This window comes from Pongo pygmaeus, chromosome 11 (genome assembly GCF_028885625.2).
Source record: "Pongo pygmaeus isolate AG05252 chromosome 11, NHGRI_mPonPyg2-v2.0_pri, whole genome shotgun sequence".
NCBI classification, from domain to species: domain Eukaryota; kingdom Metazoa; phylum Chordata; class Mammalia; order Primates; family Hominidae; genus Pongo; species Pongo pygmaeus.
The window spans coordinates 107,361,371-107,649,728 of NC_072384.2; the positions used below are offsets into that span (position 1 = coordinate 107,361,371).

Genomic DNA, 288,358 nt, shown 5'->3' on the forward strand with positions numbered 1-288,358 from the left:
GAAGACATGTTGGAGAGATGCTTGAGTATGCTTGCTACATATCTAAAAATTTGTATGTTCTAACTTTGTCCACGAAGCCATAGGGATCAAGAGGAATATTGGCAAATGTGGATGACAGCCAAGCACATTTTACCAGCCAGGCAGATTTTTTGCAAGCCCCTTTATTTATTTATTTTTTAATGATTCGCAAGCCGGTAAATTGAATTACTCAGTGTTGATTATAAAATAGGTTAGTAGGGAAGCCCAGAAGGCCAACTTGTTCACCATTACAACTACTATCTTTTCTCTCTACCTGATACTGTTCTTCAGAGAAATCACTCCTATTTTTTTTTTTTTTTTTGATTTTTTTTTTTGAGACAGAGTCTCACTCTGTCACCCAGGCTGGAGTGCAGTGGCATGATCTTGGCTCACTGCAACCTCCGCCTCCTGGGCTCAAGTGATTCTCCTGCCTCAGCCTCCTGAGTAGCTGGGATTACAAGCATGTGCCACGACACCCGGCTAATTTTTGTATTTTTAGTAGAGACAGGGTTTCACCATGTTGGCCAGGCTGGTCTCAAACTCCTGACCTCAGGTAATCTGCCCACCTTGGCGTCCCAAAGTGCTGGGATTACAGGCGTGAGCCACCACGCCTGGCCATCACTCCTATTTTTAATCTAATCTACAAAAACTATGCATTTCTTCAAATTAGTCCCAATAATTCGAATAAGAGAACACTAATTTTAAGTCATGACTTGTTGACATTTGACTTTTAAACTTAGTCATGAGCTCATTAAGAGGCTTTTTGATTTAAAATACCCTTGCTTTGGCCAGGTGCAGTGGCTCACGCCTGTAATCCCAGCATTTTGGGAGGCCAAGGCTAGTGGATCACTTGAGATCAGGAGTTTGAGACCAGCCTGACCAATATGATGAAAGCTCGTCTCTACTAAAAATACAAAAATTAGCTGGGTGTCATGGCAGGCACCTGTAATCCCAACTACTCAGGAGGTTGAGGCAAAAGAATTCCTTGAACCTGGGAGGCAGAGGTTGCAGTGAGCTGACATAGCACCACTGCCCTCCAGCCTAGGCAACAGAATGAGACTGTCTCAAAAATAAATAAAAATAAAACAAGTAAAATAAAATACTTCCACTTTAAAATGCATTTGGGAATGATGTATAGTGGATAATTGTTCTTTTATTATTATTATACAGAATCCATCCTCCCTTCTTTCAGTAACAGAAACCCAATTCCCTTTAGGGGACATGTATCTTCTACAAGGTGTGTAGTCTGAGTAGGATTATAAATGAAGGCTCCTCCCCATCCCCTTGATAAGTGGTAGAAGTGTAACACCCAACAGGCTCTCCTTGAGCCCGGCCTAGGAAGAGCCAATTTATCAAGACAGGGGAATTTCAGTAGAGAAATGCAGCTCGTACAGAGCAGTTGTATGGGAGACCAGAGTTTTATTATTGCTCAAATGAATCTCCCCCAAAACTCGGGGATCAGGGTTTTAAGGATAATTTGGTGCACAAGGGGTTGGAAAATGGGGAGTACTGATTAATTGGGTCAGAGATGAAATTATAGGGAGTGGAAGCTGTCTTTTGCACTGAGTCATTTCCTGGGTAGGGGTCACAAGACTAGATGAGCTAGTTTATTGTTCTGCATGGTACCAGCTGAACCATGAGTACAGGATCTGCAAAATATCTCAAGCACTGATCTTAGATTTTACAATAGTGATGTTATCCCCAGGAGCAATCTGGGGAGGTTCAGAATTTTGCAGCCTCCAGCTGCATGACTCCTAAACCATATTTTCTAATCTTGTAGCTAACTTGTTAGTCCTGTAAAGGCAGTCTAGTCCCCAGGCAGGAAGGGGGTTTGTTTTGGGAAAGGGCTGTTATTGTCTTTGTTTCAAAGTTAAACTATAAACTAGTTTCCTCCCAAAGTTAGTTCAGCCTATGCCCAGGAATGAACAAGGACAACTTGGAGGTTAGAAGCAAGGTGGAGTCAGTTATGTCAGATGTCTTTCACTGTCATAATTTTCTCAGTTATAACTTTTGCAAAGACAGTTTTATAAACCTCACTATGTCAAAGGAGCCTCCGTCCTATATATCTTGAGAGTGGCACTTGCCCATCTTAGCATCAGAGCCTGGTGAGATAGTTAGGTAAATCTTGAAACTGGTAATTATTATTTTTTTTTTTTTGAGACAAAGTTTTGCTCTTGTTGCCCAGGCTGGAGTGCAATGGCGTGATTTCGGCTCACCACAAACTCCGCCTTCTGAGTTCAACCGATTCTCCTGCCTCAGCCTCCCAGATAGCTGGGATTACAGGCATGCGCCACCATGCCCAGCTAATTTTTTGTATTTTTAGTAGAGACGGGGTTTCTCCCTGTTGGTCATTCTGGTCTCGAACTCCCCATCTCAGGTGATTCACCAGCCTCGGCCTCCCAAAGTGCTGGGATTACAGGCTTAAGCCGTCGCACCTGGCCAAAACTGAGAATTCTAAAACAATTTGCTTCCTTTATTTTCCTCAGTCAGTCCTATTCCTCAGTTTTCCCTTTAATTCTGTGAGTCCTCCTAAATCATACTTCTCTCCATCCTTTATAAATTCTCATTTCATGTAAGTTAACCATAATCCATTCCTTTTGCTTGCAAACAAGTATGCTGCTACACTGTCTTTCTGAAAATAGTACAATTAGCTGGAAGCAATGATGTGAAAATCAAAGCCTAACTGGACCAGGGATGTGGATGACTTGTCTTAAACAGCTCAGGCTTTGATCTTATTTCTCCTTTGTATTGTTTTAAAAGCATCTGTGGGAGGAAAGAGAAATATTATAATGAAATCTCTCAATTAACTACCAAGTCTCTTGAAGAAGAAGTCAAAACTTAAGCTTCTCTAGTATTTGCCTTTTTGAATTCTGTACCCTGAATGGAAAGTCTTGGTATCCAAGCCAATTCTGATATAAAAAATAAACAATATAAATCAGTTAACTGAAAAATAAGATTAGGTCAGATTTCCATCTGACTTTTTTTTTTTTTTTTTTTGGAGACTGAGTCTCACTCGCTCTGTCACGCCCAGGCAGGAGTGCAGTGGTGCAATCTTGGCTCATGCAACCTCCGCCTCCTGGGTTCAAGCACTTCTCCTGTAGTCCCTGAGTAGCTGGGACTACAGGCACCCACCACCACGCCCAGCTAATTTTTGTATTTTTAGTAGAGACAGGGTTTCACCATGTTGGCCAGGCTAGTCTTGAACTCCTGACCTCAGGTGATCCACCCACCTCGGCCTCCCAAAATGCTGGGATCACAGGTGTGAGCCACTGAGCCCAGCCTCCATCTGACATTTTTTATCAGCATCCCTTCAAAAGGCAACATTGAGAAATCGTGAATTAAATAAATTTTGAATTCTGTTTCAGATCATGCCAATTCCTTAGCTTTGCAGATTCCAAAATCTGCTTTCAAATTAGGTATTTCATTAGCTTTAATGTATCTTCTAACCTGATGCAGACTCTGAGTTGCATTTTGTAATTTGGGTTCATTCATAATTTACTCTTCAGGAAATTATTACATGAGTATAACAGCTGGAGATGATCGTCCTGCCTCTTCTGTTCTGAGCATTGAATAAGAGCAAGTTAGCACAACTTTCTTTGGCTGCTCACATAATGAGCTACTTAAGTAACATCATGGCTGAAACCACATGAAGGGAAAGACAAGAAAGAGAACTAATATTTATTGAACACATACTCTTCGCCAAGCATTACGTAGGAATTTATTATTACCATTTTTAAGAGAAGAAAACTGAGGTTTGAAGATGCTAAATAATCTTTTTTGTTTAATATACACTTATTGGAGATTTACCATGTGTCAGGAACTGTGCTAGGCCTTGGAGATACAAAGGTGACTGTTGTAGTAGTAAATGGCAGATCCGTGAATCAAACCTAGGTCCATCTGTCCCTGAAGCCTAGGCCATAACTGACATATCTCCCATGGCACATCCCCTAGGTCACGATCTCCTCTCCTGATACAAAAGTGAGACCAAGAGCCAGAATAAAGCCTGTTTCTCCAATATTTTGACATCAAGACAATAGATTCTTGAAATTTTTATAATTAGAACCACTTCTAAGTACAGTGAAGAAATGTCATAATTCTCAATCTTTGATTTTAGTTTTCCCAAGGTTCCTTTAAACTTGAGAACAAGTATTATTACTCTCAATTTACACATGGGGAAGAAAAAAGCTTAATGAGATTGAATTACTTAATAAGGGTCCTGGAATTAAAATAAGAAATGGTGATCTGGGCTTGACAGTCTGGGCAAGATAGTGAGTTAACACAGATTATTGGCTGTCTCCACTCTACTACAACTTAACCTTGGAGATGCTACAGGAGACGTCACAAGGTGGAAGGAACACAGAGCCTTAATAATTTACCGTTAACTGCAAGTAGCCCTTGGGGAGACCAAAAGTAGTAAGAAGAACAGCCTTGGAAGGAAGAAGGTCAGAAACCAAAGAAAAGGGAATAACTCAAGGATGGCTTTCTTTCATCCACATTATCTTGGGGGCATATTTCTGTCCATCTACTGCTGCCTCAAGGCAGGCCGGTGCCAGTCTGAGGTGGCCTTACCTAAGGGCAATAATGGAGCTCAGTAGATTATTGGGACTGGGAAACAAAACATCCAAAGTTAGATACATGTTATAGTTCAAAATATCAGGAACCCAATGGGTAGATTAAATAGCAAGTGAATGAACATAGCTAAAGTAAAAATTAGTAAGCTAACATTATATACAAGGGGTCCCCTAACAGGAACTAGAAAGGGTAAGAGTTGGAAGAAAAAAGGTAAAAATTAAGTAATATAGAAGATAGAAATAGAAGTAACAGACTCCATCAATTATGAGTCACAAAAGGAGAGAAATCAGTTTCCAGATGAAGAGAAGAAAGTATTTTTAAATGTAATGGTGATGAATTTCCCATAATTGAATAAAAAATATATATCCTTTGTACCCTTTGTTCTGTGCTACTGCTATATGTGTTCCACGAAAAACAGTCAACTAAGAAAGAAAAAGACATGTGATTCAGGAAACAGGGATTCCATCATGGGAGAGAGGCCAAAGAAATTCTTTAGGTAATGGGGGGAAGAGATCCTAGAATGATTGTCATGTGGCAGACCTAGGGAGAAACCAGTCCATGTTAGAGGAAAAGGTCAAAGGCTGTGAGAGAAATGCTTTCAAGACAATAAATTCTTAGAATATTTGATATTTAAATGATTGTGAAGAGACATGCTGGTGACAGAAATTTCAGGGATGAATTGGTATTTGGTGTCTACAAAACTAAGCAAGTAGAAAAGCAAAAACAATTATGAATGTCAACAAAAACAAAAAATTATGCAAGAAAGAAAATATATGCTGATAATATATTAAATGCTTGCTTTTGAATAATTTCTATTATATATACATTGAGCTCAAAAACAGAAAAATGGAAAGCCGATTGCATGCATTTCTTAGGGCTGCTCTAACAAAGTACCACACACCAGGTGGCTTAAGAAGAGAAATTTATTGTCTCACAGTTCTGGAGGCTAGAAGTCCAAAAACAAGGTGTTGGCAGGATTGGTTCTTTCTGAAGACTGTGAGGAAGGATGTGTTCCAGGTCTCTCTCTCTGCTTGTAGATGACCATCTTTATGTTCACATGGTGTTCTCTCTGTCTTCAAGTCTAAATTTCCACTTTTTATAAGAACACCAGTCATACTGGATTAGGGTCCTCACTTTATCTCAATTATCTCTGTAAATATCCTACCTCCAAATAAGGTAACATTCTGAGGTACTGAGGGTTAAGAAGGTAACATGAATTTTGGAGAGACATAATTCAACCCATAACACTGCCCAATTCACTTCATGAGGCCAGTATATCCTTAATATCAAAATTGAATAATAATTTAATTGAGAAGAGATGTCATCAAGATGGCTGGCTAGAAGCACTCAGCACTCACCTCCTCCAGGAAGAACAATTAGAACAACAAACAGGCAATCACATGTTCAATAGAGTGTCTGGGGGAGAACACTGGAATTCAGCAAAAAAGTGATGAAGACCGTCTGAAGCACAGAGACTCAGGATGGCAGCATAGAGAGGAAAGCAAAGCACCAGCTCAGATTGACTCAGAGCCAAGAGAGGATCACACTGTGAGGGGAAATGTAAGTGGAAGATCCCTGCCATCCACATTTCCACCACAGTTACCTGTGTCAGGCCTCTGAGCCCAAGCTAAGCCATCATATCCCCTGTGACCTGCACGTACACATCCAGATGGCCGGTTCCTGCCTTAACTGATGACATTCCACCACAAAAGAAGTGAAAATGGCCTGTTCCTGCCTTAACTGATGACATTGTTTTGTGAAATTCCTTCTCCTGGCTCATCCTGGCTCAAAAGCTCCCCTACTGAGCACCCTGTGACCCCCACTCTGCCCGCCAGAGAACAACCCCCTTTGATTGTAATTTTCCTTTATCTACCCAAATCTTATAAAACAGCCCCACCCCTATCTCCCTTTGCTGACTCTCTTTTCGGACTCAGCCCGCCTGCACTCAGGTGAAATAAACAGCCATGTTGCTCACACAAAGCCTGTTTAGTGGTCTCTTCACACAGATGCACATGAAATTTGGTGCCGTGACTCAGATCGGGGGACCTCCCTTGGGAGATCAATACCCTGTCCTCCTGCTCTTTGCTCCATGAAAAAGATCCATCTACGACCTCAGGTCCCCAGACCCACCAGCCCAAGGAACATCTCACGAATTTCAAATCCGGTAAGCGGCCTCTTCTTTCTCTCTTCTCCAACCTCTCTCACTATCCCTCAACCACTTTCTCCTTTCCACTCTTCAATCTCTCCCTTCTCTTAATTTCAATTCCTTTCATTTTCTGGTAGAGACAAAGGAGACACATTTTATCCATGGACCCAAAACTCCGGCGCCAGTCACAGACTGGGAAGGCAGCCTTCCCTTGGTGTTTAATCATTGCAGGGATGCCTCTCTGATTATTCACCCACGTTTCAGAGGTGTCAGACCACGCAGGGACACCTGCCTTGGTCCTTCACCCTTAGTGGCAAGTCCCGCTTTACTGGGGGAGGGGCAAGTACCCCAACCCCTTCTCTCCATGTCTCTACCCCTTCTCTGCTTTTCTGGGGGAGAGGCAAGAACCCCTCAACCCCTTCTCCTTCACCCTTAGCGGCAAGTCCCACTTTTCTGGAGGAGGGGCAAGTACCCCAACCTCTTATCTCTGTGCCCCATCCCTTATTTCCGCGCTCTGACCTCTTATATCTCTGCTCCCCAATCCCTTATTTCCGTGCCCCAGCCTCTTATATCTCTGCGCCCTGATCCCTTATTTCCACGCCCCAACCTCGTATCTCTGTGCCCCAACCCCTTTCCCACTTTTCTGGAGGGTAAGAACCCCCGAAATGCTTCCCTCCGTGTCTCTACTCTCCCTTTTCTTTAAACTTGCCTCCTTCACTATAGGCAACCTTCCACCCTCCATTCCTCCTCCTTCTCCCTTAGCCTGTGTTCTTAAGAATGTAAAACTTCTTCAACTCTCGCCTGACCTAAAACCTAAATGCCTTATTTTCTTCTACAATGCTGCTTGACCCCAATACAAACTCGACAGTGGTTCTAAATGGCCAGAAAACGGCACTTTCAATTTCTCCATCCTACAAGACCTAAATAATTTTTGTCGAAAAATAGGCAAGTGGTCTGAGATGCCTGATGTCCAGGCATTCTTTTACACATCAGTCCCCGCCTAGTCTCTGTTCCCAATGCAACTAGTCCCAAATCTTCCTTCTTTCCCTCCCGCCTGTCCCCTCAGTCCCAACCCCAAGTGTCACTGAGTCTTTCTAATCTTCCTTTTCTACAGACCCATCTGACCTCTCCCCTCCTCACCGGGCTGAGCTAGGTCCCAGTTCTTTCTCAGCCTCCGCTCCTCCACCCTATAATCCTTTTATCACCTCCCGTCCTCACACCTGGTCCAGTTTATAGTTTCATTCCACGAGTAGCCCTCCCCCACCTGCTCAGCAATTTCCTCTTAAAAAGGTGGCTGAAGCTAAAGGCATAGTCAAGGTTAATGCTTCTTTTTCTTTATCAGACCTCTCCCAAATCAGTGAGCATTTAGGCTCTTTCATCAAATATGAAAAACCCAGCCCAGTTCGTGGCTCGTTCAGCAGCAACCCTGAGATGCTTTACAGCCCTAGACCCTAAAAGTTCAAAAGGCCATCTTATTCCCAATATACGTTTTATTACCCAATCTGCTCCCGACATTAAATAAAACTCCAAAAATTAAATTCCGGCCCTCAAACCCCACAACAGGACTTAATTAACCTCACCTTCAAGGTGTACAATAATAGAGTAGAGGCAGCCAAGTAGCAACATATTTCTGAGTTGCAATTCTTTGCCTCCACTGTGAGACAAACTCCAGCCACATCTCCAGCACACAATAACTCCAAATGCCTGAACCACAGCTGCCAGGGGTTCCTCCAGAACCTCCTCCACCAGGAGCTTGCTACAAGTGCTGGACATCTGGCCACTGGCTGAGGAATGCCCACAGCCCAGGATTCCTCCTAAGCCATGTCCCACTGGACACGTGTGGGACCCCACTGGAAATCAGACTGTTCAACTCACCTGGCAGCCACTCCCAGAGCCCCTGGAACTCTCGCCGAAGGCTCTCTGACTGACTCCTTCCCAGATCTTCTCCGCTTAGCAGCTGAAGACTGACACTGCCCAATCACCTCGGAAGCCTATAGGACCATCACAGACACTCTAAGTAACTCTCACAGTGGAGGGTAAGTCCGTCCCCTTCTTAATCAATACAGAGGCTACTCACTCCACATTACTTTATTTTCAAGGGCCTGTTTCCCTTGCTTCCATAACTGTTGTGCATATTGACGGCCAGGCTTCTAAACCTCTTAAAACTCCCCAACTCTGGTGTCAACTTAGACAATGCTCTTTTAAGCACTCCTTTTTAGTTATCCCCACCTGCCTAGTTCCCTTATTAGGCCGAGACACTTTAACTAAATTATCTGCTTCCCTGACTATTCCTGGGCTACAGCCACACCTCATGGCCACCTTTTCCCCCAGTTCAAAGCCTCCTTCACATCCTCCCCTTGCATCTCCCCATCTTAACCCACAAGTATAAGACACCTCTACTCCCTCCTTAGCGATCGATCATGCACCCCTTACCATCCCATTAAAACCTAATCACTCTTACCCCGCTCAATGCCAATATCCCATCCCACAGCACGCTTTGAAAGGATTAAAGCCTGTTATCACTCACCTGTTACAGCATGGCCTTTTAAAGCTTATAAACTCTCCTTACCATTCCCCCATTTTACCTGTCCTAAACCAGACAAGACTTACAGGTTAATTCAGGATCTGTGCCTTATCAACCAAATTATTTTGCCTATCCACCCTGTAGTGCCCAACCTGTACACTCTTTTGTCCTCAATACCTTCCTCCACAACTCACTATTCCGTTCTTGATCTTAAAGATGCTTTTTTCACTATTCCCCTGCACCCCTCGTCCCAGCCTCTCTTTGCTTTCACCTGGACTGACCCTGACACCCATCAGTCCCAGCAGCTTACCTGGGCTGTGCTGCCGCAAAGTTTCAGGGACAGCCCTCGTTACTTCAGCCAAGCTCTGTCTCATGATTTACTTTCTTTCCACCCCTCCGCTTCTCACCTTATTCAATATACTGATGACCTTCTTCTTTGTAGCCCCTCCTTTGAATCTTCTCAACAAGACACCCTTCTGCTCCTTCAGCATTTATTCTCCAAAGGATATCAGGTATCCCCCTCCAAAGCTCAAATTTCTTCTCCCTCCTTTACCTACCTTGGCATAATTCTTCATAAAAACACATGTGCTCTCCCTTCTGATCGTGTCCGACTAATCTCTCAAACCCCAACCCCTTCTACAAAACAACAACTCCTTTCCTTCCTAGGCATGGTTCCTAGCCTTTGGATACCTGGTTTTGCCATCCTAACAAGACCATTACATAAACTCACAAAAGGAAACCTAGCTGACCCCATAGATCCTAAATCTTTTCCCCACTCCTCTTTCTGTTCTTTGAAGACAGCTTTAGAGACTGCCCCCACTCTAGCTCTCCCTGACTCATCCCAACCCTTTTCATTACACACAGCTGAAGTGCAGGGCTGTGCAGTCAGAATTCTTACACAAGGACCAGGATTGCGTCCTGTAGCCTTTTTGTCCAAACAACTTGACCTTACTGTTTTAAGCTGGCCATTATGTCTCCGTGCAGTGGCTGCTGCCGCCCTAATACTTTTAGAGGCCCTTAAAATCACAAACTATGCTCAACTCACTCTCTACAGCTGTCAAAATTTCCAAAATCTATTTTCTTCCTCACACCTGACGCATATACTTTCTGCTTCCCGGCTCCTTCAGCTGTACTCACTCTTTGTTGAGTCTCCCACAATTACCACTGTTCCTGGCCCAGACTTCAATCCGGCCTCCCACATTATTCCAGATACCACACCTGACCCTCATGACTGTATCTCTCTGATCCACCTGACGTTCACCCCGTTTCCCCACATTTCCTTCTTCCCTGTTTCTCACCCTGCTCACACTTGGTTTATTGATGGCAGTTCCACCAGGCCTAATCGCCACACACCAGCAAAGACAGGCTATGCTATCGTACAAGCCACTAGCCTGCCTCTTAAAACCTCTCATTTCCTTTCCATCGTAGAAGTCTATCCTCAAGGAAATAACTTCTCAGTGTTCCATCTGCTATTCTACTACTTCTCAAGGATTATTCAGGCCCCCTCCCTTCCCTACACATCAAGCTTGAGGATTTGCCCCCATCCAGGACTGGCAAATTAGCTTTACTCAACATGCCCCAAGTCAGATAACTAAAATACCTCTTAGTCTAGGTAGACACTTTCACTAGATAAGTAGAGGCCTTTCCTACAGGGTCTGAGAAGGCCACTGCCATCACTTCTTCCCTTCTGTCAGCCATAAATCCTCAGTTTAGCCTTCTCACCTCTATACAGTCTGATAATGGACCAGCCTTTATTAGTCAAATCAGCCAAGCATTTTTTCAGGCTCTTAGTATTCAGTGACAGACAAATGGTCTATTAAAAACACACCTCACCAAGCTCAGCCACCAACTTAAAAAGGACTGGACAATACTTTTACCACTTTCGCTTCTCAGAATTCAGGCCTGTCCTCGGAATGCTACAAGGTACAGCCCATTTAAGCTCCTGTATAGACGCTCCTTTTTATTAGGCCCCACTCTTATTCCAGACACCAGACCAACTTAGACTGTGCCCCAAAAAACTTGTCATCCCTACTATCTTCTGTCAAGTCATACTCCTATTCACCATTCTCTACTACTCATACATGCCCTGCTCTTGTTTACACTGCCAGTTTACACTGTTTCTCCAAGTCATCACAGCTGATATCTCCTGGTGCTATCCCCAAACTGCCACTCTTAACTCTTAAAGTAAATAAATAATCTTTACTGGCAAGGCTATGCTGAACCTCCTTAGGCACGCTCTAATTAGATGTCCTAGGTCCTCCCAATTCTTAGTCCTTTAATACCTATTTTTCTCCTTCTCTTATTCCATTTAGTTTTTCAATTCATACAAAACTGTATCCAGGCCATCACCAATAATTCTAAATGACAAATATTTCTTCTACCAACCCCACAATATCACCCCTTACCACAAAATCTTCCTTCAGCTTAATCTCTCCCACTCTAGGTTCCCACGCCACCGCTAATCCCGCTCAAAGCAGCCCTGAGAAACATCACCCATTATCTCTCCATACCACCCCCAAAAATTTTCACTGTCCCAACACTTTACCACTATTTCGTTTTATTTTTCTTATTAATATAAGAAGACAGGAATGTCAGGCCTCTGAGCCCAAGCTGAACCATCATATCCCCTGTGACCTGCACATACACATCCAGATGGCCAGTTCCTGCCTTAACTGATGACATTCCACCACAAAAGAAGTGAAAATGGCCTGTTCCTGCCTTAACTGATGACATTGTTTTGTGAAATTCCTTCTCCTGGCTCATCCTGGCTCAAAAGCTCCCCTACTGAGCACCCTGTGACCTCCACTCTGCCCGCCAGAGAACAACCCCCTTTGACTGTAATTTTCCTTTATCTACCCAAATCCTATAAAACGGCCCCACCCCTATCTCCCTTCGCTGACTCTCTTTTCGGACTCAGCCCGCCTGCACCCAGGTGAAATAAACAGCCATGTTGCTCACACACCTGTTTGGTGGTCTCTTTACACAGACGCGCATGAAAACCTGCAATCCAAGCTAAAGGAGAGACCCACAGCCCTTGCAGTCCTTGAGACTTGTATGGAAAGCTGTCTTGGGTTCCCACAATTGCATTATTCCAAAGAGGGATTTTATAATAGGTTCTCCTCAAAATGGCAGCACATTATCATTTTAAGAGTGAAGCCAACATAAGAGTGCATCATGTCCTAGAGTCCAATAGGTCCTGTATCTCCACATCCTGGGACCCCACCAACATCCCACTACATTCATCCAAAGGGCTGCCATGTCACAATGCTAGCTCGATCCAGCAGTGCAGCCATGACTCTGGCACTTCCCACATTGCATACTACATACAATACTACAGTGAGGATGCTGCCTCTAGGACAGAGGAAGCCAATGCATGTGCTCCCCAGAGCTCAAGTGCTGCCTACCTGGGGCCTGACACCACCATTGCCTGTGACCCTGCACCCCAGTGGTGGAGCTAGTGCTCCCTCCAGGGACCCAAGGACTAGCAAGAAAAGGGCCTGTTGCCACTGCTGGCAGTCCTGCCTCCTCCAAAGCAGACCTGTCATGGGTCTTCATGTGCCCCTAGGGACTTGGGGACTGGCCTGTCTGGGACCTACTGCTGCTGCTAACAATCTTATCCCCTTCAGCAGCAGAACCACTGAGCATCCACATGTGTCCTCCAGAGGCCTGAGGAGTGGCCCTCTCCAGTAGCAGAGCTGCTGTGCACCTGAGTGTGGCCCCCTGGGGCCAAAGGACCAACCCATTTGGCATCCCCTTCTCCAGCAAAGCCATGCCACAGCCTCTACCACAGCCTAGGCCACTGAGGTACTCACAGACATGCTGACATTGATTAAAACCAAAGAAATCCTGTGGAGACTACACTACTGTGCCATCCACAACCAAAGGCAAAGTACACTATCCAACCAAAACTACAGGATACAATACACCCACAGGAAAAAGTCTTTTTCTATGAAAGCTACTCCATAAAATTGGAAGAAATGGCTGTTCCACAAGATGTGCAGATATTAATGTAGAGATGTAAGAAATACAAAAAAGCAAGGAAACATGACACCTTCAAAGTAAAACAATAATTCTCCAGTAACAGTCCCCAAAGACAAGAAAATCTCCAAAATGTCTGAAAAAAAAATTTACAATAAAAATATTTTAAAAACTCAGTGAAATGTGAGAGAACACAGAAAGGAAATTCAATGAAATCAGAAAAACAATTCATCATCTGAATTACAAATTCAACAAAAAGATAGGAGATAGATATCATAAAATAGAACCAAATAGAAATCTTGGAACTGAAGAATTTAATGAGTGAAATAAAAAATAAAATGAAAAGCTTTAATAATAGACTAGATCAAGCAGAAGAATGAATTTCTGAACTTGAAAACAGGTCTTTTGAAATACCTGGTCAGACCAAAAAAAAAAAGAAAAAAGGAATAAAAAAGAATAAAGAAAGTAAGAAAGTCTACAGGACACGTTGAACATCACTGAGTTTCAAAAGGAGAGAAAGATGGGAAATAGCATAGAAAACCTGTTTAATGAACTAATAGCTGAAAACTTTCCAAGTCTTGGGATATGGACATCCAGATACAAAAAGCTCAAAGATCCCCAAATAAATTCAACTCAAAAATGTCCTCTCAGAGGCACATTATAATCAAACTGTCAAAGGTCAAAGATAAAGAGACATTTCTACAAACAGCAAGAGAAAAAGCATCAAGTCACATAGAAGGGAAACTTCATCATACTAACAGCTGATTTCCATGATAGTCCAGAAGAGAATGAGTTTTATATATTCAAAGTGCTGTAAGAAAAATATGGCTAGTCAAGAATTCTATGCCCAGCAAACCTATCCTTCAGAGATGAAGGACAAATAAAGTCTTTCCAAGACAAGCAAAAAGTGAAGGAATTAATCACCACTAGACTGGCCCTACAAGTAATGCTTGAGGAAGTTCTACATCTGGACATGAAAGGATGATATCGACCATCATGAAAACATGTGAAAGTATAAATCCCACAGGTAGAAGAGATATACAAATGGGAAATAGAGAGGAATCAAATGTTATTACTAAAGAAAACTACCAAACTGAAAAGATAAACAAGAGAGGAAGAAAGGGACAAAGGCTAGAAAACAATAAATTGACAAGAATTAAGTTCCCCCTTATCAATAACAACTTGCATGTAAATGATTTAAATTCCCAAATCAAAAGATACAGACTGGCTGACTGGATTTTTTTTAAAAAAAGACCCAACTATTTGCTGCCTAAAAGAGATTTACCTCACCTGTAAAGAACACACACAAACTGAAAGCGAAGGGATGGAAAAGATAGTACACACAAATGGAAACTAAAAGTGAGCAAAAGTAGCCATACTTTTATCAGATAAAATAGACTTGAAATTATAAAACCCCCAAAGAGACCAAGAAAATCATTACATAATGATAAAGGAATTAACTCAGGAAGAGGATATAACAATTATAAATATATATGCACCCAACACCAGCACACACAGATATATAAAACAAATATTATTAGAGCTAAAGGCAGAGACAGACCTTAAAAAAAATAGGTTGGAATTTCAACTCTCAGCATTTCACTGTCAGCATTGGACAGATCGTCTACACAGAAAATCAACAAAGAAACTTTGGACTTAAACAGCACTATAGTCCAAGTGGACCTGACAGGCTTTTACAGAATATTTTATACAATAGTTTCAGAATTCACATTCTTCTCACTGGTACATGAAACACTAAGATAGACTATATGTTAGGCCATAAAATCAGTCTCAACAAATTTTTAGAAATTGAAATCATATCAAGCATCTTTTCAGGTCACAATGGAATGAAACCAGAAGTGAATAACAGAAGGAACTTTGGAAACTGTACCACCAAATGTAAATTAAACAACCTACTCCTGAACAGCCAATGAAGAAATTAAAGGTCAGTGAAGAAATTAAAGATACTACAAAATTTATTGAAACAAGTGAAAATAGAAATACAACATACCAAAACCTATTAAATACAGCAAAAGCAGTACTGAGAGGGAAGTTTATAAAAATAAATGTTTACATCAAAAAAGTAAGACAATTTCAAATTAACAACCTAATGATGCACCTCAAGGAATTAAAAAAGCAAGAGCAAATAGAACCCAAAATCAGTATGAGGAAAGAAATAGTAGAGATTAGAAAAGAACTAAATGAAATAGAGAATGAAAAAGTAATACAAAAGATCAACAAAATGACAATTTTTTAAGATAAAATCAACAAACCATTAGCTAGACTAAGACATAAAAAAGAAATCCCAGATAGATAAAATCAGAAGCAAAAAAGGAGACATTAAAACTGATACCACAGAAATACAAAGGATCATTAAAGACTTTTATAAACAACTATACACCAACAAATTAGGAAACCTAGAGGAAATTGATCAATTACTAGACATATAAAACCTATCAAGATTGAACTTGGAAGAAATAGAAAACCTGAACAGAGGAACAATGGATAACAAGATTGAATCAGTAATAAACAGCCTCTCAACACACATACAAAAAAGGCAGGACCAGCTGGCTTCACTGTTGAATTCTACCAAACTTACCAAAACAACAACAATGACAAAAACAAACAACAAAAACACTAACATAAATTCGTCTCAAATTATTCCAAAAAATCGAAGAGAAGCAAATTCTTTGAAACTCATCTTACACTACCCTGATACCAAACAAGACAAGGACACAACAACAATAAAAAAAGTACAGACCAATATCCCAGATGAACACAGATGCAAAAATTCTTAACATAGTACTACCAAACCAAATCCTACAGTACATCAAAAATATACAACATGATCAAGTGTTGTTTCTCCCAGGAACGCATGAATTGTTCAACATATGTACATCATCAATAAACATGATATATCAAATTAATATTAATAGAATGAAGGACAAAAGCCATATGATTACCTCAACAGATGCAGAAAAAGCATTTGATAAAATTCAATATCTCTTCCTGATAAAAACTCTCAATAAATTAGTTATAAAAGTAGTGTGCCTCAACACAATAAAAGCAATATATGACAAATCCACAGCTAACACCATACTGAATGGAGAAAAGCCGAAAGCTTTGACTTTAGGAATTGGAACAAGGGCTGGGTATGGTGGCTTATGCCTGTAATCCTAGCACTTTGGGAGGTCGTGGTGAGAGGATCACTTGAGCTCAGGAGTTTGAGACCAGCCTGAGCAACACAGTGAGACGTTGTCTCTACAAAAAAATTTTAAAAATTATCAGGGCATGGTGTCATATACCTGTAGTCCCAGCTGCTCAGGTGGATGAGGCAGGAGGATTGCTCAAGCCCAGGAGGTCAAGGCTGCAGTGAACCATGCTCATGACACCGCACTCCAGCCCAGGTGACAGAGCAAGACCCTGTCTCAAAAAAAAAAAAAAAAAATACAAAAAAAAGCAAAAAAAAAAAAACGTACAATAAGACAAGGGTGCCCACTTTCACCACTCTTATTCAACATGGTACCAGAAGCCCTTGCCTGAGCAATCAGGCAAGAGAAAATAATAACCAGTTTGGAAAAGAGGGAGTCAAATTATCCTTTTCTGCAGATAAAATGATATAGTGAAACCTAAAGGCTCTGCCAAAAACCCCTTAGAACTGATATATGAATTCAATAAAATTTCAGGATACAGAATCAACATACAAAAATCACTATCATTTCTAAGCACCAATAACAAGCTAGCTAAGAAAAAAAATCAAGAAAATGATTCCATTTACAATAGCTACAAAAAAACCCATATAGGAATACATTTAACCAAGCAGGTGAAAGATTTCTACAATGAAAACTACAAAACACTGATGAAAGAAATGGAAAGGGACACACAAAAAAATGGAAAGAAAAAAACCTAATGTTCATGATTGAAAGATTTAATATTGGGCCGGGCATGGTGGCTCATGCCTGTAATCCCAGCACTTTGGAAAGCCAAGGCAGGTGGTACACCTGAGGTTAGGAGTTCAAGACCAGACTGACCAACATGGAGAAACCCCATGTCTACTAAAAATGCAAAATTAGCCAGGCGCATGCCTGTAATCCCAGCTACTCGGGAGGCTGAGGAAGGAGAATCACTTGAACCCAGGAGGCAGAGGTTGCGGTGACCCGAGATCATGCCATTGCACTCCAGCCTGGGCAATAAGAGTGAAACTCCATCTCAAAAAAAAAAAAAAAAAAGAATTAATATTGTTAAAATGACCATATTACCAAAAGCAATCTACAGATTAAATGCAATCCTTATCAAAATACCAATGGCATTCTTTACCAAAATGGAAAAAACAATCCCAAAATGTGTGCAAAAGATCTCAAGTAGATAATTCTAAACAAAAAGAACAAACTTGGAGGTATCATACCACCTGACTTCAAAATATATTACAAACCTACTGTAATTAAAACAAGATGGTACTGGTATAAAAATAGACACATGGACCAATGGAACAGAATAGAACACAAAGAAATAAATTCATTTATTTATAGACAACTGATTTTCAACAAAGGTTCCAGGAATATATCTTGGGAAAATGTAAGCCTCTTCAATAAATGGTGCTGGAAAAACTGGATATCCATATGGAGAAGAATTAAACTAGGCTCATGTATCTCACCATATACAAAAATCAACTCAAACTAGACTTAAAAGATTTAAGTGTAAGATCCCAAACTAGAAAACTACTAGGAAAAAAAACAGGGGAAATGCTTGAGGACATTGGTCTGGGAAAATATTTTATACCCCAAAAGCACAGGCAGCAAAAGCAAAAATAGGGGAATCTCTCAAATATCTAAAATAGTATTATACCAAACTAAAAAACTTTGCACAATAAATGAAACAACCAACGTAGTAAAGGGACAATCTGTAGAATGGAAGAAAATATTTGCAAACTATACATACAGGTGATTAATATCTAGAATATATAAGGAACTCAAACAACTCAACAGGAAAAAAAAAAATGACAACAACAACAACAAAACAATGAATAATCTAACTTTAAAGTGGACAAAGGATCTGAATAGGCATTTCTTTAAAAAAGACATACAGGCCTGGAGTGGTGGCTCACGCCTGTAATACCAGCACTTTGAGAGGCCAAGGCGGGTGGATCATGAGGTCAAGAGATGGAGACCATCCTGGTCAACATGGTGAAATCCTGCCTCTACTAAAAATACAGAAATTAGCTGGGTGTGGTGGCATGCACCTGTAGTCCCAGCTACTTGGGAGGCTGAGGCAAGAGCATCACTTGAACCCGGGAGGTGGAGGTTGCAGTGAGCCGAGATCACACTGCTGCACTCCAGCCTGGCAACAGAGTGAGACTCTGTCTCAAAAAATAAAAAGACATACAAATGGCCAAGTATATGAAAAAATACTCAACATTACTAATCATTAGAGAAATGCAAATTAAAACCACAATGAGATATCACCTCGTCCCAGTTGGAATGGCTATTATCAAAAAGACAAAAATAAAATAAAATAAAAAACAAATGCTGGCAAGGACACAGAGAAAAATGATCTCTTATGTACTATTGGTGGGAATGTAAATTATTACAATCATTATGGAAAACAGTATGGAGATTCCTTAAAAAACTAAAAATAGAACTATCATATGATCCAGCAATCCCACTACTATTTGTTCAAAGGAAAGAAAATAAGTATGTTGAAAAGGTATCTACATTCTCATGTTTATTGCAGCACTAGTCACAATAGCCAAGATGTGGAATCAACCTAAATGTCCACTAACTGATGAATGGATAAAGAAAATGTGGTATATATACACAATGGAATACTACTGAACCATAAAAATGAAATCCCATCATTTATGACAACATGGATGAGCCTGAAGGACATAATTTTCAGTGAAGTAAGTCAGACAAAGAAAGAAAAATATTGTGTGTTCTCCCTTATGTGTTGAATCCAAAAAAGTTGGGCTCATAGAAGTGGAAAGTGAAATAGTGGTTATTAGGGGATAGGCAGTGTAAAGGGGAGAGGGAGATAGGAAGAGGTTGTTTAATGAATACAAAATTGCAGCTAGATAAGAGGAAAGTGTTCTAGTGTTCTAAAGCACTACAGGGTGACTAGTTAACAATAATTTATGGTATATTTTCAAATAGCTAGAAGAGAGGATTTTGAATGTTCCCAACACAGAAAATGGTAAATATTTAAAGTGATAAATATGCTATTGACCCTGATTGTATCATTACACATTGTATAAGTGTATTGAAATATCTCTCTCTACCCCATTAATATGTACAGTTATTATGTGTTTATTTAAAATAAAAATGGATTTAATAGAATCAGTACTGATTTATTACAATATAATGAAGACATTTATAGGTCAGTTTCATGAATGAACATAGATGTAATAATTACCTGATCATCCCAGATGCAAAACATTGTTTGATAAAGTTCAGTACTTACATTTATAATTTAGAAAATTTTAGAAACTTGAAAAAATATCTAAATGTGACTGGTGAAGCAATTAAGTTAAAATTACAAAATGTAAGGTAGTATTTTTGTGACAGGGCAGGAAATGACTTCTTAAACAAAACTTGAAAAGCATAAATCATCAGGCCAAAAAAAGAACTAATTTACACTGAAATTAAGAATTTTACTTCAATAAAGGGCATCACACATTAATAGATATCTACCAAGATGAAGAAGATATTTGTGGCATCTAAACCAACAAGGGATTTTTTTAAATATACAAAGATCTAAAAATGGATAAGGAAAATATAACTCCAATAGATAAAATGGGCAAGGCAATTTTACAAAAGAGGAAATGTAGAAAGTTAACAAGCATGTATCAGGATGTTTAAACTCATTGGTAATCAGTGAAATACAAATTAAAACAATTAGATTGACCAAAAAAATAGACAGTTGGATAATACCAAGTATCAAAGAGGATGTGGGGATACAGGGACACTGGGACTTTCAGGCACTGCTGAAGCAAAGGCAGGCTATAGGGCAGTTTTTCACTATTGAGTATTATTAACTAGGCATATGTCCTGTAAGGTAGCAATTCCACTCTGGATATGTATCCTGGAAATCATCCTTGGGGTCTGTAAAGTGACATGTATGACAATGTTCATTGCAACATGGGTTAAGGGAGCAGGGATTTATAGGTAACTTGGGTATTTATCACTGTGGGAGTGGATAGGAAAAATGTGATGGAGACACAATATGGAGTATTATTTAGCAGTTGGAAGCAAAGAATTACAAAACATTACATTGTACCCCATTAATATACATAAGTATTATGTCAATTAGAAATGAATCAATACACATATGCTTGGTGAAAAAAGTTGGAAACAAGATATATAATATTATTTACAAAAATTAAAAAGTTATGCACACACAAAGATACATATATTTCAAGACGATTTTGAGTTAAAAAGATACACATAAAGCACATTAACCTATGGTAGTGTTATGAGAATAAAATGAGATATGCAAGTAGAAGAAAAAAGGCAGAAGGAATGAAGGATGAAAGATGCATTAGTTAGCTATTGTTACAGCAATACTGCATAACAGTTAATAGAATTTCACTGGTTCACAAAATAAACATTTATTTCACACCATCTGAAGGTCAGTTTGGAGTTGACTTATCCAGGCTAGGAACTTGGTTACAGGCTAAAGGTTGGGTCCAGGTATGTTCCATATGTTTCTCACCATTCTTAGATTAGTCTCTAACAAGTTATGCTTTTCTTGTGATGAAGAGCAGGTGCTCAAGTGGGCAAGCCTAACCATGCTAATGCAATGGGACTAATATCCTGTTAACCAAAGCAAGTTATTCAGCCAAGCCCAAAGTCCATTGTCAGGAAAAATGTTCCACCCACCAGGAGGAATATTCCTCCTGGCTATGGCAAGGATATAGATATATAATAATAATACAGGTAGGCTAAATATTTGGAATCAGTAATTCCATCTACCATAATGGTGCCAAAGTAGATAGATAGGTATGTAGGTAGGTAGGTAGATAGATTTATGTTATTATATGTGTGCATATAAATATATTCATACATTCATAAAATAAGAAATAAAGAGGAGACTTGCATGGACAAATAACAATAAGGCATAAACTGAGGAATATGATAAATAAATTCCGTACACTGAAGGCCCAAAAAACCAAACCAAAACACTAAACCACACTAGGAACAGAAGGGAATGGTAAGTGAGTAGGAAGTTCAGGCTGAGTATCAGAGGTGGCATTGCAAATGATTTCAGTTAGTTATTGTCATACTCATTATAGGAAGGAAGAGCACAAAGAAAATGTATTACTCTCTTATTTGGAACTTGTAAGTGTGTTGGGTTTGTTGTTGTTGTTGTTTGATAAAGATAAGTGATCCCGTACTGTTAAATAGAGCTATAATATGCTTCCGTTGTAAGCAATGCTGCAATATGGTCAAGAATATATAAAGTTTTGGAGTTCTAATATAAAGTGAGATGAGGCCCACTTTGGCTCTATTCTGAGCTGCTTAATGTACCAAAGTCAGCTCTTTGCTGTTTGTTGTACATTTAGCATACCAGAAGGAAAATCACACATGGATTTTACATAGAGGCCATTAATGGAAATCAGCTAATAGAAAAAAAAATGGTGAAATGACCACACTTAAACTTAAAACTTCCATTTATCCATAGAAAAATCAGCAAATTATTGGAACGAGATCTTTGCAAAGCAACGTGGAATTGATATCTAGAACATACAAGAAACTTTGCAAACAAGCAAGAAAAGGACAGGAAACAAAATTTTTTTTTAAAAATGGGCAAAGCACATCAACAGGCAATTGACAGATAGGAAAATTGAAATAGCTATTGTGTATATGAATGATATACATCTTCATTAGTAATCAGACATACAAATTTTGGGGCTTTTTTTAACAAAATGAGATATGATTTTGCACTCATTAGATTGGCAAAAATTAGAAAGTGCTGGCAAGAATATCAGGAAGTTTTGTCCTTACTGGTGGTGAATTATAAATTGGTAGAAACATTCTGTATCACAACCTGAGAAGTACTTAGTGAAATAAAGTATGGGTATAATAGAACTCAAAAATTCCCTTCCTAGGTACACACTCTAGAGACTCTCTTGCTCAGATCCACAAGGAAACATGCTCATATAAGATTATTGCAGCATTATTTATGGTACCATAAAGTTGGGAGCAATCTGAGTATCCACTAGAGAATCTGGGTAACCCATAGATATCCCCTAAGGAAATGAATAAGTAAAGTGCATTACATGCAGGGGTCAGAAATGGTGTATGCATGTATTGGAAAAATCTGCAGGATTCGGAAGCAATGAACTAGATTTATATAGAGGAAGTATATAGAGATCTCAAAAATACTATGTTAGATAAAAATGAGAAAGAAAATGAGATTCATAGCACATTACCATCTACAGAACTTTAAAAAATACATAAATGACACTATACATATTTGTAGGTAAACACCAATATACCAAATAAACATGGAAGGTGGTTTAGAAGGATCTGTAAAACACACTTGAGAAGGTGCTGATGAAAGTGTTGCAGTGGATGATTGGAGATGGACACAAAAGGGGTAACAAACCAAAATAAAATAGGGCTTTGCAAGGATGATAGTGTTCAATGAATTGTCTCAACTCCATATACCAATGCTAATAGACAAACAGCAATTGAGTCTCTCAAACAATTCTCTCTATTTCTTTAAAAAGCGCTGTGATCAGAAACTATGTTTTCAAGTTTCTGATGAAGTCCAGCATCAGAAAACACATGAAAATTGAAGAAAACAAGGCAATTTGTAGATTCTTTTGGTCAATCATTCATTTACACATAGCGGTGGGACGGTGCTCATCTAGAGAGATTTTCTATTGGTTTTGATACAAGTTTGCTGCAGATGAGTGAGTGAATAATGGCATTTGTTTAAGTTAAATTGTTTTCTCTTTGTTCACATGCAGTGACCATCATTTAAGGACTAAACACTTATCAAATAACTACACATTTCTGACCAAATAGCTGATTGCCAGGAAATGAACAGTCTGAAAGCATTCCTACAGGAGTCAGCCAGCTCCGAATCTCTCTCTCTCTCTTTTTTTTTTTTTTTTAACAAATAGAGACATCAAGAAGGACTTGAAGCATAAGCAAGCAGAAAGTCAGACTGAGTGTCAAAGGTGCCACCTCAGATAATTTTAATGAGCCGTCTTCCTACTCATTACAGGAAACATTAATATAATGGGAATGCATTTCTCTCTTATTTGGAACCTGTAAATATGCAACTTATTAATAAAGATAAGTGGAAACCATGCTGCAAAATAGTGCTGTGATGTGATTCTCTTCCTAGCAGAGCTCCAACATCGGCAAGAGTGTCTAATGCTCTGGAGTTCTAATATAAAGTAAGACACGGCCAAGCACAGTGACTCCCACCTATAGTCCCAGCACTTTGGGAGGCTGAGGAGAGCAGATGGCTTGAAGCCAGGAATTCAAGACCAGCCTGGGCAACATAGCAAGCAAGGCCTTGTTTCTACAAAAAAAATAATTTTTAAAAAATTAGTTAGGCATGGTGGCCTGTACCTGGAGTTCCAGCTACTCAGGAGGCAGAGGTGGGAGGATCACCTGAGCCCAGGAATTTGAGGCTGCAGTGAGTCTCCAGCCTGGGTGACAGAGTCAGACTCTGCCTCAACAAAATAAAAATAAAATTTAAAAAATAAAGTGAGATGTGAGCCTTTTGCATCTAGCTCTACTCTATGCTGGGTTGCTTAATGTACTAGTGCCAGCTCTGTGCCACTAGACATATATTTAGCATATTGGAAGGAAAACCAAAAACAAGGATTTTTACATAGGAGCTAATCTGATAATTATATGGGTATCCAAAAGTCAGACAGTAAGGGATAGTAAAAACAATATAATTAAACAACTTGAATGAGGCAGGGAGACTAGGGGAATCTATCTCTGAGACTGGATGCTGCATACATTTTATCAAAGAGGAAATTCTAAAGAAAAATTTCATGCAAACGCACATTCACTCCCAGACGATTGATGGGAACTAATGATCCCAAACATCCCCCTTGACCTAGTGTTCCATTTTCAGGGAGAACTCCAATTGTGATTCTAACAGAAAACAGAACAGTTAGAAGAAGAAGATCATGGAGGATTTAACTTTTGGCAACATTCCAGGTCAATTCTTCCAATTCCTGAGGCTTGGGAATGGAGATCAGCCATAAGAAATTTGCGATCCCTAAGAATGATAATCTACAAATTCCAATTATTTTCGGTAAAATGTTTTGCTGTCAATGTAGCATTTCCTTTTGCCAGAGACTTCCAGGACATTTTTGAAGTCACTCAAATGTTGCCTCCAAAGACAGGGGCATCATTACCTCCAGGTCCCAGATGGTGAGGTTGAGGGGTTAAATAAATAGCTCCAGGCCACACACTTCATTTCCAGGAATCAGATGCCAATATGGGATGACCTCTCCAAGTTTCTGATTCTTTGTACAGCAAATAAACCTTTCTAGAGTAAGACATATCATATGACATCTGCAGTTTATACAATATGAGAAACTCTCCTGAGCAGTGTACAGCTCTTGGGATGTAACATCTACCCTTAGAAGTACCCGGCACATATTCATCTATGACGCCTCTTCATAACATGGGGTATTCATTATGTTTCTGCAGTAGCAAGTAGGAGAGGCTTGTTAAAAGCACTGGCATTGAATGAGCACTGGACCTTCCAAGTCATTAGCAAGACTGAGACGTGCAGTAAGCAAACACAGTGGCTCTTAAAAAGTACCTTGTGTCATTTAAAGAGCCAAAGAAACTACTTACTATCCTGAGAAGGCAGTATCATGTGGACAGGAAGAATACAGACCTTTGAATTAGACTTGGTTTGATTCTTGTACTCCACCACTTACTATCTGAGTGAACTTGAGCCTCCTTTTCCTTGTCTGTAAAAGTGAGGAGGGGGTACTAATTGAATAAGGCTTTTGTATATTATGGGTTGAATTTTGCCCCCTGGCACTAAAGTCCTAACCCCAGTACCTCAGAATGTGACCTTAGTTGTAAATAAGATCTTTGCAAATACAGTCACATGAAGATGAGGTCATTGGGATGGGCCCTGATCCAATATGACTGGAGTCCTTATAAAAAGAGGAAATTTGGACACAGACACACACAGGAGGAAGATGGTGTGAAGAGACAGAGAGAATACCAGGCGAAGACAGAAGATTGAAATAATGACTCTATAAGCCAAAGAAGTCCAGGACTGCTGGCAAACCACAAGAATGTAGGAAGGGGAATGGGAGGACCCTTCCTCTGGAGTTTCCAGAGATTGCACGGCCCTGCCATCATCTTCATTCCAGACTTCCAGTTTCCAGAATTGTACAATTGTACAACAATCAATTACCACACCGTTTGTGGTACTTTGTTACAGACAGTAGCCTTAGAAACGAATATATTGTAAATATTAAAAGCAATTCCTTGTGTAAAGCATGTTGTAGAACCTCAATCAATCCAAGTTCTCTTTTCAAAGAAAAAGATTTGTACATTGGTATGCAGACAAATACGCCTCACTTTCTGCCTTGAGCTCCACTATAATCTGACCACATGGCAGCTGAATCTTTGAGTCTGCTTAAATTCTACAGAGTAGTGCCAGAAATTCTCTGGTTTCCTGAGGGATCTCTGGGTTAGGACTGAGCCAAAATTCCTAGATCTGAATTAGAACAGAAGAAACTCCTGAATGGAACACAAACTGCCATTTATTGAGAAGAGCTGAGATGCTTTCCTCCAAGGGACACTGTGACACAGTGTCAGGCCTAGCCTAGATTTTCCCTGCATACCTCTTTCCCGGTAGCTGGGGCCTCTCAGCACTCACCTGCAGGCTTGGTCCCCGGCCAAGTTTCTGGGACTCTATAACCCTCTAAGGAGTATCTGCTTTGAGAGGCCATTGGACACAGCGGCTGAGAGTGGACGCTGGAGTTCAACTGCCTGTGTTTGATCCCAACTCTGCTATTTGCTGTGTGTCTTTGGGCAAGTTTCTCTCTAAGCCTCAGTTTCCTTCTCTGAAAAATGGGCATATTGATAATCATACCCAGCTCATAAGCTTGTGGTGAGGATTCGTTGACTTAACCTACTAAAGCTTAGGGATTGCTGTCAAGTTCCTAGGGTGCCTATTATTGTTTCTGCTGTTGCCATTAAGATCAGGTCCCTGCCTGCCCTCCAGTCCTGACAGCTGGCTTTCTAACCGAAAGCCTGAAGCCTTGTCTTAATGGCTTGCTAGAGAACCAGGGCCTGAATCAGACTCTCTCTGCACCCTTCCACCATAGTCAAGGGAGGGAGTGTGGTGTCTATGACCCTTCTGTCTCCCTAAGACATCCCTGATGCTATTCACCTGCCAGGATGTCTGAACGCTTTGAACTGTCTACCCCTGTGCTCACTCCCTCATGGTGTCATCTTATGACGCTCTGTATTAACTCCTCCAATGGCAGGAAGTGATTGGGCTGTCACCTGCTGCCTGCCAGCTGGAATGGACTTGCTTCACATCTCAGCAGCTGGACGGTGCCTAAAACACCTGCCCAGACAAGCAGGCTGCAATGCCTCCAATGTACTCTAGCTTCCTGCAGTTAAAGGAGCCATGTCTAACCATGAGACTGGATGTTTCCACACCCCACCAAAACGGAGTTTGCCTGTTTTGACCACAAAGCTGCCAAAACATTACAAATAGCGGGGACTAGATGGACACTTGACAATCTCTAGTTAATAATGGCAAACCCATCACTCAATGGTATTGTATTTAATTTACTAAACCATAAGATTAAAAAGAATGGGAAATTCAACATTTGGAAGACTTTATAGTATAAAATTTCATTTTGCAACATTCATTCTCTCTAACTGCCTTAATGAGTGGTATTAATATTTAGAAAAAACATCAATAGCAAAATATAAAGTCAAAAAAGTTTAGGTCCCTCCTTTCCCTATGATGACTTTAACTATAAGGTATTACTTAAGTTCTACAAAATAAACAGCTGGAAGGGCAACTCAGCTACAGGAACGCCTAGGGAGCAAGGCTTGTTATAAACGAAAGTTTGTCAAGTACTAATTATGTTCCTAACTATGCTAAATGCTTCATACACATAGTATAACTGAATCCTCATAATAAACTTGTAAATTAGTTACTAGTCTTTTTTTCTTACAGATAAAGAAACTGAGGCACAAAAGAGGTTAAATAACTTGACTGAGATTCAAAATCTACTGTAGGTGAGATTTTAACCTAGACCAAAGTCCAGACCCTTCACACTAAGACATAAAACTCTTCTACACTCTTTCTTCCTTTTTCAGTTGATTTTGTCTCCTACAGCATGACAGTGTCCAACTAAGCATGCTCCTTCTAAACACATTCAGTGACATTTGCTTGTGAGAGACACAGCCAGCAAACACCACCCTTATTGTCTCCAGCAAAATGCAAAGTCACCGTGGCCCGCAGCGAGTTGCTTTTCAATTTCATTAACTAACCTTGGTAGAGGCTGGGATGGGGCAAACACTAGAACTGGTTCTCCCAGCCAGCAGCCAGCTTGGACAGGGGCAGAATGTGATTGGGACTTGCCTTAGCGTTAGAGGTGATGGTTCACCTCTAGACGAGATAGGCTCTGAAAAGTGATCCTCGAGGATTTCAAATATGTTGATGAAAATGGGAGTGGTGGAGGAAATGGTGAAAATTTTTAAGAATGTGCAGGCAGGAAATTAGTGGCAAAAGCTACCCTCTACCCGCCCCCCCACCCACCCCCAAATCAGAGAAAATGACTTTAGGAAGTTGTGCCTTAACCCCATTCCTGTTTCCTCCCCGTAAATCTACCCTCTAAGTAATCCTTAAGGAATTGGAGTGGTTGCTTTCTCCCTGGCAATAACGGGAATTCCAACTACAGGACAATTAGAATACACCCAGAACTGCCAGTAAAACATTTCAATGACTTGCCTTTATTGGTTTTATAAAACAAGTGAAAGAAATCAGAGACAGTCCAAGATCCTCGCCAAGACGTGAAGTCTCCTTATGAAGTAGACTGCAGGGAACCGTGTGGGCTCCGGATCTCTAGTGCTTCCTCCAATGTGCTGCTTTTAACTAACGCCATCTGCGCGGGGCCCTGTGGTCTCAGGAACACCAGCTCGTGACACAGACTTGAGATTTAGTCGCCACTTCCTTGAATATTTGTTCTGTGTTTTTGAGAGGATCCACTTGGTTTTTCTGAGCCTCGGTTTCCCCATTTGACACTTTCAGGTGATACTGTGTTTCTACCTGTTTCAGGCATAGGTACAACTTGAGGTCTTAGAGGGCAGCCAAACACTTAGAAATGCGATGGATTTTTCCCCTCCCCACTTTATACTTCTAGGTTGCTGTTTGAAGCGTCAGCATAAATTATCTCTGCTCTTATTGACTCCCTATTGCAAATGGGGGTGTGTGTGAGCGTGTGCACGTGTATTTGTGAATGCGCGTGCCCAGCATGTCTGTCTCCTTTTCATTCTTTCTTTGTTCTTTCCCAAGGCTTCTGTGAAAGTAGCAAATAGAATGGAATGTCCTTGTCCAGCCTGCTCCCCCTCCTTAGGAGGAGGGATGGACCACTTCCTACCGCCCCCTTCCTTCATACCCCTTCCCCCATCCTCATCAGTGCAGTTGATGAAATGAAAGCCGAGGAAGAGTGATTCGATTATTGCCTGACCTTTGCCGGTGCTGGAAAGAGTGTGGATCCACGTGCTTTCCTCCAATCCCCCTTTGGGGCTTTTCTGGACGTGTCCCCATAGGAGCCCTCCTTCGGCTGGGTTAAATCAGCCTCAGTGGGCTGAATGTGGCTCAAAACCTAAACGGACCCTCCCCCCAGCCCCCACCCCCACCCTGCTTTATCCCGCGTGGCGTTCATTACAAACAACAATTACTGACAGTAATTAGCTGTCCCGAATAACAAGGACGTTGTATTTTGCTCAGCTTTAGTGCAAAGGCGCATGAGCAAATCTTATTGTGTTCCAGCACAATAAAGTACATCTGAAAATCCCCTTTTAGAATTCTGGAAAACATGACCCATGCTAGTACTTCTTGATAACATGTAGGAACAATTCCTCTCTTCATTTGGTTGGATTTTCCTTTTGAGTAGAGCACAAACAGGTGGAGAGAAAACTGATGTTTAAGAAAACTGTCACTTTGTCCATAATTTTTTGACAATCCTGGTGCTTGATTGGGAATATTTTACCAGACATCCTCTGTTAGATTTCTTGGATTATACACCTTCAGGTGGTGTTGAAATTGTCAATATTGAAACAAAAGCAACAATTAAATACCAAGCAAGAGAAGAGAAACGGTGAGAAGTTAATACTCTATTTAAACCACTGGAGGGGTTGGAAAGCCGACTTACCAAAATAGCAGTAACAAAAAAAATCTGAAAAACAAATTCACCACCAAACAGTTTCTACTGCTCCATTTATTTCAACTAGTGTGGTATTAATAGAACGCCTAACAGCAGGGAGTAGGAAAATAAATGTATTCTCACTCACAAGGGAATGACTAAATGACTCACAAATGCAAAAATAAATAAATGGCTCCCTATGAAAATCTGAAACTATATTACCCCAACTGAAGCAACTAAGCTTTTTAACTGTAACCTAACATGTTAAATTCAATCAGTTTTATTTGAGGCCATAGATAGATCGAGTGATCAATCTCCATTATCCTGGGCTTTTTTTCATCTTCATAGTGCTATTTTTCTTCCTATGAGACATTTCAGTTCATTTCCTTGAGCCTTCTTCAGTTTAATGGCTGATTTTCAGACAAAAAAAAATCCCCTTCCTCTAGAGGGAATGGAGAAAAATAGAGCAATGAAAAAAAAATTAAAGAAGGGCATGTCTTATTTCTATGTAGTAGAGAGAAGGAGGGCACAATGTGAGAAAAAGATAACAGGTAGATAAATAATGTGTATTATAGCTGGTTTCAAATGTTATGTTAAATGTTAACAGGTGCTGCCTCCTGACACTATAAAAAGATCAACTTTTTGTCTCCTTTATAATTTGTGAACAGGTAGGCCCTGAGGACCAGAATGAGGTCATGCCAATTAACTCAATCACTCTGATTCCTGCAATCAGAGTGATAATGACATCCTTAGCAACCATCCTATCACTATGGCACCAGCCCACTGCTGTAAAAACCCTCTTCATCTACATTGGTTGTAGGTTGGGTGCCAAAGCTGTGATCCTAAAATACACAGGCTGAGAATTTATGTTAAACCTTCCCCACCACCCCATCTCATCCAGGGGCATGACATCTTTCCTCTCTCAAAAGAGGTGCAGTGAGAAAATAAAATTTTCATTGGCTCCAAAAGTTAAGGTTTCGGGCTTTCCCCAAACCTATATAAATCATTAGTTGGCTCTTTGGAATCACCTTCTATTAAGAGAAGTTAATGAGCCTTATCTTTCAACTTTATCCAGCCTGATTACACTGTACATACCTAGTTTCACATAAAAACTGTCGTTACTGGACTGCTTTTATCAATAGACATTAATAGTTAACTTCACAGGATAGGAACTGATACTCCGAAGGCAGCAAAACAAAAACCATCAACGACATCTAGGACTTTCTTCCCCAGAGTACTTTAAATAATGTTAGTTCCCTAGAGATAGATCAAATATATATAACAAACAAAAGGAGAGCAATCAAGAACATATAGTCCAATCTAAAAAGTATCTTTGGTGGGCACATTTGCATCAATAAGCTTCTCCAGCTTATAGCATTTCAGACTGAGCCAACTTTCATTATGCTGAGCCTCTCCTATCTGCCCCTCATTATACTGGATACTTTGGGAAATCCATAAAAGTCTAAGAAACTTGAGTCTATCCTTATCTTCAAGGAAGCAAAAATCTATTTGGTGAGAGAGCCATCTGAATAATAACAGCAACACAGATCTAATAGGAAGATAAGTCTTTATGGTGTAGGGTCTTCATGGCCATCAACTTCCTTAAAAGACTCTGACAGTATATCTTAAGAAATAATAAAATAAAAGAGAGAAGAGAAGGAAGAAGGTGGGGAGGAAGAAAAGAAGGAAGGAGGGAGCAAACAGTCTAAGAAGCAACCAGAGACCAAAGATCAACAAAACACACCAGCAGTGTCAAGATAAGGCAGTTGATAGATACCTCAGGGCCTTTGCAGTTGATCCCCTGGAGGGAATCCTCTTTACCCAAATCTTCAAATGACTTATTCATTTCCACACAATATATCACTTACTATGTACTTTTTCATTGTTTACATCCTTCCCTCTCCACCCCTTCCAACCAGGAACTCTGTCCTAAAATAGTGCTAGCACAAGGTAGGTTCTCAACAAATTTGCTGAATCAATGAACGAATGAATGAATGACTAGGAATAGTTAGTTGTGTGGGATGGAAACTGCATATTGGAGGAGAGAGTCTGGTAAGCACAGTGAACAGCACAGCTGAAGTTAGGGCTATGTTCTCAGACAGATTCTCTAAGCACCAATGACAGTGTCGGCAAGCCTAGGACTTCAGAAATGATTTGCAGAGGCCATGTTATCTGTAATGTCAGCAGTTACCATATATTTCTCATTGACGGATATCAATTCTCCCTTTTCCTAATTGATTCCAGTAACATAGATACCCTGAGTGCTGTATACAGCTTACTGATTGCTGGGCAAACATTATTGAAGTGTCAATATTTGCTCTTTTTCCTAGAGCATCATTGTCGAAAAGACTGCAATTCATTTGGGGACGTGTCTCTTATATTTAATGCACAGAGAGTGCCGATACAAACTAAATCTTCATTGTATTATTCTTTACCCTTGCTTTGGTCACAGGGATGGCTTCACTCACCAGCCATCGTGGCTGTCCTTAGGCAGCTCCGGATATCTCCCCCACTGGATGCTGCTACTGGCGACCGCTACACAGTGTTATTGTCACCTCTTCTGATGAGCCCTGAAAAAGAGAATCTAGAGAGGCGTGGGCTCCTGCTATCAAGATTCTTAATCCTTCTCTCCTGGACTACCTTAGATATGGCCGCTGGCTTTCCTGTCTGACCACGGGTTCCTCAGCATCTCGGGTTAATCTGAACCAAGTTTTGACCAAAAGATCCATTGTCATGTGGCTACATTATTTCAACGATAAACACATATAACAGACTTTGGAACATTCTCTTCCTTTGTGGCAAAACAAGCTCACAGTTCCTTTTTAGGTTTGTTTGTTTTTGCCTTAGAGAGAAGGGACTTTGCCTTGGAGGAATCGGTGACCTGAGGCGAGGTCCCCATTACTCATATGGAGGTGATTTTTCCTACACTCATTTCCAGTTGCAAATAGAGCCATGTTCCAGTGCTTTCTGTCTTCTGGGAAAATTCCTGTAGCTAGCTTCCCTTGGAGCATGCGCCCTGCTGCCTCATTAAATTAGTGTGTGCTATTCTAGCCCCGAGCAGACCTGTTTTCAGAGTTACTTTCCTCCCACTCCCACTGGGCGAGAATTCCAGACTTAGAATCAGAATAGACCAAATCACTGTTATATACATAGGGGTTTCGAAGACATTTTGTGACCAGGGTCTTTGTTTCTGATGACCCCAGAAACAGAAGTGTTTTAATTTCTTGATATCTAAGTTGAAGATATTGATAAACTGCTTCACTCCTTCCAGCCATGTTAATGGCAATTGAGGAGCTTCTGAAAACGAGGAAAATCTGTGATGATCCTGAAAATATAATCTGATATGACGTGCTAGGCAGTGATATTTCTGATTAGTCATCACTAGGCCACCTAGACTTTCAGTTTATTTCTAATTGTGTTTCAGATAATGGTATTCCCAGTTAGGCAGATGATCATTGTAATTTCTGGTAATGAAATGGCTAGGGAGCCCATTCTGTACTGGGAAGAGAGCCAGAGCCCAGCACTTTATAAGAAACAAGTGTTATGGTCTAGGACAGAGAAATGAAGCCAAGGTGCTGTTGAACATTTACAGTATGTATCAGATTGATTCTATCTCTCTCATACTTAGGATTGACTTATTTTCAAAAGGACATTCCTCAGCTTGAAAGAAACTCTGCAGAAAGCAAAGACATCACATTTTTTCTCACCCCTTTGTACCATTTAACATGCCAAGAATCACTGTTGGCCTTCCATGATGGCTAAGCCATTTTCTCTCACCATGGATAATAGTGGTTTTGTCCATAACTTACACAACTGGCATCAATAAATAATAATGGAGCTTTTTGGTGAGTTATTAAAATGATTGTGGATAAGAACTCTCTAGATGAAAAACGAGAATAGAAGGGAAGAAGAAGGAGGAGGAGGAGGAGAAAGGAGCAGCAGCAGAAGAAGAAGAAGGAGGAGAAGAAGAAGAAGAGGTATAAGAAAAGAAGAAGAAGAAGAAGAAGAAGAAGAGGCAGCTTCCCAAAAGGTATAGGATTGTCAGCACTTCTTTTCATGCTTCTTATAATTTTACACTCAAGTACCTTTATAACAAAATAATCACCTGGCTTTGAACTTCTGGATCTCTACACCTTCCAGCTAAATGCTGAAACCCTGAATCTAAATGGTTCCTCTTGAATGTATCAAGTAGTTCTTTATTCAATCTCATAGGCATGAAGAGTTCATTCTTCTTCAAGGTTGAAATCCATCTCTGTTGAGTCTGTACACATTGATGGCTCTGCAATTTGTTCCCTAGGCTTCTTTGTCAACAGGCTTCTGGCTAGGTTCAGTCAATGGGAGGCACCAAAGGGCAGGAGGAAGGGAGAACCCAGCGTAAGTTCTCTCTTTCTTCTTCAGGTCACAGTTCACAGTAGTGATTTTATCTTCTCTATGGTTTAAGCTGCCCTCCTGCAGCCTCTTTCTCTGAGGTTCCAGCTCCTACCAACTAGTCCCTGGTGTCTGGCTTCTGTAACATCACATTTTCCCTGTGATTCTTCAGTCCTAAGGGTGGCAGCAGCTTCCTGCTATTGTTAATCTATGAGTTGCTTCACCATTTCCTGTTTGGTTTCTCATCTCTTCTGTCGCCTGCATAATTAGGTCGTGTATTTAATTCCCTCTGTTTAAAATACTTAGAGGAGTTACTGTTTTCCTCATTTGATTCTATCACAGCCCATTCTGTTTGTTTTTGGGAATCTTCTTTGGACACCGTTACAGATGCAGATTAAGCCATCGTTCAGATTTCAGGTCATCTCACTAATAATTAAAATTAATAATAAGGGCAAAACAATAACAGTAGCACTTCTCCCTACTCAGCCATAGCTTTTGATGTCCTTACATACAGCCCATGTTATGCTAAGCATGTTACTCACATTAGCTTACCTAATGCTCTCAAAACATTCGAAGTAAGTATTATTGTTATCATGCTCATTTTACAGATAAGGAGACTGAGGCTGAGAGAGTTTAAGTAACTTGACCATGGTAAGACAGATAAGAAGTGTCAAAACATTGTTTAGGAAATATGTTCATTTCATGCCCCTAGTTTTTAACCCACTGGTCATACTGGCTCTGAACATTTTGATAACAACCAACTTCATATTGTAAGGCACAGTAACTCCTGAGTGTGATCACCGAGGAGTCCAAGCAACGTGCCTTTCAATAGCGTTGTCCACTCTCTACCTTAACCTTCAGGGGTTACTTCCTCTGCTTAGAGGCATTAAAGTGGATATTTTCCATGTCTTAAGGATACAAGGGAAAAAAGAAATGTCCAGAGTTGAGGACAACTTTTTTTTTTTTTTTTTTTTTGAGACGGAGTCTGGCTCTGTCGCCCAGGCTGGAGTGCAGTGGCGCGATCTCGCCTCACTGCAAGCTCCGCCTCCCGGGTTCACGCCATTCTCCTGCCTCAGCCTCCCGAGTACCGAGTAGCTGGGACTACAGGCCCCCGCCACCGCGCCCGGCTAATTTTTTGTATTTTTAGTAGAGACGGGGTTTCACGGTGTTAGCCAGGATGGTCTCGATTCCCTGACCTCGTGATCTGCCCACCTCAGCCTCCCAAAGTGCTGGGATTACACCGCACCTGGCCGAGGACAACTATTAATGTGTGACAGGGTGCTCGTGAGGGATGAGAAAACCGCCTTGTACCCAGGGAGGACAGGCTGGGCGCCTGCAGATACCTGCAGGCCTCTCGTTCTCTGAGCTCCCTGCAGGCCTGGGATGCTGAGAATTGCAGCCTCTGGAGCAGGTGTGCTCAGGCTCTGATCTTTTCTTACCCAAGGGCTAAGAAATAAGCTGCAGAGAAAAATTAATAAGAGTGAAGGAAGGAACAGTCTTAAGAGGAGGAGGGGAGCCTTCTGCAAACAAAGGGAGATTGTCTAGATACATGCTCCATCCTTTCTGCTGGTTTTTCCCCTCCTTTCTCGCTCCATTTTTTCCCTAAGCTTTGTTTTCAGACTGATATGCCTACAGATTCTTTTCTTAGCCTTTCTCCTTCCATGTCTAAATATGGGGTTGGGGGGCGGGGGTCAGAACCAAATTAGCTAAACATTTTACCTTTGGGACTGAGTGATAAAAATAACAGCCCAGTTTCAGCTCTCTGAATCATTTCAATAGTATTGGAAGCATGCAGAGGAGCTCCACAGGAGGTGGAGCTGGGAAGAGAGGGGTTAAGACTCTCACCCTGTATTAGAACTTGATTTATGGCATGGATCAAGTTCATGTTCCTCTCAGGATCTGGTTTTGAGCAAAAGAAATGACAGTCTTCCAAGTACAAAGTCCAAAATGGTCACGCAGTGTATTAACATGCCACCGTGGCCTCCAGGAGATAGACATAAGCAAGAACCTGCAAGCCCACAGCTTGCTTTGAAGCGTGCAAAACATAGTTGGTCCTTCAGCCCAAGGGTGTCTTCAGAAATAAGAACGGTCAACTTTCTATGATCCAGGGGCAGCTTCCCCAGTTTGTGGTTGATGAAAATCTTTTGATTTTCCCGTTTTCTTTTTCTAGCTGTTTGCCTTCAATATGCCTCCCAAAGAGGTGGCAATGGGAAGGAATTAAGAATACTAGCAGATTAGTCAATTATTGCTTGCGTCTAAACAACACTGATACTGTTTGTTTAGCTCCCTTTTTATTTTATTTTGAGTGCACAAAAAGCTATTTTCGAATTTCAAAAAAGCAGGAGATTTAGTGAAACTTCCAATTAAATCCACGTTTAGATCTCTGTGTCTAATATGTTTTCAATTTGACTATGTGAAGGGAAAAAAAGAAAGATATTCTCGTTTACCTTCTTGCACAAACTGGTGAATAGTCCGTGTGTGTTAGCCCTTGAGAAGACACATGCACACAACATCTTTTTACACCCCAAACCAGCAAATGATGCAATGATTTAACACTGCAATCATAAGAGCTATTAAAAATGCAGTTTTTATGAAAAAGAGGTATTTTCATGTTACTACAATGGTGGTGTGACACACAAAAAGCAAAACAAATGCAAAGGTAAGTCCTGCAAAAGATAAGTACCTGCTAGTTTAATTATTATTAAAAAGAAAATGAGAAATAGCAGATTGAGAAAATGGAAGACATGTAAGGATGGTCTGAAAGACAAAGGAAAGGGGAATAAACGATGTCTTAACATTGAAATGTTCACCTCAGCAGCAATTATCACTGGCAAATTCTGCCCTGACAAGGGGAGACACGGGTTGATATAAAAGGGCTTTTTCATTTTTACTTCCTAGAGTTTGTGAATAACTGGCTTCCCAGGTGACAATTACTCTGCTTCCTCCAAACACAATTCCCTACCCCCTTTGACCTCTTGCAGCACAAACACTTCAGAAATAAAAACCCCACTGGGCCCTCTGGTGCTCTTCTTTCTCTGAATTGCAAGTCTGGCCTTGATGGTCTGGATTTTGGAGGATGGAAATAGGAAGAGAAAGGCTGCATTTAAGAGAAAATCTCCTTTTCACAATTGGGCGGCTCTCCAATATCACCTGGAATTAAAATATATTTTCCTGCCACCCTGCTCTGTGAGACTGTCAGTCAAAGACCCAGACAAAGGATCACACGTTTTCTAAATCCACTTCCACCTGCTGGAGTACGTGATTGTCAACATTTGAATGTTCCAGAGGAAAGAAGGAGCTACTGATCTTCAGGAAGGTGCTAGTGCGCTTGACTTTAGGATATCCATGGAGGCAATGTAGGGTATCATCATCTTCTTTCACTTAAAAGTCTCTCCCCAAGGGTGCCAGAAATCTCACTACGATTTGTCTGTAGCATTGGGGTGAAGCAATGGGCCATATTTGTACTTTGTAACATCCTAAGAAGATATGTTCTCAGAAAGATGGGGCTAAACATTTCTCTTTTCCTAAAGAACTCTTTTTCCCTTTTTCCTCTTTTGAGATTCCTATATCATGGGGGTAGTTGTCATAATCAGTGACAAACGCTCTAGCATGAATTAGTTTGTTCAAATTACATTTCTACAAGCACACTTTTATAAAATAACAAACAAAAGTCAGTTTTTGAAGATGCTAGAAATCTATTGGGGGAACGCTGGGCATAACTGCAAAGGTTACAAAAATTATAGGACAGTGCATTCATGACAAATGAATTATATAAATATAAAATTCTGCAGCAGTTTAGAGTAGGGGGAATCATGGAAAGCCTCTAGGAGGAGGCAGGACTTGAACTAGGAAAGATAAAATGTAAGTGGAAAAATGTAGTAATCATCCAACGTTTTGCTACAGTCACCACTGGGACACTTTTCTTTGAGGGGATGATATCATCTGAGCTAATAGTTTTGAAAAGTTGATCTGGAAGGCACCAGACCTGTTCTGACTCATGCTACCAGGCTGTCTTCCCTGCGTTCTCACAGGTTCCCCAGCCCTCAGCCCTGCCGTTTATTCTACAAAGAGCACTAGAGGGGTCTAAAACTCTAATTGGATCCTAATGTGACTCCTCATTGGTTTCAGGAGAAAATTTAAAACTACACACCTAGTTTACAAGCAAGGTCTAGCTTCAACTCTCCCTCTCCCCAACACTGAATTTCAGCCATGTTCTCTCTCCTCCTGGCTTTGAATGGTGATTCCTCCCTCCCTCCCACCACCAACCTAGTTAGCTTGCGTGCATCTTTCCATCTTCATGCTACAGATCATTTCTTCCAGAAACCTAATCTGAACCCCCAGACTAGATCCCTTTCCTTTTTTTTTTCTTTTGAGACAGAGTCTCTCTCTGTTCCCAGGCTGGAGTGCAGTAGCGCAATCTTGGCTCACTGCAACCTCCACCTCCCGGGTTCAAGTGATTTTCCCCTGTCAGCCTCCCAGGTAGCTGGGATTACAGGTACCTGCCACCATGCGTGGCTAATTTTTCTATTTTTAGTAGATACAGGGTTTCACCATGTTGGCCAGGCTGGTCTTGAACTCCTGACCTCAGGTGATCCACCCACCTCGGCCTCCCCAGATGCTGGGATTACAGACGTGAGCCACTGTGCCTGGCCCCTAGATCCCTTTCTACTATGTGTCAGCACTGTTCAACCCAGTGAATCTGCTGCTGACAAGTGAGTCACAGTCTCTGCTCTTGGTGGAGTTCCCATTCTGGTGGGACAAGACACAGAATCATCAAATAAACATAAATATATATGATAATTTCAGATGATGTTAAGGACTGTAATAAAAATAAAACAGAATGGCAGGCCAGGGAACAATGAACAGTGAAGGAGATGTGTCCTGCTTACATGAAAAAATAAGGAGTTTGGGGCCTTCCCACATGTTCCTCTTGTACCCTGCACTTCCCCATTAGCGGTAATAACAACTTCATGTGATAGCAGCCTTTTTTTTTTTTTTTTTTTTTTTTTTTTTTTTTTTTGAGACAGAGTCTCGCTCTGTCACCCAGGCTGGAGTGCAGTGGCGTCATCTCATAGGTTCAAGTGATTCTCCTGCCTCAGCCTCCCGAGTAGCTGAGACTATAGGTGAGTGCCTGTATGCCCAGCTAATTTTTTTGTAGCAGCCATTTTTTTTAACCAATTTTCTGTGCAAGATTAAAAATGCAGGGTCAAGGTCTATCCATTTCTTCATTTGCTTCTAGTTGTTAACATGGTGCCCATTGTTAACATTGGTGGAATGAATGAGAGATTAGACGGGAGAAAGAGTTGGAATTTAAAGGCCATTATAGTTGTCCAGTTAGAGCTCATGAGGGCCTGGGCTAAGATGGCATGACACATAGGATAGAAAACAGAGGCTGGATGTGATGAGTGGTATTGTAGAGGAAATAACAACAGGAGCTGGTGACAAACTGGAAAAGGGAAGGAGATCAGGAGGAGTACAGGACACCACCTTTAAGTCTTTGAACACAGGTTACAGGGAGAATGAGAGACAGCTAACTACTCACTAAAACCCGTCTTCTCCGGGACACACAGTCAGATATTACCCAGCCTCCTTGGTAATTACACCATGTGACCAAGTTCTAGCCAATGAAATGTGAACAAAATGATGTGTGCCACTCCCAGGCCTGGCCTGTGTAAATCTCCACACAGGATTCTCAGTGCCCGTTCTCCTCTTGCCATCTGGATGTCAATGCTTGGGACTTCCTCAGAAGCCATGCACTGAAGATGACAGAAGCTCCCCTCACCCTGATCCCTGAATCAGTGAGAGCAGAGCCCACCTTCCCCTCATCCCTGCCCCCTGGAACTACCTTGAGCTATTTCTAGACCAAGAGATGTCTATAGATCAAGAAATGAATGGAAATAGGAAATTTAGGAGAAAAAGATGGTTTGGGTTTTGGCAAACCCAAATCACCCTAAAACAAAATCGAGAACACTGATCAATTTAGTTTTAGGAAGTAGAATGTGAAGTTTCAAAAATATTCAGTTGAAGATGTCTCAAAGGAAGGTGGAAAAGCTAGTTCAGAGTTTAGAACCAGGCTGGGGACATGACGAATAGAGATGAGGTCATTTGTTTAAAATGGGAGTAAGTGAGGTTAACAAGATGGAGGGGATAGAGGGAACACATGGGCAGAATCTCTAAAAATCACTATATTCAAAGATCAGGAAGAGCAGATGCTGCAAGGGAAGAGGAGTGGTCTGAGGAAACCAAAATGGTGGACACTGAGGAACCAGAAACTGAGTGTCCCAAATCCTGGGGCAAGGCCCAGGAGGAAGGGGGCTTGGGTATGGTCAGGGAATGTGACACTGCTGGGACCAGAAGTGGCATCAGGGCCAGTGGTGGCATCAGAGCACAGTGGAAATAGAAACCAAATTGTACACTGGTGACTTGACCAGTATGTGGAAGCTGTCATATTGCAGTAGATCATTAAAAGCTACGTCTTGATTACCTAGGGGAAGTCGCAGAGTAAAGAAAAGGCTGTTCTCACCTTGAGTCTGGAGGGTCTTGAGGGTCTTCATTCTACTGAATGAAGCTGCAAGATGGAGAAGGAATAAGGAATGTGAAAGTCTCTGGTAGAGAATTTGGGAAGTAATAGTATGAAGGGCCTGAGTTAGGGATACATCGCTGTCAACAGAGGGACCCTTTCGTAGAGGGGTTCTCCTTCATTGAAGGAGAACATAACTGCTTTGACTCCAATAAGGGTAGAGAAAGTGGGAAGAGGTTAAGGTGCCTGGCCTAGGAGCAGATGGCAAAAACCTGGCCCATGAGGACCAGATTCTCCCTGCAGGCTGCATACTTGCAAGATCTCCCCTCACCCTTTTGTTCTCAGTTTATTTTGAAGCACCTGTTCACTTTTGTCTAGAGTCTTACCTCTCCAGTTCTATGTACTTCTGGTCACCAAATCTTAAGACTATGTTCGGTGTCATTGACTTGGGGCCTGAATGGTGCTTCAGTACCCTAGAAAGAGATGATATATAATTATGGGAAAGTCAATACACTGTCTGAAAGAGTAGAAAAGAAAAACCTGTTTTACACTTTTAACATAATTACTACAGAGCCTGTTCTGGAAAACACACTGCATCTCTTGAATTGTAAACTCTCAGGGACGTGGACCCCTGGGATAGAAAGAAAATCTATTTTCTTCCCCTAACATAGAGCCTTAAACACAGTAAGACCTCAGCAAATGTTAGCAGCTCTTATCAATATTATTATTAACAATTCTCCCCTGGGGATTATGTAGTCAGCCCAGAAACGTTATTGCAAACATTAGAGCAAAGGGGTCTTTGATCATTTACACTGAAGTCCAGAACTTCCATGGCAGGGATACCTGGGAGGGGGATGAGAAGAGGAGGCAGGATGACCATGGGGCCTCGGCTTTCCATTAATGAAGAGGGTCAAATTTATACTTTAATTATTTCACCAAATGAGATGGTATCTTCAGTCTCAGAGATACCCTGACAGGACTGAAAGAAGCCATTCATCACACAAACTTAAACTTGTGTTCCACTTTCGGATCACACTGCCTATGGTTTCCTAAGCATTAATATTGTTCATAAATCTTTTAATTATCTTGTGAGATTAAATTGTATTGCAATCTTATATTCAGTGTTATTAGGTTAAATGTAAACACAGGTTATGGGATTCAAAATGTGCTTACCTATTTAAATGATTTTTAAGCCCCATTTTGACTTTTCTTCATTTTTCAATTACATGAAAGTCCTAATACATCAGAAATGAGGTTGCCTACCCTCTCTTGACAGATGAGAGTTCTGGCTAGAGATTAGCTAGTTTAGTGATTCTTAACCAAAGGAACATGTCTGATTCATCGGTGGAATTTCTGGAAAAACAATGCCCTGCCCACCCCAAGATTCTGATTCAAGAGATCTGGAGTGTAGCTAGGACCTGCATCTATTCTGAAACATCCTTGGATTTTCTGGTCCACAGTTCTGATTAAGATCCACTGACATGGTCCAGTTGTCTGTCCAGCCTCCCCACCTGGGGCTCCACCCACAGGTTCACAGCCTGCATGTCGTTTACAAACATATGCCCTGACTTGAAGGGCCTGGGGCAGGTGCATTTGCACTCTCTTAATATCAGCAAGTGAATCATTTATTTCTTGCCATCCTTATTAAATCAGAGCCCTGAAGCAGGACCACGATGTGGTGCCTCCTAAAAACCATGTGCATCTGGCTTCGGAAAAAATTAAAAAAAAAAAAAAGCCAACGTTCTCTCACCCACCCCCTTTCTCCCCATGCTCCCTCTCCCCCTCTTGAAATTTGGTGTGGGAGGCACATGTCCCAAAACTTAAATTGCTGATTAACCGGGAAGATTGCTTTATGGATGGGACTTTAGTTCCTATGCCACTGGGCATAGAAATGGGATCGATGAATTAGCACTTTCTTAGCATACCAGCCCCTCAGTTGTGCACTCTCTGTATCCTAGGACTGTGGGTCTTGCCCTAGGGGCACTCTTCCCAAAGAGGATCTGGAGTCAAATGGTCCTGCTCCTCCCCTCCAGGACACAGAGGACACTGGTACAGCTGTGCCTCTGGTGCTCCAGGAAAAGACTGAGCATTTGTTGACGTGCCGCAGACTCCTGAGGGACGGTACAGGACACAGATGCTGCTTATAAAGGGATTGACCATGTGTCATCTTTGTGCTTCCCAGAGGGTCACGGCACATTAGCACTGGGCTTGGTGCCTCTCAGAGGGTAGGGCATTGTAACTCCAGATTTCATTCAAATTCTGGGCTTAATGTCTGCGCATTTGACACTAAATAATATCCTGTCTTATGAAATTGATGATCTTGTCTTCCATTGTTCTATAACTTTATATATGAGTGTATCTCATCTCCCCCATTGGACTGTAGGTTCCCAGGACAGAATTGTTAAGCTGCCCATCTTTGTGTTTCTACAACCTAGTACACAGTGTGGGTTCAGGGATTTCAGATAAAATAAACAAGATTTCAGGAAAGTAGCCTAAAACCTAACTTCTAGTTCCTGGTGCTATTAATATTAAGTCACATCCAAACATTCATGATCTTTGTTTAGGCTTTGTTGCTAACTGTCAGAAAGATAATAAGTAATAATGTAGATCATCACATACACCCCTGTTGTTAAAGGTAGCTCTGTACAAGTAAACAGATCTGGGCTTTGTCGATTATTAGGGAATCATCTACGGACATCATCATGTCAAATTCCTGAAGTCTCTTGAATATGAGAAATGCCAAGACAAAAGACAAGAATAATATTGAGTGACAAATGAAGTGTATAGCTTTGGACTTTTCTTATTTGAGGTCCAGTTTAGGCATAAGTTGATATTAATAGTATGACAATTGCTGAGAGCCTGAGGAACTATGCACTCTGATACAAAACTGGTCGGAATGCAAACCAGTATCATCTGGTGTAAACAAGATTTACACACTTATTTAATTCATCAACTCTTTTACATTTTTTAGCAAAGGAAAGTTATAATTCATTGTAATTTTTTTCAACTTTTATTTTAAGTTCAGAGTTACATGTGCCAGTTTGTCATATAGGTGAACTCATGTCATGGGGCTGTCCTTTGCAGGAACATGGATGGAGCTGGAGTCTGTTATCCTTAGCAAACTAACTAAGGAACAGAAAAGCAAATACCAGAGGCTCTCACTTATAAGTGGGAGCTAAATGATGAGAACACATGGACACATAGCGGGGAACAACACACACTGGGACCTATTAGAGGGTGGAGGGTGGGAAGAGGGAGAGGATCAGGAAAAATAACTCATGGGTACTAGGCTTAATTCCTGGGTGATGAAATAATCAGTACAATTCTTTTAATTAATTAATTAATTTTAAATTGACAAAATTTGTATATATCTATCTTGTACAACATGTTGTTTTGAAATGTGTATACATTGTAGAATGGCTACATTGAGCGAATTAACATGCAATCCATCAATTCTACTTCTAGGAATTCAGACTGAGGAAGTTAACCTAACAAGTGTGCAAAGATATACATTAAGGAAATTCATGAAAATATTGGAAACAACACTAATGTGCAATACTGGGGAATTGTTAAGTAATTTACGATATGGCCATACAATGCAATATTATGCAGCTGTCAAAAAGGTGAAGGTACGTTTTTAATACTGTCTTTCGTCGTTTATAAGATGCTTTTTTATTCTTTTAGCATCTCTGAAATAAGGATGTGTCTTATAGTCAAAGGAATCTGCCGCTTATAATCAGAAGCAATTTTTTTCCTTCTTAATGGGCACATAATCTTACAATCACATGTATTTTTGATTCAATGAAGTATGGCATATTGATGTGAAATATGGCCACTGCACATGAAGTTAAAAAAGAATCCTATACAACAGTCCATAGATAATATCACATTTATGTTAGTATATATGTTGATTTCTGGAAACAGATGCATCAAATTCTTGATTGTGATTGTCTCTGGGTAGGGTTATCAGAGCTCTAACTTTTTCTGTATTTTTTTTCTAAACAATTTACAACACTCATGTATTATCAGGAAAAATAAAGGTATTTTTAAATAAGTGAGTTGCTTTGTCTTTTTCTTTCCACCCACTGTGAGGCTGTTACTCGAAGTAAGAAAAATTCCAGGACTGACTGCCCATAAAAGAGTCAGGAAAGCAAAGGGTTGCCTTTCTCACCTCCGACCATCGTCAGCAATGTGGTCACAGCCGCAAGTCTATGGTTCTTGGCTTCCAATTCCCAAACTCAGACATCTTTTTGTGAAGTACACTTTCATAGCTGAGCTCCTGGATGACCTATTTCAAGTTTAGCTCAGCAGGATTTATGCCACGCTGTCTTAAGATGAGGGCAAGGAGACATGTTAGGGAACCCTGCTTGGTGAGGGAACAGAGAGGAAAGAGACAAAGTAATTGAGGACAGAAGCTACCTATTCTGATAATGGAAGAATAAGGGATGGAGAATAATGACAAGGCACTCTGAAGCTAAGTTTGATATTTATCTTCTTCTAACCCAACAACCTCATATGTTTGGAAAGGTGTGGCTGTCAGGATAATAGTACCTCCACCAGGACTGCAGTGTTGAACATTAAATGCTCAAAAGGAGAATTCAGAATGTGAGAGTGATCATTTAAAAGTACTAGGGCTTTTTTTAAAAAAAGAAAAAAAAAGCATTTAATTATATTACATTATTTAAACAACCATAATTAGATGATAACCATAGTCATTTAAATGTATTTAATGTGTGATTTTTAAATTCCTAAGCATTGTGCTAAGTATAATGTTATTATCAATTAAATTAGCATTCTTACCACTTTTGCTCTCAATAACTTTTCAGCCTTCCACTGCTATTATCTGAAATTTTATAGTAGCATCTTATCTGTAAAGGATCAGTGTGGTTATCCCGTCTGTTCCATTAATAATTTTTTAATTAAATGAGATGACAGCTGTCTCTCCTCCATGTCCTCACTACCTTGTCACTATCGTTCTTTCCAAAGCAATTTTTTTTCTGGTCTTCCTCATTTTTGCTCCTTTTTTCCCCCACAGATAAGCTTAGCTCCTGGTGTCTTTCACAAATGAATCTGGAATTTCTTCTCTTATCCTCATGCCGCCTACCCCAATCTGTTTTCTCTCTGTCTTCTTGATTTCAGTACCGTATTCATTTCTTCCTTTCAGAAGATTTTCTTACTTTTCTCCATCTCTCGTCTTTAGTCCTTTCAATTGTCTTGGGGCTCCTTTCTTCTGAGTTCCCACTTTTTCCCCAAACAATTCAATCACGTTTCTTTCCATTTCTGTCTATTTTAAAAAATTAGCTTGCACCTTAGGTTCTAAATACTCAGTTTAGGAACACAATTCTTACATAAAGAGACAAAATTAGTGCCAGCTTCATCATGGAAGCCCCAGTGACCTCACAACTGACAGCATCATATAAACAATCCCCATGGCAGCCATTCGTTTATTTATTCAATTCTAAATATTTTTTCTCTAGTGATCTTTCTTGATGAGAAATGAAGGATATTCATTTTGCAACAAGTAATCTACTTGATACCCAAATATAACTCCCAGGAGAATGTGTTTCTTAAATAGTTCATCTTCCAGGATTACCTTTTACTTAAGACTGTGTTGCCATTGTTTTGAAGTCTTCCCTCTTGTTGATAAATAAATAAGATATCAAATTTAAAAAAAAGTCTAGTGTTATATTAAACTTGAGAGTTTAAAAAAAAAAGCGACTCAGGATTCAACCCTTATTCTATCCAAATTGGCTTATCTATTTCTAAACTGTACATGTAGAAGCATAGATAGAACTAGAAAAGATTTTACTGGGTTCTTGTTTTATGGATAAGGACCCAAGAAACTAGAGCATTTGGACTTGTACTCTTCAATACAATAGCCATTAGCCATACCTGGGAATTTATGTTTAAATTAATTAAAATTTAAAAATAAAAAGTAATATTTATTAGTCACACTAGCCATATTTCAAGTTCTCAGTATCTACAATGGCTAGTTGCTGCCCTATTGGACAGTGCAGACATACAATGTTTCCATTTTAGCAGAATGGTCTTTTGGACAGTGCTGGTTTGGGCCATATAAGGCTGAGATTCAAGAATCTGGGGCTCCCTAGCTGGGCATGGTGGTGGGTGCCTGTAGTCCCAGCTACTCAGGAGGCTGAAGCAGGAGAATCTCTTGAGCCCAGGAGGTAGAGGTAGCAGTAAGCCGAGATTGCACCACTGCACTCCAGCTTGGGTGACACAGAGACCCCGTCTCAAAAAAAAAAAAAAAAAAAAGAATCTGGGACTCCTGTAAGCTAAAGACCCCAGTGCCCCATAAAGAAATGTATCTTATAATGTTTCCTTACAGTATAGGAATCTGAGAGGTCACATACACAGGGAAAGTGAATTACATATAATTTCATACAGTTGACCGCTCATGAAAAGTTGCTTTTCAGCTTACAAAGCATTTTAACATCTATCATCCTATTTGAAGCCCACAAGAGCCCTGCATAATAGGAAGAACAAGTGTTCAGCATTCTTCATTTCACAGACGAGGAAATAGTGGCTCAGGGAAATTAGGACTTGTCCAAAGCCATGTTTCTTTTAAATTAAGACATGAACCCAAATCTTCTGCTCTAAATCCCTTGATCTTTTTATCATGTCAAAATGCACTGAGAGAATGGGTGTTACCAAAAAAAAAAAAAAAAGACCACGTATATTAAGAACATTCTAGAAGCCAGGTGCTTTGCCAGGTATTTTATATGTGTTATCTTATGTAATCCAGCCTGAGCTTTAGTCTTAAATGTCCAACTGCCTACTTCACTTCCCGCTTTGAAAATCTAATAAGTTCTCAAACTTACAGAGTCTAAGGTAGCATCGCAGATAGCCTAGACAAGAGATGGTAGCTCAAATGGAAGTGATTTTAGTAGAGGTGGAGAAAAATTAAGATGCTTAGGGTATATTTTAGAGAGCAGTTTCGCCGAGTTTGCTGATGGTGGGGAGAGGGAACTGAGGAACCAAGAGGGACTCAAGTTTTTCACATAATCACTTTGATGGATGCTGATGCTCTTTACTGAGACAGAGTGTTTGCTTAAAAATGTAAATCAGATAAGGCCACTCCTCTGTTTAAATCCCTCAGTGGCACCTTATTGCTCTTAGAGCAATCCCTCATCTTGCCCTACAAGGCACTCCATGATTTGGCCACTCTCCAGCCTCTCTTCCACCAAGTACCCATTTGTTCTGTGTGCTCAGTCCCCAGCAGCCTCCTCTCTGTCCTCCAGCTCTGCACTCCTGTCTCCTCCCTGGGCTTTGCTTTTGCTTCCTCTGCCCAGAAAACTCTACCCTTGATGCTCATTCTCCTCTCCTCAGATCTCAGTTCAGATGTCACCTCCTTAGGGAAGCCTTTTCTGATCGTTCTGTCTCAAGTGCTCCCATGTTCACTGTCAAGTCTGCATTACCCCGTTTATTTCCTTTGCAGCACTGCATCACAATTTTAATTAACTTGTTCACAGATTTTTTTTCCTTATTTATTGTCTAGGAACCCTGTCACCTCTGCTTTCTGAAATATATGCCCTTTAACTTTGAACAGTGCATATTAGCTTAGTAGATGCCCAATAAATATTTACCTAATGAATATTTATTCAACAAATAAACAACACTGAGACTAAGTACCATTATTATTTCCATATTACAGCTAAGGAGACAGAGGCTTAGATAATAATTTGCCAATTGCTTCACATTTAGAAGGTGGTACAGTCAAAAATCGATCCCAAGCATATCTGACTCTTGCTTTTAATCAAAGATCTATATTGTGACCTTATTTTTTAAAAAAATTCCTTGTGCTTGTTCATCAAACATTTATTGAGCACTTACAATGTACCAGGAACAGCAGACCACACTGGAGAAATTCTAGCTCTTCAAAAATGTGATACATTCCCTGTCTTCATGTGGCTTACAAAGCAAGCAGGCAATCCTTTTGTAAGGTGAAAAAATTATCACCCATTCATTTTACACATTATGTGACTCACTTAAACCTGCACGTACTTGTTATAACAAAAGAATCATAGGAATAAGCTAGTTCTTGAAACGGCATTTTTGTCCCCCTTCCCTCCCATTCCAGATGACAAGAATCCCTTCTTTTAGATAATTTTCTCTAATGGATGTTTTAGAAGATTTTTTAAATAGCTGACCAAAGTAAAATATATACAACTTATTTTGGGACCATCCAAGTGGTTTTTCGTAACAGACTGAATTATTAGTGACACAGATGTGATCCCTTAAATTGGCATTAAAGGAAAACCTGGAGGAGGGAGTTGAAAGAAATGAGTTGTATATTAAAAACCTGGGTTCAGACAGGCACAGTGGCTCATGCCTGTAATCCCAAAACTTTGGCAGGCCGAGGCAGGCACATCACGAGGTGAGGAGTTCAAGACCAGCCTGGCCAATATGGTGAAACCCCATTTCTACTAAAAATACAAAAATTAGCTGGGCATGGTGGAGCATGCCTGTAGTCCCAGCTACTCGGGAGGTTGAGGCAGAAGAATTGCTTGAACTTAGGAGACAGAGGCTGCAGTGAGCCGAGATCGCGCCACTGCACTCCAGCCTGGGCAACAGAGCAAGAACTCCATCTCAAAAAAAAAAAACAAACAAACAAACCTGGGTTCTAGTTCCAGTTCTAACCCTAAACTAATGACAGCCAAGTCACAACCTTTTAAAAATTTCTTTTCTTATCAATAAAATGAAAAAAAAAAAAGAGTGCGTACTACCTACATCATAGGGAATCGGAAATTCCACATCATAAGACAAAATTGTGTGAAACTAATGAATTCATAAAAATGCTCTGAAAAGCCAATGGTTCCATGAAACATGTTTCTGTTATTTTAGGACCTCATTTGCTCCTTAAAGGATGGGGAAAGTGGATGGGTCACAAGTACAAAGGGATAGAGAGTTCTGTTTTCTTTCCCAGCCTTATTCTTTCACTTATTCATGCTGGGATTCCATGCCTTTGAGCTTCCAGACACACAGTTCCTTCTACCCGCTATGCCCTTTCCTCACTGATGATTTTCTTGTTCTATTTCAAGACTCAGGTTGAACCTCACTTTCCCTATACAGCCTCCCTGACTCCTCCCTCTAAGCAGAGTAATTGTTCCTTTTTCTGTGTTTTTTGAATAATGTGATATACTTCTCGAATCCAGCTTATGTTAACACTATAGTGTCATCTGTTTATAGATCACTAGATTGGGAGCTTCAGGAGGGTAGGGACTGTCCAGTGTTCATGGGATTGTCTTCCCCACATCCACCTTCCAGTAACAGCTCCTGTTCACCTACACCCATGTGGTTATCATAGGGTCCACCATCCTAGTCCAGTGTGACCCCACACCTTGCCCCTGCTGATGGGTTGGAGGTAGGCACCTGACAGAAGCAGAGAATGACACTCCACAGGGCAGAGTCATCTGGTGAGCTCCTGGTCCAGGGCTAATCGGTGGCTTTCCTTGGGAATTCTGGAATTGGAACTGAGAAAAGGAATTTAGTCTCTCTGGTTTTGAAGCAAGAAATTTCAGAGCAATTGGTAGCCCTGTTTTCTGACAATAAGGGCAAAATCAATGGAAGTCTTTAGAAATAGAAGAATGAAATAAATGGACTGAGGGGAACAGAGCTCAGATGGAGGGTCCTGAGCTCTTGAACCCCCTGTTCTAGAAGTCATGTTTCACTGCTAGGGTTTGCACAAAGACACCCTAGTATCCCTATAATAAATTATACCCTAGAGTCCTTATAATGAACTCCCCATTGTGCATAGACCACTTCGAGTTTTTGTCACCACCAAAAATAAGTAAACATAAATGTTCAGTTCTAACTAATAGAAATTGCCTTGTGCATCTTTGGAATCCCTAGTGTTTGGCACAATCTTTAGCTCATTGTCTACTCACTAGTTAAATTAGTAAATTAATTAATCCTAATCCCAATTTCTGTGTCATACAGTTTTTACAATACTAAACAGAAATGCCTGACCTTATAAATGACCAAATACAAAAATGTAGTTGTGTTTTTAGCTTTAAAAATGGTCTTAAAAAATATATTTCAAGTTACCCTCTGAAAAAACCTTCAGGATATTTATAACTCAATTATAAATATAAGCATCTATTAAGTGAACCAAATATTTGGACATCCCATGACAGTAGGGTAAAAATTGCTTAATGAAATGCTGGTAGCACACAGTGGGTGAGAAAGAGAATGGACAGGAGAGTGATGTTTTGACCTTAGCCTTATAGCTTAGGACTGCTGGGACTGAACCTCCCTGGGCTTCAGTTTCCTCACTCAAAAAACAAAGAACAGATAAGATAGGGAGTTGGGCTTAGAGAAAATCTACCCTCCTGACCTCACAGATTTATTATGACTCTTAAATGAGGTAAGATGTTAAAGATCTTGGAGACCTGTAACATAACAACCAAAATGGGTATAGCTTTCACTATTAATAGTTCACCATTATTGTACTAACTTTGCTAGTAATTACTTTGATAAATTGTTTTCTCTTTATTTTATGCCTGTTAGAGCTGTTATTAAAAATCTAAATAACCGAGTCGAATCAACCCAATCAGCTTTACTATTATAGTACTAGAAGTACTACCACCCGTGATTGGTTTGTGACAACGAATATAAAGGTCCCCTTAGAGAGAGATGGGGGACGGGTGGAAGAATGGCTCAGAATATTCTTCTGAAACACTCTTCGGTACCGATTTCCCTTTTCTCTCAGCTTCTCTCTAAACTTTTCTTCACCACGCACTGAGTGCTATTTCCCAAGACAGAAGTCTTTTATTATAATAATAGTATGTTAGACTTTCCTGACATTTTATTTTGAAGGAAATCCAAGTCATTGAAAAAGCAAGTGTTGTCTCCTTTAAACGGCTGAAGAAACTGGCCCAGGGAGGCGATGCCCCCGGAAAGTCACACGGCTGGTGAGTGACAGAACCGAGGGGAAAGAGCTGAATCTTCTGCTCAGACCATCTAGAATACATGAACAATGCCATTGTTCTCTCTATACCAAAATAACTGAGGCAGGGAGGCCTAAATGCTCTTTGTTGCCGTAGGGAAGGAAAGGGCACAGAAATGAGCGGGTGCTTAATCACTGCGCCGCTGGCCCAATTTCCTCACCCTTCTTCCTCCCAGTGCTCTCCAAGAATTGCAGGAAATCAGACCTCTAATATGGAAAAAATAACACTTAGCAAAGAAAATGGCAAACATTCCCACCGGGGTTCTGTTTTCTGAGAATGCATTGATTAGCTTTTCAAGGATGAAGTCTCCAGACAAAGAGCAGGATGGAACCTGGGAAACACGTGCCCCAGGCTCGCTGAGGATCCCCCGTTAAGGGGCATCTTGGCTCTGTGTGGAGTGGGGGACACGGCACTTGGGGGGCTGCAGAAGAGGAGGGGAAAGAGAGAGGCCAAGTGCCACAAATGGAGATCCCCACCACTGTCTTTCTTGTCCTGAACCCCGAAGCTGAGGCCACAGTCCAAGCTTCGGGCTGAGCGTGAGCAGTGTGCGCATTTCTCCAAGAACCATGATTACCTTCAGATCCAGAAACCCCCACCCCCAGAATGATGAGAATTTCTGTTAGTAAAGATAATGACAGCCAGCACTTATCAAGCATGTTACATGTGCCAGGCCTGACTCCCCTCATTCTCCATGCATTAAATCGTGTAATTCTTAAAATCATCTCCAGGAGCTAATACAGCTTGGACGGAAAACATGGCGGATAATTCATAGTTAGTGTCTGGTTGTGCTTCACCATGTTTTTACATTTATCTTGCAATATAGGGCTTCTGATGTTTTTGGAAGTTATTCTAAACCAGAAGAGGAAGTCCTGTTGGAAAGATCTGACACAGAAGGATATGGCAAAGAAGCCCAGCGTCTCTCTCCAGCCATGTCCATGTTTCTCTGCAGCAGTTAGGGTGTTAGGGTTTCCAAGGGCTTCCCCAGGAGACTGAAGTCTGCAGTCACTTAGGGCAAGAAAAAAAGAAGCCACATGTCATCAGTTTTGTAGGAGAAAACAGCATTAAATGTAAAAGGAAGGCTTACCCTGGAGATAGTACAATGTAGATGATGAAGATTTTCCTTCATGTGCTCAATTGTGCATTCTGTGGAAGATTGTATCTGTTGTCATTTGTGTACTCAGAGCCTAGCACAGAGATTGCCAGCATGTAAAACAGTCGTAATAAATATTTGTTGAATGAATGAAAAGAACAATGGAAAAGATAAACAGTTCTCTGGGACCATTCAAATTATTTTGCTGTTCCGTAATTTTTACGTCAAATATTTCTTGAGATTATATTATCTCAGAATTTATGAATAGAACTTTAAAATTCATTTAATCCATTCTTTTTATCTTTTAGGAAAGAAAGAATGGGGCCCAGAAAGGCTAAGCAATGTGCCTCAGGTCACAAAGCTCACCAGAGGCACAGCTAGAGCTAGGACAATGCTTCCTGACTCCTCATCCACCATCATTTCTGCCTGTACACCATGTTGCCTCACACCTGGCAATAAGAAAACTCATCTTTGTCCTCACTCTAATGGAATAATGTGGGTTTTTTTCTTCATTATGCTGCTTTCCTCTTGATTTTCCTCTTGGTTCTCCTCTTGATTCTCTCTTGATTCACTGTCTTGAAAAGTGCTCTGAATTTTTTACCCCTTAAGACTTTTGCAAGAAGATGCAGCAGAAGTATGGATGAGGAACAATTGGTAGTTCTGGAAAAGTGAGTGGGTCAATGCAAGAGTTGGCATACACTGTAAATTATGAACACACAAAATAGAACTATTTGCAAGGCTGTGTTGAATATTCTGAGAGAGTTGACCCCAAAATAAATAGGAAGGCTCTTGCATTGCACTGAGGAAGCACACCTGAGCTGCCCATCTTTTCCTTCTTGCCTATGGTTCAGCCTTGGTTCTGGAAGGATAAACCCATGTGCCTTGGCCTTGTCCCAGAGCAACAGCCAATTCAGCCACCTGGGAGCCTGGCCAATTAAATTCTTTCTCATGGGAAATTGGAATTGGGACCCAGAGACCGTGTCAGTGGGGAGCCAGGTAACAGGTTCTGTAGAGCCTGGGACTAAGGAAGTTTAGAGGCAGCTATGATAGAAGTGACATTAGGCCATATGCAATGGGTGAGGAGGCAAGGAAGTTCATTTGTGGAAGGAAGAGAATATATATAAAGAAAAGGAGAAATGAATTGAGAGAGAGGGAGAGGCCTGATAACTCTCAAATTCCCACAGTGATGATTTTTCCAACAGGGTTTCATATAATCCCTCTACATCTTTTCTATTAATCTTTTTACCTTGATACAATTGTAGTACATTTTTGTTCTTTGCAAGGAGATGTTGACGTCTGAGTTGGAGCAGCCAATAGAGCAGAGGATACATTTTGCTTTTAAAGTGAACTGCTGCTGGAAAAGGAATGCAATTTTGAGAATGAGGATAGAAGAGAATAGAGCTGGCAGAAACAGGAAAGGGGACCCAAGAAGACAGAGGCATGGAGAATGCCACAGCAGCGAGCCTGGGGAGGCTGAGGGGTGTGGGTGAATTGGCTGTCTTCCAGACACCCCGTTGACTTGGTGCCCAACCATTCACATTTTCTGTCCCCAAGAGCCAATCAGCTGCTCATCAGCACAGCACAGGGAAAGCATCAAAGGGATTTAATAATGGTTGGCAAATGTCAAATTACATTGAATCTAAACCAAATTCCAGACATTTAGGGCTGTGCAGTCATTAACAATCAATTACTGCACTTGCTTTTCCGTCAAAGCATTTTTAATACCCTCTCCTTTCCATGACAAGGAGACACATGCTTCGCCTCCTTCTCCTCTCAGCAGCAGAGCAATGGATCCCTCCTCTAGCTTAGTCAGGGAAGGAACAATTTAGTTGCTGTTCTCATTGTGGTTTCCTCTTCTTGTTTGCACTTTCAAGAGTGGAAGGAAATGTTAAGTGGCATTTATACAGCCCATCCTGCAAATGTGGGCTAAGGAAGGAGAAATTGGTCATTTTTCTTTTTCTTAGGGATCATGAAATAATAAATGTAAAGATGATGTAGAGAATCATCCAAAACCTTTTCTCTAGTCGGAATCATGAGACCATGGACTCTGGTACTCAGAGGAATGATGCATACCAACTATACAGGGAGGATGTTACGTGAACTCATTTCACCTCTAATAGCCCATGTTCTGATGCAGCAGGATTACATTCCAGCAACAGAGCCAGTAAACATTTACCACAAAACAAGACATCGTTCTATTGATTGCTTCGTATCTGCTCCATCCTTCCCTTTCCAAATTAGCTCAGATTTATGGCAATTCCCTTCCTGTTCCATGAGCCAATCACATTATCTCTGGGGTGCTGCAGGTCAGAGGAAGGAGATAAGCAGGGATCTGTCTCTGAGCATTCTCAGGAAGAGATTTCACAGGCGTTTTGAGAATTCCTCTTTTGCTCATATTTTTCCCTGCTAGGTCTTCCACAGGCCTATTCTTAGAATAACTTTCTCAGAATACACAAAAGCCCATTTTTGCAAACTGTGACATGTATTCCTTCCTCCAATTTTGTTGATTAAAAAAATCTGGACATACAACTGGGCTTAGCTCAAAATGCTTTGTTGACAGACAACAGACTCATATGGGGTCTTCAAGCTCTCTCTCTCTCTCTCTCTCGGGGTCCTCAAGCTCTTAGTCCCAGGGAGCTGCTGCTTAAAAGCTGAGCCTCAGTGGCAAAAAATGGCAGTGAGGAAGAAGGCAAAGTTTTAAAAAACGAAGAGGACTTGCAACGTAGAGGGTGCCAATGGCTTCTGAGAAGCCAAGGGTAAGACACAGACTGTAGTCTTACATCTTTAAAGCAGGCAAGTTCTTCAGTCTTGGTAACAGGTATTTCTCTTCTTTTTCTTTTCTTTCCCTTTTCTCTTTTTTTTTTTTTTTTTTTTTTTTTTTGAGACAGGGACTCGCTCTGTCTCCCAGGCTAGAGTACAGTGGTGCGATCTTGGCTCACTGCAACTTCTGCCTCCCAGGTTCAAGCGATTCTCCTGCCTCAGCCTCCTGAGTAGCTGGGATTACAGGCGTGCGCTACCACACCCAGTTAATTTGTGTATTTTTCATAGAGATGGGGTTTTGCCATGTTGGCCAGGCTGGTCTCAAACTCCTGGTCTCAAGTGATCCGCCCGCCTTGGCCTCCCAAATTACTGGGATTACAGATATGAGCCACTGCGCCTGGCCAGTAACAGATATTTCTATGCTCGGTTTGGGGCCTGGGCCAGAGATTATCTCAGCAAAGGGCATGAGATGCCAAGTCCATATAAGAGGACTGAATCAAATCCAACCAAATACAAACTACTATCCCCAAAGAGTTACCACCATAGATGTCTTTTCTGGGAAAAGACCCAGGGATAGTCGATTTCAGTACACTTTCAAGAGTGGGTTCCTGGAACTTTACCTGAACAGCTGCCTTCTTGGAAGTCACCCCATAGTGACTGGTGGTAGGGCAGTTTTCTTTGTGACAGATCCCAAACATATGCAGTCCAATGAACAGACACACCATACTTTAAGCAAATCGTAAGTACAGATGTTTAAAAATCCATATTTTTCAGAGAAGTAGAGAAGGCTTATTTTCTTTGTAATGTTGCTTTGCTTTGCTTCACAGAATGATCCCTCTCCCAAAGTGTTTCTGAGACTGAGGTGGTCTGGGATGACCCTGAGAGAGCCTGTTAAAATGCAGATGTCCAAGCCCCACCCTGCAGAGGGTATGATTCAGGTTTGGGGTGAAACTCAGAAAATTGAATTTTTTTAAAAACACCCTTGATGATTCTGATGCAGGTGGTCTTGGCCCACACCTTAAGAAACATTGCATATAGTGGGTTTCTGCATGCATTTAAATAGAAGTCCATTTCTGTTTGGAAAATAATTATGTTGTGTAAATCGAAGCCCACCTTTATTGTAATGGAAAGGACTGGAACTAAGGGAGAAGGTTTATATTTGGTATTTTACAATCCTAACTCTCTAAGATTCATAAGATAGCTATTTTATTATTATAATTTTTTATTGCTCATGTGTCTTATTGAGAAACATTCAAATTTGTAAGTATGTGATTGACACACCTTATACCACATGCATTCCTGTGCTGACCTACTGTCTGGCATATCACAGTGTTTAACAAATAGACATGTGTTGGAATCCTCCATGTTAGCCTGCAGTTTCCTGTTTCTAATTCTCCCTAGGGGGATCAGCAAAACAACCCAAATCATTCTCTTGGTAGCACCATTCTAAATTAGGCTGAAAAATGAACACCCTCAAACTGGGAGATAATGACTTTATAAAGGTACAGAGGAAGAGGGGAGGAGGAAGAAGGATGACCTAGGGGAGATGGGGCCATGTCATTGGGGTGACACTGGAGAAGGAAGCCCAATATGGGCTTGGGAGATGGTTTTTCACTGTGATTTTTTTTTTTTTTTTTTTTTTTTTGCAGATATCAGAAGGTAGAGAGGAGAGAGAAAGGCAAAACAGGAAAAGAGAATAAATGGGAAGAAAAATGAAAACAAAGAAACCAAGATTGGGAACAGAAAGGTGTCACCAGCTCTCAGCATCAAAGACAAGATTTACATTTTGGCCACTCATTAATATTGTCATCATGTACTATATGTGCATTGGAGTATAGTTAGATATTTCTAAGGAAAGAGAGAAAATAATTTTTTACAAGTTTGAGACAGCATCAGTTCACTTAAGGTTTCCAGTGGTAAATCTTTCGGTCTTTGTTTCCATGAGTTCACCAAAGCATGTAAATAAGATCAGAGTTTTAAAATTTCTAATAGTCTGGGTGCTTTGACTAGCAATCATATAATCCTAGTTCATGTACTTCTCAGACCAGTCTGCAAACTTAACCCCAAGAACAGAATGTTGTCGAGCTGCAAAAAGTGTGTCATCATTTCATCATTGCTTAGGTTCTGATGTCAGAGTTCACAAATGATGATCCTTTAAATATACCCCCCAGTGACTCAAACACATCCTCGTTTTTGTAAAGGACTGTTGACTTTCTGCTCACAGCAAAATAAGGATGCTGAAAGTTGTTGATTTAAAGAACAGAAGCAAGGCCAGCAAGTAGGGATGTGTAATTGCCATTATTATCTAACGAGAAGCTGCCCACTTGCTGGTAGCTCTTTGCTATGATAAGCCCTGCAGACCCAGGTTCCTGTAGACTCTCATTTTGGTCATGTAGGAGACTGTGCCTGTCAGAAAATATTGCTTCAGTTCCTTTATGAAATGGCATGACTATCCTGGAGTTCTGCAGTGATGGGCAAAAAACTGCCTGCCTGATTACTTACACTTCCCACCTCCTGAATCCCCAAATTGGGCACTTGCTTCTATTTTTTTTCTATCCATTATCTCCCTACCTCTCATCTTCCTTGCACTTAAAAACTTTTCATATGAATGGATGGAATAAACGCATTAACTTCAAGGTCCATATGATAGATAGGGCATAAAGAATGATGTGTTCCTGATTAGTTGTAATTTAAAAATAAGGAAACTCTTAGGCTAAAACAATAAATATTTAATAGTAGAATATCAAGTGTTTGGGAGCTGATTGGAAAAATATTTGGGGGGCTGAGTTGTGTGTTCATGTGCATGTATAGGCAGTGGCCTGGGCGTCTCAGAACTGTGCCACAAAGGTGAGCACATTTTGAAGCTGTGCCTCACAGCATGCATTAGTTTCTGGGCATTGACTGTTGATTGGGAAACCTGGGGAAAGGCTAAGACTTCCTTGGAACAGTCAAGATCTAATGCTCAGGGCTCCATCCCCAGAACAATGGCAGGACGTGGCCACGAGCGCACCCACCGAAAGTGCCTGTACCTGAGGCAATGGGTGTTCCAAGCAGGGGAAAACGAGGCAGAGTATATGCATTCACTCCACTCACAGGCCACACTATCTTTTTCCTCTTAGGGGATCTCTGCATCCTTAAGTAACTTCCCAGTCATCAAATCAGTCTTTATTAAATTTTCACATGCACTTAGTTTTCGATTCAATTTGAAATGTGCTCCGAGGAGCATCATATGGACTAAATAATTAGCTAAAGAGAAACCGTACAGCATAGATTTTAGAGAATGGCACAGAACAGTGCGTCTTAAATACCACCAGTAGTAACTGAGGGCTTTTATGTAACACAAAGATGTGTACTTTAATTTTGAGTTATTTATTTTCATTTTTATTTAAAGGAAAAATAGCTTATCAGACCAGTAGTTTTGGGTATATTTTTGCCGAGAACAAAGCTAAAACAGGTATTTGGGTTTTAAAAAGTGTGTCAATTTAAAAAACTATTAAAGAAGTAATGAATAGTGCAAGGATAATAAAAGAATCTTGAAGACTGTGCTCAAGTAACTGAAGTTTAAGAAACACTGCCAAGTCCAGGAGAGCATCACTGCATATCAATAGCCCTGGATTTACTCCTGTTCTGCAAAGGACGTACTATACGACCCTGGACAAGTTGGAACCTCTCTGAACCTCAGTTGATTCAAGTAGAATGGTGACATTGAAGGAGATTGCCAAGATTGCCTCCCATGGTAGCATGTGGTGATGCTATTGATATTACGGGTTACCTTCTGTGTCTAGTGAGGTGGAAATGGGGAAATGATGTCAATCGTGATACTATGTCTGGAGACATCATGTACATAAGCATCGAGCTGACTCCTCACCCTGAAGCAGTGAGGTATAGAGAAAAGTCTGCCACTTACCGTGTTCCCTGGGCCTTGATCAAGTCACTTACTCTCTTTGAACCCCAGTTTCTCTACTTGTTTTTTGAATTATGTTTTTAATTGACAAATGAAAATCATATATATTTATTGTAAACAACCTGTTTTAAAATGTGTATACATTGTGGAAGGGCTCAGTCAAGCCATAATTAACATATGCATTACCTCATATACTTACCATTTTTGTGGTGAGAACAATTTAAAATTTATTCTCTTCGTGATTTTTGCACAAATACATTTCTAGTAATTATAGTTACCATGTTGTACAATAGATCCCTGTATTCCTCCTGTAGAACTGAAATTTTATATCCTTTGACCAACATCTCCCCAACCCCTCCTCACTTCAAAGCCCCTGGTAACCATGATTCTACTCTCTGCTTCTATGAGTTCAACTTTTTTAGATTCTGCATATAAGTGAAATAATGCAATATTTGTCTTTCTGTGCCCCCAGTTTTACCATTTGTGAGAGCAAATGGTCACGGTGATGAATAATACCTATTCAGTGTACGCAGTCTTATTGGACAACTCAAATGCAGTGTATGTAAAATGAAAAATTTCATAAACATAAGTAAATGTTTATAAAACAAACATAAATTTTGTTCTTCCACCCTCCTGTAACTTTGTCATCACTTCCTCACTTTTAAATATAGTGTTGTTGTATGTATAGCTATATCATGATCAGGCAAAAAAGTTAATAGGTTAAGTTGAAGCCAGTCACTATTGATAGTTTTTAAAATCTCAGATAAAATATTTAATGTTGGAGAAGGAATTAGGAATTGGCTCATGGATAAAACAGAAAACCATCACCTGCCAGTGACCTCAAAATCTTATTTTAGTTAAAAGTTTTAACCATCTCCTCTTCTAAACCTGTAAGTGGAAAACGAGCTACAAATAATACATTATTTATCAATTCCACTGAACTCTGCTTTTTATGAGACTTCTTTCCATTACCCCAGCATTCCCAGCTCCATATACAACCGCAGATTATAGCTGGTACGCACCTTCTTCCCCCTATGACATGCAGGTTACACTTTCAGACTACTGCCTGTTGGATTCAAATTATAGCTGTTTCTGCACTTAAGAATTCTTGTTACCAAGCTTGCCTATTTGATCGTCTAGTTGACTAGGAGATAAATATTTCTAGAAGATGACACACAAAGGACTTGCAACTTCTAAATAGGGAGAACACAGAAAAGAAAGTAGAATCACCCAATATAAAGTATAGAGCCATTTCGTGCCAGGGCAAGCAACCCCGCAGTCTGGAGTCATCCCTGAATTTATATTATATTGTAAAAATGGATGCTCAAAAAGGTTGTAAAGTGGGCAATATATATATTTAGACCAGTCTTAAGCAAAAATTTCATTTCTAAATATGTAAGCTTAAGTCTTTTAGCATATTCACTTATGTAAACCATCTCATTTCCTTATGGCAGATAGATTAGACTTACCACCCTCTTGTCTGAACATTTCAGTACAGTGCAATTTGTGCTTCACCTAAAATGTTCAATTTGATATCTTTTTGTAAGTCAGGGAAGTGGAATAATAAGCCTTCTTGTAGGTAATATTGCCAAGCTATCTTATCCTTCCTCACTCAGAGAAATTTCCAGGTAAATGATTTTGGTTATCAGAATTAAATTACTCATCTAGTCCCAGAGCTGCTGAAGACACAGGGAGTACGAGGCAGGTCTTCAGACTCCAGGGGCTGTGTTTTCCCCACTACATCGTGTGGTTTCTTGTCAGTCAGCTTTGGGCTGCCGTGTTGCCCAGCTCACTTGCCTGTTCGGGAGATGCGGCAGCTGATGCTTAACACTTCAAAACCATTTTCCCGGCCCCTGCAGCACCTACTGTTCTCTTCACCTTGAGTTTTATGAGAGCAAGAACTTGATCACTCAGCTTCCCTTCCAAACCCGCTGTCACACTCCTGACACCTGTTTCCTGTTCAGGGACATGAGAAATGTCTGTATCCATGCAGCAAATTCAGTCACACTAGCCACGGTTTCTAAAGTAAACATTTATTGGAAAGTTTCTTGTCAGATTCATTTGATTAGGGATAGAGGTTATTCACCACCGTATCCACTTCTGTAAGTCCAAAGAATGCAAAGAAAGCTGGACTAGTGCTGTGTCCCATGTGACAAATGTGTTTTACTGTTGTTTCCTGTGAATGACACCACTTCTCTTGGGGAATCGCTGAGCTCGGGATGCTGAGGCGACACCACCAGCTGGGTTCTCTACCTTCCTCCTTACTGGTGATGCTCTTTCCTGGAAGTCGTGTGTGGCAGAGATTTTAGTACTTTTCTTTTCAGTTCTGAGAATTTTCCCTGGGGCTTTCATCTCCCTCTCTTCTCTGGGTCTGAAGCTGCTTGTATTTCCTTCTAGTATTTTGTACGCTCTACAGCCAGCTGGATTTCCTGGCTTCCAGTTACCCATTTCCTCCCCACTCCAACCATCTCCTGTCATTTTACTGCCCCCTACCCCTCACCTAAATTATTCCCTCTGATCTTTCCCCTTCCTCCTTCCTTCACAAACTGCTTCAAAGATCCTTTCCCAATAGGTTCCTATTAAACCCCATCCCAGAACAAACTGCCTCCTTCTCTCACCAAATAAACTGCTTTCAATAACCCTCTCCCAACCCCCTAAACAAATAACATCTTGTAATCTCTATCATTCTAAAATATTGCTTTTCATAATCTCCAACAATTGGCTCCCTTTTTCCCCTTGAAGAAATAAACTCAGTGACCCTTCTTATTTGGGCATTGAGCTGCCTCAATGAAACTATAAAATACACACATACGCACACATACACACAACTTCCCAAAGGAAGATAACCTAATACAACCTTTTGCTTTCCCTTTCTCCAAGAAAGAAAACTTTCACGAAGTATGTAAGTACCCACTTGTGTCTTTCGAAGATTTTTTTCCCCAGTGAAACAAGCTAAGGAGAAATACAGTAAAGCATTCCAAGGCCAAACACATTCTACTGTTTATTACACATATTACATTCTTAAATAAAAATGCGTCACATAACATTTTTTGCATAGATATCTTACAATATACCAATTTAAAAAAGAATTATGAAACAGACCAGTAACAAAAATAAATTTTTTCTTCATTAATAATTTTGTAACATTAACATACCACCATCATATAATACAAATAATAGTTTTAAATCTTAAGACTTTTGTACAGCAAAAAAACTTGACAAAGTAATATATTTATATATATATATAAAAAGCTTAAAAAAAATAAAATGTCAAAAAAAGGCATAACCGAGGGCTATAAGACTGGGTACTTCTGTGATATATTATAAATACCAGAGAAGGCCTGAGAGAATGTGACGGGGGGAGGCGGGGAAGGAGACGGGGCTGGGAGTAGGTCTCTCCAAACACACTTGTTAGACACATCTGGCAAAAAGAAAATGTATAGTGCAAAAATAAATTTATTCAAGCAACTGTTAAGAGGATAATAGAGATTTGAAAGAAAAGTTTCAGTGGCTGGGAAGTTGCGTGGGAGTAGGAAGTGGGAGAAGGAGCTTGACGCGGGGGCGGGTGGGGGCTTGTGGAAAGGAAGGGGAGGCTTCAAAAACATTAGACATTTATTTTTGCCTCTGTGTTAGCAAGGAGATCTTGGCCATTAACAGGTGTATTTTTCCTCCCTGGAATGAAGCAGAAGTGAAAGATAAGGAAATTAAACTAAGTCTGGGTTTAGACAGGAAATGCATGCTGGGAAGAAAAAACAAAAAGGTTGAGAACCAGCCAATAAGCCCCAAAGCCTTCAGGACCTAGGTTTGCAGAAATCATTCTGCTTCCAGTCCAAAGGCCTAGGTTTAAAATGTCCCCTCTGCCCACCCCCAACCCCTCCCCGCTGTGTGGAACTCCCAGTGTGGTTTCAATATACTGGCAATTATAAGCATCCATCCCCCCCAAAAGATATTAGGCACTGGTGGCTACTCCTCCGAAACGTCAGTAGCCTGTTTTCCTTCCGTGAAGGTACGACAGGTACATATGCGCGTGTCTAGGTGCGAGCATATATACCACCCTCATTATGCTGACGTGGGGTCCATCTTATGGCAGTAGACAGAAGCTGGACTCACAGCAAGTTACGATTCCAAAGCTCACAGTTGAAAAAAAATTGTATAAACAGTCCCCAACAAAGAACATTATCAACCTTCCCTCGTGACCACGGAGAGGGAGCCCTGTTTGAAAAGAATATCTTGTTTGGGATATTTGTGAAGTGATGGCCCAGGATTTCTCTCTCTGTTTTTGACACCTGTTTCCCGAGGACTTTTATGTTAAATGCAAAACACCTGAAGAATACAGTACTATATTGGAAGGATGCACATAAGAAAGTTAACTGCAGCTTTATTTTTCCCTTTTCTGGGATCTATTAGGAACCAACAGAGGAGATTTAAGAGTGTTAAAAGCAAGAAAAAACCCTGAAGCCTCAGGCAGTTCGTCATGGGAGGTCACGTTATTTACAAGAAGTTTCTGCTTCCTTTCACACATTTCTGTTGTTCCATCTCAAGTATTCCCAAAGATCCTCACTGAGGAAAGTAGGCCATCAAAGAGTCATTAATGTATACTCAGGATAGGCCCTCTAGTTTTCAAACTGAGATATCACCATGTTCACCGAAATTTAATCCAGACACCCAGAATTTGAGTCCTCCCCTCCTGCCCCCCAACTCTTGCGCTTGGCAGGCGGCCACTTCCCGAAAATGCAAAGGAAAGCTTCCAGGAGTAAATTTCAATCAGGTTCTATTTACTGAATCTTCATTTTGGCAATGTTCTGGGTGCAAAATTGTAGCCAGAAATGCTGGCCCTCTTAAGATTTCAAAAAAATTCTAATAAACTAAAAAATGAACCTGATTTTTGTAGTTAAATGTGTTGCATCTTTATCTTACTTTGCCTACCTTCTTCCTGCTCCTAAAAGCAACTCATGCAAAAGAGAAGACAAAAGCACTTCCCACTTTTTATTTAACCTTTTATGAAGTGACTTCCATAAAGGAAATCATTTTGAACCATCAAAACTGGTCACTGGGTTTTGTTCTTGCAACTTGAGTTTCTTTCTTTTGGCTTTGCCATAAAATGCAGGAATAAAGGCAAGAGGCAATGTTCCGAATGCACTGGAAGAGCCATCCAAAAGCCCCATTTCTTTCCCCTTTGATGCAAATAGACATGGATAATCTGGAAAGCTTATCCCAAACAAAAGTCCTTATAAAATCTTCTCTGAAGCCAGAGAAGATTTTTTAAAACTAGGATTCGGTTCTGCTAATCAGGCATGAGGTTGGCTGTCCTTTTACCCTGTTATCATCAGGCAATCAAAGATGTACAAAGGGCACAAGAGGTGCAGGTGGAGAGGAGATGGCGTCGAGAGAAGAGGATATTTGAAGGGCTTTGCAAGGGAAAGCACACAGAGAGGACGAAATGGTCAGCATGAAGTTCATTTTGGGGTCTCCAATATTTTTACAAAAATGCAGCTTTGTCATGGAATCTGAACATCTCTTTTTCTGGACATAATACTCATTACCACCAGGCATTGAGCTGAGCCATTAACCATGGGTGGGGCAGGAGGCCAGTAGCTAGGAGCAGCATTATAATTTCAGGTTTCCATGTCTATGACTTACAGTCATGTGGCAGGAGAAAGAAGTATAATTTGAAATTCCAAAAAAAAAAATATTGTCAGTGGCTTAGAAACTCTTTTTCTACATGTCCAACTCTGAACCCTGGATAAAAGCGTGCTTGTTAGGACACCACCAGAAACACCAGGCCGGGTTTTTCCTTTCAAATTTGGGATCCCCTGGAGTGTTAGGAGATAACAATTGAAATGAGAAAGGGGTTTGATGTGTTTCAAATGTCCATTAATGCACTGTTTTTAAATAACCAGTCCTTCTTGGGAGCAAAATGTCTTCAGGTTACTTCTTGGAAAACCTGCTCGCTCTAGAGGCTCTTAGTAACCATCTCTGCCACTGCAGAGGTGATGGACATTTTATTACACATCCATTTCCAAAATGATCAGGACTGGTCATCATTCATGGGTGTCAACTGGGCTAAAGAAGAACAGTTTCAAAGCCATCCACTTAGCACCCACCAAATTCTTAGGCCAATTCTCACAGTCAACAAATGACTCTGAAGCAAGCAAGCACCACCATTGAGTTTCAATGCACCCTGCTCCAAGAAAGGTCAGGAGCAGATTACAAAGGACCTCACTGATACAAAAGAGAGAGAAATTACTGAACATTTCAGACAGTGGTGAGGACCAAAGGGCCTTTGTTCTGCCACATTCAAATGAGACCACAGATGACAATAGGGAGCAAACAAGCAATGATAACTCTTTTGCATTTTTTAAACTTTCTTTTTAATAGAGCCTTGCATTGGTCAGTTCGAAAATTAAATTAAGTATTATAAACCCTTAATAATAGCATTTCGAGAGGCAAGAGCAGCTCCAGCTTGGGAGAGAACATTTGCAAATCGTGGTGGCCATGGCTTAATGCCATCACTGGCGTGTGCGTGCATTCATGCTGGAGGCTGCTACATAAAGGAAAAGAAAGGAACCAACAGAATTCAGGGTGTCTAAAAGTTTCATCTAGTGCACTGACTGGAGGCGCTACAGTTTAATACAGCTGAGGTTCAAGGTCCCTCACACATCCTTCATCCAGGAAGGATGCACCACACATTCAAATATAATCCCATGGTACGCCCTGATGGACTGGCCACAAAATGCACTCAAATGCAGAAGAGAACTACGAGATTGTCAGCAAGCAGTGCTCCAGAAATTGTTTTTAAGTCATGTCTAGTTTTAAATCTTTGGAATAAAACTGATTTTTTTTTTAATACCCTCCAACTAACATACATACAGTTGCCTCCGGCAAATGGACAGATTTTGTGTGTGTGTGCGTGTGTGTGTTAATGGGTGTTCTTTTATTTTTTTTTCGTTTTGTATTATTTTGTGTTTTTTTTGTTTTTTTTTTGTTTGTTTGTTTTTTGTTTTTTTTTTTTGGTCTAAATAGAAAAAAGGAAAAGGAGAAAGTAAATTCTTAGGGCCAGACCTCGAAATGCCCCAAGTGTCCAATTGGCAGCTACAGCATTTGTGAGGAGGTTCCTTTGCCCTCAGACGAGTAGTTTCAACATTTCAGTGAAAACAAAGGTTGCAGAAAGCTGAAAACCCAGATCTTGAAGGTTGCTGTCATATATGTGTTTGTGTTTCTTATATTATTGTTTCCTTTTGACTTCAGTTTTGCATCCCAAATATGTATGGGGTGGCATTTTAACAGTCAATGAGTCAAACAGTCAAAGGAGGACAGGAGGGGAGCCAGCTGGTAGGAGGGAGCAGCAACCGTGTGTGGACCAAGCGCCATTTTTGTTTTATAGACGTGTCTTGAAGGGATGGTCCCAGAATATACAAAATATACAATCTGTCCTAATAACCACCCCGCTTGCTTGCATAGGCCATTTGATGGTCCTAAAGGCAGTCTTTGGAGTTGAGGCCAGTGCCAGCTAGCTAGGAATGCGGGTAGACAGAGACCACTATTGGATGTGTGTGTGTAGTATGACAAGTAAGGACTGTAGACTCCTTTGGAGTCAGCTTGCAGAGTAAATGTGAGGCCTCTGTTAATCCTGGGGGTTCTAGGTCACAAGTCACGGTGGGCCTAGCCAAAAAAAAAGAAAGAAAGAAACGTGTCTCTCCTTTTAGACAGCCCATGAGAGAAACACCTCAACCTTTTCCTTAAATGTCAACCCTTCACTCCCACAATGGCGTTTTAAATTGTGTATTGTAACAAGTAGGGGAATAGGAGCTCAGTGGGCATGACAGAGAAGATAGGATGATCTTTTGTGAAGCCACTAGACTTGGGAGGCATCCTCAGTTTTCCCCACTCCTGGAAAGAGTGATATTTTTGGCTTTTTGTCAGGTCATAAACCAGAGTTAAATTAAATACGCAGCTGCCCTCTGAGACTAGCGACATCTATGCTGTAACTGGTTATGGGGTAGCAATGACACACAGCACAACGGTTGATCACTATGAGCTGAGGTCATCATGCCTCAAGGAGGATGAGAGAACTGTGATGTCCCATCTGATTGGCTGCTTCGAGAGCTGGACATCCAGGTGCCGAGAGAGTCCTGGAGAGGTTTAGTCCATGGAGAAAAGATAAAACATTTAAGCTTCCAAATAAGCTTTTCAAGTTTTCGTTAGCAAAAACGGAGAGATTAAAAAGAAAAAATCTAGCACTGGCAATAAGGTGAGGCTCAAGGGATATACTGTGATTTATCATCAAGGACTTTATTCTCTTGGCCACTTTGCAGTCATGCTAGAAGTTTCCAGAATCCCTAGTGCATATGGTGTGCAAAAGTCAAAAAGTAAGAAAAGAAAACTCCTCCCTTGAGAGTGAAGTCTACAGAAATGCAGGCCAGAAAGGTGTAAGGTGTTATTCCAGTCTGCCGCCGCTAAGGCCGTTGGGATCGACGCGAAATATCTCAATAGTACTAAGAACCAAAACCAGTCAACAGTTCTGTGAGGAAGTCTGACGCACGGAATAGTAGGACTTTTCACACACAAAGGACAGATAAACCAAGAGTTAATTTTGGCTACCAAACTGCAATTTGGTTTTCTAGGTCATTTTCCCCCAACTATTTAAAAAGAAACATTAGTGCTACACATATGCAACTTTAAGATGCTGGATTCTCCTATCAAGTTGCACTCAGAAGCAAGTTAAATAAGCCCCTCGGACTGCCGTCCACCTGCACAGACGTCACATCCATTTTCTTTGATTTCCATTGGCAACAGCGGGAAATAATTCCAATAGTGCTGAAGTAAGCAGCCAGTCTGCCTTGCTGAGTTCACCTGGTTTCCTTCTTCATCTTCTTCCATCTGGCTAGGGCAAGGCATAAAGAATAGACGTATATATTTTAAATATAGTTGAGTGCATGACAGTGTGTATGTGTGTGGGTCTGTGAGTGTGTGTATATGTGTGTGTGTGTACAGAGGTTTATAAGTGAGAACTTTCTTCTGCGAGGCAATGGGTCCCCGCCTGAAGTCCAGCCCCCTGCCTCATGGCGTTTCCTTTAGACACTAGCCGATGCCATGGCAACTCTGGCCTTTCGGTTTTTTAGATATGTCTCTTCATGTGGAGGGCAAGATGGTCAGACCTGGAAAAACACCTAGGAGATATAAACAACAAGGATATTAGAGAACTCCCAGCAAACAGCTTGACTTGTATCACTCCTTAGGAAATGATTTCCCTTACTTTAAACAGAGACAGTGCACATGCATTGAGAAACAGGGCCATGTGTTGGGAAGGTAAGTTTAAGGGGCAAAATGCTTGGGTTTAAATCCCATCTCTTCCAATAGCTGTGTGACTCTGAGCACATTAACCTCTCTGTACTTTAATTCCTCCTCAGTAGAGTGGGGATAATTATAGCATTTACCTCATAGGTGGGTTGTGAGGATTAAATGAGATGATCTATGCAAGGTACTTAGAATACCGACTGGCACATTGTAGGATCTCAGTGCATGTTAACTGTTATGATCATAATTGTGATTATTAAAGAAGAATGGGAAAGTGCTTTTGAAATCTGTGTCATGCCTGCATACTGTAAATATAATAAAGAATAATTAGTCTATATCATCAAAGGGTGGAACTTTGAAATTTCAACACCCAGATTTCAATCCTAAACTTTACAATGAAAGCCTAGAAATACTGCTTGTGATACTACTTACAGGCTTATCAGACACTCTATATTCAAGTCAAAAAAAAAAAAAAAGGATGAAGAAGGGTGCTCACAGTTATTGAGTATGTTACGATATGTAGGCACTACGCTAAGGGCTTTCCCAATATCACGCCATCCTCACCAACCCTCCATGGTAAGTATTCTCACCCTTTGTGTGTGTGTGTTGGGGGCAGAAAGGAGGAGGGTGAAGGAAACTGAGGCTAAGGTGTTTCTTGGAACCTAAGGCCCATAACTGAGTGCCTTCTTCATGTCAGAGTGGATCCAGTGGTCATCTTCTTTCCTCTTTCCTCTAACACCAGCTATTTGATATTCTCTTGGGTAGCAACCCTTCTGCATTCTCATTTGTGTGAGGCTGAAGTTGTGGCCATAGTACTCTGCTAAGCAACAGCCATGTGACCTGTAAAGGCCAATGAGAACCAGCCCTGGGACATCTGCTGAAATTATTGGAAGAGAGAAGCTCTCTTTCCACTGGGATCCTGGAGTGACTGGTGTCTATACTGCCATTGTGGGAAAGAGTTGGCTTGAGAATGAAGTCAACAGAAAAAGGGGTTCTGGAGGATAGAAAGAGTCCTGATGATAATATCAGAGAAGCTGGATCCAACAAAGCCTAAAGACAAATCTAATTCTGTTCTTCTTAGTTACCTGAGCACATAAATACCCTGGGAGGCTAACTGCAGTCTATAACATGCAGAAACCTGACCGTATGGGTGTTTCCAAATCCCTGCAGGCTTCAATCTCAGGTTCTGAATGAAATCCCAGTGAAGTCAGCCTACATGACAGCAGTCATTCTGAGCTCTGAGTGTATGCTTTCCCCCTGGATCACTTGCCTGAAACTAGCTGCTTTCTAACCTATGAGAAAGTTCCCAGGCTCCCTGAAGCCTGAGACACCCCTACAGTCCAAAACTCCTGTCAGAATGTTAGCAAGCTACACTGTTCAGGTTAGCAGGGTTTCCTGTTCAGGGCAGGATTTCCCTGTTTGTTCATTCTTAAAACAAACAAAAAATATCCACCCTTTCCCTTGACCGCAAACATTCTCCACACCCCCTGTTTGTGTCCATTCCTTAAATAGGTACATGTGTAGGATAGAACTCCAAGGGAATGAAGTGAAATGGGACAAGGGTAAAACGAAAACCACATAAAAATGTGAAAAGTACAACAGAAAACAATCTAATCCAATAACATGCTGCATAATAACAATTCCAATTATACCCACTTACTTCCAGCCCTGACTTTGTATGAGGAAGATATTTAGATAATCCCTTAGAGATGCCCCTAAAGGGTGTTTGCTTTGCTATAAAACAGTGTCACTAAGTTTTCTTTAAAAACTAGTACTCCATGTCACTCGTACAAAGAAAAATCAATATAGCCTGCAGGGAATTTAGCATCTAACTGGCATAACTCATGTCCTGAGGGTACAACTCAGTATTGTCCACTGCCTGTTCTCTTTCCCTCTCTCCCTCCCTTCCTCTCCCTGCCTTCTTTCTTCCTTCTCTTTCTCTCTTTCCCTCCTTCTTTTATCCCAACAACCTGGAGAAAGAAGATCCAAGTTGGGACATTCTGTTTGTAGGTGTTTCTTTTTTAAATGTAACATCCTTATAAGATCCCTATAAAGAAGGTACCATTCTTATTCCCACTACCAGATGAAATATTCATCAGAAAGAGGATTTGAACACAGGCAGTCTGACGCCAGAGCCCACACTCTTAGTCACATCTGCTTAACCACACTGAGAAGAAGAGAGAACTGGGCTGTCAATTTAAGGAGCTTCTGGTAGGCAGAATAATGCTCCCTCCAAAATGTCTACATTTCATGCCCAGACACTAGGACTATGTTTGGTTACATGATAAAGAATTAAAGTTGTGGATGGAATTAACTTATGAATCAGCTGACATTAAACAGGGAGATTATTCTGGATTGTCTGGTTGGGCTCAATGCCATCACAACGGTTCTTAAAAGTGGGAGAAGGAATTGATAGAGAGAACCAGAGAGATGTCAGCACGAGAAGGACTCAACAGCTTTAATGATGCAGGAATGGCATCATGAGCCAAGGAATGTGGGCAGCTTCTAGAAGTTGGAAAAGGAAAGGAAATGGATATTCCCCTAGAGCCTCCAGAACAAAAATGCAGCTCTGCAAAAACCTTGAGTTTAGCCCAGTGAGACCTATGTTGGACTTCTAACCTAGAAGTTTCTAACCTACAGAACTGTAAGACCATAAACTTGAAAAGTAAATGAACATGATACTAACTTTGTGGCAAGTGGTCAAGGCAGCAACTAGAAAATTAATCCTGAGGTTAAGCTGGTCAGGCCTGAGGAGGATGCACCTGTGAGAAGCAACAACACAGACACCCAGAAGCCTGCCTGTCCAAGAGGAATGCAGGGATTTGAGATGGTAAGGAGTGAAGAGAGGGCCTGGCAGTGGGAAACCCCTTTCCTTACTTTCTATATCCTGGGAACTCTCCGGAAATTAGTATTCTTGATACAGAACTTTATTTGAAAGAACCATTCAGTAATGTATGTGTTCGGCTTTATTTCTGCCTTTACCAATTACTGGGTATTTAGCAATATACGTATAAGCATCTCCCTTTATCCTTCAAATTCAGGGGAAAAAAAGTGGAAAAAAGTAAACCAAACCTTTAACATGGTAGGAAATGTAACTGCACCCCTACTGAATCAAATGAGCATCATTATTTGTTCAAATTCCAAAAAAATGTATGATGCTTAGGATTAGACCAGGTCCCTTACTATTGAGGCTTTTATTTAAATTCAATACTCCAGCAAGGTACTTAGTCATGATTAACTTATACTTACTAATTTATACCTACTGAATTCCACATAGGAATAGTAAAAGGTAATAGATAAACTTGGCATCTAGAAGTGCAGAATCAAATAATTTTAAGGGTAATATACCCCTAGAGGGTATTTATAACTTTACAGCAGCCAGGTGACCTTAAATAAGAAGGTCCTTAATTATTGAAATTTGTACATAATGGAGAACTAGTCAACCCCACAGTCATTTCTCTTGTTTATGAAAAAGGCACACTAGGCCAGGTGTGGTGGCTCGCGCCTGTAATCCCAGCACTTTGGGAGGCCGAGGTGGGTGGATCACTTGAGGTCAGGAGTTCAAGACCAGCCTGACCAACATGGCAAAACTCTGTCTTTACTAAAAATACAAAAGTAGCCAGGCGTGGTGGCAGGTACCTGTAATCCCAGCTTCTTGGGAGGCTGAGGCAGGAGAATCTTCTGAACCCCAGAGGCAGAGGTTGCAGTGAGCCGAGATCGCACCACTGCACTCCAGCCTGGGCAACAAAGCCAGACTGTCTCAAATGAAAAAAAAAAAGGTACACTAACGTCACATAGGGATTAAGTCAATAGCAATCTCCTAGGTGACCAAGAGGCTAAGATACGGGCTGGTATTTCTTACCACTTATAAGTGGGCTGACATAAAGATCAAAATGCACCCTCTAAACTGCCCAAGAACTGGAATGTACGACGCTAGTAGCTGTCTCCCTGGATTATAACTGCACTGAGTCAGTCGGTAGAATGAGGGCCTGCATGTTACCACTGATGGAAACTGAGCCCTATCTACCACCATCAGCAGCCTCCAACTCTGTGGGCTGAAAAACCACTTATCCCTCTAGTCACTGGTCACTCAGGGGGGCTGCACTGTCCAGTCAGATGGTGAAGAAATGGCACTACTACTGTGCTTTTTTCCTAACCCAAACATGAAGCCAGAAGTCACAAAACCCAGTGTCTGCAAGGCCAGGCAGATAAAGTATGTGCTGTGGGTCAAGTGTAAGAAACACAGCACTCTTGGGCTATCTGTTTCCACTTCCGATAAGGCATGGATACAAAGAAGTATAGCTCTTCTTGTAAGAAGAAACAACAGAAAGCGGGACAATACTTAGCAACCAATGGCTTGCCTTTGAGTTGTGGAGCCATAGGGAGTGGTGGGAACAGTGGAAACATAGTCATCACATGGCTATGGCAAATGGGTAATGATTGCTCTTCAGCTACATCCAATTACAGCCACATGGGAATGTGAGCCCACTGTGGCCAGATCTGATTTTTCCAGACAAAGCCAGAAATACAAACTTTTTTGTGTGACATTTAACGATTTTAAATGTTGGCCAAAAAAAAAAAAAAAAAAACAAACCAAAAACGTCATGAATTTTTTAAAACTACCCTATAGGCAAAATAAAAGCATACGTTAGACTTGGTACATGCTTAAGGAAAGGAAGTCTAAACCCTATTTAACTTCTAAATAGGGCAGTATAATTGTTCAAATTTTAAGAGACAAGAGGTGGTGCACTCATATACACTGCGGTACCAATAGGATGCCATGTCCTGCCAAGGCCTACAGATGCCCTCTGTTTCTGAAGGCAAACATCTTCTAAGGAATGCCAACTCCCGGTCACTCCAGGCTTTCCTTTCATCTGCTTTGGGACCACTCCAATTCCCCATGTCGCCTCCCAGACCTGGCTATTCTTAGCACAGTCACTGCAATTGAAACGCCAAGGTGCTGCCTGTCATGAGACACTAATGGGAATACAAACTCTCATTTCTGATGTTGTCAAAAATGCACTATTGGCCTGTGTCGCAGGACGCTGATCCACTCAATCTCCCACAAATACCATGTTGCAGAATCTGTACCATCTGCTCAGCAAATTTCTAGCTCCAGAAACTGTAGTGTATTTTAAAGAAGAAAACAAAGCAAAAGACTAACCAAATCACCCATCTCTGACATCTCTTTCAGTGAAATAACCAATCGGTTTGGAATATTTCTCCACGTAAATCATACAAAAGACCAGATTAAATCCAAATATATCAACTGCTGGAAGGTTGTAAATCAATAAGTCAGTTGATTTGAAGAGTGGAATACTAACTTTGGCAATTTCCCCATAAGAACTCTTTGTCCACATACAATAATTACGGCTACCCATAATGCTCACAATCTCCAAGTAACGGCCTCCACACCCTTCAGAGCTGGGCAACTTGTGTGTACACGCTACCATCACACTCTGACCACTCGCAAAGAATTCATCTTGGTCCCAGTTGATGTAACAGAACACTCTCCTTCAAAAGACTACGGACAGAGAGTCACCATCTGCAGGGCTTCTTTATTAGCAGAGTGAGAGAGGCACAAAGCAGAGAAACTTGAGATGGAAATAGAAGGAAGATGGGGAATAAGGAGAAACTCTCCTGGAGCATACTCTGTAGAAGACAGCTGCTGATTCATGTAAATACAGGAGGACTTCTAGGTAATGGATGGAAATTTAACAATAACTTGTCTTCTTGGGTAGCAGAACAGAGTTCCAAGGGAATGGGAGACAATGAAGTACACTTCCTCAGCCCTGGGGTGGGAGGTTATCTCTGGGCTCCAGGACGCATGGGGTCTTTATTTAGTACTTAGAGAATGAAGATAAGAGGAAAATAGCTTCCCAGGAAGATGGAAAAAAAAAGGAAGAAAAACATAACTGCTCCTTTATAAGCATCCTAAGGGAGCACTAAGCCAACGTGACCAGTCTGGACACCCCTTCCCTATTCACTAAACACTACTACAGAGGAAGCCCTGGTGAGGGGGAGGTGTGGGACACAGGGACTGGGGGAGGCAGGATGCAAAAGCAATCCCATTTCCTCCCAAGAAAAGCCAGGCCCCTGCTGCCATCCTGCAAGCTGGGGAACCCTGAGGCTTTCAGGGGCTTTTATCGTATTAGAAGCATTTTTCTCATCATAACCGAGACCTTTAGTATTGCATTAAAAAGATGGTTAATTTTCTTAAGCTTCCTTTTAAACACAGAAATAGGATTAGAAGGATAACACGCTCAGATGCAAGCCCATTATTTGATTATGTCTAAACCTAATCCTGCCTTCACCTTGGCCTGCAGAGTCTCCATTTTGGGGTTTATTGGTTGATAATGCCAGGGCTGTCAGATACTATTACTTCGGTAGTATCTGTTGCTACGTGCTCTTTCTTCTACTATCAAATGCAGAAGGCTTAAAATTGAATTACAGGAGGAGTTCTCAAAACCTCGTCATTTTTGGCACCCTTGTACCTATTTTCAAGGAAGAAAGAATGATCTGGGCCCCCAAAGAATGGGAACTCTGTTCAGTACAATTCATTTCCAATAATGGTTCAGAGAAAAGCCTTATAGTGATAGGAACCCTAACCTTCCTTCCATTAAGCAAGCTTTCTACTCTTTCTTATTACTATAGATGAGGGAAAGTGGTACTGACATTGATACAAAGATCAGAAGTCCCTACAGGTGACCATTCTCTGTCTCACTACTTTTCATATTATACTGAAGTTATCTGTCACATCTTGTTGATACCCAGTGACTAACACCATTTCTGGCTTAAAGCTAGTGTTCAGTAAATGCTTGTGTAACTGAACCAAGAATTCACACCACCTCTTGATTTCACGCAAGAGGGCACCCCCTCTTCTCACTGGTCCTCTCCATGGAGAAGTAAAAGGCATTCCCAGGTCCAAGTGTCTGTGAGTCAGACCTGTGATAAGTCCAAGCACACGGGTGCTGCTCACCCTCCAACCCACTTCCCCATCTCTCCTCCCTAGCCCATCAACTTCTACTTCTCTTTACCTGTCGCAGTGGTTGCATTTGAAGGGCTTTGCACCTGTGTGTTTCCTGTAGTGCCTCGTGAGCTCATCGCTTCGTGCAAAACGCCACTCACATCCCTCCCATGAGCACTTATAAGGCTTCTCACCTGCAAGAAGAGATGGAAGGACCGTGGTCAGCAGCAGGAACAAAAGGGATTACACCCAACCAGCCTGTGCTGCCTGCTGGTCAGGCTTGGGAAAGGGCTGTTTAACTCATTCCTGAAAGACTAGATTTCCTAACATAGTATACCAGTGTCTTTTGGGTTTTTTTTCCAAGTCTCCTGGTGTTTTGTTTTTTGTTTTCTTTTTTGTTAACCTTCAAAAGTGGTTTCACCAGATCCTCAAATCTGGAGCTGTCATTTTAGTTCCCAGAGTCAGAGCATTTCCTTTGACTGGTGAAGGATCAATTTTTATTTATTTTCTATTCCCCGGAGCACTTTCACCCCCACAGTCCAGGCAGCAAGGAAATGTGCTATTTTCATCTGAACCACAAATGCTTCTAATTCTATTTTTCTCCAGAACCTACAGTCATTTGCCATTTCAGGCTTTTTAGTCTTCTCCCTCCCCTTCCCTCCTACCACAAGCTACAGCCAGGTAGCTGACTGACAAAGCAAACAGCTTAGGTCTCCCAGAGCCACCGTTCCTTCCAGTAAATGTGATGGATGGACAATGAGGAGAAACGTCTACAATTGGAGAGTAAAACAAAAATCACTTGACAATCCCTGGCATTTATGGAAAATACTATCACAAAAGTCTGAGTTAGGAAGCTCATAGCTTAACAACTGCAGAGTGTTCTTATTAGAGAATAATATACATTATTGTAAAATATTTTTAAAATCAATTTGGAGAGCAAGGTTTTAGCCACAGGGAAGCTGCTTATAAGCATGAAATTCAAACACTTGTGCTCAAGTGACCTTTTCACACAGTAAATACAGATGGAAGAATATGTAAGAGAAAGTACATGACTTTGCCTTAGACCTTTTTTTTAACTCATCACGTCTGTCACCAAACATGACAAATATTTACCCTTCCAACTGTGTGGTGGACTGGTTCTAATTAAAAAGAAAAATAATCTTTGGAAACCTGTGAAATCATGAAGCTGAGTTACTGAGCCCTGTCACAGAGAGGCAGGTTAGTATGTGGTTAAGAGCTTTGAAGCCAAACTTCTTGGGCTCAGCTTCTAGTTCTGTCCTTAATTGTCTGACCTTGGGCAGGTTAACAAACCTCTGTGAGTCTCTGTTTTCTTAGAGATAATAATAATAGGTACCTCAAAGGGTTTAGAGAAGATAAATCAATACACATGCATATTATATATTAATTAGAACAATGCCTGGCATATGTAAGAGTCACATAACTAATAAACATTAAAAACCGCCAAACTCAAAATTTCAGTATACCTAGGTGCCAAAATACTATGGTGTCCCATTATTTCCCCAGTTTTAAAAGCTAAATCTTTACTAGGCAGCCCTGAAGGAGACATTACCAGGTACTATACTTGACCTACTTTCTTCTTTCCACCTTTCCCCTTCCCTTTAAACCTGACTACAAAGCATTCACAATTCTTTATTTGTATCACCTAGAATCAAACCAAACATGCTTGAAAATTTTATTTCATTAAATTGGTGCCCTAGTGAGCCACTGCTCTGTAAGACCCAAAGAGAAGGAGAACGAGAAACACGGGCATTTCTTTTAAAGGGAACCAAGAGGACATGAAGGAGGGCTGGAGGCACAGGAGGAAACCCATTCAGTTTTGGAAACCAGGAAAAAAAGAGGATGAATCACTGAGCAGTGTTAAAAGTTCACCTTCTGGCTCCTTTAAGCCAAAAGTTTAGAAAAGATGTGCTGGCTGAAGAAAAGGTAGCTGAGTGGAGGTGACACATAAACTTTGGAGTCAGCATACTTGGGACCTTGCTGCTTTCATTCCAGACTCTAGAACTCGGTGTATCTGTCTGTTAAACGAGGGTGAGCTTATTAATAAATCCATGTTTATAGTGAGGTTTCAATCAGTTGTGCGTAAGAAACGTTTGTTCAGCCTTGCATGCAGTCAGTATTCAGTTCCTGTCTCAACTCCCTTTCCTCTGCCTGTGTTCACAGAGGTTACTAGGAAGACAGGCCGTGAAATCGCTGTCAATAAAAGCCTTCAGAGCTCATGGCTCCTGAAAGCCAAGTCTACAGACATTCTGGGTACCTGAAATATTAGAAACAGAGAGTCTTTTACGTTTTAAGTATTTTCTCAACATATTGATGGAGAATGAATCCAAAACAGGGAGTGTTCTTTAGGACTGCTCTGAATGAGTAGGACACAGAAGGGGAAGTAAGAGACCCCAGCACCCTGCAGGAGAGACGTGTTAGCATCATGTATTTAATGCTGCTGATCACCCACTAGGCTCTGTTATCTCAAGGGGAAATCTGGCACAAACAAAAAAAGGAGAATGAGGCACCTAAGACTTTGGAAATTCAAAATGCCCTCCACCCATGAAGGCCTTCAAATGTAGTTAAAACTGGAGGTTCCTGGAACCTTGGGGACCAAACACACTTCAAATGCAATGAGGCACCTAGGAAATTCCATGAAATTCTACAGCAACAAGCAGAGACATCTAGTCTCCAGAATCAATCCCAAAATCGAACTGACTTGTCTATCACAGGCAACCACATTCTGAAGGACACAGGAAGGGCAGATAAAATGAAGAAGACTGAAGTGGACGTCTTTGGATATTTTTTCCCATTTCAAACTGTTTGCTTTTCCCCTTGCTGAATTCCTTTAACTAGTTTCATTTTGACAAATAATATCAAGGATATAGTTCTTTTCCAGAAAATGATAAGACTCTTAGTTACTTCCCAGTACAAACCAACTCTCCAACCCAGGAGCTATTTCAGTGTCCTCGTGGCTGTGTCCACTATTGAGAAACTGCAGATAGCTTGACTTAGCTCTGAATCTTATCACCTGACATTGTTTCCTGCTTGCGGCAAACACTACTCAGAATAATACTGAGGACAGGCTCCTTTGTGCCCTGATATTTTAGCCATGTTACTATTATAGTGATTTATCAAGCTATTTTTCCACCATCTGGCTAGTTTACTGACAAGTTGCCATTCCTGCAAATACTAATAAAAAAATTAAAATAATCAAGAACGCCCAATGAAGAAGCAGTGCCTGAAGGCAGAACTCAGAAATCAGAGAAGCAGAAAAAATATATATAAAGAATTGGGAATATGACTTTATATTTAGGGCACAGGAATTGTGGCGTTAGACTGGCCTTGTTTCCAGGTTCTATACCCACCTCTATAAACCAATTCCTACTGGAAAGGCAGGTCAGGGAAATTCTTCTGTCAGTATTTTCAGCATGGCCAAGACTGCATCTCCCTAAACACCAACAGTCACAGCTTGATCTTGGGGGGTGGACATACCTGTAGCCATGATACATTTGTTTTCATCCTTAAAAGCCTACGTGAAGATTTCTGCTCATTTCATCAAAGGCTGAATTTCTTCCTTTATAAAAGAAAAAAAGAAAGGCTTTCTTTATGAGAGAGGGGAGAACTGCACATCAGTGGTACCGGAGCAGGTTTCATGCAAAATCAGCTCTTCTCTTTCACTCTCCCTTCTTTCACTTTCCCTTCTCTCCTTCCTCCACTCCAGATACTTCTCCTGGGTATAAAACAGAAACTGTCATGCCCTTGCACAACACTATGCTGTATCGCACTTGGAATGATGCACACTGTTCAGCTCACTGCACCTCTAGAGTGAACAAAAATGCTCAAGAGTGGTCTATGTCAGACAGGTAGATGGAAGAGAGACTTAAAAACCCAGGACTCCAGTCCAGGAAGGGCATGTGAGTGAAGGCAAGGACACCACCCAGAGGGTGAGTGAGGCAGTGAGGCTGTGTCCCCACAGCTCACAATGCTGGAGTCAGAGGACACCCTCAGGACCTCCCAAATGTCAGCGTGAATATCAAGAACCATTTTCTCTGTCTGGCAACAACCCTAGGATACTTGTTTCCCTGGGGGAGTATATGCCACCTCAGAGGTGAGAGTAAGTCTCATCAGGTGAAAACAGATTTATAGCCAGATGAGGGCTCGTAAGGAGAGGTAAGGGTGCTTGAGAAACAGGACTGACATTTAGAGAGGTTAAATCATGTCAAGAACTTGCATTCTCCCACAAAATTCATCTGAAATGAAATGTGGTCTAAACTAGTGTGGCATTTTGTTAGTTTCTTACAGGGTCGCTCTCCCTATATCGTGATCATCAGAATTGACTGATCAAAAAACACTGCCATAAATACTTTTTGAGCATGCATCTATGATATATGTAGGCTTATTCATGAATCATACAGATGTACTAATGTCCTATTAGGATATTATAAAATATATATTCAATAGACCAATTAAAAATGAGAATAAATTAAATATGAATAGAAGTCATACATATTTCTTCTTGCCTTCAAAAAGACTGTGTTGCACAACCCTACTTCTGGCCACTGCCCTGTAGGATAAATAAAAATAGCTTTGGTCTCAGCCCCACCATCTCACTGGTCTTAGGGCTTCCATTCATGGCTCCTACAGTCTATTCTACTTATAACAGTCAAAGCAATCCTTTGAAAATGTAAATCAGAGCATGAGTGACTCTTACAGGGGGCCTTAGTCTATATATTTCCATATAAATGGTCTCTTTGACATCCACTGGATTTTATGCATTTAAAAACATTATTCTGCAAAGGGTTCCACAGGTTTTGCCAGACTGCCAAAGACATTCACCCAAAAAAGGTTAAGATGAAATTAAAGTGTAAATGTTCCAATGGCTTTCTATCATTCTCAGAAAAAAAGTCAAAAGCCAGGCAAGGCTCTACAGTACAGCCTACATGATCTGGCTCCTGGCTACCTCTCCAATATCATCTCCTACGCTCCCCTCCCCGATTCACCACATTGCTGCCCTGCCTGCAGGCTCCCACCTCGAGGCCTTTGCACTGGCTCCTTGCTCTGCCTGGAACACTCTTGCTCTCTCACTTCATTCTGGTCTCTGCCTGAATGTCTCCTCCTCTTAGAGAACTTCCTTCGCTATCCTCTGTAAAACAACAGATTCTGTCACTTTCTCCATAGCACTTAATTATTTGAAATGAAATTGCATATTGTTGCAGTGTATTATAGTGTGTTTCCCTCACCAGAGCATAAGCTTCATGCAGACATCCATTTTGCGCTGACACCAACAGCACAAAAGCAGTGCTTGGCTCAATCCTGTCCAATACATTAAGTGAATTTAACAAAGCATCCTGATTTGCAACAAAAACCTGAGTACACCTAAGCAGCAGAACAGCCTGTGTGATTTCCAATCCCTCACTTTCTAGGTATTAAACTGGTTTAATAGTGGAAATGTTTGCTTGATTGCTTAAATCTGACATCCTTCTTTTACAAGGACTAAAATGTGGTAAGTTTTCCTTTACCATCAAATATCACTTCTACTTCTTCCCTATCTTCCACAGCCTAAAAGATGAGGATCCTGAAAACTTCCTATAACCTAATCTCACACATAGGAACCTAGCCTCCTGAGCAATATCCCCTCTGGGAAGCAAAGTGCGTCATTTTATGAAACTGATTTGTAATGTTTATCTCTGAAGATGTATTTGAGACAGCATAAGTGATATGTCAAATGAACTGTGCTGTAAATTTGCCTTTAAGATAGAGAGTGTAGCATAAAATATGAACACGTGGCAGAATTTTGCACTCAAGGTTTAAAATCTGTTGAAAATAAACTCACTGATACAAATGTTCTGCGTTCATTTCCTGATCCGCAAAATTTCAAATTCTTAATCCAAGTTCTAAAGAGATTAGGATTTTGACCTGCCTAGATTTCTGTTAAGACTAATTTTACCTGTTTCCTTTTATTTATTTATTTATTTTTAATGTGGTTCTAGACATTTAGGTATGTCAAGGTCCTAGTCTCTTGAGGACTTGGATTAAGAATTTGGAAACTCTGCAGATCAGGAAATGGAAAAGAAAACCGGGAAAGAGGAATACTTTGCAATGAGTTAATATTGCTGCCTAGTACATCTAGAAGAAATCAGCAAAGACCCATCAATTGCTTTCACATCACACTCAGTGGCACTTGAGAATTTAAGCAAGCTGGAGAATAAAAGCATTGTAGAGAAAGGTCACTGAGCTTTCTCAGCACTGGAAACAGAGTAACCGGTAAACTTCACTCCATAGCTTGTCAATGTCTTCTCAATGTGTAGGTGATGCAACTGAAAAATACCTATGCTAAGTCACTGAATCTGCTTTGGAAAATTGTCTCAGAGCCCCTCTTAGATTCCAGCTGGGTCTCAAATATTTTTTTTCAAGGCTTTTTGCGTATCTGATTGATGGAAAATAAAAATTCTTTTATAGAATTCCCAAAACATTTATAATAGCTACTACATAAATTAAAAGGTACTCATTGATGATCCATGTGGCTTTTTCATTCATCCATTACTTGCTTACCCAAAGGCGAGGTCCAAGTACCTGAGTTTACATAGTGCACCAGTCACTTTACAGAGCATGCAAACATTTGCCCTATTTGTTTTTATTCTTTTTTTTTTTTTTTTTGAGACGGAGTCTCGCTCTGTTGCTCAGGCTGGAGTGCAGTGGTGCAATCTCGGCTCACTGCAAGCTCCGCCTCCTGGGTTAACGCCATTCTCCTGCCTCAGCCTCCCGAGTAGCTGGGACTACAGGCGCCCGCCACCATGCCCAGCTAATTTTTTTGTATTTTTAGTAGAGACGGGGTTTCACCATGTTAGCCAGGATGGTCTCGATTTCCTGACCTCGTTATCCACCCACCTCGGCCTCCCAAAGTGCTGGCATTACAGGCGTGAGCCACCGCGCCCGGCCTGTTTTTATTCTTAAAACAGCTAAAAAACAATAACTGGGCCTGGGTTAGGTTTACTCCTCACCACCTTAAAATGTTTGTTCAAAAATCTATAACCCAAAATTTAAACCATATCCTCAACGAGGTACAGCTCCTACTTCAGAATACGGAGAGAGGTGAGAAAAGATTTTGACTGACTACTGCAATTGCTGACAACAATTGTGTTTGTGTCCAATATAGTAACCACTAGCCACACATGGCAATGAGCTCTTGAAATGTTGCTGAGGTAACTAAAAAACTGAACTTTTAATTTAACCTTAATTAAAATTAAGATTAAAAAACAGAAGCAGTGTAAAAATATTTCACACTCTTATTTTGGCAGAACTGCATTTAACTTTCACCATTGAAAATTTATCATGAGATATCCTGGAAACATACGATACACACTGGATCTCAAAGAATTAGTATTAAAAAAGAATGTAAAATATTTCTCACTAATAACTTTAAATATTGATTTTATGTTGAAATGATTATATTTTAGATATATTAATTTAGGTAAAACATATTAAAATTAATTTTACCTTTTATTTAACTTTTTAAAAAATGAGATTACTAGAAAATTTAAAATTACATATGTGGCTTGCATATATTTCTATTTTGGACAGCACTGGTTTAAAATATATTTTCTATGTAGAAACCCCATCGACTCAAGCTTAAAGGCTCATCCTTCCCGTATTTTTCTCCATGTCCAGCCCATAGCCTAGAATCCCAGTGTTTCCATTTCTACATTCCAACCCATGGTAGAAGCACTCTCCCAGGCTCAAAATCTTAGAGTTATTTTTAACTGTGAGAAAGCTAGGGGAGGAAGGACTCAGTAAACAAGTCCAAGTACTCCACCTTTGTGGAATCTCTCCTCCCCACCCCTGGCTTTTATTCTCATTACTATCAACCTTGCTGTGTACAAGACCCTGAATGCCTCACCAAATGCAACAGCAGCCCTTCTCTGTTTCGAGGGATCTCCTCCCTGTTGCTGCATCAGGATCACCTGAGGCACTTATTAAAAATGCAGATTCCGAGTTCCCATCTCAGACCTTGTGTATCAGAATCTGTTTTTAGCATCTCTGTGCATGGGTTCAGGAATCTGAAGAAATGACATTTAAGCCGAGATACGAAGGAGGAGTTAATCAGGTGCAGCGGGAAGAAAGCTCTGCAGGTTTAAAAAGCAGCACATACCAAGGCCCTGGGAGCAGAAGCAGCTTGGTGCTTTTAAGAAACAGTCATTAAACAAAAAGGCTCAAAGAAGCCTTTTTCTCTGATCCCCACCCCACCCCCAAACTTAACAGAACGTTTGGAGCCTCTCTCACTGGCCAGGATGTAAACTTTGTGAGGGCAGGGGCCGCATTTGACTTGTTCTCCACTTTATCCACAGTGGCTAGCACAAACTTTATACTTAGTAGATGCTCAGATAACACTCTTATTTACATATAGGACCCATAAAAGTGCCATTAAGAAACACAAAATAATATTTCTCTTTAAATTGTTCTCATCCCCTATATCCATCTCTCTTTTCATAAGCAGTCCTCTAGCACAGTGGTTCTCAAACTTATTAGAATTCCCTAAAGGCTTGTTTAAAACACAGGTTAGTGAACCCCACCCTGAGAGGTTCTGATTCAGTAGGTCTGATTCACAAGGGGAGGGCCCAAGAATTTGCATTTCTAACAAATTCCCAGATGATGCTGATGCTGCTGGTCCAGAGACCACACCTCAAGAACCACTGCTGTAGTGGGGAAATAAAATGAACTCAGCATCAAAAAATAGATCATTCTAGTTCTGGCTCTGCCACATAATAGCAATGTGGCCTTGTAAAGGTATTTAATAACTTCTTTGGGGACTTATGGCTCTTAACTGTGTGAGGAAGGAATTAAAAAAAAAAAAACTGTCCCACTTCCCTGTAGTCATGAAGATTTCATGGAACCTAGTATCTGAAAGTGACTGGTCAGTTACACAGTCCCAAATGAATAAAAAGTGTTAACAGTGTTTGTTATTAAAGTTGCTATTCATAGTGGTGATATCAACAGGGAGTTTACAGACACACAGGAAGCCAGAGAGAGATGTGGAAAAAGAGACCTTTGTCACCTGTATGTCCAGGGCAAAGGCACAGGGCTTCTCTATAAGACTCAAACTGGAGCCCAGCCTGCCTCGTGGAGCACAGCCATGGAAATACACAGGACTAAAGAAATCCTTTGGGGTCATGTGCCGTTTTTAACAACTGTTAACTTTTCCTAAAATGTTTCTTTTGAGACAAAGTGTTAGATTCTTGGTGAATTTGTTTGAAATGTTGGAGGAAGACTGTGTTGGTCATGAAAATTAGTTACTAACCAAGATGCTGAAATAAATTTAGCTGTTGAAAATTAAAGAATTTTTGCAATGTGTAATTTGTTATTCCAATACATGTGTTTTCAAATACTGTACCATGTTTCTCATAACCCAAGGAATGCCATAAAATTATTTTTTATTTAATTAAAAATGTATGCAGTATTCTAGTAGTTTCTAGTGGGCTGAGTGAGGTTTAGCCAACAAACACCACTGCTCCCCACCACCCCGACACAAGGCAAAACAAAAACTCATAACTGTTTAGATATTACTATAATTTTCAAAAGACTGTAAACTCACTTAAGAATTTAGACCTCAACAACACTTATACCTGAAGCTGTATGTTCTCAAGTTTTGAAACAGGTAAGCATGATCATTTGGGAAACTACATTTATTATTTTTTTTAAGCAACAAGTTTAATTTGCTTGCCTTTTTTTTCCATTTTACTTTGTTTTTATTCTTTTTGTTTTTCAAGGTTAACTTCAAAAATTATTTTTGTTAGCTTTTTTGGAGTTAAATCCAAATAAAACTTAATGTCATCTTGGAAATTTAAATATATTTTGGTGATTACCAGTTACAATAAAGTTAAAAGCTAGGTATATACTAAATTTGAAGAAAAATGTTATTAAAACATTAATCTTTCCCTTTCAAGATGACAACTACACCAGGTGAATCTGTTTGAAACTCATTTGTAGAACATTTTTTTTTCCATTTAGCAGCAATGTTATCACTCCGTAGGTCAAGTTCTCACAATTCAATTTGATGTATTAAATAGAAATTTGATTATTAAAAAACGTTAATTTTAAACTCACCTTTGATCAACCTTTGCTTTTTGTTTTCAAATGTAAAGATCACCATACGGCAGAGGACATATACAGGAACAGACTCTTACTACAATAACCAAGCTATTATTATTATTATTATTTTCCTTAGAGACAGAGTCTCACTCTGTTGCCCAGACTGGAGTGCAGGGGTGCAATCACAACTCACTGCAACTTTGAACTCCTGAGTTCAGCCTCCCAAAGTAGCCTCCCAAAGTAGCTGGGACTACAGGCTCTGGTGCCACCACACCTGGCTAATTTTTTTTTTTTTTGTAGAGATGATGCCTCCCAATGCTGCACAGGCCGGTCTTGAACTCCTGGCCTGATGTGATCCTCCCACCTCAGCCTCCCAAAGCACTAGGGTTACAGTTATGAGCCACTGTGTCTATTCCCAAACTATTAATTTTTGAATCACCTTAAAAGATTTTCAGAATGAAGAGAAAAAAATTCACTTTTACTCCAAACAACATGTTCCAAGCATGGGTAATATCAAGGCATCACTCTGAAAGTGATACCACTAAATCAGAAGTACACCCTGTAGAAGTAAACCAACATAGAAAAGGAAACTTCCCCTAAAAATGCAGTCAATTCCAGAGGTTGGCAAAAGGTGTACAACTCCTAGCGAATATAGCCAAGGAATTCATTTTTCTTGCAAGGAGGGTGGGTAGGAAGAAAAAGATAATCGGAGAGCACACAGCTTTGAGGGAGGGTAGGTCTGCATGACACCCTACTGGGGAGGCTTTTGGAAAGCCTGAAGGCAGGTGAGAGGACTGTGTGTCTGTGAACTACAGAAAATGCAGGGACATGGAGGGCCAGGACAGGTGGGGAGGGGAGACTAAACTAGGCCTTATCAGATCAGGGACCCATGGCGGTCACCCATTGGTACGTATCACATTAGTTGACAATGTCTAATTTACTTCCCTGGATACACTAAATTTTGCTTTTTTGCTAACCAAAAATTTAGAAAATATACACCTAAATCATTTATTATTTGGATAAAAGTTAACTTTCTGCTACATATGTGAGACATATGTGTGTGTGTATATATATACACACACATATATACACATATATACACACACATATACACACACATATATACACACACACATACACACATATATACACATATATACACACATATATACACACATATATATACACATATACACACATATACACACATATACACATATAGATACACACGTATACACATATATATACACACACATATACACATATATACACACACATACACATATACACATATATACACACATACACATATATACACACATATATACACATATACACACATATATACACATATACACACATATACACACATACACACATATATACACATATATACATATACACATATATACACACATACACACATATACACACATATACACATATACATATATATATATATGAAAAGAGATAGATCAATGGTATTAAAAAAAAAACCATAAAAGAGGACAATCCAAAAACCACCTAAGATCTGCTTCTGGAAGCTATAAAGTAAGTGGCCTCAGCATCCTAAATTTGTTTTAATTAAGTTAATGATAACAAAAATTGATATTCCTTGATGATATAAATACAGATGGTAGAGAAGTAGCTTAAGCATATCACTAGTTCATATGGTGATTTTCTCTAAACTTAAAAAAATAAAGGCAATTTTATCAATCTTCAAGAAGTCCAAATGAGATCAGATGTGGTGGCTCACACCTGTAATCCCAGCACTTTGGGAGGCCACAGCAGGCAAATCACCTGAGCCCAGGAGTTTGAGACCAGCCCAGGCAATGTGGTAGGTCCCTGTCTCTACAAAAAATTAAAAAATTAGCTGGGCATGGTGGTGCACACCTGTAGTCCCAGCTACTTGAGAGACTGAGGTGAGAGGATCACTTGAGCAGGGGAGGCCGAGGCTGCAGTAAGCAATAAGCTGTGGTTGCACCACTGCACTCTAGCCTGGGTGACAGAGCGAGACCCATGTCTCAAAAAAAGAAGAGCCCAAATTAGATAATTTATATCCAGATCATGGAGAGAAGGGCCCTCCCTGGGCCAGCTACCATTCATGTTGAATAGATATTAATCCAGTTTTCTATAGCTTTTTAGAGGCAAATATCAGTGAAGATTTAAAACATCAATATGTGTACATAATTCTCTTCCAAGATGATTAAACATTTTTTTAGAGACTAACTTTCCCCATTAGCTAAAGCAACCCAAATATGTACCTTACTCAAATATAAAGTCTAAGAGTAACCCCAAAAGAAAATTTTCATTTGTTTGTTGTTTTGACACATAATAATCTAGGACAGATGCTCTTCACATACCACTGCCTATGTACTCAGGAAAAGATGTACACAAAACCATGTCACTTATTTTTCTACCTTATCACCCATCACTTCTTACATAACCCTCTAGTCTCCAACATCCCTAGACAGCCCCCGCTCCCCAACTCCCGCCCAAGCCTTTCTCACTTGCTGGGATGTCCCCTGCTCAGAATGTGCCTATTCTCCACATGTCACCCCATCCGCAAGGATTTCTCCTCCTCAGAAAACTATACCCTTATCTAAGTTTTCACTCTTTGGCCAGTTATTTACTATTTCCTGTAGATATTTATCTTTTTATGCCTTGATCCCTTGCCCTGCTTCTCCCCACACACATTAAATGAAAAGTGCTTTTAAAACAAGGACACCTTATACCCCCAGTGGAATAAACGCTGATTAAGTATCTAGTGTATGTCCAGGCACTGGGCTAGATGCTTTCTCACTGGCCTCTTTGTAATCACGCACAAAGTCTAGCACAGGCTCAGACACACTGTAACATGCACTCAATACAACGTTTGCTAACTGAGACATCAGACCATCAAAATCCAACAGCACGAAAAGCTTTGTTACCACCTTACCTTCCAGATTCATAAACCCTAACATGCATTATCTCCGAAACACTTCATCTCTGTCCACGGGTAAACAGGAAAAGTCAAATACTTAGACTTCTGGTCTAACTCACTGGCAATGAAAGAAATAGTCTCTTCAGTGTGACAAGTTAGATTCAACCAGCATTAATTGTTGGTTCAAATATATGCCAACCAATGACACTGCTAGAGATTAAAGCTAAATGGGAAGGCTCTTCACGTTAGAGCAGCTCCCAGTTAGGAAAGCACCATGCATACATACAAAGAACATGAGACTCAGTATGTTTGATACACATGTGTAATGTGGACATGTGAAACAGAAAATCCCTAAGACTTGGTAAGACTATTAGAGCAGGTGTCCCAGAGACGATCAGCCCCCCTGAAATTTGAAGGACACCAAGGACAAGGGCAATAAGTATTTCCTGGAGAAGGAACAGCATGCACAAAGGCCCAGAGACAAGAGACAGTGGTTTATCATCCTGAGGTCAAGGGTAAGTATGTGAGGAGGACCCTCAAGAATGGACTGAAGAGGTGGTAATGCCAAATCCTGAGGAACCTTGATGACAAACTATCCCCTCAAGAGACTGACTCCCTTGAGGCCAGACCCCACATCTGTGCATAGTTGTGTCCTCAGGGCCTGGCACAATGTGTGGTCCTAGTACTTCCAAAGCATATCCTGTGGGAAGTGGCTCTAGATGGACTCTGATAGAGTTGGGCACTCCTTTCTCTGACTCGCCTAACTTCCTGTAGAAGAGACTATCATATTGTTTGAGTAAATTGTTTACATTCTATGTAGCTCCACAAAACCAAACGGTCCCTTTAAGGGCAGAGGCCAGGCTTATTCACCTTATTATTCCCAAGACTTAGAATGCTGGACACATGTCAAAGACCCTCAATTAACCTGGCTGAATGAACATACCCATATACTACTGGTCCATCTCCAAACCTTCCTTTTAAGCAGTTACCTAGATCTTCCTACATCTTCTTTCTGCTGCTCCCTAACAGGAATCATTAGGAAGAAAACACAATGACTGAAACCACCCGTGAAATCTACATTCACATTCACACACACACACACACACACACACACACACACCCTGCCCTCCCCCCCAATCTGCAAACAACTCAGCACAAACATATTGACACCCACATATGTAGAAACACCCCCACACAATCTGTCATCCTATATACCTCTAACCTCAAACAGCCTTAATTTTTGTCTGTACTAAACTCACAGCTACAAAATACTTTCTCTTCATTCTTCTACTGAAGAATGAAGGCATTCTGGGAGGAAAATGTCAATGTAATGTGACTTTATATTTCGGAAGGGGGAAAAAGAGGTGCAAGAAATATTAAGATGCAGTTAATTTGACTCCATATGCTTTTGTGCTTAAGTTATTAATTTCCCAGTCACTTCATATTACTCCAGTAATGTAATATTCTCATGAAATGCAAAATGTAAATTATGTTTCCATTCAGAACTTAAGCCATTCCACAGAAACCTAGTTTTCATGCAATTATTTTGATCTTGCAATGTACCACAAACTACGATGTACTAGGATGTTACCCTTATCATTTCATACATTTAGAATTTCAGAACTCAAGAGTTTTCTGTTAAAATGTCTGCATTAAAGGCTTTTTGAAAAGGATTATTAAGACTAAAAGCATAGCAGCAACTGCCAGTTGTCCTCTATATTCATTCTCCCCTTATCCCTAGGTAAAAGTATCCCTAGGTTTTTGTTGAGCTTATGGCCACCCAGAATAAAGACTGTATTTCCAAACTCCTTTGCAATTGCTTGTTGACATATGACCAAGTTCTGGCTGATGAGACGTAAGTGGAAGTGACAAGTGCAATGTCAAGCTGTACTTTTATTTATTTATTTTTGAGACAGAGTCTCGCTCTGTCACCCAGGTTGGAGTGCAGTGGCGCAATCTCAGCTCACTGCAACCTCCCCTCCCTGGTTCAAGTGATTCTCTTGCCTCAGCCTCCTGAGTAGCTGGGATTACAGGTGCCTGCCACCACACCCAGCTAATTTTTATATTTTTAGTAGAGACAGGGTTTCATTATGTTGACCAGGCTGGTCTCAAACTCCTGACCTCAGGTGAGCCACCTGTCTCGGCCTCCCAAACTGCTGGGATTACAAGTGTGAGCCATCATGGCCAATCAAGCTGTACTTTTAAAAGTAGGGACATCCCCTCCCCTTTTCACTTTCGAAATATCTGCATGAAAACTAGATTCCTGGAAAGCAGGCCTGGTGGCAGCCATCTTGAATTGCAGGCACCTGAGCAATACCTCAGGAATGGAAACCCTAGGGATGGGTGACCAACAGAACAAAAGGAGTTTGGGCTTCTGACAGTTCTCAGTGCAGACTTTATATTAAAGAGAAAAAGAAATCTTACATCTTTAAGCTCCTGTTAGCTTGGGTCTTTGTCACAAAAGCTTCATTTAGGATCTAATTAATTCAAAGCACAACATACACGAACAAAGGAAATCTCACTTCTTTTCTCCAGAAAGGTTGTCAGAGTTCTGGAGATGTTGCCCCATGTGTACAAGTACAGTTTACTGGAAAACAGACACACACACACAACTCACCATCAGGAGACCTGTGCTCTAGTCCTAGCTGTTACCACTTACGATGTGCCCTCAGGAAAGTTACCTACTCTTTAAGTCTCACTTTCCTCCTCCGCAAAATAGAGCTAATCCCTTCTTTGGCACAGCCCTCACAGGATTATTGTGAAATGTGAAGAGAGATGATTTCTGTGCAGATGCTTCATATGCTGCAAAGCACCACACAGGCAGGGTAATTATTAAAATATTTTATCCCAAAATCCTTCTTTATGCAACGTGGGTCATATTAACACTCAGTGCCTGAATATACCTTTCTGGTGAATAAAGAGCCTGCAATCACCTGACTCTAGCTAAGATGGTTAGAGCTCAGTTTGAGATGTTAGGAGCAGACCACCTCCAGAGGCTGGTGTTTCCTTCAACCATCAAAGATAAGACCTCAAGCCCCAACTCCTCAACTTAAATGTGGCATTGAGTAGAAAGCCAAAGGGTTTTAACCAAACAGTACAAACCCAATACCACATGGAGAGAAACTGCCCAAAGCCCATATACTACTAAAATATGGTGCATATCTTACTACATCTCGTATCTCATCTGCTAAGATACATTTGGCTTTTTCTATTAGATATATGAATATATGAGTGGCAGAATCAATCTCTGATGAAATGTCTATATTTTCCTTCCTCGTGTAGATATACATATAGTAGAAAACTAAGTGTAGGGGAAAGGTACAAAATGTTATACGTGAACAAACTAGATAATACATGCATCTCTGTAGAGAAAACACCTCAAATAATCAACATCAGCCAAGACTTGTGGTCCAATTCCACTCACCTTCAATGGGTGATAGGGTTTTTTAAATCCAAGTAAAATTAGCTGTTGGCTAGTATTTACTGGGCCCTCACTATATGCTGGGCACTACAGAACCTAAGGGCTTTATGTATATTCTGTCCTCTAATTCTCTCAATAGCCCTAATGCTATTATCCCTCCCCATTTTCTAGACGAGGAAACAGAGGGTTGGAGAAATACAGCTGTTCCCCAAGTTCACCCAACTTATATGTGGTACAGTCAAGATTGAAACTCAGGCCATCTTACCTTCAGAATTCACATGCTTAACCACTACCTCACTCTGCCTTTTATATAAGCAGCAACAATTAAAGTGGAATCAATGCTCATATTCCCTTTGGAAATATTTTCTGATAAAACAAATGTTTCAACTGGAAAGAATGTCAGAACTATTTAGATGCACCTATATAACAGCTGTTCTAACTTTTTAAAAATGAATAAGCAAAGGAATCGAATCTACTGAGACAGGAAGCCAGGAGTGCGAACTACAACTCATCTGCCCTCCCCTAGAACCCATGGTCTCATTTTCAGCTCACAGAATGGTACTACTGACTACTAGACCTTAGTGTGGGTAGAAAAATTTTTTTTCAGAGAATACCTCATATTAACTTTACCAGCATTTTCATTTCATTCCGTCACCTTCTCAAAAAAATCTGTGTCACTTAAGTTCTACATAAACCAAAAATGGAAACCCCCAAGGCCAACAGCAAAGCAAGGATTTCATTCTTAACCCGCACCTCAGTGTGAGATGAGCTGAAGCTTCATTTCTACCTGCTGCCCCTTTCTGAGGGGTAGGTACTGACTGGGCTGGAGTGAAGGAGAAACACCAGGTAATAACATCACTGTTCCTGGCATGTTCTTTACGTATCAGGCAGCCCAATGGTACTTTACCTGTGCTATTTCACAGAAGGCTTGCAAGGTAGGTGGTGACGTTTCCATCTTAGGGAGGGGAACATGGAAGCCCAGGGATAGACACCCAGCTAATAAGTGGCTGAGCTGACTTTTAAGTCTGGGTCTGACTCCAAAGCCTGTTCTCCTGCAGCATCATGCTGGGGTTTTCTAGAAGCCAAGAAAGGGACACAGAAGCAAAAGACCCCACCCTTCTTCCATCACAGTCCATCCTATTTGCTGTGCCAGAAAGCCCTAAAGAAGGGTAGAACGTGGATGGCTCCATGTTGGGCTGTTTCCTCCAGTTCATTAGCAGGGGTGAGGTCCTCTCATCCCTCTGCTACATTCTCTCCCACACCTCACCAAGAAGCTGATCAAAGAAGAGTATCAGTTTGTGTGCTCTGCAGGTACTGAGAGAACAGGCAGTGGCCAGACTGTGAAAGGACTTAAACAGACCTGCATGATTCAGTCTCCTAGACCCTAGCACAGGTGGCTACTGAGTACCCAAAATGTGAGCACTCTGAACTGAATGTGCTGTAAGTGTAAAATATGCACCAGATTTTGAAGGCTTTCCAATAGAAGAAAGAGATAAAGAAATGTAAAATAGCTCATTAATAATTGTTTATCAATTATTTACATGTTGAAATGAGAATGTTTTGGATATATTGAGCTAAATAAAATACAGTATTAGAACTAATTAGTATGATTAATTACTTTTTAAATGTGCATGCTAGAAAATATAAAATTATATATGTGGCTCACATTACATTTCTATTGGAAAGTGGTCTTAAGAGATCATGTTCAAGAATTTGTACTTTAAGAACAATGGCAGCCATTGTGAGCTTTTAAACGGAGGCATAACATGATCAGAATTGAACTTTAAAACATTACTCTGGCTACAAAATGGAAAATGGGCTGCCAAAGGCAATGAGCCAATATGGGGAGAGTTCTATAACTTCTAGGAGGTTCTACAACCGCCCAGGAGAAAGAAGATAGTGCCTGAAACACAAATGACTCTGCTTATTGCAGTAGAGATGGAGAAAAGCAAACAAATGTAAAACATATTTAGAAAGCAGTGCCCATGAGATGAAAAAAAAATTGATTGAAAGGACATCTATCAGGAATGCCTCCCAGGGTTTTGCTATGAGCTGATTGGATGGGCCATTCACCATTCATCGTCTGGTATTTATGCATCTATGAAAAAAAATGGTCAATCAAGTATCCTAGGGTCACAACAACCTTTCTCCATGAAGTTCCCCTGCAAGAGGCATGAATCATACATGCTCTGGGGACTTTGGAACTCGTGCATGCTGTTCCAAAGTGCTTTCCTTCTGAAGAGCTCCCAGAAGAAGTGCCTCAAGATTTTGCCAAGTCAAGAAACACTTTGGAAAGCTGTCGGAAATGATGGTAATGGATGCTAAGACCGGGAAATAGGCTGAAAGCACAGAGAGTGGGATGGACTGGGGTGGAAGAAGGGTGGGGTCTGCTCCACTGTCCCTTTCTTGGCCTTTTCTCTAGGAAATGCCAGCATAATGCTGCAGGGGACAGGCTTTGGAGTCAGACCCAGACTCAAAAGCCAGCTTGGTCACTTATAAGCTGGGCGTGTCTACTCTTGGGATCTTCTAGGCTTCCACGTTCTCGTGCCTAAGATGGGAAAATCACCACCTACCTTGTAAGGATTTCATGAAATGGCTGTTATCATTCAGGCTTTCTCTTCCACTCCAGCCACGTCAATACCTGCCCCCTAGGAAAGGATATCAGGTGTAAACAAAACTTCAGGGCATCTCACCTCTCACAGGTGAAAGCATGACAAATCTCAAGAAAGGCTAGGCGGGTTGTTTTGGTGTTAACTGCACAGAGAACCAAACAGCACCCCACAGCTGCTGTGGCATCGGAGGCCTGCTCCTTCCAGGGCAAGCATTATCATGAATAATTAAAGCCAAGCTCTACTTATCAAAATAAATGAACAAAGGGCCTCTGACACAGCAGTTCCCCCACCCCAATCTTTTTTGTTTTAGGAGCCACTTTTTCTCAGCTACTGCTCCTACCAATCTGATCATCTTCAGCGGCATCCCTATCAATTTGGGTAAATTAGCAAGCTTCTCCTCCATATGGAGCTGCGGCTGTAAATCAGAAATATGAGTGTGTGTAAAATTATATAGCATAGGCCCAGTGTAATAATAAACACATTTATATTTTATAACTGCTGTTTTCTCCACCTTCAAGCCGCATCATTGCCTGGGCCCCAGAGGTTCCTAAGCACTCCCCACCGGCTCCTGTGTGCAGCCGTCTTGCTTTGTGTGCAATTTCCTTCCCCATCGTCACAGACCGCTATCTGCCAAATGCCAGCCGGCTCTTCTTTGTGCTGCAGTGGGCAAGGAACCATACCAGCTCACAGTTCTCTCTGCAGCAGAACACAGACACAAATGAGCAGGTGACCTCTCAAACTGTGTCAAAACGGGCCCTTGACCCAGAGACCTCAAAACTTCAGTGGGTTCGCTGTCTAAATCACCCACCTAAAAAGACCTATGTTTGCACAATGTGATTGTGTTTACACAAAGATTTAACGCCTCAATAGAGCAAAAGCTGTTCAGTTAATTTTAATTATTGCTTTACTCTTCTCGCAACAGATTTTTTAAAAAATGCTTAACGGTGAGCTTGTGGTAATTGATCCCACAAGCTTTGTACCTATGGTCCTTGTAGTTCATACGATGACAGGAGTGGGAAGGATGTATGAAAAGTTTTCCCTAGCTGCAAAGGATTCTTTCTGGCTTTGCTCATTAACTATTCTTTTTGGATAAGATGCACACCAGGAAAACCACAAAAACAAAAACAAAAACAAAAACTTTAACATCTAACCATGAGAGGGGGGAGAAAGATACACAGGTGGGTTTGAAAGCATTCTAAATGCTTACGAGCCAATTAACAGCAAGGAAAAGGCTATTATCAAATTGGGTTGGGGGCCCCGCCAATTCTAACGATTTATTAAGGTTATTTCCATGGCAGGTAGAATGAAATAAAAAGGGGAAGTTTGAAAATACAAAGATGTACAGGAACACAGGATCACACACAAAAATATCTACAGACAAACAATCCTCAAAAGAGTGGAGCCCTCAGGGGTAATGTGTGTTATTCCTTCAGCCTTCCAGGAATTTGTCTTTTGGTGTTAATACCTTTTCTTTCCTCAGATCTCTGGATATAAGTGCCCATCACTCTGAGGTTCCTGTAGATCCTTTTGGCAGAATGCTAGAAAGCAGCTATTCTTCTTCACTGTGTGCTTTTCTGAATTCAGAGGAGAGACTGCTGCACATATCAAGCAAAATCATAACCTGAGTTTGGGATCTTTGCCCATGAATAGATTTACAATTCCTGTATTTACCAAGGGTTTTTATTCTTAAGACTTCTAACCCATTATAAATATCCTCAACTGGGCAAAAACAAAGATAAAATAAAACTATCCTGAATTCCACACTTATCATACAAACAAAAATAAAGGCACAGAAATCATTTCTTCAACCTTACCTAGCAAAGCTCTGGTGTAACTGAGAGGAGCATACAACTCACATACTAAGATCTACCCATCCATAGATTCCTTTGAATTCTTTAAGGCATCTCCATTTGGGTTTTCCAGCTTAGTAATAAAGAGGATTGCTAAGATGCATTCTTTCAAGGGGTTCAGAGAAAAGTTTCTATTTGCTATTTCTCATCAAGAATTATCTAAAATATGCAAATGCAGTAGTACTGAGATATCACTTCAAGAATCAATACCTTGCATTTGTTTGCATCTTCAAAACCAGCTTTATTTCTTAAAATAGGGGAAAACCAACTAAGATCAAGGATTCTTAAGTTCAACCAAAATAGACAGAATGTAGGAATATACAAGATAATCACTAGTTCTCTTAGCTATTCTGAATTAGTAGTTATACCGAACAAGTAAAACAACAACAAATAGTAAGCCATTTATTTTTCTGAACCACAAACAAAACTGAATTCATTTATATTGTTTCAACTTAGGCCCCCAAAAGAAATAACTGATCTCTAAAGGAAAAACAGAGTAGGGCAGGCTCTGTGATGGTTCAGCAGTGAAATCTTTGAAAAATGATTCTTTGAGCCTCAGTTCCCTTATTTGTACAATGGGTATAATGAGAAGACTTACCCCATGGGTAAGTGAAGGTTAAATGGAAGGATGTATGTGAAACACTTGGCAACTGTAAAGATCAATACGAGTGATATTATTATCGCTTACCTGGGTAATGCACTAACATAGAAGCAGCCATTCCCAGGCTTGGTACCCAATTGCCTTCTTACTCCCAAAGCTGATCTGAGTAGGAATGCCTCAGCTTACCCTTTCTTTAGCACATCTGCTCTGGGAAGCTGACTAAGTAACCCACTGCATCTTCAGGTCATCAAGATAAGATTACTAATTCCCTACTGGGTCTAAAACTAAGGTCCGATAACAACTGTGATCCAAAACATGGCACTTAGCATGACCCCACAAGGCCAGCTCACTAATGGCAATCTCTTCAAGTGGCAAGGGATAAGCTAATACATGTAAAAGCCACAGGTGTCACGTACTCCCTACAGCCACATTCACATGTATGAGAGGAATAAAGTCAGCAGTATTATCTCCAAACAGCAAGGACAATGCCATACAATTATAATAGCATATTGTCCATTGTATCTGGGGATGACACGTCTGACAATGTTATTTTCTATGCATGTGAATGTAGCTGAAAGGGCCAATGCATAATTCACAGCTCCTGACAAAATGCAGACATAAAGTATGTGTCCATTAGATAAGGCAATTTAAATCCTTTTACCTGAAATAGCACCTTTCTCCCTAAGAACTCAAAAAGCTTCCAGTATGCTCTTCATGGTGCTGGTGCGAACCAGAACAGTGAATAGTAGGAAATGTACTGAGGTAGCAAATACCAGCACAATATACAGTTTTCCCAATAAAAGTTTTATTTTCCCACGGAAAACACGTCACTCTTATTTCTTCACTAACAGTTAATCTTCTTTTTGGTAACAAGGAAGCAACTGTTACATCTCAGCAAGGCCACTGTACCCAGGGGGAGAATGACAATACCATATTACGGTGTGGCTCTTCAGCGCGTGGTCAGCTAGGCCCATTTCCTGGCAAAGCACCTCCCTCCCACGTACCAGCCTGGCAGCTGATGTGATCAAACCTCTGCCTCAGCAAAATCTCAAATTATTACAGGTCAGGAGCCTTCTGCAAAAGGGGAGGGCATGAGGCTCAGGAAGAGTCACAATCACGAATCTTCAATCTAGAAGTTTAAGCATTTAGTGGAGGTAGGGAGATTTCTTTCTTACCATAAGGGGAAAAGCAGCACATCATCTAAATCCTAACAGAAATAATAAATAATGCAATATTTCCATTTAGTCAATATTGTTAAAGATCATAAAAGGGAAGAAGGCAACACCTGGTGGGTAGGTCATCTTAAAAGGATTAGGAAATGTTTTGCAAGTGGTTCAGAGCAACCTACAGAGAAGAAGACAGCTAAGGTTGCATTAGGCCAGGGTTTCTCAACTTTGGCACTGTTGACCCTTGGGCCCACATGATCCTTTACTGCGGAAGTTGTCCTGGGCATTGTAGGATACTTTGCAGTATCCCTCCCTCTACTTCCCAGATGCCAGTAGCATACCCCCAACCCCAGATATGACCATGAAAAATGTCTCCAGACATTGCTAAATGTTCCCTGAGGGACAAAATCTCCCTTGGTTGAGAACCACCACATTAGGCAACTAATGATCTCACATTTTGGGAGAGTGGCTGGACCAAAAGATTTGCTGTCACACATAATGGCCTTTTCAGACATTGATAGGATGTCCCAATACCCTCCTTGAACCACTGTGTGACTCTCCCATTCCTGCTATGCCCTTCTTAGCCTCAGAAGTTCTTAAAAGTTCAGGGAAGGCCCATCTGTGTGGAATGCTCTCCCAGTGTGCACAGGCCACATAAGGTTTTGAGCACAGGGTGTCCAGCTACAGGCTGAGAGGGGCTGAATCTGGCTCTGCTCCTCAAGCACAGGGAAGCTGCCCCATGCAAAGGGTACCTTTTTCTAATTCACACAAAAACATATTATGGCTTAGCAGCAGCCCTGCTGGGGGATTAGCAGCCATCAGATTCGTCCTTTCCAATTTTGTCAACCGGTTTGCTTGATGTCAAAGGTAGCAGTTTTGTATGGCCATGAGAATTAGCAAAGCAGGTTTTCAGGACTGAGGAGAACCAGGGGTTGAAGGAGCTCCATGGAATACCTCCTTTCTTCACTCCCCAAAGCATGCTTGCTTGTATGCCTGAACTCTATTGCTTTAAACATGGAGACATCAAAAGAAAAAAGATCTGCTCTCCCAGAAGAGTACAATGAGAGGAAGCTCGGAAGTATGCACTGATGTTCATTCATCACTAGGTTAGTAACCATGACCACCTTCAGCCTTCAAAGACCCCTGCCCTGGGTTTCCAGGGTCTTGCCAGAGCCACAGTGAGGCTGTATAACCACATCCAATCAACCGGTGAAGAGGGCTGGGTAAGACAAACTCCCCAGACTTTTCTGAACTTTTCAATCTGTATCCTGCTTAAGTCAAATAGGGACAATCCATAATATACTTGCAAAGTTGTTATTCTGACAGTCTGCGGTCAACAAAGATGAAATACTCAAACAAAACCACCCCCCTCTCAAAGTCAGAATATAAAACTTGTCAAGTGACAAAGGGATATTCTGACTTCTGATGGTTCTTCATAAGTAAATGGCTAATTCATTTAATGGGCAAATGCTTTTGAGTGATTAACAACTGGTCCTTTTAATCAAGATAGCAGAAATAATATTATACCCTCTCTGTAAGTTTTTCTTTGGTAACAAGATTTTCTTTTGCAATTTGAGCACGACTAACGGCTAGCTGGTTTCCTTTAGATAGGTGTTAACACTGAAATCTTCTCGCGATCACCTAGCCTGGCTGGAGGCCTTCTGCCTATGTTAAGGGTACTTTAAGTAGAAATGATTCCATAAAGCCTGAATTTATCTTATGGTGGAAGGGCTTGTACCTCAGCCTAGGCCTCCTCCTGCTTCAATTGTGATAGGGTATGGTGGATCTCATTAGTATGGGAAACCAGTAACAGCCATTAGTGTCAAATAAGAGTTGCCTTTGCTAACTATTTCTCTGCACAGTCACACAACATGCTCTGAGTTTTCTCAATAAAACAGCTCCTTCCCAGGGGAATAAAGCTGCCTCTTCAAGAGGCCCCAATTTACATACACTTTCTCAACAATTTAAAGTGAAATCTCCTTGGAGCATCACTTCACTTCTAAAGAATCTTCCTTGTCACACTTCCAGTGAGAATTTCAATAATGATGAAATGTAAACTTCTACTTCAACAAGAGAGGACAACAATATATAAAGTAATTACCTTTTTACTTGTTTTTTAAATCACAAAATTGATTTTAGATTTTGCATCACATTTGTTCATTTGCCATCAGGAAAGCAGCTATGGTGCAAAATGTGTTATTGCCACGTAAATGCAATGTCCCAATGAAAAGCACCAGGGCATGTGCTGTGCATATCAAAGGAATAAAACCCATAATAGGAGAGTCAAGGGTCTACAAGCCTCCCTTTACTCCTCCATAATAAAACAATCAGGAAAATCCCATAATGCGTTTAGTCCATTCTATTTCCTACTTTATACTCTGATATCAAGAAGAATGGCTACAGAATAATTTGGTCCATTTAAGAAATAAGGTGGCACTATCCTTAAGATGTTAAAGATGCTGTCTTGTTATAAAGTATTTTTAATATCTGCACAAATTCTATTACCACTCATATCAAAATATAGGTATGTAATATTTTGCCAATTTTTTTTTTCTGAAGAAGACCAAAGCTGTCATTTAAGTTATGTCTTCAAATGTCTTGTTTCCTTTAAACTATATTTATAAAGTATGCCGAGAAAGAAAGACTTCAAGACTTTAATGTGTTTCCATAGCTAAAGGATTTAGTTGAGAAGGCAGGATGAGGGGCCGCAGGTGCCAGACATTGTGTAGAATTTGCACTTATGCTCCATTAATTGCCAGCATATCTTCCTCTCCCTTTTCCTCCTCTCCCCTCTGACTAAATCCCTCTGGAAAACAGCAGAGCAGCAGGCCCAGACTGGTACCCAGCAGCAACACCAGGAGCAGAAGTAGCCAATTACCCTCCAGAATACAAAGTGGGGTGGGGGTGGGGGGGGGGGGGGGAAATGATGCAGTTACCTAGCAACCAGAAAGAGCAGAAACAGCTGTGTAGCAGGCCCAGGCTGGTACCCAGAAGAAACAGGATAGCCAATTAGCACACTGTATTTAATGCTGATGTGGTTTCCTAGTAACAAGATGTACAAGTCTGTCTGTTGCATTTTCCCCCTCCCCTTCTCACATTTTCCTCAATCATGCACAGTATTACTATTTGCCCTAATTACTGTTTCTCCACTGCTTCCAGCGACCATTATTTTATCCCCAGAGAAATTGGAAGAACTCAGGAAAAATCTTCTGTAATGACAGTATTTAGTTTCAAATTCAGTTTAGTTGTAAGCCTTGATACACTAAATAACAACAAAGAATGAAAAAAACAAAAAGCTAGCAAATTGCCCTCTGCCCAAATTTTTAAGTAGCCTATGATACCTTTTCTAAACGCTAATATTTACATGCAAGTGCAACAAAAAAATTTAATACATACCGTCATTTTGCCACACATTACATTTTCAAATACGGTGAATCCTCTGTGTACTTGAATTTATTCATATTGATTTTCTCACATTCTCTCCTGAACACTAGGAACATAAAATGTCTTATTACCTATATCAAGGAAGGGGGATGTATCTTTTGTTGCTCTTTTTAAAATACCAATACTAGTTTAAACAGGCTCATGACCAATTGAGAATTCAATATGAGGGATCATTATTTCCTTTCTGCAACAGAAGTTCAGTACAGGTGAAGGATGTTGCATATCCCATAGTAAGGGGATTCCAAACACCATGTTATAAGTTCATAACCAAGCAACAAATTCCATGAGATGACATTAAACTACATAAACACACGAAATGAAGACAGAAACCTTTTAAACAGGACTACTGCACAGTTATTCTAAAATATTTCCTACCATATCTTGGTGCTCTTCTACACTCGAATATGTACCAGAGTCAAGCTTTTTCTTGGTTCTATTCACTAGGACACAGATAGAATTCTGCATTTTTTAGGGCATCTGCTAGACTCCTAGAATCACTCTCATTTAACATTGGCTTCAATATTAGAACAAACTATAGTCCTTATTACAAAACATCCCTGCTAGGAAAATAGCAAGGTCTCCAGAGAAAGGTATTCGATACCCTAAGACACCTAACTAGGCAATACTCTACCATGGAGGTCAAGTTCTTTCTCAACTAAGGATGGCTTCTGGTTTCCTGCCTGCAACAAAATGATTGATAGCTTTTACCATTTTTAGCTCACCTAGTGAAACAGATAAAACTATGATGGCCCAACAAAGTTGGGATTAAAACATCTTTTTATATTATTTGCCTGAAAACAATATGTACCACTTTACTGAATTCCATACACGTTATAGTAATGGAAACGGGATACATTTTAAAAGCAGAAACAACAAAATAAGCCTAAGTATATGTTTTATAATACCAGATGAGTAGTTTGGAATATAAAAGGAGTTTTAATCTGTAAATGTATTTTATTTTGCAAACAAAATAAAAGGGGTCTTACATGAATGCAGATAACTTTTGAAGGGAAGAAAAAAAAGACGTCAGTTGCAAAAAAAAAAAAAAAAAAGGGGGTATGCTAAGTAAGCTTGGTTTAGGACAAAGCTGGACTGAGGCTCCATAAGGAACCAGCAATGGGGCATTCTGATCTTTCCTCCCCTACAAGATTATGGGGTCCAATCCCGTGTCAGTCCCCAGCTCACCTAGCTCCATAAACGTACATGTTGAAGGAGAAGGTAGGGTGAACAGAAATATGGAACAAAGCATGCTAAGCTTATTCTCATTGCAGACATCCTTAAATAATTGAAGTGCTTTCACCTCCATTATATCACCACCCATTGGTGACTGAACATGGGGACATAGCAGGAATGAGAAGTAACTCCATCAGTGGTTGGCTGAATAACCAACACATTAAAAAGTCACCAACTTTTAATTATTTTAAGTGATCTTGCCTCGACCAACATTTAGCTTAATAACGTCATGTCAATACATTAACACATTGTTGAAAGGAAGCCACTTTTAGAAAATGTAGAAAATCCAGTAGCAGAGGAGGGGTAGATGGGACGGTGCTGGAATGAAGTGGGGGAATGCCATCCCAGTTCCCAACACTCCCCCATCATGTCTCCCTACCTGTTTACAGACTACTGAAATTCTATTAAGTTTCCCCTAATTGAAGGTTAAAAAACTAATAATAGAAGATTAAAGTGTTATACACCGGTGGATGGATGTATAATCCACCGACCACAACAGTCTACAGTGTACCAACCACAACAATCTACAGTGTATTGCTACCAGATCCTTTCTGCTGTGAAGGATAGAGGAAAGCTGCAGGGCAGAAAGTAACAGAGTACAGGAAGGGATCAGATATTAGGTACTTAGGTGGGGAATGCAGAAGAAAAAAACCCCATATTTTAGAAAACAAGTTTGGCCAGGGCTATCCAGTTTGCCTCCATCAGGGTGAAGACAAACAGAAACTGCCTGCCTGGAAAGGGTTAGGCGTTCTCCATTCAGTACCAGAGTCGTGCAGCAGAGCTTAGTGTCACCTGACACATTCTGCCCCTGGTGGACCAGATTCCCAAACAGCTGCATTTACTCATCAGAACTAATTTCCTTATAATGAAAGTTTGTTTCCTGATGATCCGTTATCAAGGTTTCAACTGTAATTTCTACTATATTCACGCTGAATATTTTTCAAAGAAAGACAGGTCATCTTACAATTATTTTTCATCTGTCCTTATATTTTAACTTTTTTAAAAAGAGGATCATTCAAAACAAACTTGTTTAAAAAAATTAACACATGAGTTTCTTAAACTCCATTTTTTTCTAATTCAAACACAATTACTACATTATTATTTCAACTTCAGGAAACATAGAAAATTCCTGCCTACCATCAATTCTTATAACGTCATCTTAGCCTTCACTCTTTACAAAGCTCCACATAGCTTTCCTTGAACCTTCCTATATTATATGTACAGGATAACCATGATCATGATGGTAATTAACACTTATATTATAATAGAAACAGCCTCTGTACATTATCGATTTATTAAAAGGAACAGTTTTTCTGAAAGTTTACACTTGGCCTTCTCAATGTCATTTTTTCATTTACACAGACTTCTCATGACCCTCTTCTTTTCTTCTCTATCAAACAGAACTCGCCCACCCTTGAAACCTTAGAATTTATAAAATTCTATTACTTTCACTGCCTTTTCTGAAATGAGATTCCTCTTTTCTCTTCTCCTTCCTCCCAGTTCCCCCACATCCCCCATCCAAGCTATATTCTCTTCTGAGATCAAGTTCCAAATATAATGATTTTATGAAACCATATTTCAGGCTTTTGTGTCAAAAAGCGAGGTCCTCGGCAATAATAGAGGGACTAGTGTATATACAGTGGGTGTTCAAAAATATTGTTTATGATGAAATACTCATTAATTTCATGTTTTTCTTTCTCCTCCATTCTTATTTTAGCATACTTATTTGCTTTGTGACTATCAATTATCCATTAAAAGGACATCTGGAATAGGCATCCCACAAAGCCTATATTTATTATCATAGTATAATGATAAAATAAATGTGCTTGCTGTGTATATGCTGAGTTTAAGCCATGCTTCCCAATATATGTTTACATTAATTTATCTTCATAAATGTTAGGAGTTATCACATTGCTAAATTATCATGTGGTAAAGTTTTAAGATTTTACTGAATCAGAAAATTCTCCCAGCGATTGTTTTTCACCATCTCATTTCATACCCTTTCTTTTCAAACTTCTCTTAAGCTCTTGAATATGCTAAATCCAAATTATCAAACCCTCCTATTCAGCTCTCTCCACCTTGTGAACTGAACATTTAACCCTTATTCTTGTTTCCATCCCATAATCAGGGTTTAATGAGTTTCTGCCTCAACACATGGATAAACTTCATTAGCAGCCATGTGTCTTGGCATATTAAAGGCCCTTTAATGTCTTAAAATTGCCCCATTTCAGTTGCTATTGTATAAATTCAAAGAATTCTTATCTATGGCACTAGGAGGTTGAAAGTGGTCGATGAACCCCCTACAGTTCCACACTGAGGTATTTAATTTTATCCTGCTGATATGCCTGACCTTGAATTAGGGCTTCTATTTATATAAATTACTATATTATCACATTGACATCATTTAAAAAGATGAACAGCATCAATAAACACTCTGTCCAGAAGGAGAGAAGCGACTTGTTATCTCCAAATCTTCCATGCTGCCTCTGACTGCTGATGCAAGCCCCTGCTTTCATTTACTGCCCCATCACCACACTTCAGCACTCCTTCCCAAATGGACCACCCTGTTCTCCTTTGCTGGTTGCTCCATGGTACAGTGCCTGACATCTATGGGCACTTAATATGTGTTCGCAGAAAGACTGAAAAACACATACAGTAAATAAGAACCAAAACAATCTACTGAGTAGGATGTAAGCCCACAGGTCAGGAGACATGGGTCCAATTTAATTTCTAACAATAGGGAGTTGTATAGCCTGAACCAAGTTACTTTTCTTTTTTTTTTTGGTCCTCAGTTTCTCCCATGTTGTGATAATACTGACCTTTCTTGTTTGATAGGGACAGAATATTAACATTTGTCATTTTAATGCGTGAACTGAGACTGGCATGTCTCTCTTTAACACTAACATTAAAAAAAATGAAAATAGTAACAACCATAAAATAGTAGCTTAATCAGTAACAATAACAGTCCTGGAAATGGAAGACCATTTCTTTGTAATTTCCTTGTACTGCTTCTCAGTCACCTGATGAGGCAGTATGTTTAAGGACCCTCCTAATTCTCACCTATTTAGAGAGGATATTTAGTTTTCATTGTCCATTTGCATTTAAACTATACGTCTTTAATTTCCTCTTAATAACGGGTTACTTTTAAAAAATTCATTTGACTTGTTTCCCCTTCATTAGTAAGCTCGAAAGTTAAGAGAGCTCCAACTGGAGCAATACTGTTTGGTGCAAATCCTTGCCCAACCATCTATGATGAGCTGTGTGACGCTGGGCAAATTACTTCTCTGGGTCTCATTTTCCTCATCTATAAAATAAGATGGTACCTATGTCATTGGGTTAGTATAAGGATTAAAAGGGTTAATATCTGTAAAACATTTAGAACAATGTCTGGGACATAGCAAGTGCTTTATATGTATTTGTTGAATAAGTAAAATAAACTGTATTTCAAATTTTAAAGGCCTTTCATTACAGGTGTGACATAACACTTCTGTTTGCCTTTTGAATGCTACACTGGTCTTTTTGTTTGTAGTATTTTTAGCCATCTTTTCATTTGAAAATAAACTATTTCCCTAAATTCTGATTAAACTTAGAGATTGTGCCACTTTCTGATTCAATAAGATGGGCCCCAAAGCAAATGTAAAATGCTAAGCAAATTGCACACTTGTATTACTTTTCCACCTGAAAAGCATCCTGTTATACTGTTCGGTACAAAATCTAGAGAATGCTTATCACCACCCATGGTTTAGGTGACAGCAACTTCAGTTTATAGAGAGAGTCCTCCAAGCAGCACATTCAGAGAACATGGCTTCTTCACATCTCCCTTCACTGCGACCAAGAATCAAAGATCTAATGACTGGCCGTTGTCCTGACTTTACCAATATGACTCACTCATAATAACATAAATGTGGTCGTGCCTTTATATGGATTTTCAAATTTGAAAAGTCTGTTCACTTAGCACAAAGCAGCATTTCAATGAAAGGTTTTTATCTCTTCTCAGAAGTAATTAAGAAGAAATGTAGAAAATACTTCCTTCTTTTTTTACGTAGAAACTATTAAGATTTTTTAAAAATTGATTTTTGCTGAAAATGAGCATAGTTGTTTTTTTTTTAACATTGGAAGTGAAGGTTACCTTTCATCAAAATATAAGGATTATTTAGCTGACTCAAGAAGATGAATACAACTATGATCATAATGGTAGAATGTGTGAGAAAGAAAAATATATGAAGACCAGAAAACAGAGTAGGAGAGACAGGTCTGCAATGACTTGGCTGCTAAGAACATTTTTACGCTCATGCCAACACTAGGTGCTCTTCCCAGTGAATAAACCATATGTCCATTTTTCTAAGTTTTTATTGTTTTGAGATGGTGTCTCGCTCTGTCACCCAGGCTGGAGTGCAGTGATGCAATCTCGGCTCACTGCAACCTCCGCCTCCCGGGGTCAAGCGATTCTCCTGCCTCAGCCTCCTGAGTAGCTGGGACTACAGGCACGCGCCACACGCCAAGCTAATTTTTGTATTTTCAGTAGAGACGGGTGTTGGTCAGGCTGGTCTTGAACTCCTGACATCAGGTGATCCACCCGCCTCAGCCTCCCAAAGTGCTAGGATTACAGGCGTGAGCTACCGCGCTTGGCCCTTATATCCATTTTTATATGCTTCCTTTCACTAAATCCTGCTACTTCATAATATTCCCTTTGTCCCATTCCTCGCCTCATCATCCTGCACCTCCAGCTCAGTACCCCCATCTCTAACTTTACTTCCTTGGACAACCTGCGTTTGTGCCCTAGCTACCAATGTGAACATCTGCTACCTTAAAAAATAGTAAATAAAAAAATCACCTCATTGCCTAATATCCTCCAGGGCAAAAATTTTGAAGGATTCAGCATCCTCAAAAAACAGCCACAAAAGGAAAAAAAATGCGTATCTTTTTCAGCTCAGTAAATTCTGTCTATATAAAGATTAAATGAATAACACCTTAAAAATTCTTCAATGCAAGCAAATCCATGTTACCAACATGTATTGTCTTCCTTTATGCATATGAGAGGAAGACACACACATTTCATTTTACTTCATTTCTTCACTGTATCTCCTTTGCAATGTATTACCATATAGAAGAGATATACCATATATCTGCAACTCTAGAGAACAAAATGCAAATACTTCTTTCTCTGGGATGGTATTCTTATCTCCCTCTTTTTCCTGTCCCAAAACACCTCCCCAGTTGGAAGATAAGAAATATTTTGACTGAATTAAAGTGAGTCCTGGGTTAAAATAGCTTGCCTGAATCCAACCAGAGCCCATTTTAAAAAAATCTTCATTTCCACATTTGGTCAGCAGCTCTCCCAACTCCAGTCCTTGTATCAGCAGCCTCTTTCCCAACCTGAATTCCCATCTCCATACACCTTTGCCCTCGAGCTTTTACCAGTCCATTTCCTTTATATGTTTGCACTTAATTTGATTCCATCCTTCATGCTGTTTTCATTATTCTTAGTTCATCTACGCCACATAAATTATCACCTTTGTTTTCAGTTCCCCATGTGCTCCAATTCACACCAATTCCAAATAAATACTTCTGATTCTCATCCATTTAATCCAAATTAATTCACATTCTCCCCACCCTCCACCCGTCTCTACCTCCCCTTTTATCTGTTTCTCTTTCTTGTAGCACGTACTTTCCGTGCATGTCTCTGAGGAAGGTTTTACAGGCAAAATGCTTCTGTGGATGCAAGGTAACTGCTTTCTATGTTGTGAGAGGAAAGCCATGATCTTTCTGCCTTATTGCCAACTTCTATGGGCCAGTGCTTGCATGTCTGGTTTATCTTCCACAACTTGTGTCCACAGGTGTCATCACCCCACATCCATTGATCAACCACCGGGAGCGAGAGGGAAAAAGCTTCTCGCCGTTTTGCGGTATTTAACTTTGGCTAACTGGCTTGTTTCTGGTTTACAAAGCTGTTTTTTCACTCAGTCATCACTAATATCAACAATAACAGTAATAGCTACAATCAACCCCACTACTATCTGTAATGAGTTCTTACTATCTATCAGGTATTTTGTTTTTTTTTTTAAGAAGTATTTTACAAGTATCTGCTCATTTAATATTCAAAACAATCTAGGAGGTAGACACAATTGTCCCTACTTTAGAAATGAGGAAACTGAGGTCATAAATCTAGGAAGCGACAGTGCGAGGACATAAACCCAAGTCCACCTGATCACAAGGCTCAGCTCTTAACTGCTCTGCAATACCGCTTTTCTAACAATGCCTGGTGCCTCCCTGAGTGAATTCCCAATAGGAGTCTTTCCACTTTAGTCCAACATGAAGCAAGTAGTTGCAGGTGCCAGGTAACATAATGAGCTCCACCTTGGTAATCACTCTGAGTAGACAATGCTCAAAAAAACCAAGCACCAAATAATGTATCAACCCTAACAGTCACCCTTCTGACATCTGTTGGAAAGAGAGGATAAGAAAGAAGAAAAAAATGCTCTGGACTCCCTAAAAAGAATCTCTGCTTTCCCAGAGCTGTCCAGCCTCCATGCTAAGCAGGATGTGCCCTTAGTGCCAATAATTCAGAAAGTGTCCATAATCATGAACTCCACAGCCCAAAGACAACACAACATTCTTGCCCTTTTCTGCCTTCTCTGGTTTCCTGGAGGGGCCAGGAGATGAGTCATGCACTCCAGCCTGGGAGCACTGCAATGTCTTTCCAATGTCTCGCCATTACTTTACTCATTGACTTTAGAAAGAAAGAAATATCAATAAAAACTACCTTCAGAACAATACCAAGGAAGCAAGAACTGACAATAGCATGAAGCATTAGCCTTGGTGTGTGTATGTGGAGTGGTGAACTGGAACCCAAATTCTGATGGGAAACCATGAGTGGGTCTCTATGCCTGAGCCACGGGATATAAACATTATGTTAGGAGACTGTCCCATGAACTAAGCAAGAGCCACACAGGAAATTAAGTTCAGAATTAGAGCAGTACAGGCCCAAGTCCTGGTGTGCAAGGAAGTAATGTCAGTCTTCATCCTCCCATGGGAATAACTCTAAGGTTCATAACATTGATTTCCTCTGTCATATATTATATATTCGAACTTCAGGAAAGTTCTTCTCTACTACACAAAAACAGTTCATGGACCTCCAGAACACTAGAATTGAAAGGGGCCTTAAGAGCCAGATTGTTCAACAGATGTGGAAAATGAGGCCTGGTGAGGTAAAGGAACAGGCTCAAGGTCACAGAGCTGGATAGTGGCAGAGTTAGAACTAAAGCCCAGGTTGTTGTGATTTTCCAGCCAACAATCTCTCCCCTGCACACTTCTTTGGCGGCACAGCCCAGAAGGCCCCCCAGAGCACCAAACACTTTTCCTAGCTCATATGCTATCACTGATTTCTCTCTAAGAACGCTTTTATACTTCCACTTACACCTTTGGGGATTTTCCCTATTCAGCTCGCAGTGTACAAACAGTATGCAAAAACCATACAGGTCCACTGTTGGAGACTCACTTAAAAACCACCAATCACAGTAATTGCTACTAGCATCCTAGTAGCCCAGGAAGAGACACCACCCCTAAGCTCCAATCTCAAAGCAGAGAACAAAGACCAGTTCCAAGGAAAATAAGAGTTTCACGCTTTTCTGTGTAAACCCCACTTTTCCAAATTATCCCATTGCTCAAAAGATCAGTATGACTGGAACTTAGGGATGCTGTCTCTTCCTGGGCTACTAGGATGCCCTGAGTAAAATACACAATCCCCATCCCTCCCCCACCCGCTCTTGCCACACACATAGCAATGTAATCACTTTAGCAACTTCTCAGTAACAAGCTCATTAAAAAGCAATTCTGCCATCTCTCCATAAAGCACGCGCCAGAGAACAATGCAAAAGAGGAGATGCCAATTAATTATAGAATGATCACATCTAATGAACTCTGAAACCCTCCTGCTGTTGGTGACTTTGATGAAAAATCAAGATGCTGGGAAAAGAGTGAATAGGGACACCCCAGCTACCCTGTTTAACTGTGAATGCTTTCAAATGCATCCTCAGCTCCCAGTGTTGATCAAAACTGTGGAGCTACACTCACAAAACAATGCAAAGTGTCAGGAAAGTGACAAGTGTCTGTGTCACAAACAGCTATGAGTCACTGCCAGGGCCCCCTTCAGCCATCCTCAGTATTGTATGATTCTATGCTGTGGTTGGCACTGTAGGGACAAACCCATGTCCTGTGCTTGGGACATCTTGAGATCTTAAGGTAACAAGGGAGTCATTCTTTGTCCCTACCTGGGGCCTCCCGCCTGTCTATCACCTCCTCATCAGCAGGGGTGCCACTCCTCAGAACAAAGAGGAGCCCTCCCACATGACGAGGCTACAGGAGGGAAAAGGAGAAGAAACCACGTGCGGCCAACTTGTACCACTACCTGTGTGAGTCCTCTGGTGGGCCTTTAAGTGGGAGCTTTTTGTATAAACTTTCCGGCACCCGTTAAACTGACAGCGGTGAACCCTCTTCTTGTTTTCGGGACATGCTTCAGCCCCTAGCCCTCCTTGGTCACTGTCGCTCTGTCCACTCTTAACGGCCCCCGCAGCCGTCACGGCTGCTGCAGCTGTTGCGACCCCTCCCACCTTTACGGAGCTGAGAGCAGCCTTCTTGGCCACCAGTTTCAACGTCACCGTGCCGTCCACGGCAGAGAGAGTTTGTGAGGTTTTGACCAGATGGCGGCTGAGCTCAGGGGACGATGGGGGAGTTAATGAGGTCACTGCGTTGAGCTGGGCCTGGTTGACGGCTGTGTAGCTGTCTAGAGAAGAGCTGGCCGGCTGGAGGCTGAGGCAGGTCTCAGATAGCAACTTGTCCCGAGAGAGCAAGATGTCCACTGCTGAGCTCTTCTCACAGATGGCCGCTTCCACCGGGAGCAGCAGGGGGTCTAAGCGACGGAAGCTTTCCTCAATGCACGGGGGAGGGGAAGCGTGGAGGAAACAGTCCAAGTCCTCACCAAAGGTCTCTGAGATCCTCCTGGGCTCCGTCTGTAGGTAGCGTTCCAATTCAAGGCATGTCTGCAAGAGGAAGAAGGAGGGAGGGAAACAGCCATCAGAGGCACAGAACACCATGAGGCCACACGTTGACAGGCAGAGGGGGAAGGTGCGGAGACAATGGTTTCATGGCTTGTATCAGAAATGCTTTAGTAGAAGGTCTGACCTTGTTATTTATTCTCTGAATACCTCTGAAAGGTTCGTAAGGGTCACATCAGATGATTTCAATTACTCTAGCTGAAGGAGAACAAGAGCCCCAGAAGGACTATCTCATACCTTCGAGATTCCAGAGAACATCAAATGATGATCTCTTGCCCCTCAATCCAATTCAGCAGGTAAGATGCTCCAATTTCCCCTCTAGAAATTATCATGCAAGCAAGAAGCAAATAGAAACAGATAAGGTTTTCATACTAAGACAAGACTTCCCAGAGTCCAACTTCATTATTCACAACAGACTTGAGCACATCACACAAGTAAGTCAGTTTTCCCACTTGCTCTGAAGAACAAGCCATGTTCACTCAAACTAAGAGGTGACCTCAGTAACAATCAAACAACAGCAAGCCCTGCCTTGGGGATGGATTCCATAACCAGCAGGAAAGAATACTGTTCTAAAGAATGTCTACCATAAAACTTTTGAGGTACAAGACAAAACCCTTGTTGTTTATAGCAAGTCATTTAAAATACAATGCTATATACTTTGTGGCAAGGGGCATAAATCCCATTTCAATGGTTTAGCATCTCTGACTACATGATAAAAATAAATTCAAACATAGCTATTTAGACCACTTAAAGATAGGACCCAATATATTTCAACATAAAATTTTCACCTGATAAAGAAACAGGGGAGAAGAACAAAAAAGTTTAGTTTCAACAAATCTTCATCCATGGCACTCTTAAGTTTTTGTAAGATGGGGGAGTGCTTTCATGGCAAAAGTCGATATTTAAGAAGTTTGTTCTAAAGCCCCCCTCACTCAAAAATCCTACAATTCCAGAATCTTGTATAAAACTATGTTGCTAACTTGCACTATCAGCTCAATTTGCTCTATCTTCTGGATTCAACAAAGACCCACTGATGGCAAATTTAAAATGTGACTAGCTCCAAATTTACTGCCCCCGTAAAGCTCCTATGTTTTCAACTGATGTTCTGATTCTAGGCGTTTATTCTATTAAGAATATATTTTAATGATATACCTAGTAGTGTTGTTATCTGTCAAGGATTTTATTTTGGTGACATTTCAAAAGACTGGTTTTTAATCACACTTCTGGTAAACCTCTGCATTACTGAATAAGAAAATCAGATTTTTAACTATGAATCAGCTTTGGGTCTCACTGTTGATTTTCAATGGTAAGAACTAATGAATGGTTCCAGTCTTCATTCAATACTTATGTCACAAGTGTTCATTCAACTACTGTGCTCACAGCAAGGTACAAGGCTTTGTATGTGGTAGAGGGAGAAGATATAGCAGTAGGTCCACATGATGCAGGTATAGAATAAACAACCACAAGCTAAAAATTACATAAATTCACATAGAAATGTGATACCAAAAAATAGTATAAAATGTGTTGATTAGTTCTTAGGGGCTGAGTGGACACCTAATTCTATACTCTATTAATGTAGTATTAATCAAGGAAGGCTTAGTGAAAAAGTAAGTTTTGATTCTGTTTTACTTATTGATTAAACAATAGCTCTGACTCAGTAGCTTCCTACCACTCTACGTTAGAAACCAGTATGATGACCTTCTCAGGTCTAGAAATATGAATTATCCTCACTCGCTTCTTTTCTGAACTCCACTTCTCAAAAATTTCCCCTTCCTTATTCCATCTCATTGCTAGAAATTATCACTTACATCTCTCCAATATTGAAGCCCTCAGTCTTGGCTCCATTCAATTCACTTCTGAATTATAAGATTCTACTCCTGAAACCTCCCTTAAATTTCTTCTTCCCTTTCTGAATCATCACCTACCAAGCACAGTGCCTGGCACCTAACAGGTACATAATGTCTGTCAAAGACAAAGCCCACTTTATACTATTACTTTGATCATTCTACCTCTTCCACTCTTCAAAAGCCATCTTTGAAACCCTACCCTGTACCATGCTGAGGGGGCAATTTTAGAAATGACCACTAATACATATCTCTGGCAATACAATTGCAATGCTGCTTGAGCTTTACCCAAAGAGCAGTACCAGATCTTTGAGATACAGATATGTTTTAGGTAAAAATCAGTATGCCTGGGCAACACAAGACCTGTCTCCACAAAAACTAAAAGAAAATTAGCCGGGCGCAGTGGCTTGTGCCTATTATCCCAGCTACTCAGATGGCTGAGGCGGGAGAATCACTTAAGCCCAGGAGTTCAAGGTTGCAGTGAGCTATGGTCGTACCACTGCACTCCAGCCCTCTGGGCAAGACAGCGAGACCCTGTTTCTACCAAAAAAAAAAATCAGCTGACTTATGGGGTATCAGATGTCCTTGAGGTAGTTCCCTGCCTCCTCTACAATGACTTTCACATACTCAATCATCACTGCCTGTGAAAAGAGTTTTTGTATGCCATTTCTTTACATACTATCCAGCTCAAAGACTGAAAAGTCACTAAGATATTGTGATTATTAGAAGGCTCAGATCTCTTCATATTCAGAGTTCTGCAGGGCTGAGATATTCTAAATACATTTACACACTCTTCTGGGGGGATTAAGTAACTTATCCAGTATGCCCTGGTGTGAATTGCAGGAGCACATGAGTCATATTTATGATCTAAAGATGAGAGACATCTGATCACTAAAATGTGGAAAAATCTGGACCACTTCAGAGTGGCTATAACTTGCAATCCTAATACAGGGCATTCTTATTCCTCCTGAAAATTGAAGAAGCATAAGTACCCATCGGGATGTGCTGGACAGTCCTGTCAAATCATTAGGAAATGATTGCTGTCTTAGGAAATATACTTCTTATATCTGCTGGAGATGAAGTTAAGGTAGAAGAGAAGATTTTGTCAATTGGAAACCCCAGTGAGGGGGTTAAAGACTTTTCTCATCAGGAGTATGGAGATTAAAATGTTAAGGATGAGGAGGATTCTAATATTAGATTATTTCCAAGCCAACGAGAACATTTACTTCCAACATTGTTTGTAAATGATTATGAGAACTCTCATGAGAAATGTCCATGACAGGCCGGGTGCAGTGGCTCACGCCTGTAATCCTAACACTTTGGGAGGTCGAGGCAGATGGATCAATTGAGGTCAGGAGTTTGAAACCACTCTGGCCAATATGATGAAACCCCATCTCTACTAAAAATACAAAAAATTAGCCAGGTGTGGTGGTGGGCACCTGTAATCCCAGCTACTCGGGAGGCTGAGGCAGAAGAATCACTTGAACCCGGGAGGTGGAGGTTGCAGTGAGCCAAGATTGCACCACTGCACTCCAGCCTGGGTGACAGAGCAAGATTCCGTGTCAAAAAAAAAAAATGCCAATGATGTTTGATGGGAATTGAGGTATTAGTATTTCCTCATGGATTTTAATATACACACACATACATATATAGAGAAATAAATGTGTATATGCATGTGTGAGTACACATACATATATTTCCTAACTCCATCCACTGAAAGAAGCTACAGGCAAAGATAACCCCAGGAGCAATGAGCACACTTAGCCCAAGAATCTTGGTTTCTAAATATCATTATCCAATAAAGGAAACCAGGACTCCCTAGAGAAATAGTTGTTGGAAGGGCTGGAACAATGAAAATAAAAGTTGGGCCTAGAATATCATTGTGGTACCAAAAGATAAGGAAGTGCTCATAAAGTGATGAAGTCATGTCAGAAAGACTCAGAAGCCAACTTAAAGGAGCTCTCAATGGCCAAATGAATAATAATAGGTTATAATTCATAAAATAAATATCCCTGAATCCATACTGATATAAATAAATGACTGAATAAATTAAAAGATGGAAGGAAAGGGTCAGCTCCTCATTACAGTAAAATTATGATTCAAAAACACAGAAGGAACGATGGAAATAGAAAATCACCATTAGGCAAACAGTAAAGTAATAATGATTACAAGTAAGAATTACCAATGGATGCTAAAACTAGTAGAAAGATGTATGATGAGAAACAAGGTATCTGCCTAGTTTCAAAGTATCCACCGAACAAAATATTTGTTAATTACAAAGACAAAATATAATAACTCTACAGTGGAGAAACCTGGAAGAAACCACCTTAGCCATATGATCAAAGTTAGCAGCACAAGGAACAAGTAATATTGATCACATGTACCCCTGATACGATAAGCTGACAAGGATACAATATTATTCTATGATATTCCTGTCAAAATGGATAACCTCAATCTAATCATGAGAAAATAGACAAATTTAAATTGAGGACTATTCTAACAAAGGAAACAGCCAGTTATTTTTTAAGTGTTGGGTCACAAAGAACAAAGAAAGACTGAGAAGTTGTCACAGACTGGAGGAGAATGAGGAGATATGGCAACTAAATGCAATGGATCCTGGCCTGGATCCTGAACCAGTAAAAGGACTGGTGGAAAAAAATAATGTAATTCAAAGGAAGTGTTTAGATTAGTTAATGGTATTGTATCAATGATAATTTCCTGGTTCTTATAATTGAACTATGGTTGCCTAACATTAGGGGAAGCTGGACAAACAATATTTGGTAACTCTATGTACGGTTTTTGCAACATTTCTGTAAGTCTAAACTAACTTCAAAAAACAGAGAGAGAGAGACGAAGACTATCAGCAGGCTAAAAGTGTCCCTAAACTGTAAATCTGGATATAGAGTTCAAATGGTTTTCCACCAGAACCAGAGATTTACTCTGTTCAAATGATACTCTTGCCAGCAAACTCCAAATCTGAGTCAGCGGATGTCAGTTTAATGACATAAATTATGCCTGTCTGGCACTCACCTTGGAGGTACAAGGCTTCCCTCAGCCTGATCTAACCATACAACTTAAGGCTTGAGCCACTGGATCAACCCCCAACCCCTAAAAAATTCATTACAGTCAGCAATGGGAAGAAAATGTTCCCGAGTGCAAAGCGATTTTCCTCTATATTGATGAGTCACAGATGAGCTTTGTGAAGATTCTCTTGATATCTCAACTTTGAAATGCATGGCTTCTCCTAGCTTCCTAATAAATATCACCTGAAATTCGTATTGAAATGCTCATCTTGAAACCTTTTTTAATACTCTCTTCATGCTTTTCATAGCATTCTCACTTGTTGCAACACGCTTATTAAAAGTAATAATCCAAGACCTAGTTAAAAAATAATAGACTTTAAACCTATTACTGCCTACTATATCTATGATAATTTTCCTACAAGGAGGACCTGACTTTTCCTCTCCATTTGTTTATTTATCCAATCATTTGTTTGTATCAGTATGAATTCATTTTTATTTTATTCTATGGATTATAATCCACTATTATCATTATTCATTTTTGTTGCTCAGAGGCAGAAGTTTCCAGAGACAGAAGTTGAAAGAAAACAGGATAATTCAAGTTTTGTGGCACATATTAAGTTTATCAAAAGCTCTCTGCTGCTGGCAAGAGGTAGTTACTTTCACAGCCTCGAGAACAATATAAGACATTTGGTCATATATGGGCATGGTGCGAAGGTTACCAAATGGCTTCTGTTTAACCTGTCTTTATCTCATCATCAATTACGTGGAACTTGCCAGTTAGGACTGCACACATCTCCTGTCACACTGACTATTTCCCCTACAACCCTTACCTAAAGGGTTTCCTTCACCTATTTTTCTTGTCCTTACTTTCCCATGCCCATATGCTCGAAACAATCTTCCTTTCACCTTCCCTCCCACTCATCATTCTTTCATTGAAAGTTCAACATAAAGTCTATCCCCTTCAGGGAGCCCAATCTAGAAAAAAATGGAGTCAAGAAAATACGCTGACTGTCAAGTGTTGAAAGACACTCCTCTTCAACCCCGGACAATTAAACAGTATTTCCAAAATGAATCTTAGAGTCCACAGATTGGTGGGATGTCTGGTTTATTAAGATCATGATTTTAAAAGCAATGATATTTCTTATACCATATGTTCCTAAACAGTAAAGTTAAGTGATTAGAGCTAAACCTGTACCTCTGTTTTCTCATATGGCAGATATGTCTAAGTGTTTGAAGTGATGGAGAGTTGTAAGAGCTAGAACTTTCTGAAAAAATGAGCTAGAATCGTCTCACAACTCCCATCCATTGCAACCACTATAACTATAACCATGTTTAGTTGGGGCAGACTGTAGTCCAACCTCTTCAATACCATCACTTTTCAAACAAATTATCTGGAACATAAAAGGTTCTAGTTTTTATTTCTGTGTCTTTTAATTTGAACATAAGACAAAACCATTGGTGCAATATTTTTGTTAATACCCAATAACTATACCACTTTGGGTAATTATTGGGAGTCTCTGGATCCATGTATACTCAAGTTAGTAAGTAAAACAAATGTAAAGAAATAAAGAAATTGCAATTTTCTAATGACTTTTTCTGGTACAGAGTCAATGAAATAAAAGGCCACCAACTACACTCAATGTTTCTTATCAATTTTCAGTCATTTGTGGTCCTTTAGCCAGCTGCCCTTAATCTCAATCATTCCACCTATCTCGCCTAAAAGGGCCAAGAGTTAAAAGTACAAAGAGATTAAACAAATTGGGGACAGAATGTAGACATAAAAGCATGGGAAAGTGCAGCTTTCCACCGTGTGGAAACTTGCAAAGTCATGCTTCCTCTGAGATCAGATCTGGATCTGAAGGATGATGATGATGGTGGTGAGGAGGATGATGCTTCTGGTGAGGAAGGGACAGACTTTGGTTCCCAGAAAGAATGTTCACCTAAGTAATTGCACAAGCAGGTAAACTGCACTTGGCTGCCCATGGGAGCCCCTTTCTGACATTTATTGTGTGGTTTTTGTCACATGCTATTAACCATGGTGTCACAGTCCCCAAAGAGTTTGAAGTAAAGAAAGAGAGAAACAAACCCCTTGCCTTTCTCCTGGGAGGGTCTCAAAGTTCAATTAGCTTTTTTGTGCTTTGAAATCTTCAAACATCCCAGAATGGAAATTCAGAGTGACACAAAACAAGCTACTGTTAGGAGGGAAATGTGGGCTTCTTTCTTCAAGCCACCCTCTAAAATACTCATTCTTTTCTAACTTACTAGACATGTTTACATATCACTTTTTAGCAAAAAAGGCAGATTCTCTGACTCCAGAAACCAACTTGAAAATCTGGATTGCAAGGACTCATATTGATGGGAACTTTGTGACTCTCTCTTCAAAGAATGATATGATGTAATGATTCTGACACATTCCTAGGCTTTCAAAATTAAGTCAGAATTGAAAGACAGGAAAAGATGTTGGAAGCATGGCCAGGGAGATCTGGTACATTTTTGACAGGAGTTGGAGGTGGAGGAAAAAAATGTACTATGCTTAATAAACTCAGGAAGTCCATGAGAGAATCTCAGATGCCAAGCATCTGAACCTTGTTGCCTGCCTTCCTGGGTTTCAACATTGTAAACAGGCTTGAGGAAGAAGATGGTAACACTGAATCTACCTCGTGGCAGAAAGGATGCATGAACCAGTGCAAGAATCCACCTTGGGAGACCTAGACAGGGATTCCTAACAAGATATTAAGCATATGTTCACTTTTTCTTGACTTTCATGACCAGGAAATATTAGGAGAGAATGAATTTTGTCTAGAAAATGTGGATAATCAAGTAGACAGTATAAGTGAAAATCTTACTGCATTTTTTTTAGCTATTAGGTTAAAAGAAAACCCACATCAATAGCACACCCCAGAGGTACAATAGCATTACACATTACTGTCAGGATTGCTGAACTCCATGAAATAACCAGGGGACTACAACAAATGTTAAGACTGCATTGCTTTTGACTGTTTCTCACATCTACTGGTTGCTAGAGCTGAAACCAAGTTACATATTTCCCTCTGGTAATTTGTAAATTTTGAGAGACAATGCTGTGAAAACTAATTTAAATCTAAACACACATGAAAGTTGAAAAATTTCTATCAAAACCTCTTCCATGTTTCCCTTCTCCTATTTTCAACAAACAAAGAAAATATTTGTTTGTATATGTTTCCTTGGGGAGGTGGGTGGTGAGGACGTTGGAGGGGAAGAAAGGAGACAAGATTAAAGGCCTGGGGAGAGGGTGATGTCTTTGAAATTACTTTCCCCAGGCACGTGATGCAAAGCAGCCTCAAATACCCCTTTCATCTTCCAAGGATTCCTTAGTTGCAGTGCATAAAAGAAATTCCCAGAACAACTCAACTCTAAATTAACCATCAAAGTGAGCTTTAAAGTCACATAACCTGGGCAGAGCTGGTAGCTGTGGACCAGGCCTCACACCCCTTGAATGAAGGCACTGGGTTCCCCTACACTTCCAACAACTTGGAAATGCATTTTCCTCATTCATTATGTCTGTGATCCTCAAAATTCAATGCGACTATTAGCGATATGATGGCCCATGCACAGAGAGGCTTCTCTAACTTGGTTTAGAGTTTTTTTTCCAGATGTTACTCTGCAGGACATACTGACTGGGAGTCTATTGGCCTGGCCTCTACCCACAGTCGCAGAGAGCCCTTAAGAAGAATTGCTCACTATTACTTGGCCACTGGACTATAACTAAACTACAGCTTCTGAATAGTCAAAAGACAACACCGCTCATGCAGAGCTGGGGCCTAGAAGACGCTCCTGTATGCTATCCCCTCATCTCCTATGCCCTCATCTCCCAACCAGGCCCCTATTCAGGTTGGCACACACTGGTGGAAATCCCATTTGTTACATACAGATTGAAAGCAAGTTGCATTAGATGGCCCTGCTTTGGTCATTACACTTCCACGGACAAAATGAAATTCACACCTTAAAGAGTCAATAAAAAATAATCCTACCCATACTACTGGGAAGTGCAAAGGGCTAGATCTGCACTGAAAGTGAGATTTAAGAATGAGAAAATGCAGGAGAGACGCTCCAATGGGAAAAACCCATCACGTCCCATGACAATGGCAACCAGTCGGTCCCTGCTCTGAAAGGAGAGGACTCTAACCAGTTCGTCAAGAGCCCAAGGATGTGGGAGGAGGCCTCTTTTCAGAGGAGTGATGGCTTCCCAAGAACAACAATGGCCCTGTCGCTTTTTCAGCTTCCCATTAATTTTCCATAAAGAGCAGTTTTCTTGACGAGCGCTTGTGTCAGGCAGGGCCTGATGCTTCAGAAACCTGTAATTATTCTTGGCTCCCCACCCCCTACAGCCTCTGCACCTGTGTCAGTTCAAGGCACCAGCTGGCCATGTCTTGCCTCCTGCCTCTTAAGAGGGGGAGGGGGGAGCCATCATTGAAAACCCAAACTCACATTACTCGCCTCTTCTTCCAAAATGCAACAACAAAACAAAAATGTTAAACTCACCAATCTCATTCCTCCCCCCAATGGATCTTGCCAAAGGAAACAAATAAACATTAATTGGCTAGAGAGCCCTCATTCAAACCAAAATTACTGAAAAACACAGTAACAGGGAAAGGTCTGACAAGGGATTATTAATCCTGTTTTACAGCCCACTCTTATGCACCCCCACCCGCTCCTGTTAACTTTGCACACACACTCACACACCCTCCTCAAACTCCCTGGGCCCCTTTACACTCAGTGGCCAAGATGGGAACATGCCGAACCAGTTACATCATCTCCCCTTCCTCTCCCAAATCACTTGCACAGGCTGACTCAGGCTACTGGGATTTTTTTTTTTTTTTTTTTTTTAAAGCAAACTCATTTCATTGGCTCCTTCCTGGAACACAGTCATCTCCTTCTCAGTTGGGTTAATTAATATACCCTTCCCCTACCCCCATAAAAAACACACAGACACATATACGATTACTTCTTGTACTCCAAAGCACAGCTGCACACGTGTACAACGTTCTCTGTCTCCCTCGCAGCTTGAATTTCCCAAGAATAACAGGTTCAAAGCCCACTGGGCCCTCAGTGGCAGATGCAATTTAGTGGCTGGTAATCATAGAGGATGCTTTCAAAACGGAGGGCTTTGAGGAACTTCCACTGTGGAATGTTAAAGACAAGGTGGGGGCGCTAGCAGGAATGTTTCTTCTACTCAGAATGCATAAAATGGCAGCCAAAAACATAATGAAGTCAAGCCCTAAGCTGTTTTTCCTGATATGGATTGTTGTACTGTTACTTGAGATACTTGGACTTGATTTCCCACAATGTTTAAGGTGGCTGTGTGGGTGTGCCAAGTGCCACTCACTCCGGTTAAAGAAACAGACCGGCCATTCGCATACTGAGAGGCAGAAGAACAGGGACCCAAGCATTGGCCCTGGAGCCAGACTGCCTGGGTCCAATATCAGGTTACACTACTTACTAGCGTAATCCCCCTGGGAGAAGTTAACCCCTCTGTGCCTCAGTTTCCTCACCTGTAAAATGGGGTAATAGTAGTACCTACAACGCAGGAACATTGTGAGAGTTCAATTAATTGACACATGCCAAGTACTTGGAAGGGCCTGGCATGCACACACTGTATGTTGTAGCTATTCAATAACTAGTGTTATTTTTCATTACACTTCCAAACAGACATAAAGAAACCTATCGAGGGCATGAAGATGGAAAATAAAAAATACCAAATAAGTTTCCAGGGGAAGTAAACCTGTTGGATATAAAAGTTTAAGTAAGCAGGGGACTCTGAGTTGGGAAGATCAACCCTGACTAGCTGGGTGACTTTAACTTCAATGGGCTCAGTTTTCTCATCTACCAGCTGAACTTCCAGGGGCCCACTAATCCGGAATTCTATGATGAAGCGAAACAGTAATAGGAGAGCAAAGACTGAACAGTGAGAAAAGCTCATTCAGAACAAGTTCAGAGGAACTGATAGATAGCTCTGCCGTCATTGAGCGGTTAAAAAAAAAAAAAGTTTGGAGAACCTGGAAGAAAGTGGTCTTTGAACCCTCCTCTGACAGGGACCTCATGGCCTTTATTAAAAGCCCTAAGACACTCAATAATCCATGTTTACAGGATGCTATGAAGGTTTAATTTCCTGCTTCACCATGGATACAAGCCTCACAGCATCTAAAATGTAAACTTCACGAGAATGTGACTCCTCAAAGATACCAGACCTGTGCCTGACTTGCAGCCTGCCTCAAGCATTTGTCAAATAAATGAATGAATGAATGAGTAATTGAATCAACTCTCAAACAAAGTGAAAGTCAACAGTGATCACAATCCTGGGTAAGAAGAGATTCAAGAGTATCACGAAAGCCAGAAATTCTTCCTTCTTCACCAAAGGAACATCAGAAGCAGTGTGCATGTGTTTATTACCAACATTTCTGGTAGAACACATCAGTATTTTCAGATTTAACTATAGGTGCTATTTACTTGTCTCTAACGTTTTTCATTTGGGAAAAAAAAAATTTAAATGCTTACTGTCTGGGACAGATTCGGATTTCTAAACAGAGAGGCCAATTTAGCTTCACAGGGTAGCCCTGAGAGTATGCACCTGTGTTGGAAGTAAAAGCTGTCTCCTTGCCCTGGAGAAGGCCCTCTCCTTCTGCCACTTCCTCTTTTCTCCTCTGGCCTCCAGAAACCACCAGGAAGAGAAGCAATTAAGATGAGTGAACAAAACGCTATTTTCAACTGTCATTTTTTATTGGTGAAAAGAACTCCGGCCCGGGAATCAGGTTCAGTGCCTGCCTTTCCCACACCACCCCTGCCCTTCCCAGCAAACTACTGAATCTGAGTAGGGAATTCACTTCCTTCCCTGAAAAAATGGATGAACCACACTCTCAAAGACTCCTTCTGGCTCAAACTTCTTGCTGATAATCCTTCAGTGGCCTGTTGTCACTCTCAGTTCCTTACCACAGCAAACCAGACCCTACATGATCTCACCTTACTCTTCCCTACTCCTCTGCTTCTCCCCTTCCGACACGACACTTCTTGCACAAATGCCCCCAGTTCATCCCTCTCTCAGAGCCCTAGTAACTCTGTCTGCATCCCAGAACGCAGACTCCCCAGGTCACTGCACACCTGTTTCCTTTTCATCGATTATGTCTTAGCTTCATTGTCACCTACTCAGAGAATCCTTCTTTGACCTGCCTAGAGAAACTAGCCCAAACAGCCCATTCATTCTTCATCATACTACCTCATTTTATTTGCTTTTTAGTACTTACCAAGTCCTGGAAAGGTCTAAATTATTTGCTTGCATGTTTATCATTTATCTTTCCCTACTAGCATGGAAGTTTCAGGAGAACAGGGATTTAGTGTATGTACCAGTGAATCCCCAGCACCCAGCACAGTACCTGGAAAAGACATCCAAAACATACTAGTTGAATCAATCAGTGAACCAATGAAGCCACTAATCAATCCTGGAATTCCAGGGAACACGTGAGCTGGTGTCTCCAGCCAGAAAATCTATCCTAAAATGCTCACCTTATTAGGTCAAAAGGCTCCCTCATCATTTCTCCTCAGTTCGAGTTTTTACACTGAGAAGGCACTTGCTGATTCGTACTCATCAGACAGAAGCCAAACGGAGCCTCTTTTCAGGGTGGAGAGGTCAGTTGTGGGTGCTTGTGGCTGCCCATTTCAAATAGACACAAAGAGGGCTTTTCTCCTCGGCAGTCCATATTGCATCATGCATTCACTAACATGAACAAAACCCATCCCTCCCCTCTCCTCACCTGCATGATGACTGCTTATTAACTGGTATCCTCGGGGAACAGATCAAAGAGAGAGGCTCAGCCCACTTTATTCCCATTTCTGTCACCTAACAGGATCTCCCTGAGAAAGGCAACTCCAGCCACCGGTCTCCGAAGCACTTGAGGGTCACAGGAATTCGTTCCCTGACATTAGCAGCCCCACTTCTATCAGTCCTTACATGAAAGGTCCTTAAATGAAGAGGTCCATTCAAACCTAGCAGTTGGCGAGGACTCTTGTTTTCTGTAAGCCCCACATGCCACTTACACAGGTGAGGTCCTTCAAAATTCCTATGTGGGCCCATCCTGGTATCTTTGCCATAAATTCCTAAACACAGAAGCTTTTCCTTCCCTTCCGCTCCCTTTAAGAATGTTACATGAAAAGGTATCTCTACTGAGAAGTGCTATTTATTTCAGGATTATTATTTCACAGATACAGAACCCTCGGACACTGAACCTGGAAGTGAGCCAAAATCCAATTAAGAGGGTATGGAGTTTGAACTAGGCAAGACTGGAGGATGGAAATATGGAATATAAGCAGTACAGGGTTCCTATGAGTGTGAGTGTGTGTGTGCATGCACGTGTGCATAGTGTGCCACTGTCAATGAAGTGTAGATTCTCTTTAATGTATTTTGGATGCCTTTCTCTCTAAATCTTTCGTTGTCCCCAGAGTCACAAAGCTATTCTTTCTCTTATTCATTATGTCAGGCAATAGGAATCTTTCCCATCCTGGCTGGGGAAAGATGAGGGAGAGGGGAAGAGTTGATGTTCCATCATGTAAAGAAAAGTAAAATTGTGCTTAGCCCAATTCTGAACCCCATTGCAATGCTGCAGATTTCAAATTAACAATTCAACCCAACATGACAGGGAAAAAATCAAGGGCTGAGACCCTGAAGTTTGGATTCCAGTAGCTCTCGCACCTCACTTAACCTTAGGTGGCTTGACTGATACCAAATGACATGCACTTTCAGGCACACCAGACTCTCATTGAAGAAGAGACACTAATTTGAATCATCACTGCCATCCCCTCTCCCCTTTGTTCCTGTCTGAACCAATTTCCATATAGTTTCAAAGAAATCATCAGCCCATGCAAAGGGGAAATCCCAGTGGAGCAAGAACTACATTAGCAGCATAAGGGGGAAAATCTAATTTCCAATCCAGTTGCTTTGTTGTTTCAACCTCCAAGGAAGGTTGCTACATATGCACAACACAAATTAAGTTTTAAAACACCATCATGATTTAAAATTAATAAAAACTCTCACGGGAAAAAGGTGGTCCTTGGTACAAATCTTCTCATACAATGAAGGTCAGCTCCACCAGAGCTTGTGGGTGGTCTGGGTCTTTGAGGTCTCAATCATCTCAGCCAAAAAAATATTTAAGAACAGCATATATTCATTGAAACCATTGCATCTGCTACTTACAGTTAACGGTGAGTTCATTCTTAGTCTAAGGCAGTATCCACATTAAGAATTCTTGTTGACAGATCCCATGGAAATGTATTTTAATGGTCCAAATTAAGAATTCTTTTTTGGCATGACAAGATATGCCAATACAATTTCCTAGTGCCCTACTTACTAGAATAAAACTCATGGCAAGACACCAGTGTGACTACATCATTAATTAACCTGAACCACATACCGGAACATTGCTGCTAATAAAACTCCTCTATAAAGAAAACATGTTTTCTCTGCTGAGAATCCTGGAATGTAGGCCCCAGCAGAGCTGCTGCCTTAATTAAGGAGATATGTTGATGTTTGTGTCTGTGTCTGCGATTGCCACGAAATTTGGTCATTTATTTGGCTTCATCTTCAATAACTTGAGTTCTTCCTTGCGTGTGCTTTTTTGGAAAAGAAAATGAAAATGGCGCCTACACTATCAGGATTTGCTAACAACTATGTGAATGAAAGGATCATTTTTGCTAAGGTAGGGGATGCTTTATCCTCACTATTTTAAAAGCACACCCTGAGCTTTCAGACCACGATGTACTGAATCAGAGACCTGTAGAAACTGTCCATTTTCTCTAGAAAACAGGCTGATAGAAACAGGAACAAAATTGTAACAGCTCTAACTCCCAGGTGAAACTGGGATTTTTCCAATCCATTCCATATGAAATGACATACATTTCTTTTTTCTTTTACAGAGAATTCTTTTGTGAAAAGCATCTGAAAATGCTTATCAATATTTATCTGGTAATCCTGTAACCTTGGAGTACCCCTGTGAGACTGTAATAGGCAGCAAAGATTAAAATCCCCATCCTATTTATGGGGAACCTAACTTGATAAAGAAAACTGAGTTTTTCACTGTTCTGTAACCATACTACCAAAAAGACCAGAAACAGAACAAAAAGTTTCTTGGCCACTAACAATTAGGTTTTTTTTCTGGTCCAACCCTGAACTTTCCACCAAGGATCTTAAAACATTCTAAAAATCCAATAAACCATTATCTCTTGGTACCTTGTAAAAATAAGGATTCCTGATGAAGATTTTGGATCTTCTCAAGTTGGAAACCACCAGATCCCAAACTTCATTTCATAAGCTTTTCAACTACATTTCTCTAAGTAATCTCTCCTAGTGAGACTGGGGCAAGTAGTCTTGGTTTTGACAACACCCTTAATTATGCAATTTCCGAGTTCTCTCTGGTCATTGCATGTCTTGGTTGAATTGTTAAAAGCAAATGGGATTTCAGACATTTCAACCTGTCAACATCAAGTGTAGTCATTGAGAGGAAAACAGAATTAGAATCATTTTTTAAGATCTTTTTTTTCTTTTTTGAGACAAGAGTCTTGCTCAGTCACCAGGCTGGAGTGCAGTGGCACGATCTCAGCTCACTGCAACCTCTGCCTCCCAGGTTCAAGCGATTCTCCTGCCTCAGCCTTCCGAACAACTGGGACTACAGGTGCCCGCCATCACACCCAGTTAATTTTTGTATTTTTAGTAGAGATGGGGTTTCACCATGTTGGCCAGGATGGTCTCAATCTCTTGACCTCATGATCCGCCCACCTCGGCCTCCCAAAGTGCTGGGATTACAGGCGTTGAGACACTGTGCCCGGACTGTTTTTTTAAGATTTGAATTGAGAAAACTTATAAACACAATTTATTGAAGACCATATTTTGGTTATTTAATACCAAATACACAGAAACTCAAATTTATGTAATTTTTAAAGGGAGGATTTGAACCTGCTATCCAACATTTTAAAAACCATTTTCTAATTTCAATAAATATGAAAATACAAATTAGACTAAATAAGTCGACATTTTTCTCCCAGTCTTTAGAGACTAATGCATTTTCCAACACCAGTATTATCTATCACCCATCCCTTTTGTTCAAAACAGAAAATGCAGTGAGGAAAAAAAAGCATGTAAGAAATAGAAGCAACAAGAGGAGGAAAAATAGGAGCAACGGAAAACAGATGAACAGTAAGCATCTCATTCTTGTATAAAAATCTTGGATGCCAGTAGCTGCTCCCATCAGTAACACACCTCTAACCAAGAGGATCATCAAACTCTGGGAAGCAGATCACCTCAAGGGCACAATTTACGCTTGGCCCTGCTCCCTACATGGAGCCTAAACATTAAAGTAGTTGTGTCTATAATCACCTGTTAGTAACAGACTAAAAAGAAGGGTGGGCCAGTGGGTGAGGAAGACTACTGTGATTCAGAAATGTATGGTGGTGGAAGACCATCTCTGTTAAAAGCAGGCAATTAAGTATCTCATTGTAAGGGGTACCTGACCAGTCTTGGACACCAAATCCTTCAACTTTGAGACTTTTTATAAGTATGTAAAATAAAAGACAATGTGGAGTCATGGAGAGAACACAAACAAAAGTCAGGATGACTTCTACCAGCTCCTTCTACATAATTAGTTCTATGTGTTTCCTCAAGTCATCTCAACTTCAGTCTCTGGGTTCTTTATCAAGAAACCAAAAGTATTAGTATATATATAGAGATATATAAAATGGACTATATATATATATATATATATATATATATATCCTTCCCAATGGTATGAAAATCCTCTGTGAATATATTTCTCATGACCAAATCTTATTTGTTTAGGGAACCAGGGTACGAGGAAAATGGAATTCCCTAGTCTGATCCCTCTGCTTATAGCAGTGCCATGCTCCAGGTATCTCAATTTCAGACTCTGGACTGCAGTTTCTGCTCAGTCTCCTAGACAAGGTCCCATGATACAAGACCACATACTTGTCCTTAGGGTGCTGCAGTAGGTAGATGCTATTTCTGAGGATGCTTTCCTCTAAAAGGTAACACATCTTCCCACAAATCTAGGTTAGGAATCAAACTCAAACACATTCAGGGACCAGGAGCATAACATACATTAGTGAAACAGTCAAGGAATATGACAATAGTGAGGGGTGGGGACTGTGGTAAACTGGATAGCACATGCCATCTAAAAGGGGAAGATGGTACACAGCACCAGCTCATCGATATCATGTAGAAAACAGAGGTCCAGAGTTGGCAAGTGTTTTTAAAGGAAGCCCAAATCTTTTGGGTTTTATGTGGAATGTCCCCAATTGTTTCAACGTTGGCAACTAATATTAAAAAGTTAGAGTGCGTGAGACAAGCAAAGGGCCCACAGCTGCCAGTTTGAGCCTTCTGTTCCAAATGAAAGCAGAGGCAAAAGAAAAAAACAGAGGCATATTTGGGCAGTTCTTTCTTCCCTGTGGATCCAAATTATGGTATAACTGTCTCTTAGGGTAGTTACCAGCTGGAGAACCTTGAGCCTCATGTCCCACAGAATTTCCCTAAAAAATTCCTTATTTGAGGAGAGACCCAGCTGAAGGAAATAATGATGAGCTGCACTTTCATTCGGCCCTGCTCAGCTCCTCCTGCCCCGCAGTACTCGGCTGGAATCCCTGCTCTCAATAAGAATCTTGTCACAAGAATGAGAGATCTGTAGAGAAGGCACCACGAAATGTGAAGCAGGAAGAGGCAAGAGCTCTGACAAATTCAATGAGCCTTGAGGTCTGGCACCAAGCTTTAAACTTCTTTTGGGCATAATCAATAGCTGCTCAATAAATACTTCTTCAATTAATTTTTTTTAAGTCTTGATTAGGAGCTACTATTATTTTTCATTGCATGCTCTTCATTGAGGTGACTGGGAGATTGGTAGATTTTGCCCAATAAGATAATGCCTGGGGAGAAAAAGCTCTGCTAAGATAAACAGGTGACACCTGTTTGAACTCTGATGGCCTTTCAGACAGGGTCTATTATCTTGTACTTCTTTCAAATTAATTCAACAATTATTTACTGAGCTTCCACTTTATATAGGACATTGTGCTGGAGACTTCAAGGGATTCTAGAGCTCAATATCTGCCTACAAGGTGCTCATGGTATCATAGGAAGAGAGGGATAGAAATACATGCAATTCCAGATAACACAGCACATGCGACTAAGAACTAGGCTGAATAAAGTGGTATGGCAACACAGAGAAGGAACCCACTCACTCTCCCTGCAGAGGTCAGTGAAGGCCTTGTGAAGAAGTCACATTTGAAACAGACCTTGGCAAATGAGTGAACTTGTGCCAAGTGGAGAAAGGGAGCAATGACATTCTAAAAAGTGCACACAGTGTGAGCAAGGGTGTAGAGAGGTGAAAGCCCCACTGTGTGTCTGGAAAAGGATGAGCAGTCTAGGGTTCTGATGAATGTGGTACACATTACGGAGCAGCAAGAAATGCACCCCCTTGGGCCTAAAAAATGTCTTCTATTTTTGGCTGACAATTACATTGGTGGTTTGCTCTGGGTTAAGCTTTGCCAACGCACTTCTAAAAGGCAGTAACTGTTTCTCCAGATCTTCAGTGATAACTCAGGGAAAGATTAAAGAGCTCAAAAGATATTAGTGAAACCCAGTAGCCATATTAATGTTGCCCAGTGATATTCCTGAACCTAAATGTCAAAGAAATCATTCAATGCATTTTCTTTTTCAGATTGTTACTCCCAAGTTAAAAAACAACACAACAACAAAAACTTAACAAATCAAAATGAGGACAAAATCCAAAAAGATGGAAATAAATACTACCAAAAAAAAAATCTTAGCTAAAATACAATGCCACTGGATTAAGCACAGAATTAAACTCATCTCTGATTTGCCTGGTAGCTGAAGCAAAAAGATCAACAATGAGTTAGGAAATTCTCATCATCAAAGAAAAGAAACGTCAGTTCCTCAGAGATCAGTTGATCTTCACACGTAAAGTTTAAAGTAAAAGGAGAAGGAGGAGGACAAGAAAACGAGGAAGAGGAACAAAAGGAAGACATAAAAAAAAACCCTCCATTTACCAAAAAAAAAAAAAAAGTTAAAATGTTTTTAATTAAAACCCTCAAATATTTTGTCGGTTGAGGGAACTGAAGGTTCGGGGCCTGGGTATGTTTTCCTGCTTTTGTAGCCTCTCTCTGTTGATGTTTTTCTGGCTTTCTAAGCAAAGAGGAAACCTCACCCATTCCTGTAGACATGCATTTATGACCACATTCTCCTGGCCAGTAACCCTCAGTGGCTCGTGGAGGCTCTCTCAAGGGTGGCATGTCAGGCAAATGGATTTGGCTACGGAGCTACTGCTTCTGTGGCTACTACTCAGATTCAACGCAAGCGCCTTCAGCGAGGGCTCCAGGGCAAGGCTCACTCATTAAGGACAAAATGTGCAGGCACATTTGACCTTTGGAAATCCAGCCCTGGTCTGAAGCTTCCAGATTCAAAACAAAAGCTTCAGGGCCGGAAAGAGAGTTAGAGGAGGCACACTTCCAGCTTGGGGCCCATCCCCCACACATACCCCCTGTGACTGAGAGGCTCACAAAACCAATAGAGCAGCATTATTAACTCTGCAATATCATAAGAGAGGGAGGCCAGGGGAGGGGCAGGCTGGCTTCAGGGGAAAGGATGCTTCATTAGAGTCTTAACTCAAGGGAGGCAACTGCTGTGTAAGCGCAACAGATGAACGCAATGTAGAGAGGCTCCCGTAAAAACCCTGGCCCTGGGTCTAGGAGTTGTCACAGTGGGGGAAAAAAAAAAAAAAGCATAGCTAGACTGAGCAAAGGCTGGGTGGCAGAGAGCTGTCATTTGGCATAGACTTCCAAAATGCCAGCAAGTGAAAAGTCATGTCAAGGGACTAACCTAAGGCAGAAGTTTTAAATGTGTCATACAAATGGGATGCTCCTTCATCTGCAGTCACAGATTTTAAAGCATCCACTGTCAATCATTTTTCACTCTGTTTTCTTGGGTTACCGACAAGTACCCAAATGAACACTTGTAAATTTTTTCACCAGAACGAAATAATAGCTCTACTTCATGAAAATGACACCACCAACCCTATCCTTGTGTTCCTTCTGATTTGCCTAGGACTCCTACCCAGCTGGGTCACTGTTTCCCTCTCATAGGTCATATGACCCAAGCCAACAGCCTCTATCACCAACAGCCTCTATCACCAACTCCCATGACACCCAGTGAACACAGGTCGGCTCAGTCTTCCCCTTTCTTTGAAGATCTGCGCGGGTCTTTTGGTCATCCTGCCACCATCCCCAAGCAGCTTCCATATCTGTCATTTCAGGGCAGCAAATCTGCTGACATTAAAAGTAAACCAACTAAGTTTTCAAACACATCTTAATCCCCAAATCCTTCCTCCAGTCATGCAGATCAAGTAAATGTCTTATCTTTATGAAGTCGTGGTTAGCTTCAGCTTCTCCAATTCTGGCGTTTCATTCTAGATAGAAGGTTAAGTACCCCCTGTTGCACATCAGACTTGCATCAATTCAGTCCATTTGCTGTTAAAGAAGCATCACACTTCCCAGAAAGGTTTTTTTCCCCTTTAGCCACATACCAGGCCAGAATCAGACAAATGCAGCCTGAAGTATTTATTGTTATTATTCACATCTGTCAACAGGGACAGTGACAACTTACCAGTCAGTTCTGGAGCAGAACTTAAAGAATGGAACTCTCATAATATCTATATTGTAAAAACAAATTGCCACCACTGATGACCATAACTACTTGCCGCTTACATGTATACTGACTTTGTTAGGAAATACTGTGCAGTAACGTACCATTAAGGCCTTACTGGCAGACTCAGTCAAAATCTCTTATTTGACATGATTTAATATGTAACATGGAAAGACCCAATAACTTTTCCTATTTTTTACTTCAGTCATTTTTTTCCAATGGAAGAAATACTACAAATAAACTAAGAAAGAAGTTGAGAGTTTCTTTTAGTGAACCTTTAAACAATAATACATTTATTCAACACTAGCAATATACCTACTATATAAAGTATGACAACTTTTTGCTTAGCAAGATGAAAATTACAGGTAGATACATGGATGGGAAGTTATCAAACCCAAAAAGAGACTAATCATAAACGAAATACAGGTGTCTGAAAGTTGTAAGTGTTCTCAATGTCTGTTCCATTTTAGATTCCTTTTGAGTGGTAACTGTAAACTTTCAGGAAAAAGTTTTGAGAAGAACATTTTTGGGAAGATGAGTAGAAATATTCCTTGATTATGTCAGATGTGACTGTGAATGTCACTAAGGAGTATTCTTTCCTGGCACCCTAATCTTTCCCTTATTTCCCAATCACAATCTAAACTTCTGTGCCTATTTATCTTTCAGGTCCACCTCCAGACTTTAAGCTCCACAAGAGCATGGGCAATGTCAGGTTCACCACTGCATCCTCAGCACCTAGCACAGTGCGTGGCACACGGAAGGACCCCAGGAAAGGAAGAAAGAGATAAGGAATGAGGAAAGGAAGGAGAAGGGTGGAGAAATTAAGTGAATGAACTAAAGAAAGAGAACCAAAAAAATCACCAAAGAGAAATAAATTACAGCAATGAAATTAAGCATTCTCTACTTCCTTCTCAAGAGTTGCAATGGTTTATAACATTCTGATATAAAGTGACCAACAGGCAAGTGGACAGGTGAATACATAAAGGACAAAGCCCTCTATGCAGCCAGGGTGTTTTTGAAATTCTCCTGTTCTCATCTCTTCATATATATCACCTTTCCTTCCATTGAAGCTACCATCTATATTCCTCACATTCTCTCCATTTTCTCTTGCAGGTTACTTTGGGGGAATTCAAGACACACTAGAATTAAGCATATCTTAGATAACTCCCCTCCCGTGACGACTCCCAGTCACTTTCTGGCCTGTGCTCTTCAAGTACCAAGTCCTGGAACAATATGGCCTTGCGCCCTTCCCCTGAGTCAGACCAATGTAAAGCTTTCACTGCTGCTTCCTGTCTTGCTTTCTGCACCAGACCCCTTTCTCTTGCTTTATGGGACCCTCCCCTTTACCTCCTCTGGAATATTCCCTTCTCTCAGTCTCCTTTCTCCTTAGGGGACCCTTTCTGTTGTCCTGTGTTTCCCTTGGGGGTCTCCACTCCCACAAGTAAGTATCTTCCAGGATATCCTGGAAGTAAGGCTTCTGGACTTCCTTTCTTCCTTTTACTTATTCCTGCTCAAGAGAGAAAGTGGTAGCATTGGAAGAAAAAACAAAAAGAAGAAAAAAAAAAACAGAAAAACAGAAGAAAGAGAAAACAGTGCATGGCCCGTTTGTCTCTCATCCGGCCTCTTTCCTGGAGGGCTTTACTCTGCCCTCTTCCATGGGGGAAGCAGCTTGCGGCCAGAACATGAATGCCCCACTGATGCCCATATAGGACAGGTAGGGCACGGAGATTCCTGGCAACCTGCTATTCTATGCAACATAAACTTCCCCATGGTATAAGTCAGCCCATGGGCTAGAAGGGGTTGGGCACAGGGAAGTATAGGGAAGCTAAATTGAGACTGCACTTGCCAATTGGGTATAAATCCAGTTTCATTAATAATAAAGCTGATATTTGACCTCTGTCTGGTTCCTATACCTATCTTCTCAAATAGGTTAAGAGAGGGGTGAAGTGTGGCAAATTTGTTGCTCCCATTAAAAGAACAGCAATTGTACTATAATTATAGACAGTGGTTAGTGGTCCAAATTATTGGTCCTCTTAAGATGCCTGCTGTTTTTTCAGTTAACAAATAAAATTTCAAAAAACAGAAACACAGGATAATATAAGTGGTCCACCATTCCATCACCCAAATTGCTCTTAAAAAAATTAAAAGCAGTGATCATATATGAAGGTCAAAAACATTGAAACAGAACAGAAAAGGTATAAAAAGTAAAAATCTGCCTTTCTTTGCCCCCAGCACTCTCCCCTCCTTCTCCCTCAATTTGTCAAGTGCTTATATATCCTTTTATTTGAAGTGTTATGCATATCAGCATACATAATGGACACTTTTATTCCTTCTTTTTTTCCTCATTTACAGAAGATAATTGGCTTTTCATTTTAACAGCTGAAAGGCCCCAGGTGCAGAGTGGCTGGGGCGGAGGAGTCTGAAGGCTTCTATCCCCCACTCCACCCTCTGCCATGGATCCCCTGGCCCCATAAAGGTTTCACGCCTCTTTTCTAGGTGTTCTTACGACCACACCCACCCAATTCCCTCTGAGAAAGTGCCTCAAAATAAGATATGTCTTAGGACAGCTACATGAGATGGCGCCATTGGGAGAAGCTGGCGAAGCTCCTGTATAACACGATATGCTGGATACTAATGGTGGCTTCGATGGGTTCTGCTGGCCAAAGTCGTAACATCAGCCAGTTCTTGAAATGTTTTAGGATGTGTTTGATTTTCTTTAAAAGACAAAACCATGTTTTCCAATAAAGCTAACTGTAGTGAACCTGGAATGTTACCACTTGATCTGAAGCATTTTTTTAAATAGTTAAGCTTCTATCCGCTTTTTAAAAATCAAACCTAAACCTTAGAAGTACATAAATATTTAATTTCACAGAGAAAGGTATGGCTCTCCAGATGGGGAGTCTGTCCAATTCATGATCTCAAGCATTTTATGGCAACACTTCCCTGCAAATCATACTGGTGGCAAAAATCCAGCTGCATACTCAAGTGTTTTGTCACATTCCTGATCCCAGAATTTAATTTCTCATGTGAAAGTCTGAGCAAAAGGTATGTCCCAACAAATCCCTACAGAGGTTGGTTGACAGGCTGACATTCCTGTCCCTCTTCACCTTCACTTACTCATGGAAGTCTGGGGCCAGGGCAAATGGAAGCTGTGAGCTTCAGGGACCCACTCGACTTGACCTAGGGTCTACCCAGTCAGGCACAGCAAGAGAGGCTCCTCCCAAGCCACCGTGCAGTACTGCTTCCCATGGTCATTCTACATGCAAGCTTTTGCTTTGAATGGATGTATAAAGACAAAGCTACTCAACCCAAAAAGATAGTAACGAGCAAAAATCCTGGTAGCCTAGTGATCAGATCCAGCCCACAATGGTTTTTTGACATATATAATATTTTCATTTTGCCCATTTTTTTTTAAATCAGGGGACTCCAAATAAAAATTCAGATTTCTAGCTTCTCTTGAAAAACCGAAAGATCTGGCAACAGGTTCTGCAACTCTCTTAAGCAGTATTTGGCTGGAGCTGAATGGCAACTGCCCCTTCAGATAGGGTCTATACTTTCTATGTCACCACAGTTCCCACCACTCTCTAGTGCTAAGCTTATACTGTGCCTGCCTCACTCACTGACATTACCAGGCTGACTCCCAGGGGCCATCTTTATGACTCCTGCTCCCTGACTTTTCCTTTGCCAACGTCTGCTTTGGGGGCAGGGATCTCCTATCACCCCTCCACCCTCACCTGATTCCCCATTCCCTAAATTCTTGGTGCCCTTAATATATGATATACCCAGTCATTACCCGTGTCGTCTACTGTCCTTACTTTTGTTCAAGACAACGAAAACAAAGGAATGTCTCCTTACACCCAACTCTGTGTTCTACCTAAAGGATGCAGTTTCCATCAGCTCTTAGGGACTGATAAATCTGTCTTTTCCCCAGTCCCACCCAGTCATGTTGATTTCATAGTCAATAATAAGAAACTGGTGTGTTTTCTTTTTGGAGATAATCTTCAATAATTTTCTGAGGAGAAAAAATTAAAAATCTGTTAAAAGCAACACCCCCACTCAGAGCTGTCACTCTCTCTCCAGGAGGCTCTGACTTTGTCTTCTAGACTAGCCATACATTTTTCTAGCACTTATCGCTGCTGAGGTTCAGCAGGGGTGCCAGACTAACATAGAGAAAGGGGCCTCCTGGGCCCATATCCCAGGCTTGCCCGTATCTGCTCTACTGGCAGCACTGTTAGTAGTCCAAGAAATCTCTGATGATCCATCCCGGCTGACTCCTGTGCTCACACTCTGCTCAGCGGTGGCGCTGTCCACTGTTGATAAGGCACTCCTGCCACAGTTACTGGCAACAGGAAGACATCGGGAGAGCCTCTCACAGACAGAGCTGCAGATACGCCTTCATTTCAACCAGTACTCTAGGTAAGGCAGTATGATAGTGCAGCTTTGTACCTGACACCTGGGCTCCCCAATCCTTGTCAGTATGGCACCTGTCTTAAGCAGGATGTACATCTCAACATATTCATTTGAAGAGTTCACAGGGGCTTGGCCAACACAGTCAATGTGGTCCTCAGGTCTGAGTTCAACCTTCCTTCCAAGCTGCAGTAACCTTCTACCAACTTTATCCTGGGCTAGGACAAGAGTCTACATCTCCAAGAGCAACATACTGCTCTGTCATTCTGACCCCAGTGTGCCATAAACTAGGAGGTTTCCATGGAACTAGACATATAGGTAAGTCCAGGACTTCCTATCCAGGTAAGTCCCAATCTTCTTATTATCTAACAACATGTGACAGTGTATTGTTAATGAGTCACTGTAGCCACACAGACGTCTACTTTCAGAAGCAAATAGTCCCCAGAATTCTCAGTTTTACCCAAAACCCAGACTTCCTTCATCCCTGAATACTGCCACCACCCTCCCCCACAACCACACACACATACACACATATACAAATGCACATGATTGTTTCATGAGTGTGGTAAAATATAATTGTTAAGAATGTATTTTAAAAAATAAAGAGAAGCATATTATATCTATCCAATAGTTATACAATACTGTATTCCACAGACTATGTTTACTTTGCAAAATTTAGCTTAAAGCAAACACACATGAATACACACAAAATAAATTACAAAGTTTTACGTCCCCATTTAGACAACCAGAAGTAAATTTTTCAAAGTACCACATTTAAGGCACAAGTAACAGCCCCATTGGAACAAATAAAAAGTCACTAAGTTCCTGCTCAGAAAACTGAATAGAAATCATAAAGAGGAAGAAAGCCAACAAGAAGTAATAGTTTAAGGCTTGAAACAAAAGCCTCCCCCACTGCAGAATCGAAAACAATTATACCATACAGCATGTAACAGTTTACAAAGCACTCTCACAACCATATAGCATTTGATTAGAGCAATCCTACTATTATAAGCCCTGCACTTCATATGGGAAATATAATTTAATAATTTGCTTTGTTTTATACTGATAAAGTCAGGACTAAATTCCAGGTTTTCTGATGCCAAATCCCTTGAATTTTCCACGACACCAGTATTTTTCAAACTTCAATTTCATTTCACCTTCACAGATTTTTACCAAATCAGCATTCCATCTGTACAATCATTCCCCTATTATTTTCATTTTTAATTGCCTCACTAAGGCATTATATATTAAGGCTGCATGTGTTTTAAATTCTTTTCCTGCAAATGTTCATTAATAGAAGATAATCATAAAATTAAAAACAACAAAATCAAAACAGTATTACAAACTTTCAACTGTATGTTTGCCTGTCAAAAGCTCTGAGTGTAAGACCTGTTCTTTTTTTTTTTTTTTTTTTAAAAAAAAAAAAAAAAGGAAGAAAGGAAGAAAGGAAGGGACGGAGGGAGGGTGAAAAGGAAGGGTGAGGAGAGTTTACCAAGCCTTAGAGAGACGTTAAAGACACGGCACCTCAAAGCTGACTGTCTCCTTGAGTTAAAAGGACTGAAAGAAAACAGCAATGGGAATAAAACTGCCTCCCGAGGTAATTCTGTGTTATCAACACTGTGCTTATGAAGCCCTGTGGAACTCAGCCCCACCCTTCGAGAAGCAGTTCCCTCAGCCATGCTGCACCATGCCTTGTGTTAACATGTGAATATGTTTAAAATATTGCAAGGAGGCTCACAATTCTTGAGGGCCCAATACTGGCTTGGACTTAAATAATGATCTCTGAAGCTCAGGCCAGTTATCTGCAAATTGAGGAGGGCAGGGGGGAGGGACTGGAAAGAGATGTCTAATACTCCTCAAGTTCTGATATTTGTGAAGTCCTAGTCTCTATAAATATGGGGCATAAAAAAGAGCTCCTGGGTGCAAAAGCTGGAGGAAAAAGGCAGGCGCATCTTGGGTAGGAGGACAACTGGTTTGCATTCTGGTTCTCTTTTGCAGGGAAAACTGTGCAAGGACATTCTATGACCACATAATGTCTGCCTTTCCCTTTCTTTTTCTCTCTCTTCCTTTTTAGAAATATTTTTTCAGAAATATTTTAATAGTAGCTAATTCACACAGTTAAATAGTCATTGGTTTTGAAAAATTTTACACACAAAAAAAATAGTAATAACCTTGGGCCTTTATTTGGCACTCAAAATTTTTTAAAAAGAAAAAAAAAGTAATCGGAGATTGGAAAAATGGAGGAACACCCAGCAGCAAGTAATTTTTTTAAATGGCTTTTTTTAATCAGGAAAAGAATGACCCTAAAAATCACCATCTGGTCAACCTAAATGATATCCTTAGTAATATAAGGAAGCCAATATAAAAGAATACACTTTTTTAAAACACCGCTAATGTAGAATAGCATCCTAAAAGCATTAGAAAAGGAAAGCCAAGTGCCTTGCTGGCAGTATTTGAGTGCCAAGGGTAGGAAGAAAACACATTACTTGATTCTCAGGAAAGTACTTTATTATAATACCCTGGACTTTTTCACACAAAAAGCATCACTTCCTCAGTGAAACAAGTCATATAAAATCCACTTCCACAAAAAAATAAGCAGTTACAGTGGTTAATGGAATTCTCTACAACATGCTTCTATGTCAGCCTAAGAAAACTAAGAACTGGTTACATGTTTTTCTTACACACACACACACACACACATGCGTGCACACACACACACGGAGTTTCTACAACTGACCAGCTGGGTCTCTAGGAGTGGCAAAAGAAACTGTGACAATAGCAGGCTTTTTTGTTAATGAGGGCTGTCTGATGGGAAAAAAAAAAATTGTTTGGTATTGTCTCATTTTACTCCCACTTAGACCAAGAGGCTGCATGCTCAGGAAAATCAGAGTCAGTTTCCAAATTGGAAAATGTTACAAATACCAATAAGGAATGAACATGCTCTAGAGCAACTGCTAAGCCCAGGCAGGGGGAGTGGTGAACCAGATGGTCTTTTCCATCCCAGATTTCGATGATCTACAACAGAACCTGAATGACTAGAAAAAAGTGAGATGCGATTTGGAAATTGCTTTATAAAATAGAATTCCAAACAAAGACACTCAACAAGGCAGAGAAATCTAAAAGGAAATGAAAATGGTTCTGGGTGAGAGCAGAAAGCAAGCCAGTTTGAGACTATGATTGATAAATAAAGCTTGTCCCCAAATCAGAACATTTTGGAGCGGAAGGTGCCTTAAAGAGATGCTAGTCACAAGCCCAAATGCATGCTCACTGGGCCAGAGATCAGAAATTAAGCGAGGTGGACATGGTGGGGACAGGGTTAATTGAAGAGTGCACGATCTGTCTAAAAGCATTCAAATTAAAAGGAATTGAAATATGCATGCTGGCCAAATAAAACACATCTTCAAGCCAGTTCAGTCTAGGAGCTTACTGTTTGTATGTCTGATTATCGCACTGTTCCCTAAATCTACCTACACTGTTCACATGAGGAAACTGAGGACTAGAGAAGTCACATCATTTGATGATAACCACAGAGCAGCGAGTGTACACAGCAAAGCCAAAGCGCTAGGATTATGTTACACACTGAGATGATGTTAAACAACAGCAAAAATAAAAATGACATTAAGCCAAACTCCTCCGCACACCTTTGGTTCAGGTATACTCAGTTCACATGGTTTATTCTTTTAAGAACAAATTAAATTATCATCTAGTTAAACACAAAGCTAGTGAGAACTGGGGGAAGAAATAGAGGTCGTACTAAAAAAGAAAAAACAACAACAATGAACGGTTCAGAGTCAGACATTTTATTTCTCAAAAACAATAGTTAAATTTATAGTTAAATTTACTGCCCTGAGTAAGACATGGCAAATAGAGCCGATTTTATAGACAGGTAAAGTGAGGCACTTACAATGATTGTGTCATGATTTATTTTGTAATATATTTTTTAAAGTTAGGTGTTCAAGTTTCCTTCTAGATGCTTCTCAAAGAGCAAAGTGAGAAAAATAACTTCCATTCCTAGTACTGGCTATTAAGAATCTTTTTTTTTTTTTAAGTGTAATTCCGGGGAAAAAAAAAAACCTCAGTGAGATATATCAAGTAGTGGAAAATCTTTGCAGGAAAATCATGAAGTAGAGAGAAAGATGAGAACATCCTCCCTTGGGGCAGCTGGAAAGAGACTAGACAAAGAACTGAAAAGTTCCTTTGGGGAGCCCATCTCCTGCTAGCCAATGGGACTTTCCTTTCCTGGTTTCTCTGTAGCTAAGAAAACACAAATATATAATCTACAGAAGGAGAGAATGCAGCCTTCACACAGGGCTGGCATCTCTGAAATAAATCTCTCCATAGGTGCTAGGCTAAACCTTAAATATGAAGATATAATCTTTTGAGTTTTATAGCAGCATATGCATGATTCTTCCCCTCCCCCATAAAACTCCCAACAGGAACAACCACATCAAATTATTGCTTTTCAGAGGCCAATTCAAAATCACCCTACTTTATCACAGAAAGAATATTCCTTATGTATGTGAGGGCTTCCATTATGTCTTATTTGAAGGGGGAAAATGAAATAAAAATCTGATCTGAGATATTTATAGATCTCATAAAACCTGATTCACTCTCATAAGCTGCAGTAAGCTCAGTCATCAGGCAAGGCAGAAATGGCAGGTGTAGTAACCAGCACTGTATTATGTTATATATGCCTAATTCTGGCTCTTAAAAAAAATAACTGCATGCTAGAAAAACATAAGATACGTAAGTCATAAGTCAGACTGGACAGAAAGAAAGGGGAAGAGATTGGACATTTGCATGAACAAGCCAAGCAAATTCCAAGGATGTCAAACTAGGCCCAGTTTCCGGGGACAACGGGTATTGCTAGTCCTCCCCCAGTTCCAAGCACAAATTACTTAATGAAAGTTTCTCTTGTGGATGGATAAAGGTATACCATATCCAATGCCCAGCATTCTGCTTTCCCCTCCCTTCCATCATTTATTGTCTCTTGGGCATTCCAGGCTCAATGGGATCTTCAAGACACGAAAGACACCACTGAGAGAAAGAGCACTGTGCCTCTGTGTATTATTATTGAGAGGAAAATGGGGCAGGAAAGAGCGTTTGTTGAGTGGATGTTATGTGCCAGACACTAGGTCAGAGAGCTGATTCTTATCAGGAATTAAGAACTCCACAAATGACGAACGAGACTCAGAGATGTTAAGTGACTTTCTCAAGGTTCCACCTCTGCTTGATTTCAAAGCCTTCATGTAATTTGTCTACTATGAAACACCGTGACCTTAAAAAGTGCCTCGCACAGTCCAGTCCTTTTACAGATAAGAAAACCAAAGCCCAGAAGGAAGAGAGACCAATGAACTACCGGAATCCATACTGGGCCACTGATTGCCAGGTCACGACCTTTGGCTTCTGCCCTAATGTCTCCTACCTAAACGGCAGTCAGTATAGACGTAACAATTAAGAGTGCTGGGCCCTGCTGAGGCTTGGATCCCAGCTCAAATACTTCCAAGTTGTATGATTTTAAGCAAGCCATTCAATACCTCAAATCTCAGCTTTTCCATCTGTAAAATGGGGATAAATAGAATATGCATTTCATAGAGCTGTTGTGAGCATTCATTGAAATGATGGATACAGGTGCTCAAATGAGATCATCTTTAGGAAGTGTCTGATACATATGAGACAGTACTACGATGGTAATTTTTATGACAGGAAGATTAGCCACTTGCAAAGAGGGAAGAGAAAATTTATTCCACCAATGGTTTTTTGCAACTCATTTGCTTTGCAGCCACAGTAAGACAACTTGCTTAAGCTTCCTGTGCCCCAATTTTCTCACCCCTGAATGGGAAATTCTGTAATATCTGTCTGCTCCCTAGTTACAGAAAGAATGTGCCAATGACAAAAGACCAGGAGCAAAACACCCTGAGCCCTTCAGAACAAAAGCTCAACACAGATGTTTGTTAGATTCTCATATGCAAACATGAAAAGCCCCATCACAGAGGAAACCATCTCTTGATCCGTATTAAAGAAAAGCAAGAACCTTGAGAAGGGGAGGAGAATGTACAAATTAGGGCTGAACAATCTTGGAAGAAATGAAGTCGACTCAGGTCTGACCTTGAGCAGCATCTTATCACTCTCAGGGGAATCAGTTCTGCATAGGGCCTCACAGAAGACATCCTTCAACACCACAGTCAGAAGCTGCACTTCACTAACATGGTCTGTAAGTGCCCATATGAACAAAGGCTAAAAGCTCAAAAGGCAGGGGGTGTTGGGGTGGAAAGAATCTATTTCCACTCCTTTGTATGCTGAACAAATTTGCCGCCTCTCCAAAAATAAGCACCAATGTTATGACCACTCCATTGAATTCCTGCTAACTCGGCTCTGGAAGGTGAATGTGAGAACGGGGTCAAGAGCAGGTGGGCACTCCCTTGCAGAGCAATTGCTCCACGGCTAATTGCCGTTTTCACAGCTGGGCTGAGCTTTCCAAAAGGCATCCTTCAACCCTGAGCTCCTCTCCTGATGTTCTCTCTTGCCAACCATACCCCCATCAAAGACAGTTTACAGATGAAAGGATGTAGCTACAGGACATACAATTTTGCAAACATCACAGTTTGAAAAAGAGGCGTTTCTAAGGCTTCTTTGTGAAGATCACCACACGCCCACAGTCATTACCACAGGAGCTAAGCCTTCTATGGGTGTGAAGGCAGCCTCCTTGCCTGAATGTCCTCAGCAGCAATTCTTCCACAGTTTATTTTTGCTCCTCTTACTAGAAAGATGGATCCTTTGAAATTCTTTATAAACAGAGTCTACTTCCAAACACTGTGGTTGGTCAGTAAGAAAATGGAGAGCTGCTACCTAATGCCTCTCCAGCATCATCCAACAGATGTACATGCATGCATCCAGCCCTTTCAAACCATGGAGCAGGCTGAGGTGAGTGGAAAATCATGGCCAACGGCCTACTGAGAATGAACTATTTGAAATCCAGCAAGGCTGGAGTTTAAAGCCCAACACCACAAAGTTTCCAAATATGGAATTTGACCAGGTTAAGCAAACTCCTGATGGGTCACAGGAAATGTGAGCCAAACAGACTGCCTTAGACACTTTAGGGTGAGGGAAAGCAAAGCAAGAAGGATGAAACAACACTTGGGCAGCTGCTATTAACAAAAGTGCCAGATGAAGCACATCCACCAGCATGATCCTGTTTTACTATAAACCTCTGGTCGTGTGGATTCCAAATTACACAAGTCATTAAATATTTCAATATAAGAAGTAGGTAACCCCAACTCTGATATACCATTAAACCCTCTATACACCAATGGCTCAATGCCTTGGCTGCATACTGGAATTGCCTGAAAGCTTTACAAACACTGATGCCTGGGTCCTTCCTAAAGAGATACTGATTTTATTGGTCTGGGGTGCAGCCATGACTGAGAACCACTGAGAAAGGCATAGTCAAATCTTAAGTCATAGTCATAACATGCTCCTCAAATAACTATCAAATGCCCACAGTGTGTAAAGCTTTCTAAGAAGCAGGTGATACATTAAAAGTTGACTACCAAAACTATACCCAAGGCACCAACTCCTTAAAGCATAAACTTAAATTTAACTTAACTTAAAGCATAAATGACACAACAGAAAAGAAAAAAAAAAAAGAAAAGCTTTATTATAACTCAAAACTGCAAAGCATCACGAGGAAGTAAAAAGTTCTGCACAAGAGTATGGAAATCATAGCAGTTACAGTTGGCTGGTAGCAAGGGAGGGAGTTTGGCACCCATTTGAAAGTTAAGGGATGGGTGGAACTTGGACAAAGAAAATCAGGAAGGGGAGAGGGAGGAAGAGGAAAAAGGCTAAAGGAAACAACAAAAATAAAGACAGAAGCAGGAAAAGCATAGTCACTTAATTTGGATGGCATTTACTACACGTGAAAAGGAGGGAAACTTGCAAATATTATGTAGACCCAGTCTTGGAACACCCTGACTCTTGGAAGTTTGGCCTCATGCTATGTATAAGAGGGAGCCATGAAGAGTTTGAAAGCAGGCCACCTGGGGTGATGGTGGCAGAAAGGCAAGTCCAGGGAGGTGACAGGGATTGTGGCAAGGCAATGGCCAAGGGTGCCATCCATGACAGGCTGATGCTAAAGCACCTCAGAAGCCAATTCAATGGGATTTTTCAACTAATTTTAGACTTCCGCTAATTAGATCTTTTCATCTAATTTTTTATTAGATTCAAGAAAAAGAAAGGAGTTACAATGACTAGAATGTCAAACCTAGATCATGAGACGAATAATCACATTATTAAAAGAAATAGGGAAGCCAGGAAAAAGGAAGCAGTCCATGGAAGAAGTTGATGAGTTAGGGGTTTAGGACATATTCAGCTGAAGTGACGGTAGAATAACCCCAAAGCCCATCTTGCTTGTTGCTTATTTCTGGTTAGAAAAAAAATGAGGGCCTGAAACCCAGGGAGATATCTGGAGGTGGAGATGTAGAGTATAGCTGTGAGGAGATGAAGAAGCCCTGAACTGGGAAGGAGATTTTAACCTCTAAGATGTTAGAGGTGAAAGAGACCTGCGAGACACATTCCGGGAGAGAACTTTCACCATCGTAACTACCAATTCAAGGAGGTAGGGAAGGGCAAAAAGTAACTGGGTAAAAACTGGGGCAAAAAAGTCAAGTGAGCCTTCCATTTTCCTCTCCTCATTAGGGACAATGGTAAAAATTAGGCCTACTTCATCCATCAGACCTCAAAAGACTTTTTGAAAAACCTCTCAGAGGTTGAGTTTCTTCACTACTGCTTATTACAACCCTCTCAAGAATTTAAAAACATTTCAAAAGATTTTCATAAACTGGTACATGGGTTGCTGGTAAAGTTTCGGGCACTCTCTTTGTTGGTGAGGTGTCAGAAACAAAGCAATTTCACGTTTGTTGCTTTCTACTTCCATCTAGCTCTATATTCCATCCAACGCCCTACCATATATGCCCCACTGCATACCCTTCATACTCTCACTCCATTTGTTATTATTTAAATGACAATAATTTTTATAAGACTCGAGTTATAATTGGGGGCTATTTTTTCGGTACAGTGTATATTTTCCAATTTACCACACATTAAAAGTGGAAAAAGAATCAAATTACACAAGTAAGCATTCTCCAAAATATTCGATAACTTGGTCTAGAACCTAGCCAATCCCAAAATTCCATGTACCAGTATTCTTAAAAGTAAAAAGGCAATTTTCTTGCCTCCTTTGAAGGCAAAAAAGAAAGAGAAAAGAATCAGAAGTGAGTCAAGGTATATTCAGGTGACAGAAAGCAAGTAAACTGGTCTGGGCATCTGAGAGTCCTGGGCCCTGAAACCATCAGTGTTAATAAGCTGTGCGACCTTGGAGAGTGCAATGCCTCATCCGGCTGTAACAATCACTTAGTTCAACCCAGTATTTTAGAGTTGAGGAAACCAAGACCCTTTCAAGATTTGAAATTCTGAGATTCTATGTTCATCGCTTTGATATAAGGCTGAGAACCTGACTTTCAAAATGACCCTCAGCAAATGTCAATACACCCACATTCAAAAATAGATATCGCATATGGCTCTACGTTAATTATTTTAATTACCTCTAATCATTTCCGAATGGCACAGACATGGGCACTGTTTCCTGGCCATTATGGACATGTGTATTCACATTGTATACTCATCTGCCCTAAAAGTATCCAGCCCACAACATGCCATTAGCTGAAAGCTTTTTCACAACAGAACTTAGTAAATCTCAAGCATGTTTTATAAACAAGGTTGGAACAATGTGGGTAATACAGATAGGCACAGGTCAGTGTTCCAACACAGAACTGAATGTTTCTTTCTTCCCTTCTTTCTGGCACTCATGCTCTATTCTGTTTAACTTAATTTTGAACATGCTTTCTCTGCCTTACTAGAGTCAAGCTCCTAGAGGGCAGAATCTATATCCAATTCAATTTTGCATTGCCCAAATACAGTATTATGCACATAAAAAGGGCTTAAAGAATGAAGTATTTACTGTGGAATATTTTCTATACTTGAATATAAACAACAAAAATCCCACAAGCTGTGACTAGGTCCATCTACCAGCTCAATGAGGAATGGTATCCCCCTGAACAATCAGAAGTCACTCCCACCTCATTTGGGCTGATACTAGACTCAGATCTCAAGGCTATTGCAAATGCTCAGCTGTAACATTTATATATCAAGCATGTGGTACTGCTTGAATGGAGGGGGGATGGACATGATTCATTTAAACAGGACCAAGTTCTTAGGGTCACACCAAATACCCCGAGAAGGAAAACTAAAGGGATGTAGGGTGGTAGAAATAATTCTGCCAATTAGTAGGAACTAATCTGGGCAAGGTGGGGCAGAGCAAAATCACGAACAATCTTAGGTAAAAGCATGTCCCAGTAATGGCAACATTTTGTTTATTTGGGGAATTTTAGATAGAATAAGGATATGTATATTCTACAATGAGTATACAATATAACAGAGAGGAGTGTTTTTCAACTTGTCAATGTTACATGTAACATGAATAATTAGACACTATAATCTGTTTCACCAACTTTAACACCATTAGTAGTTGAGTTTTCTAATCACTGTACTTGGTAAGATTTGGCATTTTGGGGTTAAAACATTCCACCCCCTACCCAATCGTTTATGCTAAGCAAGCAGTCAGTTGATTTGGGAGAACAAAGGGACTTCTGGACGGAGGAAATCTCTGCCCCTCACCCTCTGGCACCATTCAAGTTAAGTTGGGGAGCTGTCCTAAACTTTCAGCAAATCGCAATTCTAACACATATGCTAACTGATATATCGAGTGAACTGGAATCACAGAGCCATTTTCTGCATTTGCTAGTCGTGGGGTCCAGCAAAGATAATTAACAGCCCATTGCACAATACTATAAAATGAAAAGATAAAGGGCATCCACCGACCCCGTCTGGAATCAGACCAGCTATCCTATCAACTTGAGCCAGATGGGACTGGCCAGAGGAAATTGTATTCTTCTTTCCTCAATAGGCACAGAGAGCAATTAAAGAAGACTGTAATGTCTTCTTGTACTCAAAAAGTTAAAACACAAGAATTCTCTGAAGAGAGTAGAATGTGAAGATTCATAAAAGAACGGCTATTAAAGGCCCCATTAGGACCCTCTCTGAACTATCTCCATTTAAGTAGAGAGGCAAATCAGCCCCCACTGGCATTTATGTTTAGAATGGGCTGGCAGAAAGAAGCAGCCCACATTTGGATGCTTAAGGTCTCTGACATACCCATACATAAATCATTTCAGGGCAAGGCTGTCATCTTGCATCTTCTGCTCTGCCTTTTAAATGGATAGGACTCCAACATTCTATTCTCCTCAGGGTAAGGAGTGGGGGTGGGAAGTTCATGGAGAACAAAGAATAGTGACTTTCTTTTCCCCCTACTAAGGACTGATGTAGTAAAAAATAACTGCATTATAATGTTTGCCCACTTTAAAATACCAAACTGCAAACAGGTAGACTGAATGATAATGTTTGAAGCCCCTAAATCTACACAAAGATGTGTCTATTAAAGGAACATGGAAATGAATCTATTAAAGAAAGGCTAAGTGTGTGATTGATTGCAGTCACATGTGCTTTCATTTGTAGAGTTACATCTATTTAGTGATTGCATCTTCATAAAGATAAATTCTGGGTAATGGGCAGTTATATTTTTATTTCATCTACCAAGCTGCTGTTTCAAATAAAGAAACAGATTTACAGTAACTAAAGAACACACAAATCACATAAAAAAAAACCAGTTATTTTATCCTTTCAGTGTGGCTAGCAAGGATCCTTTGTGTCTACAAATTTCCCTGGGTGGTGCTGTTGCCAAGAAATTCTAATTCATGACAAGGTTTTCTGCGAACTGGGGACCGAGGCAAACCTGCGGATGGACAGACCCTACAGTTTGCTTTGTTTTCCTGGCTGATATAGCACCTGGCGGCCCAGGCCTGCAGAAGGAAGTGCAAAGGCAAGATCTTCACATAAAAGGAGAAGCAATGTGGCTCACAGACCAAATCCCATCCCTGGTACCATGAGGCTGTTCTTGGAATGCAACCATTTCTGCAGGTTTTCCTCTAGAGATGCCTTATACCAAAGGCCCTCATAAAAAGTGTTTCAGGGTGCCTGAAACCAAGATGAAATTGCAGTGTTATGGGGACACTTTAGTCCTTACAGTAGCCAAGTATGCCATTAGTTTAAAACAATAGGGGAATGGGGGAGGAGAGAAGAATGTTCTATGATTTATTTATTTGTTTCCAGTAGCAGTGGAAAATTTTCTCCGAGCAAAGAGAGGCCTGAAACTGACCCCATCTGCTAATTATGAATCAGCATTAACAACAAACATAATTCCATAAGACTTTTCAAGCAAACATGCGATGCTCCTCAATGACACGATGCAAAGCTAAGTCCAAATAAGACTTAGATCATCACTGCTTGACCTGCACTCATGAAATAGCAGACTAGAGATAAAACATATAAAAGTTCTAAAAGTCTTTGTATATTCTAGAAGAAAATAAAAGTATTGTATCAAATTCTTTTTATTTTCCAAGTCAGCAGTGTGTCTAAAAAAAAAAAAAAAAAAAAAAAAGATCATGATTTCTATTGGCAAAAAAAGTCATGAATGAGTTTCCCTTTACCCATAATCAAGTGGTACCCCATAAGAAACTCTGGTTTCTGTCCTACCCTTGACCTTTTCCTACTTTTGCTCAGACAGCTCTTGGAAATTTTCCTACAAGTTTCAAAGCGCTTAAGGCTGGCAGTCTTAAGAATTGCGCGTCAGCTGAATTCTATAAAATAATAGACCACATAAGCACAGTGTAATTTACAGTTATATGACAGGCAGAAAGATGATGTTACTTGGGCCGAGTGCTTAAGTATGCAGTCAGAGCCCAGGAATGGAGAGCTGTTAATGCGTGATGTCCATTTGGATTTTAGAATTATACCAGCAACGATTATTTTCAGACTTGGAGCTATGTGGCTAAGGCATCATTGCCAGAAAATCCAATGTCAAAACGAGGATCTCCGTGACAGGAGGTAGCCCTGTCACAGTCAGTGACTTTGTCACAGGCTCACTGACTATTAGGCAGGACAATTATCCCATATCCTAAGTTTAAAATAAAATCCCCAAATCGTTTATCTTCAATTTTCAAATGTAAAAATGTTCTTGAGTTTATCATCGAAGCCACTCTTTCTCTAGAAACCAAGTCAGATTATCAGAATCACCACATTTTGCTCATCTCCACGAGCCCAGGTACATTGTTCACTTTAAGAAGAACATCTAATAATTACTCCTCATTTGACCTCTAAAATCTGATTACCCCAGAGCATAAAGAAACTTCTTCCTGTCTGGGGTTCTTTGCAGAAACCTTGTTGAGCTGTTTTGAGCAAAAGAGTCTCAAAATTTCATTATCTGATAGTTGATTTGGAACTAACGGTTGCATATCACCATCACCACCCCTTATACTCAGAAGCAGCAAGACGGTTTTGGGAGGGGGAAGAAGGAAGGGATAGAGGTTAAAGGTTTTGTCATCAGTGTAAACCTATGGTCCTAGTCGCCTTTATATAGAGCAGTTGTGATTACGGAGTCCAGAGCATAAAGCTCACCGGAGTGATATATTGTTTATCAGTGCTTCCCCACAAGCTATGCATCAGCGTTGGCTATAAGCACGCCGCTGAATAAGTTGGCTAAGGGTTTTAAGGTGAGAGTGGCTGGCAGTTGGAGAGGGTTAAGGCAAGAAATGAGGGGGTTCCGAGGGGTGAAAAATCCTTTGCCTGTAGAAACTAAACTAGAGCTTCCCTGAATGGGGAGGAGGCAGAGGAGCAGGGGGAGGAGGGGAGAAGGAAAAGCAGAGATGGCTTCTTAGGAAACAATAGATATAATACATCCTCTAATTGTCAAACCAATGATGTTTCTTTGCAGATCTAGAGTTTGTCCTGGATGGTCTAGCCAGATCTAGAAAAGCAGGTTTCCTGTGAAGAGACCTTCCTCCAAATCTGGCTTTACTACTCTGAAAACTTGAACCAAAACAAAGTTGCATGATTCATCAGTAGGGAACGTTCTAACAAATAAAGCCAACTTTCTTCCTTCTAACACTGCTTAACAGTCACAAACAAGGGCTGCCTTGGGCAGGCTGACTAAATCAACAGATTCCCTTCTCTAACCTGTCTAGACAGTTGTTAATATGCAACCGATTCCATACCAGTGGGCTGACAGTGTGAAATGAAGGCTATTTCAGAAAATGAAATTCAGGCAACATTTTGGTTTAATTAGCATTGGAAATAAAAGGAAAAAAAAGATCCAGTGAGACCCTTCATGAGATACACTCTCGTTAAGGATAAGGAAAAGCATGCATTGAAGAAAGACTTTATACTAAAAATATGTGAACTGTGTATGTGTTTACAGAGAGACAGAGTCAAGCATCTGCTAGCGTCCTTGGACAAGAATGCATGTGTGGACACACAGACACCAGAGGCCAATACCTGGAGGAAAACTCACAGCCTCTGACCAGAAGTGAACTAGCAACAATGGTACAGTTAAAGGATCCGCTTTGCCACTCAGCTTCTTATACCAAAAGCCAAACCTCTTTTGCTAAAGCAGAGACTGTTACATACACCTCAGCCTCAAGCTGGCAAATCCTGCTTTGGATCCCGGCAGAGGAAATTCAGCCGTTCATTAGCCTTAACAAGCTGCTGTCACTAAGCGAAGAAGTTACACGAGCAGCCACACACCAAGCCTCTCACAGCTCTCCCCCCAAGGGCAAGCGGGTTTCTCCAGGACGGACTGTACAAGTTCACACTTCCTATGTGCAAATCCGGACTGTCTTCTTGGACTTTCCACGGTGCACACTGTAGAATTTTTAAATACCCGTGTCTCCCCGCCCCCACCCACCATCTTTCCTGCAGAATGTCCCCTCAGCAGCTCCTAATCGCTGCTGGAAAAAAACACTGTTTCCGCAGCAGAGCCAGCACTTTCCACTGACCAGCACTTTCTTTATTCCACTTCACAAAGCCCAGCGAACTTGTCACCAGCCCCGCTTCATCCTCCCTGGGACGGCTAGCCAACTTGGCATCGGTGCCCTTCAGCATCCTAGGAGTTTCTTAACTAGTCCTCTAAGACAAAGTCAGAGGCATGGAAGCACACATCAGCTTTTGTCCGAGGTTGTGCTGCCTAACTAGAGAAGGACCCTAAACAAAAAAGAGAAACAAGGACACGCATAGAGGGTGTTCTCTTTCTGGAGGCATCACACTGGGAAAACCTACAATTCATTGTCAGCCTCAGCTACATCTTCCCGTCCTCCTTGAGTATCTTTTGTCACTGGGCTCTTCTCTCTTTTGCCTACCTTCTAATCTCAAAATGAAGCTCCTATTCTTTATTGACACTCGCTAATTACTGAAAAACACTCCGCTTTGCTCCTGCCCACCCTCCCCCGCCCCCCATCCGATGGTCATAAGCACCAGTTGAAATAGATGAACCTGATTTCAGGTATCAAGTGGGTAGAGCTCATGCATGCGAGAACGTGGTCCCTGTCAGCAATCGCTCCTAACACCCCAAACCACCTTCCTACCCGGCTCCTCCGAACCCCAGAAGTTCGGCAGGTCTCTGACAGGGGACAGCAAACCCGACAACGTGTACGCAGGGATGTGTGTTGGCGACTGAAACGCAGGCAGCTCGGACCGGCTGCTCAGCTCGGCACACTACGAGGTTAGGGGTGGGTGGAGAGGTAAGCGCAGATGACTGTTTCAGAAAACATTTTCAACAACAGACAGCCAAAAAGGAAGAAAAAAAAAATCAAACAAACAAACAAAAATTTCAACCCAGAGCCCACACCAACGCAGCCCCTGCGTCTCCGCCGCCACCACACGATTTACACAAGTAATTTAAATCATTCACCTGCTGCCAGGTCTCCTCCAGGGATGGTAAAGCTGAGAAGTAGCCGGTGTCGTGGACAAGTTGTAGCTCCTGGAATATACTATAACTAGCCAACACGTCCATGCTGCTGCTGCCGGGCAAAACGGGAGGCGAAACCCTCCCCCGAACACAGTTGGGGCTGTTTGTTTGTCAGTCTGTCTGGCTCACCCCCCAAGAAGGCAGACATCCAGTGGCCCTTTTGTTTTGTTTTGTTTCAGTCAACTAAAAAGGAAAAAAAAAAATCAATGCAGGAGAGGGAGAGAGGAGGTGAGAGAGGAGCGAGTGAGTGGGGTGGATGGAGAGAGGCATCCAGCGTGTACAGTGCAGACGACTGCCAGGAAAAGGGGACTTCTCCACGGGAGTAACAATTCCCTTCCAGGGCTCTAATCACTCCAGCTCGTGGATCAGGAAGGGGGATGCAAACTCACTGACACGAAGCTGCCATCTATTTCTGCAGCGCTGTTCGCTCCTAATGCAATCTTTGCTCTTTATTTTGGGAGGTTGCATTTTTTTCTCTCGCGATCGCTTCTCTTCCCCCCACCTTCCCTTCCCTCCCCACCCCCCACCCCATCCTTGCTAGTTTGTAGTCTTCCCCCTCCCTTTTCTCCTCCTCCTGCTCTTCCCCCTCCCGAAACTCCCTCCCTCCGCTCGGTTCTCCGCGCAGCCGTGGGATCTCGGAGGAGGGCGTCCATTAGGCCGCGTGTGACCATGTAAGGTAAACAGGGGGCTCATGAAGTCACTGAGGACCAATGGGGAGCCCGGAGCAGGGCCTGGGGCGGGGCTTGGCCCTGGCGGCGGGCGCGGATTGGCGCGCTGCGGATCTCCCTGCTGCCTTACAAGGCGGTGCGAGGCGAGCTATTTTTAGAGGGCTATATAAGGGGGCTGAGGCGACCGCCCGGCGGCCGGGGAGCGGGAGCGCAAGGGACGGGCAGGGTCGTGGCGACACTCGCGCCAGCTCCCGGGACGCCGGGTCGGCTGGGCGCGGGCTGGTCGCCGGCCTCCGACCCTCCACGAGGGTCGACCCTCCACTGCCGGAGCCCGCGCCCCTCAGAGGGAAGGGGTCGCGCGTCGCCGCGGCGGCCCTGAGGCTGGCGGTCGGGAGGTGAAAGTCCGGAGTGAGGGGTCAGGACGCCTCCTGGAGGGGGCGCGGCGCAGGGGGCCGCGGGGAAGCCGCCGAGGGCGCGGAGCGGGAAGGAAGGACGCTGGCCACCCCGCCTCCGCCTGGGCACGGGGCAGGGACCCGCGCGAGGCGGTGCCGGGGAGGTCCTCACGTACTCAAAAACAAGCAGAAAAGGCATCCAGGGCCCCTTCCCGAACTCCCCACAGGCTGCCAGGGTGCAGAGAAGAAGCGCCTGAGGAGGAAGTGCCACACAATGGGAGAGAACAAAGGCGAGCGGAGCGAGACCGCGGCCTGCGCCCGCCCCCCGCTTGCGCACAGTCCCCGCCCCGCCCCGCGGGCCCGGCGGCCGCCGCCGCCCTCCCGCTCCTGCTTCTGACCCCGAGCGAGAGACCTGGTCGGGAGTCCGGCGGCTAGAGTTGATTGTAAGGGGCCTGTTGCTCGACTGTGCGTTAAAGAGGCTAGAGGGAGCCTAGGTAGACGTGGGGCGCAAGCTGGAACCGGCAGCTTGCGAGGGGGCCTTTACGTGATGAGGCTCACCATGGGGTCTCCAGCGAGGTGTCTTCAGAGCTGCGATGGTTAGAGGAGGAACTCGATTTCTCGTTTTCTGGAGTTGGGATGTAGACATAGAGAGATCTGTTACATCTGAGATGAAAACCCTGCACAATACACGTTAGGGTTGGCCAATTGTTTGCTTGACCTTAAATGGTTAGTGTGGTTTAAGCTTCCCCAAAATGCGCTGTGAGCTGAGCTTCCACTTTTGGAATGATTGCAGAATTCGGTGCTTAAGAGATGAGAAACTTCGTTCTACCAGTAATGGAAGAAACGCTTCACCTTAATCACCCTCCTTGTGTTTCCCCTCCCTTTGACTATGTAGGACTCGATAACACAACATTTGAAAGATTCTACTCTATGAAACAAGCACAGATTGAAATTCAGTATTTGCCAAGGAATATTAAACATGAATTACTGGGATTGAGGAAAGCCTGATTTATTTACTTGTTAGTGTCTGGAATTCTGTTGGCCAGATTCATAGCATTCATTGTATGAGTATAATTGGAACATTTACTCTAATGTAGATCCAGATGCATCTGCAATTAGATGTGCAGGGACGCTGCCAGCTAACTAGCTGCATGACTTTGAGCGAATTACTGGGTCAGAACTTGTATCTACCCATCTCAGAAACAGAAATAGTGGGATCCGCGTTGTCTAGTTGTTACGAAGAGTCAAAATATCTTTGGTAACTCACCTAGCATAGTATCTGACACTATTAGGTGAATACTAAAGATTAGCTTATCATTGTCTCCCCCATTGAGCTATGTAAACTAATAGGACCCTTAGGAGAATATACTATTAATAGAATCTTGGAGATAGAGGAAAGGTAGAAACCCCTTGCTAGTTTGTTACAAGGTCTCCCCTTCTCCATGCTCACCCCTGACCCCCATGCTATTTCAACTGGGGGGATGGGCAGGAACCATTGAGAAACACTAGGGCAAAAAACATGTTCATGAATAATAGGGGAAGGAAAGGAACTTGTGTATAGAAAACTAGAGGCAAAAGGTGAGGCAAGACCAACCATATAATTTGGTACTTGAGACTCAAGTGAACTTATTTTGTGTGTGTTACATTATAATCATTTTTGAATAAAATAGGACATATCGGTTAACGTGAGTTTGAAGATTTTACAAATCATAGTTCCCATTTATTAAGCACTTCAAATGTGCCGTATGTGCATAAACATTTTATATGCAATGTCTCGTTTAATCTTAAGGACAGCCCCAAGGTATGTACTTTTATAATCCCCAACTTTATGGATGAAGATACCCAGGCTTGGAAATACTAAGTTGGTCAAGGTCTCACAACCTGGAAGTGGTCAAGCAGGGGTTCAAATCTAAGAGCATCTGACTCCCCACACTGTTCTGTACTGAGCTTTGTATGATGAAAAATGGGGTTCCTCAGCTTTAAGTCAGTGTGTGTTTACAAAAATTGCTTGGGTGGGGCCGGAGGAGGGGGCTTCCATTGAGACTTTTCCTACGTAACTATCAGCCGTCTGACGTGCAAAAGGACTCAACCAAAATTTTACAAAGCAAATACTGCAAACCTGATTATGATCTTTGCTCCAAGCTTTGTAGAATATTTTAGATTCATTTTAAGAGATTTATGCAGCAAGGCATTCTGAAAGGCACATTTTCAATATTAGTTATATTTAGCTACTTTTTATAGCCTAGAGACCCAAGATTCACATTGCAAAACACATGCAAGGTATCCAAATGTACAAAGTAATCAACAAATTAAGATCACAAGAGAACTTTGGCAGTTCAGCAAACCAAAATAAACTGCACTGTTGTAACTACCACTTACTGATTACCTTCTTTGTACCTAGCATTTTACACATACCTCTGATCTCCACAATCCTGTGAGGGAACTATTAGTGCTCCATTTTTATAGATGAAGATACTAAAGTTTAGAGAGTGCATGTAATTTGCTCATTACCATGTGTCTAGTAAGTGGGTAAAAGCAGATTAGAATACAGGTCTGCCTCTAAATTGACTCCAAAATCTGTCTTCTCCGCAAGTATTGCCTTGGGAGGTATTCATTTTACTTCTAATAATGTCACTCTTTGGAAGTGATCCTATAGGAAACACCCTAGAGTAAATAATAAATTATCCCCCCACCCGGGAGAGCTTAGAAATAAATGAGGATATTTTAAGAATAAAATAGTAAAAATTTAATATGTGAATACACACATTAAAGGCATCAGGCTGTTTCCACCAGTAAAGTTTTGCTTCATTAGTATAGGAAGTCTTTATTATCCCAGTGTGATTAGTACTCCTCAAAGTAAATCTACTTAAAACTGGGACCAAATTTCAGACCAATCAGTGAAGAAAGGTTTGCTTAAGACTTTATTTGAAAATAAAACTCAATGTTATTAAAATACATTTATTCTGTCCTATATGGGCATACCTCATTTTATTGTGCATAGCTTTATTATGCCTTGCAGATACTGCTTTTTTATATAAATTGAAGGTTTGTGGCAACCCTGCTTGGAACAAGTCTTAACAGCACAATTTTCCCAACAACATGTACCCACTTTGTGTCTCTATGTAACATTTTGGTAATCCTCACAATAGTTCAAACTTTTTTTGTTATTATATCTGATATGGTGATCTGTGGTCAGTTATTTCGGTTTTACCATTGTAATTGTTTTAAGGCACCATGAACTGTGCCCAAATAAGACATAGAACTTAGTAACTAGTGTGTGTGTGCATGCTAATTACTCCACCAACTGGCTCTTCCCCTCCTCTCCTCAGGCCTCCCTATTCCTTAAGACACAACAATAATGAAATTAGGCCAATTAATATCCCCACTATGGCCTCTAAGTGTGCAAGTGAAAGGAAGAGTGACATATCTCTTTAAATCAAAATCTAGACATAAGCTTAGTGAAGAAGGTATATCAAAAACTGAGATAGACCAAAAGCTAGGCCTTTACACCAAACAGTTGGTCACTCTGTGAATGGAAAGAAAAAGTTATTGAAGGAAATTAAAAATGCTACTCCAATAAACACACAGATGATAAGACAGCAAAACAGCTTTATTGCTGATATGGAGAAGGTTTTAGTGGTGTGGATGGAAGATCAAACCAGCAACAACATTCTTTTAAGCTAAAACCTAATCCAGAGCAAAACCCTGACTCTTCAATGTTATGAAGGATGAGAGAGATGAGGAAGTTGCAGAAGAAAAGTTGGAAGATAGCAGAAGTCGATTTATGAGGTTTAAGGGAAAAAGTCATCTCCATAACATTAAAGTACAAGGGAAGGAGCAAGTACTAATGTAGAAGATGCAGCAAATTATCCAAAAGACTGAGCTAAAATCATTGATAAGGGTAGATGATGCAGCCTTCCATTGAAAGAAGATGTTCTCTAGGACTTTCATAGCTAGAGGAAGAAAGCAATGTCTGGCTTCAAAATTTCAAAGGACAGGTTGATTCTCTTGTTAGGATCTAATGCACCTGGTTCCTTTAAGTTGAAGACAATGCTCATTTACCATTTTGAAAGTTGTAGGGCCTTTAAGAATTATACTAAATCTGCTCTACCTATAAATAGAAGAACAAAGCCTGGATGACAGCATATCTATTTATATGATGGTTTACTGAATATTTTAAGCTCACTGTTGAGACCTACTCTTTAGGAAAAAAGATTCCTTTCAAAATGTTACTGCTCATTGACAATGCACCTGGCCATCCGAGAGTTCTAATGGAGATATATAAGGAGTTGTACATGTTGTCATGCCTGCTAACACAACATCCATTATGCAGCCTGTGGATCAAGGAATAATTTCAGCTTTTAAATCTTATTATTAAGGAAATACATTTCATAAGACTATAATTGCCATAGATAGTGATTTTCTGATGGATCTGGGCAAAGTAAATTAACAACGTTATGAAAAGAATTCACCATACTAGATGCTATTAAGAACATTTGTGATTCATTTGTGGAAGAGGTCAGAATATCAACATTAACAGGAGTTTAGAAGAAGTTGATCCCAACCCTTCTGGGTGACTTTGAGGGGTTCAAGACTTCAGTGGAGAAAGTAACTGCAGATATAGTAAGAACAGCAGAAGAACTAGAAGTAGAGCCCAAAGAGGTGACAAAAATGCTGCAATCTCATGATAAAACTTACATGAATGAGGAGTTGCTTCTTATGGATTAGCAACGAGAGTTCTTTTCTGAGATGGAATCTGCTTCTGGTGAAGATGCTATGAACATTGTTGAAATGACAAACTATTTAGAATATTATTATACATAAAATGAGTTGATAAGGCAATCACAGGGTTTGAGAGGATTGACTCTTAATTTTGAAAGAAGGTGTACTTTTGGTAACATGCTATCAAACAGCATTGCATGCTACAGAGAAACCTGTCATGAAAGGAAGCATCAATGTGACAAAATTTATTGTTGTCTTTTTCTAAGAAATTGCCACAGCCCCTCCAGCCTTCAGCAACCCACTCTGATCAGTCAGCAGCCATTGACATTGAGGAAAGACCTTCTACCAGGAAAAAGATTATGACTTGCTGAAGGCTCAGATGATAGTTACCAATTTTTAGTAGCAAAATATTTTAAAATTAAGGTATGTACATTGTTTTTTCTTAGACACAATGCTATTGCACACTTACTAGAGTATAGGGTAAATATAACTCATATGCACTGGGAAACAAAAAACTTGCATGACCCACTTTATTTGCTTTATTGCAGTGGGCTGTAACCAAACTCAGCAATATTTTCAAAGTATGCCTGTATTTAACAATATGTACCTTGTTAGTATAACTATGTGCTAATTGTAAAATGAATAAATCAAGAAAGTTATTGTTGGTTTAATTTTTCTACAAAATGTAAAGCACCGGTTGGGGCCCAGAACACAATACCCCAATATGTATGGCACCTTGACATGCTGAGTATTTTGAGCCAAAGGAGATTGGGAGAGCCACTAAAGCAGGAATTTCTCTCTGACCTTCCCCTACTCCTATTTTCTTTCCTGAAACAGATCATAGAAACTGAAATTTCTCTCCCTCAAAGCAAGCCATAAAACCTAAGAAGGTCACTCTCTGACCTCCTCCCTTTTGCCCTGAAGACCTTCATGTGACAGGTGTTCTGCCCCTCCCTAGAGGCCAAAGAGAATCTGAACAAACAGGCCTTGTTAAGTTTCCAGTTTATTAACTTTAGGCCATACCTCCTTTTTATTCAATCCTACTTCAACGCAACTGTTCATCCTTCATCACACCTAAGCATTAAAATACAGTTTTCCCTGGGTCTTTGTGTCTTTATTTTTGAAGCCTCCCGTGTCATGTAAAACTTTGATTAAATAGATTTGTGATATTTTTCTCTTGTTAAACTGTCTTTTGTTATAGGAGTGTCAGCCATAAACCTTGTGATAAGGGAGGAAAAGTTATTACTTTTTCTCCCCATCACAGCTTACAATATGCCTTATTTCATATTTGACTTTTACAAGATAATCAAAAAGAGGGTCATTTTGTAAAAATGTTAGAGAGCTTCATCAGTTTCCCCAAGGGTCTCTATTGGTTTTTTGTATTCAAAGTATTCTCTTCTGAAGCAGCAATATAGTCACCCTCCCTGTTGATTTTTACCTTCACTTGTTAAACTCTACAAATCTCTATTTGCCAGTGGCCTTATCAACCTTACTTTCATTGACATCATAAAATCTAACACTTTTGGCACGATTTGCAATTTTACTTTGCAGTATAATCGAATATATTGCATTGTATTGTAAATGTTTGCTACTATGAGAGCAGGAGAGAAGATTGTTAAGAAGGGATGTTTGAGTGGGGGACTAATTTATAAGTGGCCCTATCATTAATAAATATTTTTGTGTACTGACTTTTTCTTCCCTTCACAATCTTACTACCGTGGAGGAAAGTGTGAACTTGGGTTGTGTCGTAGAAAACATGAGTGTCAGAGAGGCGGAGGTTGGTAAACAAGACTGCCTGAGAAACATGGTTTGAATTTGGAAGAACATGAGAACATGTATGTGGCCACTTGTGAGAGCTGTTTCATAACTGAGAAAAATGAAATGGTAGTCTCATCAGGCCTCTAGTGTCCTGGATAAAAATATTTCTTGAAAATACGTCTCTCTGTCTTCATTCTGTGCTCACTTTCTGCCCATAATTTGACTTCCCACTTGTTCTGCCTACAGGAGAAAAGGTACTGGTTACAACCACAGGAGCCTGGTCACTGTGGCAGTACTATTGCTATTGTCAATGTCAAACATCCAAAGACATTTTAGTTAATATGTGTGTTTTTTGTGAGTTTAATTAGCATGGGTCTGACTTCCTAGGTTTGTTTAATTTTAAGACACTAACATATTGAGATTTCTAGACATGATAGGCTTTAAAAAATGGTCTCAGTGAATTAACCAAGAACTCTTATTATCTTCTTCAGAAGACATCCCAATCTTGCCACTAGCTTTTAGAATTCTGTGGGTATATTATAGTTTAACAAAACATTTATTTTTAAATAAAATGCCAAAGCCAACCCTGAATGTTACATCTTACATTGCAGTGGGTCATACAAAATGGATAAAAGAGGGGCCTGGTAGATTGTGAGTTATGGGCGTGTGACCCAGGAGACAATTTGCTGCTTCCTTCTAACTCAAGTGATCTATTGCTTAACAAAAATTCACCTACCATCATGATAAAGGTAAGGAATTCACAAGTCCAGCAAAAGTTCACTGTCAAGAATGCTCTGTCCAACCTTAGAATGTTGGACTTTGAATGTCATTATGACCCGTGTTACATGATTCCTGTGGAGATAAATATCAGTAGTCACTTTTCTAGCTTGAGCTATCAGCACCTAAAGTATCAGTATCCTCTGTGAAGAACAAAATCATCATTTGAATTCAATCAGTCATTCAACATATATTATGTAAACCATTCAGTCATTTAATATATATTATGCAAAGGACTTAGGTTGAAAATAAAATGGTAAACACAGACATATTACCAGTATCAATTTCTGAGAGAGTAGTACTGTGTCTCAGAAGTTAGACAAGGCATTTGAAGTGTCTAGTCCAACCTTCATCAGATCTACTGCTTCCTTTTGCAACATTGCTTTCAGGAGATGCCCAGTTCCTCCAATGGTAGGGAGATCCCAGCAAGCACTAGGATAAGCTGCTATGATTGAACCTGATTGGATGATTTTCCCCATCTAAGAATAGCATCACAAGCTATTCAGGGGTCTCTAGACAAAGATTTTGGAAAAGAAGCCAGTAGGAAATGAGAAAAAATTTTAAAAATAGTAAAAAGAATTAATTTTGCTGTGCAATGACACAAATGCCCAGATAGCTGTGAAGCCAGTGAGAAATCAAGTTGCTAATGTTTTAGAGATTCTTAGCTTTTGTGGCATGTGAGGCACAATTTGTAAGATAGTGTTGTGTTTCATCCTGAGCATTTTTTGTTGTGACATGTTGAATACAACACAGTGTAATTATTAATATGTTAAATATCACTGTCAATGTTTTATCAGAATATTATCATTTTTCTTTTAAAAGTGCCATTTCCAAAGGGCTTGGCATGCAGTTAATGGGATTTAACAGCAGAATGCATCTTGGATTTTGTAATCGAAATCAATGGGAGAATAAGATTGATTTGATGGAAAGTCTCTGTACTGCAAACTTTGCTGACAATGACCATTCCTTTAAGTGAGAGATACCTATTCCACAAGTGCTCAATGATGAGTTTTTATGTATATGATAGATCTAGATAGTTTGAAAAATTAATAATGTCAGAAGCAGGTTTTGTTTTTTTTTTTTCTGACTAGTTTCTCATTTGAATCTGACTAAATTTTCTTTACCAGAAGGATGCTTACTTGAGTGCTTTGAAAACTCAGCTGAGCCATAGTTTTTAATGCTGTCCCTGGTCTCCTCAGGAGTAAGTTATCACATGCTTTAAAATCCTCCATTTCGGCCGGCCGCGGTGGCTCACGCCTGTAGTCCCAGCACTTTGGGAGGCCGAGGCAGGCAGATCACGAGATCAGGAGATCGAGACCATCCTGGCTGACGTGGTGAAACCCCGTCTCTACTAAAAATGCAAAAAAATTAGCCGGGCGTGGTGGCGGGCGCCTGTAGTCCCAGCTGCTCCGGAGGCTGAGGCAGGAGAATGGCATGAACCCGGGAGGCGGAGCTTGCAGTGAGCCGAGATCGCACCAGTGTATTCCAGCCTGGGCGACAGAGTGAGACTCCATCTCAAAAAAAAAAAAAATTCCTCCATTTGTGCCATCTAAATGAGAGAAATAATGCTTCAATGCCCCCCTCAGAATGCTTCACAATTCTCCTCTCTTCTCCTTCCGCTTTGCAATGCTTAAAGATTGTTTGAAGCAAATGTGGTCATGCTTTATACTGTGTCATTTCATTTTGGCTTCTCCCAAACTGGGCATCGTGGAAGGTATGCCCTTAGCTGCTCTGCCTCCCTTTGGTCATTATTTGGGAAGCCAGTGCAATCTCATTTGATGAAGACCAAAAGGTAGCATAACTCAGAGAGGCTTACTCCTCTTACCCAATTTGTCCAAATGGGAAATTCCACCCAGCTCTCCTTGTGCCACATATAAGCCCCAATCCTTTCCTTTTCTGTGATATCAATTTTCAACCTTTGAGGAATATTCATGTTAAAGCAATCCTCTTTTGTTTTGTCCTTTCTACATGTTCAAAACTATTATTTTAAAAAACAATTTATTAAAGAACATACAAAATATCTTTAATAAAATTTTAAAATAATATTGCTTTCTATAGTATTCTTTGGACACCATATTGTTTGTGCTAGATTCTGTCAGCTTGGCCTAAACAGGAGCAGATGATATTAGCTCAAATGATATCAAAAGTGCTTGAAAGAATATAGAAGTTCTAAGGCACGTAGAAAAATTTTCATAATTACTATTACCAAAATCTGCCCAAAGTATATGAGATGTTCTCAAAGAACCCACTTTACAGAGGGATTTAGAGTAATATATTTTTCAGAATTTAAGGCACTTCTCAATCTATTAAGAAACAGTTACTGTTGCATTTATCACATTTTAAGGGAAACTATAATCTTGAATATTGTAACATTTCAAAAGGTGATACAATAACAGGCCTTTTTGTGAACTAGTAACAGCATTAGCCAAAGGAAAGCTAAAGAGTAAGGACTGGTTAAATATAACTTTCTTCCACACTGCCCTGGGGTAACTGTTGTCCTAAGTGACCTTTAAAAATAATTTAGAATGGAAACAGATCTACTTTAGTAGTTTTACTAAGTATTTGACAACGTAGAATTTCCCCTTTTTGATTTGTCTTTACCATAGCAACCTTCTGATCTGTGATTTCCTCTTTTGAATGAACTGACTTATATGAGATTTCCCTTTGTAAACACATAGTATCTATTTTTATTTATTTACATACTTGTTTCTTATTTCTTCTATTCCAGAGAGGAAGTGTGAACAAATACAATAAAATACAGGAACTACAATACAAAAAAAATAGTATTAAATAAAAGACAGAAGTCAAATACCAGAGGATAAGGGAGAAAGAAATATAATAGATACACATTGTTATTCTAGCTCCTTGTAACTTTGCTTAGTGTGAATCAATGCCTCTAGAGCACAGAATCTCACCTATTTATGGTTATTTACTGGAAAAAATTTTCAATGTTGCTATATGTTTAAAAAGTTTATGATAAATTGTTAAAAAAATTAACTTTGAAGTCATAGAGAAAAGAGAAGGAGGAGGCAGCAGATAAAGGGCAGAAGGAGGAAAGGGAAGAGAAGTGTGAAAGTAAGACCAGTTTTGAGTGAAGGTGTGTGTGTGTGTGTGTGTGTGTGTCCACACAAATGAACCTTCTTTTCTCATTTTGATGTTCCTTCTGCAGGTATTTGAATGAAGCTAGTTTAGAATAATTTATTGAATGCTCACTAAGCGCTGAGTGCTGTACTAAATGCTCTTACATGATTCTCTCATTTAATCCTCCAAACAACATCAGGAAATAGATATTATTGGCATCATCCTTATTTTATTAAGCGGTTAAGTAAATTGCTCAAAATTACAGAGCACAGAAGGAGTACGGCCTGGATTTGAACCCAATGAGCCTGGATTTCAAATTTTAGAGTCCTAACTTTTAAGCTGAAACTAACGATAAGGGCAAAAATAATAAGGTCCTCAGAACATGTCTGTGTTTTTTACTCCTTTTTTGCATCCCCTAAAACCTGGCACAATGCTTGACACAGAATACTTAATACACACTTATTACATGATCATATATCATAGAAAGAAACAGTAGTACTCATTTGGTTACATTTTTCTCTATGTTCTCCATCCTTCCTGCATGATTTCTATCCATTTGTCCATCCATCCATCAATAAATACAATGCAAGGATCCATGATGACTTATGAAGAATGGAACGGGTTCAAAGATTAGGGAGATATCAGCAAGAACCATATATATTTAGAACATGTAGATTGCAACCAAAATTCAAATAAAATTTTTTAATGTTTTTTGCTTCTTAATGTACACTTAGCTTTAAACATTTGCTATGTCAGTGTTTTCTAAAACTTGCAGTTATTCTGTAACACATCTCCAGTCTCTACATGTATCTGAATTTTACCCACCCTTCCACAGATTTAACTAATTTCTCCTAATGTTTGCAGGACAAAACTAAGGAAATGTCTAGACCCTCTGGGTAAAGGAAGCCCCTAGAGACTGGCATGTGAATCACAAACTCAAATTCTTATGAACCAGACAGGTAACCTCAATGAGTAAGGTGGGCCAGGTAAGGACGTTGGATAATTGGAGAAGGCACATTCCATTTAAAGGAGATGGCTACTGCTCAACTCCAGCCATCTGTGACAATACAGATCCACCATGTGCTGCTAGATCATCTTATCTTTCAAAGAAAGCAAAAAAAAAAAAAAAAAAAAAAAAGAATTTTTTTTTTTTGTGAAATCGCCTGATTTTTAAATTTTGATAAGGAATCCAGATATACAAGAAAAAAAATATTTCACAAAGAACAAAAACTACACAACAGCAGACCAAATTTGGCCAATGGGCCACCAACATGTGACTTCTGTGTGAGTACCTACCCCTTCCTCAAAGCAGTAGGGGTGACTACTTGTTGGTCTGCTTGGCAACATGCTTCACCAGGAATTATCCTGCCAGCTATGGCTTAAGCATTCAGGTGAGCAGGGGCCCCCACGCAACCCACCTGAAGGAGGCCATTCCATTTCCAGGTGTCTCATAGTCATCTCTTTCTAAGACTGAGCTGTAGTCCAGCAGACCTCTAATTTATTCATATTGGGGATGTTCTGTTTTCTGTAGCATCCCCAAAATACATCTTTTCTTTTTCATATACCAGCCCTTAAAGAACGTGAAGGCAATTATCACTTTTCAGTGGCTGCTGTGAGGAATACTAGAAGGAAATCTATCATTTCAAGTGTGGTCCAACCAGTGCAGAGGCAGAGTTGGGTTCTATTTTCCTTTGTTTCCAATACTGTATTTCTATCAAGGCAACCTAAATCTAATTTTGTTTTGTAAGTGCATCTCATGGTTAACTTATATGAAATTTATAATAAACTAAAAACCTATCAGTCATTTTTTAACATGCGCTACTATAAAAATAGGCCTCCCTCATTCTTGCTGTTTTACCCCAAGACAGGACCTTTATGTGTACTTATTAAACTTCATCTGTTTATATTTGGCTCATTTCCTTTCTGTCAAAATCTTTTTTACATTCTTGATTTTATGGTCTAAAACATTTGCTCTTTTTCTCGATTCCATATCACCTATAAATTGGATAGGCCTGATAAGAACAGCTAACATGTATAAAGTTTGCTATGTGCCAGGCACTGTCTGAATGCTTTACATATATTATTTCATGCTCACAACTGTCTCAATTAGCTACTAATCATATACCTATTATACACATATAAGAAAACTGTGGCACAGAGACGTTAAGTAACTGGTCCTGGACCACACAACATCTAAGTGATAGGAACAGGTGAGGTGACTCCAAAGCCCGCAAGCTTAGTTGGTATCCTTTGCTTTACCCCATCAGATCTCAGAGGGCAATGTAGAAAGACAACACTAGAATGATAAACCCTTTTAAAAACTGCCCTCCTGTAATCCCGGCACTTTGGGAAGCCAAGGCAGGAGGATCACCAGGTCAGGAGTTCGAGACCAGCCTGGCCAATATAGTGAAACCCCGTCTCTACTAAAAATACAAAAATTAGCTGGGCGTGGTGGCAGGCACCTATAGTCCCAGCTACTCGTGAGGCTGAGGCAGGAGAATCACTTGAACCTGGGAGGCGGAGGTTGCAGTGAGCTGAGACTATGCCACTGCACTCCAGCCTAGGCAACAAAGTGAGACTCTATCTCAAAAAAAAATAAATAATAAAAATTGGCTGGGCACGGTGGCTCACACCTATAATCCCAGCACTTTGAGAGGCCAAGGCAGGCAGATCACAAGGTCAAGAGACCGAGACTGTCGTGGCTAACATGATGAAATCCCATCTCTACTAAAAATTCAAAAATTAGCTGGGTATGGTGATGCGTGCCTGTAATCTCAGCTACTCGGGAGGCGGAGGCAGGAGGATCGCTTGAACCCAGGAGGTGGAGGTTGCCGTGAGCCGAGATCGCGCCACTGCACTCCAGCCTGGTGACAGAGTGAGACTCCGTCTGAAAAAAAAAAAAAAAAAAAAAAAAGCTCTATTCAAATGCTAAGAGCATAGATTATTATTCCCATTTATCAGATAAAAAAGCTGAGGCTTGGAGGTTAAAGCAACTTGTGTGAAACCACGTAGGAAGTTGTGGCAAAGTGAGTGCTAGCCCCACACCCCTTGCACTCTTTCCACTGCCTAACTTTATCTCCAACGTGCTGTTACTTCAAATCTGATTAGTGTTGGAGGGAGAGCTACCCATCCTATGGCCACTCATTAAGTGCAAGCATTTTCTCTCTGGTGGAAAATGCTCTTGATTATTTATGCCCTTCTCCCCCTGTTTTTCTTTGCTACCAGAATCCTAATGCTCTGATTGAAATATGTTCAGTTAAATATATACTTGCCCGGCCTCCCTTGTAGTTAGGGATGCCAGGGGTACAGTTCTGGCTAATAACATATGAAAACAAGTCTTCCAGTATGCATTAGTTTTCTAGGGCTGCCATTGCAAAGTACCAAAACCTGGGTGGCTTCCGGAAAGGCAATGTATTGTCCCATAGTTCTGGAGGCTAGAAGTCTGAAATCAAGTTGTTTGTAAGACTGGTGCTTTCTGAGGGCTCTGAGGGAAGGATCTATTCCAGGCCTCTCTCCCTGGCTTGTAGATGCATGCTTCCCGTTCACATGGCTCTCTCCTAGTATGCATGTCTCTGTGTCCACATTTCCCTTTTTTATATCGGGTTAGGGTCCACCCTAATGACCCCCTTTTAATTTGATTACCTCTGTAAAGACCTATCTCCAAGTAAGTTCAGATTCGCAAAGAACAAAAACTATGCTGATTCGGAGGTACTGGAGGTTGGGAAAAACATATCTGGTTTTGGAGAGGACAAAACTCAACCCATAATGAGGGGGGCTGGTATGGGTTGCTGGGGAAGCTTTTGCTTTCTTTGTAAAAGGGGACAACCATGGTGTGCCTTCCTTCCACTGCCCCTCCTTCTCTCTGCCTTATATACTGCCTCAGTAGTTGGAGCTACCCAGCCATGTCATTATTATGAGAGAATGACCCAGAGAACTAAGGAACTGAACCTATACCAGAAACTGCCCGAGTCTGGATATCTTGTTACATAAGAAAAATAAACCCCTATGCTAAAAGTCATGTAGTTGGGTTTTCTGTTACTCATAGCCAAACACATTCCTAACATATTACCATTCTCAAAAATCTAGCTTTGTATGATTTTATCAAATAATACCAATTAATCCAAAGTAATTATCAGGCTATGTTTACAAATGATTTAGATGGAGAATTGAGTTGAGCAAATCAAGCAATGAAATGTTTTGAAAACAATGTCTAAGAAAAATATGTTCACTGTGAAATACTATACAGCCATAAAAAGAATGCAATTATGTCTTTTGCAACAACATAGATGCTGCTGGAGGCCATTATCCTAAGCAAGTTAATGCAGGAACAGAAAACCAAATACCACATGTTGTCACTTATAAGGGGGAGCCAAACATTGGCTACTCATAGACTAAAGATGGCAACAATAGTCACTAGGGACTACTAGAATGGAGAGGAGGGAAGCAGAACAAGGGTTAAAAAAAACCACCAATTGGCAACTATGCTCAGTACCTGGGTGATGGGATCAATCATACCCCAAATCTCAGCATCATGCAATATACCCATGTAACAAACCCACACATGTACCTCCTAAATCTAAAATTTTTAAGTTGAAATTATTTTTTAAAAAGTATGTATGTTGAAAGCTGTGCACCAACAGCTTCAAGCTTCCTATTGTTGCTTGTTTTTGAAGGTGACTCGTGTCTTCCAGGCCCCAATGTTGTTCTTGAAAAGCCAATAAAAAAGATCCTGTTTGCTAATCTTAGCATTTATATATACTAAGGCTAGTGTGAGAGAGAATGAGGTCATGACTTGTTACCCTCAACGGTGGACATTTTAGCAAGTCCCTCTGTGTACTTTGATGATTGAACATGAAATCATCTCTGCAGTTAAATTTTATTGCTTTAAATGCACCTCTGTTTCCCTTCCTATGCTGGGTCCTGCCTGTAATGATCTTTCTGGAGTTTGTTTGGAAAGTCAAAGAAGTCTGACAACGGTGGCTGTTTTGTCTCCAGATATTGTGAGTGTGAAAGAAACCACTGGGGACAGGGCAAGATATCCTGCCAATGAGCCAGGTAGGATGTCCTTTGAACAGGACAGGGCCTAGGGTAGGGCAGGGAGTCGCACTCTCAGTGTTGTGCAAGCTCAGGCTTAGTGCCTGCAGGCCCTGAAGCTGGGTGCCTCTTAAGTGTTCACCCTGGACACTTCTCTTGCCTCTCCCTAGTCCTAGCCCTGCCTCTGAGTAAGAATAATCTCTAATGGACACCATTATCCTCTTGCACTCATTTTAGTTGTTGTATGTCTGCTTCTAGGTTCTAACCTGGAAGTTTTCATTAGTTTTAGTTGAACAGCTATTTTTTAAAGCCATAATCCTGATAACACATTGAGAGAGGAAGAGATTTTCATTCTTTCATACCCAGGCATTTAATATTTTACAATGGTAACTCTAAACAACTGAGTACCTAGGTTTGAGGCACTGTACTCATATTGCATAGGTGTGTTGCATATATAATGTGCAAAACTCACTAAGAAATTCTGCAACCTAGGCATTCATAACCCAACCAAGAGAGATGAAATGCCAGGCGCAGGCCCCACAGAGGAGAGGGCCACTCTGTAACATAAGACTGTCTTGCTCCAGGTCGACTTGCTGCCTGTTTGACTCCCCTCCCTTCAGGCCTCAAAATCTCTGCTTTCTAAACTTTTCTGGTATTAACTCCCTTGATCACCACAAATACTATCTCTGTATCTCCTGGTCAAATTTTTCTTACTTGACTAAAATATTTTGTTATTGCTTTGCTTCTGTGGTTTCTTTCTCTTTTCCACTCAAAAAAAAAAAAAATCATTGAGTTGAGAGTAGATCAGTATGTCAAGTTTTCTCAAAACATTCTTTAAAGCCATTTTCTGACTTAAATGTCTAGAAGGCAGAGCTAAATGGGGCCACCAGGTAAGAAAGCAGGACAGCTCCACACACTTAGGGGGTATGAGGAGGGAGAAAATGGAAAGAAAAAAAATCTTATTAGGTTTTGTAGGTCAGGGAAATCCTTTCTAGCCTGGATTTTAAAACTTCTGAATTTTAATTGAAAGTATTTCTCCAGGGTATTTACTTTAACATGACTGTGCACTCTCAAAAAAATATTCCCTATCCATATAAGAAAAATATTACAAATTCCAGGAAGGCAAAATTGCATTAGAAGGAAGAATTTGATGATGTGCCCTTTCTACTTCGGACGGTAACCATGAAATTGCTGGCAGCCACAAAAGCTTCCAGACTTCTATTGAGCATCTCTGCTGGGAAAAACATAATGCTTCAGGGTATGATACATGACTCCATACTCCCACCTAGGAATCACCATTAATTCTTAAAAGAAGTGAGCAATATTCCCCTCAAGATTTATGACCATCCACTAAAGAAAATGTCCCCAAATTTGACAGTAGAAGATTGGTTTAATCTGGGGGCTATTGTTAGAAAGGTATGAAAGTTAATGAACAAAACTTGATGTCTCCCTGATTTCTCCAGTTTTGACCTCAAATGCAAAATAATGCTTGCTCCCTGTATAACACACACACACACACACACACACACTCCAAAAGATAGAAATTCTCAGTTGCTCACTTATAACAAGCGCAGAATCAAATGCTAAGTGTTAACCACTCACCTTTTAAAAATTCATGTCTACAGTGTACATCTTGGCCCAAGATAGAAATTACTTTATTCTCTTCTTTCTGCATGTTGACTTTTTATCATAACTATAACATCATTCTTAGTAATAATGAGGATTATAAGAATACACTGGTTTAAATAGTGTTATCTGTCTCTCTGACTCAGTATATATTTTTATATTGTATCTCCTTATCTTCATTGCATTCCTATAAAGCAGGTTGCTTATCATTTCTGATTTATAGATGTAAAAACCAGGGCATTGCAAAGCAAGATGATATGAGGTCAAATAGTCATGAAAAAATTGGTCCTTTTACCCACTCTCTATATTAGAATTAATTCACTCCCCCTGAAATTCAGGAAATGGGCCGGGGTGCGGTGGCTCATGCCTGTAATCCCAGCACTTTGGGAGGCCAAGGGAGGCAGATCACCTGAGGTCAGGAGTTCAAGAGCAGCCTGGCCAACATGACGAAACCCCATGTCTACTAAAAATACAAAAATTCGCTGGGCATGGTGGTGGGCGCCTGTAATCCCAGCTACTCAGGAGGCTGAGGCAAGAGAATTGCTTGAACCTGGGAGACAAAGGCTGCAGTGAGCCTAGATCGCGCCACTACACTCTAGCCTGGGGACAGAGCAAGACTCTGTCTCAAAAAAAAAAAAAAAAAGAAAAAGAAAAAGAAAAAAGAAACAAACAACAACAACAACAAAAACAAGACAGAAAATGGAGTGTAATAATACATAAAAAAGAATTTTCAGTTGAAAAAGTGATTTAGCCTTAGCACATGTTTCCAAATTAGGGGTCTTTCTTTCAAATTGCCTTTAAACATAGGACAGAAAACAGGATAATCTGGGTGCTTTCAAAGCTGACCCACCTGAGCCAGGGCATTTTAGGACAACCTTGTAGGAAATCTGAGTCGAATTCTTGTGATGCTATGACTAAGTATCATGCTTTGGCTGCTTTCCCCCACCTCTTACTCAGATTCCCCCCGCCCCCTTCTTAAGGAGAATCCCTTTAACCCCTCCTAGGAAATATCCCTTCCCATAGCACTTCAGAGTCTTTGCAGCAACTGTGCTGCAATGTCCCCACTTGACACTGTGCTCCTTGCTGTGGTGTTAGGGCTAAGTTTCCCTTTCATGGGACTCCAAGCTAAAAGTTGGTCTCAGCACTAATGAAAGATGCACAGTATGTCCATTGCTCAGTCAGCCGTTCTGATCCACTGCTGAGGTTGGAGGTGTTCCTTGTCTCCAGGTTGCTGCTTGATTCGTGGGAACCACCCCTAATCCCCCTCCCACTTTCCACTCAGGTTCTGTTCTACAAGTCTCAGGGATCTCTGCACCACAGGAGACTCAGAGACAACGGGATATGGGTATGGTCATAACTTTCCACTGTCAGCATGTAGAACATAGGATGATTCAGCTCCGCCATGAAATGAGAAGATAGAGGGAGGGAAACCATCCACTGTCTGCAACCTGAGAGACGGTTCACCTCCCGCCTCAGCGGCGGTAGGGTAGAAGTGGCACTAACCGATCTAATACTCACGTAGTCAGGGTTCTAATTCTAGCTCGGGCACTTTCTTTGCCTCAATTTTTACATTTAGACCTAACAACTTTTTTTTCCTGGTAATGACTGTCCATCAGCCACATGTTCCTAGATTTTAGTATAATATTTTTACTGGGCAGTTATTGGATTTTGGTCATCTAGCATCTGTAACTGCTTGCTTTGGTAACTGTACTCTGACTTTCCTCTGAGAACTCCATCTGCTCTAGTCACAGCCCATGAGCTTCAGGATGGAGTTGATGTCTTCTCAGCTCCAGGTATGAAGCATGTGAACCGACCCTGACTCATCAGCAGTTCCTATTTCCTTGGGTTATGTGGTTGATTCAGAGATGGGTAGCCAATCAGAGTGAATTTCAGAACTTTCCTAGACGCTGCCTGAAGAGACTTGCTCTAGCTCCATCAGAATGTTGGGTGTTGTCATGCTTGGAGCCTAAAGCCACTGAACCATATCACATACAGCCTGAGAATGAGCCAGCCTACGAGAAGCAATGAAGCAGAGCCAAGAAATGGATCCTGGTGACTTTGTTAAGGGCTGAATCACAGCTGAAACTGTACCTGTTCTTGTACCTTTAGAAACAAAACAATTTTGCTGGGTGTGGTGGCTCACACCTGTAATCCCAGCACTTTGGGAGGCTGAGGCAGGTGGATCACCTGAGGTCAGGAGTTTGAGACCAGCCTGGCCAACACGGTGAAACTCCATCTCTACTAAAAATACAAAAAATTAGCCGGACGCGGTGGCAGGCGCCTGTAATCCCAGCTACTCGGGACGCTGAGGCAGTGGCTTAGCCAATACACAGTTTTATTGTGAACAGCAAATAAGATAATGCATACGAAGGAAATTTCAAGAAATTTGAAAGCATGAAAGATTAGTGTCATTCCACCATAAAGGTAACCTCCTCTTACTGTTTTTTTCTCTTCAGTTATGATATTTAAAATCTGATTCCTGTGAAGAAGTTGTGCAAACCGACTTATGAAAGAAGACTTAGTCCATTAAAGGTTATTTGGCTGGATTTTTCTTTCCTTCCTTTTGGAATCGACCTCAGTAAAACATAAGCCCAACTGAATGCGCCTCTCATCCTAAATTCCTGCTAGTCCCTAACTGCCCCACCTCCTATCACCAAGTTCTATCAAATACTTTTTAAATGTCCAGTTAATCCATTCATTTATTGCCACTACCTTAAATAAGGTTCTCATTTTTTCCTGAACTTGGATTGTAGTGTAGGCCACTGAGGGAGGAAATGCAGGAGGCACTTCAGCTTTAGTTGGAATATTGGTTATATAATTGCTGCATAACAAATTACCCCTAAACTTAGTGGCCCAAAATAACAATAAACATATATTATTTCACAGTTTATGTGGGGTAGAGTTTGAGAGTGGCTTAGTTAGATGGTTCTGGTTCAGGGTCTTTTATGAGGTTATAGTCAGTATATTGGCTGAGGTTGCTGTCATCTGAAGGCTTGATTGGGGCTGAAGATCTGCTTTCAGTTTAGCTTGTTCACGTGCTTGGCAAGTTGGGGCTGGTTGTTGGCAGAAGGCATCTTTCATGCCACATAGACCTCTGCATAGGGCTGTTGAGGGTCGTCATGACATAGCTGCAGGCTTCCCCTAGAGCAAATGCTGCAAGAAAGAGCAAGAAAGAAGCCACAATGTCTTTATGAACAAGCCTCAGAAGACATGCTTCATCATTTCCACAATGTTCTTTTGGTTACACTGATCAGCCCCATCTAATATGGGAAGGGGTACACAAGGGCATAAATACCAAGAGACAGGGATGTCATCTTGGCTACCACAGTTAGGAAGTGGCTACCAAGACAAGTGTTATCTTGGCTAGCACAGTTACGAAGAATGAAAATGTCAGTCTGGGATGTTCAGTTTTGGATATAAACTAGTTCAACAGTGTCAAGGTAGAGATGGACAGTAAAGAGCTGGACTGATGGGTTGTAGTTCAGAAGAAAGATAGGCATTGGTGAAACCATGCCCCAGAGAGTTAAAGAAACCAACTAACTAACAGAAATTTTTGAGTTTGAGGGATGGCAGATAAGAAAAGAAACAACTTGTTGAAACGCTGAAACTTCTTCCATTTATGAAATTTTAAAAACTGACTGAAATTCGGTTGAAACCAATATGGCCAAATGTACTGTGCACAGAACAAGCTTGCTGATGTTGCAGCCCAAATTTCCATTGCATGTTTCATACTAACTCCCCCCAAATTTGCACATGCAACGCATGAGGTAGCGTAAAGAGATAACTGCACATGCCCCAGGACTTTCCAAACCTCCCCCTTCCTTCCAAAAATCACTCATGAATCCTAGAATACACCCCGAGACCTTTTCTACTAAACATACTGCCTTAAACCAGCACAAGACAGATTTGAGGCTGGACTCCTATCTCCTTATTGGTTGACCTGTGGTAGAAACTTTTCTTTTCTCACAAATCTGGTACCATAATTTTGGCTTCTAGTTTATCATGCAGCGAGCTCCTTGTGCTTGGTAACATGAGGATTCATCAGCACAAGGATAGCAGCTGAAGCCATGGGAGTGACTAAGATCACCTGGGAAGAGTGAGAACATGAAGGACTGAATTATCAATATCTAAGGATGGACAGGGAAAGAAGAGCCTGCCCAGAAGACTGAGAACTATGTAGGGGTGGAGGGAAAGCCAATATACAGCAATATCATGGAAGGAAGGAAAATCTCCAAGTTCCCACTGAACTCCAGAATTCTATGATCCCAGTTGACATCTATAATGATAGTGGGTTTTGCTAAGGGACTGATACAATTAAAATAAAATGGGGGAAAAAAACAAAGGTCCTTAAAAGTTGATATCTACTGGATTAAATGTCTCATTGTCTTTGAAACACAAATGGAGAATTATTTCATTTTTGGTGGAAGTGATAGATTTTGTTTTTTGTTTTTTTTCTTTTGCAAGTTGAATGTTTTGTTTCTCCACACATTCTGTCCATATATTTCCTCCAAATCTTTTCTGGTCATTAAAAGAATACTGATTATTATCTGAAATATCAGACTTGGTTATCAACCTGTCATACTCTCCTCCTGTCTGTTGAGGCAGTAATCATTCAATTATGTCCTCTGAGATTTTGAAGGTTCCAGAGTCTCTAGACCACCATGGGGTTTAGGGCACCAGGGAATAGCATAGTTTATAAGAATTCTTCCAGGCTTAGAGTTTTGGGTTGGTTGATTGGTGCTTTGGTGAGCTCTAGTTGTGAAAATAAAGCTTTAGGAAACACACATTTAATAGAAATATGAATGAGTCACAAATACATTAGATTTTTTGTTTTGTTTGTTTTTTGCCTTTGAAAGCCTTCGCGTTGGGTCTGTGTGGCTTAGAGATTTGTTTTGTTTTGTTTAGGACTATTTTAGTCAGTCTATGAGCTATTTATCCTGCACCTGACCAAATATATTTGCTCTGACCCATTTCATAGACAGCTGTTTTCTATTTACTTTCCAGGAAGAAAAGTGCTTGGTCAGCCAAGAAAAATACTGCAAATGTTAGCAAGGGAATCTGTGTGACAGCTTAGCAAACCAATTGTATTTTGACCCTCTTCTGTATATGCTGAAGGGTTCAAGTTCAAGTCCCTTCAGGTGGGATTGAATCAGGAGGAAAATAAACTAAATTTATGTTAATGTATAAATCAAATTTTTTCCATGTAAATGAGACCTACAAATGGGATTAAAACTTGCACTCCTGAATATCTTATAATGGTAATTGACAGTACTAATATCACCAATTTTCTTCCCTCTCCTTCCTTCATTACTGAAAAGGCACAGGAAACACTTCATTCATTTCTGGAATATAGCCACCTCTGTCATGGAAAGCAACAAATGTTATTTAACAGCTACACAATAAAGCATTTCACAATAGTGTATAAAGATAGTCGAGGCCAAAGGAAGCTACTGTCCAATGTGAATTTATCTGACACTTAGCTGAAATGCTGTTAGGATGGCTATGCATTCATCACCTTGGGGAACGCCCTATTTATGGCTTGAATTGTACTCATGTCCCCCCACAACAAAATTTGTATGTCGAAGTCCTAACCCCCTAATGCCTCAGAATGTGACTATATTTGGGGATAGAGTTTTAAAAGAGGTAACTAAGTTAAAATGAGGTTATTAGGGTGGGCCCTAATTCAATGTGACTGGTGTCCTAATAAGAGATTAGGACACACACACAGACGGAAGATCAGGCGAAGAAACAGGGAGAAGGTGACCATCTACAAGAAGGAGAGAAGGCTCAGAAAAAACCAACCCCACCAACACCTGGAACGCAGACTAATACAATTCTGTTGTTTAAGCCACCCAGTCTGTGGTACTTTCTTATGCCAGCCCCAGCAGAGTAATGCAGCTGCAATGTAAGGCAGAAAGAGCTCTGCTGCCTGGATTTATGACATGATTGGATCTCTAAATCTCAGGAACCCAAGGTACATCGGGCAACGCGACTCCCTCCACTTCTGCCCTTGTCAGCCGATCAGCCCTCTACCCCTGAGTCTCATCTAAATCCGTTCTTGGATTTAGCTATTTTTTAATCCAGGTGCAACATGTTGCAATCTAAATTAGCCCCAACAATAAGTAGCTAGAGAGCTTCATTCCTGTCAGTGCATGCACACACATGCAAACACACTTTCTGTGTTAATAACTAATATTCTAATAAGTGTTCTAATGGCCACAAGAGGCAAATTCTCAGCAAGCCAAGGTACTCTTGTAAATGAGCTACATGGGAGAAATTCAGAGCCCATTTATGTTATGTCCCTTCAGCCATATATTAAGACACGAGGATTTAAAATGAATCTGTCAGGTGTGTAGTGAAAAGCCCCCTCCTAGACTTTTTTTTTTTTGGCTTCTTAATTTAATTTAGAATATATATTTGGGAGTATGCCCACAAACATGAATTAAACAAAGGAGATGGAGACCATTAACATAGGAAGTAAAATAAGTGCTAAAAAATCATTTTTAAAGTCTGAATTACATTATCCTAATTAATGCATAATGTTTATGGAATTTTTGCTCTTTAGGGCAACACTGTTTTCTCTGGATCTCCTAACTTCCCTGGAAGGGAGGCAACAGAAAGAGAGGGGACAGGAGCTTCAGTTTACAAACGGAAAGACAAAGGCACAGAGAAAAATCCCGTCAGGCTCTGCATCACCATTTAATGCAGGGGTTCTCAGTCTTGCCTGGGCACTCTTCCCTCTAAGAACATTTTAAGCACACACCCTCAAAGTGCATCTTTACTCATTTCTTTGTAAATGGTATACTTGTACTACTGCATAATGCAGCATGGACATTATAAAGCATACACCAAAAATAGTGACTTTGTAAGGATGAGTTTAAAATTCATTTTCCTCTCGTGGATTATCTTGTGTTACCATTCTGCTTTGGAAATCGCTGAATTATTAAATAGGGTGTGGGAATGGAGGCAGATCCTTGGGCTTCCTCAAACACATGTATTTGATCATCCTGCCTCTCCAGTTTTAAAAAGCAAGTAATCTTGTGTGTGCAAAGGAGCATGTGCCATGCACTGCTTATACTCAGGGCCACAATATCATCTCTTTAGAAACTCCCTGTGGATCATACATGAAGCAGAAACATATGGTCTTTTTTTCTTTTCTGTTGACTAGGCAGTCCCTATGGCCATGGTATCATTGTTTCAAATACTCAAGTTTACCTGGAATTATACTCTAAGGTATGGTCATATGTTGCAATTAAACATCACAATAGAAGAAAATAATAGGGTGATGAGAATTAGTTGAGCACATTAAAGATTTTAGTCTCTTTGTCATTGTAAGTGAAGACAGATATGTAGGATAAATTAAGGCAAGCGTCTTCTCCCGGCAACAGATACGTGGAAGCAAGCACTTATTTTAAGCCAGGCAATTTCTTTTGTTTTATTTCAACTTATTTTTCTTTGTATTAAGTTTGAGTTAAATTAAAATCCACTCTTATTGTTTAAAGCAGTGTGACATTACCTAGTATAATAAAAACATTTCTAGTTATCTAATCTCTCTTAAAGCAGCTTTTTCTGGGCAGTCAATGATTACGACTGGGTTGTGGGGATACAGTGTGGTTTTTGTTTGCTTGCTTTGTTTTTACTTCCTGCCTTTACTCTTCTGTATTCAAAGTATCTTAGCCATGTAAATATATATATACAGAGAGAGAGAGAGTCGAGAGTACAAAAACTATAAAGTAATTTTCCTTTTAAAAAAAAGTCAGATATTTACATCTAAGGGAATGAATAAATAAATCTGAAAAGTTGTTTGCCTCCAATGTTGAAAGACTTTGTAGATCAGAGCAAAACAAAAGATATAGTTCTCTGGGGGTTAACTGCATATGTTGTCCCTATGGAAATGAAAATGTGGCCAGCTTTGATGTCCCTCCCACACTCCCGCCAAGTAGAGACAGGTTACACATCCCCACCTCTCCTGCACTGTCTATTTCATGATCAAAGGTACCCCCATCTGCAAGATAACTGGTTAGACTTTCAAGACGCTACCTCAGCCCTAAAACCAATGTTTATATTTAGCTGAATAAATTATAAAAGTCCCAAGTCACAGGAACTTGAGATTTTAAAGCTGGATGATATTTCAGAAATCTAGTGATTCAGTCCCTGAACTTTCCAGCTGAAGATATCACAGCCCAGAGAAATGAAGTGTCTTACTCAAATTCACCAACATGTTAGGGACAGAGACTGGACTTGACCTTGTGCTTTTTTTTTTTAACTTTTATTTTAAGTTCAGGGGTACATGTGCAGGATTTGCAGGTTTGTTACATAGGTAAGCATGTGTCATGGGGGTTGTTGTACAGATTATTTCATCACCCAGGTATTAAGCCTAGTATTCATTAGTTATTTTTCCTGATTGTCTTCCTCCTCCCACCCTCCACCCTCCAACAAGCCTCAGTGTTTGTTGTTCCCCTCTGTGTGTCTATGTCTTCTCTTCATTTAGCTCCCACTTATAAGTGAGAAGATGTGGTATTTGGGTTTCTGTTCCTGCATTAATTTCTAAGGATAATGGGCTCCAGCTCCATTTATGTTCCTACAAAGGACATGATTTCATTTTTTATGGCTGCATAGTATTCTATGGTATATATATTTCACATTTTCTTTATCCAGTCTATCATTGATGGGTATTTGGATTGACTCCATGTCTTTGCTATTGTGAACAGTGCTGCAGTGAACATACGCATGCATGCGTCTAAGTGGCAAAGGACATGAACAGACACTTCTCAAAAGAAGACATATATGCAGCCAACACACATATGCAAAAAAGCTCATCACTGATCATTAGAGAAATGAAAATCAAAACCACAACGAGATATCATCTCACACCAGTCAGAATGGCTATTATTAAAAAGTTAAAAAATAACAGATGCTGGTGAGGTTGTAGAGAAAAAGGAACGCTTATACATTGTTGGTGGGAGTGTAAATTAGTTCAAATATTGTAGAAGACAGTGTTGTGATTCCTCAAAGACCTAAAGACAGAAATATCATTGTACCCAGCAATCCCATTACTGGGTATATACCCAAAGGAATATAAGCCTTGTCATTCTTACTTGAAGCTCAACAACAGCCACTATGTTGATCCTGGGCTTGGCACATTTCTGGTTCTCATTTCATTTGTCCTGGCTTATGACTTTTTTTTATGGCTTTATTATTGTTTTAGTATTCTTAAGTGGTCTCACACTATTTGGATAAGAGATGGAGGACTATATATTTATATTGTAAAGGTCAGGAGAGCTCTCCTAACTCCCAATCTAGTGCTCTTTCCAAAGAGGGAAAGGAGGACTGTGGACTTATTATTGTTCCTTCACTGTCACTGACAATATCTGCTGTGTCTGTGGAGCCACGAAGGCTCAAAGTAGCAAGCAGCATATCATGCACACTCACAGACTTCCTTCCTAAGTGGAAATTCCTAAAAAGTGATTTAAAAATATGTTTGCAGGTAATAGAGAAAATTTATGTATCTATTCAATAACTTTTCTCATAATCATGAATATTCCATCTTTTCCAAAGGTGAAAATAGAAATCCTTGTTAGAAATCATTACAACGGAGAGCATTAAAATGTAAAATAAGTGTTTATTTGGGAGAATTTAAATTTGTGCAAAGTAGTTTTGTACTGACTTAAAGAACCAAGAGATAAAAGCTAAGAAAAGAAACATTTGTAAAGAATAGTTTGAGACAGCAACAGCAATAGATGTAGCAGTAGATAACGCTTAGAAGGTGAGAGATATTCTTTTCTGGGAAATACAGTTGATCTTCTATTACACTTCCTTTTCCAAAGAAATACACTATGATGTCAGAAAGACAATGATGTGGAAAATCATAAGGTCTTTGACTGACTACAGAATCAACAATTAAAATCTATTGTTTTAAAAAAGTATCTACATAACATTTGAGTGATAGAGGAAATAGGGAAAAAATGCATTGAATTTTTCTGACTTTGAAAACACAGCTAATTAGCAGTAATGCTGAAAGGAACAGTAAGTTGAGCTTCCAGGTCCAGTAGGAAATTAAATTAACAATGACTTTTAAAATTCAGTTATAATTCAATAACTTACCTCATGCTAGAAAATTGCTCATGATTCTTGTCAATAACCTTTTAACAAAATCAAATCGTAAGGAGAAAATCACCTATTACATTACTATTTCATTCATTTATATTTGTATAATCTATCCATTTCAACTCTTTGTTTGACAAATTCATAACTAAGGTTGTGGATTTTATATCTTCTATAGAACATTATCATCCTCATAGAGAATGGTGGCCATTCTTTGAACAATCTGCCTTTAGCTTACTGGTGTTCAATCAAGGCTGTCAATCATTGTTGGAACAAGACTGGGTGAGTCTGATGCAGTGAACACACATACATCAAATTCAACTTAAGGAATATATACTCTATGAGGGTTTATATTCTGTTCTTAAACATCATACAAACCCCTCCACAGTCAAACACGGAAGCAGAGCTCTTAATTATTCACTCTCCTGGGGATGGGTTGAGGGGGTTACATACTATGGAAATTAGATGTGAAGAAATGCCAAATTCCAAAGCAAAACTTTTTAGACATAAGATTACATCAGGGAGTATCCTAGTACCAGCTTTATTTTCTAGATTAATACAGAGAGGTATCCATCATCTTGTTTGAGGAATAAAAGCCAAATATGTAAATGTGTACTGATTTTATCTCAATAACAAGATTGATAGTAAAAATAATAATTAGGTAGCTGTGACATAAAAAATTAAAGGTTTTATATCCTGTTTATGTTAATAATAATAGAACCTCAAGGTATAGCAATAAATAATTAACTTATTTTAAAGCAATTATGTAGGAGGCAGCTAATAAAATTACACTGATGTTATATACACTTGTTCTTCCACGAGAACCACAGCAATCACATAAAATTAAATTTAAAAGAATGCACTAAAATACTCACTACCCAAAGGTGATCAACAGATCTTCCTTAAGCATCTAACTGTGATAATTAGGAAGGTAATGTTTGATTTGCCCATAAAACTCATTATTTCTTTTTCTATTCCTGGGATTCATTTATCTCACTTACCTGTGACCTGTTTAGTATGGATCTGGGTCACTTTTAAATTAAAGATTATGCATTTTGGGGTAATAAGAAGGCCACAAAAGGATAGTGGATATAAATAAAATGCAGGCATTCCCTAAATTGCAAACAACCAACTTAAAATACATATACATGAGAGCCCAGCCCTGGAGAATGAAAAGTATAACCAGTCTTGCCAATCCTGATACCTCCAGGACCATGCAAGTAACATAAATGAATAGAGTGACCATGTGAATGTGAGGCAAACAACCACTACCAGGTCACTGAATTACTGCCACATAGGAATAAGGAGCAGCACATGATAACATTTCTGAATGTTTAAATGTTTGGACACACCAACTCAAAATTTTAAAAAATACTTCAGAGGCCTTATAAAAGACATGGCAAGCCATCATGGGCCTGCTTCAGTGTAAACCCCCTGAATATTAAAGAGGGATAATTTGTAAATCCAGTCTCCTGGGATTTTTTTTTTTTTTTTTTTTTTGAGACAGAGTCTCGCGCTTATTGCCCATGCTGGAGTGCAGTAGTGCAATTTTGGCTCACTGCAACCTCCGCCTCCGACTCCCTCTCCCAGGGTCAAGCCATTGTCCTGCCTCAGCCTCCTGAGTAACTGGGATTATAGGTGCACGCCACCACACCCAGCTAATTTTTGTATTTTTAGTAGAGACAGGGTTTCGCCATGTTGGCCAGGCTAATCTCGAACTCCTGACCTTAGGTGATCCACCCGCCTAGGCCTCCCAAAGTGCTGGGATTACAGGCGTGAGCCACCGTGCCCAGCCTTCTAAACATGTTTCTAGAATGTGAAATAGCTCATCTATGATTGGTAAACAAGAGAAAGATGTTAATAGAACATAAATGACACACTGGTTTGCACAGTTTTTTTTGCCAGCACATTAGTGTTTTGTGTCTTGTAGTAATGGCTGCTGGATGCAAAGTACATTAGCCCAGCTCGATGCAGCAAACCACAGGGGAATACAGTATTGTCCTATTCATTCTGTTCCGTCTTAGAAGTGATTATTTACAGTTTCCCCCCAATCTTTGTGCATTTTGGCCTTGTCTCAATAATCTGCAGACATAATCTGTTATTTTTTAAACATCCCTTTAATCAAGCTACCTTCATTTTAAGTTTTATATGTACTACAGTATATATTTAGTAAGAAATTAATATGACTTTGATTTCTAAACTACTAGAATTTAATTAAAATATTGTTTTTATTGATGCTGTATTTGCAGTGTTGCCTCAGTGTTAATTAGTCTGTCTCAATCTTATTTTTCCCAAAAGCACTGTTATTTTTGGCATAGGCTTTTGCAGAACACAATGTTTTGGGTTTTTTTTTTTCCCCAGGAATACATTTATCACACTATAGCTAAAATGTTGCCACTTATTGAGATATGTATGTAGGGTTTCAAATTAGATCTGTTTACTAATTTGTTAGTATCCTTAAGCCAGCCTTTCAATATGTGGGATTCAATTTTGGCTAAGCCCTTTCCTTATATTATTTCATTTAAATTTCTCAACAACCTTATTCAGTTAGCAGCTATGTATTGATTAGAAGCTGGGTGCAAGGCAGCCTGCTAGATTCTGGGAATATAGTGGTGGACCAGACAGATCTGGCCCTTACGCTCATAGAGCTAAGCTCCTTTATCAGGTAGATACTCTAATAATCCCTATTATAAATTATCACTTGCTCTGGACTTCAGGGTTGCCTATGTCAATGGAGCATTCTAGTTCTTTGAGGCTGAGAAAGTGAAAGCAAGCCTCTTGTCACTGGATTCCCTGCCACTGCTTTCAGGAGGTAGCAGGCAGGTTCTCCCACACCACATACCTGCCAATCCACCCCTACCCCACCACCACCAAAGGAAGCCGGAAGCTCCCAGGGGCTCTTCATTGCTGACCTATTCTTGCCCCACTCTCAGCTCTAAGCCATGTGACCCTGGCCCTCTGACTTCAGAACTTGTGGAGATTTAGTCTTTCCGGGGCTTGAACCTCAGCTTTCCCTGCAACTTTCTAGCTGAAATTGTTTCTCTGCTCAGGTTCTCAGCTTTCAGTCTTGCCTGAGATAGCTATCTTCTATTCCTTCTCAGCTCTGCAGAACCAATATCCAATCATTTGGCCAACCTGGCTTCCCACAATGGGGGTTTGGATATTGGGCTCCATTCTTGCCATGTCTGGGATTGTTTTGCACAAACATTCTTCAATTATCTATAATCTCTCCTTGCCACTCTGTGGAAACCACTGTCCCATGGAAACAACTGGTCTACATGTCCAGCTAGTTCTTTCAATCATATTCAATTTATGATCTAAAAAACTACAACTGTACTTAACAGTCTCAATGGTGGCCCAGCATGGTGGCTCACACCTGTAATCCCAGCACTTTGGGAGGCTGAGGCAGGTGAATCACAAGGTCAAGAGATCGAGACCATCCTGGCCAACATGGTGAAACCCCATCTCTAATAAAAATACAAAAAGTAGCCCGGTGTGGTGGTGCATGCCTGTAGTGACAAAGCAAGACTCCATCTCAAAAAAAAAAAAAAAGTCTCAATGGCTTCCCATCACCTTTAAATTAAATCTGGACTCCTCTCAGAGGCCAAAGTCCTGTGTGACCTGGTATTTGCCTCTTCTCAAATCTTAGTTCTTGCCACCATCTCTCTTTACTTTCATGTTTATGCCACACTAGCCTTCTAGGCTCTTGAGCATGGCAAGTTATTTTCTATCTTAGGACTTTTTCACACTTGGTTACTTCTGTCTGGTGCTCTTCCATTCCGCCCGAATGATTCTTTCCCATATTTTAAAGTCAGTATAAATGTCACCTCCTCACGGAAGCCTTCTGTGATCATTGCGTTACTTCCTATCCCTGCTTGCTGTAATTTACCTCTACAGCACGTATTTCCTAAAGAGGGTCCATATTTCACCACCATACACCCTGTGTTGGCTCAGGAAAAGTCCACAATACATAAAATCTGAATGAATAAGCTACTTACAGCATTATTAGGAATAATACAACAATAATATTAACTTAATGGGACTAATGCTATAGTATAAGCAAATAGACATTTGAAGTCTTGACAAGGAGCTTAAGCACCATTTTAAATTTTGTTCCTAAGGAAACAGTTCCAAATCTAAAACGTCAACTTAAAATATTTTAGAAAATATTCGTGATTAATTGGTGGTTGCCTGTAACTACTTTCAGGTTCAATAACAATACTGTATTCTGGTTGCTGTCAGGGGTGGAGTGGGCACAGGAACAGGTAAAAGAAATAGAAAAATGGCCCCTGTTACTAAGACCTTGCAATATAATTGAAGAACAAAACCCAGATGTAAAACACTTTATGTATGATTAGATGAACGAGTTCTATACTGACAAAAGAATAAACTGTAAGGGTGACATTAAAAATGTGAAGAAAGAAAGAATGATGCATTAAGGAACATATCCTAGAAAAGATCAATTTGAAGCTATGCTTTGCAGGATGTGGCTTGGATGAGTCCCTGGAGCTCTTCGTTGAGTGGGCCTTTTGAGCATTGGGGTATCTCGTGGAAAACCACAGAAGCAGAATGAATGGCTTTTTCTTAGGAGATAGCAGAGAGTACAAAGGAAGGAGAAATGCTGGTGATAAAAGAGATTGAAAGAGGGGTTCGGTTGCAGTGAGAGGGACTTTGTGAGGCACCTGGTCTTAGAGTGAAAAATGTTTACCTGAATGACCTATTTGAAACAATAGGTAATTCTTGATCAGAGGAGTAACATGACAGTCTCTGTGCTTGCACACAGTCGAATTATCTGCTGGTTTTAGAATGGATTGGACCAAAGAGAGATGAAAATTAGAACAATCATCTGAGAGGCTGCTGCTATCTCTAGCTAGCTAGCTATCCATCCATCCATCTATCATCTATTAATCAATTTATCTGACAAAGAGAACTCAAACAAGCAGGGAACTATGGGAACTAAAAGGAGCTATAAATTCAAGGGACATCTTAAGGGATTTTAGGAAGGAATTAGACAGAAATTTGTCTGTCTAGATTGTTACACCATCTTCAGAATGGAGACCTCAGTCTAGTAAACGTCCCAGCATTATCTGCCATTTTGAAGACATTCAGAGAGGACTCACAGGGACAACAGAATTGCCACAATGAACAAGACCCTTGGGCTCTTCCACTCATGTGCCATTGGCCACAGTAACCCTGGATGCCCTGAGAGTACCTGCTTCTCCTCCAGGAGTTCAGACACAGTATCAGAGGACCACCAAGCATCTATCTGTACACAGAAAGTCTCAGGCTATAGAGCTGTAGAATGCAGGCTATGTCAGAATGCAGTTCAGAAAGGCATGTAAAATAAAGGACTCACATACCAGTGACAAAACTCCATCTGCAAATCACATAAATGTCTTTGCATCAGCTCTGTCTATGTTGAGCAGCACCCTTTCAGGAAGAAAATGGAGACCTGATTCTATGAGCTTGTGGGAAGATTGGTCCTCACTGAAATCACTACCAATTCCTTTCACTTTCAGCATCTCATCCAAAATTCAATTAATCTAGAAAACTTTCTATGGTTACCACTCAACTTGTTATTTTTCCAGTAGCCCAAAGTATATAACCCACTTAAAGGGAAAGAATGTTCACAAAATTTAGAATCTTTAATATCAACAAATTAGACTATACAAGGAATCACTATTTACTCTATAAATAGCTAATTTTTTCAGTGCTTCACAAGATTCAGCCCTCACTCATCTTTTCAAGAACACAGCTATTGCACTAAGTGGCACACCTGTGTATTAATTTGGTACTTCCTGTTATTTTATAATTATATTCTTTAATCATTTTATGAGTGTTTTCTGTCTAACTATATTATAAACTTGGAGGTACAAACCTAATGTATTAAGTTTTTGGTATCGTCCTGTAGGTCCCACTGCTGTTTCTTTATACACAGTGGACATTCAATAAATGCCCTTCCCATCAGACTGAGTTGTTAAGTTAGAAGAGAAGTCAATGTTTTATAGTTAGGTCTAAATCTTTTGTGACTGGAGAAGAAAGGAAATGGGCAGGTATTTTAGCCTTAAAATGGCATGGCAAATTTTTTTTTTCTCTGTAACAATTCGAGTAGATGATATTGGATTTACCATGTAGCACGGATCATGGAAGTGCAATACAAAACTCAGATGACAGTATGAAATGTATTTTGTGTGTATTCACAAAATTCCACAGAATCAATCACCATCCCTTTGACCGAGTTAATATGAACTCCTGTGGCAGTAACCCATGGACCTCTAATAGAATTCACCAATGGGAAATAGTAACAGTTCCCGTGGAGGCATTACCTTCCCTGCCAACTGTGATCTATGGATGACAGCCTCCCAGAAAACACATTGACACAATAGGCTGTAATGGCTCAGATGGGGCCTTTATGTGATATCGGGCCAGTGATCTGCAGACAATGTCTCGCCAGGAGGTTTCTCAATTGCCTTCACCAAGGCTTTCCCTCCTGCTTTCTGGCCTGTCCAGGTACTTTCCTGAGCTCAGGGATGTTTGCCTGTGCTCTCAGGCTATAGAAGCTTGCCTCACAGCATCTCCATTATACAAATGAGCCACTAAAAAGCCAATGAGAAAATGAAGAATACCTACAGATAAAATATTTTATTCAATCTGCAATGATGTTGGTGCAGATGCATTTGTTTATGAAGTGTAATCCAGCTCCCACAGCCAGATTTGGACTTTATTCCTTATCAAGCCCTGTTGACCAGTTTGAAAGCTCCTTTGTCCACAATAAAGAGGCTCTGCCACCCATGAACCAGTCAATCAGTCAATAAGTATTTGGTAAATATACTCATAATTGTACAATGGATTGTTGTATTTGTCAGAGAATAATTGGCTTCTGCCCTTAAGGAGTTTCTAATAGAGTTAAAAAAAGGTGAAACTGACCCACATGAACTCCCATGTAATTATGGGCTAAATTGCTAGGTTGGTGTACCCTGTGTTCTGTGTTACTTGATGATTGTGCATTTAAAGATGTCTAATAACACCTATTCTTCACATATCATTGTTTTAATTCAGTGACACAATGGGTATATGACTTGGCAATGGGCAATAACTCAGTACAAGGAGAGGAAAGAGTGCATTCATCAGCAGATGCTGAAAAGGCTTGAATCTTACATTCTAGAATAAGTCAAGGGCATCTAGAAAGAAAAATTGGGAAGTAGGAGAGAGATAGGTGATTATTAACATTTGCAAATACTTATGCCCCAGACACTTGACAAGTGACCTCATTTTATCTTAACAACAGCCACAAGAGATAGAGATTAGCATCATTTTATACTTGAAGAAATAGAAGCTCAGAGAGATTTACTTGTCTTGCCTAGGTAATACAACCAGGAAATGACCCAGCCAGGCCTCAAACCCAGATCTGTCTGCTCCAAAGCCCATTCTCTTTCTACTGCACCATCCTAACTCCCTATCACACCTTCCATCTTCCTGAACAAAGCACATAGATAATGACTATCTCTTCTGTCCTGCCATGTGAATTGTCTTCATAATGGCCCCTTTAGGGTTGGGTAGGAAAAGACAGATAGGAAAAGAGAGAAATCAAGCAAAACACAACAAAAGTGAAGAACAGATTTAAGAGCCTGCCTTCTGCCAATTCACAAAGCCAAAGCCAGAGTTGATATTCTGCCAGGGTGCCCCAGTCCAGCATACCAGCCAGCATCCATCCAGACTGGTCAGTGCAAAAGCCATGTAAGATGTGACATATTTTTAAAATATCATCTCCCATAACATCCTTACTGGATCTCTGAAATTTGGGGATACTGACTATTGGTTTTGAGAAGAATAATGTCAAATGCAGCTCTAAGGTCAAAGGAAGGCCTATGAATTACATTTATTGCTGAGAGAAAATTTACACTGGGAAAAAAGCAGTTCTTTCAGTTATACATTTTACTTTTTTTTTTTTTCAAATCTTAAGAGTGTGGGAAAGCAAGCACAAGGTATTGTTTAAAGTTTTAAATACATATTATAATTGTTTGCTTTGGTCTAAAATTATGATATAGAAGAGATAGATTTTATTTATTGTATAGATACTCAAAAGACATAATAATGATTATTCTAATTACCTAATCCATCTTCAATATGTAACTCCTCAGAGATAAGCACTTTCAACAATTTAGCATGTATCTAGCTGTTTTCCATCCATAGAGGAACATAAAATATATTTGAAATACATGTTTATTTTACAAAATTAAGTCACATAACCTACTCTGCAGCTTACTTCTTATACATAATGCATCAAGGGCATCTTTCCTCGTCAATACATATAGATCCATTTTGTTCTCTTCAATAACTACATGGTATTTTGTGTATGGATATACCATAACTTCAAGTCTTATTGATATATACTTGGAGTGTTTTCAATATTTTGATATCTTAAATATGCTACCATAACATCTTTGTGCATTTTTGCACACTTGCATAAATACATTGGTAAGAAAAAGGTATCTTTTTAAATACATTGGTCTCCTTTTAGCAAATTGATGTCAGGTATTCATCTGTGTCTGTTTTTTAGAAATTAATGCATATATTTATAATTACTCTATATAATTTACTCATGTATCATCGTACCAATATAATATGTTGGTATTAGAATTATATATTTCATGCATTCTTGATTAGATGCACTCCCCACATATAACATTGCATTGATAGTTTCATAGCAATTCACTTTCAGTCACAGTTGATAAGCCCCAGTTGCAGTGCAAATCAGGCACCATCCCAACAGGTTTTAAAGCACACTCAGAACCTCAGAATAGTAACTCAGTAAGGACCGGGATAATCAGAGAAGATTTCTTGAAAGAGCTCAAACTTCAGCTGTGCCTTGAAAGGCATTAAGGCATAAGGAAGATTTGGATAGGCTAAAAGACAGGGACCCGATAATATGAACCCAAGAAGTCAGGACCACGGACAGAGCAGAGGTAGACTGGATGGAAAAGCGCACTTTGAGAGGAGTCCTGAGGGAAAGAGTAGGAGACACAAAGTGAAGCTTTAAAACAGGTGAGAAGGTCTAGATCTGATATAGAACCAGATAAGGGCTAGTGAGCAATTTGAGAGAGTATTTAACAAAGCTGGAAACTATGCAAAGTAGGGCAACCTCACAAATAAAAATAGAAAATTAAGTGAGACATTCCATAGAAAAGATTAACATGATCCACAATAACAGCTACTACCTACTTAGAGTTTACTCTGTGACAGGTCCCGTGATAAGTGCTTGGATAACACCATCTCAGTTAATCCTCCTCATGACCACTCTTTGAGTCTGTATGATTATTAATCTCATGAGTGAGATATGCTTAGGCTCAGAGAGGTTAAATGGCTTGCCCAACTTCACACAGCTTACCAGTGACAGAGTTTGGATCCCAACCCATGTCCAAAGCCAGGAACCAGAGCTGAAATGCAGTTTTATATCACAAACATTATGGAGATTTCATTTCACATGAACTCACAGCTTCAAAAAGGAAATGTTCCTTCCTTTTCCACTGTTTCCCTCCTTCCATGGAAAAGTATAAAAAGACAGTTTTATAAAAAAAATTATTGAGTTCAAATCACCCCTGTGATAGTTCCACCCAAGCTTATAAAGTCTTTGAGAAGTAAATGAGTTAAACCCTAATATTGTTTGTCAACTCACTGAGTTACTTCACACGATGTCACCTAACCTCTAGGAATCTCACTCTCTTCACTCACAGTGAGGTAGAGGAGAGGATATTACAGATGCCTCCTAGCTCCTAAATTACATGATGCTCTTAGTCTTTGCATTTTGACGCCAAATGATGCTGATTAAAGGAGGACTTAGCTAACAAAATCTAAATCTTACTTGGTCCCAAGAACTAGATAATAATCTCTTGCAATTTTCATATGCATTCATTAATTTAATCATTTATAAATACTTCTTGAGTACCTACTATATACCTACTCTTTTGGAAGATGTCCTACATTCCTTTGTGTGATTTAAGTTTTAAGCCATTTAATCTCTACACCAACCATATTAAATATTTTCTCATAAGAATGATACACAGATTAAGTCATCTGCCCTAGATTACACAGCTCTATAGCAGAATCAGGATTTAAACCCAGAGAGGCCCCAGAGCCCCAACTCAATCTTAATGCTTTGCTCAATAATCATTGCACCCTGTCTCCCAGGAAGTATCCCACTGCCTGATAGTAGAGTTAGTACTTGGCTGAGGCTGAAAAAATGAAGGCCTTTAAGAGAGGCTGTAGAACTCTGTAGCTTGTGCTTTGAAATTATAAGACGAAGTTTGAATTCCAGTTTTAGTGCATGCTGAGTGCTCTTACTTTTTCTGAACATTTTCTCATCTATAACATGGGGATAAAAATAGTGCCAAAAATTAGGTGGGCATGGTGGCAGTCGCCTGTAATCCCTGGAATACTTGGAAGGCTGAGGCAGGTGAATTGCTTGAACCCGGGAGGCGGAGGTTGCAGTGAGCCAAGATGATGCCATTGCACTCCAGCCTGGGCAACAGACCGAGACTCTGCCTCAAGAAAAAAAAAAAAATAGTGCCTATTCCCTAGGGTTGCCATGAAGCATAAAGACAATGTCTAGTGCCACAAAAGGAGTCAGAAAAAGCACCTGAATTCCTTTAAGAAAATGTTCTAGAACTTTGGATATTGGGAGGCATTTATAAATAAAGAATCCATCTTTACTGCAGCTACCTGATTAACTACTCTGAAGAAGCCACTAGAGTCTAAGATTTGCTAATTCAGAACTGCAGACATTTAAACATTAGAGTGCATTTTCATGGAAAACTAAATTCTTAGGGTTACCCATGTTTCCTATAAATAATCACTAGGAACAAGAGTGGACAATCACTGTGCAAAACCATGGAGCATTCTAGGAATACTCATACTGAAAGGAGGGTACATTTCCTCTCTGATGGGGGTATGCTTAATATTAAAGATGCCTTGTGTTTTGTTTGCCATTGGTTGTATAATGATATTCAACACCTCAGGATCACTGTGTTAGCACCAGAATAGCTCCACAAGGGAGATTAGCAGGACTGTTTGTATTCAATTGATTCCTTGATACATTTCCTAAATGAGGCCATTATTTGCATTTTCCATTTTCCAGACAGCTAATCCAAATGTAGAGCTTCTAGTAATTGCCATAAGATACATAATGAGTTTGTGGTTTTGAAAAGTAAAAAAAAAAAAAAAAGAGTAATCACAATACCCATTCCCACTTCTCTAAGTATTAAACTCCTTTCTCTTCTGAATAACTGTGCCTACATAAATAATAAATATCTGAGTTCATGGACCTGTAGTTTTAGAGTATGACAAAAATGCAACTAACCATACATGAAAAAGGTTATAGATGAGATGTACTGAAAACTCATCATACTAGAATTATACAGTGCAAGGCAGAACCTAAATCACAGACATGTCTAACACCTATAACTTAGTTTTTTAATAATACAGGATTCAGAGTCAGCAGATTAGGGTTCAAGTCTATATTTCTTCACTTACTAACTGGAGAAATAACTTTAGCAAATTTCTTCTCCAACACTCAGTGTTTTAATCTGTAAAATAGGGAATAAAAATACTACTTACCTCACTGGGCAATTATAAGAATCAAATTATATAATGCATGTAAGCTGCTTAACATGTAGTCTGGAAGATAATAAGAACTCAATAAATGTGTTCTTACTGCAATTTCAAGGCACCTTGTACACATTGTTTCTGATCTTTTAAATAACCCTTCAAAATAAATGGCATTAACTCCATTGTACTGATAGGGCAGTGCAGGCTCAGACAAGCTATGTGACTTGTACCAAATTAAATAACTGCTAAGTGGCAGAGCCTGGTCTTTCTGACCCAGAGCTCAGGCATTTTGATCTGCTCCATTCTGCCCTTCAAAGTCACCTTTGTCCCCATACAAACCACCATCCTGACTGAAATGTTAAAGCTACTCCATCCTAAGTCAGTTTCCCTGGCTGGCCCAGTACTCAAATCCAAGCACAATATTCCAGCAAGGCTCACCAACTAGACAAAGAAATGCCAACAAGAACATGTTTACAATATGCCTTTCACCACAGAAACTGCACACTTTGACAGGCATATGTTAGCATGAAACAAGGTAGCTTGCTTTCCAAAGTGCTAGCTCTTGCATCTCATAACCAAAGGAGAAGAGCAGCATCTTTTTTTTATTGGCCCATAAACTTTCAGTTGTGTGAGTTTGGCACAAAATAACAGTTGTTAACACAGCAGGCCACCTCTTGGCATTCCAGTGATGGCTATATTAGTGCCACCACAGGGCCCAGGCCTGCCATAAGCCTTTCATGAATCCAAGTGCCACTAATTTTCCCCTTATAGAAACCACAAGATGGTATTCAGTCTGTGCCTTACAATTGATATCGTTGCCATACAGCGAAAAGATCATTAATTTTAAATGCCTACTGTGATTTGGTTTTGTAACTGCACCATGGGCCCAATGCCGTGACTGGGATAGTGGTGCAAAGTAAGCATAATAGTATTGTTACAGTGAAATCTGATTGCAATGAATCCCAAGGACTGAGGAGAAATACAATTAAGGATTGTCATTAAATACTAATTCCCCCTTTTCAGCCCTGCACTCACCTCAGCCTCTTGTACATTATATAAATTTTATCTTACAAGACTTAGAATAGGGCATCTTACAGCCTTTCGTAGATGCTGGTAATGAAGGGGAGAGATAGTGGGGATAAGATAGAGGAGAAAGAAAGGATAAAGAGCTGAAGGCCAGTGTTGATTGTAGCTTCATTAATAATTCATAATCTCCTCTCCAAAACAGAGTTTTCTTCTAAATTTCTTTCTCAACTGATGTTGCCATAATTCTCCTTTGACATCCAGCCTCGAAGTTAAAAAACCAGATCTTTGACTTGTCCTTGCTTTTTTGCTCACACTCAGTCACTAGGTCTGTGACAATATCTCTCACATCCAACCTCCATTTCCATTTCCACTGCTTTCATCCTAACAGAGTTCTTTAAATCTAAAAATGGAATTACTGCAATCATCAATTTATCAGAAAGTATATAAGGAGAATTATTTTTATAGAGATAGGGTCTTGCCATGTTGGCCAGGCTCATCTCAAACTCCTGGCCTCAAGAAATCCTCCTGCCTTGGCCTCCCAAAGTGCTGAAATTACAGGCATAAGTCACCATGCCCAGCCCAGAAAGTAGACAAAAATTCAACTCTAGCTGCAAACAAATCTAGGTTTAAGTTCTGGACCGGATATGTGCTAGCTATGTGACCTTGGACAAATTACTTAATACTTCCAAGCCTCATCTGAAAAATAGAGATAACAATAAGTAACTACCTCTAGGATGTTATAATAATCAAGATAATGCACGTCAAGTGCCATAATTTTTAAACTGTTTTTCATAATAAATTTCTTTCCTCTTTACTTCACTCTATACCTCTTTCAAGTTTCTCTTACTAAAGTAAAGCAACTATAAGAGTATCTTCTGTCCCCAAACATACACTAGGTCTCCAGTGTATAAGACAAATACCAAAATCCCTGGCCTCTTATTCAAGGCCTTTTACTATCAGACCCTAAGTTACCATCCCAACCTACCTCCCCCAACACTGCTCCTTGATAGGAATCCTCCCCGCACTACCAACGAAAGGCTTATGGCAGGATATAAGGATTTGTCCTCTCCTTATATACTTTCCAATAAACTGATGATTGCAATAATTCAGTTTTTAGATTTAAAGAACTGTGTTAGAGTGATAGCAGTGAAATTTACCATTTCATCACTGTCACAGTTCATATTATTTTCCACTTCATCTCCATCATCTAGACATACACACATTGTAAGGCCTATGTCAAACCTAGCACCCTTTAGAAATGTCTTCTTGACACTTCAACCTGAACTACACCCCGTTCTCCACCAAACCCTGTAGTTTATACCTATTTCCTATGTCATTTATGTTACAAATCACATACTGCCAAACTTAAACTCATTTCATGTATATGTTTTAATGTTTTATTTTTGTAATTGAGGATGTTCTTTGGTTCCAAGCCAAGGAACCACCTTATGAGTGAAATTGCCTCAGAAGAAAGCCTTTTCATTCTTCAGTAACTACTTTCTTTTGGATGCAGTCCAAAATGTACACATCTTAAATGACACCTAGACTGATAACTTTTAGAAGATGGTGACTTTTAAATAATGAGAGCTTGGACCCAGAAAGGAATGAGAAAACAGCGCCCCTGATGCTGGCTTGGTAGTAGCTGAAGTGAAGCCAATGGTATCTTAGATAGAGGCTTTTATTTAGTGCAGAGGAGGGTTCTTCCCCCAGATGCCTGAGGCAGGTACCTGGAAAGAGGGAAAGGGTTCTTTGGGCTACAGTTATATGTCAATGGATGGAGATAGAATCCTCATCTCATGGGGCAGAGACCAAGGGGCCATAGACCACCCACCTGTGGAGGGATTCAGAGGAGGGAACCCATCCCAGATAACATCCATAGGTCTCCCACAGCATTCCTGTTTCTGACCATGGAATTCATACCACAAAGCCTGCTGTTTGAATAGAGCTGTTTTATATACAAACAATCATAAGAAATAAATAAGGTGCCAGTGTGTGAATGGATTCTACTTCACAAGGAGATAAATTGTCCTCACCCTCAGTGTCCTTCCATCCTTACCAAGCCAGCCAACTGTTTCTCCCAGCCAAATTGAACCACAAAGTGTTGGTCCTGATTCATTTGACAAGTATAAAGTCAAGTTTCTCATTCCCAGAAGCCATTAATGGTTGAGCCCAGAGTACCAGAGGGTGAACAAAATCAAAACCATGGGTGTATAGGCAGGTCAGTACCGGAAACTGGGAGAAAATGTCAGGTGGCTCTCAGAAACTGTGTCACGATACGGGGTGGTCACGGGGAGAAACAGATGCCAAATATCAAGAACTAAGTACCATAACCAGAAGAAAGGAGCAAGCTAATGACAGGCAAAGGTTTTGGGATTATCACCATCTTCATTACCATCTTCACGATCATCATCATTATCAATGGTTTAAAGCCCCTTCTCTGGACCCCTCTGCCCTAGATATGTTTTAGAATTCAGAATTTTGGGACTTTAAGTACACTAATTAAATTTGTCTTAATGCATTAATATCTCTGCAGCAAATTATGCTAAGTGGAGTTAGACCCATTAAATAGCTTCTCATTGGTTCAAGTCAGGCTTTGCCACTGAATAAGTTTTGACACCAACTTACAAACAAATGAAACAATTTTGTTATTTCAAATTTGGGGCATTTTAGAATTACAAATGAGGGACTATGGACTAAGAAAAGACTTATGAAGTGCCAGGCACTGTGTGAGGGCCTCCACATACCTGTTTGATTAAACCTTGGACAACAGGCATCATCTCTACTATGAAATGAGGAAACTAAGACCCCTGGAGGTTAACAGCTTTCTCACAGTCATCTGATAACTTGATTATAACCTGCAAACCACAACTATAGGAAGGTGTAGGATTTGGCCATACAAAGAATCAATGAAACCAAAAGTTTGTACTTTGAAAGGATAAACAAGATTGATAGACCACTAGCTAGATTACAAAAAAAAAAAAAGACAGACAATCCAAATAAGCACAATCACAAATGACAAAGGTGACATTACAACCAATCCCACAGAAATACAAAAGATCCACAAAGACAATTATGAACACCTCTGTGCACACAAGCTAGAACAGCTAGAGAAAATGGATAAATTCCTAGAAACATAGTCTCCTAAGATTGAATCAGGAAGAAATCAAAACCCTGAGCAGACCAATATCGAGTTCCAAAATTGAACCAATAATTAAAAAACTGATCAACCAAATAAAAAAAAAAACCCCCAGACCAGATGGCTCCACAGCCAAATTCTACCAGTGATACAAAGAAAAGCTGGTACCAATTCTACTGTAACTATTCCAAAAAATCAAGGAGGAAGGACTCTTCCCTAACTCATTCTATGAAGCCAGCATCACCCTGATACCAAAACTTGGCAAAGACACAATGAAAAAAGAAAACTACAAGCCAATATCTCAGATGAACATATGCAAAAATCCTCAACAAAATACTAGCAAACTGAATCCAGCAGTGCATCAAAAAGTCAATTCACCTTGATCAGGTAGGCTTCATTCCTAGGATACAAGCTTGGTTCAACATACACAAATCAACAAATGTGATTCACCACATAAACATAATTCAAAACAAAAATCACATGATCATCTCAATAAATGTGGAAAAAGCTTTTTATAAAATCCAATATCCTTTCATGATAAAAACCTTCAAGAAAGTAGGCATTGAAGTAACATACCTCAAAATAATAACAGCCACTAAGAAAATTCCAGAGCCAACATCATACTGAACAGGCCAAAACTGGAAGGATTTCCCTTGAGAAATGGAACAAGACAAGGATGCCCACTCTCACCACTCCTATTCTACACAGTACTGGAAGTTCTTGCCAGAATAATCAGGCAAGAGAAAGAAATAAAAGCCATCAAAATAGGTAAAGAAGAACTACCTCTCTTTATTGACAATATGATTCTATACCTAGAAGACCCTAAAGACTCCACCAAAAAGCTCCTGGAACTAATCAATGACTTCAGTAAAGTTTCAATACCTAGGAACATATATAACTAAAGAGGTGAAAGATCTCTACTAGTAGAACTGCAAAATACTGCTGGAAGAAATTATAGGTGACATCATACAACAAATGGAATAACATTCCATGCTCATGGATTAGAAGAATCAATATCATTAAAATGGCCATACTTCCCAAAGCAATCTACAGATTCAATGCTATTCCTATCAAGCTACCAGCAACGTTTTTCACAGAATTATAAAAAAACTATTCTAAAATTCATATGGAAACAAAAAAAGAGTCCAAATAGCCAAAACAATCCTAAGCAAAAAGAACAAAGCCAGAGACACCACATTACCTGACTTCAAACTACACTATAAGGCTACAGTAACCAAAACAGTATCGTATTGGTACAAAAACAGACACATAGACCAATGGCAGAGAATAGAGAACCCAGAAATAAAGCTGCACACCTATAGCCATCTGATCTTTGACAAAGTCGACAAAAATAAACAATGAGTAAAAGATCACCTATTCAATAAATGGTGCTGGGATATCTGGCTAGCCATATGCAGAAGAATGAAGTTTTTGTACCCCTACCTTTCACCATATACAAAAATGAACTGAAAATGAGCTAAAGATTTAAATCTAAGACCTTAAACTACATGAATCCTAGAAGAAAACCTAGGAGACACCACTCTGGACATTGGCCTTGGGAAATAATATATGACAAAGTCCTTAAAAGTAATTGCAATGAAAATAAAAATTGACAAGTGGGACCTAATTAAACTAAAGAGCTTCTGCACAGCAAAAGAAACTATTAACAGAGTAAACAGACAACTTACAGAATGGGAGGAAATATATGCAAACTATGCATTGACAAAGTCAAGAACCCCATTTAAAAAATGGGCAAAAGACTTGAGCAGATATTTCTCAAAAGAAGACATACAAGTGGCCAAGAAACATGAAAAAATGCTCAACATTGCTGATCATCAGAGAAATGTAAATCAAAACCACAATGAGATATCATTTCACACCAGTCAGAATGGCTATCCTAAACATGTCAAAAAACACCAGGCCAGGTGCAGGCTGTAATCCCACCACTTTGGGAGGCTGAGGTGGGAGGATGGCTTGAAACCAGGAGTTTGAGATCAGCCTGGGCAACATAGTAAGATCCTGTCTCTACAAAAATAAAAAAAAATAAAATAAAATAAAAACAGATGCTGGGAGGCTGCAGAAAAAAGGGAATGCTTATAAGTGTTGGTGGGAATGTAAATTAGTTCAGCCACTGTAGAAAGCAGTTTGGAGATTTCTCAAAGAACTTAAAACAGAACTACCATTTGGCCCAGCAATCCCATTGCTGAGTATATATCCAAAAGAAAATAAATTGTTCTATCAAAAAGACACATATACTCTTATATTTATTGCAGCACTATTTACAGTAGCAAAGATGGGGGATCAACCTAGGTGCCCATCAATGGTGGACTTGTTAAAGAAAATGTTGTACATACATAATTCATGGAATACTATGCAGCCATAAAGAAGAATGAAATTATGTCCTTTGCAGCAACTTGGGTGTAGCTGGAGGCCATAATCCTCAGCAAGTTAACACAGGAACAGAAAATCAAATACCACATGTTCTCACTTATAAATGGGAGCTAAAGAGTGAGTACTGTTTAAATGGTTCTGAATGGTTCCTGGTTACAGTTGTGAGGATTACAGAAGCAAGGGTGTCAAGGAGACAGTCCAAGGAGCTCAGTGAGTACATAAAGAAGGCAACTGTAACCAGGAACCATTCAGAACCATTTAAACGGCAGTGATTCCTTGAGGATTTATCATCCAGAAACTTCTCCAAGTTCCAGGTGCCCAAACTCCCTCTCTCAAGTAGACAGACCCTTTTGGGAAATAAATAATATTCTTTGGCATTTGTTTTCCTCAAGCGTTGGTTTTCCAGAACATAGTTACATCACTTGCCACATTTATTTCCCTCTGGACTTTGGTGCCCTGGGAAATAAGGTGGTTTTTCATACTGAACCTGCTAAAATGCAGTTTGGGGCAAGTGAAGTGTAGTTAGGCTGGGAGAAGAAGGAGCAGTTCTCTAGCTAATGCATGTGAGGATTTTTACTTGACTCCTATTAATACTAATGCACAGGGATCTGCCAAAATCCCTGTACACAGAGATGAAAATATATGCTTTGGTGTAGAGATTTCCTGTTACACTGTTGATAATTCATTGTATGATGTGATCAACTTATACTATAATAATGGCACTTATACATCACACTTTGAAGATGCTTTTTATTGACTTAATGTGAATATTATTGCCATCGTTTATTATAGAGAAGTATCTTGTAGTAATTGAAATACAATATGGTGTAATTAATCATTCTGAATACAAAATGTTAACTTTAAACTGGTCACACTGTATTAAATGCTCCTCTAACCATAAAGCAATTTGATTTGCAAGCCTGTAAAAAGCTGGATATTTGGGATGTCGTGTAACTAGCACTTACAACACATATCTGTATTAGATTTTTCAGCAGTTTGCTTTAACTGAAATTATATTGTTTTGTTTGGGTAGATCTTCTCTTTCAATATGTATTTACTAAATAAAATGATTGTCTGAAGTCATTTTCACACAACCAGAGAGTAGGACTGTTTTCCTCATCTCTGTGTTGACTTTGAAAACTATTTTTAATTATCTTACCCATATTTCCAATATTTGTCTTAATTAAAGATAAACTGGTATCTTAAATAAAGAAAGTGGTACTGTCAGACCAAAAAAAAAAAAAAACCCCACTGAAAATGAGATGAAGGGCTGATGACAGCTTTCTGCCCACACGTCATTCTGTTCTGTGCAGTTCCAGAAGTCCCAGTTGTTATCAAGTAGAGACTGAGATTTTATAGGTCAAATTATTTTGGGGTCTTGTGTTTCTTCTCATGCAGCTGAATATGACTAATTCCAAAAATGGCTTCTAACTTGCAAACCACAGGTACAGATAGAAAATTTTCTTTTCTCTATTTGGGCTGAGAGATATACAAAAGAAGAGTTATTCAGTTTGGGATATAATACTAACCATGTAGTGAAGAAAAATTTAAGTCTATCTTTAATCCATCTTTTATATCAGAAAATAATTCTTGGGCATATGACAGTTTATCTACATTCTTACATAGTTCAACTTTAAGAAGCTGCTTTCTTTATCCCAGTCATTTATAAAAATAACTCACTGGTGGTATTTTCATATTTAAAACATTTATGCAATAATTTCACTTTTGTTAAAAGTCTCTTTTTTGACTATAGAAGTAATACATGCTCATAACAGATCATCCTTAAAATACAAAGAAGAAATTAAGTCAACCATAATGCCTCAAGGCAATATTTTCAAAGGCTCATGTAACCATTTTAAATGATGCAGAGAAGTTTAAAACACTCATTGGAGACATTTTCTTTTCTTTTCATTTGGGATAAACTGATTAGCAATTTAGAACCCTTGATGTGATAGGTAACACAGTGACTCTATGTCATTTCAAATTCAACTTTTGTCAGTAGCATTTCCCTTCATAAGCACATTTATTTTTGCCCATTTTGCAAAGAAATTAAAATGAAAATGTATGAAGAGTCCCAGAAGGTAGTCTCTTTTGAAAAGCTGTTTACTTGCCTTGGGCACGGTTTGGGAGGGTAAAGGTCAAGGATGGGTCACAAGAGAGCCCCACGGGCTGTCCATTCAGACACGCTCAATACTCTTTCATCTCTCTCTGTTTTTGTTGACACCAGCTGTGCCTACCTTAATCCTCCCTGTGAGTTTACATCTTTTTTCTTAATAATCTATAAGCAAACCATAGAAAAGGGGCATGTGCTGACTAGAAAGTAATGGTTGGGGAGCAGGTGATGGAAAGAAAAGGCAAAGGAAAAAGAAGTGTAATGAGGAACAAATTCCTTTTATAAAATGTCAGAAAACCAACAGTGGATTTGACAAGATTTGATTTGACTCAGAGTATCAGCGGAAGCTATAATTCTTAAACATTATCCAACACCTGAAACAAAGGAATAATAATATGCTACATTTCTTACAAGAATCTCAAAATGCTTTCCACAAATAATCTTTTTTGAAAAGTATAATAGGCGACAAGTACATTTCATGATTTTGAAGATTTTGAGAATCAGAAATGTTCAATAAAACTAGCATTATAGATGATATGTAATGCTTGTATTTTGCATGTATGTTTCTAATAAATAACACTACCTAAGTGAGATGCTATCCCTTAGTCACCCCCTTTCCTAAAACATAAGGATGGGGGTGAAGTGAGGTCTTAATGGATTTCTGAACTTCTCAGTGTGTGAAGAAAGGGAAGCAGGTGGTAGAAGGAAAATCAGTGCACCTTAGTCAAATTTATTGGCCAAAAAGAATATGAAAATGCATTGGTTAGATAAGAGGGAAAGATTTTAGAAAGAAAAACAAGAACAAAAACAATGAAAGTCCTGAAAATACACTGTGATGGCTACTATCTGAAAAATCCAATTAAGAACATGTTAATTGCTTGATGTTTATATTGCTACACTCATTGTTTGACAATGCCCAATTGTGACCCCACCTGTGGAAGGCCACAGGTTGGAATGTGTGTTGACACTTATAGAAAAAGTGGTGCTGATGCTGTGATCTATGAGGAAAAATAGGAGGCAACAAAGGAATCAAAGGCAGATAATACCTTATGCAACATCTAGGGAATTTTTAGCATATTTATTACTTTGTTTCTCTTGAAAAGGAAAAAAAAATCTAATATGAACCACAAATGTGGGGGTGGAGTGTGAAAAGGAATCAAGGAAGGAAGGGTCATCTCTTCAGAGAGATGGGAGCCCAGGCTGGATGTGATGGGTAAGGCTGAGATGCTGAGTGCCCTGCAGTAACCCGTGGCAACAGCCATTCCCAGAACAGCTGTCAAGCAGTGACTTAAATGGATGACCCAAGTGCTGGGTTTGTTTTTATTTGGTTGCTTGTTTTTTAACCCTGATGTATGGCTTTGAACACCTAGGGACTCTCTTTTGGAAGAAACAAGCTGGCAAATATTTTAAGTTCAGAATGCATCTTTTCTTAAATACCCAAGAGAAACAACTTCACTGCCATGAACACCAAAGAACTGGTAAATATATTACCCTTAAAAGCCCAATTCCAACATTTAGTGCATGCCTTGTACAAATACTGTCATTCGAATTAATGCTTTCTGCTGGTTTTAAGAAAATAGTGCCACAGATGGAATTTCTTTCCTCCTATCCTATCAGAGTCAGAATACCCAGATCCAAACCCTAACTCTTCCACCATTCATTAGTGTGTAATGTAAGGCAACACTCCACACTTAGTTTATACTTCTACAAAATGAGGGTAACAATAGGACTTACCTCCTCACAATGCTTTGAGAACTAAATCAGTCAGCTCAGGTAAAGCATTTAGCACAGTGCATGGCTCATCATTAATGTCCAGAAAAAAGTTAGCTAGCCATTATTACTGTATTTTAGTAAATATAAAATGCTATCGATTGTATGATACATCATTATTTTATGTATCACTAAGAAAAATTTATGCCAATCAACTATAACACAATGCTTTCTTACTGGCAGTTTCTTATTTTATGCTTTGGTGAAAGTTCTTTTAAACTTACTACATATATATTTTTTAATCATATATTATTCTTGTGTATACATTAAAAAAGAAATATCAGTTAAATAATTTATTCCTAAAACTTGTTAGAATTAGAGCCTGATTCTACTGATTTTTTTTTTTTTTTTGAGGTATCAAAGCTCTGTACCAAAACCACCAGGGAAAACTGCTGATCACAGAAAAACTGGGTTTATTAAACTTGCTGAGCAAAAGAAAGCACCACCTTAAGAGTTTCAGTATTCTCAAAAGGCGAGTCAGGGAAAGGTACTACTCATGTTCCATGAGGTGTTGGGGTCGTCACAAGGTGATCTGGGGCAGAAATTATTAAGTCGGTGCAAAAGTAATCGGGGTTTTTGCAATTATTGCAAAAACCCCGATTACTTTTGCACCAACTTAGTAGTAAGTGAGAGCTGGGCAGAGATAGGTTGAAATTTGTAATGAGAAGTCAGTGGTCTTATCTTGGAACATATTAGTCTGAACCAGCTGGTATCAAAACCCCTTATATTTAGTTTGCTATGCATGTCATGGTTTGTACAGTTTATCTGACTCATTGCCATCAACATCCACATTTTTCCACCCAACATCATGCTCTGTGCCATTAAGAGCATTGGTGACGCCCTGCTTCCATTGCCTACAGTTTTCCTTTGCAGTAGCTGGCTCCCATTCTGAAAGTTTCAACGTCCATGTGTGGTACAACATGACTGCTGCTTGGCTGATGGTGATTTTGATATGCCTCATGATTTCAGAATTGACAGAATGTGGAAAAAATTGTGCAATTTAGAATCAATAAAATAGAGTAATAATTTGATAACAATAAAGTCTAATTCTCATCTCGGAGAGTAGAACCAATCAAATGTTTAAACTCCCATTAGAGAAGTAGTTAATTCTGGGAGATAGGTAAAAAAATGTATCATAAAACTACAGTGCAAGAATATTTACCCCCTTGTAGACAGATCCTGACGACCCCTCTTCAAACCTAAAGGGGAGTTTTTATTGTTTGTTTTGTTCTGATCCTTGTAATTGTAGCATTAATTTTATTTCCTCAACTTAACAATTAACTGCTTTTTCAATTCTTTTTCTACTGGGAAAGTATCTTATTCCCAAAGAAATAATCTAAACCATGTAAAGAGACAAAGCCTGAAGTGTTTTGCCTGTAGAATTGCTGTATCACGGGATGAAATTAGAAAGGATAAAGATACTCAAAGGTACATTTTTAATTGGATTTTTTAAATGGATGGATTTGAACTTGGCTCCATTGCAACTTGCCCAATAAGCATAATGGTAGCTCCTAAGAAGTCAAGTCCACAAGCAATCAGGACTGCGACTTTTGGACTCACTGATTTCCAAGAAATGGTGTGTGTGCCTATTCACATACTGTGTGGGGATGCGGAGGGAGAGAACCGAAAATCTATTTATATTGTTAATATTATGCTTTCCTCTGAAAGATTACCCAAAATGTCAGGCTTACAGATAATGGCCACATTGCCTTATGACTAGAATGGGTCAAGGAAGAAATTTCATGTATTACCAGGCAAATGAAGAGTTTCAGAAGCCCCATACAGTGAACAGATGTTAGGGCTCCATTCCCTCTTGTGCCTGATAGTAATTCAAATTAAAATAATACTAAGCCAGAAAATGAGCTTTTATTTCTCCAACAACATTCTGATTTCTCCATGACTATTTTGACACTTTTTTTTGAGATATGAAAAATCTTGTTTCTTCTTTTTGAACAAAAGAAATGTCAGCCACCCGGCATCGCTAATGTCCTGAACATATGCTTTGTCTGCCTGCTGGGTAATCCACACTGGGTGGCATCTTGGTTTGCTTCTGGATCAGGAAATGCTCTCAGCTTTAGGCTGTGCAGAATGGAGACATTCGAATAAAATCATGAACGTTTTTTGTGTTCGTTTGTGAGCAAAATCCCTCCCGTACCCCTTCCCTAACCCAGCGTCAAATGGGTTGTTTCTCAAAGTACAATTCAGATTTTCTTTACTGCAGATTATTCACTCTGTTGGGTTTCTTTATCTGAAATTATCCTGGGGAACCTTTGTGTTTGAAGCTCAAAATGATATGAAAAGTCAAGTTAAAAAAAAAAAAAGGCAAACCTGAAAGCCGAAGGCGTGTGTTGGAAGCAGGAAAATCATTCCTTGAACTCCCCAGGAGTTGATCAAAGAGACAGCCACAAATTGCAACAAAGGCAGAGATCTACTCTGCTCTGAAAGCCAGCCAGAAACACTGGAAATGTTTCATTATTTATTTCATTAATTCTGTGATAGCAATCTCTACTGACAAGATTTGCAAATCTAATCATTTATTAATGAAATGTGTCTAGTAGATTGTGCCAAAGATCTTCCTGAGGTCCCAGCCTCTGAATGGCGGCAGCCCTTTGCAAACTACCAGCTTGCTCTCTTGCCACAATGTCACACGGAGGTTTCCAGGATCCTCACTAGAGGTATGTCTCTCCCTCTGAGCTCACAGGATATTCAAAGATGGCTCCCAGGCACAGCCTGCTCTAAGGACCAGCATGATGGCCACTTTCCAGGATGAGTATAGCAAACATGGTTTCTATTCATAGAGAACATTTTCTGAGAATCACAACATGGTATGTATGGTTTTAAGTCATGGTACAGACAGGAATGGATCTTTTAAGCTATATTTGCATTGTTCTTACTCACCTTGATGCAGATAAGGTTAACCTCAGTCTTGACTAAGACATTGATTTTTTTCTGGAAATTTCTCCGTGGTTTCAGATATTTCCAAAATCTCAGCCTGTTTCCTTGGCGACTGTCTAAGGCTTTATTCCCTATAAACCAATGTGGCATGATTCATCAGTAAACAGTGAAGCAGCAGCCACCCAACTTACAGGCTTCCTAAAGATTTCCTGGAAAGCGATCCCTGCCCTGAGCTATTTCGCAGGCTCTGTTGTTGATATTTCACAGAGCACAGCTAAAAAAATAATAAAAGTCCCATAACCATGTGCATGGGGAACAACAGCGTTTATGGAGATAATGAAATGCAGAAATGAAAACCCCTCAGCAAAGCCCCTTTAGATGTGCCTAAGCTCTGTTCATTAATCTGTGATAATTAGACTTATTTGCAAAGGTTAACAGCAGTGGCACATGGTAATTAAGCACTCCTTCTCTACCAGAGGGATCGAAAATGCTTCTCATGTGACACGTTTCCAGTCTTCAGGACATTTTATGTCTACTTTATAGCTCAGGTTTCCTATAGGAGAAAGAAGTTTCTATACAGCCATGGCCACATACCACTTTCTATAGTGAGAGGTAAAATCATATTTTACTTGTAGATTCTGAACTGAGAGTAACCTAGGGTGAGAATCATCACCTCCCTCACTGACTGCTATGTGACCTTGGGCAAGTTATTGAATTCTTTTTGCCTCAGTTTCCTCATCTGTAAAATGGGGATGATAATGCCTTCTTCAGAGTGTTGTGATAATTTAACAATGACAATGATAATAGCTAACATTCACTGAGCAATTAATATGCCATGTACTGTTCTAAATCCCTCATATATACCCATTAAGTCTCATTTTAAAGTTGAGGAAATTCACACACAAGAGATTGAATAGCTTGCCCAAGACCAAGCTTTGGAAGCAAATAATTTAATTCACTTTAAGACATTCAAGTCCCTTGAGAGCAAACTTCCAGAAAGTGAGCACAGATTTACTGCTTTGAAGACGACATCTCCCACTTGCCCCTAGAATACAAATAATATTTACACATTGAAACAACCTTATCCTTGACAGTAGTCATCATCTGGGCTTGGGCTAGGTATAGTGGCATATCTATGAAGGAATCTATTAATGAAGAATTACTGCAATACAGAAAGGAGATGTTCCACTTTTCTTCAGTTTTAATAATTGAATTAAATGCGGTAATACATGCAGAGCTCATAGCACAATGCTCGGTGCACACTGAATGCTCAATAAATAGTAGCTATTATTATTATGATAGACATGAAAGTGCAGAAAAGCTACACAAAGGGTGCAGCTTGTCTCTAGACATACTCTAGATGCACATGTCTCTAGACATACTCAAGATTGCACTCATCCGGATTTTGATCCATTTCAGTCAAAAACAGCTAGGTAGTTTATTGTATTAAGAAGAAGGGAGGAAAAAGGGAAAGAAGGGAGGGAGGCAAGAGGAAGTGAGGAAAGAATAGGAAACATATTCTAAAAAGTAACCATACTTGCCAGTTCTTAAATCTTGGAAAGCAAGATTTAAAAGGTCGTAGGTCCTAATAAGAAGTAGGTAGTTTTGCTTGTATTTTAAGATGTTACCATACCAAGTCAGGAAATAATAATGGGATACAATTGGCTTGCTCCAAGACAGTGCTCATTTTTAACTCATATTCCAGGAGAACCTCACCTTTGTTAGTCTTGCTCTCTGTTCACATTGTGGTTGAAGCCACGCTCATGTTTCTCACAGGCGGTCTAGAGTCAGGATCTCAGCAGAGAAATGAAAGCCCAAAGCCTGAGCTTGGCTGATTTTCCATACACAGTTGGTACGTTCATTAGCAGTTCCTGACTCCTCTCTGCTTGGGTGTGCAAATGGGCAGCATGGCACTTGGTTTTGCAAATCCTCTTTTTACTTTTTCTTGGGGGGTGGCAGGTGTGGGGGTGGTGCTTTTGAAAGACAAGCATTGACACTTTCCACAAAAAAAGAAAAATCCCTTGCAGCACCAAGGAAAGAATTAAAGGAGCTCTAAGCAATGATCTGGGAAGTTCCACCAGTGCTCACTCACATGGGGAATCATTCCCACGCCTTCCTGCAGCTGGGAGGAACACAAGGAGATCTCTAGTTTATTCTTGCATTTCCCGTATCTCACCTTTGTCAGTTCTGACCTGAATTTCCTCTGCAGGATCAACCTTTCCTTCAGCTTGTGGCATGCAGACACTGTTTTACGAGAGAGCATCCCTGAAACCAACACAGCCCTGTTTGCTTCAGCTTTCTTTTTGGAAGGGTGGGGAGGTTTCTAATTGGGCTAACTGGCAACAAATGGCATATTTTGGTGGAGTTTTCCATTCATATATTAAAAGAAGACACAAGATTTAATGAAGTAATTGTTCAGGAGGAGGCACTCTGATGCCACCATTCTGTGGTATTGAATGAACTCAATGTAGTGGAGCTTTAAAAAAAGAATGTGTAAATATCTTTAGGTTGTCCAGTTTGCAGTACATGCAGTATTCTTTCCATTTTCCCTTCATTAATTGAACCAGACAGAATATGAGTCTGGTCTTTACCTGCCCTGTCTAATCCTTCTTCTCATTTAATAACCCTTTTACTTAAGACTTCCTTTTCCCTTAGCTTAAGACAGTTGATCTGATGACGCAAAATAAGAGATCTTTGCACACTGAGCCTCTTTGCACACTGAGATAAAGTTCAAAGTGTAATTATTGAAGTAGCTGTGTATCTTGGATTTGAATTCAGAGAAACTGAGCTTGAATGACGAAGATGGAAAGAGATAGAAAAAGATTCCTCTTGTTAAAGTAAATTAATTAGTTGGATTTATATGAGGAGACAGAAGGGAAGAAGTCAGGCTGTGTCCCATATTAATAACTCACTTGGGAGAAGCCAGATTGGATTGAAAGCAAAAGACAAAGAGGGAGGGGGCTATTGTGCTACCTTATAAAAGAAGTAGCCTCGGTTTTCCTGTCTTTGCACTCTATAACCCATACATACACAAACACACATCCTCATTCCTGACATGAAAATGATGTCATCTTTCTTTTTGACTCACCAACCAGACTACATTAATCCCCTGCCGCGTGAGGGCCAGCAGGAGGCTGCTTAAGGGACTTCAGGCCTGTGAATAAATGATGACCCAGTGGTTAGGGGCGGCAGCCTAGATACATTCAGGATGCATTAAAGCAATTAGCTGGAAGAGGAGTGAGAGCACAATTTCCAATCCCCAAGAAGGACCAGACCATGCTTGGAACAGGGTGAGGAACTCTACAGCCTATAGCTGGTAAGAGCCACTTAGCAAAATGGCTGCACATGAAAGGAGCTTACAGTCTCAGCCCCTTGGCCTTGTTTGATACTAGTGCCATTAAGGGGGCATTTCAGGATCATGGGAGCCATGAAACTGATTACTTTTGCAAATCACTGCATTAGAACCAGCCTTGTGAGAGAGGTTTCCAAATCATGGTTTGTAGACTGGTGTCCCACTGGTCGAATCTGGCTCATGGCTGCTTTTTGCCTGGCCAGACCATCTACGTTGGGCCAATATTTTAAAAAATTAAAAGATTTCACAAAAATATGCATTTCTAGATTATCTCAAAAACCCAGCCCTGCGTGACACCAATCTGCTGAAGCTAAATTCTAGTTTTTCTCTTGAACTGGCTGTATGCTCTCCACTTAGCCGCCATCCCTACCGCTTCCCATTACCTTACTCCCATCCCACTTCACTCATTTACTTCAGTCATTGACATCTACCTATCTACCTGGGCCTCTGTAGGTATTTGAATTTGTGACCTCTCCTTTTTTTTTTTTGAGACAGAGTCTTGCTCTGTCCCCAGGCTGGAGTGCAGTGGCGCTATCTAGGCTCACTGCAAGCTCCGCCTCCCAGGTTCAAGCGATTCTCCTGCCTCAGCCTCCCAAGTAGCTGGGACTACAGGCACACACCACCATGCCTGGCTAATTTTTGTATTTTTAGTAGAGACAGGGTTTCACCATGTTGGCCAGGATGGTCTCGATCTCCTGACCTCGTGATCCACCCATCTTGGCCTCCCAAAGTGCTGAGATTAAATGCATGAGCCACCGCACCCGGCTGTGACCTGTACTTTAAATGGCTTCTGAGTTTGATTCAACCAGAAACATAAGGTTACATTCTAGAACTGCCAAGCACATTTTATGCATGGATACATCTCAGTTCCTGCATCTGAAAGGTTTACCACTAGCCTTGCATGGCAACCTGCTGTAAACATGGCCATAACTCTTTGTGAGGCTTCCACCCTCACAGATGCAGAGATGCAGCACTGGAATATACACACTCCACTATTTCAACCTGGTCAGGGATGACGGCCATGGAATAGTTATTAGAACAAAGGAGTAGTCTGAACATGAATTTCAATCCAACAGATTTGGGCAGTGTTGATGCCCACCAGAATAAGAACAGCCAAGAATGTCACAAGCTAAATAAAATGCCAGCCAAAGCAGCCTGAGATCCAGAAACTGCTTGGCATATTTTGTGATACTCACTTCACAGTGGGAAGAGAGGCGAGAAATAGCCTCTAATATACAAGAACAACCCAGCCAAGGTCCACAGTTCTGATTTCTCTTAATATATACTAGAATCTTTCTATGATGTTTCCTGCCTCTTTAAATCAATAGAGCTTTGTCTCTTTTTCTCTTGTTCAGATGATTTCCAATTGGAAATGTCATTTAAAGACAAAGAAAGAGCTCTGATGACTTAAGGAAACCAAATCACGCCTCTTCTATGAAACTCCCCCCTCCTTCCTGCCCTCCTCCAAACCCTTAGATGCTTTTCTCACTTCTTGCTTTTCATCTTTCCTCTCCTCCTGCCCAATCACTTAGCCTAAATGGGATGGAAGTGCTAAGTGGCTCTCCCTCCCTCCTCTCAGCTGTGCCACATTTTGGGTGCTCCTAAAAGGCATCTCCCAGGCTGCTGTTGGCACCAGAGTCCTATGTTCGCAACCCTTTGCTTAAAACTAAAAGACAAAGCATGTGTTTAAAAGATGGCTGAGACACATGTGTGACTACTCTGCCCCCAAAGAGACTATAGCAGACCGCAGTAAAAAGTACCTGGTACAGGGTCAGAAAATGAATAATTCAAACTTTCCTCACATGCTGAATTAACCTTGACTTATTTCATGCCTCCCCGCCCCCATCACACTGATTTTGCTTCTCTCTGGGCTGGAGTGGGCTGGAGTCATTCAGGTGTGCATTTTAATCCCTCCTGGAAACTTCTGCTCTATTTGAATCACAGAAAGCGAGAGTGATTGAGTAAGTGTGAGCTCACTGCCCTGCAGGAAGGGGTGTCATGTGGAAGCCCACAGTGCCCAGTGCTTGGGGCTTTAGCCACACCCGTGTAAAATAACCAGAGATGTCCTTTCACTAATATTGCTGGCCAGAGGATAAGGGGACTCGGGATTTAGGAAATGTCCCTCTTTTCCTTTTCACAACACTCATTTTTCTTTAAAAAGTCTTTTTCCCAATTTCCTTATATTACCCCCAATAATAAAAACTGCCTCCTTCATTGCACCAAGAAAATAAAAACTCTTTTCTGACCCAGCTCTTGGAAGGCAGGCAGAGTAGGCACTCTTATCTGTTTTAAAGTCATCTCATATTCCACAATACAATTACAGAATGTGGTGGTATCTTTCTCCCTTTATGTTAGGCACAAAGCCATCCAGGGGAGCAAGGTCTATGAAACAGGAAAGCCCAATTTGCACCCACATTGTTTTTGCAGGGTCTTCCCCCGACCCGCTTGGCAGGGGGAGTAGAAGCCGGTCAGAAGACACATGTACAAGACCAGCTGAAAGGGGGATATGAACATGCCTGGGTACATAGTGTGGTTTTCTTGGTTAGGCTATGAAATAAATACTGTGTGTCTTAAAGGCAACGTCTTTAAAAGAAGACGATGCACTCTGAGGTGAAAGGAAATCTGGGTTTTGCTTTAAGAAGCTTGTGCTCATTGGTACGGCAAGGCTCATTTCTGTAAGAATGCTCTCAGCACTGTCCCATAGAACTTTCTGGAATGATGGAAATGGTCTGTCTCTGTGTTGTCCAGTATGAGAGCCACTACTCACATGTGGCCATTGAATGATTAACTTTTAGCTACATAACTGAGAATCTGCATTTTTATTGAATTTTAATTAATTTTTATTTAAATAGCCACATGTGTAAGACAAGGTGACCAGACAGATCCTATTCTCTGCTCCCTTTGTTTGTTTGCTTGTTTATTTAGAGCCAGCCCTGAGTATATCTATTCCCAAATACTCCCACCAGAAATTCTTTCAGCATTATCAACAAGGAGGAAGGAAGGGAGCAGCTTCCTGGATTGGATTCAGCTTCCTGTAGGTGCCAGGCCTGGGAAAAGTGCTTCCACATATCAGACTCATTTATCTGTGGTTGAATCCTTACAAGTCTGCTCTATATGACACTCTGTCCTCATTTTATAGCTGAGGAATCTGGAGGTGACAAATTTTGGTAAGTGAACTAAGCAGAAATGGAGTTTGAGTCTTTGCATCCAATTAGATAACCTTTCCATTACAAAGAGGTGGTGTTATTCCCAATGCTATCCCCATTTCACAAAGAGGGAAAACAAGTCACTAATTACAGAATAAAGACCAGGGGGAAGTGGTAGGCACAGAAGTTTGTGGTCTTTGTGGCTATGCATATCTTTCAGATTCAAGTGTATGTTGAAAGTACTCAATGAAGGAGTGTCTAATAAACTTTCATTTCTTGGTATCCAAGGTGTGGCAGGCAGGCCTGAAATGACCAATTCAAAGTCTCTCTTGTTGCTACTGAAGCATGTTTGAGACCTGCGAGGAGGAGGAGGAGGCTTCTATCAGAGCAAAGAATTTGGAGCTGCTTCCAATCTGAAACTTCCTTAGCGTTGTAAAAAGCACCCTTCATTCGAAATCGCTCAGTGCCTGGACTCAGAAAGTGGGAGAGTTACCAAGGCTCGGGTACGTCTGGCACCCCTAGCCACGGTACTAACCAGGAGGGTGATGAGGAGAAAGCTTTTCTCTGCTAGTAGCCATTCACGCAAGAAGTTTCCTAGAAGGTGATGTTGATTGTAATTAGAGCCTCCTCTCTGGGCGGGCGAGGGGGCGGGGCGGGGGGGCGGGGGTGGTTGTCTCAAATCCCAGTCCCGCAAATGCAGCTGGTGGCTGGGAAGCTGCCGGCTGGCATTCTCTCCAGAGAGAGTCTCAGCTGCTCTTGCTGTCTAGAATGATCACTTGGTGTAGTTTCCCAGGGTATGGGGTGGGGGGAGGGTGAAGATGGCAGCTCGGCCATGACGCGGAAGGGGGCAGTGACCGTCATGCAGGCGGCTTTTCACAGCGTGTGTCTGCCCCTGCCCGGGCAGCAGACTTCAGTTCCTCCCTGGTCCCTTGCTGGCTGTTCACTTCCTACACCAATGGGCTCTGAGGTGACAAGTTCAATTCCCAGCTCTGTCAAACCTGCATTTTCTTCCTGACCTACTTTCCCCACTCTGCAGTGTTGGAACAATGCCTCGCTCTGTTCCCTGTTTAGACCCATCTTTTGCCTGCGCTGGTGCAGAAGCCCAGGCCTTTGCCAGGCTTTTTGCCTTGAATCCCTGACAAGTGTTGATGGGAAAAGAAAAAAAGAGAAGGGGGAAAAAAAATCTTTGCTATAAAACAGTCCAGCTCTCCCACAGATGCCCAGACTCCGGAGGGAGTGAAAGCTTCTCCGCAGCAAGGAAAGAAATCAAAAGGTTGTGCTTCTCCTCTCATCACCTCTCCCCTCTCCCCAGTCCCCCAGGCACAGTGAGAAGAAACTGAGGCAATGCCAAGAACACCCTGACCTCATGAGCTTCAAAGAAGCTGCTGCTGCCATTCCCGGTTCTGAGGCACCTCCAAGACCACTCTCATCCAAACTCTCAAAACACTCCCCTTGGGTGAGCTGTCCCTTAAAAGGAACAGGGCTGGGCCTTCACAAAGGCTCCTGTGAGACTTCTACCCCCTATGGGTCTGGTAGCACCAAGGGATTTCTCATGCTATGACCACAGACATCATCAAGAGGGTAGAGAGACCAAATGGCCAGTGAATTGGCACACATGAAGATTCTTCGTGATCTGTAAAGAAAGTGTAAAATCTGTAACAAACTGTGGAATAATCTGACATAGGAAGAGGTGGATGGTACAGAAGAACAATAAAATAATAGCCAGCCTTTATTGACTGGTTGCTTTATGCCACTACTGCTGTGTGTGCTCTTACATGTATAAAATGTGTATTTGTCATAAGACCCTTTGAAACAGGCCCTACTGTCACTCCTATTTTATAGATGATGAAGCCCAGGACAGCACAAGGCTAATGAGTTGCCCTGCACCCATGGAGTCTCTCCAGAGCCTGCACCTGTTACCCTCAGCTCGCCCTCCCCTCTGCTCCATCTTACACTCCAAGAACAGCTTGGTGGGCTGTGTCCTCCACAGCATGCCAGCAGCCCCCTCCTCCCACTCCAGCAAACCCCAGCCAAGACCACTCTGGCCCTGTTCCTCCAAGTGAACCCGAAACAACAGCCTCCTCCAGAACATCCTCCCTACTTGAGTTACTTCATTAGTTTCCTAAGATAATGTGGGCAAACATTTCTCAAATAACCCCTGTGGACAGCTGCCCATGCTGGGCACAGATAGGGCCTTCCCTGAGCTCACCCCCTCCTAGACGCTCCCAGTCTGGGGTGCGCACACAGTCAGTCTGTGCAGAGAGGTGTTAAGAGGAAATCTGCTGGGGGACAGCAGGGGATGATTTTCCTCTTGGATAAAAGGAAAGAGCACTACAAGGAACACGTTTTTTGCATCCTCTTTTCTGTTTGCCCCACTGCCACATGAGGACACAGAGTTTAGAGTTGAAGCATCTTTCTCAAAATTATGAGGGAAATCACCTCTGAGATATTAAGGATAAAAATGTGAAAAGTCCCAGGAACTTGATGTCATTGAGCTGCTCCACCAACCCTGGAACTGCTGACTTCCAGACTTATTGTTAGATTTTTAAAAATTAATTTATGTGATTAGTCTACCACCAGTTAGGATTCTGTTACTTGCAGCTCAAAGCACCTAACTGATAGAGTTACCTAAAAGCAGACCCCCAGAAAGGGTGTGAAATGACTTCCTCTTCTCAGTGTTGGCCCTGCCTACCCCACTGCTACTCACCTGACTTACTTATCTCCTGCTCCTTTCCCCAGATGCTCCAGGAAAGGCCAACCTGGACGTCATCCTGCCTCATTTCCTGGCCCCTGCAATCACTACTCCTTCTACTGGAAAATTCCTCCCCAGTCTTCCCAAGGCTGCTTTCTTCTCTCCACTGACTTCATCTTGTCAGAGAGAAGTCCCCTGAGCACCCAACTTTGAGTAGCCACCCAGCAACTCTGTCCCAGTCACAATTTCCTTCATAGAAGTTATCACTCTATATAAATATCTTAATTGTTTGTTTAATGTCTCTGCACTTGACAGTTTGTTTGTCTCACCCAGAACATTACTTGGCTCGTAGCAAAATTCTAGACATTGGTGGGCACCAGAATCCCCTGCAGTGTTTTTTTTTTAAGGAGTTTCAGAGAGTCCTTCTCCTCCTCTTTTTCCACCCGCTACTTCTTTTCTTCCTTCTCTCCTCCTCTTCCTTTCTCTTCTGTCTTTCCTCCTTCATCTGCTCCTCCTTCAAATCTGACTGATGCCCTTTGTGCCTCCATTGATGGTATAGATGACCTATGTCCCACATTAATCTTTCCAAATCGTTAGAATCACGGTAAAAGTCCAAAAGCTGAAATCTCAGTTTGATCATCTCCAGTAAGGCTTGATTTTTAGGTTTCATTCTAAATGGGGATTCTGTGATGGAATGACAATGTGAGGCTGTTTCTAAGCTTCTTGTGTTCGTTTCACTGTATCGCTATGGTGGTTTTTAGTCTTTCAGACATTTTAATCTATGCTTAATTGTGCTCATTCCCAGAGGCTCCTTAAAAGCAAATGACACAATTTCTAAAAAATCAAATAAATAATACACATGAGGCCTGCTAGGACTTGATAGGAGCCTATCTGAGCAGTTGAAGGAATGGCGGCCATCAGAGGGCCTGAGAACAAGGGTTTTAGAGAATCATCGCCTTCCCTTTCAGCATTCACAGCCACTCAAGACAAATCTCTGAAGCCTGGGGAGATAGAGTCTTTGCCAACCCTGTGCCCTAGCCTCTCCTCTCAAATTGGCATTGAATCTGCTAAACTGGATTGGTTTTTGTGATCACTTTACCAAGAAGGATAACTGTAATTCATCTTTCTTCCAAAGGGGGCAACATGGAGTCCATTCCGGAGCACTGGGGAAAGGGACCCAGAGGCTGTCCTGCCACTTTGCACTAACAACAAGGAACAGTGTAAGGTTGGGGCACCAATGTCCCTTTCTAGGGCATCTGGAGCTCTTTTGGCTTGCGAATGGACATCTGCTGATTTTGCCTGTCTGGAACCTGGTCACTCTCTGCCACACTTTGGATCTTCCCTTGTGGCGAGCAGTCAAAGGGACCATCAGTTAAGGCTCCACACTCTTATCTAGCCAAGAGGTTGGAATGAAGCCCAAGCTGGGTCAGTCAGATTCACATAGGAATTTTAACCTTGAACAGGAAAAGGAAAGAAATTGAAGATGACGTGAAACACTGGTACTTCCCTAAAGAGAGTGTCTATTACTTCCTGCTACTTAAATTCTCTAGTTCCAGTACTTTCTGATACTTGATTTTCAGCATTGGCTTTTGCTAAATGACTACTACATATCCTTCAATTAACTCCTCTTTTCCCTTGTGAGTTGCCAGAGTAAAATCTGTAACTTACAGCAAAATGACTAAATTATAGACTTTTTAAGCAATGCAGTCCAGAGTTTGACACCTGCTCCCACCACTGAGGCCTCAGGATATGTTTATGTTATATGTCCTTGACTAACTCAGGTATTAACAGAAATAATGCCCAAATAATTATCTCTCATCCCCACCCCCCAAAAAAATCTGGGTCACTTCTCCCTCTGATCTGCCATGTAATTCTCAAGGAGACAACACAAACAGCGGTTCAGAGGCTAAGGGGAAAAAGTGTTAAAAAAAAAAAAACTTATCTGTCTTAAAAGTCATGAATGAAATAAAGGAAATTGTGCTCATAGCACCTGACTCACATGATTACTGTGGGTGAGCCATCAATATGTAGATAGAAAGAAAATAATTGGCATAAGCTCCTTGAAATTTCTGCCTACAGCCTCCCCAAGGAGGCCTTGGGGAGAATTCAGATAGCATTTGAACAGCCAGGGTTCAGTAATGAGAACTGACATTCTAGTGTGTAGTACAAAAGGCACTTCCCTCCCAGAACCATGAAAAGTACTCTAATCAGCCAAAATGTTACTACTGTAAAAAAAAAAAAAAAGAAAAAAAAAGAAGGGGGAGGGGATAAAACAGCCCCCTCATTTATTGTTTCTCCACCACTGCTATGCCCAACTCCTACTGAATGGACGAGCCCCTTTGGCATCATCTTATGCCTACCTCATTAATGTCATTTGCTCACTGCTATGCCAGAAAACCCAGCTGATTCACAGGAAACCCTGAGCTGAAGGTTGCCTGGGTTTCAAGTTGCTTATGCACACGATTCACACTCCATGTGTTAGAAGCCCCCTCCATTCTGCAAATCACTCAGTGAGCCTGAAAAGTGGGAAACTGGCTTTGTACTGTCTCTGGCTCCTCCCTGAACAGTCAAACCCCAGGATGCCCACAAAATATTTGATTCCTTGTAAACTCAAAACAACCATCACAAAGAAGGAGAAAAGGTCAAATCCTCAAGTGAGGCACCCAGAGTGAACAGCCTGAGATATTGGAAAAGGTAAGCTGAGAAAATACTCAGACTCCTCTAGCAGAAGCTAAAGATAAAACAAGGCTTGCTTCATGCCCAAGGCAGACATTGAGCAGATTCCATTCTGAGAAGTTAATTGGAGGGTGAGGTCTCCTTCTCCATACGCACCCCCTCTGTCATCCTCTCTGGTATCCAGTCTTGCCTCCTGGCATGCTATGTTTTTCTTTGTCCCCTTCCTTCTAGCTGAAGCAAATACTCTGTTACTAATAATTGTGGTTACCCACATCACTCACAGACAATATTTTCAAGGCAATAATCATAGAATACCTTAGTGAGGCATTAGATTCTGAGGACTTTGGATATATATGCAGATTGCTTTATACAAACAGCCAAACACATCCTTTAACATGTGCAGAATCTAAGAACTGAAATATGATTGAAGTCACACCCCCCTTTCCTGAGGGAATCCTGCATTGACTTACTGGTCTGTGTGGGTTATAAAGACCTAGTCCCCTTGCCCTGATTGAGGACATCTCTGAAAATCCATTCCAGCTCCAGAGTGCCCCTTTAAGACATGGGAAAAAAACAAAACAAAACAAACAAACAAAAAATGCCATGCTGCATCACAGTCCAACATCTCCCTATGCTCAGTCCTGCTTTACTTACTCCCTCAACAATGTTGACCCTGAGAACACTTCCCAATGAACTTATTGCATTAAATTAAAAAAAAAAAAAAAAAGAAAGAAAAGCTAGAAAAGACTGAAGAGGTCTTAAAACCCAACCCCCTACCCAGTCCGCCCAGTAGGACTCGCTTCTGTGCTGTCCTAGAGATAATCACATGGCTTTCCCTTTAACCTTCCAAGTGTTTGGGGTTCCCAGATTCTTACACAGAAGTGAAGAGGAGAAAATGCTCTTTGGGGTAGGCAAATCTCTGACATCAGAGACGTTTGACACCATGGAATTCTGTAAGGTGATGAAGTAGGGTCCAGAAAGAGAGAACAGCTGCTTGGCCAAAGGGTGCTACATGAAATTATTAAAATGTGATGCTTGGTCAGGTGAGGTGGCTCACGCCTGTAATCCCAGCACTTTGAGAGGCTGAGGTGGGCAGATCACTTGAGGCCAGGAGTTCAAGACCAGTCTGGCTAACATGGTGAAACCTCATCTCTACTAAATATACAACAAATTAACTGGGCACACTGTGGTGGTGCATGCCTGTAATCCCAGCTACTCAGGAGGCTGAGGCAGGAGAATCACTTGAACCTGGGAGGCAGAGGTTGCAGTGAGCCAAGATTGTGCCACTGCACTCCAGCCTGGGTGACAGAGAGAGACTCTGTCTCAAAAAAAAAAAAAAAAGTGTTGCTCCAGTATATGTGAGTATCAAAATGCTGACAGAGAGAAAACATCAAATAGTACTCTGGTATTGCAGGCTGAATGTTTGTGTCCCTCCAAAATTCACAAGTTAAAAACTAATCTTCCGTGAAGTAGGGTTAAGAGGTGGGGACTTTTAGGAGATAATTAGGTCACAAGGGCTCCACCTTTATGAGCGGTATTAAGTAACTTTGTAAAAGAAGCCTGAGGGAGCTTGTTTGCCCCTTTTGCCATGTGAAGACGCAGCAAGAAGGTGCCATCTATGAAGCAGAGAATGAGACCTTACCAGACACCAAATCTGTTGGTGCTTTGATCTTGGGCCTCCCAGCCTCCAGAAGCAAGAAAATTCTGTGATCAAGAAATTTCTGTTTATAAATGACACAGTCTAAGGTATTTTTATAGCAGCCCAAACAGACTAAGACACCTAGTGTCCTTTCCCTTATAAAACCAAGCTAATGAAGGAATACAGTGGGCCATCCTGCCAAGAGTGGTATATAAATAACACAGGGAATTTATGATAAAAGGCCAAGGAAATGGGCAAGAAAGAAGGAGCTCAGAAAACAAGGACACTGCAGAGAGAACCATTAAACAAGCATCATGCTCGTGGCTTATCTCCTTTGCACACTGAGCTCCCAGAGGCTTCCAACAGAGCTCAGCACAGTGAAGACCAACACAGAGAGAGTTTAGCTTGTCACGTGTCTAGCACGGCAGAGAAAAGTTGAACAAGAGGCTCTAAAACATGGAGTCAGCCGATTTCTAATAGTGAATCTGGATATTAATTTTTGCAATTTTTGCAGTTACTGTCTACAGAGATGGTTATCAATGTTTTTGATATGGCCTAAACTAAAGATGGAAAAAAAGTGAGCTGATGATGAGTTGGTGTGGATCTTCTTTTGGTAGGAGAAGAAGTTTTATCTGAGATCAGACTCCAGATTGTAAAAGAAAACTCCCCACAAAGGGACAAGCAATTTGTATGAGTGTGTGTCAGGTCCAGAACAAGACATTAGGGGTGGTAATACCTGTGGACCTTTGTAAAATATATTCCAAACACTTTGCTGGCTAAACAATTACGTTTGTGGCTAAATTTCACTGCTGGTCTGCCAGTTTGCAACTCCTGCTCTAAAAGGTGACTGTCTTCCCAGATAATCTGAAGCTATCATCTGCTGCTCACACTCAGAGGGTGAACTGATGGCCTTACAGTTAGGCTTCTGTTTTATTCCTCGTCAAAGAATAGCCTCCCCCCACCACCCCTACCCCCTCCGCCAACTCCTCTCTGGTGTTTGCAGCCACCATCCCTATCACCATTTCTAGATTAGAAAAGAAGGCCAGTGGAACTGCCAAAATGGAGAGGAAGAAGGAGACCAAATTGGGAAAGAATGTTGGATAACATTAGCAGAAAACTAAAGGCAGGGTGAACACTGTTCCTCCAAGGTTGCTCAGATGTAATATCCCAGCTATTTATATAGACTCCGACTTCAGCATCTGAAGACAACTTCCTCATTCTTAAGAAAAGGAAAGCATGGACATCTATTCAATACCTGGACCATGTCAACCAAATACCAGCTACCTTACCCCGAGGGTCCCAGAAGAAAGCAGGGTGGGGATGTGACCAAACTCTACATTTTTCCTTTTAGCTCTGAAGATTCTGATTCTTAGGCTACAGTTCAGTTAATTTTCATTATTTAACAAGTCAATATGCCTATGAAAGCAGGAATACAGGAACCAAAGGAATAATCCATACATTAAATGTTTGAAACCAATACTAATACAGACTAAAACTTAAAGAACTTAGGCTTAAACTGTGAACGTGCAGACAAGAAAATTACTTCTGTTTTCAAAGCTCCTAAGCAAAGGCCCAAACTCCCAATGCCACACACTGTTCTATTTTCTGAGGCTGTGATCAAAAGCATGTACCAGCACTAAGTACCTGAGATGAAAAGTGGGAAGAAAGACAATAAATTCAAAACGAAAATCAAATGTAGTCATTTACAATGGGATCACCCAAACTTCACATTGGAAAGGAAATAAAAGAACTTTTTTTAAAGCAGAAACATCTTCTAGAATGATTTCTCTAACTCACTTACTTTACAGATAGAAAGACTAAGGTTAAAAGTGGTGACGTGATGAGACCATATCTCAGTCAGCTCGGTCTGCTAGAACAAATTACTGTAGACTGGGTGGCTTACACAATGTTTGTTTCTCATGATTCTGCAGGTTGGGAGGTTCAAGAGCAAGGATCCATTGGCAGATATGAAGTGCAATGAGGACCCTCTTTCTGGTTTGCAGACAGCTGTCTTCTCTCTGTATCCTCACAAAGTAGAGAACAGAAAAAGGAAAAGCAAGCTCTCTCCTGATCCTTCATATGAGGGCACTAATCCCATTCATGAGGCCCCAGTCTTGTGACCTAATGACCTCCCAAAGGCTCCACCTCCCAATGCCATCACATTGGGGGTTAGGATTTCAACATACCAATTTTGCGGGGAGCACAACACAAAGTCCATAACAGACCAACTTTATGTGCTAATTATTATTTCAGGGCTTGAGGATGTTGAGTCATGTCATAATTTCCATTTCGAATTTCATCTCCAATTGGTTAAATAATTTCACCCCATTCCTGAGATTATTTGTGTCTCGGCTTCTCCCCATTTGAAAACACTCTTTAAACTCCTAAAATTTGACATTCAATTTGACAAACACGTATTAAGCACCTCATCACGTATACCCAGCTCTATTCTAGGTGCTAGAGATCCAATGGAGAGGGGTCTGTGGAGAATAAGATGAGCAAGGAGCTTATGCTCTGAAGGGAAGATGTTTAGAAGCATTAGTTGGCCAAGAATATCAAATGTATTAATCTCATTTTGTTGCAGTTAATTTCTTCATGTAACTTAGATCATCTCATTCCTTTACATGGGTGTTCTTTCATAAAAAGAACTTGGGCTTTCTCAGAAACTAGATCCAAAGACATGACTTGTAATATGTGTCAGTACTATTGTTATCACAAGATTAAAAATAACAATGCTAAGGCAGGTTGCAGACATTGTTTACATCCACCCCATGACCTCTAGCACCAGTCTACATAAGAATACAGCAACATCTGGAATGGATCATGGAGGGGCACTGGAAGAGTACTAGAAGTAGACTAGTAAAAAGGAAAAGAAAAAAAAAAAAACAGAAGAGAAAGAATGGAGAAAAACAACCAGGCGGGAGAAAAAATAACACTAATAAAAAGAAGATGGAGCTAGAGAATGAAATAGAGAGAGGCAGAGAAAGCATACTGGGACTAGGTAGAGGCCAGGGAGGGACAACCTAGGCACATCATTTAGGGAGGTGCTCATTCTTGAAGGGCCTAGATGTCTTGCTTTCCCCACCCTTGTCCCAGCCCTGGTACCAAGGGTCCCTTAGTGACCACATCAGTGCCATTGGTACCCAACACTGGCCAGTAACACATGTAATACCATCTGGGCATAGAGGAAGAAAAACTGCTGGATTAAGTTCTCTCTTTTATGCCACTCCTTCCTAAAGCTGCTCTTTCACTCCAGGCCACACGAAGGTCTCTTCCTCTCCATTCAGGCTTGGTGAGCTGTTGAGCATTTAGGGATTGTTGCTTACTGCATGTAACTTTTGTGTCTCCAACTGGTGTGTGAGCAATTTGAAGACAGGCACCACGTCTAATTGTCCAGAAGGCCAAGGAAAGGGATGGGTACACAGTAGCTTCTCATTAAATGACTGAATGAATAATTAATCGATTGGTTAGTTGTGATGATATTGCTCATCTGCAGAGCTGGAAACAGAGATAATGAACTTCAGTTCATTATTTGACCTTGGGCCATCCACTCATGCCTGCATCCCCTGAAATACAAGAGATCCCCTATCGTGTTCCCCTAAGCACCCACATCATCACACACAACAGGTATTATGAGAAGAGCTGAGGGTGATACTACATTTGTATTAGAAGCCCTAGTGAACAACAGCAGAAAAAGCAGAATATAAAGCAATCCTCCCACTAAAAAATATTTAGTTTACTACTATCTTTACTTGAATAAGAGAATACCCAGATTGCCATACACTTTCATTTATAGGGGGAAAAAATCTACTGTATATGCAGCTGGAATTCAAAAGAACCAAATTTCTATAGGAAATTCCCCATTTCCAATCCAGTTAGACTACTGTTAGTTGAGATTTTAATCCCAACATTATGAAGGAATTAAAGTCTTTGGGTCTTTTTACATTTTGTAAATAATCCTTTAAACACAAGGAGGAACTTTAACCACTGTATAACACCTGTCTGGGGTATGTAATCTGCCCTGGTCCTTCAAGCCAGCCTGGTCCATCTGCCTGGCAGACACAATCTGACCTGTACAGGTGAGTAGTGAACAATTGCAGGTGGTTAGGACAGCCACCCTCAAACACCATTTAGTTGATCTAAATACACTCGGAATCTGACCTTATCTTGGCACCACTTCTAAACTACTAGATCTGCAACCCTCTTTTGGTCAACTTCTTTAGACTCCTGTTTGGGCAAGGCCTACCTGGTGTTGGTCCTCAGTGTGCTCCTTCTTTGGGCTCCCATGGGCAGCACAGCTCTTGCCCCATGGGACATGCCACGTGGCTGGTATTCTGACTCAGCCAACCCCGGTGGCCCTGTGAACACAGTGACAGACACTGGGAAGCCATTCACAAACCAGAATGAAGCACTCGCTAAAGTCTCAGTTGGACAGAAACAAGGTCTGCACATGGCTGGCAGGTGAAGCGAGGCAGAACCCCCATCCCTGCTGTTATTTACTTCAATGTTTGTACCTGGGGTCTGAGGGGCCCTCAAGGAAATACATGTTTTCTGTCTACTGATGGGGTTCAAATATGCACCCAGACAAGATGCCTCTGACAGACCAGGAAGGAAGGGAGAAGGGGAGGCAACTCAAGGCAGTTTGCAGGGAGGAAAGGTGGGCACCTGAAAAAGACCAGACCGTGAGGAAAAGACCCTGGAGTGTGGACCAGACTCAGTAACAGACCCTGAAAAGCTGAGGGAAGTTGGGGTTCTGACTCAAGCTGGTGGCAGATATTCGAGCACTCCCCACTCAGACACCTGACGTGGGTGCACCAGTGAGAGAAAGGATAGAGCGTGTGAGATGAAAGGGCTGGTCTTATTAAGCCCTACAATACTCTGGGGTCCAAGCAACCCTGCTGTGGGACCCCTGCTAAGTGAACACAATGCCGAGGAAGAACAGCTCTCCTCTTTTTGCCAAAGCCTGCCAAGGTATCAAGGCTTGAGAAAGAGTGGTGGGTGCCACGACAGGGATCAGGTTCAGCCATCAAGGCCAGCAACAGTGCAGCAGCTCAGCCCAGAAGAGTGGGCTGACATGCAGGCCTATGTTAGATGCCTCTTGGGAACTCTTAGGCATATCTTTTCGTGAAAGGGTGTGGGGGATGGAGGGGAAAGTTGGCAAACTTTTACAGAATTGGGGGGGTGTGAGTACCAAATACAATGGGATCTTGCTCACCTGCTGGTAAAGCTTGAGGATGATTTAGTTACACCAGAGTTCTGAATATTCTAGTCCCTTTTAAAGGATGTCATGAGATGTCTGATCTACCAGGACCAGCCCTGCTATTCTGCTCTGTCCTAGTAATCAGAGGTCCCTAACCTCTGAACCATCAAGAACTTGAGCTTCCATGATTACAGAGAAGGGCTCTTTCTCCCATGTAGAGAACTAGGAAGTAGTTGGTGACCACTATGTCCACATGGGCTCCCTCACCCCATCATCAAGGTCCCCTGTGCTATCCATAGACTCCCCTCACCCTGGCAAAGGTGATGCAAAGCCTTTACTCTACACACCCATCCAACCTGAGCCTTATCATCTAACATACTCACATGGGGTCTTATTGTACTCTATGCACCCCCAGTCCAAGAGGATGACAAGCGAACCTTACTGTAAATATCTTTTCATGTTTCTAACCCTCCCACACATGCCTCTGGTTTCCTCCCTGGCCCTCCAAGCTTACAGTCTGTTTCCTTCTGTGGTGAAGTTGGGCAAGTTCCGATGCTTGGGGTGGAGAGCCATGAATCATGAGTGAGAGGCTCTGGGAACACCAAGTCCACACTACTCTACTTACAAGTCCTAAACTGCCTAGTGGGATCCAACGCTGACCCCAGTGGAGTTCTTTACCCATGACTGGTGTCCTCAGGAATGTGTCTGTGGGAAGAAAAGTCTCAAATGCTGGGGAATGGAGCCATCGATAATTTCTTTCCTATGTTAGACTGCAAGAGAGCCCCTAAGGCTGGAGCACTCCCCAAGTTAGCAGGCAGAGACAGAGACCTGAGTCCTACTGCTGAGTCATTTAAATCTGCTTTAGATCCGGTTTTCTCAGGGCATGGAAAGGACAGGGCTCCCAGTGGAGATATCATGTAGCTAGGGCCTAGAAGTATTTTTTCAGTACAAGAAATTTAGAAAGAATTTGCATATTTGATGCTGGGGAGGTAGGTTGTGGAGTGAAATGGTCGGGGAAAGGAAACACTGAGTTCAAGTGCTTCTAAAGGACACTTAACTGATCTAAATATTTGTCAAGCTGAATCACTACATCCACTCTCACCTGCCTGAAATCAATATGCTCAAGTCAAACGCATTTGCCTGCATCTGAATGTGGAGAATGAACTTCTTAAAGCTGAAATGGCAGCTGGAAGGGGAGAGAGAAGAGCTGGACAGGGAGCCAGGACACCGGAGTTCTTTTCCACTGTGGTGGGACCTGGAAGAAGCTGTTGAATGTCTGTAGGGTTAGCTTTTAAATGCTGTGAGTCTTTGGAAAGCTGTGCGAATAACTGCTAAACACCCAGGACAGCTTATGCATTTTTTGAAAAAGGTAAGTACTTATCTGTTGGAACAAAAGCTCCTCTTTTTGTTTTAGCCTTGAATTCTCAGGCAGTGAATGCACTACCGTGCGCAGAAGGCAAGGACATGGCTGAGCATGTTGTTTTCTTCACTTTATATGGAGCTTCCTTAACAGGTCTGTGCCAAGGTCTTTTCATTCGAATCACTTGAGCTCTATTCAAAGAGGAGACAGATAAAAAATTAACTGAGTATAGTGGTGCACACCTGTAGTCCCAGCTACTCGGGAGGCTGAGGTGGAAGGATCACTTGAGCCCGGGAGAGACTGAGTTTGCAGTGAGCTGTGATAGTGCCACTGCACTCCAGCCTGGACAATAGAGTGAGACCCCATTTCTAAGAGAGAGAGGGAGGTTGGGAGGAGGGAGAGAGGAAGGGAGAGAACTTTGGAACTTTGATTTATCCTTGTTTTCTACCAGATACTTGCAAAATGGGAGCCATCTGGTGCTAAAAGAAGGCCTGGTGTTTGCTGCCTTCTCTGGGGGATGTTCAACAGGGGTATTAGCACCTGTGTTAGGCCCCACCGTGCACACACACATACATATGTTCAGTCATGTGCTGGCTCTTTGTGAGTGAGTATCAGGAAGGACTGGGGATTCTGTGGCTTTCATTGGCCACAGATGAGTCCACACAGTTCTCCAGCAGTGGTGCATGCAGGGACCAGGTCCCCCGATTCCCCAGTCACCACAGCTGTGCAACCAAGAACACACTGTATCTCGTGGCCAGCCCTTTTCCTGTGGAGGAAAAGGTACTTCTGGGCCTGTACATGCCCTTTATGCCTTGGTCTGGGAAGGAGAATGTGGCAATGAAAAGTCACCACTTTTATTGCCATCCTTAATATGGTTGATTAATTGCAAAAATACCCTCAGCCCTTTGCCCCTTCCTGAGGCCACACCTTTGCAATGTGACTTTGCATTTGTACCCATAAATAAGTAGAGTCTATTTCCCCATCCCTTACATCTAAGCCTGCCTTGGAACTCACTTTGACCAACAGAATACGGTATAAGGGATGATGTGCCAGTTCTGAGCCTCAGCCTCAACAGGTTTTGGGCACTTCTGCCCTCTCTCTCTCAGACCCCATGATTACCCTGCAAACAAGCTCACACTACTGGATGACAGAGACATATGGCCCAGTCATCCTGTCACCATCACTGTTTGTCAAACATCTGCCTGACATATGAGTGAAGTCTTCCTAGACCAAGCAGCCCTCAGCCATCCTGCCAGCTGACCACAGATGCACGAGCAAGCCAAGCCAAAATCACCCAAACCTGGCCCAAGTCAATAGGCTAGTGAGCAATAATAAATGCCTGTTGTTTTCAGTTACTGAGTTTTGGGGTGACTTGCTACACAGCAATACCTGACTGATACACTTACTCATGACAGGTTGGTGTAATACTAGCCGTTGGGCATTCAGATACTTTATTTCACAGATTGACTAGACTCCTGCCATATACATAACCAGGATTGTTCCAGGCTCTGTGGATACAATATCTCTGCCCCTCCTAGAGTTTACATTCTAAAGGATGAAGACAAACCACAAATAAATAAATAAGCATGCAAATAATAACAATGTCAGCATTAGTAAGCAACATATAGACCATTTAAAAGATTGTATGATAAAGAATAACCGTGCATTACTGGTCTGGTGGCCAGGGAAGCCACACTGAAGAAACATTTAGACAGATCTGAATGTCAGTGTAGACTGGGCCATGTAAAAATCGGAGAAGAGCACTCCAAGCAGAGGGAATTGCAAATGCCAAGGCCTCAAGGTTGGACTATGGTGTCTGAAAAAACAGAAAGAAGACTGTGCCTAAAGCAGAGTGAGAAAGGGGATGCGGGGAGGGAATGGAGAGAACAGGCAGGGCGTTTAAGCCAACGTAAAGAATTTGGACTTTATGCTAAATGCACTGAGCAAGCTATTATCACTTTTAAAATAGGAGAGTAACATATCTGATTAATGTTTAAATGGATTTCTCTGGCTGATGGGCACAGAGTGGTTATTAAGGGGAAGACGTGGAGGAACTGAATCAGTTAGGAAGCTCCTCTGATAATGCAGACTCAGCCAGGTTTATAGCAATGGAGATTAAGAGATCAAATATGTTTTGGAAGAAGAAGTGACAGGACTTGGGATGAATTGGATGTGGGAGTCAAAGGAGAGAGAGGAATCAGGGTAACCCCTAGATCTTGGTCCAGTAACTGAATGAATTGAAATGCAAGAAACTCATAGAGGAGCAGGTTTAGGGACTGGACATTCAAGTCTGTGGTGCCTGTTAGGACAAGGAGCAGGCCTGGTGTTTTGGGAAGGGGTCAGCACTGGAGGAACAGGTTGGATGTCACTGGCATAAATCTTAGACTGGATGAGGTCACTGGAGGACAGCAATTAGGAGTGACAAGAGCCCAGGACAAAGACCTGGACATTCCAACATTTATGGGTTGGGCAGTTGAGAATGAACCAGCAAAGGAGATGAAGAAGAAACTGCCAGTAAAGTGAGAGACAGATGTGGAGGTCTCCAAGACCAAGAGAGGAGAATGGGCAAGAAGGAGGCCGTGGTCCATTGTGTTAAATGCTCCTGGCAGATATGGGGGACAAGGATTTTGCTGCAATCATTGAATCTGGCAAACATTCAAACGCATTTTGCCTTCCTTAGGGCAATAATGAATCACAGAACCTAAAGTGGATTGTAAAGTTATTATCTGGACTCTGTCTTACAGGCCTCTACTCTAGATAGCTGGGATTAGTTAATACCAACCCCTGCCCCTACTTAATCCTTGTTCCCATTGGTTCAGTTATTCCCCAAACTCCATGACTCTCTCTGCAGGCCCAGAAATATAATGACCCATCAGGTTCATCAATATCTAAATTCTCTGGAAACCATAAGCTCCGTGAGGGCAAAGATGGTGTCTGTCTGGTTCATGCTGTATCCCATCACCTAGGATATTACCTAGCCACAAATACATTCTTAACAAACATTGGGTACATGGAGCAATGTTGAATCCCATTTGCCTTCCTACCATCAGTGCTGGTGCCCGTGTCCAGGCTGCCACTACCTTATCCCCTGTGGACAGATGTGAGGCATTTTTTTTTAACATTCCCCAAACTCCAGTTTCTCTGGGTTGGGGTCCTATCTTGCTCTTCGGGGTCTTTATAGGACAGTATGCTACGGCTAGGGCCAGATCCCTGGACTGCAGCTGACTTCTCAGCTGTAGATATCTCACTTGTGGGCTGGCGAGCTGCTCTTTGGTACCTGTGCCATCCCTACAGTTGGGACAAGCTTAACCTTCACTACATCCAATGGTCTCATCTCCCTCGATCTCACCTTTAAGATTTTTGTAAGTGTTTATTGTTGTGGAATCTCCTAATTGCTTTGTATTCAATTCACACATCTGCAGGGTCTGTATGGCTGGGTGACAGGAGGGGTTTGTGTCAACTTGACCCAAAATATCGTCTCTGTAAAAGTCAAGTTTATAATACCTGGCAGTGGCATCAGGGAAGATGCATGTGACTTTTTGACCCCTAAAAAGGCATTTCAGTTAGTCTACAATGCTCACCAGGATGTTTGTGCATGAATCAGTATCAAAAGTTTCACTTTCAGGATTTCATCTGAACCCTCTCTCAAAAGAGGGCATTTGGTAACCATTCCACAGGAATCTAAAACCACTCACTTGCTCATCTGAGTACAATTCTGTTTTCTGGGACATGGTTAGGTGTTACAAGGCAGAGCCCTGAAAATTTAACCTCATTTAACCTGAGCAAATACCATCCTTTAATCATAATAATGGTTTTTTTTTTTCAATTAAAGGCTTTGGTAATTATACTGAGCTTAACTTGGTAACAATTCTGCTTGGCCTGTGGAAGGAAATTATCACAGAAGCAAAATCAGATTTTGGTTGAAGTCAAGACACATATTAAATCTGATGCTTCACAGCTGAACACAAGCCTCTCCACCTCCAATGGACTCCTCCTGACTGTTTGCGGACAGACACTTAATAAACGCTTTTGATGAAGGTCTCTCTGTCTTAAAAGGAAATTAGATTGTTCTGACAGTATCTCCTCATCACTAAACTGCTGGTTGTTATCCAGCAGCCTGTGATCCTCTAGGTGTTTGCAAATTGACTGCTTAATGTTTTGCATTTCTCTATGTCCACCTTTTTGAGGGTGAGCGGCCACCTGTATAATTTCTGATATAGGTGATGTGTTTGTCTTTTGGTGGTGGTCTTGGGCATTTCATTGACAAACACACATACACACACACACACACACATTTTTGTTTCAGAACAGTTTCCTAAGCTCCTCATTCATTCACTTTGTACATATTGATACCAAACCTATGGAAGGACATTAGCTAATCCCTGGGGACACACTGATTAGACAGCAGATTCTTGTCCTTTTGGGGCTTAAAATCTAGTGATTGTAATTTCAGATAGTAGCTAGGACTATGGATAGAATAAATCGGCACCACAATGGAGACTAGTTGGGGAGAACTCTCCAAATAGAAACATTTTAAGCTGTGACCTGAAGAATAAAGGAGGGAGAAGTAGAGGAGGAAGGAAGTGACAAAAGTAAAGGCCCTGGGGTGAGAAAGAGATTAATTTGCTCCAGGATCTAATGGAAGGCAAAGGGGAGTGGACATTGGGAAGAGGCTGAAACACGGGTGAAAGGTGGCCATATTCTCAGATGCCTTGTAGGTAGGGTGAACATACATCCCAATTTGCCAAGAATAGTCCTGGTTTAGACCTTTGTCCTTGTACAATTATGGATAGGGCCTCCTCTCACTCTCAAAAGTGTCCTGGTTTGCACGATAAGTTATCAGGTAACCCTGCTTTAAAAGCATGTCAAAGAGCTGGGTTTTTATCCCATGTGAGATGGGAAATCATTGAAGGGTATGAGGCAGGGGTATGGCAGGACTAGATTTATGTTTTCAGATTGTTTCATCATCAGTCTGAAGGGAGCCAGGGGTGGAAGTGGAGAGAGCTATAGGAAGGCTATTGTAGTGGCTCAGGGAAGAGCTGAAGGTCAACTGAGCATCACATTTAAAAATAGATTACACTAAGCAACATTCTACCGTCTTCTTTCTTTCAGGATCCTGGTGCTGGTTCCAGCAGAATAGACACAGAGATGCATGGCCTAACTCCCACCCCCTCTTCAGGACTGAGCCACGCAGCCCCCCATCTGCCAGAAGTGTTAGCTGTTGACGGCTCACAGCTGAGTCCCTCCCCAGGCATTGCTGAAAAAAGCCACCTTGCTCTAGGATGTGCCCCCACCCTGGGGGCAGCACACATTCCAAGTGATTAGTCCATAGTGTGGTACAAAGGTTGTACCCATCTTGCCTGAATTCAGGATCTCTTGGAAAACCATCCCAGCTCTGCAGCTCCTGGTGGGGTGCTGAGGCCTCTGCTGCAGCTGCATCGCAGTTTACTTTCCCCTCCGCCTAGTCCTGCTGCCGTCACTCCCCAACAGGTATTGTTCCCCAGAGAACTCCCTGCCCCCAGTCACCTGTAAGCAAATCTCCACTGCAGTCTGTGGCCTGGGAAACCTGCTCTAGGATCCCAAAGTGAACACAGCTTCCCATTGAAATGTGTCTTTCGGTGTTAATCTGTCCTGCCATCTTTACATCTAATCAAGAGGTAGAGCTTCCCCTGGTGTTTCTGCTGGGTACATAAAGGATCTTTTCCATTGTCTTTTATGTCCTTTGTAAATTGAATGACCTCATTTGTTTTGACCTGGATAATTTTCTCCATTAATGCTTGTGTTGGTTCGTGACACTGGGTCTCTGTAAGCAGACACCCTTACCACTTTTTATTGCATCCCAAGTAATTATTTCAGATATTGTAAAACAACAGCTCTCCTTTAAACACCTTGATTTTCTATTACCTAAATTTAGTTTCTTCTTTTGGTATTTGAATTATTTCCTTAGGGAATGTAAAGATCCCATAAATTCCTTTTTTATTTCTTTTATTCATGAGATTATTCCTAGTACTTCTAGATAGTAATTTGAAATTTATTGAAATAAATTACAATAGGACCCCATTCTTTATAGTTCATTATCACCAAGAATGCAATATATCATGGATTAAATCATGCTCTCCCCAAATGTAACTACAACCAACAAAAGACTGATGCAGGGCCATTAGAGGATAATAGGAAAGAGTTGGCAATCTTTTCAAAGTAACGTGTTGAGTCTTGCTCCTTCACAGGCATAAGGGGAATGAATGTGCATGTAGGTGAGCGAGTAAGAACCAGGAAAGGGTGGGGGCGTTTCCACACACTTTAAGCACCAGGGCTTGCCCATGCATCTGGTGGGAAGTCTTTTGCCTGGTTTCCAGCCATCTAGCCACATGAAGTCGCCAGTCCCCACCTCTGCTAATAGTAAAGACAACATGGGAAGAGAGAAGGGATGTCTACATAGACTTATACTTTAATTCTCTCCATTCACTCATTCAACAAATATTTTTCAGTTCCTCCATAGTCCCATGCCCAGGTGGCACCATGCGAGGTACAGAGCATCTCTGTACACACTCTGACTCCTGACTTGAAATGTGCCTCTTGGTGCTGAATCCCATAACAGGGTAATAAAAATATTCCAGTTTTTTTCCTTTTGATAACTTTTTTCATTAAAATTCAAATTTTCTTCTATTTCAGATCACCTGCTCTGAACATGCCATCTACTATGGAAATCTTCAATCTTTAATTAATTTCTCCTGTTACAGGAAGATTAAGTCTAAAACGGTATCTTCCCTAGTTGATCCAGAACTAAATAACATTGTTTTCAGTACTTCCAGTAACTTGCTTACACTCTTACTTCTAAAGAATTGAATGTATTATCTTATGTGCTTGTCACCCCCAGCTTGTGTCATAGGAGAAAGTATACGGAGATCAGGTACAACTTCAGTTCAACAACTTATGAGCTATTGGATCAGTCTCCTTATTAATCTCTCAGAGCCTCAATTTCCTTGTTTAAAATGGGGGCAATACCTACCTTAAGGAATTTCTTGAGGATCAAAAGAAACCCTAGTAACAAAGCCTTGAACCATGTCTGACTTATAGTATATATTCTAACTGCAAGTTCTTTTCATGTTTTGTCCATGAATTCTTCATTCATTCATCCAACAACCAAGCATTCACTGATGCTCCAATTGTGCAAGACACCGTTTTAGGCCTTGAGGATACAAACTGCACAAGCAGGACAACGTACCCAGTGTTACGCAGGGTCTGGTCTAGTGGGAGGAGAAGACAGTGACCATGGCCCGTGATGAGTGACAGAATGATAAGTAATCAGGAAGATATGATAGGAAATACAGGGAGAATGGGAGAGTCTGCTTTATGTTGCATAATCAGAGGGCAACTCTGGACAGGCAAAATTTGAGCTGAGACCTGAATGACAAGGAGTGAAGCCAATGGAACATCTGAAAGAATAGTTTTCTGAAAAGAGAGCCCAGCTAGTGTGAGCCCTAAAGTAGGTAGAAAATGGGCTTGGAGGGTTTTATATGAGGAGTAGCAGGAAGTAGGCAGAGGCCTGGTCATTGTAGGTCATGTTGGCTAGAGTAAAGAGCTTGTGTTTGATTCTCAGGGCAATGAAGAGCCTTTGGAGAATTTAAAGCAAAGTGGGGAGGGGGAACAAGAGCTGATTTACATTATTTTGAACAGCACCAGGAGGGATAGTACTGGATAACAAGAGTGGTAAAAGGAGACCATTTAGGAGGTTATAGCAATTGTCCAGGGTGGCCTGGCCTGCCACGGTAGCCACAGAGACGGTGAGAGGTGAGGAGGTGCCAGGTACCGTCATGGGGGACATAATGACATTCGATCAATGCTGAACTACATATATGATAGTGGTACCATGAGATGATAATGCAGCTGAAAAATTCCCATCACCTAGTGACCTCGTAGCTGCTGGAACATTGCAGGGCAATGCATACACGCATGTATGTGGTGATACTGGTGTACACAAACCTACTATGCTGCCAGTCCTATAAAAGTATAGCACATAGGATTATGTACAGTACATGACACTTGATAATGATAACAAATGACTATGTTACTGGTTTATGCATTTACCATACTATACTTTTATCGTTATTTTAGAGAGTACTCCCTCTACTTATTTAATAAATATAGTTAACTGTAAAACAGTCTCAGGCAGGTCATTCAGGAGGTATTCTAAAGAAGGCATTGCTATCACAGGAGATGACAACTCCATGCATGTTATTGCCCCTGAAGACCTTTCAGTGGGATACGGTGTGGAGGTGGAAGACAGTGATATTGATGATCCTGACCCTGTGTAGACCTATGCTAATGTGTGCTTGTGTTGTAGTTTTTCACAAAAAAAGTTTAAAAATAAAAATACAAAAGAATAAAGAAGGTTATAGAATAAGCATATAAAGAAAGAAAATACTTTTGCACAGCTGTATAAGTGTTTGTGTTTTAAATTAAGTGTTATTACAAAGGAGCAATAGAGTTTTTACAAATTAAAAAGTTAATAAATGTTAAAAGTCACTGTAAGCAAGCTAATTTATTTTTGAAGAAAGAAATTTTAAAAATAAATTTAGTATAGCCTAAGGGTACAGTACTTATAAAGTCTACAGTAGTCTACAGTAATGTTCTAGGCCCTCACCTTCGCTCACCACTCACTCACTCACTGACTCACCCAGAGCAACTTCCAGTCCTGCAAGCTTCATTCATGGTATCTTTTATCTTTTAAAGGTATACCATTTTTTATCTTTTATACCGTATTTTTACCGTACCTTTTCTGTGTTTAAATACTCAAATACTTACTGTTGTGTTACATTTGCCTACAGCATTCATTCAGTACAGTGACATGCCATACAGGTTGTAGCCAAGGAGCCATAGGCTGTATACCATATAGCCTAGGTGTGTAGTAGGCTACACCATCTAGGTTTGTGTTAGTACACTCTATGACGTACATACAACTAAATCACCTAACAGTGCATTTCTCAGAACATGTCTCCAGCATTAAGCAATGCATGACTGTATATATATCTTCGAGTAAGAGCCAGCAGGATTTAAAGCTGGATTGCACATAGGAGGGAGCTGAGGAAAGCAAGGGATCAAGAAGGATTCGTAGGATTTGACTTGAGCCATGGAATGATGGAGGTGCCATTACACACTGAGATAGTGAACACTGCGAAGGTGCACATTAGAGGTCCAGCAGAGAATCCTGACAGAGACCAGTACAGAATAAAAACCAAGAAAGTGTGAAAATACAAAAGCCTAGAGAATGGTAAGCAATGAGGGTATGATTCACAATTTTTATAGCCACTGGACTTACTTCGCAAATATTCCATTATCAGCAAACAGCTTTAAGCTCCGTCACCAAACTGGCAACCCCAAAAGTCATTTTGGTACTCAATTCTCAAATATGTCAGTGTTATTGGGTTAAACTGTATCCTCCTCTCCCCTCAGTTAAGATATGCTGAAGTTCTAACTCCCAGTACCTTAGAATGCACCCTTTTTGGAGATAGGGTCATTACAGAGGTGATCAAATGAAGATGAGGCTATCAGGGTGTGTCCTAATCTCCTATGATAGATGTCCTTAAGGAAAGAGGAAATTTGGACAGAGACACATACACAGGGAGAACATGGTGTGAAAATGAAGGCAGAGATCAGAGTGGTGGAGCAGTATCCAAGGAAGTCAAAGATTGCCTGCAAACTACTAGAAGCCAGGAGAGAAGCACAGGACTGTCTCATCCTCACAGCCCTCAGAAGGAACCAATCCTTCTGTCACCTTGATCTCAGACTTCTAGCCTCCAGAACTGTGAGATGATACATTCCAGTTGTTTAAGCTGCCCAGTCTGTGGAACTTTTGCTAGACAGCCCTGGCCAACTCCTACAGTCAGTGTGTCAGGAAGGCAACCACAGGTCTTCCAAAAGACAAAATTGCTTTCTGGGACAATGTTAACCACTGTGGGCCATCTCCATGGGCTTTATTCTTGGTATTTCAACATGGAACTTTGTTGCCAATGCTTGTAAACACTTGCAACAAAATTACATGGGGTGAGTACTGCTGGGGAGTGGTGGGTGATGCAGAAATCCCACATTTGCCAAGAAATGGAGAGAAGACCTCAAGCCTCAGGGAATAAATGAAACAGAACACATCTGAGGGAAGCAAAACCTCAATTCCACACGTTCAATACAGAAGCAGTGAGAAGAACCTTCCATAAAGGAAAACATTGCCTATGCAGCATTCAGCCCCAGGAAGTAGCCCTGGGGAAAGGCAAGGTGAAGCTGCCCCACCCTGTTTGCCCAAATTAGTGATAACTTGTTTTGACAATGTACACATTTGGAAAGTCTCTTCTTTTACTCTACTCATTTCTGTTCCCACAAGGCACATGCTTGGTTTCTCTTTTTATCCTAACTTTATAAAATTCAAAAGAAAATATGACTTTTTTTTACTTTCAAAAATTTAGGAAGTATTCTTGAAGTATTCTGGTTAAGCTGGTTTTGATCATAAGGAACAGATACCCACAAATGTACTCAGTTTAAACTGGGGTTGGGGGTGGGGGCTATTATCAGGATTTATATGAGGTAGTAAGAGAGAGATTCTATTGAAACCAAGAACTTCAGTAGTAAAAATAGACCACGCTTATGTAGTGTGCCAGGTGTTTTTTTGTTTGTTTGTTGTGTGTATGTGTGTATATGTGTGTGTGTGTGTGTGTGTGTGTGTGTGTGTGTGTGTGTGAGAGAGAGAGAGACAGGGTTTCACTCTACTGCCCAGGCTGGAGTACAGTGACATGATCATGACTCACTGCAGCCTCCACCTCCTGGGCTCGAGCAATCCTCCTGACTCAGCTTCCCTTTAATTAGCTATGCTCAGCTAATTTAAAAAAAATTTTTGTAGAGATGGAGTCTCACCATGTTGCCCAGGCTGGTCTTGAACTCCTGGGCTCAAGTGACCCGCCTCGGCCTCCCAAACTGCTGGGATTATAGTTGTGAGCCATGGTGCACCAAGCTGAGCCAGATGTTTTTGTAAGGGCTTTATGTGTATTAACTTGTTTGTTCCTCACCATATCCCTAAGAGGCAGATACTGTACTGATCCCCATTCTACAGATGAGGAAACTAAGGTACAGAGAGGTTAAGTGCCTTTGCCCAAGGTTACACAGCTAGTAAGTGATGAGCTGGGATTTGAATCAATGGCTGGTGTCAAGGAACGCTCCTTAAAGTACGAGTCAGCTACCCCAGGGGAATCTGAATGGAACTGAAGTAGATTAGGGATTCTCCCTGTTGCCCTCCATCTTCCCACCATTCTCCCTCTTCCTCTCTCCCTCCTTCCACATGTCTACCTTTCCTCCACCTCCCTCTCTCCCTCTCAGCATTTCCATTTCCCCTTTTGTGTGTGTCGGCTCTGTTCTGTTTTGGTCACTGACTTACTTTTTCTCTCTTTATGCTCTGTGTAGCTTCTACTTACTGCTAGCTTCTCAGCCTGGATATGGCCCACTGTGACTGTTCCAACCTCCCATTGCTCATTAGCTCATTGAGATTTCTTAGTACAGAATCCCAGTCGACAAAATCCTACTGGATCAGCCCATGAGGTGCCCCCCACTCCAGTCCAATCGGGTATGGCTACATGTTGAGTCACAGGAACTAAAAATGAACAACCCCCGACCATGCAGGGCCAGGCCCAAGACAGCTGCAGCGAGTGATGCCTGGTAAGCATAGGATCATCTTTGTTTTTGCAGAAAAACTATCTACTGATTAATTCTGTCACATATAAGCCTGCCAATCAAATCCCTACCCCTCTGTGGCCTGTGCCCCCACACATGACGTCCCTGGTGTAACGATACTCACACATGCTGTGTGCCTCTGTGAGATGGTAATAGCGGATAGTGAGTGAATAAATGAGAATCTTGTCTGCTCCTCCAAGAGAAGACAAATGGGCCTGTGTTGCAAGGTATATCTGATGAAAGGGGAACCCAGGCATCAGGAGGAGGCAAGGGACAGGGGACCACGCCATTGCATGGTGACACTCAGCAGACATCTGCGTCTCAAATAAACCAGAGTCCTCAATCTGTGTTGAGGGTAAAAGCTGGAAACTAGGAGAGAGAGACGCTGCCTGGGTAAAGAGACAGAAGGAACTCAGCCTAGGTCCAAGGGGGAGCTCATTCCACCTAGAAAGAGAATCCTGATCTCTCTGGAAAAAAGGGAGAGATGTTGAGCTACGAGGAGGCAAGGCTCACAGAGCCAGATGAAAACATCCTGCTTAGAGCATGTGGAATGTCTCTGTTAGACTTCTGTAGTCACTGAACAATAAACTAGGCTCCTGCAGTATATATCTGCACTTGGTCACCTGAATATATAAAGGTGTTTAAAAAGCAAGTCTGCAAGCCATTTCTCTCTTTTTTTTAACTGACTCTCTTCCAAAAAAGTAACTAAATGACACATTACTATGTTTCCACATAATCTCTTAACAGATTTGAGCAGATTTGTCATAGTCCTAGACAGGTGTTAGTATCTTTGTTTATCCCAGCCTTCCGCACCTTGCAAGATCATTCAGCCTTCCTTCTAGAAATTGTATTCCCTTCTTTGGTACACTGGATTGACTGAAAACAGGTTTTGCATATACTTCAAGAGAATAAAAATATTTTTTGCATTAAAAATAGAATCACCACAGGCACAGAGGCAGTTAGACATTTAAACAAAGGGTATATCAAATCTTCTATTCTTCCAGCTAATCTATTTTCAGTACTGCCAGAAACACCTAACAAACTATAGTCTCACAAAATCAGAAACTGTGGCACTAGTATCATGTGGCGATGATTAACCTTGTCAACTTATTTTTTAAATAATCCTCATCGTTTATACCATTGTAGTAAAGGGTTCCCCTCTCCCATGCAGCAAGTCCAGAATGAAAGTGGGTTGTTCCCATGGCAACAGAATACAAGGCAGAGAACTCCAGAGAAGGGGGGCGGGTGCATCTCTACACTCAAGGCCATAGCTGCAAGAAAGCCCCAGGCTCCTGGATGGTGGCAGCAAAGAGAAGCAACCTGCCATGACATCACACTGCCAGATGGCCTGCTGTTGACATAGGGTTCCCCCCAACTAATTATTTGCATAAATCTGGATCATTCATTCAAAGAAAAATAAAGAATTCACTCAAGTATACATTGACATACTTATTAGACAGTTTTTCTCTTTGAACAACTTAGTATTAGAAACATTCCCCAAACACCAAGCACATAGTTGCCTTACACATGGAAGCTGTTTAAGAAGCATGTATTTCACGATATATTGGACTCCTTCCTGAACCAGATATTGCTCAAGATCCAGAGGAGAGTTATCTCTCTCCAGAGAGTTCACTGTTTAGTGGGTGGACAAGCATGTATAAACATCCATAGAACCTTACATATCAGCTTAATGATAGACTTGCCCAGGGTACCACAGGGGTGAGAATTCAGGAGAGGAGACCACCACCCTGGAGAAATACACAGGAGGGGAGAAAGGAGACAACGTATGTGTCACATGACCCCGAGGATGAATGAGGAGCTATTGATGCTCCATTGTTTGCTCTGTCTGCTTGCTTTGAGATTGTGGGCGGAGGAAACAGCACAAGCAAAGATCCAAAGGCAAAAAGTAGCGCAGTCTACGTAGGGGAAGCATATGCAGTTTGCTGGTGTTGAATACAAATCTGTAAGGCAGGGACTGGAGGGAGCTGAAGCTAGAGACACAGGGAGCTAAGATGTTAACAGGACATGTAAGTCCCTCCGTCTGGAGAGCTTGGACTATATTTTCTGGGCAATGGCAGCACCAATGTGATAAAGCCTGCTTTCTGGATAGACTCAACAGCAGTGGGGAGAGTTGCTTAACGGATAAGACTGGAGTCCAGAGGACCAGTCCCAAGACTGCTTCAAACATCCAGGCAAGAGATAATAAGAGCCTGACTTAGATGGAGGACTAGGGATGGAAGGGTGAGGAGACATTCTAGAAATATTTAGTGAGTAAAGTCACATAGCTTCTCAGCATGACTCACCTTCCCAAATTCCTAAGACTCAAATCTCCATCCACGTCTCCATACCAATTTCAACACGAAAGAAAACCTGGAGGGAGGAAGGATAAGATTTGCAGCAGCTAAAGCTCCTTCAATAGTACATAGCTTATACAGTACATTCGTTGAGCCACTTAACATGATCAGAGTCACTTTAAACCCTATTGGCTGAGTTGATGAACAGGCAAAATATTTCTTTCTTGAATATAGTCCAGTATATTGTTTTCCATAATTAGTGGTCACTGGGGTCAGAAAAAGAATGGAGATTTTTAGAGAGATTCTGAACAATATATCAATGCCAACTGAGAGTGGCAGGCACAACAAAACTGATAATGCTTCATATTGAGATAGGATCATTCCTCTGTGGCTTTCCTAGTTTCACAGTGAATATTAATTTTTAGAGCATTCCTATGAAGTAGAAAAGTGGCAAAGCAAGTTGGCTCCATTTCAGTGTGTGGGGTGGGGGTGGTAAGATACTAGTGCAGAGAGATGAACTGACTCGTCAGAGGCAAGGCTAGTTGGAGGAAATCCAGAGGGCAGTTTGGGCTTCTTGGTTTCTTCTCCTGGTTTTATCATCTAAACCCATCCTAATGAGGTGACTGTCTTTAACTCAGCCTGTCCAGATCTCATCTAAAAAGAGGAAGCAAAGACCTGGGTAATTTTCCAGATAATTTCTTTAAAAGGAAAAAAAGCAACCTCTCTTTCCTCCAAATTGTTTATAATTGATGCAATACAGGAAGTCTCACTGCTTGTTAATGAGTTCCCAAACTCAAATTTTGCTATTTAATTTCTTTTTGAAATCTGCGTTTGCCCGAAATATCTCAGTAATTCAAGTGGAAAGGGAAGTTTTGCCTAAATTATGAAAATGACCTCAATTTCCTTCTTTGCATAGCTAAGGGAGAAGTGGGCAGAACATGGTATCTGAGCTGTAGGAATCAAACCCTTCCCCATGGCCTGGGGTACATGGATCCCCTCTTGGTGTTGGGGAAACCCCACACTCAAGTTCAACATTGTGATCCTGTTTTCCATCGTCAATCTGTAAGTCTTCATCCTTTACTCATTTGTATCTCCCAGGACTGCAACAGACACCACCTGCTTGGTTTCATTTATGCATTAGTAAAAACGTAGGACTTATACTAATGATTGGAAGAAATGACTCATTTCAAGTTCTTGCTACAGGGTCAGTCTTGGACACAGTTTATTTTATATGTATATAAAATGGGTAAATTGAGCTAGCAGTGATGAAGCAAGGAAATGACTGCCCTGCCTGCTTTTTTGCCAAAGCACACATCCCAGTTCTTTGTCTGACTCTAGTCCCTGTCATCTGCCAGGCTGCTTTTGTCTTTCCCTCATTCGGCCACTCTTCCCTTACTCCTTTCTTCTTGTATCTCTCGGGATAGAGCCACATGCCTCTGGACGGCTTCCATTCAGTGAGAACCTTGGATAACAAGGTGGTCCACAGGCAGCAGTTCAGCTGAAAAGCAGGAGCGCTATCCTGAAGCTATTTTGGAGGCAGACTATGAGTCGATAGCAGGACACCAACAGTTTACCTCTTCACTGGGGCTCACAGACAAAAGCCTCAGATCTCGATGATGAACAGCGGCAGCTCCTTTGGGCAGGCATGTGGGCTATCCTGCTGCTCCCGGCAGTCAGAAGAGCCAAGAACAAAAGATGTCCACCAGGCCGCCCTGGTACCCAGCCGGAGCACACTGGGTGTCTTGCACACTCACATCCACACACTGCCCAACTCCCTGCGGCAGACACCCCAGCATGGAGATTGCTCTCTTCTGGATTCACACATCTCCCAAAAGGAAGAGCCCCTTTCTGAGATAAAATCACTGCATTTTTACACCCTGAACAATTAGACAAGATTTCCCAAAATGTAAGAGCAGTTAGTAGTTAGTAGACTCCATCCAAGGCGGTGAAGGCAGGAGGAGAGAAAAGGAGGGAGGAGGGAGAGGGTGGGGGAAGGAGAGCAGCAGCTTTGGAGTCTTTTGTTTCTCTCCCATCTGGCTGAAAGCCAGAGGCGAAGATCGAAGAGACCTATCCTTTGTCCACTGATCTGACAGTCATCCCATGTTACCACTCGGCAAAATCAAAGTGAAATGCGTTCACACATTCACGTCCGTCGCTCAAAAGGTTGCTAAGAAATCTGTCTTCCTGTGCCTAATGGCAGCAGGATTTCTATGCAACAGTCCTGTTTTCAAGGTCATAATAAAATGAAGAGAGCTCCACTTTTTCCACTATAGTCCATCATTCTTAGCATGCTCCTGTCCTCCCAAGGACCCAAGCATGTGCTCTGTGACTTTAAGGGAAGAGAGAGTTCTTCCCAGCCTCTCTCTATCAAGTCCGGTTAGGCTGTAGCATGTAAAGTTCCAGGCCATAAATAATTCAAAAGGCATGAAGAAGATTTTCTTCATTCTCCATCTATCTCTGCACACAACATCCCTCCCTCCCTTTCTGGCTTATAACAAATGCTAATTTAATCAACTGGCAGTAGATTGTACTGGTTGCTGACTCATGCCAGACACAGCCCCTATGGACTAACAGAGCTATGCCATCTCATTTGGAAATGAACAATGAAGAAGTGTGGTCCTGAGCTGAACACCTTCCTGCATTTGTCCTTTGTTTCCTCATCTTTCTACCCTCCTCCCCTAAAAAAAGGTTATTTACAAATGTATCCCCTGACATATACGCAAGCAATTTACATGGCAGCCACACTGCCTGCCAGGGGCTGAGCTACATGCAAGCTATGTGGCCTCTCAACTGCCTCTAAGGACACATGGGACTTCCCTAGTGGTCCTGAAAGCCGTTCTCTAGAAAGACCCTGTGCATGTGGCAGGGGGAAGGGGAGAGCAGGCAGTGCTGAGGGTGGGAAGGGCGGGAGGCAGAGCCTTGTTATCCAAGCTGTGAAAGCGCGTGTGTCAGTGAGAAAGCATGTGTGTTCTGAAACCAACAGCACCGGATGGAAGCTGATTAAAAAGTGTAGGGGAGCAGCTCCCCCAGAAGAAGTCTTTTTCACCTTACCAAGCTGGGCGGGAGTGGGGACTCTCAGACCCCTGGGAACAGCTGAGAAAGGAGAGTGGGAGAAAGAACTTTCCCAAAGACAAGAGAGTGGGTGCAGCAGGTAGAAGGGCAGTGGGTGGAGAGGATAGAACATAAAGAAACGCCTCCAAAAGAAAGGACCAAGAGATACGGAGATATTTCTGGGAAGCCTAGGGAGCCCCATGGCCTATTTCCTTTTCCTTCTGCTCTTTCACTGTAGCTATAAATATTTATCTTATGAAGAAGCATCCTCCCTCCCCACCCTGGGGGGATTTATTTAAAGCCCACACCATCACGATCATGCAAATATTTGCTGAGTGCTATTGTATAGGGTCCTCTGTGAGGACACAGAAGATCGTTTACCTTCTCACCTTCCAATGCCTTGTAAAACACTTATGGTGTGCCAAGCACCATGCTGCCCCTTATTTTGTTAGCTTTCTCCTTTTAGCCACCCCCTCAGGTACACAGAGCTGGTAGCATGAGGCCCATTCTACAGAGAACTGGAGCTCCGGGAAAGGGCTAGCGGATGGCACAGTCATGGCTGACACTATTTCCACCAGACACCCTGCTCCCTGGGGGTTTGCACACAGGAGGTCTAGCTGCTTAGACAGTAGGTTATCACCTGTTAAGCAAACAGAGCAGCAAAACATCAGAATTTCTGGAAGAGTCTGACCCATCTCGTCACCAGACCCTGCCCACAGTGCTGACTATCCCTGCTATTCTTCTGGTCTTGAATTGTCAATGAACGCTTTTATGTGTAATTGTACACCTCCCCAGCCCACCACCACCACATCGGATTGCAACTCCTCCTGGCCAGGAGCTGAGTCTGGGGAGGTTTTGTGTTCCCTGACAAGGCTAAGAGGGAAGGCTTGCAGAGAACAAATTCAATTTTTTGGTTGATTGCAAGCACACTTTCAGTCTCTTAAAACAAGAAACCCTACCCCAGCCACCTTTATTTCCAAATCCTCATGTTGAGGCTGGTGTCTGCCATGGTCGTTCTCCCAGGATGGTAGCTGTGTCTGCATTCCTTTGGGTTGTTTTTTGGGCATGTGTGCATATGTGTGTGCACACATGTGTGTGTCTCAGACTGCATTGTTACGTGCCCTTCTTCGAGGGTTTTTCTCTACGAGGCTCCCTGCTGACAAACAGGACATGCACAATGGCAAAAGTGCTTTTTCTCTTAGACCAATGAGAATTCATAATCCACTTCCTACAGAAGCCCAGAAAGGGAACCAAACAAGCAGCCCTCTTCTCCCCCAGCATCCTGAGTCATGTCACAAATATTCTACACTCTTTTCTTCTAATTTATGGTCCTACAACTGCAAGGTCATTGGGAAGCTAGGAAAGAATTGGCCCCGCCCGGGGGAGGCTTTTGCACCCAGCACACAGCATTCTAACTGCCCCTGCTTCACTGCCAAGAAGGGAAGGCGTGGTTCACTTTGTCCTTATTTGACCAGAGGCTAGGCATGGAATGCTGCCTCAGTGCCTGGGCTGTAAACTCCTGAGGTGGTCATAAATAGGCACTCGGCCTGGTATGGCTTCTTGGCTAAACATTTGCACAGTAACTCAAATGAGGCAGCAGACATGAGTCAGGAGGGAGAAATCAGCTCAAGAAGGGGTGGGGGCTGGAGCTTAGGCTTCTCAAGCCTTTGAGATGATGCTTTAGCCAGAGATACTCAGCTGAGCCTCCAGGGACAGACTGCGGGCCCTCCCCCATGCACTGCACCACCTGCCAGAGACACTTGCAAAGCAGCTTGTAAGACCAGCTAAGTAAAGAGCTACTTGTCCATACTCCATGCATGAGGCCAACAAGGACCTTGTGTGTTTCTACAAGGGGCAATAAAAAGACATTAATTATTTTATCCAGATTGAACATTCACGGTTTCATCCAAGGTTATATACAAGCTGAGAACTTAAAGCTCAGGAATGATATTGACCCTGCAAGGTTAAGTCTGGTGGAAATATGAAAAGATAATAGTTATTTCATTCCAGTGATCATTGTTAAGTGCTCAGTGATCAGTGGATCACCAGATTTATCCTTGCTTCCCAGAGACAGGGTGCCAGTGGCTGGTGGCCAGAAGTTTTTAAGCCCACACAGCATGTTTCCTATTCTCTGCTGGGGACAATGAAAGGGAGAGCCTCTCCCAGCTGCTACATGCCACCCTCTAAAGATCAGAAATAAAGTATGCGCTGAAGAAATGAATGGATTATTTCTTTTATTCATTCACAATAAAACACAGTGCTGCCCCGATATTGTGTTTCTCCATAGTAAGTCTGCCTCCCTCTGCTCCTGTTTAACAATTATGGTTTGCTAGGATTGCAAAGACCACAGATTGGGTGGCTTAAACAATAGAAATGTATTATCTCACAGTTCTGGAAGCTAGAAGCCCAAGATGATGTCAGCAGGGGTGGTTTCTTCTAAGGGCATCTCTCTTTGGCTTGCAGATGATCACCTTCCTGTGACATCTTCACAGGTCTTCCCTCTGTGTCTGTCTACATCCTAACTTCTTCTTACAAGGACACCAGACATCATGGACATCATGGATTAGGGCCCACCCATATGAGCTCATTTCATTTTCCCTCTTTAAAGACCCTATTTCTAAATGCAACCACATCTTGAGGTGCAGGGAGTTAGGACTTTAACACATAACACAATTCATTCCATAACAACAATTATAATTTTTTGGTGTCACAGGGCCAAATAACTTAGTCCCCTCCTCTCTGTGTCTGCATAAACATTTTGGCAAACACAAATACTGCCCCTGACACAGAAAGACACAGGATCTGCCCTTACCATGTCTGCCCACACCCTCTCTCCAAAAAAGGCTCTATCAAATAATTCCATGGTGTTTCAGGTTGTAACAACAGAAAAAAAGGTCTTTTTCTTTAAGTATGAATTTTCTAGTGCGTCTTTCTACTGCTGAAGGAAAGGGGCAGTGACAATGCCTTGCCCTTTGTTCATTTATTCCTACCACCTGATTCGCTTGTTTTGGCATGAAGGCAGCTTCTGTCTGGCTGTCTCATTATCAACATCACATCTGAGCAGTTTATTTTGGTAATAGAATGAGGTTTCATTTATTTTGAACATAAACTGAGATTCAGCATTTGACCAGCCCAAGTTGTAGGAAAAACTCCAAGTGGCAGGATTATACCTGGTTCTCTTCATCCTGCGTCTTTCCTCCACCAGGTAACCCCAGATCCCATGAGGTGGCAGTGTCACCATTGCCCCAGCCCAGAGTCATTTCAAGGAGGAGCAGGTCGCTTCCTGATTCCCAAAGCATCTGCCTGTACCATTGAAAACTTATTCCTGCTCAGGTAAGTCCTAACTATCCATCCAGCCCTACATAGCCCTTTTCAAGAACAGGAATGCTGAGCTCATGGGATGAAGTTTGGTCCCATAACTACAGAATAGTTAAATGGGTAAGCATCAAGAAAGAACACACCTGTGATATTTTTGATGCTTTAAAAACTCTCATTTAAAATTTCCTGGCCCTAAACCCATGTTGAGTGTGTGTGTTTTGTTTTTTGAAATACTCCTCTGAGCCCAACATGCTGGAGACATGACAAATTTGGTGTTTTGAACCATATGCCCATTTGAATTTTAGGGATGCACATTGGTTAGGTTTTTAGAGCACCTTCTGGTAAATTGAGTCAGAGGTAGATATCAATGCTGGTATATACTCAAGCAGACAAGGAAAATTAATTGCAAGAAAGGGGAGGGAAAATATCTTCCATTTATCTTCTTCCTATTTCAAAATTCAAACCTACATTTCTAGAGATTTAAGGATATGACAATAAGAAAGTTTTAATTGGCCAAGATTTGAAGCCAAGAGGCTAACCTCAAGGAATTAATATTATTTGTTTATCTACTACGTATGGGGTATAGAGCTGTACACTGAGTCATAGTTAGACATGTAAATCTCTGTCCTCCAGGATCACATCCTCAGAGTAAAGAGACCAAAGATGCTTGCAACTCTAACAATGGAAAGCAGGAAAACCTGATCAGTTCCAACTGGGCAGGATGGACATTCCGTGCCATTGGGGTTCAGAGTGGGAATGATCACTGCAGTGAACGGGTCTCAGAGGAGGTGACATTTGAATTTGGATTGGGGCTTGGAGTGGGAGAATTATATTATGCCAAAACTGTTGTCAGAGGTGAGTTCCCTAGCACAGGGCACAGGATGTGCTGGGGCAGGTGGGGAGCAAGCTTGGGAGGCAAGCTTATAGACCCTTGCCACGGCCCAGGCACAAGGCAATTCACACGGGAGCTGAGGTATGGCGAGGAGAGGCAGAGACGGGTGGGTAGAGGAAGAGACAGCATCTGTGCAGAAGAATAAGCAGAGCTTTGAGTCTACCAACTGTGAGGAACGGAGGACAGGGACCAGGGTCCTGACCACTGACCAGCTTTCAAAGGAAGACGGCTGTCCACAGGGAAGGTCTGGCTCCTAGACCTTCTTCCTAGCTGGGCAGCTGTCTCAGCTCCCTCTCCTTCTCACATGCTCTTAAAATAGCAGAACTGTCCAGCACACTGGGCTTTCCGGTGGGAGACCCAGGCCATCCCAAGAATGTAGCCCTGCCCTCCGAACAGATAGGAAGAATGTTCAGGGCACAGGTATGAATTATCCAGGGGCAGTTTTCAAACAAAAAGTCCCAGAGCTCCCTCTGGCTTCAACCCCAAAACAAGATCTCCATTCCAATTGTACTCAAGTGGACATAGTCCAGCTATGACTGGGATCATTCGGACTTCAGATCACATACCTTTGTCCCCTTTTGGATATTGTCGTGATTTTTTTTGTCAGCCCCTGTTAAGCATCTATTGTGTTCATTTCCCTTTTCCAATATCCCTTATTTCTATTTGAATTTCTCATATGATCCTGGGGCTCACGTGGTCTAGGTGAGGTTAACCAGGCATTCCATCCACCTGTCCTTGTTGACATATTTAAGCTTCTGGTTCAAATGTCACCTGAAGCCAGATACCTCTAAACTTTTCATTTATATGAAATAACTTCCCTTTATTGTTTGAGCTAGCTTGAGCTCGGTACCCTCTGCTTGCACGTAAAAAGTCCCTGACGTAGCCCAGCGTGGTGGCTCATGCTTGTAATTTAAGCACTTTGGGAGGCTGAGGTGGGCAGATCACCTGAGGTCAGAAATTCAAGAACAGCCTGGCCAACATGGTGAAACCCCATTTCTACTAAAAATACAAAATTAGCTGAGCATGATGGTGCACGCCTGTAATCCCAGCTACTTGGGAGGCTGAGGCAGGAGAATCACTTGAACCCTGGAGGCAGAGGTTGCATTGAGCCAAGACAGTGCCATTGCACTCCAGCCTGGGCAAAAAGAGTGAAACTCCATCTCAAAAAGTCCCTGACGCAGGCTCCTTGTTTAATTATGTTATTGTAGAAAGGGCTCTGGGAAGGAAGACAGAACATGGTCACTCCAGGCCCTACTCTGGTATGAACTGGCCCTGTGTCCTTTGTCAAAGCTCTGTATCTCTCTGGGCTTCAGTTTCTTTATCTTAATGTGATCAGTTGTTTAAGCCAATTGTTAGTGATCCTTCTAGTATTGGCATTCTGACTTACAATGCCCCTGTATATTGAGACTCTAGTGAGCTTGGCCATGCACCTCATGATCTGACTCTTTCTGACTCCACACCGTGGCCTATGAATACCAGGTAGACTGCCACCATCAAAGACACTGAGGAATTAAATGTGGTACCAGATTTGAACACATGTAGACATGAATGGACAGTAGCATTCATATAGGTTGGATAGTTAGAATGTTTTCTTTTCTTTTTTTAGGGCAGAGAAGACATTGGCAAGCATGAGAAAGGCATGGGCTGGGGTCAGTATGTCTAAAATGTCACTTTTAGACATATTGATCTGGGCTGAATGAAAGATAACCAAAAAAGAAGGATCCAACTCACTGTGGAGATTTCACACTTAAAGGGAGGTTCTCAAAGTTGAATTAGCATCATAATAGCCAGGTAATTTTGAGATGGGTAAGGATAAACATAGAGCCAGAAATGGAGAGAAAACCCTACCTGGAGATGTTCAGATGGAGGCAGTGACATAGCTGTGAGAGCTGAAAGTGGGGACCAAATTATATCCCTGGGGATGTGGGGAGGAAGAAGATTGGAGCCTTAGGGACTTGAATGTCAGAGACAACCATGTTTTGTAAGGCAGAGAAAAGGAAAAGGAAAGGCCATTAGAAGGTAAAGGAGGAAGTCAGGCACGGTGGCTCATGCCTGTAATCCCAGCTTTTAGGGAGGCAGAGGCTGGAGGATAGATTGAGCCCAGGAGTTCAAGATCTGCCTGGACAATATAGTGAGACCCCCATTCTCTATGAAAAGGAAAAAAAAAAAAAAAGACAGAAGGTAAAGGAGGAAAGAGAAGGGAATTAAGTTTTGCAGTTACTGCTCACACATGGAAACCCATGAGTGTGAGTGTTAGGAAAGCCAGGGAGGAAAAGAACAGTGTAGACAGAAGAGGCATCCTTGGGCTGATGTCATAGAGCAATTTTCCCACTGTCCAAAGAATGGGCAGAAGAGAGGTAAGGAAGCCAAGCTCAGGTCAGGGCAGCAGCACCCAGACTGTGGCACTCCCAGGATGGATGGGTCCTTCCTGGATGGATCTTTCATATTATAGACTGTAGCAGTTACTCTTGATGCCCTGCACGGTGCCACTTCCCTAAAGTCAGATCCACACTGCCAACACCTATCCCAAGCTTGCTGCTAAAGTTCTCTGTTTTGCCCCCTCAGGGCTTCTCTGAAGCTCTGGGAGCTTCACACAGGGAAAACGCAGACAGCCAGAGAAATTAAGTCATTTTCCTCCTGTCTCCAACCACTGAGAGTCAATGGATCGATACTCCACCCCCACTCTGTGTGCCTACGGCAGAGAGCTCCATGCACCTGTGTGTTAGTTTTTCCTCCTCCCCTGCCTCAGTTTCCCATGCCCTCACTTTTGCTTCCTAGGGTCACCTCCCAAATAAACCACCTGCATTCAGTTCTTGACTGAGGCTGTGTTTTCAGGAGAACCTAGACCAAGACAGAGATGAGCTAGCCTCAGTGGTGGCAAACCAAGAAATGCTGGCAGAAGAATGAGTGCACATTCCCTTTAAAGCCCCAGAACACTCAGTAAATGGAAAAGATCTCTGCAATGACCAAAGACTGAGCTGTATCCAGTGGGGCAGATGGAGATGCTACTCTGGATAGGATCCAAAGGCCCTCAGTTGTAAATTTCCCTTGGCAGGGTGAACATGCAGTGCTAGTTCCAAGGACTCCGTGTTGAAAACACAAACAGGCATAAGCTCCATCCACATGATTGCAGAATCACACTTCTCCTTTAGAGGGTTACCTTCCCCAGTTCAGAGGCTGCAGTCTGGGAGCCTGGGGTAATATGAAACCCAAAAAGTTATTTTGTTTTACTGTTCAACACATCCCCACAGTGTTTTAAAAGCCAAAGTACGCCGGGCGCGGTGGCTCACGCCTGTAATCCCAGCACTTTGGAAGGCCGAGGCTGGAGGATCACGAGGTCGGGAGATCGAGACCATCCTGGCTAACACAGTGAAACCCCATCTCTACTAAAAATACAAAAAATTAGCCGGGCATGGTGGCGGGCACCTGTAGTCCCAGCTACTCGGGAGGCTGAGGCAGGAGAATGGCATGAACCCAGGAGGCGGAGCTTGCAGTGAGCCAAGATTGCGCCACTGCACTCCAGCCTGGGCGACAGAGCAAGACTCCGTCTCAAAAAAAAAAAAAAAAAAAAAAAAAAAAAAAGCCAAAGTAACTTAGTAGGTATGATGTTTAAGCCAAAGTAACTTAGTGGGTATGATGTTTAACTGTAGTAGAAGGAGCCTAGCACGAAGCTTATACTAAGCCTCTCCAACTATTCATGCTGTTGGCTGGCACCTGTAGCCATCTGAGTCAGCAACTCTGACTCCAGCATATTTAGGAGAAAGGACTTTCATTTCAGTCTACCGTTCCATTGGTTCCTGCAGCCGTGTCCTCCACATTGCCTAGCTCCTAATTTCCTATCTCTGTTCCACCTTGAATTCTTCTGATGGTTTTGCCGCTGATCACGTCCTTGGACCTGCAACAACCATTTAATACACTGTTGTTTCTACTCTTTGGGGAAGAGTGGTCCTGGGAGGGTTGACCCAACTCTCCTCATTTTTCCATTCCAGCTTGGATTCTGACCCCTTGCATAGTTTCCTACTCCCTAGGGATGTTTCTAGGTAACTGACTCTACCCAAGCCTCGAGAAGATCATGAGGGAATTTCCAAAGCCAGAAAAGGAAAACAAAAGTCAAGGCCTGACATCTCTGTTCCCCAAGAACATCAGCACTACCATATCATGGAGAGCCCATGGCTGGCCCCTCTCTTGTCTGTGGCCCGCCATGTTGCTCAGGCTCTATTCCTCCTCAAAGCCTTTTCTCTTCTACCATCTCTCTCTCCTCAAAGTGCTAGTTTTCAGACTCCAGTGTTGGCAGACACTGGAGAGGTCCTTCTGTTCCCTTTTGAAAACTAATTATCAGCTATCTTTTCGCATAGGATCCTCCTATGCTGGGCTGCGTTTTACCTTTTCCCTAAGTATTTCAGAAATTAGTTGCTTTACTACTTTAATCAAGCAATTTTAGCTCTTCATTCAGCCAACTTACTCCTTGTAGAGGAGACCTGGATCCTACCTTTACATACCCACTGACTTATCTACAGCTTCTTCTTAAAGATATCATTTCACTTTACCCCTAACCTGGACCTGATGCATTGCCGCTATTTCAATTAGTCATCACGATGACGAACACATCCTTTACCATCTGTAAAAGTTGTCAAGGCTTAAGATTCAAGGGGAATAAAGTAAACCCTGTGGCCCAACAAGGATGTTTTGCGTTCTCCCCTCAGTGCTCTCTCAAAGCTGGGGATTTGGTATCTGCCTTAAAGGCAGAACGGTTTGAGGCCAGACATCTGCACATACATTTCCTTCCTGTTTTTGTTCCTTTAATCCAGCGCAATGATTTTCAAATTTCACTGTGAATGAAAATTAGAACACAGGGATATATGTTTTAAGGGTGATGTAAGGGCTTTTCAAGGGTAATTCTGAGTTTATATGATGTTCACGTTAGGTGTTGATTATAGAACCTAAAAATACCACTCCTAAGATGTGACTCTTCTGTTTGGAAAACTTCCTTCAGTGTGAATTCTGCCAACAAACTAGAATTTCTAAATTGGCCACGAAATTTCAAATAGCACTTTTTTCTCTTTGGAAAGAGAACTCAGCCCTCAGGCCTAGAGGGGATGCTGAAAGCCACCCCTGACCCCCAAGTCACCACTTAGCAGCTTCTCTGCAGTGCAGTGCAGGGAGAGCAATAGAGAACAGGAGCTCGGCATTCTTACTGGTCAGCCGGTGACCTGGGGCTGCAAAACCCAATACCCATCCATTTCAGCTTCGCATTTCAAAGTGAAGATCCCAGCTTTTTTTCAAGCCCTATTTTATCTGTCGCTGCTTATACCTCTACTCAGGTTCATGGTAAATGGTCTGCTTCTGTCAATGACTTTTTCATCTATGTCAGGGAAAGGCCCATTAGACAAATCCAGTGGGACAAGTTCAGAGAGTTTGTCAGTTCCTGTCACTTTCAGGTCTGGCTGTGCAGTGGAGCACAGACTCAAAACAGACTTGTCAAGATAGGCAGCTTCTTCTGGAAGAAGTTTATCTCAATGGACAGAAACACATGATGGGTAAAAACAGCAAAACACCAGCACATCAGCCTGGTGAGCTGAAAAGAGCTGTCGGTGAATAAATTAAATCAGACTCTCACTCCCCAAAGTGGGAGTAGGGAGACAATGGTATATATCCAAGAGCATTTGGGGGTGCTCAGTGAGAGCCTGATATCAACGAGGAAGCTAAATTTCTTGTCAATAGTTATTTTTGCTATTTTCAGCTTATCAATAATCAATAATTATTGATAAGAGAAGTGAAAGATAATACTTTATAACTTATTTCACTGAGACAGTAAAGAACTTCTACATTTTCCCATTGCCAAACTGAGCAAGCTCCCAACGTACCCGCAGCCTCACATAGTTACCCTCCCCTCTTACTACAGAAAGTAAACCCTCCCCACTGCAGTCCAAGGCAAGCCCTTCTCTCATCCAGTGGAACCTCTTCCTCCACTGCCTTGTCAAGCACTCATTCCTGGAGTTGTCCTCTGCCTGCTGTGTTATCAATTTCCCTCCACTTAGCCATTCCCTTCAGCTTACAAGCATGTTGTAACAAAAAAATAAAAAAATAAAAAAACAGCCGGGTACAGTGGCTCCTGCCTGTAATCCCAGCACTTTGAGAGGCCAAAGCCGAAGGATCACTTGAGGCCAGGAATTTCAAACCAGCCTGGGCAACATAGCAAGACCCTGTCTCTATAAAATTTTTTAAAAATACAAAAATTAGCCAGGCATGGTGGTGTGTACCTATAGTCCCAAGTACTCAGGAGGCTGAGGTGGGAGGATTGCTTGAGGCTGGGAGGTCCAGGCTGTGTGAGCTGTGATGGCACCACTGCACTCCATCCTGGGCAACAGAGAGAGACAGTGTCTCTGAAAAAATATAAATAAATAAAAAATTTACAAACCAAAAAGCGCCGGGTGCGGTGGCTCACGCCTGTAATCCCAGCACTTTGGGAGGCTGAGGCGGGCGGATCACAAGGTCAGGAGATCGAGAACATCTTGGCCAATATGGTGAAACCCCATCTCTACTAAAAATACAAAAATTAGCTGCGCGTGGTGGTGCGCACTTGTACTCCCAGGTACTCTGGAGGCTGAGGTAGGAGAATCACTTGAAACCGAGAGATGGAGGTTTAGGTGAGCCGAGATCATGCCACTGCACTCCAGCCTGGGCGACAAGAGCGAAACCCTGTCTCAAAAACAAAAAAAAAAAGAAAAGGTTTTTAACTCCATATCCCCTTTCAGTTGCCACTAATCTTCCTGCTCCCCTTTTTAACAGAGTCTTCAACTTTCTCAACTTCCTCCTCCTCCCATTCCCTTGAACAATCTTCAGGGAACAAAAAGTTATTATTAAGGTCACCAATGATCTCCACATAACAAAATTCAATACTCAGTTTCACAACAGTTGCCCTAATTGGTTGCTCCACATAATATAGTATCTTTGCTTGTGATAATTTGTTTACTATCGCCCCTGCCCCCACTATCATATAAGCAATTCTCAAGGAAAAATGGCAAGTTTGCTCTGTTTACCATGTATCCCCAACTCCCAGAAAACCGTGTGCCTAGCATATGTTAGGTGCTCAATAAATACTTGTTGAATGAGTGATTCAATCAATTGATTAATCATCATTAGGGGTTATAAAAAGGATGTGGCTCAGCTGGTACCTGTGTATCAGTAAGTAGTAAGAACCAATGTTTCTTTGAGACAAATCTGTGTTACTTATTTAACCTAATATTTTGCAATGGTCTAAAAAGTGATGCTGTCCATTCTCAGAAATGGAGGAGTAAGGCAAGAGAAAGGAAGCTGATATTTTGAATGTCCACTACCTGGCAAGTACTGGACCAGCCACTTGCATATACATTTTCTCAATTACTCCTCACAATACCCAGATGAGATGGGCGCTAGCATCTCCATTTTGCTGATGAAGGAACTGAGGTAAAAAGAGAGATTAAATAGCTTGTCCAGGTTATCCCTAAGGTGATTTCAGGATGAACGAGGAAGCCATGCTGTTTTCTAGTTACTTTGGGCTAGATATTAAGTGCTGTGAATTCATAAAATTTCAGAAGAACTGGGCTGATAAAGATTAGTGTAAGTCAGAATTTCCAAAGTAAAATACATATTTAATTTGGTATATTTATGGTGCTGTTTTTATTGTCAAAGAACGTCAAAAGTCACTAAAGTAAATAAAACAATGAAGTTCAATGTGACTTTATTGTTTCTTTTCTTTTTTAAGCATACTCACCATCACGCGAGGCTTGTAACCTTTACCCAGAGGACACATGCTGTAGTATAGCTATCTGGCTAAAGGTGCCCGATAAAATACAGGATGTCCAGCTGAATTTGAATTTCAGATGAAACACAAATAATGTTTTAGCATAAGTATGTCCCAAATGTTGCATGCGGACATACTTATTCTAAGAAAAATTTGTTTATCTGAAATTCAAATTTTAGCTGTGCTTCTGCATTTTTATTTGCTAAATCTGGCAACCTACACCTGGCCAAATGCCCCACCACCCTCCACATACTTATCCTATCACTCTGCCAGACAGATTTTGTCAAGGAGGTCAAGACAGAAAAGAAGGGAGAGACGACAACTTTGAAAATACCTTGAAAAGAGAAAAGCCTAATAACACGCTGTCTTGCTTTTTATGAGGGATGGCTGGTTTACCTCCAGACTCCTTTGAGCCCCATCCCACCTCTCAGGCCTTCTCTTTTTTACTCAGAAATTGAATAACCATGAACAAATTCCTTACGTTCTCTAGCCTCAGTTTCTCCATCTGCAAAACAGCAACAGTCTTAGGTGTCAGAAAAAACAAGTGATGTGAGAAGACTGACTTCCATAGATAGTGTTTGGTCAAGACCTCTCTGCAGCTTCTAAACAGAAACCTAAATGATTAGAAGAAAGCAGCCACGTGAGGGGAAAGATTGAGAGAGAGAGAGAGAGAGAGCAAGAGCAATCCTGCGCTTGTATCTGTGCAACTGTAGATAAGATCAAGAAGACAGAGCCGGACAATATGTACAAAATGTTTAATAGGGACAGCAGATTCTATACTGACCTGCTTTTCAACAAAAATAAAAGAAACCAGATTTTGAGTAAAGTAAAAACTTGACAACTGGGGCAAAAGTAGGACTAATCTATAAATCACTCTTCCGAAGTGGGTTTAAGTGGTGACTTGAAATGCATGCTAAGTGAGGAAGAAAATATAAAGATTGGGCATAAACACAGCATGGAGTTATGATCAAATTAAAGTTGCAATGAAATTAACCCCATTAATACTTGCTACTGTGTATAATGGGCATCTTAAAATAGGGCAGTGTTATGGAATGAATAGTGCCTACCTACCAGTATTCATATGTTGAAGCTCTATGTGGCTGTATTTGGAGATAAGCTATTTAGAAGGTAATTAAGGTTAAATGAGGTTGTAAAGGTGGAGTCTAATCCAACAGGATTAGTGGCCTTGTAAGAGGATGAAGAAATCTCTCTCTCTCTCTCTCTCTCTCTCTCTCCTCCTCTCTTTTTCTCAGCCCACACACTGAGGAAAGGCCATATGAGCACACAGGAAGAAGACCGCCATCTACAAGTCAGGGAAGACAACCATCATCAAGAACTTACCATGCTGGCACCCTGAACTTGGGCTTCCGACATCCAGAACTGTGGGAAAATAAATTTCTGTTGCTTAAGCCACCCAGTCTACGATATTTTCTTACAGCAGCCCAAGCTGACTAAGACAGGCAGTCAAGAATTAAAATCTGCTTGGAGGAGCACCAACATACCCATTTTAAAAACCTTATTATGTGAAATGGCTACAGTTATTTAAACTCAAGAAGAACATGGAACAAGAAAGAGAAATAAAGTCAGTGAGATGAATGGACTAAAATAACCTAGCAATTAATGGAATAAATAGTCAGGAATGAAGCCCCTTTTCCAGTGTTAAGAGTCAGCCTGGGATTTATCAAGGCTCTAAACCAAAGGAATTGATCATGAGAGGTTAGCAGAGACATATGGGTAGCACTGCGAGAGTATTCAGCACTAGTTGGAGATTTGGATTCTAACCTAAAAATTCTGAGACTTTTGATCTATTAATGTATCCATTTTCATTGTTCTTTTGCTTTGACTATAAAGAAACAAAATAAGGCATAATCAAGTGAAACCTCTTGTCCAAGGTTCATTCATTCAAGACATATTAAGGTATGGGAGAATTTGAAGACACAGAAATTCCTGCTCACAGGGACATAGAATTTGGTAGGAATGATGTTCAGAAAATCCAAGCAGTGAAAACCTGGGTTTGAAAAGACATTGGGTAAATAACTGTTGTAAGATTGAATGAATGGGTGGATGTGTTGATGGATGGACAGATGGATGAGTGAATGAATGAATAAGACAGTGGTTGTTACAGAGGTTCACAGAAGGCTTGGGTCCTGAAGTGGCAGCCTCTGGCTGGGTTGAACCTATTTGACCATAGGTACTGACCATTCTCTGACAAACTGATAGCACCCTGTGCCTGATGGCTCCACTACGAGCACCAGATAAATATAGACAATAGTGTATCTGCCTTTGCTTTCCTAACAGCACAGCCTCAGCTCCAGAAATCAGGACCCTGACTGTCCCATTGACTCTTGGTGAACATTCTGAGCTCCATTCTATTCCCCTTGTCGTTACTAGGGTCCTGTTTAATTTACCACTTTATTCACTTATTTATTCAAGAAACATTTATTAAGTGCTTACTACATGCCAGGCACTGTTCTATACTCCGAGGATACATTAGAAAGCAAATGTGCTTCAGCTTCTGCTGAGTAGAGACAGAAAATAAGCCAAAGAAGTAAATACCTCAGTAGTAAGCGCTATGGAGAAAAGGCAGGAGAGAGGGATAGAGTAGGGCAAAGCTGAGAGTGCAAGGTTTAAAGGTGTGGTTGGGGAAGATTCCACAGGAAGGAGACCTTTGAGCAGAGATCTGAAGGAATTGGCAGAGAGGCCCATGCAGCTACCTGGAGGGAAGGTGCTCCAGCCAGAGGGAGGAGCAAGGCTCTGAGGTGGGAGTGTGCCTGGGATGAAGGAGAAAGCAGTCGGTGGACCATCACATAAGGACCAAGGGAGTGACGGAGGAGGAGGACATGATGAAGAGGGAAGAGGGGAAGGACAGACCCATGTAGGACGCCGGAGGCCCTAGGAAGGATCTGAGCTTTTACCTTCAGCCATTAAGTCTTGATAGGATTGCTCTGGCTGCTGGATTGAGATACTGAGGAGTGGGGGAGGCCCAAGCAGAAGCAAGGAAGCCAGGTAGGTAATAATCCAAGTAATAGAGGATGGTGGCTTGGCCCAGGTGTTTGTGGCAGAGGTGGTGAGGATATCAGGTTTTAAATACATTTGGGCAGTAGAGCCAATAGGATTTGCAGATGGTTTGGGTGTAGGGTTCACATGAGGAGACTCCTGTCAAGCACCCCTGGTATCTACTGACATTGCTGCATGGCATCTTCTGCTAAGGAATCTCCATGAACTGATCGGCCCAGTTTGAACTGGGATTCTTCCAGCACCACCAGTCTCTCCCCTATCCTCCCCCATAAAACTGTGGCTTGGATTGATGGTAACTCTGTTCCAAAGCCCTCCACTGACTCATCACCCCTTTCCCAAAGCCCAGCCCGAGCTCTAACCTATAATTCTCCATTTTTACCTCTTTCTATCTGCACTTTGGTTCCTATAGCATAGAAACTGTAGATTTTGAAGGAAGAAAATGGCCTACATGATAGGAGCAGGTCTGAGTAAGGAAAGCAATTCCAAGCCAGGGGAACTGTTAAGGGAAGGCATTAGCCCATGTGTGGTAGCACTGAGATGATCAGAACACCAGGGTCAAACAGTGAAAATTAGCACCTTTCTAGTTTTCAACCCAGTCCCTGTTCCCAGATTTCAAGATATTTTAGGTCAGAACAAGATTTATACAGTTGCCATCTGAGAGCAAGAATAAATAGAAAATCTAAAGGCAGTGGCTCTTGCAAACTCATAGTCTTAGCTATGATTGTTTAAGCAACAAAGAAAGAAGTAAGGGAGAGAGAAGAAGGAACAAAAAAAGAGAGAGAAAGACTGATTGATTCTTTCCCATTAACTGTTTTATGAAAACCAGCAACAGGTTACTACCACATTCTATCTACACTATCTGTTTACCTAACTTAAAAAAAATCCAATCCATCAACCCCTATATATTACTTTATGATTTAAAGAAGGACTTTTACTTTAATTTTTTACTTTAGACCCAGGGGTACATGTGCAGATTTGTTACATGGGTATATTGCATGATGCTGAGGTTTGGGCTTCTAATGGTCCCACTGCCCAAGTAGCAAACATAGTACCCAATGGGTAGTTTTTCAGTCCTTTCCCTCCTCCCTCCCTCCTTCCTTTTGGAATCTTCCCATCTTTGTGTCCCTCTGTTTTTCCCATCTTTGTGTCCCTCTGTATCCAATGTTTATCTCCCACTTATAAGTGAGAACATGCAGTATTTGGCTTTCTGCTTCTGCTTTAATTTGCCTAGGACAATGGCCTCTGGCAGCACCCATGTTGCTGCAAAAACATGATTCCATTGTTTTTCATGGCTGCATAGTATTCCATGGTATATGTACCACATTTTCTTTATCCAATCCACCATTGATTAGGTACCTGGGTTGATTTCATGTCTTTACTATTGTGAATGGTGTAAAGCAGAACTTTTTCACAGTAGCAATTAAGAAGAAATCCTCTCAGGAAATGAGACTGAGCATGTTAAGTCTAACCAAACAATTTTTTAGTATTAAAAAACACACTGCATAAGTGCTTTCCAACACAACTGATGCAATAGATCCTGACTTCCTGCTTTTCAGAGTCATGATCAGGATTTCCAGACACTCAGAAATGTCGGGGGCTGTGTGTGCACATGTTGTTGTTTTAAAGGATCTAATACTATAATTCTCACATGTGGAAATTTTCCACTGACTTTAGTTTTACTAGTATGAGCCACCAAATCCACAAAAATTGCACTAGGGCAATTTGGAGGCATACTTCCAACCTCCTGGTGGAGTAAATTATAAGATGTGATGAAGTAGTTATTTTCTATGGCTTGTTGTGTTTTTATTCCTCCCACAGACAAACCATCTCAAATTAAATAGATTCCACACGGTCCTAAGGAGGCTTCTCATGCTGTATTTTGTATATTCAGCCATAGTGTCGCAACAGATGTTAAAGGGCCAGCCGCAGGGTATTTTAGTGATAGGATGTGAATGGGAAGTGGAGAACTTGAGGGCCTTACCCTGAAGAGATTTTGGTAGAGGGAAGTGAGTGGTGGGGGAGCACCAATTTCAGCCCCTTAAGAAGGGGCTCTGCATCTCTGGGGTCTTCCAATTGCCTAAAGTAGTAGGTTCTCCAAAATGCTGGATCCCTTGAACCTATCCACTCCCCTCCCCCCTTAATTATGAAAATAATATTTTCAAACAGCTACTCTGATGATGGACTATTCCACCAGATATAACTCTTCACCTGTGTCCCTGATGATGATCTCTTAGCTGTTTGTTTGTTTTTTTCTCCCAGCAGAAACTGAAGGGGCCAGATTCACTGTCAACTAGAGTAGTTGGCACTGCCCCTATTATTTTGAATTTGTACAACTGGGGACTTGGAACTCAGAACCTTTGAGACTGCATCTGAACAGCATCTCCATGCATGGCCAATGTAGCCATTGGCAACAGCAGCCACAGTGTGTAGGGCCCACGAAAGTCACACTGTGATCTTGTCTCCACCTGCCTCCCTTCACTGGCCTTCATTCATGAGCAAAAGATAGTATCCCTGATGCCCAAGTCTCCCTTCCTTCTACTGTGTATAATTTGGAAGCTATAGGAGTAGAGTGGTCCAGTGTAGCTCCTTCAAAGACAGGGAGCCACCCTCTGTACAGCTCTGTTCCTGACCCTCACTTTACACGGGCTGATCAGAAACACACAGTGCCGGTCGGCTTTGGGGGTGCAAGCCCATGCACAATCTTTTGCTAGGAACTGCCCCTGCCTAGGGTAACTGCCAGAGGGCCAGTTCTAGATGTCCACGTTTGGGCCAAAATGAGAATACAGATAACTTATTCAAACCTAAAGTCTAGTTAACGTGACAACAGAATTTAATAGGCTCCATATTCTTTTAACATACCTCTGGCTTGAAATTATAACTGAAGCCAGGAGTTACAAGCTTCAGTGAGCAGATTAATGAGAAACTTTGAACTCTCAGGAGACAGTCAACACTGGTTGTTTGAGTAGACAAATCTTTCTGTTAGAAATTTCCCTAATAGATAGTTAAGAAAATTATTACTGAATATTTACATACCAGTTAACAACATTTAAGTTGAATTAATCCCTTGTTTATATCTTAAAGTTGAGCTTCTAAGCCTGCTTCTTATGGCAAAGAGATTTCTTATGACATTAAAAGTGTATTTTAATCGTTCTAAGAACTTTTGTCTTATAATATAACCTTGAAACTATAAGTGTTCTTTATGGAAAATGAAATATTTTAAAGTGCATTACAGGAATTTGTTACTGAACCTTGTGAGTTTTAGTAGAAAACAGCCTGTGTTGACTTGTTCTATGTTTGTTGCAGAACGTTGATATAAACAACCAATCTTGTGATAGTTAACTCAGTATTAGTTCACTGCTCTAGATCTAATCTACAAAACCACCATAAAAGGGCTGTGCACTGTCTCTTAAAATTAAGAACATAGCTAAAGGCATTCCTGCTCATAAAGATTTATTTTACAAGTATAATTAAAGTGATGATAACAATGAATCTTTTAAACACAATGAGAACTTATTTGCCACATTAGTAGCAAGATTCTAGGGATTCCACTGTTTTCAGTTCAGAAAATGATGTCCTCTACATTTAGTTTTTAAACAAACAAGCAAGTTGAAAAATCAAAAGAAAATCATGCAAAGGGTAATTTTCATTACAAACTAATTAAGATGAGAGTATAGGCATGTAGGACCATACACGAAAATATCTAGCACAGAAGGTGGCATATACTAGGCGCTCAATAAATGCATGCTGAATCTGATTTGCAACAATTAAAGTTCCTTTGTACTAAAGTTAGTCCATGGCGTGAGACAGAGGTAACAGACAAAAGTCAAGACATAATAGTATCCTCTGCGAAGTTATCTAACCCCACCTGATGCTTAAAATTCCCTCCCTCCTGCCTCCCTGAACCCCTTTCTCTTTTTGAATTGTGGATTACCAGTTCACAGGCATTCCCTACATTCCCCCTTCCCAAATCGGCATACCTGCAATATAGACCCCAGAGCTGCGTCCAGCTTCCTTTTCAAGGAATGACTTGATGTGGGAGTGCAGGTAGTGGACCTCCTCCAGCCTTCAGCTATTTCAGGCCCTGCCCTGGCTGCAGAGACATTCTCCACCTGAGGTCACACTCTTCCCTTCAGCTATTTCAGGCTGCGTCCTGGCTGCAGAGAGACATTCTCCACCTGAGGTCACACTCTTCCCGGGATAGCCCACAACCCTTGACTGAGGGAGATGCCCACAGGGAAACCAGGTGGATGGGCAATATTCACTCTAGCACTCCCGATCAGCTTGGCCAAGGCCTTTTCAGGCTCGTATCACAGGTCAGCTTTCTCCCTTCCCCAATCCTGGTTTTGTTTTCTTCCCTTCTCAGGTGTTGATCTGATGAGCATCTTGCTTTGGAAACTTGGGCTCAGCATCTGCTCTGAAGAGACAATCTGAGACAGCTGTTTCACATTTCAGTCTCTTTATGGGATTACCACCAAATGACCAATCTGACCAATATATCCAGGTGAAGAAAGAGGAATGGCTGGAAGCTCATTAGACTAAATCAGGGGTTCTCCAGAGTTTAGCCTTTAGAAGTAGAACTATTTCTTCAAATAAGGCTGTACAGCAGAATAAAGTGGCACAGCTCTATTGAAGCATCTGAGGTAGGCCACGGAGGCTTAAAGAGATGAAAATCAATGGACCGAATAGATCAGTGGTTCTCATCCCACACCAGGTATCAGAATCCACTGGGGGCATTTGAAAAACACAAATGTCTGAGTCTCACCCCACTGATTTGGTTTCAACATTATAAAAGTCCTTCAGGTGAATCTTATAGACATCTTGTGCTGAGAGCCACTAAAATCATGAGCTCTAAGGCCCTTCCACCTTTCACGGTTCTCTGGTTCCATAATAACACAAGATTACCCTTACTCCAGTACAATGCAAACATTTAAAAAGAGGGCCTCTACCATCCAAGGTTAGGGAATCAACTCTGGCCTTTACACTAATGGAGGGCTTTTTTTTTTATTATACACGTAGCACCACTAGCTACACTCTCTTCCAGAAATCAAACAAATGAAATTCCAGATGTGCTAAAGTCCCTTTGATTTCCCTCCACCCCAATATTAAAGGACTCCTCCTAATGTTCCTGGATCCCTTCTCTCCTCTGCTGCTAAATTCAGCCCCCAGACTCCCCAAAACTTAATTATAGAGCCCATATAACTGCGAGGAATCCCACAATGGCTTTCCCTGTGATTCCCAGGAGATTTCAGTAGGACAATTCATTGTTCTGACTTCTGTGGCTTCATTTCCTATATCTTATCGATAGAGGAAACAGCAGAGATTTAGGCAGTTCTCAAATATACATGTTGGCCCTCATATTTATTGTCTAGTCTCAAATTACCTGAAAAATAAAATGATTAACTTTACTTTTTTTTTTTTTTTTTTTGAAGCAGAGTCTCGCTCTGTTGCCGAGGCTGGAGTGCAGTGGCATGATCTCCATTCACTGCAACCTCCACTTCCCAGGTTCAAGCACTTCTCCTGCCTCAGCCTCCTGAGGCAGACATGTGCCATCACACCCAGCTAAATTTTGTATTTTTAGTAGAGATGGGGTTTCGCCATGTTGGCCAGGCTGGCCTCATGTGATCCGCCCACCTCAGTCTCCCAAAGTGCCGGGATTACAGGTGTGAGCCACTGTGCCCAGCCAACTTTTCTCTACTTATTTATAAAATTTTTTGGAATATGGTTGGTTCTCTTAATAGATGCCCTTTTGAATACTTGCTTTTGAGTGATATTTTTTCTTAAAGTTGACAGCTAGTGTTAAAGCAGTTTGCACAGGGTTTAGGATTATTCATGGTCAACTGGTACTCAAACACCTTTCAACTCTTGGTCAACAGCTCTATTTAAGTGTTAGAAAAACAGGAGCACCTAATTGCCCCTTTTGCTGAGACCCTCTGAGTAAACTTTAATCCACCTAATGATCTGATCTCCAATTCGATTGCCAAACTGATGCCAACAGAATTGTGATAATAGAGTCAAGTTAAATGTCTTCAATTTTAGAAAGCCAACATATGGTAACACCTGATATCCTTTCCAGAGATACATATGCATTTGTATATATGTTTATAAAGATAGGTGGTATTGGGCTGGGTGTGGTTGCTCATACCCGTAATCCCAGCACTTTGGGAGGCCGAGGTGGGCAGATCACCTGAGGTCAGGAGTTCAAGACCAGCCTGGCCAACATGGCAAAACCCCATCTCTACTAAAAATACAAAATTAGCCAGATGTGGTAGTACGTGCCTGTAATCCCAGCTAATCGGGAAACTGAGGCAGGAGAATTGCTTGAACCCAGGAGGTGGAGGTTGCAGTGAGCCGAGATTGTGCCACTGCACTCCAGCCTGGTGACAGAGCAAGACTCCATCTCAAAAAGAGAGAGAGAGAGTGAAAAGGCAAGCCACAAAAAATATTCACAATACATATATATAACAAAAAACACCTATCCACAATAGATTCTTTTAACTGCTGTGTATTATTCCACAGTATGTACGTATCATAGTTTATGTTTATCTCTTAGTGATGATCATTTACTCTGTTTCTGATTGTTCACTGTCTAAAACAGTACAGCAATAAATACACTTGTACATCTTTGAGTATTTTCTTAATGAATTACTCAGAAGTGGAGTGCTGAAGAGCATTTCAAACCACAAAGGCCAATGGAAAGATATTTCCACCCCATGGGTTTTCTCCCATCTTGCAAATCTCATTCTGAAACTAGCTGTCTGATCTCTCTTTGCCTGGGCCCTGCCCATTTTTACTCCTTTTGGAGACTCTAACATAGCTTAACCAGAGTACACAGGCTTGAGAAGACTTAAGAATTCTAATGAGGGGGAATAAAAGGACATAAGAAAATGAGTAGACAAGAGAGCTCTCTAATATTCTTGGCTTCCCAGCTTTCTAAAAGAAATTGTATCTATGGCATAGTTATTGACTGGGGCCATATATCTTACATGCTGATGATAGGCAAATATCCTGGGGTCTTTTGAAAAAAGGAATGTATCAAGTACAAACTCAATTAACTGATTAAATTTTTTGATTACTAGAGAGAGATCAGACATCTCTGCATTTTTCAATCTTAGTTATTGAAAGTACTTTCAAATATACATTAATCAACTTTCCTGCTTTGGTAAGTACAATATCCTGAACCTCACTGACTATTTCTTTACAGGTTTAAAATCTTAAAATCCTCAGGGTCATAATTTGAACATCAATCTCATCATACCTGACATTAATATGGTAAGTGTCCCTGGCACATTTTGCCTTACAGTAGGCTCTAAACTTCTTAGAGGCAAGAACCACATTCAAATTCTGATTCTACCAGGTGTCATGTTTGTGATATTCAGTGAGAGTGTCTAATTCTCAGTTTCCCCATCTATGAACAGGAAGAGACAGCCTACCCCTCAGGTTGTTGGAAGAATACAAATTCCTAACATATAGTGAATAATGCACAGTAGGACTTGGTGAATGTCCTTTCGTTCCTCCTTAATAATTTTTTCTTGAATCAAATTTAAATGAGTGGAGGAGGTGAGAATACATTTGTTCTAATACTAGGGCATAAAGAAAAAAAATCATGCCTCACTATATTTTGCTTTGCAAATTGCATTTCTCATCTGAAAGTGGGGTGACAGAGAATTCCAGCACACTGAGATTTCTAATTATTTGGTTCCAATTAGTAATTGGGCATACACTTGACAACATGTATCACATTTCCTTTGCCCCAGCAATCCCACTCAGTCATTTATCCTAAGGAAGGAATTGAGAATGAACAAGAAGGAATAAACAAGGATATTCACTGACCCGTATTTTGTAATATTAAAATATCAGAAACAACATAAATACTCATCAGTAGGTGAATGGTAAAACATATTTCGCATCAACCATACATCAGAATAATATAAAACCATTAGAAATTATAATTAGCTTTTTATTTATAGAGTTATAATGTGTCAATAAAATATTGTTAAGTGAACAAAGCACATTACAAGAGTATATATAAATTCGATATTCTAGTTTTGTCAAAATGTATGTAGGTGTATGTATGTATTTATAAAAAAAAGTCTTGAAAAATACACACCAACATCCTCATATGTTTATGTCCAAGGGGTAGGATTATGGATGATTTTCTCTTCCTTTTTAATATATTTCTTTTGATCTGAATTCTTTTACAACAAGCATATATTATTTCTATAATCAACAAATAATAAAGCACTTTTATTTTAAGAATTAAAATTTTTTTGTTGCAAAAAATGCCAATCAATGATTCTGTACTACAAAATCCTGAAAAACTCAAGTTTTATGGACCTTTTCTCATTGATTCTCAAACAGAAGGGAGAAGTCTCATTATTGCTGTTTATAGCTCGAAGTCAGGCTTTCTAAACCTTGGCACTACTGGCATTTTTGGCTGGGTAATTCTTCGTTGTGGGGCATTGCCCCATGCACTATAAGATGTTTTGCAGCAGCTCTGACTCTTACTCACTAGAAGCCAGTAACACACACCCTTTCCCCAAGTTGTGACATCCAAAAATGTCTCTAAACATTGTCAAATGTCCCTGGTGGTGGGGGGAGGAGGAGGGAGGAAATTGCCCAGTTGAAAACCACTGTTCTAAGAAAACTGGAGGGCTGGAATTAAAACTCACGTTTACCACTCATTGGGTGATTTGACCTCTCTGTGTTCCAGTTTCTCATCAACAGAATGACTATCTAACCTTACAGATATCTTTTGGTCCTGAAATCTAGAATTTTATGGGTTTGTAGAAAATCAACTGGGTTAAATAGAAAGTCTAGCGTCGTGCAGAAAACCAAAAATACAGACAGAAATGTAGCTAGGTTTCCTGATTGCAATTTTGTACCTGTTCATACACTTGTGTGGCAAATATTTATTGTCTACTATATCCCAGGCACCGTGCTAGGCACTGGGAAAGAGTAGTAAACCAAAAAATGAGATCCCTTCTTTCATGGAGCTTACCTTTTGCTGAGAAAAACAAACCAGAATCATGTAGGGTTAATAAGTAAGAGTATTTTAGATGGTAGTAAGTGACATAAAGTAGGTAACATGTAATAGATAACTACTGGAATGGTACTGGGGGAAGTAAGTAACATAGGATAAGGTGGTCCAGGAAGCCCCCAGAGGAGTTGTTACTTGGACTAAGATCTGAGTGATAATGAGGACAGAGCCAAGCAAAGGTCAATGGGAAGAATGTCCCCATGACAGAGGGAATTGACGGGTATAAGCAGTGACATGGAAAAGAGCTTGGAACTGCATTCATGACAATACAATAGCAATATGTACATGGTTAGAGAAGTACCAAAAGAAATTGTGTCAATTTATATCATTAGTAGCATGGGGAAAATGTAAGTGGAAAAATAATCTCTGATTTTTCCATAGGAGAGTGATTATAGTGGAAATTAGATCCAGAAAAAAGCTCTCATATCATGGCCTTCATTCATAATGCAATTGAAAAATTGTGTTTAGGGAAATTCTGGAAACAAATGCCCCCCAAACTCATCAATGCCTTTCTATCATCATTTAGTACTAGGAGGGGGTTGCCAAGAAGATGTCTACTGAATTGCTAAAGCAATAAATTGAGAAGATAATCTTTTTCATGGCTGGTATGCTCAGGGGGAATGGGTCCAGCAGATAAAATGATAACTAGATTTAGTTGACAATTTGCTTTGAGTAAAATGTCGAGCTTGTAAATAATTTAAAAATAGCCTGTCATTCAATTGCGGTGTGTCCTTTAAGAAATTTTAATCGATGCAAAACACATTTCTCAAACACAGCTCCTAACCCCTGTGAAACCAGCTATTGGTTTAAACAAAAAGCTGTGACACAATCAGATCTGTGTGTGCAGTAGTTTACTAAGGAGAGTGAATTGAGCTACAACCCCAGAATTTCATATTATAACAATATTCTGCAACCTAAGAATTAGCTATTGAGATGATATGTGATGTGGAAACACAGAACTTGTTCAGCCCTTATTGCTCAAGGGCACTGAGAAGCTGAGGTTTCCATCCACTCATCAGAAACAATCAACATACACATAAACTTTTGGCTGCAAATGGATTGTCTGTTTGGTATCTTTGCCAAAAGCTCAGCATTACAGAGAAAAAGAAAGTGAAAGGGAGAGAAAGGTGGAGGGAGAGGAAAGATATAGCAACTGTCTGAAATTAGGGTCTAGTGTCACCTTGAGAAGATGAACTCAAGAATAAACAATTCTACTACAGAATTTGGGATGGGGGAATCTCTCCTCACTCCCACAACTATCAGTAATCTAAGCTAAAAATCTCTTTCTACAGTGACATCCATGTCAAAATGGGGAAGAATAGTGACCATTCTAAATGTAACATGAGCAATTTGTCGCCTTTTCCAGGCCCACTGCTTTCCCACTGTGGGTGCTGCAGAGGCAGTGGCTTTTCTTCCTCTTTCTCCTCTTCAACCCTGCCCAAGGCTGCATTGCTGGGGCACACAGCCTGGTGGCCTCCTCTGACTAAGCTGTTCTTTTCCTGAAGAACTTTTTATCAAAGGAAACCAATCATTTTCCAGCCCCTAGTGTCAGGAGATGCAGCAGCAAAATCCCAAGGGCAATAGAAAGCTCTGGTTTTTTAGGTTGAAACTCCTGGAGAAGATGTCTTGGGTTGTTTGTTTGTTTGTTTGTTTGTTTCTTGCTTGGATCTGGAGAACATTCTCTCTCTCTCTTTTTTTTCAACATTGACATGGATTGTAAAGATATCATCCCAAATTGCTAGCATGGCAAACAAACCAACACAATTAGAGAATAAGGACACCTCCTGAGCATTTAACTGAGGTTGGCTAGGTGTTTATTTTTAATGAATTAATTGTCATCGATTATCAAAACATATATGTATTGATTTTATCCATTAAATCTTGGAGGCTAAATAATCTGCAAAGCTGTTAATCCTGGATAGATTTAAAGATGATAGATAATGATGCATTATTCATAAATGTTGTACAGCAGGATATCCATTATACAACTGTTAATCTCTAGCAATATCACTTTCACATACATCTGTTATTATTTTATTTAAGCCAGATTGTCAGAAATTTTAGGAATGCTAATTTTTAACATTCAGCTTTATAACAAAACATCAATTCCTTTTTTTTCAGTCTAATGCAACCATGGAGACTGCGTGAAGATGTTGCTTCCCTCCCTCCACTTCTGGCCCAATTTACACATAAGCACACTCACAAAGATATGTCTACAGGCTGCATGGCTCTGTTATTGACTACTGAATGGTTTCCAGGCTGTCTTTGTCTCAAGGTCAATCAGAATCAAGTTCCACTTTTTTTTTCCTCTTGTAGGAAGATTTCTTTATTGGTAAGCTTATTTAAATTCCTTTGCAGATATTGAACCAAATCTGCTCAGGCTGCAGCCTCCTGGGACCTTTCACTCTGGGCTAAATATAAATAAATACCCATATAGGACAGCTTTTGATGAAACATTAAAGATCACTCTGGTTATATGGCTTCTAGATTTTCTATTTTCTCTATGAAAAACCCATGGCGGTAGAAAGAACCTTCGCCACGGAAAGGAATAGATTTGTAAATTGCTGCCTATGGACCTCCTGGGACTTAATGGCACAGGGCAAAGAAGCAGCTGATCTTGGCAAAGGAAGCAAGATAAATAAAATTAGCCACCAAATCAGCTCCTTTAAAAATACCAGCTGTCAACTCCCTCCAGTGTTTATGAATTTGGGGGCATGTTACTGTCACATTGTGTCTCACCCAGGACCAAGCAGCATTGCTCTTTTCAACTCGGAAAGGGTCCCTAACTCCCCTCACAGGGAAAGCTAATGCAAAAATTTGCCCTTTCTCTTTCACTCTGTCTCCCTTGTCATGTGTGCAAGGAAGAAACCAATCCAGGCCAACCAAGAGTTATTGCTATAATGATTATACTTGTCATTGTTTGTTCTTAAACGATTCACCAAGTAATCCCTTTAAAGGATAGGGCTACTGGTTTTAGAAAGTAAATTTGCTAATGGAGATGAGAGATAAGGCTGGAAGAGCAGAAATAAGAGAAGGGCAGGAATCCTGCAATCTTCGTAGGGTGCTTGTCTCTCTATCGTAGCTCCCCAATGGGATCCAGCCTCTGCAGCTTTGGGAAAGAGGCTTGTACTACTTGACCAGGCATTGAAACTGTGAGGTACAGCCTCCTTCGCAGGTGGAGATGGGAGACACACAACAATTTTAAAAGCTAACCTTAGCCAGGCCCTGCACTAATTGCTTTGTAAGCATTATCTCACTGAATGCTCCAAACAACCCACCAAGATGGGTAATATTATAACCCCATTTTAAAAATGAGCAAATTGAGTAGTTAAGCAGTTTGCCCACCCTCCTGGAAGACGCACCATGTAGCCTTGTATGATGTATGAGGCACCCTGCTCTTGCTGGGACTCAAGGGTGACCAGCAAACCACAGACACATTCTGGAGCCAATCATTTATGCCCAAGCTGAAAGCATGTGCTTCCAGGTGCATGTAGATTCTTCTGGCCTGGTGAGAAATCTCTAAGCATTGCTGCATTGCTGGGCAAGTCATCCGGGGAGAATCAGCTGGAATCACATGGATCACATGGAGACCCTGGGGAAAAAACACTGTGACAACTCCTTCTCCTTGTACCTATTTGCAGCCAGGGGGAAGAACCAGAATGGGATCAGACACAGACTAACCATTTTAATCTTAATTTGCACCTAACTATGTACATCCTTTGGCTGGAGGCCAGGTGAATTTCCTGTTACACTTTATAGAAGCAAAATCATTAAGTATATCTCTTATGTTGCTGTTGATTCTAAGGAAAAAAAAAGAAATCTTACAAAGCTCAGTCCATACTTGGCACATAAAGACCATGTGTTGGCTCATTAAAATAGTAATTTTTTGTTATTGTTTATTTTTTAAAACACATGAAGCTTTTCTACTATGCTTGGATCAGAACTCTGTATAATCCACAGAAAACCACAATCATTGCACAAAAGAAAGCTTCCATTCCAAAACAGGCAGAATATCAGAATACAAACAGGCAAAATCCACACTCCACAAACTGAATGCAGGACCTGCAGTGAGTGAGCCAGAAGGGTTGGCACAATTCAGACTGGGGGGAAAAAAATCTATTTTTCCCTCAACAATAGTAAACATGAGAGTGCTTTACTCATAAAGAGCTTTCCAATGCTATTATTTTTGTTTGAGCTTCACAAGGCAATGAGGAAGATGTGGTCATCCCCCTTTCCAGATTTAGATCAGCTACGTGACTTATCCAAGGTCATGATCAGCAGTGGAGGGAACTCAGGCTACATGTGGCCAGTTATTTAGCTAGTCCAAGAAAATGGAAGTCATCGGGATTTTTCTGCCTGAATATTTAGCACAAGAGCTGGTCATGGGCACCAATAAAAACACACACTCAAAAGTAACCTTTACCCTCGATGCTGTCTGGGCCCTATCCCTGGGAAGGAAGGTAAATGCCACATGTGCCTGCATTTCTCCCATCACATTTTCTGTTTCTACTAGGTGTAGTGGGGGGACAGGTTGGTGAGAGTCTCTAACCCCCAAGTAACCCCTTAAAAGGGCTACTTGAAGAAAATCAGGGGAGACCAGCAACAAAGCAAGGTGGGTTCCCTTTACCTTCCCATGCTGGAGTGAAAGCATTTGTCTCCCCTGATGTGGCTCCTCTCCTCACTAAATTATTATGTGAGGCACGTGGTGACAGCACAGAAGGGTTTTCCATAAATTTGAGTTTAAAAGGGATAATACTCGACGTTAAATCGTTAAATTAAATCATTCTTTACAAGACATTTTTACAATTTCAAGCCATGTTCCCAACTAGAGCTGCATAGTAAATTAATTACTGCATTAGTAGTTCATTGGTGACTATTGTAAACAATGTTTGTACTAAAAAAAATACTCAGAAGTATGTTCCAAATATTTGTTCACATGTTTTGAATGCATTAAAAAGTACTTGTACTGTTTGAGGGGAGAGCATTCTTAGTAATTTTGTTGCCTGCCCCATTTTATCCTAGAAAGAGTTATGTTCATCTCCCAGTGGCATATAGGGTAATTTATCACAGTTGCTTATGTAGTTCTGGATAATATAACTGAGGACTTTTTAGAAGTTGAACCAGGTCAGAGAAAGTTAGTTATTAATCCAGTAAAACTGACTTTAATATGTTGGTTTATAGATATACCAAGAAGAAAGACAAACCATTTTTTCATCTCTAATGGCTAAAAATATGAAAGGTAAAAATCCCATGGTAGATAAACATACAACACAAGTCATATACATTATATCTAGCCATGCCTGTTCCAAAAACATTTTGCTTTCATTTTTTAAGTAAATGGTTAGTCTTATAAAATAATGTATAATAAAGAGAGTATACTTTAGCAAGGGGGTTCCAACTAAAGTGGGTAAGAAGTATAATTTGGGTAAAAACGTTCCCTATGTTATCCATGTAAAAGTAAGCTATACTCAAATTGTATATGAATAACCTGGATTGGTTTTATACGTAATTTAAGTTTTTTCGAAACATACATACTTAATGCATAGCTGAAAGTCACAAGGAATCAACATAGTTCTATATGAAGAACGGGTTTTTGTAAGAAACATATTTACTTGTCTTATATCTGCAGAAACCATTTTCTCCAAACTGAAACTTGGCATAACTTATTTGATAAGCTGAAGTATACTCATGGAACAATAAGTATATTTGAAATCAGGCCTGAGCCCCAAAATTGATCATCTCTGGCAGCTATATCTCTGCAGAGAATAAGATCACACCTAGGCATACATTTACGTGACAGCTTGTGTACACTGTGTGTACACAGGGCAGAGACACGTCAAAAGAGAGCTAAAATCCAAAGAAGAAAAAGCCACCCAAATGTCCATCAGCAGTGAAACTGATAAAGAAGTCGTGCTACCTACATACAACGGAATAATACTAAGAGCAATGACAGGGAATGAACTATTACGATCCTTGCAACATGGATAAATGTCAAAACCATAATGTTGAGCAAAAGAAGCCAGACATGCGAGAAACATGATGTATTGTTTCATTTCTAAACATTTTCATTAATCTATGATGTTGGAATTCGGGATAGTTGTCACCTTTTGAAGAGAGAAGTAGTGAACAGGAGGCACCCCAAGGGGTCTTCTGGGGTCCTGATGTCTTCTATTTCTTCATGTTTAGACTGCTTACACAGTCTAGTCTCACTTTCGGAAAATTCATCTAGCTATATACTTATGATACATGCACTTTCTATACGTTAACTATACTTCAATAAGAAGCTACTTAAAAAATAAAAATAAGCTGGCAGCAGTGGCTCATGTCTGGAATTCCAGCTACTCAGGAGGCTGAGACGGGAGGACTGCTTGAGCCCAGGAGTTTGAGGCTGCAGTTGACTATGATCGTGCTACTCTAAAAAAGAAAATAAAATAAAAATTTAAAAAGATCACTAAGATAGTGAGCTCCCCCGCAGGCATGGTTAGCCTAAAGTGCTGTGCAGCGTTTGAACTCTCCCCCATGCCCTATGCAAGGGAGCAGAGCTCCCAGAAGTTTTCAGACAGTCAAAGGAATAGGGACTTGAGATTGTAAGAAAAACCCTCATCTTCTCAGACCATTGCAGTAAACAAAAACTTCTCATTCCAAAAAAAAAAAGGGGGGGGGGGGCGGCACAGGGGGAAGCCTGTGGCCTCTACAAGACAAATATCCCCTAGTGTGTGTTTATTCAGATTAGCCATAGCCTAGTCACACACAGCCAGGGATTCCCCAGAGGGGTTTCCCATGGTTCTAATTAGATGAACTATTTGCCAGAAGTGTAGACAGCCTCACTCCCTAGAAGAGACCATGTTAGCTTTTGGCAAAATAACCTGGTGGGGAAAGAGTGAATTCTACAAACTTCCTCTGAGCATCACCCAGATTTGAGAGGATATTGTAAAAGTAATATTACAGTTCTCCTGCCAAAATTAAGAAACGAAGGCTTTCATTTGGTTTGAACTTTCTTCAAGAAATACACCAAAGCTAATGATGTGTGATTCCATTTGGGGAATACGGGGCTCCGCCTTCCTCACCCAGACCATTGCTCTGCTTGAAGCCCAGAACCTTCTCGGTAAACAAGACAGGGAAGTTCATAAATGGGGAAACAAAGCTCAATGCTCCAAGTGAGATTAGGGAAACAACCAAAATAAATACTGACAACCAAAAAAGACAATAGATAAATACCCTGTCATTCAGCAGGAACAAGAGGGAGAACAGAACATCATTCTCGACTCTGGCTCTGCTGTCCCTTTATAGCCTTAAGTAAATTACCTTACCCTCCTGAAAAATTGATATGTAATGCTCTCTCCAAGTCGATGCAAAGCAGGTTGATGGTTGTGAGGGAAAACAGGATTTTCCTGCTTCTCTGGGCATGGATCCATATTGCCCCAGTGACAAACATCTTTCTCAAGCCTGACGTCATTCACCATAATCAAGACCCTCTAGTCTCTTGGGGAAAAATCCTGGATCTGTATAATCTTTGGTTCTTCTTCTAACCCTTTCACTTACTTGCAACATCATCTTCAGCTAATCATTTAACCTCTCTGGGCTGCAAATACTTTGCCCACAGCAATTGCCCTCATCATTCATCAAATGCTCAGAAGAGCAGGATAAATAATTGCTGTCTACTGCTTTTCACAAGCTTAAGTAACTGAACAGGAAGGCCAGTCTTGCTTGCTGTGCCCTCCCTTCCCATCTCCAGGGGTAAGCCCCGCCCAGCTCAGCCATGGTGACTGAGTCCTGCTGTCTGCAAGAGGTGGGGTGGAGCATGTGAATCTCCTGAGTCAAGGAGAGGTGAAGTCTCTTACTCTCTTTCATTGTGAATTAGGGGCCTCTAGCTGCTACCCGGGATCCTCCCAGGATTATTGACCCTCTGGTATTTTCCCTTTCCATGACTTAAAAAGAGACTTTTAAAATTCCCAATTCGGTAAATCCAGTTTTTAAAAGAGTGATCAATGCCAAATCATAATAAAGATAAATTTTATTATGGGGGGTTGGAAGGACAGTTATGACCATTGACAGTTTAGAAAGAAGAGCATACTTTACAGTAAAAGGTTAGAAGTTAGAGCTCCCAGAAGGCCAGTGAGAAATAAAGTGAAAGCATTGCTGAGATTGAAATTTAAAGAAAGGGGAAAGTGCCATTTGATTTCACCCCAAAAGAGTGATTTATATTCACATTTTTAGGGCACACATCTGCGGTGAAAGTGAGCAACGACACCTGTAGATTGAAGCCCTTCAGCACTTCCAGCAATGCCAACACAGTATCAAGAAAACAAACGCTTCTCTTAGTCAAGCATGTAATCACATATTTCCAGATGAGAGGCACAAAAAATGACTAAAGGTTTGGGAAATTGGATCTATATAGAAATACTAATGGAACTGGCTTCCTGTATCCTGGAGAAGAAAAGACTGGTAAGTAAGAGTAGAGGGCTCTCCACTTCCCTGTGTGTGAAGGAATGCATGTAACCAGTGACTCTGAGAAATACCTGAAGGGAAAAGCAAGATCATTAAAGAACAACCAGATATGTTTTACCTGCATTTGAACAAGATTTTTAAATCTTTGAGTTTTTAAGCTACAGAAATCCTTGGAACTATCTCTAATATCAAAAGAGGTCTTGGGGTCTGCCCAAACACACCAGAGCAGAGTTACCCTTAATGTTCTTCCTCGGCTAGTTTGATAAGCAGCAGAAAGAAAGCTAGAGGAACTTTGGGGTACCTCTCAGAATTGTAGTTTTATGACCTTGACAACTATTAAGCTCATCAAGATGGCAGCAGTCTGATCAGAAATAATAGTGACATCAGTGCATCTTCCTCAATTATCATCCAATTACTGGCACAGGCCTACATCATTTTCCCAAACAACAGAGCTGTGCTGAACCCAAATGATGTCACCAATGTGTAGTCATCCAGGTGTGACACCTCAGCGTCATTTTAGACTCATCTCTCTCCCTCACTCCTCACTGACAGTCTATCAACAATGCCTTCAAGTCTTTTTTTTGTCTTTTTCATCTCATGTCCATCACCTTCTTTCCTTTCCCAGGGCAAAATCCCAGTTCAGGCAATCATTAACACACTATTTAATTCCTGTCTCCTAAATTCAAGTTCTTTCTCAATGTTTCTCAAAAGGTGGCCAAAGATCACCTCCAACAAAATCACAAAGAGAGCTTGTTAGAAGTGCAGAATTCTCAGGCTCCAGACCATTCACCCTTGGAGAAGCCATAGCTGAGGTTGGCATTCCAGAATCTAAATTTTTAACAGGCTCTCCCCATGTGATATTTGTATACCCTAAAGTTTTAGAAACCCTTTTCTACCAATTCAATCCACCTGGAGATTATTCATTCATTTATCTAACACTTCATGCCAGGAACAGTTCCTCTTTTCATCAAGCTGTTTCATACATCAAAAAGTCTTAAGTGTGTTTATCAACAGTAGAAAGGATAAATAAAATGTGATGTGTTCATACAATGGGTTACTATATAGCACTAAAAAGCACCAATTAACCACTACACGAAACAACAATGTGGATAACTCACGGACAATGATGAGCAAAAGGAACTAAACGTATAATAGTACATACAATATGTTCCATTTATATGGAGTTTAACAGCAGGCTACTCTACGGTGATAGATGTGAGAACAGTGATTTCTAGGGGGTAATATTGACCGGGTAGAGACACAAAGCGTACCTTCTGAAATGTCAGAATTGTTGTTTAATCCAGAGGTATTTACTTATGTGTGTATGTGTGCATATGTACGTGTAAGTAAAAGTTTACTGAGAATTGTGTACTTTGCTGTATGTGATTTATACTTCAATTAATATAATTAAAATAAACAAATGTAGTTCTGGGCTTTCGAAAGAGAAGAAGGAGCAAGAGAGAGAGAGAGAAACTTGAGTGATTTCACCATTGACTGAAGAGTAAAATCCAAACTCCTTAGCATGTCTTTTAAGATCTTTCACAATATATTCATAACGTAACTTCAAACTGAAGTCCTATCACTTCTCTTCTCCAATCAGGCTTACCCTCTTGTGTCTAATTTTGTTGAATAGAACTCATGGTTCCTCAACTTCCTTTGCTTCTTCTCCTCCTTCCTTTGCGATCACATCTCATCAACTAGAGTATTATTCTTTCTCCATCCACATCTTAACCCTACTTGAAGCTCCAATTCTGTTTCCTCATGCCCTCTTTTCCTGACCACTTGTGGGTTGAATTGAGCTCCCCAAAAAGATATGTTGAGTTCTATCTCCTGGTAACTCGTTTGGAAATTAGGGTCTTTGTAAATGTAATTAGTTAAATTAACATGAGATGATACTGGATTAGGGTGGACACTAAATCCAATGACTTGTGTCCTTATAAGAAAGCCATGTGAAGACCAACAAGAGAAACATCGTGTGAAGACAGACACAGAGATGGGAGTAATACGTCTGTAAGCCAAGGAATGCCAAGAGTGGCCAGCAACCACCAAAATCTAGGAAAGAGACAAGCAAAGATTCCTTGCTAAAGTCTTCAGGAGGAACCCTGCAAAAGCTTGATTTTGGACTTCTATCCTCCAGAACTGTGAGAAAATAAATGTTATTTGTTTTAATCCATCTTGTATGGGGTAATTGCTTGTGACAGCCCGAGGAAACTAATACAACACTCCTACCCAAAGTTCTCTCTCTTACTTCTTGACTTCTACAGCTCCTAAATTCTAAGCATTTCACTTGACACCTATGGTAGACATCCTCTCACGTGGCCCCCAGTTATTCCTACCTCATGGTATTAGTCCTTTTGTATACCCCCTTTCACACTGATAGGACTCACCCATGTCACCGATAGTATATTACGAAAATGATGCATTATTTCTAAGTGTGAGTCATAAAGGACATTGCAGCTTCTGCCTTGCTCGCTTGGACCATTCACTCTTGGAGAAGACATATACTTAGAACATTCAGGACACCCTGTGGAGAAGTCCACCTGGTAAGGAATGGAGAACTCCTGATAATAGCCACCATGAACTCCCATTTATATAAGTGAACCAACCTGAAAGTGGCTTCTTCAATCCTCGTCAAGCCTTCAGATGACTTACACCTAGCTAAGATGACTCAAGTCTAGCTAAGATCTTGACACTGCAACTTTGTAAGAGATCTTGAACCAGAACCACCACCTAAGCCACTCCTGGATTCCAGACCCACAAAAACTATGGAAGATAATAAATGTCTGTTGTTTTAAGACAATAGAGGGTTATGGAGTATTTTTTCTGCAGCAATAGATAAATGGTACGACCTCTATTATAATATACTGTCTCCCATTTCCTAACCCTTCTTGGGAAGATCTTGACTTCTCAACCAGATTACAAACTCCTCAAGGGCAGGGGTCATTTCTTGTGTCTCTTTGCATATGTACACACACACATACACACACAAATACACATATATATGTGTGTGTAGACATATACCATGTGCCTGGTGAACATGTGTGAATGAATGAATAAGCACAGTATATCCCGTTAGATAAGCTTTCAGAATATTGCATTCAACCAACAAATGTATCTCTTATTTCAAAATTCAGCTTATGAAAACTTCTCTCACAATGAAATATTTGAGAAAAGCTGCGTTTGAAGCCATTTTGAAACCATCTTTCTTTCTCTCTCACCCATTTCGCTGCCTCTCTGGTGTTGCTTGTTGGCTTATGAAATGTAGGTCACCTCCAGTGGCATGACCTAATTAGGAGATGTAATTTAACAGAAAAAATAAAATAAAAGAAATCCTCTGAGATGGCAGATTTGAAAGAAAGAAGAGTGGTTCTTTCATTTTATGTTTTTGGCAATAGCTTCCCTACTAAAGTTATCCCCTTTCCACCCCCCAAGCTACACAATTTGTAAAGCACAAAGAAGAAAGGTAGAAACGCATTCAGGAGCAGCTGGAAATGATGAATTTATAATGATCACAGAAGGACTAAGAGTAAGCTTTACTTCACTAAAGTGGCTCCATGGGGCTGCTTCTTGGCAGTACAATGAGTGATACTTTGGAGGAAAACGTATTGATGATGCTGATACAAAGTACCACACACTCTAAGGATACCAGGCAGCCTTATGGCTCATCTAATCCAACCCCTCAGGAAATGCTGTGACACCTGTTGTGTTTGTAACACAATAAAACTCCACACACAAATTATCCAAACAATAGACTTTTTTTCTTTATACATTTGGCACTCTTGTTTTAGAAAAGAGAAAAATGGCAAGCAAGCTAAACAAATTTTCATAGTTCATCACAAAATTCACTTGCAGGGGATGTCATCAGGCCAGGTTGGATTCAGTCCATCTCCCTCACCTCTTCCTCTCAGAGGCATGATGCTTGGTTACTGAAAAATGCTTAAGTGCTTTCTGAATCACCCCAGAAACACTTAACTACACCGATCATAATTGAATGCATTATTAATTCTTTATTTGAAACTGATATTTCATGTTTATCATTAGATAATTTCATTTATCCATCCAGCAAAACTCAAAAGCCTGCATAACCTGCCTAGTGGTTGACATTTATTCCCATTTTACAGAGGCACAGAAAGGCTAAGTACTCACATAAGGTCAAACAGCTAATAAAAGACGAAACCAAAAAGCAAACCCAGGCAATTTGACTACTATGTTCTTAATTCCCTACGTTAATTTATTTATTTATTTTTGCTTTCAAGTCTTTGTTTTTATTCAACTTTTATTTTAAGTTCTGGGGTACATGTGCAGAATGTGCAGGTTTGTTACACAGGTAAATGTGTGCCATGGTGGTTTCCTGCACAGATCAACCCGTCACCTAGGTATTAAGCCCAGCATCCATTAGCTATTCTTCCTGATGCTCTCTCTCTCCCCTTCCCCCACCCCCTAACAAGCCCCAGTAGGTGTTGTTCCCCGCAATGTGTCCATGTGCTCTCATCATTCAGTTTCCTCTTACAAGTGAGAACATGCAGCGTTTGGTTTTCTGTTCCTGCGTTCGTTTTCTGAGGATACAGCTTCCAGCTGCATCCATGTCCCTGCAAAAGACATGATCTTGTTCCTTGTTATGGCTGCACAGTATTCCATGGGGTATATGTACCACATTTTCTTTATCCAGTCTATCACTGATGGGCCTTTGGGTTGATTCCATGTCTTCGCCATTGTAAATAGTGCTGCAATGAACATACGCATGCATGTATCTTTATAATAGAAAGATGTATATCCCTTTGGGTATATAACCTGCAATGGGATTGCTGGGTCAAATGATATTTCTGCTTCCAGATCTTTGAGGAATTGCCACACTGTCTCCACAATCCTTGAACTAATTTACATTCCCATCAACAGTGTAAAAGTGTTCCTTTTTCTCCGCAGTCTTGTCAGCATCTGTTGTTTCTTGACTTTTTAATAATCGCTATTCTGGCTGGCGTGAGATGGCATCTCATCGTGGTTTTGACTTGCATTTCTCTAATGATCAGTAATGTTGAGCTTTTTTCCAAGTTTGTTGGCCACATGAATGTCTTCTTTTGAGAAGTCTCTGTTCATGTATTTTGCCCACTTTTTAATGGTTTTTTTTTTCTTGTAAATTTATCTACATTTCTCTTTTTTTTTTTTTTCTGAGGTGGAGTCTTGCTCTGTCGCCAAGGCTGAAGTGCAGTGGCACAAACTCAGCTCACTCCAGCCTAATTTTTTATATTTTTTAGTACAGATACGGTTTCACCATGTTGCCAGGCTGGTCTCAAACTCCTGGCCTCAAGTGATCCACCCACCTCGGCCTCCCAAAGTGCTGGGATTCCAGGCATGAGCCACTGTGCCTGGCCTACATTACTTTAAATTAACTATAAAACTATATTCTTTATCTACTTGGAATCTATGGGAGTTTTCTGTGTAGACAGCATATCCATTTATCCCTACAAGTAACTTCCTAACTGTAGGAAAGAACCCCAGTCATTTTTTGCCTTTTTTTCATCCCATCACACTCATGGGAGATGTCCCACTACCACTGATACCCAAAGTTCATCCACCACTCTCCATGTTTCTGAACATGGGATTTTGATATGCTCTCCTCCTACCCACTTTCTATTAAGAATTCCTACCCTATCATTGGGAAGTTTCACTGAGCATGAGGAGCTCTGCAGATTCACTTCTCAGTGAAACTGGTAAAAAATTATTTTTGAAAACAATAATTTAAGGTCTCTGCAAATAGCCTTACCAAAATATAGTAAATGAAGAAACATTTATTCTTGAAAATCTACTAAAACTAAAAAGTACAAGTGTTAACAATATTTGAACCAAGACCAACATACTTCCTCCCCTCTCCCAGCTCAGGAAGGTGGAGATTTCACTCCAAACTGCAGCTGAAAACACAGGGCTTCTTCTCCCTCCTGCTACCAGTCTGAGGGCTATTTTCCTGGGAGGAGTAGGGCATTTGGTATTTCTCATCTTTACCCCAGCTTTCTGTCGCTGAGGCTAAGTTTTGGGTGAGTGTGGCCAAAAGGTGAGGGTTCCCTTCTTCTGCCCATTAGCCCCCGCAGCTATGAGAATACCGAGGCCCTATCTTGGGGATGCTGCTATGAGAATACTAGGGCCCCAGTTGTGCTTATCTTGGCTTGTAACACTGGGATTCCATGCCAAAAGCGGCAGCCTGGTGCTGCACCCTTCTCATCCACTAAGCACTCAGCTTCTAAAGCAAGAATGTCACTCAGAGGAAAACACACTGTGATCCCTGCCCCCAACACCAGAACCTGGATCACAGATTTTGTTTGAGGGAAGAAGCAGGTCATAGAACAGAGAGCTCCAGATCTCTCCCCAAAGGAACTGACTTTATTTCAACAGTGTGTGAAAGAGTACAAGCCTAAAGGTGCTCTCAAAAGCAGTGGCAGTTGTGATGTAAGGCAATTTGAAGTTGATTGAGAGTCGCTGGACATTCAAAGCTGTAGGACAGCTAGTTTGCTGGAAAGACATGAAGAAAGAGACATCTTACCTTCCTGAGGTAAGAACAAATTGCAAATATCTGGCTTCAGAACTTTTCCTTCAAAGGAGCCCAAATCTGATTGGATTAGACTGTGAATCAATTTTTGCCTGGGGCATTGTTGAAAACAGAGAAATCAAGCTGGAAATTAATAAAGTTTAAAGTTGTGTCTGGTCAAGGAAAGAGAAAAACAGTCAAAGTAAGCCCAGTTAAAACCACTATCATTGCAGGTGACTGTGGGCATATCTAACATTACACCCCTGAAGAGCAACATCAGAGACTTCACACTGCCAGAGGGATGAGACGGGAAGGAGAAATAGATTTTACTAAAGTAATTCAATCAATCATTAAAGAAGTAAACAAGCAAATAATAAAAATCCCCGGAGAGGCTGGCACTTAGGGTTGTTACAGTATATTATCCAAAATATACAGTTTCTAACAACAAAAAAGATACATGCAAAGAAATAATAAAGTACAGTAATAATAATATAATAAAATATGACCTGTATACTGGGGTAAGGAGGGGGGAGGTGGCAACAAAAATTGACTATGAGCGTGATCAAATGTCAGTTTAACAGAAACAGGTTTCAAAGTGGCAATTATAAACACGCTCATAAAAACTAAAGGAAACCATTGTTAAAGAAATAAAAGTAGGTGCTTGGTTCAGCAGCTCATGTCTATAATCCTAACACTTTGGGAGGCCGGAGAAGGAGGACTGCTGGAGGAAATGAGTTAGAGACCAGCCTAGGCAACATAGTGAGACCCTGTCTCAAAAAAAAGAAAAAATTAAAATTTGCTGGGCTTAGTGGCATGCACTTGGAGTCCTAACTACTTAGGAGGCTGAGGTAGGAAAATTGCTTTAGCATAGGAGTTCAAGGTTACCGTGAGCTATGATTGTATGATTGTGCCAGTACACTCCAGCCTGGGTGACAGAGTTAGACTCTGTCTCTAAAAAAAGAGAAAGAAAGATAGGTATGATGACAATTTTGCATCAAATGGTGAATATCAATTAAAAGATAGACATTCTATTTTTTTTTTTAAAAAAAGAACCAAATGGAAATTCTGGAGTTTATAAACACAATAACTAAAATGAACATTTCACTAGAGGGACTCAGCCACAGATGTGAACTGGCAGGAGAAAGAAACAGCAAGCTCAAAGCTATATTGATAGAGTTTATGCAATCTGAAGAACAGCAGGGAAAAAATAATGAAAAATGAACTAAGCATCAGAGATATGTAGAATGCCATTAATCGTACTAAATGTGTATAATGAGACTACAAAGAGAGGAGAGGAAAAGCAGAAAAGATATTTGAAAAAATAAAAGCCAGGTGCTATGGCTCACGCCTGTAATCCCAGCACTTTGGGAGGTCAAAGCAGGAGGATCATTTGAGGCCAGGAGTTCAAGACCAGCCTCAGCAACATAGTGAAACCCATCTCTACAAAATACAAAAAAATAAGCTGGGTATGGTGGCACATGCCTGTGGTCCCAGCTACATGGGAGGCTGAGGTAGGGGGAATGCCTGAGTCCTAGAGGTTGAGGCTGCAGTGAGCTGTAATTGCACCACTGTACTCCAGCCTGGGTGACAGAGTGAGACCCCGTCTCAAAATAATAATAATAATGTCTGAAAAATATTAATCTACCTATTCAGAAAGCTCAACGATCTCCAAGTAGGACAGACACAGAGAGATCCACAAATAGATGGTAAAAATGTTGAAAGCTGAAGACAAGGAGAAAATCTTGAAAGCAGTAGGAAAAAAAAAAAAAAGACACATTACTCACAAGGAAACCCATATTAGGTTAACAGGTGTGTTCTTAACAGAAACAATGGAGGCCTGAAGGCAGTGGGATAACATTTAAAGTGTTCAAATAACCAGGAATCCTACAACCAGCAAGACTGCCTTTCAAAAATGAAGGTAAAATAAAGAATAAACAAAACCTGAGAGAATCTGTTGCTAGCCAATCTGCCTTATAAGGAGTATTAAAGGAAGTTCTTTAGGCTGAAAGCAAGTGACTCCAGACAGTAACTCAAATCCACATTAGAAAATAAAAAGCACTGGAAAAAGTAATTATGTAATTATAAAAGACATTAGAGATGCATAGTTCTGGTTCTTTCTTCTTTAACTGATTTAAAACACAATTGTCTAAAACAATATGCACATAATGTATTGTTGGGCCTATAACATGCAGAAAAGTAATATATTTACCCACAATGGCACAAAGAAGGTAGATGGGAAAAAAGCTTATTGGGCAAAGGAAATGACTCCAGATGGTAACTGGAATCCACAGGAACAAATGAAGAGAAACAGAAATGATGAATAAGAAGATGAATATAACAAAAGTTATAAATATATACTTGTTCTCCTTTCTTCTGTTAGCTTTTTTAAAAGACATAAAGTAAACAAATATAACAATGTATTATTGGGATTGTAACATTTATAAATGTAATATGTATGATAATAATACCAAAGGGGGAAAAGGAATACAATTATAAAGGAGTAACATTTCAATATTTCATGGGGATTAACTTAATATAAATCTGAAGCTATTTCTGATAAGTTAATATGTATATGGTCCCTAGGGCAACCAGTAAGGAAATAACTCAAAAAATGAAAATACAAAAATCAGTAAAGCTGGCTACATGACATTATGCATTTATTAAAACGCACAGAACAATACAACACAGAGTAAATGCTAATATAAACTATAGACTTTAGTTACTAATTATTATCAATATTGATTCATAAGTTGTAATTAATGTCCCCTAGAAATGCAAGATATTAATAATAGTGGAAATTATGGTGGTAAAAGACAGGTTAAATGTGAACTCTTTTACTTTTGGCACAATTTTGCTGTAGACTTAAAACTACCTTACAAAATAAAAACCTATTAGAAAAAAAAAACCTTAAAGTCTCTGACCAATGATTTTTTTAAATTATTAAATAAATTTAAGGGGTATATTAGAAAATATTTACTTAATGCTAATAAAAGCACTAAAAGAGGAATAGAAGAATGAAAAAGGCATGAGACAGAAAACAAAAAACAGCAGATAACTATATTAATATTAATCTTAAATGTGAATGGATTACACACCCCAATTAAATGTCAGAGATTGTCACACTAGAAAAGTCCAACTCTATGCTATCTATAGGAGACATATTTAAGATTCAAAGATTAAAATATATTGAATGTAAAAGGATGAAAAAATATTATGAAACAGTAACCACAAGACAGCTGGAGTGGCTATACTAATATCAGGCAAGACAGACTTTAAAAGGAAAAAAGTTACTAGAGATAGAGAAGAACATTTTATAATGATAAAAGGAGCAATCTATGAGGAAAATATAACAATTAGGAACATACATATACTTAACAAGAGAGCAGCAAAACAAAAGGAGCAAAAACTGACAGAAATGAAGGGGAAAATGAACAATAAAAAGAGACAATAATAAAAGGAGAAATTCAATGATAATAATAAGAGACTTAAGTACCCCACTTTAAATAATGGATTTAAAAGACTAGGCAGAAGACCAACATTTCAACAACACTATAAACCAAATAGACCTAACAGACATCTATGAATAACTCCACCCCAAATCAGCAGACTATAGATGATTTTCAAGTGCTTAAGGCACATTCTCCAGGATAGAACATAAGCTAGTCCATAAAACAAACCTCAACAGAGTTAGAGAAATAAGCATAGTCCAAACTATGTCCTCCAAATATGATGGAATGAAGTATAGAAATTAATAACAGAAGAAATTTTGGAAACTCTGAAATAATTGGAAATTAAATAACATACTCCTAAAAAACCAGTGGGTGAAAGATAAAATCAAAAGGTAAATTAAGGAAGACTTTCAGATAAATGAAAATGAAAACATAGCAAAATCATGAAATATAGCTAAAGCAGTGTTCACAGGGAAATTTATAGCTTTAGATACTTGAAAAAGGAGAAGGACTCAAATCAATAACCTAACTTTTCACCTTTTGGCACTGAAAAGAAAAGCAAATTTTCATGCCCAAAGAGAACAGAAGAAAGGAAATAATAAAGATCAGAGGAAAAATTAATGAGAGAGAATGAGAAAAATAATAAAGAAAAATCAATAAAACCAAAATCTGCTTCTTGGAACACAACAAAATGGACAAACCTTTAGCTTTGTCAAGAAAACAGGAGAGAACACTCAAATTATTATAATCAGAAATGAAAGAGGGGACATTACTACCAACCATACAGAAATAAAAAGAGTTATCAAATAATACTATAAACAAATATATGCCAATAAACTGGACAACCTAGACGAAATAGACAAACTCCAAAAAGGAAACCAACTGAAGAACAAACAAACAATCTTAATAGACCAATAACAAGTAAAAAGATTGAATCGGTGACCAAAAAACTACCCATAAAGAAAAGCTCAGGCTCAGATGGCTTCACTGGTGATTTTTATGACACATTTAAAGATTAATACCAATTCTTCACAACTCTTCCAGACAATAGAAGAGGAACACTTCCTAATCCATTCTGTGAGGCCAGGATTACCCTGATGCCAAAACCAGACAAAGGTATCACACAAAAAAAGAAAACTACAGACCAATATCTCTTATGAATATGGATTTAAAATTTCAACAAAATACTAGCAAACTGAATCCAGCAATATATAAAAAGAATTGTACGCCTGTAATCCCAGCACTTTGGGAGGCCGAGGTGGGTGGATTGCTTGAGTCCAGGAGTTCAAGACCAGCCTAGGCAACATGACAAAACCCCGTCTCTACTAAAAATACAAAAATTAGCCTGGCACGGTGGTGCGCACTTATAATTCCAGCTACTCAGGAGGCTGAGGCGGGAGAATTGCTTCAATCTGGGAGGCGGAGGTTGCAGTGAGCTGAAATGGTGCCACTGCACTCCAGCCTGGGTGACACAGTGAGACTGTCTCAAAAAAAGAAAAAATATATATAGGGCATGACTAAGTAGCATTTATCCTAGGAATACAAGATTAGTTTAGCATCCAAAAATCAATAAAAACAATGCACCTTATTGAAAACAAAAACAAAAACCATATGGTCTTTTTTTGTCAAAAAAAAATTTGACAAAATTCAGCATGCTTTCATGATAAAAAATATTTGACAGACTAGGAACGGAAGGAAACTTCCTCCACCTGGTAAAGGGAACCTACAAAAACCCACAGCTAACATCATATTAATACTTAATAGTGAATGTCTACATACTTTCTCCTAAGATTAGGAAAAAGACAATGTTGTCTGCTCTTGCCACTTCTATTCAATATTGAACTAGAGGTTGTAATCAAAGCAACTAGGTGAGAAAAATAAATAAAATGCACCCAGACTGGAAAAGAATAAATAAGACTATATCTATTCACAGATGACATGAACTCGTATTATAGAAAATCCTAAGGAATCCATGAAAAAAACTACTAGAACAAACAAGTTCTGTAATGTTGTAAGATACAAAGCCAACATTCAAAAATCAACTGTATTTCTATACACTTGCAACAAACTATCCAAAAGTGAAATAAAAAAAACAATTCCACTTAAAATAGCATCAAAAATAATAAAATATGTAGGAATAAATTTAATGAAAGGAGTACAAAACTTATATACTGAAAACTATAAAATACTGTTGTAAGAAATTAAAGAAGATCTACATAAAACAGAAAAACATTCCACTTTGATGAATTGAAGGATTTAATATTGTTAAGTTGGTAATACTCCCCAAACTAAGCTACAGATTCAACAAAATCCCTATCAGAATCCCAATTGGCTTTTTTGTAGAAACTTGCAAGGCAATCCTAAAATTCATATGAAATTGGAAGGAGTCAGAATCACTAAATTCATCCTAAAAAGAGTAAGTTGGAGGATACACACTCACCAATTTCAAAACTTACTACAAAACAACAGTAATCAAGACAGTATGATGCTGACATACAGTTACAAATAAACATGTACACCAATGGATTAGCACTGACTGTCCAGAAGTAAACCCATGTGTCTCAACTGTCTTTCTACAATGCTAAGACAATACAATTGGAAAAAAATAATATTTTTAACAAATAGTGCTGGAACAAATGCATAGCTACAGGCAAAAGGATGAAACAGGACCCTTACCTTAAAAGTTAACTCAAAATGGATCAAAACCTAAGTATAAAAGCTAAATTTATAAGACTTATAGAAGAAAATATAGGGGTAAATCTACCTGACCTCAGATTTGACAATGTATTCTTAGA

General features: G+C 40.8%; 1 protein-coding gene and 1 long non-coding RNA gene across 4 annotated transcripts; one reads left to right on the forward strand and one right to left on the reverse strand.

Annotated features, from left to right (window-relative positions):
- Positions 1–62,215: 62,215 nt before the first annotated feature.
- On the reverse strand, positions 62,216–225,432 carry KLF7 (KLF transcription factor 7). Of its 3 annotated transcripts, XM_063647831.1 has the most exons (7): positions 223,731–225,432; positions 205,983–206,110; positions 154,501–154,567; positions 152,826–153,065; positions 111,251–111,881; positions 75,575–75,698; positions 62,216–68,410 (listed from the first exon to the last, which is right to left on the reverse strand). In XM_063647831.1, exons 4-7 carry the CDS (start codon positions 152,925–152,927, stop codon positions 68,359–68,361), a joined length of 909 nt encoding a protein of 302 aa, XP_063503901.1. In that variant the 5' UTR covers positions 152,928–153,065; positions 154,501–154,567; positions 205,983–206,110; positions 223,731–225,432; the 3' UTR covers positions 62,216–68,358. The 3 variants fall into 3 exon arrangements, with proteins under 3 accessions (XP_063503901.1, XP_054334854.1, XP_063503900.1); XM_054478879.2 differs by lacking the exons at positions 154,501–154,567; positions 205,983–206,110; positions 223,731–225,432 and adding an exon at positions 154,119–154,267; XM_063647830.1 differs by lacking the exons at positions 154,501–154,567; positions 205,983–206,110; positions 223,731–225,432 and adding an exon at positions 153,272–153,388 and having other exon boundaries at positions 111,248–111,881.
- Positions 225,433–225,446: 14 nt separating this feature from the next.
- On the forward strand, positions 225,447–234,204 carry LOC129031992 (uncharacterized). Its single transcript, XR_010122873.1, has 3 exons — positions 225,447–226,053; positions 231,157–231,534; positions 232,717–234,204. It is a non-coding gene; the product is annotated as an uncharacterized LOC129031992 (long non-coding RNA).
- The last annotated feature ends 54,154 nt before the right edge of the window (positions 234,205–288,358 follow it).

Coding starts and splice junctions, on each gene's coding strand:
- KLF7 (XM_063647830.1), bottom strand. CDS start 152,927: ATGGACGTGTTGGCTAGTTATAGTATATTCCAGGAGCTACAACTTGTC. Junction 111,882..152,825: donor TGGAGGAGACCTGGCAGCAG/GTGAATGATTTA, acceptor TTCCTCTTGCAG/ACATGCCTTGAATTGGAACG. Junction 75,699..111,247: donor CCAGAGGACTCACACAGGTA/GTGGTACAAGTT, acceptor CTCTTCTTGCAG/GTGAGAAGCCTTATAAGTGC.